Source organism: Peromyscus californicus, unplaced genomic scaffold (assembly GCF_007827085.1).
Source record: "Peromyscus californicus insignis strain IS unplaced genomic scaffold, ASM782708v3 Scaffold_12__1_contigs__length_115047231, whole genome shotgun sequence".
Classification (NCBI taxonomy): Eukaryota; Metazoa; Chordata; class Mammalia; order Rodentia; family Cricetidae; genus Peromyscus; species Peromyscus californicus.
In genome coordinates this window covers 22,992,135-23,228,004 of record NW_026294413.1, presented here as the reverse complement: position 1 = coordinate 23,228,004, position 235,870 = coordinate 22,992,135, and the positions used below count along the sequence as shown (strand labels likewise).

The following is a 235,870-nucleotide window of genomic DNA, read 5'->3' as shown; positions in this document are numbered from 1 at the left end:
TCTTTCTCTAAATCTTATAATTGTCTGTAAACACACTTTCAAATTAAAATGCTCCTAACTCTAATTATGCTTTTTAAGAGCCCCTAAGAAGTATAAGCCTCAAGCTCCTTTCAAGGGATCAAACAAGAAATGACACTTAGGGCAGGATCACACTGATTTACAACCACTGTCCTAACCTGGTATTAAGTCTTTTCAATAGATACAGCAGTAACTAGAATCCCAATATCTGACTGAGTGATTTGCCTATGCATTAGAAGAGTCTTTCCCTTCCATCCCATTCCCTGAATATGTTTTTAAAACTTAGCACCTCCCAAGCGTCCTTCTGGGTACTAGTGCTTTATGGTTAAACTATTTCTTTGGCATATAATTTTGGTGGCACGAGCTATTACTATAAATTATTTTTCTGAAAGCTGGGTGTGCTAGCTCATGCTCTCAGGCCCCCTTACTTAAAAGGCTGACATAGAAGGACCTACATAATGAGTTCCTAGACAGCCCGGACACACAAACCTGATCAAAGAAAAATAGAAAGGCACAATGATGATACCGTTTGAAGAAATTATATCACTTGAAAAATAAAAACTGTAATATGAGGGATTGGGAAATGACTTCCCGTGTATGCATGAGGACTTGATGCATGAGGACTTGATTTGACCCCCGGTCCCCATATAAAAATCTGGGCATGGTGGTGCATGCATGTACCCCCAGTGTTGGAGAGGTGGAAACAGAAGGTTCCCTAGGTTTTGCTGGTCAGTCAGGTTAACGAAATCATTTGGCTCCAGGTTCAGTGAGAGACCCCGTCTTAACAACGAGGTAGAGAATGATAGAGGAGGATGCCTGATGTTGACCTTTGACCCTCCACAAATACCTGCACACAGGAACACAGGCACACCCCAGTGCTAACATACACACAAAACCCAAAAGAAGAAAACAAAACTTCTACTATGAAATTAGTCTTTCACTATGATGTTTACAACAGATAAATTATTCTTCCTCCATCTCCTTCCTTCCTTCCCCCGCCTCTCTCATTTCCCCTTAGATATCTTACATGTAGTTTAGGTTTGACTCAAACTCAGCCCTTCCCTGACCTCCCAAGTGCTGTGCTGGGGTATAAACTGTACTACCACCTGCCCTTTTCTAATTGACCACCCCGGTCTTCCCACAGCATCTCTAAGCATTCTCAAGAGCATATGTCTCCATTTAGTTTCTCAGTTTGGGCTTACGTCTCCCCGTCTGTGACAGGCAGTGACCCTTTCTAGTGGGACTTGGTCTCATGCTGGGTGTTAGTCACTCCTCAATGTGCCACTACCAAAGAGCTAAGATATATTCCTTACAGAAAGTTTCCACAACCGAGAAGGAATTAGAATATATCAGTGCCTTCTCCTATATCAGTCCGATATGTTGAACATAACCATTGTCAAAATATAAAGCCAAAAAGCTAGACGGTGCAGATATGTGGCTTCCCAGTCCCACTTTCTACCCTGAGATTTACCTTGTTGGATTTTAATTTGTTTTTTTCACATGAAAAATTTCATAAATGTTTCAGAGAACCTAGTTCTTTAATTGGAAAATATTCTACTTACTACCTACAGGAGTTGTTTTTGCTCTGGGACTCATTAGATGCACTTGGAAGACTCCATATAGGGGTACAGACTTCAGAGTTTGAGCTTGGTGGAAGTGGTGGAGATGGCGGTGAGTATCCACAGCTGCAGAATGAAATGGTTGTTGACATTCCAAGTGCAATCTATGTTGAAGTTTCTGGACCAGGGGGAAGTAAATAGGACCTTTCCTATCCTTCCTGACTTCTTTTGCCTTTTTTTTTTTTGAGTATCTTTTTTTTAATAAAACACACCACACAAGATCTCGCATGACTATTGCTAAGGATTGTCATTCCATATTAAAGAGAGGAAACATTTCTCTAAAACCAACATATCTAGCAAAGAATTTTTCCTGTTCGTGATAAAAGCGACATAGTTTCAAGCCTTGCCTCTTGCGTTCTTCTGTATAGAACATGCTCAGAACAACTCACGTTGTAAAGCTCTAGCAGAAGATCATGTATACATGTGCGTGTGCGTGTGTGTGCATGTGCTTGCACGCGCGCTCGTGACTGTGATCCATATCAAAGTCTTAGACAGGGATTCCTCCCCAGTTAATGGTTTCACTAACAGAAATAAAACAGTAGATAGATGTCTTCTTTGTTCACAGAAAGCCCAAGTTTCATGGATTTTTTTCTTTTAAACTTCAGTTACAATGGACTGTCTAGTTTGGTCTGACTGGTGTATTTTTGTCAATCGGAACCAAGGAGGTCCATAGTTGAGCTGTATGGCAAGCTTGTTCTACCTTTGGAGAGGGAGGACCAGATCTGTTTCCCTAGAGACAAATCTCCAGGTCACAATGGAACACTGAACCAAGAGCCAGGAAGTCCAGCTCAAGATGTGTGCGAAGGTTCTTCTCATCGTGCAGATATCACTGGGATCAGGTGGTAAACACACGGGTACAATCTGAGCCCCTTGTTTTGAGGACCAGTCGGTTTTGTAATTTAATGTTTTAATTATATCTTTTTCATTGTTTTGTTAGTTTTGGTCTTTTGAGCCAAGGTTTTACCACATAGCCCAGGCTGTCCTCAAGCCTGCAATCCTCCTGCCTCAGTCTCCTGAACAGCTGAAATTACAGGTGTCTACCCAAATGTTTGTCAGTTATCATAGTCCTAAAGTATATATAATACTTAAACTTTTCCTAATCTTTTTGGAAAAACAAACTGAGGCAATAGGAGGTTATTTCTCCTATTGAATGCAGTCAGTGGGAGAATACATAAAAATTCTCTGCCCAAACAGAAAGACACAAAGAAAAAAAATATGTTGTAGGGAAAGTGAGACTTGGTTATTTTCAGCTTTGATTATCCTTACTAAAAATATCTTTCAAGGGAAATGCAGACTTCATTTCGTTCATTTCACTGAGCTTCAGGAAGAGTTTAGTAAACACATGCTCCTTCCTTCTTTCCCAGGAGTCCCAATAGTTTATTTTAAAGCTAATTCTAGGGTTAGTGCTTTCGATCTCACTGCTCTCACGTAAAGAATATGGCTGTCTAATTCTGGCTGTAACAAGAGACCCTGAGAGAAAAAAAAGGCCTTAAATTTATGTTAATAATTTGAGTTTGATGGTGGAAAACTGTTCTTTATATTAAAAAATGAAAAGAAAGAGAGAGAGACTCAGAAACATCTTAAGATCTTTGCTGTTGGCAGAATAGAACCAAGTGCTCTCTAAATTACTGGTTTGGCCCCATGTTTTGAAAGTTGCCATCTCAGTTGATCTCTTAATGACATGTCTGCACATCCAGGGGGGAGCTCGATAAGAAACAAGAGCTTCTCATCTTGTCTCTCCCTTCTCGGCCGGTTAACCATTCAACAGAATCAGAAGATAAATTGCAGAACCCCGCCCTAGTCCTCTGGGCAAAGCACTCCTCCTTGGGCTGTCCGGAGAACTCCTCTCTGTCTGTTGGTGAGTGATGATGCATGGAATGTCTCTTGTGAAGTTCTTCACGTGTCTCCTGGCACACCTACACTTCCGCCATTATGTTCATTTCGTAATCATCATCTATAACATTCTGGCTTCTTTCCCCACCATCTCTAGTTTTCATGTGCAAATACAGAATTGAGCCTTCCTGTCTGAATGCCATTATGTGAGTACTGTCAACATCATAATCCCCTCATCACTAACCCTGAAGGATGCATTTTTATGGGTTGACATGGAATAATTAGAGATGGGATAATTATAATTATTGTTATGCATATTATAATCTTTATCTACCTTCTAGAAATGATTCTTCTTGTTAATTATGCTGCTAGAAAGCACAAGAAGTGTTCATGTAATCCAGATGTTAGTTACCTGTGAATCTACAAAGACGGAGACTTTCATGTGCAATGAGCAAGTTTGGTGAAATGTTGAATGATTTTATTAGAATAATTCCCACTGTATCTGCCTCTTTCAACTCTGCCCAGTACCAGGTCCCTCCTCCCTTTGCTCCACACACCATTCAGTTTCCTTCACGAGTTTTTCTATCCAATTCACTTGAAGTCCTTTCAACCAAACTCAACTCATTTGCTGCAAGAAACATGTATCTAAGATTCACTTTTGATGTATCAGAGCATTTCCTAACAAAGTCAATCTGCCTCTGAGGACCCAAAATAATAGTCCTTCAATATGGGTGATTTTCCCTGAGGGAAATTAAGCAACAAATGTCTGAAGACTTTTGATTGGTGCATCTACAGGGAGAGTACTGGGATCAACTAGGTATAGGAAAGGAAGACTACTAAATAACCTACAGCACATGAGACTGTCATGAGACTGTCACTCCTAAGAAAGAATTGTCCAGTTCAAATTGTTATTAGTACTTCTACTGAGAACCTCCGCAGTAAAGTAGTTCTTGTATTGGTTGCAATAATAATCAGTAGTTTTCTTTCTTTCCTTTCTTGGTGTTTTTTTTTTTTTAAGACAGGGTCTACGGTAGCCCAGGCTTATCTTGATTTTACTACATACCCAAGGATAAGTTTGAACTTCTGACCTTCCTGCCTCTACCTCCTAAATGCTAGGATCACAGGTATGCACCTGGATAATCAGTGATGTTTTTTATTCTTATACTAGCAACACTTTGTTCTATATATTGAGTTATAAGTAGGGAACCCATCCAGATGCCTGGTTTAATGAGGAAATCAACAACATGAAGTTTTTGGAAAGGAGTTGTGCTAGCATAATGAAGATAGATCCAACTTAGCCAGGATTTGTCAAGATGTTTTGAAGGCATCTGCAAGGGAAGAAAGAGAGAACATGCTGGAGAATGGTGGGCAGGTAAGGAGGCACATTTCAAGAAAAGAGAGAAGCATAATGTGCTGGTTTGAATGACAACCTTCCCCATGGGCTCATATGTTTGAATACTTGGTCTCCAGGTGATGGAACTGTTTGGGAAGGGTTAGGAGGTGCGGCCTTGTTGAAATAGGTGTGTCATTCAGGGTCAGCTTTGAGATTTCAAAGGACCAGAGCTATTCATATTGCACTCTGTGCCTTCTGCTTACCATTTGACATGTGAGCTCTCAGCTGTTCCTCCTGCCATACCTTTGCTCTGCCTTCATGGACTTAGCCCTCTGAAACTGTAAGCCCAATTAAATGCTTTCTTGTATTTGTTGTACTGTACTGGTCATGGTGCTTTATTGCACCAATAGAAAAGAAACTAATATAGAAGTTGGAATCAGGAGTGGGTATTTCTGTGACAGACGTTGACCAGGAGTGGGTTTTTTGTTTTTAAGTGGAAGACTTGGAATTTTAGACTAGAAAAGCAGTTGAATGCTAGAAACAGGGCTTGATGGGAGATCCTAGTAAGAGCATAGAGGACAGTGCTGAGAGATATGTAGACTGTGGAGGTCCAGCTCAAGAGGCTTTAGTGGGAAGCAAGGATTTTATCAGCCCAATTAGGCTAGTGGCTAACCATGTGATATTTGCAAAAAATATGTCTGCTTTTTGCCCTCGGCCTAGGAATGTGTCTGAGGCTAAATAAAAACGTAATGGACTAATTTCTTTGGCCAAGGAGATTTCAAGACAGCCTAATAGTGACTGTTGTGTGATTATTAGTAATCACTCTTATGCAGGTCTACAATGAAAAAGAGAAAGTGGAGCAAAAATGAAACACAGAAAGTACAATTTAAAGAGAAAAGAAGCACGAAGAAATATTTTTGAAGATTTAATCATTGGTGATGGTAGGCAAGATTGGAACCATATAAAACCTACATTTTAGCAAAGTCATGCTATTTCTGAAATCTAGCAGAATGCGGAGGACCTGGACTGAAGAAGTAGCAATGGTGACAAGAACGAGGTCCATTGGAAAAATAAGGAAAAGAGAATGGATGGAGCTTGGAATGGGTAGACTTGGAGGTAAGAGATGAAGTCCAGCGCCATCCCCAAATTGTAAGCATGATACCATTTACCATCATAGGGAAGGAAGGAGGAAAGTAAAGCTTGTGGCATGAGATGCAAGTCAAGTCTGGACATATCTTTGTGTCATACAAGTTTTTAATTTATAAAAGAAATATAGGGGGAGGAGAAAAAAGCTGGGTATGGTGGTGCATGCCTTTAATCCTAGAACTTGGAAGGCAGAGACAGAAGCAGTCAGATCTCTGAGTTTGAGGCTATCCTGGTCTACAAAGTAAGTTCCAGGACAGCTAGGGATACACAGAGAAACCCCATCTAGAACCCTTCCACATGCTAAAAAAATAGATAAATAAAATTAACTTTAAAAAGAAATATACATCTTTTGCAACAAAACAAAATGAAACATTTTGAAAAGAAAGATGTTTAAATTATAGGCATGGTGGCACATGGTAGCTTTAATCCCAGAGCTCAGCCAGCAGAAGCAGGTACAAAGTGAGTTCTAGGATAGCCAGGGCTACACAGAGAAACACTGTCTCAAAAACCAAACCAAACCAAAACCAAACCCCAAAAAACGATGTTAACATTTTTTTCCATTTAGTAATAGCCATTGTTAAAATTTCTCAATTTGTACTATAGGGCAAATTCATAAATTTAAAAAATATTAGCTGAGTTAGCTGGGCATTGTGGTACATGATGATTGTAACCCCACAACTTGAGAAACTAAGATAAAATCAGGAGTTCAAGTCCAGCCTTGGTTACACAGCAAGTTTAAGGCTAGCCTGGGGCATATCAGATCCTGTCTCAAAAAAAAAATGTATCTCTGATTTAAGGTGCTGTATGCAATATTTTTTCCACTTGGAAATATATTTAATCAATTTATGTATTTGTAATCGGGTCTTACTACTTTGTCCAGACTGGCCTGGAATTTCTGGGCTTCAGTAATCCTCCTGCTCTACTCCCTCAAGTGGGTGACTCTCTGGGGCGTGCCACCATATCTGACATTTTTTACAGTCTATTTTAAGTCCCTTTCTGCATCATTGACTATCCTTTTACATTTTTAATGATGGCTGGGTATCTCACTCCAGGGAGGAACTTCTATTCATTCCATCTTCTCTGTTGTGAGAGCTTTTGATTTCTTTGGGATTCTGATTTTGTAACCAATCACACTGAGGCTCTCAGAAGCTTGAATCATCCAGAGGGTGGAGCAACTGGTGGTTTTTATGGTGCAAGACAGGAATAGGGATCAGACCTGTGAAGGGAAGAGTGAGGATGTGTGGAAAGGGTGGATAGGGGAAGCTAAATAGACGTGTCAACCAACACCAGCATCCGCAGGAGAACACCAGCTAGCCTCGTCCCTCACGAGATAGAAACGAACAGCTGAGGTTTTCAATCTCAAGTCATTTAGTCATGATAGAAGGCAGATGCTCTGAGAGGGCTTAGCCTTAGATGAGGCTGCCTTCTGCTGCAGAGGCCAACCTGGGAGGTGTGACAGCTGTGAGTGTCTGCTGACCTCACTCCAGTGCTTGGCTGCCCGTGTTCCTAAAAAGGAAGACTTGGGTGGGGTGTCTGCATCCGCTGCAGATGTTCGTTCAGTCTCTATTTCTATCTTTGCTCCTATCTTTAGGAGAAATTCCCAGGAATAGAATTGCTGGAATAGCCGGGCGGTGGTGGCGCACGCCTTTAATCCCAGCACTCGGGAGGCAGAGCCAGGCGGATCTCTGTGAGTTCGAGGCCAGCCTGGTCTCCAAAGCGAGTTCCAGGAAAGGCGCAAAGCTACACAGAGAAACCCTGTCTCGAAAAAAAAAAAAAAAAAAAAACCAAAAAAAAAAAAAAAAAAAAAGAATTGCTGGAATAGACCATGGGCATTTTAACATGGGCATTTAACATTTGATATTTATCGTCAAATGAGTTTCCAGAAAGATTGTGGCCTGTAGTTGGATTTTTCTTTTGGCCACCAGCCCCCAAATAACAATATGAAGGCTTATTAATTATGAAAGCTGGGCCTTAGCTTAGGCTTGTCCCACTAGCTCTTATAACTTTAATTAACCCATATATATATGTATATATATATATACATATATATATTAATCTATGTTCTACCACATAGCTTTTATCTCTCTCTCATTCTGTGTGTACAACTGTTCTGCGTCTCCATGGCATCCTTCAAGAGTCTAGATTCATCTCTTCCCTCCTCTCTCTCTGCCCGGAAGTCCTGCCTATACCTCCTGCCCAGCTACCGGCCATTCAACTCTTTTTTTTTTTAAACCAATCACAACAATATATCTTCACACAGTGTACAAATATCCCACAACAATGGCCCCTTCCCCACCAATGAACACTGTTTCATTGCCAATGCATAGAAAACATGATAACTTTATTGCTTGGTTTCTTATTTAATTTTTCTTTCCCCAAGACAGGAACTTACTCTGTAGCCCAGGTTGGCTGTGAACTGCCTACCCCCCTACAACAGCCTCCTGAGTGCCAGGACTACAGGCATGGGATATATGACCTTTTCTATGTTTTCTAAATATTGAAAAGTATCCTAACTTCTCTTAGACAATAGATGTTTTTGATGCCTAATTAAAAAAAAATATTTAAACATTTATTTTGTGTGTGTGTGTGACTAAGTTTATGTGTGTGTGCTATATGCATGCAGCATGCTTAAATTTTTTATTACGTCTATTTGTGTATGTGTGTATATGTGTGTACTTGTTGGACAGCACAGGTGTGAAGGTCAGAGGACCACTTACGGGAATCTGTTTTCTCCTTGCACCGTGTGGGCTCCAGGATCGGACTCAGGCGGTCAGGCTTGGCGACAAGCATCTGTATCTGCTGAGCCACCACACTGGCTGCAGATATTTCATTGCCGTGAATTTCATCTGAAACTCCTAAGGTTAGTATCTTTCTCCATAAATCTGTATGCATCTTCCATAAAGACAATATAGTTTAATGTCTGAAATAATGAAGCAAAGAATTATGCTTGTGTGTTCTGAGTTGTGAACCTGCAACCTTAAAGAGGCTGAGCCATGGCTGGTGGCTTTAATCGGAGTTTTCAACATTTTACAGCCCCACCATATGTACATTTGAAGAAATAAGTGGCCATCTCCATTCAGTAGGAAAATTCTATACATGAAAGACGAACACCCACACAGGGAGGGAGAGCGCCCAAAGGGAAGCAACCGTAATTCACAGAGTGCCTCCTCCGTGGTAAGTATACTCTTGAGCTTTTACATTCACCATCATATTTAATTATTATAAAACAGTTCTTTCGAGATGTTACTGTCCTGCACTTTTTGGATGGGGAAAAAAAACTTTGGTAACTGGTAACATACGTTGCTCAGGTTCCCAGGCTTGTCATGTCACATCCTGGGCAGCTGTCTCCGAGGAACAATGTCAGGCCAATTTTTCTTCTTTCTGCTGTGAGAAAACACCATGACTAAAATAATGATGGAAGTTTATTTTGCCTTACAGTTCCAGGGCATTGGAGTCCACAATGGGGAGGCTGGGGGGCAATGGCAATGGGTATCTGGAGCAGGTAGCTGAGAGAGCACATCTCCAACCACACCCAGAACAGCTCGGGAGTGAGCTGGAGTGAGGTGAAGCTGTAAACACTCAAAGCCAGCTCGTAGGGACACACTTCTCCAGCAAGGCTGTGCCTCCTAAAGGTTCTGCAATCTCGCCAGACAGCTGGGGACCGAGTGCTCAAATACCTGACTTTATGGGGTGCATTGCTCATTCAAACCAACACCATGGCAGAGGCTTCTGATAGGATGTGCTTATATAGTAACTCTAAGAGCCCTCTGTCCACTGCGCTGCTAATGTAGACGCTCTGGTGTCTCTAAGTATTTAAGTATTATAGTTAGTGTTTTTCTCAGTGTGGTAGCACACACCTGTAATTTCAGCACTAAAGTGGCTAAGGCAGGAGGATTGCCATGAATTTGAGACTGTTCTAGGCTACATAGTGAGGGCTTGTCTCAAAACAACAATCCCAGATAGCATCCCGTTAAGCATCACATGAAGTATTTGCTTCATGTTTAATAAATACAGAGTACTTCTGGGATAGAGAGAAGCAGAGAAATATCTTCCTGTTTTCTTAAATCATTCCATCCTCTTCTTGGGTTTGGTCTAACAAGAGTGTAGGCGGCACATGGAGATGGTCTAGTCAGTGGTCTCCCACCACAGCAGGAACAATTGTATCCCTTAAGCTTGTCAGCCGGCTCTTCTGAACAGACCCACTGATTACAGCGAGTGCCAATAAAAAAAAAAAAAAAAAAAAAAAGGATTGAACCAAAATAAACCTGCGGAATAAACAGAAACTGTCAGTCACCCCAATCCAGATGGTCTTCATTCATAAGAGCAAATGGGTTCCCATCCAGCCTTTAGATCTAACTTCCAGGAGGCAGGAAATACTGAGAAAGAAATATGTTGAGGACACCACAAAAAAGCCATAAGACAAATCCAGAAGGCAGCCTGCTTTTTTCAACACACAATGCCATTCCAACAAAGGAAGAAGGGGGGAGAAGGAGGCCCTTCTAGGGTAAAAATTCTGCAATCAAATGGAATGCAATTTCCCTGATTGCCTCTTGGTCTAGGTAAGTCAGCTGCAGAAGTTGTTTTGGGATCAGATAGGGAAATCCGAGCCTGGGCTGGTTATGAAATAGCAATTTTATTGGCTTTATTTAGTTATATGTGAAGTGATATTTTGACAATGCAGGGGAATGTTCTGTAAAGACGAGATGTTTAGTGGAATATTTAGGGGTGAAATGTATCTGACTTTAAGACTCTCTGTAGTAGAGAAAATGAAGCGAGATAAGGCCAGGTGCTAACGATCATTAGGCACAGAAGCTAGACTGTTTCCTTAGACTAGTTTCTCTGCCACATGTTTAGCTTTTTTTAATTGCCCTAAAATCATCAGCCCCTTGGGAAAATAAGAATGAAAGGTTGCTTCTCTTCAAGAAAAGAAGGGCCAATCTCATCTTTTCCCTAAGGTGAAGTCCTAGGTGGCCTGGCTGGGGCTCCTGGAGCCTGGAGGGAAGCCCCAGGGCCCACAGGCTTTGGACCACCTGTGAGTCTGGCCTAGCGCACCTACTCAGGCCCTCTGCTCAAACTGAATAAGCTGTCACCGTGACACTCCAGGGAGGGTCAGAGTTTGGACTGAACTCCGGGTAAAGGCGGTCCAAGGTCCAGAACTGAGCCAAGCGGGGTGGCAGGGGTGGTGTCGAGGCGGGTGAAAAGCCAAGTTCTTTCTGTTTACCGAACCTCTTGTGGCGGGAGAGGGGGAATGAAGCGGCAGGTCTCTTCCTCCGGACCCACCTGCCATCCGCTCCGCCCAGGCTAGGGGACCGACCGGCCGCAAGTGCCCAAGCCGTTACCCTCACCTGCGGCCGGAAGCCCGGGAGGTCGCGGGCACTGCGAAGCATCTGGGACCGGTCAGTGGGCTCCGTGGAGCCGGAGGACAGTGGCAGCGAGGCCAGGCGTCCCCGCGTTCCCGCGGGGGAAGTTTCTTGGCCCGGAAAGGTGCAATTGTGTGCAGCTATTCCTGGTATGTCAGGCCGCAGGCTGTAGGGGCACCGCCTCCCGAGGGCCTGGGACAGGGAAGGCTGGCGGAGGCGGGAAGGATGCGGGCTGGGGCGCATCTCTTCCCGCCCCACCGGCTGTGGCATCTCCCCGCCCAGATAGTCTGACCAGAGAGCTGGCAGCAAGGACCCCGGCGAGGAGCACCGACGGAAGCTGGTACCGGCCCGTAGGGGGTGGGCTGGGGCGGGGCCATGGCTGAGGGCGGCGACAGAGCTTGCGACTTTTGAAGTTCCCAGGAGTCCCGGCTCCCGCTGCGCACCGCTTCGAGTCAGCTTCTTCACCTCCCTCTTCTGCTCCAGTCCCGCTGGATTTGAGCCGATTTCAGGAGTTTCGAGAAAGCAACGCCTGCAAGTTCTGCTAGGTTCCTGAACTTAAAACTGCACGTCGCAACAAAGGGAGGGGGACGCGTGGGAGTCTGGGTCCCGGCGAGCACCCACTTAGCTGCTTTCTCCCTCTCTCGCCCTAGTCATGGAAGGGATGGAGGACGCCGAGGCCGATTGCTCCGTTGCATTCGCAGAGGCTCAGAGATGGGTGGAGGTGAGTGTCTTTTACAGCTCTTTGCAGACGAATTAGCGCTTTCCGGGCTGGGCTGGGGTTTTAGTAGACCGCGTTCCCAGGCAATCTGAGTTTATGTCCGGTGACCTAGCCTGAGTAAAGGGGAGAGGCAGTTTGGGGGACCGTGCAAAATTTCCATTTCCAATCCCCTGATGCCCAGCCTTTCTTGGACTTTCTTGCAGATCTCCTAGTGCTTGCCCACTAGGTTTTGGTACCGCGCATCCCAGAGGACCAGTCCAGGTCCAGCTTCCTCAGATGACTCTGTGAGGGCACTTCCCAAAAAGCTGGACACAGAGCTAGGCTGGGGTCCTGGAGTGCATTTCTTTGGGATGCTGATGCCTGAAGGGCACCTGGATAGCCAGTGTAGTCTGTGTGAGTTTAGGGAGGTGGGAGATGCCACCCTTCCCTCTACCCTTCATCCTCTCTGGAGTGGAAAAACTAAAATACCCTAGGCTCATTTACAGACGGCTTGTTATTCCAGCCGTGCCTCACAGACAAGGTCTTCTGTTCCTTTTATTCCTGTGAAGGAGAGATAGTCCCTACATCGTTGCCTTCGGACAAGGCTTATTTTATTCTGGGGTTGACAAGTTGGGGGCGGGGGGGGGGGTGCGCATACCTGTGCTAGTGATTGAACTCCTCACCTGTGCTCTAGCGCTGAGTTACAACCCTCCACTCTTGAGATGTCTTCTAGGATGGGTCAAAAGAGTCCTTCCAAACGTGAGAATCACAATAACTTGTTATGAAATTGTTTCCTACAACAGTATTGAAGTCATTTTGGAGTTATTGGTGTCACATGCTGGTGTATCCAATAGCTAGGAATTTAATTCAGGGCCTTGGGTACGTTTGGCAAGAGTTCTACTCCTTAATCACACCCCAGCCCCTCAATATATTTAAGAATTCAAATTCTGCTTAAAGATTTTCTGAGAAAAGCAGTACTACCAAGAATGTCAGAGAAATAGTACATACATGTAATTTTATTTTCTTTAAAGAAACCCATGTAGGGCTGGGGATATGGCTCACTAGGTCTCACTAGCTTGAGAATCGGAGTTTGGATAACTAACACCCATGGAAAAAGCCACTGCAACCCCAGGACAGACAAGGCTGTGGACAGAAGGATCCACGCACCTTGCTGGCCAAGTGGCCAGCCAGCCTAGCCAAAGTGGTAGGCTCTAGCTTCAGTGGGAGATACTGTATATTAAAAAAAAAAAAGGCCAAGAAGAAATTGAGGAAAAAAACCCTGACATTGACTTTCAGTTTTGTGCACACACACACTCACACACACAAACAGAGAGAGAGAGAGAGAGAGAGAGAGAGAGAGAGAGAGAGAGAGAGAGAGAGAGAGAGAGAGAGAGAGGCAATAAAAAACAGCATGTATTTATCAGGAAAAAGTAAAAATAATAAATGTTAAATGTTAAATTTCTACTTTTCAGCAAAAGGACATGAGATGTGAGTAACATTGCTTTCTAGATGGCAAGGATGTCTCAGAAATTAGCTTTTGGTGCCTTTATGGGCTGAAACTTTGAGCTGTCTCAAGGTGACTTGGAAAGATGTGAAGGGGGGCATGGGAGGCTGAGAGAAGTTATAAACACCGTATTCAGAATTGAAATGAGAGTGGAAAAATCCCAGCAATGTAGTTAAGAGAAATAACTTTGCTCATTCACAAACCTGGAGAAGTCAAGGCTTCACCTGTAATTTTCCATTAGTGGTGTTTGCTCTGCGTGATTTCAGAAAGCAGGGTAAACCCACCATTCACTTTTTTCATTTGAGTATGGAGGATGGAGGGAGGGGAATGGAAGGGATGCTGGGGTGTTCTCACTCATACATGGCTCCTGGGTGGCACATCGGCACTTTTGGGTCATTCACAACTTCCAGGTGGTGTCTGTCTTTGCAAGCCTTGTACTTGTTTCTGGAACCGTGGATCATTTCACACCGGTGGTTAGCTTCTAGATCTTAGGAAAGTCAGTATTCCTTGGTTGTCCTGGCATGCTTACAATTGTGTAAGAGTTCTGTGAAAAATTTGCATACTGTGAACTCCTGGCAAGTGTTATTGTACAATAGGTAATCATTGTGTGTGCTCACTCATCTTCCCCTCCATCCCAGTCTATGGAAAGGCTTAGCAGCAAGAATTTGGCAGCTTGGTACATTCCTTATTCTTGAAGAGTGCAATGTTCCTAAAGCTACTGTCAGATCCTTTCAATATAGTTAGGGAAATTAAAATTGAATGCTTTTTCCTTGCACACCAGTTGGGCTACTGTTAAATGTTTGTTGAGAATATTTAAATATTTTTGTATATATATATATATATATATATGAGACCGAGTTTCATGATGTAGCCCTAGGTGGCCTGGAACTCACTATGTAGACCAGGCTGGCTTTGAACTCATGCATATCATCTATTCTGGCTCCAAAGTGCTGGGACTAAAGGCATGCACCATTATGCCTGTCCTCATATTCCTACGTTAAAAATTTTCTTTTCTTTGTTTGTTTTCTGAGACAGGGTTTCTCTGTGTAGCCCTGGCTGTCCTGGAATTTGCTTTGTAGACCAGGCTGGCCTCAAACTCACAGAGATCCCTTCCTCTGCCTCCCGAGTGCTAGGATCAAAGGTGTGCACCATCACCACCCTGCCGCTACTTAAAATGTCTATTCTTTAGGAGTGTGCTGGGCATTTGAAGTGATGCTGGTTGGTTCTCTTGTTAGTGTTTTCTTTACAATTAAAGCATGTGTTTAAAATAGTCTTTTGCCCAAAGACACACAAGGTCTGACTCTCATTGCTACAGCCTGCTGCTTTTAAGAAACCTTAGTTTGAAGATAAAGTATTTCTAAATCATTTTGGAACATGAGTGGGATACTGGCATAAAGTTCCTGTTGTTAATATTCTTGCTGTATTTTGTTCTTTCTGTTGGTTTTCTCTGCATAAAGTTCTGATTCATACATCTCATGTATGCATGTGTGTGCATGTGCTATAAGGTGTAATAATGTATAGAGTATAGCCTGCTGTCTTTATCTTCACCTAAAGTTTTATATGTACCTGTACTTTCTGCCATGCTGGTGCTGGGCACTGAGCCTAGCTACCTCACTGTTTCACTGAGCTGCCCACCCTGTCAGCTGCAGTTTTGACTGTTTCAGGGCCGAGAGAGTCCAATCACTTTGTAAAACTTTAAATGACAACTGGATGCCATGTTAGTATGGACTTTCTGTTTCCATTTTCTATCTGGGAGTACAAATGCATACTGTGTTATTCTTACAACCAAGATTGAAATTATTAAAATTCATTTTGGGGCCAGTTATGGAGCAAGTGAGATGTGAGGGCTATTGTTTTGTTATTGATTTCTCTTTTGCTTCATTTTAAATTATATTTAGATTCTTAAGAAAAAAATGAGTATACTTAAACAGGTCTGTCCACTCGGGGATTAATTTTGCAGCAAAAACAAATGTAGGACCAGTGCCCTTTAAGATAACGCGACAGAATGATATCAGATGGATTATCTAAGTGGAAATGTTGTTTGTAATATTAATAATGTAGCAGGGCTAGTTTATGATTAAACATTGGTTAAAAACTGAGTTAGGCAATGGTTTGCAGTCAGGGCTCTCCTAGCAAGGTCATAGAGTGGGTGATGAAGTGGTGGAAAACACAGGCCAGACTCGCTAATTTTAGTTTGCTTCTGCTGTACCTTTTAATTTCCTATACCTAATAGTTGCCTCTGTCTGCGTAGCGACAAACCCTTAACTTAAGCAGCTAGAACCCTGATGAGATTAAAAACCAGGGGTGCTGTTCACTGCCTTGCTTGATCACTGGTTTCCAGTCTGAGAGTTCTCATTGCTATCGAGGTATAAGGAGGAAACACTGCTGTGGCTGTGGCTGGCACAGGACAGGTTCACTTGAGTCACTCCTCTCCTGCTCACCTGCCCTTCTTCTTATCTCTGGGTTGGAGTCCTTCAGTATCACTGTCATCCTGTAAAAGGACCAAAGGGTGCCAGCTTGAGCACCTTTTGCCAAGTCTGGCACCAGAACAAGAGTCCTGGATCGTGGTTCACTTCACCCTGGTCTGCTCCGCCACCTGCCCCATGGTTTACCCCTCAAAGACATTCCATCACTCTACTCCTGTTGCTCTGTTTGTCTCTTGCTAAAGAATTTTAAGAGCTTAAAGAATTCCTTGGTTTAAAAAAAAATTGTACTTTCTGGGTCCACCATTGGTATAAGCAAAATTCTACTGCTCTTTCTCTATAAACTGTGTCCTTTCTAACCATGGCTGTCCACCTCAGGTCTGTAAGAAACTGCATGCTCACCATACACCAGTGCTGTCTATAGGCCAAGTGAAAGTCTCACGAATGTGTACTGTTGCTTTTCAAATGCAGATAGTGTGACAAATATTCATCTGAAACTGTTTCTAGATTTGGAGAAGCATATTTGGTAATACATATAATTTCTTTCTTTCTTTCTTTCTTTCTTTCTTTCTTTCTTTCTTTCTTTCTTTCTTTCTTTCTTTCTTTCTTTCCTTCCTTCCTTCCTTCCTTCCTTCCTTCCTTCCTTCCTTCTTTCTTTCTTTCTTTTCCTTTTCTTTTCTTTTTTTCAGACAAGGTTTCTCTGTGTTCTGGAACTCACTCTGTAGACCAGACTGGCCTTGAACTTAGAGATCTGCCTGCTTCTGCCTCCTGAGTGCTAGGATTAAAGGTGTGTATTACCACCTCCCATGGCAATATATGCAACTTCAATTGCCGAGCTCAAGTGTGAAGTTTCTTGGTATAGTGAACTTGATGTGTGATATACAAACAGTATAACATATACTTGTATCAAAGAGCTACGTGCCAGTCTGTCACAAGCAACCTGCTGTTCAAGTCATGCTCAAGTAAGACCAATAACAGGTGTAACCAATGGGCTCTAACTGTACCTCACTTCCATTTCCTATGTTATTTCCTTTTCTGCCCATGGTGGGGTGGAGCAATCTCCACTTCTTTTGGTCTATAAGGCTACTATAAAAACCACTTAGCCACAGCCCTTCATTTGTCATTGCCCTTGCAGAGGACATGAGTTTAGGTCCCAGATTACAACCACCTATAGCTCTAGCTCTAGGGGATCCAACACCCTCTTCTGGCCTCTGTGGGCATCTGTGTGACAAAGGACATCTCCCCCCCATCACATGTACACACACATTCACACATGCATACACACACACACACACACACACACACACACACACACACATTAAAAAGAATAGAAAGTCATATAGGCAGTTCTTATACCAACTATTGTATAGAAACTTTCTCCAAGTATAAGCCTGATTTTGTCAGTTCCTTATGTTTTGAGAAGTCATATGGAAATTATTTATTTTCATTTTTGTAAATGTTTTTAATGAAAAATTTTGAAGACCATAATCCTTAATATGTCATTCATTGCCCTTTGTAATCTGGTCCTGCCCTATTTATTTATCTTATGTTTTTGGTCTCTTTCTTCATAACTGCCCATGTAGTTTTCTCCTATCAAGCCCACGGTATTTGTGCAGTTTCAGGAGATGTTGACTGAAGAGTGTTTGTGCTCCCTAAGAACTGCTTGTTTCTCTCTATGCATACAGTACAGTTTTCTTCCCTCCATGTTGGCAGGTATGGACCACCCCGTTAATCCGGAATTCTTTGCTTTTTCATACTTAGGCTAAATAGCCCTTATGTGAAGTCTACCCTGGAGTCTTAGACCTCCCCTTCTGCCATGTCTTCCTTTCTTTCATAAAGATCACCTGTTTTCTTACTGTCCAGTACAAACTCATCTCTCCATCAGAGACAAGGAGTCACGTTCCTCCCTCGAGTACCTGACAGTACTTGCTTAGCACAGGCATGATCTTAAGGCTACAACTGTAACAGGCTTAAAACGTAGCACTCTCAGGATCAGAACACATTTCTTCTTCCAGCTGAGAGCTGTACAGAATCTGTTGCCGTCATTCGGTGAGGACTCCAACATCACCATTTGGTGAATTGGCAGCACCTCCAGATCACTGCTGTAAAGGCAACTCGTGTAGTGTGTGGTGGCATCGAGGGACAGCCCAAGTAGGCTTGCCTACGGAGTCGGACAGGGCAGCCTTTGAGACACTAACATACTGGTCTGTTGGGCTGGGACGTGGCAGCTTTCAAGCACATGAGCTTTGCCTACAACATGACTTCAAGGAGTGGCCGATAGCAGTGTGGTCTTACTGAGAGAATGTCTTATATGCGGAGAAACACAGAGATTTTGAGTGCACACCTGTTGGAGCTCTGTGTACTCAACCTGCAGCACATCAGTCAAGGGGATAGACTGTTTCTCACTCAAGAAAGTTCCCATCCTGAAGTGCCCAGGGGGTTCTACCTCTTCTATAAATAAGTTGTTATTCTGACTTTTAGCTGCATAGATTTCTCACGTGTTTGGATAGCCAAGAAATGTCCTAATTGTATTTCCCCTCCCCCTCCTTTGATATATGATGTTTCACTCTTTCTTCAACAAAGTGTCTGTTTGGCAAATAAAAAAGGCTCCTAGGAAAGGGAGGGGTGGTGAGAGGACAGGGAATTCCTAAAATCCTTTGGGAAGGAACAGATTCTCACAAATAGGAACCAGGGCAGTGGTGCTACCAGAATAGCCTGGTTCCAGGAAGCCTAAACAGCCGACTTAGAGAGTTTCCTGAGGAACTGGGAGGATCCAGTACATTTGCCATGGATTCTTCTACTGGTGACTAAAATCTAGAAATGGATGTGTTCATAAAGTAATGGAAAGGACTACTTACACCTTCAATGCAACAATATCCTTGAGTCAGCTGGAGAGTGGACCCTCTAGATCAAAGGTGATGAGTAACAGCTTGACGTGAATTTGCTACGCAGAACAAGGATTCCAATATTTTGGCTAAGGTTAGAAATCAGTGTTGGCCTCTTCCCCTTCTATGAGTGGATGAGTGATGGCTCTTGTCCTTTTTCTCCGAGCATTGATTGTCTTGACTGTCTATGTCATAGATGACTCCTTGGGTTTTCACCTGTGAGGAAGGTGAAGTCAAGATAAGGGGGGTTGCCTCATTTCAGTGAAGTCACCGAAGGCTAACCTGAGTCACAGCTGGTGGTGTTTCTTCAGTAACTGGCAAGCACAGATGTCCTCGTGTCTGCTCCTAAGCCAAGTCAGGCATTGTCCTTTCCAGTGTGTGTGTGACAGGGAGGGTGTGGATTGACTGTGAGCTTTGATACTCCTTGTGTTCCCTCTTCCCTGGATAGATACCAAGTGCATGTTCAGACTTGAGATGTCAGTGTTGTTGTCTTGCCCTACAAGTTCTGGACAGACAGATCTCAAATGTTTGATGAATGAATGTGTGTGTCCAGTCAGAAGGCTGGCTTATTTAATTGTTGTTTTTAGATCTTAAGCCTGTTACCTATCAAGAGTGTGTCAGAGCCCAAAGAAATGATAAATTATACATAGCTGTGCTTACTCTTCAGTTTCCAAAGGTAATTATTGGGTGTGTTTCTGTAAAAACATGTTTGATGTCCTGAAAGCTTAATAAGGATAATAGCTGTCATATCTGCACAACACTGAACCGGAATTACTTAGCCAATCAGCTCCTTTGTTAAAGAGATGAGGCTAATAGGAAGCCTAGATATGAATCACAGCAGCCCAAACCAACAGCCTTTTCAAAGATTATACAACACCATTGACAGCACACTAGAAGACTGCTTCTCATCCCTGCAGCACAGTGTGTTTAACCCAGGGCTTAGGTGTCTCTGATGATGGTACATAGTGCCAGGACATTATCTCCATCTTCAAGCTTCATAGGGAACAAGGGCATGCAGAAGAGAGTTTAGATAAGCTTTGTATAGGATTAATGGGAAGAATTTATGAGTTTGTTGGTCACAGTGAGGGCCATCATAACATGCAGTGCTAATGGGTACTGGCAGGAATCCCTCCACTTACATTAGAGACTAGTATGTGTTATGAACTGAAGTGTTCTTACTATACAGAGGAAGTTTTCTGCTCTGACAGAAACATAACAGTTACAGAAAAGAAAAGATTTTTAATAGCTTCCTACCATCATTTCTCAGCATGTTAAGTACCAAATTAACATAGCTTTGAATTTTATTGTAATGGGATATTTGATTATAATAAATGCAGTTTGGATCACTGACTTGAGTTTCATAAAACAACAATAACAAAAATCATTAAATGAACTTTGGCTTGTGATTAGAACATAATTTCTAAGAATTCCTGGGCCAGCCCAATACATGCTTCTGCTATTTTGTGCTACATAGTTATGTGAAACAGTATTCACAGCATTGACAATCCTAAAATCAAAATATCAACTATCCTGCAAGATCAACTAGTCAGCGCACATTTAATTCTTTATATAAAAAAGCACGCCTACTTCATTAGTTTGTAAATTAGTTTTCTGTAATAAATGATAGATTCTATGTATATCAAAGAAGTATTTTAACATAAATTTATGTATGCTTTATTATCAGTAAGTGTTTGATTTTTATACCTATTTATACCTATTTTATGTGTGTATATACACAGAGGAGCATAAAAACCTCTAGGATGGGAAGGGGTTGTGAGTGTGAATTACACCAGAATGAGCTGACTTAAATGATTAGCGATGGTTTTGCCAAGAAGAGTGAATAACCATATTAAACCAGCTAGTAATTTTGAGTTTCTATGTCATGTAAGACACCTGGTAAGTGCACTGCCCCCACCTCTCCTTATACTGAGGGACTGTTATTGCCCAAACGTGTTTTTCTCAGACAAGGAAGGAAAGGAGTGAGAGGTAAAATACTCATTTAAGAAAGCCCTGGAACTAATATGTGGTGGCTGGAACTGGAGCATAGGCAGTTGGACTTCCTTGGCTTGTTCTCTTTGGCTGCCGGAGAGTGGCACTGGCCAGTTATGACGGTGAAGAGTTAGGTGTGTGATGTAGAAGGAGTGGACTCTAACTCATCATTGCAATGGACACTGTTAGCTCATTTATTGTTTATTGCAAACCCCGTTCCCAGCATGTGTTCTGTCTGGTGATGTTAGTGCCTGGAAAGCATGTGACCATAAAATATCACATCTTACAGAATTGCCCATAGACACTCGAGTAATTGCTGCCTTTACTTTCACATATTCAAATATATTTAAGTGAACTATTTAATAATCAATAGAAAGTATTATAAATGGGAACATTTAAATGCTGATTTTACTTTTAATAATGTGTGTGTGTGTGTGTGTGTGTGTGTGTGTGTGTGTGTGTGTGTGTGTGTATGTGTGAGCTGTGTGAGCTGTGCACATGAATGTGGTAGTGGAGGCCAGAAGAGGGTGCAAGGTCTGGAGTCTCAGGGAGCTGTGAGCAGACCACATGGATGAACTTGGGTCCTTTGGAAGAGTGGCACTCACTCTTAACCTCAGAACCATCTCTCCAGCCCAAAAGGGGAGCATTTAACAAATTATTTACTTATTATTCTTGATAGTTTCATGCGCAGGTATAATGACTTTTGTACCCCTCCTTACCCTTTCATCCTTTTCCTGCCACTGAAATGCTCCTTCCCAACAAGTACCCATCTATTTTAATGTCTTCTATAAAAACAAACAAACATTGATTGATTGATTGATTGATTGTGTATGTGTGTGTGCACGGGTGTGCAGGTGCCATGGTGTTCATGTGGAGGCCAGAGGACAGCTTTCAGGAGTCAGTTCTCTTCTTTGACAGGGTGAGTTCTAGGGATTGAGCTCAGGTTGTCAGGCTTAGAGGCAGGCAGCTCCACTTGTTGAGAATCTTCTTTGTCTTTATGTGTGTGCATTTGTGCGTGTGTGTGTGGGGGGGGGGGAGGAGAGAGACAGAAAGAGACAGAGACAGAGAGACAGAGACAGAAAGACACAGAGAGATCCACTGAATTTAATTATGGTTTCTTGAGTAAGCCCGGTGAGAGATGATTTACTGGAGCCCAGGCAATTTAGCAGTGGCCACACCGCTGAAGAAAGCGACATTTCCTTTCCTATCAACCATTAACTGCCAATAGTCCCTCATGGGGCCTCATGAGCCTTTATGGGAACATTTAAACATTATTTGTGCATGTGTGTCTGTGTGTGGGTTTGTGCATCTGCATGTGTGGTACCCGAGGAGGTCAGAAGAGGTTGGCAAATCTTTTAGACTGTAGTTATAGGTGTTTTTGACCTCCGTAATGTGGGTGCTGAAAAACTAAACTTGGGTCCTCTGGAGTGCAGGAAATAGTCTTAATGGCTAAGTTATCTCTTTAGTCCTGGGAATACTTTTCTATGGTAACGTGGGTTCTCCTTTGAGCTAAGATATGATGTAAGTCATAATTTTGATAAGACATCTCAGGAAAGTGTTGATATGTAGCCTACATTTATGTATCCTATGTCAGTTGTTGATCATGCTTCAAATTATATAGTTGTTACCATATAATAAACTTTGGCTTTGTAATTCATTCTCATGAGAGCTTAAACTTTTATCCCATAAAAACAAAAGAGTTAAGTCTGCTGTCTTCACCTTTTGACTAGTATTTGGTCATTTTCTTAATGGGGAGAAACTTGTCAGTCTATGAAAAGCATCAGGCTTCATTCATGCTGGGCAAGCATCTTACCCACTGTGCTTGCTATGTTCTACCTCTAAATCCCAGATTTGAAACCACAGGCTAGAGGGCCCACATGATCTATTCACCTCCTCCTGTCTCATTTCTTATAACCTCTTCCATAGCCACTTCCTACTCTTATTTACATGTGTAAAGAAGGTCTTTATTTTAGGGTCTGTTTCTTCTGGACAATACCCCCTCTCTTGTTCAATGTGATGTCCTCATACCTCTCCTTCACTCTAAGTTCATGACACTCACCATCACTTGTTTTTGTACTTTATTTGTGTTTGTTTGTCTGTTAATCTCACTAGAACCTTAGTATCTGGAGTAAGGACTCAATTCATTTTCAAGCTCTGACTCGTGCTGATTATTTAAGATGTACTCAATAAGTATTTTTTCTGGGCAAGCAAATAGATTAAAGAGTGCATGTCTTTTAATGTTTAATGCTTGCAATCTTTTTAGCCTATGATGTAACTAACTGGCTTTTCCTGGCTCAGCTTCACTCAACACGAGAAGTTAATTTTGTCATGTTCGGATTTAGTTTTTTTCTTTTCAGCTCAAGATTGAGCAAGTTGTAGGCATGGTTGTTAAAAAGCAAGTTCAAACCATGAGAAATGGACTCTGCTCAATCAATTCTAAACATGCCCCCAAAGAAACAAGTACAGTAAGGAAACCATGCAAGGAAACTTGAAGGGTGAGGGTGAGCCTTCTTAGCTGATGTGCTCTGCAGTGGACAGGGCGTCATCATGAGACTATGGGAGTCTATTTACACAAAAGCTCTCACTGATCCCAGATTGTGTGACTGCAGTCTCTCTTAGTTACTTTTCTGTTGCTGTGATGAGACACCAGGCCCAACACGAAGAGTTTATCGGGGCTTATAGTTTAGAGGGTGAGTCCATGGTGAGAAGCATGGCTGCAGTCAGGCAAGCATGGTGCTGGAGCAGTAGCTGAGAGCTCACATCCTTATCCACCAGTAGGAGGCAGAGCAGAGAAAGCTAACTGGGAATGGCATGGACTTTTGAAATATCAAAGCTCATCCCCAGTGACACACCTCCTCCAAGGCTATACCTTCTAATCCTTACCAAACACTTTTCCCTACTGTGGACCAAGTATTCAAATATATTGGCCTATGGTGACCATTCTCCTTCAAACCACTATGTAGAGGAGTAGAAAATACCTTTACTATGTCCAGAGATAAAAGAAAATAATAGCCTGATTTGCTGATGCATACCTGTCATCCCAGTAATTGGGAAGTAGAGACAGAAAGATTGCAAGTTCCATGCTCTCCTGTGCCATATCTCAAGACACTGCTTAAAGAAGGAAGGAATAAAACAATGGAACATTTGAGAACAGGTAACTTTCTCCTTCCTTCTCCAACACAGACACTAGCCCCCCCCCCTCCTCCCCCTGTATTTTTGTAGTGCTGCACTTTCCATGCCCTTTAAGAGGAATTGTTCTGAAAGACTACATACAATTAAGCATAGAAGCTTTCAAAGGAGCTTTGTTCAAGAATGAGGGGACAGGGAAGTCTGAATAAAGATCCTTGTCCAAGTCTGTCCTGGTACACGCTGACTTTCTCTCATCTTACCCTTTAGTTATTCTTCCCAACTGTCCCATAAATTAAAGGATGCTTGCTATCATTATAACTTCTTTTCAAAATAATGAGGAGAGAGAGAGGCTCAGAGATGTTGAGTTTCTTTCCAAAACCACACAGCTCGTACTGGCAGAACTGGGGTCTCAGCTGGTAGAACCAGTAGTTGACCTGAGATTTGCCTCCTAGAAAAATTTAAGGCTATCATTGGTTGTCTTTTGTTTTTCCTCTCTTCTAGTCCACCTGCTATGTGGCTTCTCTGGTAGCTGTAGCTGCTGTGTTGACAAGCATACCCCCTGCCAAGTTATTAGCTGTTCCTGTATGTGAAACTATCTTGCCTCCTTTACTTATTTCACAACTGCAGCTAAATTTAAAAGTGGAAAAATGCTTCAGTGGTGAGAATGAAGATGTAGCTCAGTTGGTAAAATGCTTGCCTAGCTCATAGGAACCCCTAGGTTGGTTCTCTGGAGCTACATAAGCTGGGCTTGGTGAGTGCTGCTGTACCTGTAATTTCAGCAGTTGGGAGGTGGAAGCAGGGGGATCAGAAGTTCAAGGTTGTCTTTGGCTCCGTTACTTTTGGGTCTGTGGTGAATTGGAATATCATGGCATGAAGCATGTAGCAGAACAAAACAGCTCATGTGGTAGACAGGAAGGGGGAGCCTATAAGATATACACCTCAAGGGACTGCCCCCCCACGCATCTCCTCCAGTCAAGACCCTAAAGTTTCCAGACCTCCCCAAATAGTGCTACCAGCTGGGTTCTGAGCCTTCAACAATGAACCAAAGGGACATTTCTCCCCCCACTCCTCCTCATCCTCCTTCTTCTCCTCCTCTTCTTCCTTCTTCTCCAGACAGGGTTTCTGCCTGTTCTGGAACTCTCCCTGTAGACCAGACTGGCCTTGAACTCAGAAATCTGCCTGCCTCTGCCTCCTGAGTGCTGGAATTAATGAAAGGCATGTGTCACCACTGCTGGGCCCACAGGGACGACAGTTCTTAATTCAGATTGTAACTGCCCATAGTGCATAAGGACTGAGTTCTGAGCTCTGAGCAGTCCTCTCTCTTAAGACAACAAGAGAAGGCAGGGGACCTGTAGGCCTCAAACCCAGAGAGCTACCAAGGGGAGCTCTAGCTTCATGAAAGAGTTGTAGGGAAAGGACTTGCAGAAGTGTTCAGGGCTGTGACCATTCGAACTTGCAGGAGAGTCATCTCCTGTTTGTTCAAAATACAGTCTCGGAGTGTCAGTGGGGACCAAACCAAGGCCACAGTCCAGGCAAAGGCCCTTCTCAGAGAAGAGATCAAAGGAGCTAAGATACTAATCTTCTCTCAGAAGGAACATTTATTTGTGTTAAGAAACTAATTTTTACTTCAGCCTACCTTACTGGATATTTTAGAGGCACAGGGGATTGTAATCAAAAACAGCAAATCTGAAAGATTGCGGTCTTCTGCGGGGAATGTTCAAGTTGAACACGATTGTCGTTCAGAAAGTCCTCTTCCGACACCGAAGGCCACCTGAAAGCCATCTCATCTCCCTTCCTTTCCCTCCCTACACAAGGAAAACCAGCTCCTCCTCCCAGCGATTTGAGCGCAAAATAATTTTGGGAAGAGACTTTCACTCAAATTTTAGAATCATTGTATGTGAATGGTTTTGGTTTAGTGATTCTAAAAGCTTAAAACCATATTAATCTACTTTAGTTCATGAATAGATCAAACTTTTCTAACCTACATATTTCCACAGAGTTGGCTTGGGACTGAAGGTGTGTTGTTTTCTAGTTTTTCTTTTTTTTCTAGCATCATGGAGGGGTGAGAAGAGCGGGTTCTGGGCAGTACTACACAGGTGTGGCTCAGACATGACAGACTGCAGATAAAAGGTGTAAAGAGCGAGATATGAAATGTTCCTAAGCATAAGTTCCCACACATACTAAATGAGAATCGCAAACGGGACAAGGTTAAGAGAAAAAACATGAATGTGGAATAGCACAGATACTCAACACATACCGATGACCTGGATCATCATTGCCATTCTACTTGACTCCTTATATAATGAAGATGAGATAGCTAAATGATGTTATTTCCTTTCCTAGGCTGTCTGTTTACCTGGTGTGTATGGATGGATCTCTATGTGTTTGTTCCATGGTGCATTTAGATATCTTTATATTTATTTTGATCTTTGAGTTATAAAGATGAGGGTTTTGTTGTTGTTAATTGTTGTTTTTGTTTTTCTTTCTTTGAGATGGAGTCTTGCTGTGCAATTCTGGTCAGCCTGGAACTTGCTATGTAACCAGGGTAGCCTCTAACTTACAAAGATCTGCTTGCCTCTGCCTCCAGAGGATTAAAGGCATGTCATACATACCACACCTGTCTACACAAATATGAGTTATGATTAAGAACCATATACATTCTTGTGTGTGTGTGTGTGTGTGTGTGTGTGTGTGTGTGTGTCTGTTTGCATGTGCGTGTATGCACATGTTCATAAATATGTGCAGAGGCGTTAAGTTGATGTTGAGTGTTTTCCTCTATCTCGCTCCACTTTATGAGGCTGAACCCAGAGCCCACCCATTCAGGCTGGTCAGCTAGCCAGCTTGCCCTGTGATCTGCCTTCCAAATGCTGGAATTACAATTTGCTGCCATGCCTGCCTGACTTTGATGTGGGTTCTGGGGATATAAATTCCAGTTCTCATAGCAAAGATTTTATCTACTGACATCTCCTCAGCCCAACTAACTTTCTTTCTTTCTTTCTTTCTTTCTTTCTTTCTTTCTTTCTTTCTTTCTTTCTTTCTTTCTTTCTTTCTCTAGAACTCGCTCTGTAGCTCAGGCTGACCTCAAATTCACAGAGATCTGCCTGCCTATGCCTCTTGAGTACTGGGATTAAAGGCATGAGCCATCACTGCCTGACTGTCCTGCAGCTGCAATAAAATATCCATTTACCCTTAAGGGCTTGAAGTCAGAAAGGACAAACTCCTCAAGAGCAGTCATCTTGCTTATGGATGTTGATTTTGACATCTTCCTCTTCCTGCCTACCCTGCCTTCATTTTGCCTTGGCATGGTACTAGTTCATTCTTGCGTTAGTTACTCTTCTTGCTACTGTTACAGTATACCTGACAAAAGCAACTAGAGGAATTGCTCATTTCCGGGTAGAGTCTGTCACCGTGGGAAAACAGGGCGGTATGAATGTGAGGTGGCTGGTTGCATTTCTTCAACAAGGAAGCAGAGAAAGATGAATGCTGGTGCTCAGCTCACTTTCTCCTCTTACAGAATTTGGGACCCCACGGAATAGGACTGCCTACATTCAGGGGTGAGTCTTCCTTCTTTATTTAAACCTTTCTGGACACACCTAGACACGTGTTTTCAAGGTGATTGAAATCTAGTCAAGTTGAGAATTAAGATGATCCATAGCAGGATTGGAGAGATGGACGGCTCAGCAGTTAAGAGCACTAGTTGCTCTCCCAGAAGACTAGGATTTGATTCCCCACTCAAAATGGTGGCTCATAACCATAGGTAACTCCAGTTCTAAGAGATCTCTTGCCCTTTTCTAGCCTCCTTTGGTACTATCGGCACATGGTGCACAGACATACATGCAGCCAAACATCCATAAACATAAAATAAAAATAAATAAATCTGAATTTTTTTAAAAATATGATCCATAACATCCATTAACGAGTAATGTAAGGCTAGTTGACTTATGGGAAACATTTTACACTGAAGGAAATCAATTCCACACTTATCTCCCTAGAAATGCTTTTATATTTTCTTATACTCAGTGTTCCTTTCCTTTTAACTGGCATCAACTATGATGAACTGGGAATATAGAGTCATGCGTTTTTTTCCCAAATAAATTATTTTTAGTGTCTTTGTACAGGCATTTGCATGTCTGTCTCAGCTATTCCTTGTTTTTCGTTTTTTAAATAAGCATTTTCTTCCTTTAAATTACCGTGTGTGTGTATGTGTGTGTGTGTGTGTGTGTGTGTGTGTATGTGTGTGTGTATGTGTGTGTGTATGTGTATGTGTATGTGTGTGTGTATGTGTATGTGTGTGTGTATGTGTGTGTGTGTGTGTGTGTATGTGTATGTGTGTGTGTGTGTATGTGTGTGTGTATGTGTGTGTGTATGTGTATGTGTATGTGTGTGTGTATGTGTGTGTGTGTGTGTGTGTGTGTGTGTGTGTATGTGTGTGCATGTGTGTGTGTTTGAGGCAGTCATCTGGTTAATTTACCTCTGCTGTATGGCTGTATTCAGTCTGGAAAAGACAATTGCCAGTTCTTTTCCAAGAAGGACACTTTACGATGCCCTTCTAAAAATGAGCTGTTTTAGAAAAGAGATACTTTTATAGTTCATGAAAAAAGGGAAGAGCATTTTTAGGTACTTTATTCAAAGGATAAAGTTTATACAACTGCCTGTTTTTAAGCCAATTTGCAAACATTTTTAGACTTGGAAAATGCTTGTCAGACCTGATAGGTATGCCTTGCCAAGTAGCTGATGCTTTTGAAATTTGGACTTAGGTCTGGTCGAAGAACGTGGTTGACAGCCACACTGCAATTTACAGTAATCCTTTTTATGTAAGGAAATGACTCCTCTTGGCTTAATAATTTCCAGATGACTTTCTGGCTCCTTGATGATTGCCAAGTCACTTAAAATTCAGGTTTCAATATCCAGTTTACTAACGGCAACCCTTGCTGCTTGGGATGTCCAATGTGATGTTAAAAGACTTTGTAAAACTAAGCACTTTGGGGGAACTGCAACTTAGGTGGGCTGTTGGGGGCACGGACTTGAGATGTGGCCGGTGTCTCAGCACTTGGCATGGCTTGTAACTAAAAGCTATCCAGGTTCTCTCGCTTGGGGTATGTCCAGGCTTGAAAAGTCATCAAAATGAAGAACCACGAGGAAGTCTTGCCAACACCATAAAGAACTTTCCCAGAAGCCCATTTGATTCACGAGGGAATCAGGAATGCTTCTGGTTGGATGTGTTACTGCTTTCCATAAGGAGCTTCCATTGTTAGGAGGCTGACGATATGAGGTAGACAATGAGGGTCTACCATGCTTCTTTTCCAGTGTTTCATTTTTTATAGCCTTTTCCTTTTTTGTGGTTGCCATTCCTGTATTAGTTTCCAGGGATTTTTATGACACCACACCCCCCCCCCCCCCCCCCCCCCCCCCGCCACCATTCCAGTATTATCTGTTTCACTTAGTTTTTTGGTTTTTATTTTCCTTTCAACTTTGGTCTTCTTTAAGTTGCAAGCTTCTTTGACGCTTCTGGTGATTCTGTCAGCTTTCTTTTTGTCTAGTCCCCATGCGGCCAGCCACGCTCTTCATATAACTCCGCCCTGGAACGACCCACTCTGTCTCTGCATTTTAGTCTTTCCTGGAAGAAACTGCATCCCCAGCCTTTGCAGGATCCTCGTGCATGTCCTGCAGTGCAAACCCTATTCTGCTTCTCCAGGCCTTTTGCCCCACCCAGTTTCTCCACTTTAGAAGCTTTGGTACTGTTTTCTCTCTTCTGAGTCTCTTTGTCTTTGTGTGTCGATATCTTAGATTCCTGTGTCTTATTTTGTTTGATTTTGAGGACCAATGAAGACAAATGTGACAGTAGTTGATAGAAATAGTTTGAAAGAAGAAGGTGTGTGTGTGTGTGTACACTTTGATGTATATTATAAAAAGTAGAGTAGAAAAACATGGACTGAATAAGGGTTCCAGTTGTTGCTGAGGTAAAGTTGAAATGTCACTCTATTAAGGATGTTAGAAATCTTACATTGAAAAAGCAACTATGAATCCAAGTCCCTATAATGAGGTGAAGTGAACAGGATAGTGAAAATAAGACAAGCAGGAAGTCAAACTAAGAGAAATAAAAAGTTAAAGCCCCTGCTAGATGTCCTACTGCTTTTAATGGGCCACTAGTTTAATCTTTGTATTGATTACTTCAGAGACTGAATCTCAACCCCATCTATACCTTTAGCAGCCCAGGTTTAACCTGTACTAGTTCAGTCACCTGGAGGGCAGAGTGCAGAAAGAGAAGGGACCCATGCCTAGAACCTAATAGGTAATCTGCGAGGAAGGAGGTGACTGTGCATGTGTTCGTGCATGTGTGCCTGCGTGTGTGCGTGCACATAAACGCATGTGCTGATGATTGGACTCAGCACATGCTGTCCTGATGAGCCATACCCTTAGCCAAGGCACTGGTTTGTAAAACCATTGGGGAAAAAAGTGCTCCTTCGAGAAAAAGAAGGCAATTAACATTCATTACATATATTGAACATTAAGTCAGGCTGCTTCAAACAACTGTATTCTGTAGCGAAGAAAACTGGCAATCGCATGGCCGAAGTGCTGTGGGATAATCCTTCTGAACACTGCGAAGATGTGTTGCTCTCATTGTTAATAAAAAGCTGATTGGCTGATAGCTAGGCGGGATTTTCAGGGCGGAGAGAATGCTGGGAAGAAGGAGGGCAGAGTCAGAGGAGCCTCGAGCTAGACCCAACCTGTCTCAGGAGGAGCAAGCCTTGGTTGGTGTCAGAGCTGGGTTCAGGCCTGGTACACTTCCTGCGGCATCTGAACCGCTTTTGTTGGTAATAATGGTAACTCTCCCTAAACAAGAACGATGTGGTCCTCCACGTACTATGACCAATTATTCCTCTTCACCTCAAGCTTCACAAAAGGAGGTACCAAATCAGCTAGCTCCAAGCACAGAGCCTTTGCGACTCATTCCCAACAGGAAAGCGGATACTGGAGGAGCTCACGGCTTTGTAACGGCTTTATGCTCAAGTTTTCACGGAGTGAGACTGGAGACTCAAAGCCTTAGAGATGTTGCTTCTGGAAGGAAAAGATGCTAAGTGAAGGAAAACCGTCTGTACAAGTGATGCAGTCTGTAATGGATTTCACATTTTCTGGCTAAGCAGAATAAACTCCAGGTCCACAATAACAGTCCAAGAATTTTCTGATATTCTAGTAAAGTTAGACCTCAATTCTGATACCACAGTCCACGGAATCACTCACCATTATGATTAGAAGTATTTGCATCAGTCAATATAAATTTAGTCAAGATTCCTAGTCTCTCAATGCATAAGTGATCTTAGAGTTAGAAAACAAATCACACCAGGCATGGTGCACATGCCTTTAGTCCCTGACTTGGGAGGCAGAGGCAGGTGGATTCTGAGTTCTAAGCCAGCCTGGTCTACAGAGAAAATTCCAAGACAGCCAAGGAGCCAAGGTCACACAGAGAAACCATGTCTCAAAAAACAAAACAAAACAAAAACAAAAAAAAAAGAAAGAAGTAAAAGAAAATCAGAAAACAAATCACTGTTTTATTAGTGGGTAGTGTTCTCAGATAGAGAACAAAGTTAAATCATAAAGCAGCAACAAAATGTCTTTTTTTGTATTAAAAAATGTACTTGGGGTTGGGGATTTAGCTCAGTGGTAGAGGGCTTGCCTAGCAAGTGCAAGGCCCTGGGTTCGGTCCCCAGCTCCGGAAAAAAAATATATAAAAAAATAATAATAAATGTACTTTTTTTCACTTTAATCATTATAAGACTGTCTCTACTCATTCACCAAATAAGAAATTTGGGAAATTGTTGTGGAACATTGTTTTAACTATGTAAAGATGTGTTACATTTGTTTGTGCTGTGGAATATTACTTTAACTGTGTAAAGGTGTGTTACACTTGTTTATGCTGCATTTGTTTAACGTTTTAAAGATGTGTCTTTAATTATGTAAAGACGTGTTGCATTTGTTTCACCTTGCCTGCGTAAGGCTCCTGACTGGGTTCACAAAAAGCTGAATAGCCAATAGCTAGGCAGGAGCAGGATCCATGGGGCTGGTGGGCAGAGAGAATAAGTAGGAGAAATCTAGGAAAGAGAGAAGAAGAAAGAAGAGAACGAGGGAGAAAAAGGGAGAGATGCCAGAGGACATGGAGAGGGAACAGGAGGTACAAGATGGAGCAGAGGTAAAAAGCCATGAGCAAACCATATTAATATAAGTGGGTTAATTTTAGTTATAAGAGCTAGTGGGACAAGCTTAAGCTATAGGCTGGGCTTTCATAATTAATAATAATAAGTCTCCATGTTGTTTTTTTGTGAGCTGGCAGTCCCCTAAAAATATGTCTATGGGAAATATACCAGGAGTCTAGAGAGAACTATCACAATTACTGAGGTCATGTGGCATGGCTCTAGAGGTTGTGTGTGTAGTGCAGTGGTAGAGAGATTGCCTAGTGTGCCTGAAGTCCTGTGTGGGATCTCTAGCACCAAATAACAAACAAACAAGTGAGAAATAAGTAAAAATTTACAGAGGAAGGAAAGAAAGAATGGAGGTGGGGGGGAATCTTTAAAGAACAACAGCTCTAATATGTGCATAGGAAGGAGCAGGGGATCAACAAGAGACCTAAGGTGGCAGTGGGAAGGCATCTGCCTCAATGGCTGAGTCTGGGAAAGGAGTACTGTTACTGAAACTAGAAAAACAGATCTTGGCTCTGTTAAGTGGGGGTGTTGACTCTTGATTCCCAATTTCTACATGCTGATGGGAAATAGTCCTGCATCTCACTTCCCTGATGTCCAAATACTGTGCAAGGAACTATGGGCACAGGCAGGTGCTTGTTGGATTTGATGTTGAGAGAGAGGAAGCCTTCATGTGTGTATGTTTGTATCTGTGTGTGTGTGTGTGTGTGTGTGTGTGTGTGTGTGTGTGTGTGTGTTGCATTGCTGAGGATAGAACCAAGGGACTGGTGCAGGCTGAGCAAATGCTTTACCACTGAGCTACATCCCAGCCTGGAAGTTTGAACATACTACAACATCTCATTGTGCTGAAAAACACTGTAGACCTTTTGTGGATGGGCTGTATTGACTGAGGACCAGAGAGATGGTTCAGCAGGTAAAGACACTTGCTGCTAAGCTTGATGACCTGAGTTCAATCTCCAGGACCCTCATGATGCCCTCCCACAAGCTTTCCTCTGACCTTCACACATGCATCATGGTACATGTGCACATGTGCGTGCATGTGCACGCACACACACACACACACACACACACACACACACACACAAATGAGTAAATGAAATACAGTCAAATTGAAGGATAATATTCTCTTATTTTTGACCACTTTCTATCCAACTATTTAGATTGGCTATTCACCTTGAAATCTTTTTTAAAGTTAGCATTTTTCAATATATACAGAGGTTTTTGGTTTTTTTTTTTAGTTTCACAATGTTGGACTGTACCATTTTCTCTTGAATGATGGCTTTGGAATGAATGCATGCCTGTCTTGTGTTGCTGAAGAGTTGTCATGGTTGTGGTTTCTGAGATGACGTGTTTAGCCTGTGGTCAGTAGACTATAGAAGGTTTATAGTTAGAGCCAGTGGAGAGAAATCGCAGCCAGGTTCCATTTTCCTATAAAATATATGTCTCTTGAAAAGGTTACGTCAATCCTTTCGGGTGTGAAAAGGTTTGTTTAAGGACAGGCACAGCAGCAGCCTCTTTGAGGGCCTGACCTGGTGCCAATGCCAGACTTCAGGATCCTCCTTTTCCTCTCCCTTGCAGAGTGGGTCCACGAGCCACTGATGAACCACTGTCACTCTTTAACACTGTCACGGCTCCGAGTTCTCTGAAACGATGTGTGGAACTTTTTATCTCCAGTGCTTCAGAATGCAACCGGTTTGGAAACAGTCTTTTTTAGCAGCAATCAAGTGAATGTGAGGCCGCTAGTGTGGACACTTGATTTTCTAATGCAGAGACTAACTTTGGATGTAAAGAGTGAAGCTGGGTGTGTAGAGGTAAGGAATTGAGTCAAGGCGTCTACTAGCAATAATTGCCAAGAGTCCTGGTAAACTAGTAAAAGGTGGGGAAAGAGAGAGAGAGAGAGAGAGAGAGAGAGAGAGAGAGAGAGAGAGAGAGAGAGAGAGAGAGAGAGAGAGAGAACGAGAACATGGCCCTGCAGGAATATAGAATTTAGACTTCTAGGCTTGAGAACTGTGCAAAAAATTTCAGTGCAAAAAGCTCCAAGTCACTCACTTGTTCTGCTATATCAGCCCTAGGCCATCAATGTACTCACCATCATCCATATTATCTGATACGGTACTTTTTCTTGCTAATCCTGTGGATCTGAAATAGTTTGTGCATGTGTGTCCAATGTGTATTCCTGTGTGTTTGGGTGACATCAGCACTTGATTTAGCGATCTGGCAAAGGAACATAAAACGTTGGTTGCTCTGAAATTCCTACAGGCTTTGAAACACACACACACACACACACACACACACACACACACACACACACACACACACTCAGATTTTATGGTCCATATCCCTGCCAGGCACAGAAGAGAAGAACACCAACCTGCACAGTGAGTCAGATCCCTCCCAGGAGTGGCACAGCACCTCTGCAGGTCTTCTTATGCTGTTTCAACATGCGTTCCTCTAATTAAAGATAGCTGAGTATCTCTTTATGTATCTCTTTGGTGTTTCCCTTTCTCATAGCCTTTTCCCACGGGCTACTAGATTTCTTATGGAGCATTTTTTTTTTAAAGATTTATTTAATGTATATGAGTATTTTGCCTGGATGTGTGTATGTGCAACATATATGTACCTGTTGCCAGAAGAAACCAAAAGATGGGGTCAGAGTCACCGAAGCTGGAGTTACAGATGGTGTGGATACCATATGGATGCTGGAAGCCAACCCTGGGAACTCTGTCAGAGGAGCCTGTGCTCTCAACTGCTGACCCATCTCTGGAGCCCCTTTTGTACCATACTTGTTTTTTTTTTTATTTAAGAAATTCTTTTTTATTCATTTTACATACCAACCACAGATCCCCCTTTCATCCCTCCTCCCGCTCCCCACAGCCTCCCCCCTTCCCTGCCCCGCTACCTCCCATCCCCTCCTCTAAACAGGTAAGGGCTCCCATGGGTGGTCAGCAAAGCCTGGTACGTTCATCTGAGGTGGGACCAAGCCCCTCCCCGCTGCATCAAAGCTGAGCAAGGTGTCCGACCATAGGTAATGGGATCCAGAAAGCCAGCTCATGCACCAGGGATAGATCTTGATCTCACTGCCAGCAGCCCTCAAACAGACCAAGCGACACAACTGTCTCCCATATGCAGAGCCTAGTCCAGTCCCATGCAGCCCCCCCAGCTGTCATGTACCATACTTTTTGATATAATCATTTGTTATCCTTAGATGTTTTAAATATCTTCTGAAGGCCTTCATTTGTATTATTCTATTTGGTTTCTGTTTTGATCAGTGATTCCTTACTCTGATGTCATATTTCTTTGATCTTTTTTTTTTTTTTCAGGTTTTTTGAGACAGGGTTTCTCTGTGTAGTTTTGCGCCTTTCCTGGAACTCACTCTGTAGCCCAGGTTGGCCTTGAACTCACAGAGATCCGCCTGGCTCTGCCTCCCGAGTGCTGGGATTAAAGGCGTGCGCCACCACCGCCCGGCTCTTTGATCTTTTATGGTTACCAATGTCATGGTTCTTTAAACTAGAAAGACATTTTCCTTTTGGTACCTTTATATTTCATATTCATATTAAGGCAAGGAAACTCCATTTTATGAAAGTCAGGTTGTTTGTTGGTTTCTCTAGTTTTCCTGGCACCATGCACCAAATCTATCTCTTCCTTTTTTGCTGCTCCAAAGAGTATATCCTGGTCCATATGAACACAGTCCTGTTTCTGTCTCTCTGTAGCTCACTTGGAGGCATGTCAAATATCAGATACTATGAATATCTTTAGCTTTTCAAAATTGATTTCACTATTTTGTATTTTTAATCACTTCTTTTCAAGCTATATGTTTTTTATTTCCTATCATACTTCATTTTGTAACATAGGAGATTAAATACATCTATTTATTTTATGTGTATGAACATCTTGGCTGCATGTATGCTCACCACATATGTGTGTGGTGTACACAGATAAAGAGGTGGTCAGATCCCTTGGAACCTGTGGTATGATCAGTTGTGAGCTTCCATGTAGGTCCTGGGGACTGAGTCCCGGTCCTCTGCAAGAGCGTCAAGTGCTCTTAACTACTGAGCCATCTCTAGCCCCATCTAGTAGGAATTTTTAAATTAAGTCTTACTGTTTTAGGTTGGTATACAAAGTCTTGGATTTCACTGTGGCATTTTCATACGTATGTGCTGTAATGTAACTTTGCTCTAATTCATCTTTTTTTTTTTTTTGGTTTTAGTTACCCCTCTTCTTTTAAGACAAGGCCTTACTATGTAGATCATATGGGCATCAAACTCCTGATCTTCCTGCCTCTATGTCCTGAAACTATAGGTGTGTGCCTGGCTTTAAATTTGTGATTTTTCATCATCTGATTTATGATTCATTTGTAAAGCTTTTCAGATAATCTTGTTGGTATCTGTTTGAAATTACTTGACTTTCTAGACCAACTTAGGGAGAATTGACATCCATTCGTACAATGTTTTATCACATCTGTGAACAGAGTATGTTTACTTATTTTTCAAGTCTTTTAAAACACTTCCTTAAACATTAAAAAAAATGGCAAAAGTTGTAATTCACCAGGTAAAATCTAGAGACTTCATAGCATTTGCTTTTCTCTGAGTGGCATATCTTTCATTTCAGTGTAGAAAAATGCCATTGACAACGCATCTTCCATTTAGGAACTCAAGTCTCTAATTAGTTAATCAGTCTAGTTAAGAATAATTGCTTTTTTCTCTGTATAACCAATATTGCTTCAGATAATTATTTTGTTGCTTTTCTCTTAGCTTATCATTTTTTCTTGTCTTAATACGCTTGTTGGGATCTCCAGACTATGCAAAGTCTCTTACTTGGTTCTGTCTCAATGCAGACGAATCAAATGTTTCTCTTTCCAACCCTGCTACTCTGTGTTATAGTTTTGCTATATAGTATTTAAAAATGAATGTGTGGGCACTTTCTTATATTCTTGGTTTTGAGACTATTTACCACAATCAGATATTGGACTATATACCACACTAATATTTGGTTTATTAAATTACTTGAATTATTTTTCTCTAACCAGTTAATATAGTAACATATACTGACAGGTGTCTTTATGTTAAGCTGACCTTTGGCATTATGGATAAACCCTTTGCCATTATGAATTTTAGATATATGCTCTTAGCCTTTATTGGTATTTTTCTAATGTTTTTGTCGTTCGTATTCCCTAAATTTTCCCTGTACTTTTGGGGAGAGTGCTATTGTTGATTTAGAGTTAAGATGTCTCAAATCTCATAAGATGAATTATATTGTTCCTTCTTGTCCTATCATATGCATAAAACCTTACACTTGTGTCTTTTTGCTTATTTGTGTGCATTTCTTAGGATTCTGGAAACATCTATTTTATTTAGATTTTCAAATGTTAGTTTATAATGTTCTTTTAAAATGACTGTAAATTAATTTTAAAATAGTTATTAAATGCTTGCTATATAACTATTTGGATCCTGGGGGTATAGCAACACAAACATGGAGCCCCCAAATCCATCCATAGTCCTGTCAGGTGTAGTGGTGTGGGAGTTGAAAATTGAATCATGCCAGGTGGAGCTCTGTGAGTTCCAGGCCAACCTACTTCACATAGCAAATTCCAGACAACCAGAACTACATAGTAAGGCTTTGTCTAACAAACAAACAAACAAATAAACAAACAAAAACCAAAACAACCAAAAAATCCAAACAAACAAAAAATAAAAATAGCTGATGTTGTATATATAAGATCATAGTTTATTACCTATTTTTACCGTTTTGCTAAGTGCAGTTTAGTGTGTGTATGTGTGTGTTTAAATACCATGAGATTGTTATTCAGAGGAATGTTTTTAAGATTCTTATTTTTAATTATGTTTCTATGTGTGGGTATGTATGTGTGTAAACGCCCACAAGGGCCAGAGGCATCAGATTCCCTTGGGACTGGAGTTAAACACAGTTGTGAGCTGCCCAGTGTAGGTGTTAGGGACCATGCTCCCTCGCTAGAGCAGTGTGGGCTCCTGACTGCTGAGCTGTCTCCCCAGCTCCATAGAGTTATGTTTATCTTAGCAACCGTTTCAAAGGACACATGTTGGTTTTGTCAATTTTATCTAACAGGGGACTCCTAGATGTTTAACAACTAGCACAATGACTGTTGAATGATCAAAGGGCAAAACACTAGAAATAGCAAGAAAAATTTCATTCAGCAACAGTTTTGGTTAATCTACCCTTTTCGGTATATATGCAGGAAAGAGAACCCTGTTTGGCAGTTTTTTGGGTTTTTTTTTGCATTTATGCTAAATCTTCCTTTTTGTTTCTTTTCATTCTTGCTCTCAGGAACTTCTTGACTGACCAGCTGATTAGGAACATTTCCATTTATCCTTTGGGAAGACATTATCTATTTATTGTCACTCTTCTCCTCTAGGGTTTTTCTTTAATACTTAGGCTTCTTCAGATCCCTGTGTTCCCCAGTAGAGAGAGGCCCAGTAATAGAAAACCCCTTGCTCAAATGAACCATCTGAAGGAAATCTGCTAAGTGCCTTCATTGGCTCCTGGCTGCAAGAGCTCTCAGTTTATGGTCTGGTGGTGGTGGTGGTGGTGGTGAATCTAAGGACATTAGGGACAATGAGCACATGGCAGAGGAGCCTGATCCCCTGATGGAGAGAGAGAGAGAGAGAGAAAGAAACAGCATCAATACACTCTTTGGGGCACCAGCCCCAAGACCTGTTTCCTGCTGCTGTGTCCTGCATCCTAATGATTCCACCATGTCCAGACATTGCTGCCCCCAGCTGTGGACTAGACCTCAGCCCATGAGCTTCTGGGAAACATTTAAGATGCAAATTGTGCTGTCTCAGGAGGTTGTAAAATTGACGGTTGGTTTGCTGAGTCCCTGGTAGAGGGCACCTCTCTTCTTGAATGTGACTCTGTTAGTTGGTCATGGGTTCTCCCCTTAGAAGCCTGTTCTCTTAAATCTTTGAGATTCTGGTTCTTCCATTCCCCTGTGAGTCAAGAGACAAGATATCCTTTAGCCCTTGCAAGAGCGTTTGGGTTGGTTGATAAAAGGTACTCTGGAGATGGAAATTAGAATGTCAGTAAAGAAGTTTACCCAAGTAGAATTAGTTAAAAAAGTTCAGGGCCATGGGATTTTTTACAAATTTATTCTCATGTTTTATTCCTAAAGTTCTCTTTAGATGACCTCATTCTATGCATTATCTTAATTTTTACTTCTGGTGAGATGTGCCTGCATTTAAACAGTGATCTTTGCAAAGCTTTGCCACCCATCCTCATGTGAGAACACTTACGGGGCTGAGATTAAGGTTTTCTCTTGTGTTTTTGAGAATACCATGCACATATAATCAGTACCAGAGAAAACTGAGAAGTGTTAAGCCAAACATGGTCAGACATCACTTTGGGACACAGGACACAGCTATTTGATACTGGAAAGCCAAGTTTGAAATTCACAGCTGTGAATGTGCTTTGTAAATTGCTGAATGTGATTGTGACACATCCGTGAACTTCTCCAGGCTTTAGCTTTCTTCTTGCAAAGGGGTAGGGAGACTTACTTCATGGGATTTGGTGGGGGCAACAAGGTAGGTAAAAAGCTGTTTCAGCTGGAGTCATAAAGGAATGGACTGAAATGTGGCTGCCAGTAGGAAAAGCATCAATTCTAGAAAAGGTAGGCCAGTGCGGGACATTGTATGGCATGCACTTCATAATCACTTCACAGCTTGATGGCATTATTGGAGGTGATGGAATCTAGGACGTGGATGGAGCATGATCACAGGGAGTAGGTCTTTAAAACATAGATCTTCTTCATGACAGTCTGTTGGATGTGGGTATCATGAGCCTTTGACCTTTCTCCAACCCAAGTTTATTTCTACTCTCAGAAGTCTTTTTCTTCCTTAATAAACTATCTCTGCATCTGCTAATATCCCTGGGTCTCTGTTTAATTCCTCATTTCAAGATATAAGAACTCGAGAAACACCAGCATGTGCTAACCAGCCCCGATTGATACTCACCTCTCCCAGGATTATATCACTTCAAAAACTTAAAAACTCATGATGTTTCATTTATTTATTATGTGTGCATGGATGTGTGGATGCCGTGTGTGCATGCCTATGTCACAGCATGGGTGTGTAGGTCAGAGGTCTTTCTAGAGTCTATTCCTTCCTTCTCCCAGGTGGGTCTCAGGGATTGAACTAAGGCTTGGGAGCAGGTGACTTTATCCATTAAGATATCTCATTGGCCTTTTGTCACTTTTAGAATGACTTACTGTTACAGGATATTTGATCACACTGTGAACCCCGAGATTGCATTATTTACTGGAAAAACCCAGCCCTAGCACACACCTTTAATCCAAGAGCTTTCTGTTTGAATATTGTAAACAGGATTAAATAAAATTAACCTTAGGTCAGGAGATGGAGCAAGCAACCAGTTGACAGGAAATAACCATCGGGAGATAGAGGAAGTCAGGAGGATGGAGAAAGAGATGCACAGGAAGTAGAAGGGACAGACATCTGGTTGGAGGAGTTTTTGTTTGAGATACGAATGGTGGAGGAGGAGGAGGAAGTAGCTGGGTGCTTTTTCTGCCTCTCTGAGCTAGCAGGTTTTCACCCCAGCATCTGACTCCAGAGTCTTTATTGATAAAATAGGATGATGGAGACTTAGTTAAAAACAAAAACTTGGGATAATGCTTAATGTTTGAAAGACGATTATATGAACAAAGGGGTTTATTTGGCTGCCTCGGGTTCAGTGCCATACTGGTGGTTAGGAGTTTGGAAACGACTTTGCTATGTGTTTCCTGTAACTCTTGTACTCCTAATTGTTAGGTGGAGTTCACATTTGCCCGATAAGAAAACTAAAATTGATGAAGGACTTCTATAGCTTCTTAAGGCCAGAGTTAAGATCCTTTCATTTTAAATTTTAAATTAAATTATTATTTTTTGTGGTGTGTGTGTGTGTGTGTGTGTGTGTGTGTGTGTGTGTGTGTGTATGTGCACACACACATGTGTGCCAAAGGCATGTGGAGGTCAAAGGTAGATGTTGGGTGTCTTTCTCTGTTGCTTTCCACCTTATTTTTTGTGAGCAAGCCCTCTCGCTGAACCTGTAGCTCACTGATTGGGTAAGGCTAGCTGGACCTCAGCAAGCTCTGAGGTCCTCTTGCCTTCACTGCTGCAGGGCTATGATTACAGATATGTGCCATCTTTCCCAGTTTTTTATGTGGGTATTGGGCATCTGAATGCAGGTCCTCATGCCTTCATAGCAGGCACTTTATCCTCTTAGTCATCTTTGTCCTTCGCTTCAGAAATCCTTTCATTTTAATTATGATCGAGCATATTTTCTCATAGGTTATTCTAATTGTTAATTAAAATTACTAAATTCTAGTTGTTAAGATGAAATAATATATTTTAAAAACCCAGTTTGCATATTTGTTGATCATTTTCCGTTGTGTGTTTAAGAGAATGGGGGAAAATGCACCCCAATGAAGAAACCAAGTGGCTTTGGGGACTAAAGCCAAGCTGTGACCTGTTTACAAAGGAAGAGAACCCTTTAGCATTCTCTTTAATTAGCCCACTGCTGTTCTTTTCCATATGGAGGTTTTCTGAGTTTGATTGATGTTGAGAGTATAAAGGAGGGCTGTTGCATCCTCGGCAACATCACATCAAAGGAGGGCTGTTGCATCCTCGGCGACATCACATCTTGAAAGTGGCTGACATACCACAGTTTTTGTTTGTGTTTGATGCAGGTGGTAACCCAGATGACTGAAATACTGAGGGGGATAACAAAGTGAGCTTCAAATGTGCTTTATGATGCATTCATCTATTAGGTTACTTGATCATGGCAAGTGTATCATGTCCGTTCAGGGTTCTGGGTGTGGGGCAGGTATCAAAAGTTTTCTCTGAGCTTTATGTTAAGTTAAAAATAGATTTGTGAAATATTTGCTTACTATATTAAAAAACAGGCACAATTCTTATTTCTGTTATAGTACCCATTTTATTGTTCAAATAGAATTTGGTGTGACGTTGAAATTTTAGATTTTCAGTATATTTTAAATTATCAACTTAAGAAATGTTGATTTTAGTTACTAGGGCAAATGAAGAGGTGTTGGAGAGGTGGGAAAGATGGAGGATCCAGGTGATTTTTATTATTTAAATTAATATTTGGAGGGGTTCTTTTGGGGGGATGCAGCAGGGTGAAGGGTGGATATGGAGGACCTTGGAGGTGAGTGGGATTACGGTGCATGATGTGAAATTCCCAAAGAATCAATAAAGAATTATGATATAAAAAATGTTGAGGCCGGGCGGTGGTGGCGCACGCCTTTAATCCCAGCACTCGGGAGGCAGAGCCAGGCGGATCTCTGTGAGTTCGAGGCCAGCCTGGGCTACCAAGTGAGTTCCAGGAAAAGGCACAAAGCTACACAGAGAAACCCTGTCTCGAAAAACCAAAAAAAAAAAAAAAAAAAAAAAAAAAAAAAAAAAAAAATGTTGAATTTAGGGGCTCTGCAGTATAAGAGCACTTGCTGCTCTTCCAAAGGATCAGGGTTTGATCCCCAACAACCACATGGCAGCTCACCACCATCTGTACCTCCAGTTCCAGGGGATCCCATATCCTCTTCTAGCCTCTGTGGGCACACAAGTAGTACACAGATGTATATGTCAGGGAAAACACCCAAACACATAAAATAATAATAAAAATGTGAATTTTAAATAGTGTTCATATTGGAGACTACCACTTCCATTTCCATTGAGATTATTAAAATAAGGGTCAGGATCATTTGGTAAACACACTTACCACCAAGTCTAAGACCTGAGTTCAATCCCCAGAACCGACAGTGAAAGAACTGACTTCTGAAATTTGTTCTCCAACTTCGGTATATGTTCTGTGGCACACACACACACTGTAATAAAATTAAAGAAAAATAATGCTTGAGACTAGGGAGATGGCCTCGTGGTGAAGGCCCTTGCCTTGAAGCATGAGGACTGGAGATAGTTAGGATCCCCATAACCTAAGGGGACACCAGGGAGACACAGCTGCCTGCTTGTAAGTCCAGCTTTAGAAGGCAGAGACAGGGGATCCATGGAGCAAGCTAGCTAGCCAGACTAGCCATATCTCCAGCTCTGGGTTTGGTTGAGAGACCTGGCTTCAAACGAATAAGATGGGGGTCAAAGAAATGGCTCAGCAGGCACATGTTCTTGCTGCCAAACCTAGTGACTTGAGTTCAATTCCCAGAAACCTATGTAAAGATGGAAAGAGAGAACCAACTCCAAAAAGTTGCCTTCTGATCTCCACATCTCCACCCCATCACACATGCATGCACTGATAACCCAAGTAAACACTTGAGGAAGATTCCCTTCAGTCTCCACATACATATGCACACAGATGTACCCATGTACATTCTAACACGCATACATCTATGCACATATACCACACTCACATATATAAAAATACTAGAGAATTATCAAGTAGCCTGACATCAAAAGACAGAATTATGACTAATTTAGTAAAATGGCAATTAGTGAGGCAACACCACGTAGTTTATCTGGTAGTTAAAAGAGGTTTATTTTGGGGTAACTTACAACCAGTAAAGGGGTTGGTTATAGGATCCGGGAGAGATGAGGTGCAGTCCAGCGTGGTTCTCTGGAGAACTCTGACTTGGTCTGCAATCCATCATCCAGGATCATGAGGAGCCAAGAGAGCTCACACATACACATCTTGGGTCTTAAGGGGCCCCATCTCAGCCATGCCCTAGGGGCAGGTCATAGGCAGGTATGGCAGTTACTGCAGCCTCACTAGGGGCAGTGCTTCAAGGTCAATGCTGGAATAGCTACCCACTACAATTTATTTTTAAGATCTTAATTGACTTTAGTATTTTCAATTCTAGAATAAGGGTATTCCATTATTATTATCATTATTATTATTATTCCATTATTGTTATCATAATCATTCTTATTATTTCCTTATTCCTCCTTCCACAAACAGGATAAGGGTTTAGGTTGAGCTCCATGTTGGAACATAGCTTTAAAGACAGAAAAGAGCTGTGTGGTAGACCACAAAGTAGATTGTTTCCATTATTTCCCTTGTAAAGGCTAAAACTGAGGATTCCTCATGCTGACAAAAACTAGCTTGTTTGAGCACTTGGCTGTTATCTCTCTGCAGATTACTCATGTCAGACAAACAACTTATTTTTGAGTTGGTGATGTATAACTTTAGCCTCAGCAACTTCATTTTTGTTTGGTCTTTTGGGCTTAAGAGTAGGAGTTCAGTTGAAACCAATAGCCTCTATGAATTTTGTTTTATATATACACAAATTTTATTTAACTATAATAGTTACATGTTTCACTTTAGAAATTAATGTTAACTGGGCTGGAGAGATGGCTGCTCTTCCAGAGGACTGGAGCATGGTTCCCAACAACCACATCTAGCAATTCATAACTGCTTGAAACTCCAGTTCCAGGCAATCTGACACACTGTTTTGTCCTCTCTGTGCATCCACATGTACCTGCATATACTCACACACAGATACACACACATACACATAAATAAAAATAGTTTATAAGATAAATTAATATTTATCATATAAAAAATTTCCTCTAACTCTCCACAATACGTTTGAAGCCGAGAACAAGGTATTTATAACATAGACAGTTTCTGATTCTTGAAGGGATATTTCTTTTTTAAATTAATTAATTTTCTCATTTATTTTATATCCTGACTGCAGCTTCCCTCCCCCTCCCCTTCCTTCCTCCCCTCCCCTCTGCTCCCCCTCTTCAATCTACCCTACCTCCACCTCTGTTCAGAAAGGTGCAGGTCTTCCATGGGTGCCAACAAAGCATGGCATATAAAGTTGATGTAGGACTAAGCTTCTCTCCTTGTATTAAGGTCAGTCAAGGCAATCCAGCATTAGGATCAGGTTCCCAAAAGCCAGCCAAAGCCTTAGGGACAGGTCCCACTCCCACTGCCAGGAGTCCCACAAGTAGACCAAGCCACACAACCATCACCGTATGCAGACAGCCTAGGCCAGTTCCATGCAGGCTCCCTAGCTATTGGTCTGTAGCCTGTGAGCTCCCATGAGCAGGCCAGTTGCTTCTGTGGGTTCCCTTGTGATGACCCTGAACCCCTTGACTCATACAGTCATCCTTCCTCCCTCTCCTCAGCAGGTTTTCCAGGCTGGGCCCAGGGCTTGGCTGTGGATCTCTGCATCTGTTTCCATCAGTAACTGGACGAAGGCTCTCCAATGACAATTGGGATAGTTACCAATCTGATTACAGGAGATAGCCAGTTCAGACTACCTATCCACCATTGCTAGGAGTCTTAGCTGGGGTCATCCTTGTGGTTTTGTGGGAGTTTCCCTTACATCAGGTTTCTACCTAACCCCGAAATATGCCCCCATCAAACCATTCTCTTTCATTATTCTCCCACTTCATCCACCCCTCGACCTGATTCCTCATCTTCCCATCCCCACCCTCCCCCCAGTTTACCCAGGAGATCTAGTCTATTTTCCCTTCCCAGGGAGATCCATGTGTCCTCTTTTGGGCCCTCCTTGTTACCTAGTCCCTCTAGGGTTGTGGATTATAGCATGGTTATCCTTTACTTTACAGTTAATATCCACTTATGAGTGAGACCATATCATGTTTGTCTTTCTGGATCTGGGTTACCTCACTCAGGATGTTTTTTTTTTTCTAGTTCCATCCATTTGCCTTCAAATTTCCTGATGCCATTGTTTTTCACATCTAAGTAATACTCAATTTTGTAAATATACCACATTTTCTTTATCCATTCCTCAGTTGAGGGACATCTAGGTTGTTTCCAGGTTCTGGCTATTATGAATAATACTGCTATGAAAATAATTGAGCAAGTGTCCTTACAGTATGATTGAGCTTCCTTTTGGTATATGCTCAAGAGTGATATAGAAGGAACTTGAGGTAGATTGATTCCCAGTTTCCTGAGAAACCACCATATTGATTTCCAAAGTGGCTGTACAGGTTTGCACTTCCACCAATAGTGGAGGAGTGTTCCCCTTACTCTGCATTTTCTCCAACATAGGCTGTCATCAGTGTTTTTGATCTTAGCCATTCTGGCAGGTGTAAGATGGTATCTCAGAGTTGTTTTGATTTGCATTTCCCTGATGGCTAAGGATGTTTTATATGTCTTTAAGTGTTTCTTAGCCATTTGAGATTCTTCTGTTGAGAATTCTCCATTCAGATCTGTACCGAAGGGATATTTCTACTCACTCTTGTAAGGCATTAATAGTCATGTGTATACTCACATTCATATTTCTGCTTATAGTCCATCTGAAAAGTTTATGCTTTCTAATTGAGGCTGACAGTGACAAAAATATTATTTTCAAATAGAAAAAGAATTTATATCTTTGTCTTTAGTTATATGGTTGTCATTAGATTAGATTGCAAATCTGAAGGTAATTTAATTCTCCAATTAGATAACACTGAGCAGAAATCCATCTGTTTCTACTTTGAAGATAACGTATCTCTTGTGTGCTCTTGACATTACTTATGGCTAGCTTTTCTAGGAATTCTCTTGTTTGTATTTCTCCCCTTTGTCAATATTCTTTTTTCTTTTCTTCCTTGATTTTATGAGACAGGGTTTTACAATATGACCCAGGTTGGCCTAGAACTTGCTGTGCAGCCCTGGTGGGCCTTGGATGCACCACCCCCCTCCCTCTGTCTTTTTTAGTCCTGGGATTATAGGCAGATCCAAGACTTTTCTCAGTGGCGTTTTTTGTGATGTTTTCTTTGTGCTTTTCAGTGATATTTCAAATTTTCTTTAAAAAAGTTTTACATCTATAAATGGAATTTTAGGATAAAGCCAAATTATAAGAAATTCTCAGGTAGCTTTATAAATCTAAAAAGATGCCATCACTTTAATTGTCTTATTCAGATTGGCTTAGAGAAGCTTGTTATGTGGCTCTTTCTAAGGTTACTAATTATTTTGCATTGCTATCACAAAGTGCTTGAAGCTCTGTAGTATTAAAAAAAATGAGATTTATTTATGTCACACCATGGGAGCCCAAAAGGTCTAAGCAGGATACTGGCTCAGGCAAGGATCCCCATAGCTGCATTTTACTATAGTGATACTGTCCTGGCTAAAGTCCTCAGAGAGGAGGGAGCCTCAATTGAGAAAATGCCTTTGTAAGATCAGCTGTAGGCAGGTCTGTGGGGTATTTTCTTAATTGATGATTGATGTGGAGGGGCCCAGCACATTGTGGGCGGGGCCATTCCTGGGCTAGTGGTCCTGGATTCTGTAAGAAATCATGAGGAGCAAGCAGCACTCATCCATGGCCTCTACCTCAGCTCCTGCCTCCAGGTTCCTACCCTGCTTGAGTTCCCATTCTGACTTTCTTTGAGGACGAACAGTGCTATGGAAATGAAAGCCAAATAAGCCCCTCTCCCCGAGCTGCTTTAGTCATGATGCTTTGTTGCAGCAATAGAAACCCAGACAAAAGGCATCATGACATGAGTATGACATGTGGTGAGGAGAGATTATGTGGTGATACAGGAAGCCAGGAAGCAGGGAGGGGCCAATCTTTCTTGTTCATAAGAAAACCTCTGTGGAGAGCTAACCAGGATCCTATGAGAACTATCTTTCTTCCCTTTAAGAACAGCAGCCCAATGACCCAGTCATTTTCTATGATGCCATACTTCCTAAAGATCCATGCTACCTCCATGCCACAGATGTAGGGGGAATCAAATTTCCCAACACATACACCCTTGGGAGCACACTTAAATCATAGCCAAATGATGTTATTTAGGCTATTTACTCACTACAGGACTCATTTATATTTTGTAGTCTGTCTAAAAAGACTATAAATCTTTGAATATTTTAGAAAGATGGAGATTGTATATATTTTGACCTCCTCCAACCTTCTACTGATTCTATGTATTCTCTTAAAAGGAAGTTGCTACTATGATCAGGTGAACGGGCAGCTGTCCTTTAGCCTGGGATCTGCTGACTAGATTGGTCCAAGATGAAGTTTTGTGAGGTTTCTGGCCCCTGTGCAGAGAGAAGGGGTGGGGGTGGGGGCTTTTCAGAAGAAGGGTTCATAACATTCATCAGATATCTAAACTGATTTGTGGTCTGCAAATGGTTAAACATAGAAATAGTATCAAAAGGAGGTAGATAGGGAACTGAACAAAAAATCCTGAATCTGCAAACTAAGATTTCAGTAGTAGCTAGTCAGTGCTCTTGGGTGGAGGTGGAAGATGAATTGGAATCCGCTGAGAAGTAAATCGGAGATGCGGAGGTGAGGATCTGCAGTATAGAGTTCTCTTTCTGGAAGTCTGGCTGATAAGGAGAAAGGAGATTGCTTGATAGAGGGGAGGAAGATTAAGAGGAGCGAGGCAAAGCCCTGCCTGGCCTCATCTATCGCAGCCACTGCCATCCTATCCCCTTTGTGCTTCTGCACTTAGCTTTGCAGTCCATGAAAGCTGCTCTGTTGGAGGAGAATACCCTAGAGGCTTCCTGTGTGGGCTGGCATACCTTCATTCAGGGCTTTTGATTGCAAAGAGGGCATGAGCCCCCTAAGAATGGGGCTTACTGCTGACTGCATAGTTGGTATTCTCTCTTTATGGTACTTTTCATGTTGTAAAGGCTCACTGTGGCTCACTGCCCCAGGCTGCAGGACACAGGATAGGACAGGATCTGGTGGAAACAGTGGTCTTGCTGCCAAGGGTGAGAGCATTTCTCGGCTCCAGGTTTCTCCTGCAGCTCAGCCTGAACAGTTGAATGTCCCCGAGGATGGTACTGGGGATTGCAGTTTGTGCGCACTGACGGTTTGGCTTCTTGAGGCTTCCCCATTCTTGGCCTTAAAGCCTTTGTTCAAGAGTAACTAGTATGAAGTTCTTGCAGCAACAGAATCTTCCCTTTTGGGACTGTTTTCTTGCTAGGAAAGTGGTTTTATTAGATCATTTGCCAGTCCATTTTCTGTTGCTGTAACTGAATACCATTGACTGAGAAACTAATAAAGAATGAAGGTTAAGTCATTTTACAGTTCTAGGGGCTAGAAGGCCCAAAGCTGAGAGGCCATATCTAGGGAAGCTCATGGATTTGGCTAGGATGGCTAGTCAGCTCTGCTTCCCCAGGGCTGCGATTATTCTACCAACTGGGTTGTCTTCCCAGTTCTTCCCTCATGCTTTTCAGCTTAGAGTGAGAGCATGTATAAATACCAAGTCCAAACCAAAGCAAGCAAATAAATAAAATCCAGAATGTACAGTTAGCTGAATTGGTGATAAAGATATTTTGGATGTTTTCCCTTCTCAAACTTTTTGCTAAGAATTTTCAGTTAAGTAGTAAGTTCCCTTGCAGCCTGCCATAAAAGCATGGGTTACCATGCCTGGCTTTGGAGTCAGTCAGAGATATGCTTGATATTAACTGAAGTAGAAGGCATGATCTAACTTTATTTCCCTCTCATGGCTACCTACCCTATCTTTTCACATGATTTACCTATGGCAAACATCATGCACTATTCACCCAAAGTCCATTCTCTCTTCTGTATTGTCTGGATCCTGATATTTATGAGACTGCTAGTCAATCCAGATTTTAAAAATCATCGTCACAGACACCCTTGGTGCTACGTGTCATAAAGACTAATGGATCTGACCTCTAGCAGAGCCACTGCTTTGCTAGAAAGAGGGATAGAGTATCGGCATCCCCTTTGGTCTCACTCCTCCTTTTTTTCATACTTGAATGAGAGCATAAGGAGACAGATGGCCAGAGGCCACCTTGTGATTCTGAGGTACATAGTCTGATGCTCACACTCTCAAAGGCTGACACGCTGAGAACAGAGAATATCTGAGGTCCTCAGGGCATCTGGGGTTGGTTATGGCTGTGATTTCCAGCTCCTTGGAACAAAATCAATAACAGTCTTTTAAGCTCCATCTAACTATTTTTCTTTTTCTTATTTCTCTCTCTCTCTCTCTCTCTCTCTCTCTCTCCACATACACACACATATATATGTATATATAATGTTATATGTTTTAGTATGATGTTATATACATAAGTTCTGGTATGAGCTGGAATTTAAGAGCTAATATTTTATAATTATAAAGGGAACACATGTCCATAGAACAAAACACAGAAAGTGCTGAACACGGAAACAGAAAGTCATAGTTCCTCATACTTTTGTGACTTATAACCCATGTATTATATGTTTATTTTTAAAATTTGAGACAGGGTTTCATGTGTCCCAAGCTGGCCTCAAACTCAGTGTATATCTGAGAGTGACCTCTCATATCTGATCCTTCTGCCTCTAGCTCCCAAGTGCTAGGACAAGCTTTAGTCTGAGTAGTGCTGGCATTGAACTCAGAGCTTCCTACATGCTGGGCAAGCACTCTATCAACCGAGCTACAGCCATACTTGTATATGTGTCTGAGTTTAAAAGTTGTTTATTATTATTATTTTTATTATTGTGTGTGTGTGTGTGTGTGTGTGTGTGTGTGTGTGTGTGTGTGTGTGTGTGTGAACGATGTAAGTGTGTGTGTAGGTGCACATACCAGGGTACATAAGTGGAGCTTAGAAGTTCTGGGGCTCCAGCTGAAGTCATCGGGTGTGTATCGTCAGGCAGCAGGCTCCTTTACCCATGGAGCCGTCTCGACAACCCATATGTGTCGTTTAATGCTTGACTATCTATACGACATTATAGTTAACCTATTTCTTAAATTCATTGGTAAATCAAAAGGAGTTTGGGAATCGGTGGTTTCCTCTTTGATTCTTAATTGATTTTAAACTTTTAACTTGGAAGTTTTTCAGAGATAAAAAGTTCCCTATAAAATGGTCCATTCAATATCAAATTAGTTTCCTAAATCTGAGTGCATGGCTTCCTTGTGTTTTTGCTTCATTGAAATTTTATTTTGAAAACTTTAATAAGCAACAATTGAGGGAAGTGGCTGTAACAAACTTCACATTGTTTAATTCTTAAACACTTGAATCTGCATTAAAGTTAAGAATGCTCAGGGGCAGGGTGTGTGTGTGTGTGTGTGTGTGTGTGTGTGTGTGTGTGTGTGTGTGTATTTCTGACTCCAAGAGCATACTGACTAACCTCAGTTTAAGAACTGCTCATTCTGTAAAATACCTACCCATCAACAGCATTAAAGACTTGGTGTACTTTGATAATTTGCAAAAACTTTAGAAAGATTATCACCAAACCAACATGTGGCACTGAAATCAAATCTTAGCATTGTGGGTTCAGGAGGAAACTATGGATTCCAGGGTCATAGTTACTACTGGGTACTGTGCATTTTTCTGAAAAATGTAGCTGAAGTCAAAACATGAGAAAAGTTCCAATTCCTGGCAGCAGAGGTCAGAGTACTTCTGTACATATGTTGGCTGGCAAAGTCCACGCAGAAGGTGAGGTACACTACAAGCATGCAACTGAAAGGAAGGGCTGGATTCTTCGTTTTTGCTTTTTGTGTGTTTTTTCCAGCTTTTCCAAATTTCCTCAAGGGTTGGGGTAGCCACAAAATGATCTTGAAATGTGATGGCACCTTAAGCCGAATGCTTTGGTCTTCTCATTTGATATTAGCCTGGTTTTTGAAGGGGAGAGCAAACCTCTAGGGAATTAGAAAATACTCATTTGAACAATATCCTGATGAAAGTTATGGACTAGTAGCATTCCATCTTTAAATAATGAGATTTTGTTGTATAGAAAGTACACTTATTGAAGTGATTGGGTTAAATCTACCAGCCAAAGCAAATAGTTTGCAAGAAACATTTTGTTCCAGAATTCACTCAACTCCCTGTCCATTATAGAAACATATTCAAACAGTTGTATCCTCTATTTCCTTGCAGCTATAAAATCTATTGTCATGCAAATTATTATTATAAAACAAGTGTTTTCATGAATAATGTCCAAATAAACTTGCTTGGGAAATTGATGTTTGTCCCAATAGGCAACCCTTCTTCATCTTTGTGGTGTGTTTTTACTTTCAAGAGGAAATCAGACACACTGTTGGGGGAGGTATTTTCTCTCTGAAACTGGCAAAAGTACTGGGAAAAGTGCTGAACCAAGAAGGGAAACCCTCAGTCATCTTTGTTGCTATAGACAAGCTCTGAGGTGGTGGACGAACCTTCTGAGAGTCCTATATTTAAATGTCAACTAAATTTTAAAGAATGACGGTTACTTACTAAGTTACTTGAAGAAGTCAGTCAATGAGACATAATATTTGTAGACATAGAGAATAGCTCATAAAATTAACATACTATTTATAAGTTTACCTACTCCAGATGAACATATAAGCCAAACAATAATTACGATGCATGAGGAAAATTTGCAAATGTTTCCACAAACTACACACAATTGAAAAAGACTTCCTATAAAACCAAGTCACAAATAGAACTGTATGTGTACATGTATTACATATACATATACAAGTGTGTATATGTAAGTGACGTCACCATATTTCTCCTGAAGATGCCCTCAGCATCTTACCTGGACCACAATAGACACTGAGTAAATTTTCTCTGTTGGCTTCTTTGCATGAGTATGAATACTTTCTGTCTTTGAGTGCAGGGGAAAGGCACCTCTCTAAAAGGAGTAGCAGGTAATGTAACACGGCTGCAGGAGCGAGGGTTTCTTACATGTTGGTTCTCTTGAATTCTGTGAATGTCTCTCTCTTTGTGTCAGTCCACACCTGAAGATTAGGGTTGTTCAGCTTTGGATAAAACATTCCTTATTTAATGCATTCCACAGCAGCTACCCCTGAATGTGAGTGTGAAATCCAAGCCTCCTTTCAGTAGCTAACAAAGATGAGAATGCATTGCATTATTAAAAGAGCTTTTAGCCACTAAGAGGGGTGCTAGGTAAATAAGTTGAGAATAGCCTCCACATTCCTTTTTAAATCACCCCCTGCCTTAAAAAAAAAAAGAAAAGAAAACCTTTTATAATAAGAGGGTGATTCTTTGATGATTGTGAGCTTTCTTATGGGGCTTTTAACCTATCAAGTGCTTGGAATTACTCAAGCTCAAATAAGCTCAGGATTACTACTTTACACCTGTAATCGAAGCTTTTAATGTGAGAGTTGCGAAGCTTTACTTTGGGATCACATAGTGGTGGTGCGGTGCCTGAGATAACAACAACTTACCTTTCTCTTTTTAGAAAAGGCTTTGGGACCTTACCCACGCTATGGCATGAGCCCATCTCATTCATTCCCTACAATCTTGTTTAATTTAGAAAAGACATAGCTCACTGTACTGATGTGAAGCACTAATAAAGACCCGCAGATATGGAGTGATGTAATAGTTGTGGGCTGGAGATGTGGACTATGGAAAGTCTACTATGAAAATCTAACACTCTTGATGAGTTATTTTCATTTACTTAATATTCTTTTAAAATTGTGATTATTTTCTGGCAAAGATGGCCTTTGCCATTCAATTTTGACCAGTATCTTAAGTCACAATTTAATAAATGATCATAAGCTATATTATATTGAGAGTATTCACTTATTCAATAAATACTTGAGTATACATTATGTGCTAGTGATTTTTCAGTGTATTTGGATATATGAGTGAAACAAATCAGACAGACATGCAGAATGACTGTTTGCTGTGGGATGTCTTTCTGTATGCTGTGGATATGTGTGACTCCCATTGGATAATAATAAAGCTGCACTGGCCTATGGCAGGGCAGGATGGAGCCAGGTGAGAAAATCTAAGAGAGATATAGAAAGAAGAAGGGTGGGGTTAAGGAGACGCAGCCCACCACTGAAGGAACAATAAGATGCCAGCAGACCAGTAATGACATGACCACATGGCAATGTATAGATGAATAGGAATGGGTTAATTTAAGATGAAAGACCTACCTAGCAAGAAACTGAAGCCATAGGCCATACAGTTTGTAATTAATATAAGCCTCTGAGTAATTATTTTATAAGTAGCCATGGGATCACTGGTGGGAGAGATTTGACTGCTAGGCAAGGTAGGACCAGAGAAATTTCCGGTTATAACTGTTAAGATTATTTTGAAGTGATAAGAGAGTACTGGAGTGTCTTTGAAAACAACTGAGAATTTCATGGAGAACTAGGGTCCTGGAAACTTGATAGTCACCAAAGTCATCCCACACTGATGACTTTTGGGCTTAATACAACAACAACAATAATAACAATAAAAATGAAAATGTATTTATTTTATGTGTCTATGTGTGTGCCTGGGTATATGTATATGCTGATGCCTACAGAGGCCAGATGAGGGAGCTGGACTCACAGGCATTTGTGAGCTGTCTGATGTGGATACTGGGAACTAAACCTGGGTCCTTTGTTAGAGTAATAGCATTCTTCTTAACTGCTTAATCTTTCTTGACTTGCTTTTAGGGTTTGTCTAAAAAGTTTGAAGGATTTGAAATTAATGGACTATAGAGGGTGAGTTTTAGAGGAAAGTTTATTATAGATGAATCATGAGAGAGAGAGAGAGAGAGAGAGAGAGAGAGAGAGAGAGAGACAGAGACAGAGACAGAGAGACAGAGAGACAGAGAGAGACAGAGACAGAGACAGAGAGAGCACGAGCACACAAAACTCCTATATAGAAAGGGTTTTAGGAAATAGGCTACTATGAAGTCTGAGGACTTATTAAAGGTTTTGTGATAGAAACCAGGGTGAGGTATGGGGAGGGGATGAGCTGTTCAGTCCAGCTGGCCCAACAAAGCGGTTCAGATACCTCTCAGTTCACTCCTGCAGTCATGTCTCCTCTAGGCTGAGGTGAACATTTAGGTGATGACAAAGGTGGACAGGAACTTCCTCTGGCGTTTCTGGCCTCCAGCAAGCACATTCTTGGAATTACTGCTTTGGGTTCCTGCTCCATTTGATCAGTTTCTATACTATGTTCTCATCAATAATCTAGCCAAATTTACTCAGGAGCTGAGAATCTATAGTAGAATTGAGCTACATCTATTCTTGAAAGCTGCATGTGTGATTGAAAGGTTTCTCCAGTCCCACAGCCACTTATAAAATGATCACTCAGAAGCTTAATATTATTTACAGGCTGTATGGCCTATGGCAGGCCTCTTGCTAGCCAGCTCTTATATCTTAAATTAACCCATTTCTATTAATCTATGTTTTGCCACATGTTTAGTGGCTTACCGGTGGTCTGCTGGCATGTTGTTACTCTTTCCTGTCTCTCTCCTTGGATTTCCTGCCTGCCTCTAAGCTGCCTTGCCATAGGCCAAAGCAGCTTATTTGTTAACCAATGGGAACAACATATATTCACACCATGCAGAAAAATATCCCCCAGCATGCAAGAGTAATGTTACTTTTTCCTCCCTCAATTTAAAAAATAATTATTTTCATTATTTTTAACTATATGTGTCTATGTACACGTAAGTGCAGGTGCCCACAGCAGCTAGGCGTATCAGATGCCCCTGGAGCTGGAGTCATAGGTGGTTGTGAGCTGCCTCATACGGGTGTAGAGCATGTGCTTCACTGCTGAGCCATTGCTCCAGCCCTGTAATGTTATTCTTGAGGGAAGTTTTCAAATGGAGTTGTACAGATCAGAGCTCTTCCTTGGGGATTTTTGGGAGACAGGGTGGTACTGGGCTTTCCCATGATGCTAAGAACCTCCTGCCTGCTTGTCTCCACCCCCCCTTCATCTGCAGTTCAGTCATCTCTGCTTTCATTTTGCACATGTGAATTTGCCTGATCTTTTTTCTTTCTTTCTCTGTCTCTCTCTCTCTTTTTGAGACATGGCCTTACAATGAGGTACTGATGTTATGAGGCTGCTGATGAATACATTTTAATAAGGAGAGGCTTTATTAAATATTAAATACTGGCCAGGCCATGGATATTGGCCAGGACCATACCCAGGACTCCCACAGTGTGGCCACGAAGTACATTAGTCAGAGGCTTATAAAGAGAAAACCCACAAGGCTACTTATTTTTGACCTACGTATGATCAAGCACACATCTTGTGTAGTTGATGGAACCAGTTTCCAGAAGTGAAACACTGGGCTTGTTATCTTACACGAACAGCCCCCACCATTCCAGCAAGCTGTCTGTCCTTGGGCAAGTGGGGCTTATAGGTTAGAGGCATTTTTGTTTTGTAAGTTTCTTAAACACAGTAATTTAAAGTTAAGACATAACGTTAGCCATCGCACTGGGGGGCCTGAAACTCAGATCTGCACGCCTCTGCTTCCTATTGTAGAGATTAAAGGTATGTGCTACAATGCCTGGCTTGCTATAGTCTTTCTTTAAAATTAAACGTGCTATGGGGGCCTGGTGCAGTGAGTGTATCAGCTGGTAAAGGCTTTTCCCACCCAGCCTGATGACCTGAGTTCAACTCCTGGGACCCACGTGATGAAAGGAAAGAACTGACTTCCACATTGGAGTGTTTGCACTTGTGAGAACACACTCTCTCTTCTGAATAAATAAAAAATACAATAAAAAGTTAAGCCCGTTAAAGTAGGTTCCAAATGGAATGCTAATCACTATGATTGTTAGAACCTTGGAAATTATTTTTTTTCTGTTGGAAATTTATTTTAAATTGTTTCAGTGTTCCATAATTTACCATTTGTTTTCAGGCTGATGTGTGTCCATCTATTAATTTATTTCTTGTCTTTCTGTCTTGGTAAAATTGTTCACAGCAGGAAACATGATTATCTGAAATCTATACCTTTTAGAATTGGAAGTACGGAAGGACCTTAGACACCACCTGACGTTTTATCATATTTCTTGTGTGCAACCCCTTAACTGAGAGAGCCCATTGCCCTCAGGCCCAGGGCTGTCTGTCTCAGAAGCATGCTATGTTCTGTCTTTTAGAGACCATTATCTATTGGTTTTGATTTTTCCTCCTCTGTCCTTTTGGTAACAAACCATACATGCAATTGCATTCAGAAAATATACACTTAACTTCTTTTATATGAAGCATTGTTATGACAAAGAGATAGAGAGGGCTGTCTGTGATCCATCAAGCATCTGGTGCTATAGGGACAAAGTAGAGTGGATCTGTGTTGTCCAACGTTACAAATATGTTCATCTGCAAGTTCCCTGACTATTACGTTGTAGGTGCTTTGCTAAAATGATGATCCCCAAGCGGACCTGTTTCATGTGTCTCACTCATCCAGAGACAGCAGGGTGGGAACTGGAGTTCCGAAAGATACACATGCTGCAACCCATATGGCTGAAGTTGCTCTAGACATCGGGAGGGATTGAGACAGGTGGGCACATGGTGAAAGGCTGTTTTCATCAGCTTATGTCACAGTGGAGCTCCTAATGACTCCAAAGTATAGTCAGCAGAGAGAACACATTCCCGACAACCTGGATCCACAGAAAGAGGCAGAGATGGGAAATCTTAAAAATGTTTAAAGATGGCTCGGGGGTTGGAATGTAGCTCAGTAGTATATTGGGAGGCTCTGAGTTCATTCCGAAGCACCCAAACCTCAACAACTGCTACCAGCAGCAGAAGTCCCAAGGACAGACGCTTTGGTGCTTGCTGGTGCTCAGTGATGCTAGAGCTGAAACCGTGCCGAGCTTCTGAAAATGGGAAAGAACTTGGGCCTCTGAGTATGACTGAGGCATTTTCACCTTAGGTGAGCATAACTCTGAGGCTAGGGCCCTGGACAGTCAATAGTCAGCCACTCAGAGAACCCCAGCTAGAGGATTCCAACCCCCTTTTCTTGAGGAATGAATTTTACAGACAATGCAATGTGTGGAAATTACTTTAACTATGTAAAGATGTGTTACATTTGTTTATTCTGCGGAATATCACTTTAAGTGTGTAAAGGTGTGTTACATTTGTTTATGCTGCACTTGTTTAATTATGAAAAGATGTGTTTCTATTTCACCTTGCCTGATTGGTCTGAAAAGAGCTGAGTGGTCAATAGCTAGGCAGAGAAAGAATAGGTGTGGCTGGCAGGCAGAGAGAATAAATAGGAGGAGAACTCTAGGCTCCAGAGAAGAGAGGAGAGAATGAGAGAACTGCCTGGAGTCAGCCAGGTAGCTGCCAGCCAGCTAGATGGACTAGGACATACATAAATAAAAGGTAAAAAGCCCCAAGGCATAAACGTAGATGAAGAGAAACAGGTTGATTTAAGTTAAAGAAAAAAAGCTAGCCAGAAATGAGCATAAGCTAAGGCCAAGCATTCCTAACTAATAAGAAGTCTCCGTGTCATGATTTGGGAGCTGGTTGGTGGCCCCAAAGAAAAAGCCTGGTACAATGCAAGAGTGAGTTTTAGGAAGGAGTTTTATTATAAAAGAGTGCCTAAAAGCAACCAAGCAAGCAGGACTCCCATATGGCAGAAGTGACCCCCAAGAAATTCTTCCCACCCCGAGCCTTTATCTAGAATTTGTAAGACTTTTCTAGGTTGAGGCATGCTGAGTGGGCTGGTCTGGCAAATTGGATTGACCACGAGGTGTTCATGTGCCCCCCATCCTGGTTATTGGACTGGGGTTCTTGCACACTCCTTCAAGTGCCAAGGAAGTATCTAGTTGCACACAGATACCTGTGCTCAAGAGGGTTGCTGCTGTGGCAAAGCAGAGCGAGATAACAAGAAGCCAGACATGAACCAGTATGCCTAAACAGTTTTGGTATTTCTTTCCTTTGGCCCAGACAGAACTGTCCATTAAACCAAGATCATTAACAGCTTCTAGCTAAGGCAGCACTGGCTGTCAAGGGCAAGAGGTCCTCCTTCTTTAGGAGGTTCTGGCCACCTTTTCCTGTTCTCATCAATTCTTCAAAGCATGTCGTAGTAACAGTGGGTGGCATTAACCTGCGTTTTCTTAATGATTATTTGTTTTGAGCATCTTGCATTCTCTGCTGGACTCTAGATAATAGCCCTCTCCTGTAGTAATTTGTGGAAGTCTGGACAAATAGCTGATAGATACCAATGGCTATGAAATAATGTTTACTACATAGAAAATAGCAAAGAATTCATCTAGAGGGTTCAGAGTTTGTCTGGAGTAAGGATATGAGGCACATAGGATTGTTCAGGGTTTATTATCACAGGTGATTTGGACCGCCTGAATTTGGTCCCTGGGCCGCACCTGGTGGAAGGAGAGAACCAACTCCTGCAAGTTGTCCTTTGACCTCCACACAGGCCTTGTGCTCACACCCTTCCTCCACCCAAACGGCTTGGTGACAGTCACCTTTACCTCCTGAGCCACCTGGCTGGTCTTAGGTGCCTATCTTTTAAATTGGATTACTTTTGAGAGTTCCATGTTCTGGATTGGTTCTTTACCAGGTATGTTCTGCAAATATTTCTCCCAGTGGTTCAATTTTCCTTTTTTTTCTTGATATCTTTCAAAGAGTAGAGTATCTTTCATTTGGAAGAAATACGTATTTTTCTCTTTTCTGCATTGTGGCTTTAGTTCATATCTAATATATTTTTTCTATAACTAAAACCACAAAGATCTTTAATACTTTAAAAAAATCTTTTGGTTATTTGAAACAGTGTCACATGTACCCCAGGCTCACTTCAGGTTTGCTTTGTAGCTGAGGATGACCTTGAACTATTCATCTTTCTGCTCCTGCCTTCCAAATCCTGGGTTGAAAATGTACACCACCATGCTGGGCTTCCCTAATGTTGCTCTTTGGAAGTTTCATAGATTCAGATTTTACAATGAAGTTAAAGATTCCTTTGGCCTTGTATTCCTGTAAGATGAAAAGTAGGGGTTGATGTTTCTGTTTGTCTATTTTGAATATAGCTGCCCATTTGTATCCTAGCACCAATTATTGCTACTCTTTGCTGTTTATTTTTTGAGACATGGTCCTGCTATATGTGGTGATATATTGTGTTCCCCAATATACTGTGCACCCTAATAAACTTATCTGGGATCAGAGGACAGAACAACCACTAGATAGACATAGAGGCCAGAAAATGGTGGCACACACACACGCCTTAATCCTATCACTTGGGAGGCAAAGATCCATCCGGATCTCTGTGAGTTCAAAGTCATACTGGAAAAAGCCAGGCATGGTGACTCACGCCTTTAATCCCAGGAAGTGATGGCAGAAAGCAGAAAGGTATTTAAGGCGTGAAAACCAGGAACTAGAGCTGGTTAAGCTTTTAGGCTTTAGAGCAGCAGTTCAGCTGAGATCCATTTGGATGAGGACTCAGAGGCTTCCAGTCTGAGGAAACGGGATCAGCTGAGGAATTGTGAGGCTGTGGCTTGTTCTGCTTCTCTGATCTTCCAGCATTCACCCCAATACCTGGCTCCAGGTTTGTGTTTATTGATAAGACCTTCTAACAATTTGTGCTACAGCTATACAACCCTGGCTGGCTTGGTACTTACTATATAGCAAAGGCTAGCTCTGAACTCATGGTAATCGTCCTGCCTTAATCTCCAAGTGCTAGGATTACAGGCATGGGTCACTATACTCTGTATTACTATTCTTAATTTAATAAAAGCTCATCTCTGCCTCCTCTTTTCCTCCTCCTCCTCTTTTTTCTCCTCTCTTCTTTCCACTTTACACAATTTTAACTATGCGAGGCAGAAAGTCTTACTATAGAGAAGCGGGAGTTGTTCAGCCTAATTGTGCAAAGGATAAAATAGTGAGATGCTTAGCAGTTCTCTCTCTAGCTGCCAAGAGGCTGGGCTAGAGCGCTAGAAAGCAGGAGGAAGTCTTGAGCTTGTTATCTTGGACCATCCAATGCTGTCCGTGGGCTTCTGCCTCTTTAAATGACGGGGCTTCGTGGTCTTCCTTGTACAATGATTTATCCTTTGTAAGGAGCTTTGAATATCAGCTACTAGATAATCACAGAGGTCCCTTCAAGGTTTGCTCTTGGTTGACATTGAGAATTGTTGGGTGACCACAGTAAGTTCCACCTACTTCCAGTTATTTGTAAATTATTATGTAGAAGTAGTGATATTGGAAATTTGAAATGTTTTCCTTAACTTACTAGTCATCTAGCATGTCAGAAATTTCCCCAGAATTTGTTAGGTAACAGTGACCCCCTAACATCCTCTGATTTAGATTTTTGTGGAATTTGCCTTTATTTAATTTTGTATTGCTGTGACTCAGTAAACATCCTGTCAAGGACAGACGTGAACTTGCAGTAACCCGGGCTGCAGTTTCTGTGAACCCGCTGGCCTCTGGGAAGGAGGCTGCTATGCCACATGTTTGAGCGTTTCCCCCAGCTAGAATTGACTCATGTTTGTGTATCGTGAAAGCAAAGCGAAGCCTCGTCCTCCACTGTTTTCGCAGAAAGAGACTAATTCAAAGATGAAAGTCTGGAAGAGGCATTTTGATCTTCTCATCTGCCTGTTCTAGTAGCCTCCAGACATTGTCAACAAGAGGGGCAGTGGAGCCCATGGCATATATACACGGATTTCCTCATAGATGCCTGCTCCATACTCTGCTGTTCCTTGTTTGTATCAAAATTGCTCCTGAAGAACATACTGACATGAAACTTTGTTTTCAGAATTAATCTTGAACACACATCTTGTACAAGTCATCTGTAGGTGTGGGTCTCAGTAGAGAGGGATGCCTACTGAGACTTCCACATACTTATGTCCTGGAAGAAGAAACTGGAGCAAGAACATAAGGATAATGATAAAAATAGAGGCAATTTACTAAGAAATAGAAAGGCAGTACTGAGAATTGAAAGTGGGCTCAAAAGCCCTGACACCCCAGCACCCATCTTCTTGGACATTTGGAAATCTTGGGCATGCTGTGTAAGTAGTCCTGGGTGGGTAGGGTTTCCAGTCTTAATGTCGATTGTCTTCTTTCATGTGTTGATTTTTTTAATTTATTAAAAATTAATTTATTTGTATTTAAGAGAGAGAGTGTGTGTGTGTGTGTGTGTGTGTGTGTGTGTGTGAGAGAGAGAGAGAGAGAGAGAGAGAGAGAGAGAGAGAGAGAGAGAGAGAGAGAGAGAGAGAGAGAGAAAAGGGCACTGATTCCTTGGAGCTTGAGTTGCTGGCATTGTGAGCTGCTCCATATGAGTGCTAAGAAACTTGGGTCCTCCACAAGAGCAGCAAGCGACTTTAAGTGGAGAGCCATCTCTTCAGCTGCTCATGTGTTCATCTTGATGCCTACTCCTCTGATACAATATGGCTGACAGAGAGAAAATGGAAGAGAAAGAGGAGGAGGAAATAGCTTTTCACATGTTGAGTATTGGGCTGGAGTTGTAGTGATTAGAGTGTTGCCTAGTCTGCACAAAGTCCTAAGTTCAACCCCCATCACACTAAAGAAACAATCTCCATTTAAAGTTGCTTGCTGCTCTTGTGGAGGACCCAAGTTTGTTAGTTCAAGGGGGCTATACTTCTAATAGTGGTCAGCTGAAGATCAGGACTTTAGCACACTGGACTTGAGATTTTCTAGATCCAAACTATGGCAAAACTCATGACAGCTGAATTTCTCTTTGGAGGATTTGTCTTTGGGTAAGTAAGAGAATTTTAAAGAAAACCCCATCTCTTCATTTCTTTTTTATTGTTTTTATGTGTATGAGTGCTTGCCTGCATGTATGTATGTGCCCCATGTCCATGCCTGGTGTCCCCAGAGGTCAGAAGATGAGACTGGAGTTCCAAATGGTTGTGAGCCAATCTGGGTGCTGAGAACTGAATTCAGGCACTTTGCAACAGCAACAAGTGCTTTAACCAGAGATATCCACCCCCACCTCTCTTCTTTTTATGGGAGAAAGATGGAGGAGAAACTAGAGGGCAGGAGATAGAAGCACTTCTGAGACCTTGTTTGTAGTTTGAGGTACTCAGTCTATCTTGTCCTTTCTGAGCTCCAGCACTGACACCCACCATCAGCTATAATTATGTTTATAAAACAAGGGAAGAATAAAACACAGGGAGAAAAATCATTGCTCCTATACCAACTCAACTGGAAATAAAGATTAGCCAGTTTAAAGTTTCTCGTTCTATCTTTTATATCCCCGAAGAGGCACAAGATACATTGAAATTGCCGTTGGGGAATGTATTTGATAGACTGCACATGATAGACTAAGGACATGTACAGAGGGGTCTAGACAGTGTCTGGAGAAATGTCAGAAAGCCAGTCCTTGCAGCGAAAGACCTGGAGGAATCTGGGGCAAAGGCATGTAACCGTGAAGTTCTTGTTGGAGTCCATTTGGGCTGTTGTAACAGAATGCCAGAGGTTTGGATGTTTTTAAGTATTTCTTGTAATTCTGAAGGCTGGGAAGTCCAAGATTAAGACACTGGAAGATTTATTGTTTGAAAAGAGTCAGACACCTGATTCGTACATGGTACCTTTTGGCTCTGTCCTGACATGGCAGAAAGAGGACAGGAGAGACTAGAGAGGATGAGTGGGTTTTGTTTTGTTTTGAATGAAAAATAGTTAAAATTGTCACCCAATGTCATCCACAGGATTTGGTTTCATTACGATAGTTTGAAACAAAATTTATTTTAATTGATTTCTCTCTTTCTTCTTTGTTCCCCATTCCTTGACACCACCCTATCTCCTGACCCAGAGGAAAAAAATGGAGAGAAAAACCACACACAGACACAGACACAGACACAGACACACACACAGACACACACACACAGAGAGAGAGAGAGAGAGAGAGAGAGAGAGAGAGAGAGAGAGAGAGAGAGAGAGTTTTGAAGGAAAAGAATTTAGAAAAGTTATGGAACATAGACAAAGACTTTGGGTAATTTGGAGAAGACCCTAGTGGGGGCAGAGCTTCCCCACCACCAGAGAGCAGTATTCATCCAGCCTCTATTCATTGTATGCTTGTGGAGAACACCACTGAGATCTGTGGGAAAGAAGGGCCACCTCCAGAGTCCAGAGGATGTGGCAAGGGATTTATAATCTTCCTGCTTCCCTTTTCTTCACATGGTTAATGTCAGCAAAATGTGGTGTATATGTATATTTGTGAAACGTGTGTGTATTGTGTGTATGTAGTATGTGGAATGTATATGTATGTGGTGTTTGTGTTGTGTGTGGTATGTGTATGTATGTGGTGTGTGTGGTGGTGTTTTGCTCCCATTTTTTCTCATGCCAAGCAGAGTTGCAGGATTGAGTACATATTTCCTTACAACACTTGATATATTTTTTGATCAAAACATTTTATTTGAAGGTATATTAAAAGTAATCAAAGGCTTTTAGACTGTGTCGGCAAAATATCAACTCCACTGCTTCCCAGTAAAGACTTAATAATTGATTTTATAACATTTGTTGTAGTTGTTTGTAAAGACAGTGTCCCATTGCAAACAAACAGGACTCCTAAGAGACCAGATAAATACCATTCAGCTAAGTGAAAACATGAAACATGCTGCCAATGGTGAAAACATGAATTTTATACTTAGGACTCTATCCCTTAAAAATACCGTCTTATATAAACAGCAAAAGTGCCGTCTTAATCTCTTTACTAGGATAAGCTTAAGACTGGAAAGACTGATGAGGCCCCAAGTTCTACACTTATTTTTCTACTTCTTGACGTATTTAACACAAGCAGATTTTTTTTCAATAAACTAAGCTTTTGGAACCCCCAAGTTGTGTTAAGGAACACTGGCCAAGATAGACGTGTTGTATTATTCTTGTATTTTCATCAATCCTTTGCCTCAGCCCCCGTGGAAGTTGCTTTGTTTGCTGAAGACCCATTGCATTTTGGGCATTCTCTCTGTGCAGGGGAGAATGGCATTGGGGCTGTTTCAACTCAGCCTCTTGTTCCCCCCCCCCCCCCAATAGCCCGGTCTGTAGTCTTTACTTCAGTGTCTGATTTACCGTTCTCGTCTCTGTTTTCCTCAGCCTGTCACTGGCTTCAAGATTTTGGATAAAGCTCCTTGTTTTGGTCTTGGTTTATATGATCTACCACTTGATTCTGCAATTTATCTTTTCTAGCGATTTCATCCTTTCTCCCCAAGCTTGAGGTTGGGATTTTATTTTGAAGTCGTTTTTGCTTCTTCATTTTTTGATTTTAGTTTTTGAGATGTACTCCATATTTAAGGAAATTCCCAAAGGGTCCTCAGGTTAGTCACTTTTCATTGTTGTGGCAAAATGCCTGGGTTAAACAACCTAAGGGAAGAAAACTTGACTCACAGTTTCGGAGGTTCCACTCTGCTTTACTGGCTGCATCCCTTTCGTGCTAGTGGGAAGACAGAGAGAAACCAGAGCAGAAATAATAGCCTTCATCTGCTGGGCAGAACAGGGAGACGTACGCAGGCTCAGGGCAGAGCTGCACTACAGCTGTACCTTGTGAAGAATGACCTCAGGGCACAGGGCTAAGCACTCAAATCTGGGTAGGATCCTAACTCACTGACATTTCTAGGAGTTGTGGGCTGTAGCATCCTGTGGCAGGGGGGCCTGGGCTGTCTACGAAAGCCAGTTGAAGTTGAGCCAGCGAACAAGCTGTCAGGCAACATTCTTACTTCAAGGGGACCCCGGTTCCTCAATGTTGCCTCAGTGATGGAGTCTAGGAGCTGAAATAAACCCTTTCCTCCTCCAGTTGCTTTTGGTTATGGTGTTTATCACAGCAGCAGGAAAGTGAACTAGAATAGTAAGAAACTATGTATTCTTAAGTTATTTTAAACTGCAAGTAAAGCCTGAGGTTTCGTCTTAGATTTCATGTATCATAAGTTTCGATAATTCTATTTTGAATGGACTCCAAGTAAAACTGGGAGGTTTTTTTATTAAATTTTTTATTTATTTTAAGTACCAACCACAGTTTCCCTTCCCTCCTCCCTCCACTTCCCTTCTACCTGTTCCTCCCCCCCATTTACTCCTCCTCCTCCATTCAGAAAGGGTAAGGCCTTCCAGGGAGTCAGCAAAGCAAAGCTCCTCCCCCCTGCATCCAGACTGAGCTAGGCATCCCACCATAGGGAATAGGTTCCAAAAAGCCAGCTCATAAGCTGGGGACAGATCCTGGTCCCATTGCTAGGGGCCCCACAAACAGACCAAGCTACACAACTGTCACTCACATGCAGAGGGCCTAGGTTGGTCCCATGCAGGCTCTGTAGCTGGAGTCCATTAGCTCCTGGGAGCTCAGGTCAGTTGTCACTGTGGGCTTCTCCCATCATGATCTTGGATCCCTCCTCCTCCTGCTTCAACTGGACTCCTGGAGCTCAGCCCAGGGCTTGGCTGTGAATCTCTGCTTCTGCTTCCATCAGCTACTGGATGAAGGTTCTATGATGACAGTTAGGGTATTCACCAATCTGATTACCAGGGTAGGCCAGCTCGGGCACACTCTCCACTATTGCTAGGAGTCTTAGCTGGGGTCATCCTTGTGGATACCTGGGAGTTGCCCTGTTATCAGGTTTCTCTCTAACCCCATAATGGCCCCTTCTGTCAAGACATCTCTTTTGTTCTCCTTCTCCATCCCTCCCCCAACTTGGCCATCCTGATCCCTCATGTTCCCATCCCTCCCCCTCTTGCCTCCCCGACCTCCCAGTTTACCTGGGAGATCTCATCTATTTCCCCTTCCCAGAGTGATCCATGCATACCTCTTAGGGTCCTCCTTGTTACCTAGCTTCTCTGGAGTTGTGGGGTGAAGTCTGGTTATCTTTTGCTTTATGTTTAATATCCACTTAGGAGTGAGTACATACAATGTTTGTCTTTCTGGGTCTGGGTTACCTCACTCAGGGTGATTTTTTTTCTAGTTCCATCTATTTGCCTGCAAATTTCATGATGTCATTGTTCTTAACTGCTGAGTAATACTCCACTGTGAAATGTACCACATTTTCTTTATCTATTCTTTGGTTGAGAGGCATCTAGGCTGTTTCCAAAACTGGAAGATGTTTTAAAAGTCAGTTACTGAGAAGGAGAATTTTAACAAAGCTTTAAAATATTCATTTAGGACAGAGGAGGTAGCTTAGTGGTAGAACATGCACATAACATTGTAGAGGATCTTAGTTCAAACCCCAGAATAGCAAGAAGAGCAATTAGTTTGGGTTTAGATAATGTGACTATAGCTGAAATAATTCACTGCACATGGGCTGTATGTTTGAAGTATTATTCTCCCATTAATCCTTTGGGTGTATTGTGTGGAAAAAAATGTTCAGTTTAGCTTAACAATGTACTGTTATATACACAGAATTTGTGTGGTCTTGGCTTGACTTAGTGTCCCAACTTACTTACTGTTACATGTATTTAATATTGTGTGGTGCTGTCCTTGCAGCAAGCTAGCTTGTATGAGCCTTAGTGACTACCCAGGAGAGTTTTAGTTGGATTGTTTGACATGTTTGATACTTAAGCTTCTGAACCAACTACTTCCCCTGCTTCCCCCACAGCCCTGGCCACCCTGGATTCTAGAATAATTGTTCCAGCAAGCCTTCCATTTATCTCATTCTTTATTTTTTCCTTTCTTTTCTTTTTTAAAGACAGGGTCTCACTATGTAGCTCTGGCTGTTCTGTAGCTCACTCTGTAGCCCAGGCTGGCCTCAGACTCATAGAGCTCCACCAGTCTCTGCCTCCCGAGTGCCAGGATCTAAGGCGTGCACCACCACGCCCAATTAAAATACTCTAAAGAGAATCCCGGTCCTTTGTTTCTCCGGCAGTCTTCCCAGCCGACTTTGCTGTTGCCCCCACCCTAGAGTCTCAGTACTCAGGAAGGGGTACTTCAGTTAGTCTGACGTTCACACAGAAATAGCTGGACATGACCCCATGCTTAAACTCCACCACACCACTCCTCTTTCATGATGACCTCTCCTTACTCTTTGGGGAAGACTTGGGCACCCGACTGCTCTCCTTCAGGTAAAGACAGTGTAGATCCGGAGGGCCTGTCAAGTTCGGGGAGCTTCCACTTCCATGACCTTTGCTTGTACTCTAGCTACTTCCTTCTGTTTTCCCGTTGTCTGTGGTTATATCCTGGAGAGGCTTTTGTATCATTAAATATTTGTGTAGTTCCACCATCTTAACTCACAACCTCATCTTTACCTGTACTTAACATCTCTTTAGTTTCTTTCTCCATCAGCATTTTGTCTACTTCCTTCCCTTCCATGTTGTGGTCTGCACAAGCTAGGATTAAGATTATTTCATGTGGGTAGCCTCAAATGGATTTATTGTCCTCTTAAATCATCTTGGGAAAACTCCAAATATTTCTGATATCATTTGAAAAAATCAGTTCAAACAATTTTGCATTCATTTGATTATTTTTGACCATTTATTGTATGCACATACTGAGTTTTGTGCACTTTTTCATTCTGCATTCCCATCTCTCTCCTGCTGAAACCTTCTTCCCGTCAATTCACCCTCCCTTGAACTCACTTTATAGACCAGGCTGGCCTCGAACTCAGAGATCTGCCTGCCTCTGCCTCCCAAGTGCTGGAATTAAAGGTGTGCACCATCACCACTGGGCTGAATCCCCCTCTTAGTGGGATATGTTTTTTTTTAAACCCCTGAACCCTCAGTGAGGGCTCAGGCCTCATGAACTTCTCCTTCAGGCATGCTGAAATGGTGATGGCCCAGTCTTGTACAGGTCTTATGCAGATAACCACAGCTGCAATGACCTTGTGAGTGCAATGGCCATGTCATGTCCAGAAATGTCTGTGCCATGCTGTAGCACTCTTCTCCAGCCTCAGACTCTAGCACATATCTTCACTTTGGGTTTTAGAAACAGGATCTTGCTAATTAGCCCAGGCTAGCTTTGAACTCATAGTCCTTCCTACCTCAGCCTCCCATGTGCTTGGATTACAGGTACGTGCTGGCTTAGACTGGTTCTTGAATGACCTCCAAGGCCTGTGTGTTAAAGGTGTGGTCATCAGAGTTCTAGTGTTTGGATTTGGAAACTATTCAGAGGTTATTGGAGACATATTTCATAGGGTGATTTTAGGACTCTGATCTCTTCCTTTATGTCCTTTGCTTCAGAGCCGTGAGGGGATAATGTTACTTTATTACAGTCTCCTTCCATGATGCAATGTGTTGCCTTGCCATACACCAAAGAATTGGGGCCCATTGGGCTAGACCCTTCACAAATGAAAGCCAAAGTGAACCCTTCCTCATTGTAAGTTAATTTATCTTGAGTGTTTCATTATAGTGATGGAACAATGATGAACACAGTCTTGTCTGGTTTTTGCAAGCTACAGTCCACAGGACCCTGTGTATATTCTCATATAAATCAGTCTGCTCATTTTGAGGATTGCTAGTACACTGTGATAGCAGCTTGGTCTAATTCTTCTCATGGTGATGCCAAGCAGTGGCATGTGTGGGTGTCATTTGATGACTGCAGTTATGGATCAGGTGCATGGATGGCTTTACCATCTGATTTTATTTTTTTGTAATGGAATACAATGTCCCAGGATATCACCTTAAGGTCCAACAATATCATATTCATACTTATATGAACTATTATGATTCTCATGTCCTACAAACTCTTATTCAACAGTACTTCAGACCGGCTGTATTGACTATATTGGACAAATACAGATGAGTAAATAATGAAGGGCACTCTTAAGCCTTTGTGCAGGCCTGACATTTGTTCTATTTTTAGGCTGTTTCTGGACTGTAGGCTTTCATCATGCAGCTATTAGGGAATTCATCAAAATTTCATATTGCCTGTACGGGGCTCCATTGTCTGTGGCTGCCATCTGCTCCGCCTGGGGCTGGAGTGATGATTATTTCATGTGGCTCTCACAGTCCTCCTGTCTTCGATGAATCTGCTCTGCAGTCTCTCCAGCCTTTTCATTTTGTTTTGCCTCCATTCTCTGTTCCAGGGTGTAGGATAATTGTCAGTATTTTCTGAGGGGGAAGAAACCCTTAGTGAACATTGCTGGAGACCTTTGTTTCTTCTCAGGCCTTTGCCAGGTTTTGGCCTTCCTACCAGGAGCTCTCAGGGTGTTTCTGCAAGGTGTAGGCACTGTCTGTCCAAACTGGGACCGTTGTTTCAGAAGTATGGCCAGGCACACAGGTGGTTCTCCCTCTCAGCCTGCTTTTCCTTCCGTGGCTTCTTTCCGTGGCTTCTTTCCGTGGCTGGCAGGCAGCTTCATCCTCTGCCTCTGGTGCATTGAAACACCTCCACCCCATTCCCCACCCTATCCTCCATCCCTATCCCCCAAGTACCTGCTTAAGGCAAAAAAAAAAAAACAAAAAAAACAAAAAAAAAACACTTTCTTTCTTGAATTGAAGCCTGGATCCCTTGAGTACTGTGACTGATCTCTCTCGATTTCTCAATTTCTCATGTTTCTCTCTCTCTCTCTCTCTCTCTCTCTCTCTCTCTCTCTCTCTCTCTCTCTCTCTGTGTGTTTCCCAATTTTAATCACTTAAGGTTTCAAAGCGAATCTCAACCACTTGTTGCACACGTTCTACAGTACTTGAAGATCACGTGACACCTGTATGGTGATTCCTGACCTCAATAAACTTTTGGTCCAGGACAGAAAAGAAGGGTCTTAAGTAATGGTGACTTAAAGCTAAACGGTATAATTTCTGCCTTGGTGGCTGGGAAACTCTGTCACAGAAGGCATTGGGGAAGGAGGACTGACTCTGGAACGCCAGTGTTTGGGGAAGGTAGTGGAGAGATGCCACTGTAATTGTGGAAATGGAGGAGTGAAAGCACGGAGGGCATTTAGTTCTGTTTGGGTGGAGTCAGGTACTGTGTGTGGGAGCTGAAGGGTGAAGAGCATGAAGGAAGGTCAAAGTCATGGGCTGGAGACGTTTAAAAGGCTCTAAAGCAAGATGGCGATTTTTAAGGAACAAGGGAGATATTAAAATGTATCCCTGAGACAAAGGAGATGAAAGCAGAACCATCCATTCGTGGGTGGAGACTGAGTTCATATCTGCCTGAGGTGCAGCCTAGAACGCAGGTGGTTATGTGGATCTGGAGGAACAAGGAAGGCTTCCTCTGAGGCTTGAATTTGGGCAGAACAGAAAACGTAAGTCCCAGGATTTCACCAGAAAAGCGAGATGTGGTTGGCTTTTAGAGGCTGTTTACCTTGCTGGGTCAGAGGTGAGGGGTGAGGCAGGATTGCTCCAGATGACATACTCTGCTGGGAGAGTAAAGCTGAGGCATGGGGATGGTGTCCAAGGAAGCACCTGAGCTAAGAGTCTGACACTGCCCACTTACAATTTGCCCCTTGAGCAAAGTTCGTAAGGTCAGAGGAAGGACGCCAGTGGACAAGCTCCAGAGTTTGAAGGAGGGAGTGGTTTGCAGCCCAGGTGAAGCAAATGTCCTGCTGGAACCTTCAGAATTAACTCATGCCCTCCCGCTGCCCACCCAGCAGCTGCCTGCTACAGGCCTCTCCAATTTGCATATTTTGTCAATTGAGGTTCTGTACTCCCCTCTCCACAGTAGCTCCAGGCACGGGAAGCAGATCCCATGCTCACGAAAGCCTCCTGCTAGATGAGGACTGAGAAGACTCTCAAAGGTCTTAAGATGGAGTACATGTTTGGCATGTGAACACTGTGTCAGGATGTAAAAATGCATATACATTTGTAGTGTTGAGAGTTGAACCCAGGTCTTTACCCATGCTAGGCTAGTGCTGTACCACTGAGCTATGTGCCCAGCTCAGGCTTGAAATTGTTTCAACCATAGAAAGTTGTTCCCTGGAGGATTCCAAATCTCCAATTAAACCGATCATATACTTTAACATGCAAACGGTTGTAACAGAAAGTGTCGAAATCTGAGTGGTCCAACAATGGGACCACATTAGAAACCCTTGTAGATTTAATAAAGTCAGCAGATTTTAAAGATATTTTCCCCTCCCTTCACTTAAATATAACTTTTTGTTGTGTTTTAAACCTCAAAATGAGCTGTTTTGTTGAAAGACTTTTTAGTGCGCCTGGATCTAGTCTCTAACATGTTAGACTCCTGAAGTACTGAGAATATGTCAGAAGGTGGCAGCAGAGAACAGAAACTGATTTCAGACCTTGTCTCTTTGGACCTCCAAGGAAGATCCAAAGCATTTAGAGTTATAGGATGAGGTGACAGTTTGGTGCAGATTTGTTTTCTCATGAGGAAGCCCCAGGTACCTGTTCAAAAATCAAAAGCACACTGGCAGAATCCAGCCCTCATGGCATATCCTGAGTCCTTCCCCACCCAAGCTGTACTAACCAGTGGCAGATCTCAGTGAGACACTTCAGTCAGAGGAGGACTTCTAGATCAGCCCAAGTCTTTAGAATCAGGATCCAGATTCCAGAGAAAGACCTAGAAACTGGGTTATAGTTTACTAGCTCCACAGGTGGCTATTCTTTACACTCAGAGTTGACCAGTGAGTCCTCTCTATGGAATCGGCATCATGAGGCTATGAGGTGGTGTTCCCAAGCCAGGCAAGCGAGCATCAGGCAAAGGGACAGAGGGACAGCTTCTCCAATGAGAGCGTCCCTTCATGCAGCTGCTCATTTCTCAGGGTCAGTCATTCTTGGTTGTGAGGCAATGCTGTCCGGCTACTGTTTTCTTCCTTCCTTCCTTCCTTCCTTCCTTCCTTCCTTCCTTCCTTCCTTCCTTCCTTCCTTCCTTCCTTCCTTTCCTCCTCCTCCTCCTCCTCCTCCTCCTCCTCCTCCTCCTCCTCCTCTTCCTCCTCCTCCTCCTCCTCCTCCTCCTTCTTCTTTTTTAAAGAGAAGTTCTATTTCTCAATGTACTACCAAACAAAACATGTCTATAGGTTGGAATCTGCTGCATGGGCTGTGCTATCTCCCTCAGGGGCTTACGTCAGTAGGGGAGGACATGTCTTCCACCTGGTGAGAGAATAAGTCATGGGCAGACTTGAGACGGTGTAAGAGAACAGAGGGACTTGAGCACTGCTGAAGGAGGACTCTCAAGGTCATCAGGTTTTTTTTTTTTTTTTTTTTTTTTTTGCGGGGAGGAAACCCAATTCATTAATTTCTGTGGGTGGTGTCTCTGTGGGTTTATGCCTATGGTACACAATGTGCCTTAAGCTCCAAAATGGTGTTTAAAAAATTATTCTTTAACTTTTGGACAAATCACTCAGGTAAATACAAATGAAATTAGTCCTTGGTCACAGATATTTTAAACTAGTAAGTTAAAGTTTTGAGGTTAAGGGGAGACAGTGAGATCTGTTAAGGCTACAGAAAGCAACTAAAGAGAACTGCTTATCACATAAGTTGCTTGAGAAAGATGGATTTCTTTATAGTTATTGGAAGTGTGGCTAACTCATAATACCTGATGGGAGTTTGCATACCCACGTGCTGTGGCCTCGTTTGTTATACTTGGATTTGTTTTCACTTGGAAAACATATGAAGTAAATTATGAGAAAAAAAAAACAATAGATGGACCGAAGAGATCTTAATTCTGTGGAATTGTTATACTTAATGCAAAGGAGACATGCTGTGACCTTTTTTTATCTGGCTTCTTTCCCTCTGCCTGTTTCCAAGGTTCATCCATGTTGTATTATGTATCAGTACTTCATTTAAAAAAATCACTAAATGATATTTCACTATATGGTTTTAATTGTAGGCAATTTATCCATTAATTAGTACTTCAATAAAAAACACTAAATGATATTTCACTATGTGGTTTTAATTGTCAATTTATTCATACATCAGCTGATAAACTTTTGGGTTATACCTGCTTCTTTTGGTTAATGTAATGTTACAAACATGTGTGTCTAAGACTTCATGTGGAGAAATGGTTTTCTTGGTGTACATAGGTAGGAATAGAACTGTAACTACCTCTTTGCTTCCCAGGAATTCGCTGTTGAGTTGATTGATGGAAGGTTGACAAACGGATTCCTGAAGAACTAAATTGTTGTTGACTAGTGCTACAGAAAAACTTAGGAGTAGAAATCCATGAAGATTCATCAGGGGTATGGGTTTACAGGCATGTAAACTCTCTCTCAGCGCTACACTTATACTGGATAGTGAACTATGTCACAGACACCAAAGGATGGAGCTTTCAATTTGAAGTTCATATGAACATAAGCAGTGACTCTCACCTGTCACTGTAACGTAGACACGTGACCTCTCAAAATGAATGTTTCCCACAGTGATGACTCTCACGGTAATTCACAGGGAGGTAATCAAGTCATTGTTGAGACTTGCTCATGTGTGTGAGACATTTCTGCACAAAACAACATCATCTTTTCACTCCTGAAAACCCGTGATTATATTAAGCATTCTAACTATACTTAAAATATCTTGATAATGGATGTTCACGTCCACTTACAATTTGTATACCAGCTATTTAAAAACTCGTTGATCTGGAAAAAGTAATTCATACACTTGTCATGGCTTTGTGGAGACTTTTTCTTTGAATATTTTCTGCATTACTTGTAACAATTTAAATTAGAGTGTGGGTCTGTATTCAGAGACAAAATTTACTCTTTAGAAGTAGTAGGTTCTAGCAAGTTGGAACTGTAAAAAGAGGATATTTGGGGTTTGACCTTGACTGGTGGCTAACAGGGCTCGTGTGATCTTGGATTTCATGACACAAGCAAGTCTGCGCCTCTATCGTTGGCACTGGAGCAAATCTCCTTTCTTAGTTTTACTTCGTTCTTCCCATCCCAGTTCCTCTTTTGGCTCAGTCACTGTGGTCACTTAGGGAGATAACCTTGGACTATAAGATTAAGGTTGGTTGTGGCTCTTGCCTGTGACTTGTCCTGTGTTAGAAACGATTGTCCATTTTTTCTTTGTCTACAGAATGTGAGCCTAGTTGGCATTTGTCCTCAAGTGTGTGGACTCTTTTCCCATCTTGCTGTCTCCTTCCCCTTCTTCCCACATGGCTGTGTGAAGACCCGTGGGCCTGAGGAGGCTGCACCAGGAGCTGTAATTATTCCACCCACTCTTAGACAAAGGTCTTAAGAAGGGCAGTGGCCTAGGAAAAAATTTCAGACTTTTGACCACCATGAAACTTTGGATTCTGTTTAGAATTTGGTGATCTGTGCAATTCTGATGACCACAAACTTGGAAGACTTGTGAGTTGGCTTTGGTTTTGCTATCAAATGATATTAGTATTGGCAAAAATAGTTCTGGTGTATTCCAGAATGTTATGCACTACAATGCCAAAGCTTACTAGAGGCTAGCGACTGGAGAATTATGCCCCTGCAAGCCATGTTATTTGTTGAATATACAATATCAGTTCACCAAGAACACACTGCAATTCAGAGAGTTAACCACAGTTCACGGAGATGCCTAGCCTTAAAATGCCATTTTGACCACATATTTCAAAACAAGGTTAAACTCTTAAAGGGGAAATGAAGACAGATAATTATTTTTTTTTAAACTTTTCAGTAAATAGACAAAATAAGTTGTTTATTTAGAAGATAGTTTAACTGGAAAGTTAAATTCTAGTCTGAACCCAGGAACACTTTCCAGTAGCAGGTCTACCATGGTGATAAGCTCTTGTTTAAAGGCTTGTTCCCATGTACAGGGGTGTATTACTAGAGTGTATTCCTTAGGGTTACTCTTGCTGTGATGACACACCGTGACCAAAAGAAAGTTATGGGGAGTGGGTTTATTTTGCTTACACCTCAAGGAAAGTCCATCACTGAAGGGAGTCAGGGGAGGTACTGAAGCAGGGGAGGATCTGGAGGCCAGCGCTGATACAGACGCTTTGGAGGAGGATGCATACTGGCTTGCTCCCATGACTTGCTCAGCTTGCTTCTTTAAAGAACCCAGGACAGGACCACTAGCCCAGGGATGTTCTCACCCACAATGGGCTGGGCCCTCCCTCGTCAATCACTAATTAAAAAATTGGTTCCTAGGCTTGCCTATCTGTAGCCTGATCTTCTGGAGGTATTTTCTCAGTTGAGATCCACTTTCTCAGATGACCTTAGCTTGTGTCAAGTTGACATACAGCTAGCCAGGATCCCAGAGTAACGTGATTTTACTGACTCTTGTGTTTATTCCCGAGCAGCTGGTGGAGCTAGGCTTTGTTCACACCTGTGTAGTAGATGGCCCTGTCAATAAGTTGACTAGAGGAATCAAGGCTGCTTTCTTGCCCCTGGAGACCCACTTGTCATGGAACCAGAAATTTTATCTTCTTGCTTATACTTATTCCTAGGATGAGTCATTGGATTTCATATGAGCAATGAGCATGCAGGAGTCAGCTACATTTTAGCCAGTGAGAAAAGTTGAGTGACACAGAGCATGTGGTACAGACTGGGATGCCTGAGGTATAGGAGGTAGGCTCCTCACTGGACTTAAGAGCTCATCAAGTGCTTACACAGACATTCTTATTTGATATTCAATACTTACTGACCTGAGAGTCTCAGCTTTTCTTTATAGATAAAGAAAAGTCACTCACATTTCTTTACATATAAACTGGGGTGTATGTTAGTTACTTTTCTGCTTGTTATAGCCCAACACCTGACAAGGAAGAACTTACAGATAAGGATTTATTCTGACTCATGGTTTGAGGGGGTCTCATCCATCACAGCAGGAAAGGTCAGTGGGAGCTGCTCCAGGCTGTGGAAGCAGGAGCTTGAGCCTGCTGATTGGTTCCCACGTGGACCTGGAAGCAGAGTCTTGATAAGAAGCAGGGCAAGCTATAAACCACAAAGCTGATACCCATCAGCCCACTTTTCCTGGCGAAGCTGTACTTCCTAAATATTCCCAATTTTTAGGACCTCTCCAAACAACACCATCATCTAAGGAGCACATGTTCAAACATATGAGCCTATGGGACACATTTCATATTCAAATCATAAAATCAGGAAGGGTGATGGGTCCCAAAGCACACAGAGAGAATAGATGGGCATCATATTTGGCTTGGTTTTTAGCTGAGGGAACCAAGGCCAGGAGAAATCAGGAGGTTGTTTAAATTCATTGTTTAAGGAGTTTTAGATTCCCATCTAAGTTTCTGACTCCTAATCCTTCTTTGGAAGGGAGGAGTGCTCTCTGTGAGCATAATTTACAAGGTAAGATCTCTCTTTTGGGGAAAAATTAGCACGAAAATAACCTTTTCAGTAATTTTGCTTTGAAAAAGGGAAAGAGGTATGAGGTAGACACTTGTTCTCTTTGAGTTATGTCTTTGTCTAATGTATGCTGTGAGTCATAATCCTTGTATTTGTGAGTTTTGGGTGTGTGTAGCTAAAGAGAGCTGTCAAACATCACCGCATTATGGAAAATGATAGACAGGATTCGTGGATTGTCACTGGAGAGTGTGTTGCTTTGTGGAGTCATGGGACTCATGCAGTGTTGATTCCAAAATGAACAAAAGAGAGAGGGGGTGGTTTGAACTCATTGCCAGTTTTAGAGACAGAAAAGCTTGCCAGCTCCCTTTGTGCCGGGAAGCCTGCAGCTTCTGCTTGAGGGAGGGACTCATCTCATTAGGAGGTCATTCGCTATGTGAACATCCAGTTATCACCCAACTGGGAAATGAAGGCAGATCTGTCTGCTGTGAATTGTTTCGAAATGTGGTTCTTATGCCTTCTAATGTCAAATGCTCCTTGGTATTTGAAGTGATTGACAGGATGAACATATATATTGTTTTAAAAATTTATTTTTTATGTTCAATGTTTTACCTGCATGTATCATCTGCATGAGGGTGTCAGAAGCCCTTGAACTGGAGTTCCTGTCAGGTGTGAACTGCCACGTGGGTGCTGGGAATTGAGCTGGAGTCCTCTGGAAGAGCAGTCAATGCTCTCAACTGCTGAGCCATCTCTCTAGCTCCAAGCTTATGTATTTTAAGTACCATGATCTAGTAGCTGCTAAGCCAATTGTGAGGTGACAGTTTGGAATCAGCTGTTAGCGCAACTGAAGCTCATAGCCTAGAGTAGGTCAGCAAATGACCCCCCCCCATTCCTTCTAAAACAAATGCACACGGACCCTGTATTTCTGTAACCTTGACTTGCACAAATATGTGACAGATTCAGTCTTCAGGATTGTAGACACCTTTCAGTGGCTGCATTAGACCATGTGAAAGATCTTAAGATGAGAGCTTGCTGATTGGCATTTAGTAGGTGTTTTGCTAATAACCAGATAGACATGAAATGGTCTTTGAGAAGTTTCTAGAATGTTTGGATTTAAGTTATGCTGATAATATGGCCAGAGTTAGAACTTAGCTACAGAGTTTTGGGGGAGTTGTTGCTCCTATTTGTGGAAATCTTATCCAGTGACAGGATTAGAGTAAAACATCAACCAGACAAAGGGTTCCAAAGGTGATTCCCATTTATTTACTTCATAGCCAAATAAATGGTGTTTTTGAATACTTGTGAACTTGACAGTTGTTGCCGGTGTCGTTAGCTATTAAGGTCTTCCACAAGCTCTGCCCTTTAGAAACTCCCTATTAATGTTCGGAGGCAGGCGGCTAGACAGGTTTGGCGACAGAGCTCCGCAGAATGTGTCCTGGCGCCAGCTCTGTTCCTCCTCTACTCCATTAGCTTAATTACGACTCCAGCAGGCATCTCAGCCGGGAGCCCCAGCTTGGTCCTGTCACTCCATGGCTTCCTTTCAGCAGGCTGACCACTCAGCACCTGGGGACACATGCCTGCCAGAAGGAGCCTGGCCACAGGGTATCCTTTTGTTCTAGAGCAGGCTCAGGGCTTTCAAGTGTCTTTTGTGCACTGTGAAGGGGAGAGGGCAAATAGTTCTCTCTTGACAATGAGGGGTCTCAGCTGTGACTTAACCAGGACTACAAGGTGTGACGTGACACAGATCTGAGTTTAAACCCTGTCCTTATATGAGTGTGTTCTTAAGTTATTGAAAGTGAGGATGATTTAATTTAACTAGACCACGTGGAAAGGGGAGAGGGAGAAGGAGGAGGAGGAGGAGGGAGGAGGAGGAAAGGGAGGGAGGACGGGGAGGGGGGATGGTGTAGAAGGGTAGGTGTGGCTGATTATAAGGTGATCACACCTGTTTGTTTGATAACTTAAGTGGAAAGCCTGTGGTCTCTATTTACTTAATCCTATGAATCACAGCCTCATTACGTAAAATGTATCACACCTTAAATAGCTTACTAATGAGTAAGGCTCACAGTCACTGAAGACCCAAACGACTAAAACTGCCAAATACATTCCTTCAAAACTGGAACTACTTTTAGATCACTGATTTCTCTCAAATATTCATTCTCCCTAATGTAAGGATTGGATTTCTTTCGAAAGTATAATTTAATTTTTAAAAACAAACTGCCCTCACCATGTTTTGAGGTGTTTTACAGATTGTCATAATTTTTACAATGTTTTTAGATACTGGATTGATTTAGTAGCTTTTTATAATCTGGAGTCACTTTAAGTAAAGAATATTATGTTAATACCTTTTAAATTAGACACCCATTTTCGAGGACACAGCTTTTTCTCTCCTGCAGAATGATGGTAACAGTTGATCTCTGGCTGGATAGTAACTGCTGGAATAGCTAGAGTTTGCGACTGCTTCTGAACCAGGCAAGCTCCGAGGAGCTCTTGTGTATCATCTCATTCAATTCTGAGCCTAACTCCACGAGACAGATACCATGCAAACAGGTGAAGCATCGTGTACAGTTACTGGCGGGTAGTGGCAGAGCAGGAGTTAAACACAGGCCCACAGGCACCAGAATCCTCACCTGGCCTTCCCTGAGCAACTGGAGATGCTGGGGAGGGACCTACAGGAATGCAGCTCAGGTGGGCTCTTGGATCGAAAGCAATTCTTACTGCAGTTTATGCTGTCCTTTGTTGAAACAGTTTAGAGTTTTGTATCATTCCCCTTTAGTTCTTCAGGCAGGGTTAGAGCTGGCTTTACTTTTATATGGATGTAGAAACTGCTGCTCAAAAATTAATCAGTTTTCTTTGAGTTACTGAGATGGGATAGCCAGTATATGTAGTACACACATCTTCCCTTCCTCCCTCTCTCCCTTCCTTCCTAGTTTTTTTGTTTGTTTGTTTGTTTTTGTTTTTGGTTTTTTTTTTTGAGACAGGGTTTCCCTGTGTACCTCTAGCTGTCCTGGAACTCACTCTGTAGACCAGGAGGGCCTAGAACTCAGAGATCTGCCTGCCTCTGTCCCCTGAGTGCTGGGATTAGAGGCATGCGCCACCACCATTCGCAGTATACATGTTTTTCTAATAGCAATAAACTGTCTAGAGAAGCTTTAAAGTATTCAAAAAGAATTCTCATTGTATGAAATTTTAGAGTATCAAAGTTTTATTTTCATTTTCCTACATACACACATGAACACATGTGCGCGCACACTCAGTTTGTGTTAAGACAATGCACTTCTTTTAAGTCTGACTATTAAAAACAATGAATCTTTAAAAATCTGAGTTGCCATTTAAGCTCTCAGACTTGAGAATTCATTTTGCAGGTGTAATGGTGAGTACATTAATTTAGATGTCTCAAATCTAAGTAGCTTGAACACAGTGAATTACTCACTTATTTATGTATTTCCTACCCCCATCATCTGACGCAGTTGCCACTCTCCTACTGGGTGTCATGAGATGCTGGTGGGTTTTAGAGTCTCTTGTGTGGGATGGTTTTCTGGAAAGTTAAACTTCTGACCTTTACATTTCTTACTGGTAAAGTGAGAATAATAATAAGGACTGAATTTACTGCTGTGTGAGTTGGATAGATAATGAGAAATTACCTACTGTAAAAACTGGTGCCTACCAGGCGGTGGTGGTGCACGCCTTTAATCCCAGCACTCAGGGGACAGAGGCAGGCAGATCTCTGAGTTCAAGGCCAGCCTGGTCTACAAAGTGAGTTCCAGGACAGCCAGGACTACATAGTGAAACCCTGTCTTGAAAAACAAAACAAAACAAAAAAACCTGGTGTGTGTCTGTCTGTCTCTGTCTCTCTCTCTGTCTCTCTTTCTCTCTCTCTCTCTGTTATATGTAGGAAATACAGGAATTTGCCTATGCTGGATGCAGTCTGAGTTCTTTAGACTATTGCTCTTTCAAAATCAATCTATATATTGCACAAACACCTATAATTGTTAAAGAATATAAAGAATATAACATAAAATAGCTCTTATTCCACCACTTATGGATAATTTTTATTAGTCTGCTTATGTCTGTATTTGTATGATATTTTCTTATGGAATTATAGAAATTGGGACCAAAATCATGTTTCGTAAGTTGTTTTTTAGTTAATATTTTAAGGATTGTTTACAACAGATAAATCTACTTTCATGATATGAGTTGAAATTTTGTCTACTTCTGGGTGTATCATATTCTAAGCAGTTTCCTATTGCTGGGCAATTTAAGATGTTTGCAACTGTTATCTATTCTATGATGTTGTGCAGCTAATTTTGTATGTCTCTGTGTAGTTGTCTTGGTGCAAGTTCCTACCTGGTCATTCTGACCTAGCCTATACAGACTTAAGACTCTGTGTGTGTGTGTGTGTGTGTGTGTGTGTGTGTGTGTGTGTGTGTGTGTGTGTGTGTGTGTGTGTGCATACATACTATACCACAGCCTGCATGTAAAGGATAGAGGATACCTTGCAGGAGTAGGTTCCCTCTTTCTACCATGTGGGTCCTGGGCATCAAACTAAAGCCATCACACTTGGCCACAATCACTTTTACTCACTGAGATATATGTTTTGCCCCAGACTTAAGAATTCTGATACACAGCACAAATTGGTTTTGAGATGCTGGCCTTCTTTAGTTACTATAGTTACCAAGCCTGACAGATTTTCATGTCCTCGACACACAGATTGTTATTAAGAATCTTTGTCTAGGGGCTGGGGAGAAGGCTCTACAGTTGAGAGCACTTGATTCTATTCCCAACACCCACACCAGTCAGCTCATAACTACCTGAAATTCTAACTGTGGAGGAATCTGACATCCTCTTCTGGCCTGAGTGGACACCCACACACCCACACATACATATGTATGCACATAAACATGAACATTTGCATACAAATAAATAAAAGTTTGTATACTCAATCTATTTTTTTCTAAGTACAGTATAAAGTCTGGTCTTACCATTATTTAAATTTATGGAAGATTGAGTATGTTAGTATTTTGACATAGGAAAAATGTCTAGAATCATTAGGATTTTATCTTTCCGTAATTTTTATTTTCATTAAAAAAATTAAGTGTTCATGTACATCCATCATGTGTGTGCAGTGCCTGAGGAGGCCAGAAGAGGGCAGTAACCCCCCCCCCCCCCCCCCCCCGCCCCCCCGACTGGAGTTACAGATGGTTGTGAGCCACCATGTGGGTGGCAGGAATTGAATCTGGGGTCCTTCCTCTAGCAACTCTTAACCACTGAGCTAATTCTCCAGCCCTCTTCCTGTAATCTTTTAAAATGAAGTCTTCCGGGTAGTTGGGGTTTCTGAAAAGCTCTGTTTCAGCATCTGGACTTTATTAAATAGGATTCTAGGCATAATTCAGCCTTGCTATGTGTTAAACTTTTGGAGTATGTACAAGTGATAACTTCAAGATTGACTCATGTCATGGAGTAGGTGGACACTCTTTGGTAGTCTTTCCATATGAATGATCATGTGATTCTTTTCCCTGCTTTAGATTGCTAGACTTGGGTGAAGTGATTTAATGTGTTTAAGATCTCACAGCTCTTAGGTGGTGAAAGTGGAGTTGAGTTTAGCTCTGTGTGACTCAAGTCCCTTCCCTCCTGTCACTTGCTACACTCTGCTCTCTGGACTGGCCATGCACTGTGGTGACTGTCATTTTTCATTGCTTTCCTTGTGTCTGCAGATCACAGCCTTTCTTCTAGATCACCATTTTTCATCTAGATGGCTTGAGAATGTCATGGCTATCCTTTATGAGTGCTCCCGAGGGCTTTGCTTAGATTAGAGATAGTGACTCTGACTGTGTTGGGCATTTCTGGGTCTCGCTCTTTGACTATGGATAGCAAATTCCTGAGGAATTAGCTGTCTCTGTGTTTTCCATACTTGGGTCCACCCTCACTTTGAGTTTGTTTCTGATATGTTCATGGGGAAATTCTGGAGTTGGTTGCACAGGTTATTTGAGCTAATCCTTGGGTGGGTCACTCAAGGTAATTCTCCAAGGAGTACATCATTCTTTCTTTTTTTTTTTTTTTTAAACTATGCTTTTAAATACTGTCTTTACTTCTGTGACTGAGCTCCGAGACAGAAGAGCTACTTGCTTCTTTATTATTAATCTTCAGCTCTGTGTTTTCAGCAGGAACAGAGGCAGCAGGCTCACTTATGCAGCTGTGTGGTTTACACAGGTGATTGCTGTAAATGGAGAAGGACCCTCTATTTCTTCCTGGGTATGAGGATATCACAGCCTGGCCAGACTCTTATAAAACCAACTTCTGAGAAACTAAGTCAATCTCTCTCCCTTCTACCCACCCCGTGTGTGTGTGTGTGTGTGTGTGTGTGTGTGTGTGTGTGTGTGTGTGTGTGTGTGTGTTATGGAATATAGACACATATCACCATGCTCTAACTTTGAGTAGAAAAGTGTCTGTGAATTTATCACCTAACTTACCAGGCCTACTATCTGGCTGTAACAATCTTGGACATTATGGAACATTCTAGAATTAAGAGTTCTAGGAGAATTGCAAAGACAGCAGCAGTGGCAGTGGGTTAGGTGGAATATGGTGAATATTATTGCATCATGTGTCTGATCCCTTTAGCCGACCTGGGATGCAAGATTCACGGCTTTCAAATTCCTGATTCCAGCAATGTATTTTTCTCCAGAGTGGCAGGTAGGACAAGGTTTCCTGCTGCCAGGTGCTAAATCCTTATCTGGGGAGGTAGTAGCTGCTGTCATAAGCCTGGGGCTGAGAACACAAGCACAGGAGCTACTTTTGAAATTGCTTTCCTCCATTGTTATCTCCCCCATTTCTGCCTTTCATATCTCCCCTGTGGAGCTCCCTACCCATTCCAAAGTGTTCTTCCTCTAGAGATTGAATCTAGTTATTTTTTCCTAGATGCTTCCCTAAGACCATTGCTGGGGGTAACAATGGACAGCCTGACAGCTGGGAATTGTCCATTCCAAGCATTTGCCATTTTGCCTCATCTTGTCTTTCTGTGAAGGGTTTAGAAATCTCCTTAGGGTGCTTCAGTAGACAGCTCTGGGGACCGAGGAAATGGCTCAGAAGGTAACAGTGCTTGCTTCTCAGCAGGAAGATGGGAGGTCAGATCCTAGCACCCAAGTGAAAAGCTAGATGTGGCTGCATGTGGGACTGTGACCTTAGCACTGTGGAGGGCAGAGACAAGAGGCAACAAGAGGATCATGGGCCTTGCTGGCTATGAGCCCAGCTCCACTCCCAGTGAGAGACCTTGTCTCAAAGGAAGAAGGCAGAGCATGGTAAAGTAGGAAACACCTGGCCTGCAGGTGTATATACAGGCACCCCCCCACACCCCCCCAATCGTGTACATGCACCATACTCACATCACACAATATGCACACTCTCACACACATACACAATGAAAATAACTAGTGCTTACCACGACAAATTGGGTGTCTTCATGAATAAGTTTGAGAATCATCCCTCTGCTATTTAGCTATGTAATGAAATGAGGAATTTAAGGATGGAATTGAAATAAATGATGTACAGATGTAAATGCTATTTCAAGTTTATATCTTAAATTGTGTATATTTACTCTTACTGAATCATCCATAGTTTCTCTTTGGAAACTTATTGGAAATTTAGTTTTCAAGAAATATTTTTGTTTTTTGTTTTCCCTTTGAGATTATAGTATAATTACATCACTCCCCCTTCCCTTTCCTTCTTTTAAGCCCTCCCATTTACCCTTGCTATTTTTCAAATTCATGGCCTCTGTGACTTTTGTCATCCAATAAAACAATCACACTACAGGAAATGCTTATTTAGTTGTTTCTGTGTGTTTATTCACACTAACATGGTTGTAACACAGAATAGTACACAATTTCCTATAAGGAATGACTTTTGGTGATACATACAGATCATTAAGATAAAACATTAAATGCTTATTAGTCAATAAAATTGTGAATTTACCTTGTTCCTTGTCCCTATTTACTTAATGCCCAAATCTGTCTTTCAGGCTGTAACTGAGAAGACTTTTGAAACAAAGGATTTTCGAGCCTCTCTAGAAAATGGTGTTCTGTTGTGTGAGTAAGTATTTAAGGCATGCTCTCCACAGTCACAGGTTTGTGTCCTTGGTCCAAAGTGAGATTTGATCCCTGCAAGCTGACACCTCCACAGTATGGGACAGTAGAGAGGGGGTTATCGCTCTTGGTATCTAAAGATAGTGTTGGTAATATATATATATCATTTTTAATTAGTAAATAAGCAAGGGTCTGTTATTGCTTTATGGGCAGATAGTTGAGGAGGAAGGTGATTATATCTGACTATAGCCCACACCGTATATAATTGGCTTATTTTAAAATGAATATAAAAGATCCTTTTCATTAGTAAGACAAGTGGCAAGTTTTTCTTTAGGTTTAAGTGAAGTGATTACACTGCCTAAATCGATTTGAGTCATTGACTGTTTATTTAGCTACATTCCAGGCTGTGGTAACCAGAAGTTACCAGGCTGGTGCCCTGATTGATGGTGTAGGGTCTACATGGGTGGCTTTGTGAAGTGTTTGAGTCTCCAGTGGCTGCATAGCACGGTTAACCAGATATGGGACCTTTGTGGATAAGAGAAGGCCTGTGAGGGAAAGGGTAAAATTCTGGAGGCAAGTATGGGTTACAGAAGTAGGCAAATAAATTAAAAGAATGTACTTGAGTACCCACCCACATTTTTTGAAAGCACTCGATAATTCCAATCTAGACTCTTATCACGTAGATATTTATGGAATCTGCCCACATGTGCTCTGGGAGTGGACTACCAGAACCTACATGTTTTCTTTCTTTTTGGTGACGGTAACCCAGTGTGTACCATCATGCTGGTCCACAAGCTGCCCTTAGATGCTTTTGATTCTCTCTTTGAAGGATGCTATTTGCAATAAAGATTCCAAGTGAAAGAGTTGGATTCCTTTGCCCACTACTTTTGGATGTTCACACAAGTGACTTTTTTTTTTACATTTTTATTTACATTTACAAGTGGTTTAATGCTTGAGCCTCATTTTCCTCACCTGCACAGCAGAGATCAGGGCATTTAATCTGCCTGATTCATGGAGCTGCTGTGCTCAACACCAGGTTAGGTTGGCATAAACTATGGCACTTGGTATAGCTACAAATTGTTAGAAAGGTGGCCATGGAAACCAGCCTTGTTAGCTGCTATCTAAACTCCTTTGTTTGAGAATATCATAATTCATTAATTCACTTCATATGAAGTTACTGGCATTAAACCAGTTGTGATTTACAGAAATGTCAACTTTATGTAGTTTTACCTAATGTATACCAGGAAAAGCATCCCCAGGGCCATACATGAAGTTGAAAGGATATTTCGACTCCTCAGCTGTGTGCTACCAGTCCTTGTTGAGTAATATTTAAACTCACGTAATTGGGCTGCATGGTCTGTTCAAGGATGGTAGAGGGGAAATTACCTCAACTTGAAAACTGTATGATTTAAGTGTTTACTCATGTATTCAGAAGACAGAGGAGAGAAAATGCCTTTATTTGAGAAGCATCTGAGCTGAAAACTACCTGACTACATAAGAGTTTGAAGAAAAGTAGCTATCCATGATGCTAAGCTCCACAATCTTGAGGAATTAGATGACATTTTACAAAAAAATGTGTCTATGAAATGTAAAGTTTTGTTTAGTTTATGAGAGTATGTAGCCTAAGTAGATGATCTATTTAAAGAGGTCTCTTTGTGGGTTACATATTTCTAATGATTAGCTATTGCTCAGAGTATGTGACTAAACACGTCTGATGGTGGCACCTCTTCCTTTTTTGTGTTTGAGTTCCATAGATGCGTCTATGTTTTGAGAAAGTCTAACCCCCATTTCCTCATCTCCAAGTCCTCTTCTCTCACCCCCATTATACCCTCCCAATTTCATGTATATATATTTCTTTCATTGAATGCAGTTTATTATGTATTTAGTATGTATACATACTTAGTGCTGCCAGCATGTGATGTGTATAGGATTAGTGGAGCATGGGTAACCTCTCAGGTGCTGCATCCCTGAAGAAAACTGACTCTCCCTTTTCCAGTAGCACCAATTGCTACTAGTTCCTCAGGAGGGGTGGGACTTCCTGGTCATCTCCCCACTGCATGCTGGGATTTTGTCTGGCTTCCTCCTGCACAGGTCCTGTGCATGCTGTCACAACGGTTGTGAGTCCATGTGAGAAGCTGCTCTGTTGCATTTCCACTTGTGCTTTGTCCATCCTTTCTGGCCCTTTGATGCCCCCAGAGCCCTGGGAGGAGGAGGTATGACATAGATGTTCCATCTCGGGCCGAGACTCCACAGTCTCTTAGTCTCTGAACTTTGACTGGATGCAGATCTCTGTTTCTTGTGACACTCCTTCTGGATTTAACTGTAGCTTATACACAGCTCTGGCTCTGAGTGATTTGAAATGATTTCTAAAAACTATACCCAGGTTAAGAGATGAGCATATGATATGACAAGTAGGAATATCCAGAGTTGATTGAAAATACTGTCTTGACCCAAATTAGGACAAATTAGAATAGAAATAACTTCTGAATTGCTCCAAACTAATACAAATTAAAATAAATGTAATTTCTACTCTAATAGTGACAACCAACACTTAACTACATGTATACATGTGATAGGTTATGCTGTTAATAAAGCACATATTTATACAAGTCTATATATAAAACTTCAATTTTTACCATCCTCATTAATTTTTACCACTAGTGAGATTCTTACTGTCTTATCTAGAAATTCCAGCAGCTTTTATCCTTCAATACCACTTTTCTTTTTTTAAACTGGCATTCTGAACTATCCACGTCAGGAGTTGGAGGACCGTGTTACAGCTGTCACTCAGCTGACAGTAGACTGGCATGTCAGACTCCAAACTGCAGACAACCTCTGCGCTGACGTTTCAGACAGGGTGCACATCTGAGTAACAAGCACTTCCCTGAGCATTTCTGTGTCAGGTTGATGGATGATTGGAATGAAAATGTTCGTGGTAATAATTTTTGTTCTAGCAAGTTTGACTTTGGTATCTAGTGAGCTCAAAGCTGAAGATTACTGCTCTGTATGTGTGTGTTATGTACATTTGTGCATGTTTGTGTGTGTGTGTTGTGTGCATTTGTGTGTGTTATATACATTTGTGTGTGCTTATGTATGTGTGTGTTGTGTACATTTGTGTGTGTTGTGTACATTTGTGTGTGTATGTGTTTGTATCTATTTCTCTGTGTGTATATGCGTGCATGTGTGTGTGTTTATGTGTGTGTTTGTGTGTGTGTGTGCACATTTGTGTATATACATGTAGAAGCTATCAACATTGGGTGCCCTCCAGGATCACTTTCCACTTTATTTGGTTGAAATGGGATGTGTCACTGAATCTGGAGTTGATTAACTTGGTGGCTGGTTGCACAATGAGATCTGTGGATCCCCTTACCTCTGCCTCCCAAACGCTGGGATTATGAGGCTCCCATGCCCGGCTTTTATGTGGGTGCTAAGGATCTGCTCTTGGGTCCTCATACTTGCATGTAGGTAGGCATTTATCAGCTGAACCACCTCCCTGTCTGTTCATACACATTTATTTTAGATACACATTATCTTCTTGGCTTTATTAGTAGTGAGATGGGAACTACCCCTCCCTTTAAAATGTTTTTTTCTAAATTAATGAATATATTGACCAGTTCTTAGGTGATTTAAGCTCTTTGAGTTTTATGAGTCATATCCATGATCTGTCTCATTTCTTTAGTGTTGGTTAGTATTCATACGGACTGTTATAATATATATTAAAAATGTAAAATAGTAGTCACTGCATGAATATCCATAGCCCTGTTGTGCTCTGACCACATCATTTGACTACTGATATCAGTTAGCAATCTCCCAGTTACTCATCTTGTGGTTGCAGCCTTGGAAGTCTTCCGATGAAAGCATTCTTTCTTCCTCTGTGAAGGTTTGCTCAAAGATAGTCTCACTGGGTGTGTCCCTGGTTAGTCAGTCTGTATTTCCCCTCTTTGGAATGGTCCCAAGTTTCTGCTCTGTCCCCATTGGCCATGCACATAAACTGACTTTACGCCTTGGTGAACATGTTTCGATTCACTGAGAAGCTTCTCATGGTGTTACCAGGTCATTCCCTCACCCCTGTTTGCTGCTTGCAAAGACCTGGAGCAAGATGTTCACCTGGTGTTCTGAGAGTGCCTATTTGTGTTTATATTTCCTCTGTGATTTTCATATGGCTTAAAATGTTCAGTCTTGAGATATTCATTCCCATAGAATAAGAAAACAGATAGTTATATAAATACTGTATTTTCCCGGTGAGAGAGTCAAGTAATTTTTAATATAGTGGACAACATAGAGGACTATGCCACTTGTCATTGATGTTTTGAGAAGACCATTATTTTGTTAGAGTTGAGGACTTGTACATAAAGGCCAGGGACTGGGGAATCCCCTGAGACATCTATGCAGTATGCCACAGAAGGGCCACAAGCTTTGGCAGAAGGAAAAGGCAGTTTTCTTGCAGTTATTTCTGGTCTTGAATTTCTGAAGGAGAAAAAATGGCTCACAAATGACTCCACAAGCCAACACTACCTACTGACATGGAGCCATTGTTTATAGCTTTTAGAAATTAAAATAGTGAAGAACATCAGCTTTATAGTATTACCACACAGCCCAGCCAGCAATACGTAAATAGCAGCACCAGGGTTAAAGTTCATAACGATTAAAAAGTTTTCAACTGCTTTTTCCTTTTGGGTGTGTTTTCTGCTTGGCATCTGTATGTCCTCTTTCTAAACATTCCTGTCCATTTTATCAATCCAATATCTGTGTACGGTGAAATGGCATTTAAAAAAATGTCAGACTGAAGATCTACTTGGCACATGTTACAGTTTATATTTCTTATAGCAACCATTCTCTATAGACTCATTCCAAGCTTTTGCATTTTTCTCTTTTAATATTTTGGCCTCAGATTTGAGGGTAGAAGGCATAGTACTATTTGCTTCACTATTTTGAGTGTAAGACTGGTAGTGTTTTCTTACTTTAATTGGAAATCACTAAGAATAGACTTCAGTCATAGGGCTTCTGATGTAGATGACAATGTTTGTATATTAAAAGAACAAGGGAGTAATGTATGTGTTAAATGTCTGTGTCTATATACTTTATATTAAAGTTGGTCAGCAAGAAGTTGTGGAAGTAGGTTTTAATATAATGGGAAATCTCAAATGAATAGAAAACCATGTTGGCTTACATTGTAAAAGTGTAGGAACTCTAGTGTGAGTGTGTGGATTAGGTGAGATCTCATGGGTGAAATTGTGAGGTCTAAAACTTAAAATAATGCTGTGATGAGCAACTTTCTGTAGAGGCTTACACAGTTCAATCATTTATAGTTTAGGCTTTTTATTGTTGTGACAAGTCCCTGAGAAAAGCAACAGAAAAGAAACAATTACCTGTCGTGGCTCAATACTTTGGGGTTTCCATCCACAGTTAGTAGATTGTTGGCTGGTGATTATGGTGTCAGAGCAGTAAGAGGGGAGCTGCTCAGTTCATGGTGGTGGCCAGTGCGACAGGGTAGGAGGAGCAGGAGACACATAGGGCATCCCTTCCTGCACTTAGGCCACGCCTCCTACTCTTCATCACTTGCTGATCATGCCATCAGATTATGAATCCACTGAGGGATTAATCCACTGACCAGATCAAAGCCCTCAGGATTGCAATGACTGCCCTATGTAGCCCATTAGCAGGCCAGCAAGCCCAAAGTATAAACCTGTAGGGAAGTAATTTCCCATTCAAATTATAACACTTTTACAAAATCTAACCAGACTTTTCCAATACTTGTAGTTTTTCAGCACTCACATGGAATAATATCCACAGGCAAGAATAGGAAAAATTCTATCAATGAAATTTATTGAAATTGCCTGTCCTAATATTAGAACACGTGTCAAAACTGACAAAAGTATGGCTTGCTTTTAAAAATATGCATAGTAAATGAATAAAACAAAAAAAGTCTAGCAATATAGTCTCATGCATAAGAATTTATGTTAAAAGAGCCAGGAGAAAATGGGGAGATCAGTTTGTGGTATTCGGGTAAACAGTTGGCGATGAATCACTTAAAAAACTCATTTATCTATTAGGACATACCCTGTGGTGAACTGATTTTAAAAAAGGCTAAAAAGCATTTGAAATCTTTTGAGGTACTTTAAAATTTTAAGCTTTGAGAAGAAAGAAAAGTACAAAAAGTATGTCAAAGATTATCTGCGTCTATTACTCTAGGATAAACCACATAGTTTAAAATTTTCAGTAAACAGGTGAGCCAAGAATCTGACCAAATTCTTGACAAACAAGAAAATGGTATTGATAAACAATAAAATCTTTACCTTCATTAGTAAGAATTGATTAGACTGCCATGTGATACTTTGTTTTTGAAAGTAGTAAGTAATGGGAAATCTTTTTAAAATGATGGATCTTGGAGCAGCGGTCAGGGGTGAAGCATGCTCTTGAACTTGAGTTAACAAGCCCTAGCTCCCCGAAGGGCAAGAAGATTCTGTATTATGGCATCAAGCGCTATAATCTGAAAATGAGCACTTGAATATAAACTGATATACGTCTCAGAAACACAATTTTGCAACACCTATCAAGTAGCTATGGGCTATTTTATGATCATAATACATATATTTATGACTTAGATAATATTTCCCAGCAGTCCTTCTCTTGGGAGTCTGACTACAGGTAGAGGAAGAGAAACATTTTAAAGCCTTCTCATCATGGAAAATATTAAGAACGAATACCTGAAACATTGCTTCACAAATTGTTCTTATTTTTCTTCTCAAATCAGGCCAGTCTTGAACTTTCTATGTAGCTGAGAATGAGTTTTAATTTCTGATTCTCCTGCCTTTGCCTCTAGGTTGCTAAGCTTGTAGGCATGCACCGCCATGCCCAGATAATCCAGTGCTTAGGAAGGAACCCAGGGCGTCATGCATGCTGGGCAAGCACGTTATCAGTGAGCCACGTCCCCAGTCTGATGAATATTTTTAATCTCCTAGAAGCTTGAGGCACCATGGAAGATTACAGAACAGATAGTGACAGGCAGAGGCAGGAAGTGTCTGGTGTTGAAAGTGTGAGGGAACCAAGAGGTAGGTACAGGGGCGAGGTGAGGATGTGAACTGATTGATATCACTGAATTCCTTTTCTGACATATATTAGTGTTTAACACCAATGCTTTCATTTTCAGAAATAGAAGAAGGTAAAAGGAGGCTAAACAAATATGTACACCGCCACTTTTATGGTGGCAAAAATTGGGGAGCACCTAATCACATGTGTAAGAGAACAGTATTATAGTATCATCTAGGGTACTTTCACTGCCTTAAAAATCCTGTGCTCTGCCTCATCAGCCTTCTCTCCCATATCTGACAACCATAGATTTTTTTTTATAGTTTTACCTTCTCCTGAATGTTATATAATGTGTTATATGTCTATAATATTAATACTATAACAATATTTCTATAATATATAATATAATTTTATTATGTAGGATCATAATAATACAATATGGACCCTTTTTAGACTGACTTCTTTCAGTTAATAATATTAATTTAAATTGGCTCCATATCTTTCCATAGCTTGATAGCTCATTTCGTTTTTGGACCAAATGATACCTCATTTTTATGGGTGAGCCAGTTTGTTTATCACAATTTACTTAATGTGCGAGGGCATCGTAATGTTTCTAAGTTGTTGCAATTATGAATAAGACTTCTATAAACATCCATGTGCAAGTGCTTGTGTGGCCATACATTTTCAACTTATGTGGTAAACACTGAGGAGTATTACCGCTGACTCCTATGGTAAGAATATATTTAGTTCCCTAAGAATCTGGCACACTGTCTTCCAAAGCATTGCCGTGCTTCCCGCTCCCACCAGCGGTGATCGGGCATTCCTGTTGCTCCATGTCCCTGCTGACATTTGGTGTTGTCAGAGTTACTGATGTGGCCTTTCTTAGAGTTTAATAGGTGTGTAGTGGTAATGCTTTGTTCCAGTTTGCATTTCCCTGATGACACTGGCATATGGAGTTTTTTTTCTTGTAGCTTAGTTTCTCATCTGCGTATCTTAGTTGGTGGGGTAACTGTTAAAGTCTTTGTTTCCTATTTAAATCAGGGTTTTGTTTTGAAGTTTGATGAGTTTTGAGAATTTTTTATATTGGATAGCAGTCCATCAGGTATGCCTCATGAACATTTTTTTTCTCTCATTCTATAGCTTGTCTTTTCACTCTCTCTTGTCAGCATCTCTTGGCTAACAAACATTTTGAATTTTAATGAAGTCTAGCACATCAATTGTCTCTTACGTGGATTGTGCCTTGGATGTCATATCAAAAATGTCATCACTTTTGTGTTGTCTCTTAGGAGTAAGAGGTCTGTGATCTATGAGTTTTCTCTGTGAGCTCTGTGTCTAAATGTTGTTCATTCTGATACAGTAAAGGAAATTTCCTGGTGTTCAATCCATTAGTCTGTAATTACTGGGATTGCTCAGAATCAGAAGACTCTGCTGTCAGCCCCCCAGGCTTTGCTTTGTGCATGTCAAAAACCTTGAAGTTAAAGTATTACGTCATTTCTTCCTGTTCCTTTCGTCCCTCCACCCACTCCCAGGTACTTCCTGATCTCTCTCAAATTCATGTCTGCTTCTTCAATTGTTGTCATATAGTTTCTTAACTATTCCTCAACAGATAAATATAACCTACCAGAGGAACAGGAAGTATGCCGTGAGATTACATCTCCTAGAAAAGCTGGGAAGGCTACACCCATGAAGTCTCAACAACATGCCTGCCTAAACAAGCTGTAAATGGGGATGCCACTAACAGACACGCTAACATGCAGAGGGAAATCTCACAGGGCCTCAACCGTAGACAAGGGACGATAAGCAATTAAGGGATGCTGAGAGCATGAGAAATAGTTTTCCCTGGGAAGACCCCCCCCCCCAACATTAGTTATCTAGTACGAAATGGTAAATCCTGAAAACATGTACATACAAGTTACATTATATAACTGTGTTCTGTACTTTAATGTGTTTTAAGCATACTGATGTGGCTCAGTAAAGTGCCATTGTAGAAAAATGACGACAGTTGCCCTGGTTTGGACTTAATTGTTCTTCCACACGGTTACCTATCTCAGCATTTATTGTCAAGTTTTTATTTACATTAAAGTTTTATTTACATAAAGTATATTAGATTTTTTATGACTTATACTCGAACATACTAATGCAGTAATAAATTTTTGTACCAAAAGCTTTTACACTTGTACATTTTAAATGACTAATACTGGTTATCTTACTCATGAAAATGTGGTCACAATCTATTTAATTTGCTTTTTATTTTAAAATATGAACTTAGAAGCCATTGACTTATAGTCTTGACATCTCCTGAAGATAACCAGTCCAGATGACTTCATCTGACAGTTCACTCTCTGAATCAACTTCGACAATTAGGAGAGAACAATCAAATTTCATGCACCTGGAAACAGAAAATATAGAGAAGTGGTATTGTTGGTTAAAAAAAAAATTATGGCATTTCATTGCAGCAAAGCATTTTTTTTCTAAATTTATTTCTTTAAAGAAGATAGAAATTTTGAAAATTTTTACACAAACCAAAAAATCAAGATGGGTTTCAGGGCCTTGCTCCAAGCAGTTGTACTTACCTGCTTGCTCTGTGGGTGAGCCTTGCCCAGAGCTTCCTTTAGTAAGCAAGCAAATGTCCAAAGAGCAGAATTCCTATTTAGAATAAAAGTCAACAAATAAATTAATATCCTGTAGATAGTAATCAATAAAATAATAATTATAATCAATAAAAAGATATTGCTGGCTTCAGTTTGTTAGAAGGATGGGACAGCCTTCCTGTGTCCTTCTGAAACACTGTGGAATGGAGGCATGGCTCAATGGACAGGGTGCTGTCTTGTGTGCATGAGCTTCTGAGTTCAGTCCCTTGCACTGCAGAATCCAGGTGGGCTGACAGATCAGGGGATCGGAAGTGCAAGGTCACCTTTGGGTGAGCATAAGCAAGTTTGAGGCCAGTCTGAGTTACATGGGACCTTGTCTCAAAATAAACATAACAATTAAAGAATTAAACTTAATCATAAAAAATTTGATAATGTGAAAGGCACACATTTGCAAAATGTAGTAACAGGTAACAGATATGTGCCTGAGTGGATGACTAATAAGATCATCCACAGGTTATGATGTGCTTTGAGTCTATCAATATGGTCTTCTGTGTATGTCTTTCCATTTATTTTGAAAATCTTTGGAGACAGGAAGCAAAAAGGTAGCCCTGAATTTTGTACTTTTGCTGATGAGCTTTCTCATAACAGGGGGAAGTGAAGTTTGTCACATATAGCTATTTCTTTTTTTCAAATTAACCCACAGGAGAATGTCAAACTTAAGTTCTCTTTAAAAATGTTCACGTCTGAGCCACGTTGAGCTTTATAGATGGCTTTCTGAGTGTCACACCTGAGTTGGGAAGTCAGGCCGTACCCACTGATAGAAAGGTCTGTGAATGGAGCCAACGTTCTAGCACAGGTCCACGCAGCCCTTTTGTAGAGAACAGACAATGAACTTGCTGGTGAGAGAGGAAGAAGGAAAAGTGGACACCTTAAGATTAGAGCATAGTCCCTTTTGGCTACAATAACAGCTCCAAGAAAATGTGGGTAGCCTGTATATAACAGGAAGTCATTTCTCACCATGCTGGGCCTAGGAAGTTCAAGATGAAGGTGGATACAGATTGGGTGTCTGGTAAGGGCCCACTTTTTTTTTTTTTTTTTTGGTTTTTCGAGACAGGGTTTCTCTGTGTAGCTTTGCGCCTTTCCTGGGACTCACTTGGTAGCCCAGGCTGGCCTTGAACTCACAGAGATCCGCCTGGCTCTGCCTCCCAAGTGCTGGGATTAAAGGCGTGCGCCACCACCGCCCGGCGAGGGGCCCACTTTTTTATACGTACACATCTTCTTGGTGTAACTTTCTCACCGCAACTTCCCATAGTGGAAGGCCTGTTGACTCGGGGCACTAATCCTGTTCAGGAAGTGCACAGTCATGAGGCTGCCACCTCCCAAAGGGCCCTGCCCTCTACTACCATAACTTGGGGGATTAACATTTGATCATGGCAGTTTTAGGAGGTTCTCAAACATTCAGAGAAGCCAGGAGAAGGTCATTGAGGTCACTGTGACAGTACCCCAAGTTCTTTTGTGTTCTAGTTTTAATCTTACCAAAAGAACAGACCTCTGCTGGGCTAAGCAAGCTGTTCTCAGGTTTGTTCCCTCACACAGGGAAAGCTTGAGAGGGATAAAGATATAATTCTACTCAGGGCTGGAGGGATGGAACACAGGGTTGCAGGCCAAGAACACAGGGCATGGGAGCATCTGGAAGTTTATCCTGTAATCTGAGTCTTGCTTCAGAGCCAGTGACCTGAAGTCAGTGTCCCCTCAGAAAGTCTACATGTGAAATTCAAGAGCACTTACTATGCAAAGCGTTTCTATTTGTTAAAAGAGAGTGTTTCCATACACAGTACTGGAATTTCCTTTAACTTGAGACCCTGCCTGTATTCCATTAAGTGTGTTTAAATTTCATCTAATTATTTTTAGATCCCATGAAACATTTTTATCCTTGTAAGAAATACCCTAAAAGTCCTTCCTTAAGAGTCATAATTTATAATTCATCAAGGGATTTGCATGCTCAGTATTTGTCAAAACTGTGTGTACATTTCCTCCTTAGTCCACTGTTTAGAGTGCTGTGATGGACAAAATAAAACAGTATTTCCCTCTAGTGAGTCAGATATTTTGAGGGTGACTGTGCGCTCTCCAGAGTGCTGTTTTTTCCTTGTAGTTATTTCCGTGTTTGTGCATGTACAGGAAGTTTGAGATGTGAAAAGGAAAGCTAATCCATTGTGTATAAGTTGCTTCTAAGTAATATCTCTGGCCAAATTTACCAATGTGGGAGGATTGGTTAACCCACTTGAAGGTATCTGTCTATGTTGTGTCCTTACTCAGCCCTTACTTCACTGAGAGTAATCTGTTTTATTATTCATTCCGGAAACGGAATAGAAAATGCTCTTGACATTACTGACACTATATTACAAAAGTGATAAGTCACGTCACCTGGTAAACAGAGTGACCTTGTCAGAGTCACCAGTGACTCAGTGGGTGAGCCAGGAGTTTATGACCCTTTCCTCTGAAAGGACAACTGTGCTCAGGCATCCTGAGATAATTATGTGTCACTCCTGCTCATATTAGCCTCTAATTTATATCACTGAAGGTTGTATTCCACGAAAATACTACTGGCAAGATAGTGGTGAATAGCTAGAAATCACTGATAGACTGTGTCAGAATTATGTTGTTGTTAAACAATGTCCCACTTATTAGTTCTTCTATGCATTGCCAAAGAGCCGGCCATTATAAATATGCAGAAATACCAGAATTGTAGAAGCATCAGTCAAGAGGGAAAAACTAGAGGGGTTAATTTGAAGCTACCATTTCTTATGAATCTACTTAATTATTTTCTAGGTCCGCAGCTGGTGATTGAGGGGAAGCAATGTGGACAGAGAAGGGAAAAGGCTTTTTAAACGACTTGCAATGTACAATTCAGAACTTAGGACTCATGGGAGCCACAACCGAGGGGCTGGGGCTGGAGTCCAGCTTGATAGCAAAGTACTTGCTTCACACACATGAGGCCCTGGGTTCATTCTCAGCCATGCACCCTCAAAGCCAAGGGGATGGTTGTATTATCTGTTTATCTTTGATTAAGCTGTCTAAAGATCTTTGTGTGAACAAACTACAAAAACAGAAAAGCAACTTTTGTTCACCAGGCTAAAGCTGCATAAGCCAGTGTTTTGTGATTTTGAATCCTGCTGAGCAACATTCTGAAGGCTATTAAATGAAGACTTTTTTTGTCTTTTTTTTTTTTTTTTTTATTCCTAGCATACTCAAATGTATATAGAAATCTCTGGAATGAGGAAGCAGTGCCATTCCATAGGATACCCTCCCACATACCCCACAAGTGCCCACTGTGAAGGAGAGACCAGTGAATCAGAGGATTTTATTTCCTCCTCCTCCTTTTTTTTTTTTTTTTTTTTTTTTTTTTTTTTTTTTGCTTTCCTGTTGGAGCTTATTACAGAATGAAGAATTGCTTGTTTGGGGGATGAATTGTTGAACAGAAAAAAAAAATTCACGATTTTAAGATACTGTTTTATGTCAGTGATTAATGATTAATTCCCCAAGTTCACATTAATGGGAAAACATTGTAGTATTAAGTTACTACATGGTCTGACATTGTATCAGTGAAGAAAAAGAATGAATCCATACTGATCAAGATTTAGAAGCAGAACTGTACGTTAGTGTGGGTGTCAAGGATGCGTTTCTTTCCTCGTACTTTGGTGTATGGAGACACAGATATCTTTGCAGTATGTGTCATATTAACTGAAATGCACTCACTCTCAGATTCCAGGGTAATTTGGAGGAGTTCTGGTACATTTGATTTTCACCAAGTCATTCTGCTCTGGTAACAAAGCAATCAGTCATGGGTGTGAATGAGTTAGCAGTAAGAAATACTCAATTATTTGGATGAGTTCCTCTGCACCCTTTACATTTGAAACAATGTGGGTAGAAGGTAATCTTTAAAAACAAGGACCCAGATGAGAAAACAAAGCAAAAATAAAATCCCTTTGAGGATCGTTATAGGGAGAAGCATTCTTAGGGCCAAGTGAAGGGAATTATGATGATAGTCTCTTACTGTGTGTCGAAACAGAAACAGATTGTCTTTCTTTAATGCGTGTGAAACCATTTTTAAAGACATGGGCTTAGGATATAGAAGTCTGACTTGAGGACTTCCACCCTTTTGTGCAGGGAGGTTCTTTGTTTTGTGTTTAAAAAATACATTTAATTGTTTGTCTTATGGGCCGCTGACTCAGAACAACAAATCTGGAACCAGAACTATGCTACTGCAAATTTTTGAGACCATTTCAAAGAGCACTAGAATCACATTGACATTTTTGTAACTGTATGTGTTATTTGTTTATTTACTTTCAGTTTGATTAATAAGCTCAAACCTGGCATCATAAAGAAGATCAATAGACTGTCTACACCAATAGCAGGTTTGGTAAGTAATAAATTACCTTCAAAACTAGTTTTCTTCTGTTTCATTTTTTTTTAACCAACATATAACGATTGTGCATATGTTTGTGTGCCCTGTTATGTCACTCTGGTATTGTTATGTAGTATAATGTGTTACATATTTCAAAACACTTAGGAGAGAGGACTTGGAATGTTCTCACTTGAGAACTATGTTTCTGTCTTTGAAATATAAGAAAGTGGTCCTGGCAGGTTCCCTCACCTGCAATTACTGTCCCTTTAGAAACAGTGACAGCCTCCTTTTGAAGAGCTTTTCACCACTTCCTTTCTGTCCGGAGGCCTTTGTTTTAACTTGTTTGATTTTGTTTTGATTATGGTGCTTCAAAGTCTGGGTCTCCCTTTTCTGGCCTTTCTTTTACAAGTTGCACGTGAGTTGTTTCCGTGCCTCCTGCAGCTCTTCCGCGCATGCGCTATTTTCTTGTTGGCCACAGCACTCAGGTATCAGGTGTTTTCTGGTTGGTGCCTTTCTGCTGCTTCAGACTCATGTATTATGCTCACTTAGCACCCAGACCATACGTATATCTGCAGAATAATCAAGGCCAGCTAGGCCTCCAATGGTGCGTTACATTTCCTGTTGATGGACTGTGTCTTTGTCTTCTGTGTCAGGGTCACGTGGTTTGTAAGGATATGCCAGTGTGCCTCCTACTTTTGTTACTACTGCTACTATTATTTTTTTTGTGGTACTGGAAATAGAACCAAGGGCCTTATGTCTTCTATCCAAACACTGTATCACTGAGCTACATTCACAGCCCTCCTGCCTTCAAATTGAAGATTAAGTATTAAGAAATACTACACAGTCTCATCCATCATGTTGTTATTTAGATTTTTAAGACACCGTGGACACTAATGATAACATGAATCAATGCCTTTGGAAATAATTTATAATTAAATAAATTTGATGAAGAATTTTCCAGAAGACGTTATAAGCCTTATCAATCAATTCTGGTGGGATGGAGAGATGGTCCAGCAGGTAAGGGCACAGGGTCCCTTAAGGGTTAAAGGACCTCAGTTTAGCTTCCAATGCCCATATCAGGTGGCTCACACTCACCTGTAACTCCAGCTCCAAGGGATCTGACACCCTCATCTGGACTCAGAGGGTGCCTGTACTCATGTACACATATGCCCACCACATAATTAAATTACCAAGTTATAACAATAAATCTTTAAATAAAAAAACTATACTGGTGACAGAAATCAGTTTAAAAGATCTTGGAAAGCACTGCATAACTAATAATAGGAATGTAAAACCAAACTGATTATCTATGGGTTATTCAATGCTCTTATAATAATGTATTTAAAAGACTTCTTTCTGGCCTTTCATGAGTTTACAGCTGTGGCGAATGACCTGGGTAGCCATAGATAGCCACGCTGCAGCTCCTGGGTTTGTAGGAGGCATCAAAAGCTCATCAAAACCTGACAGGGCTGAGTTTGGCCAAGGATTTATTATTGGAAAATATCTGTCTGTGAGAGAAGGAATGAAGTGTTGAGGTTTCTTTGAAATTTAGAATGCATACAAAGTTCTCAGAGCCACTGGTTCCGGTACTGACTCCTTCCAATCAAGTTGCCTCCATTCTAGACCTGTCATGAATAGGTAGCTGATCTGTAATTTGTATTGGTCATAAATTTGAGTAGGTAAAAAGCCTATTACACACACACACATACACACACACACACACACACACACACACTCACTCTATTTATATTCTTCTAGTTATTCAAAGAATAACATTAAATGAATGTGTCCCTGAAGTCTTTCTAGGAGGAAACATTCAGTTTAATAAAATAAATAAGCTTTATATGAAAATGACTTATAAAACAACCTCTACAAAAATAAATGTTTGAATTGTATTAAGTTACACTATCTTTTTCCAGTGGCCTGAGTTATTCTTAGATAGATTAATTTTTTGATTTTGAACTTTCATTTCTTGGATCAATTACCTGCATTTTAAATGAAATTAGCCTTTGATCTCAAATATACCCCAAGAATCTGGAATGCTTGAATTGTGGTGTTTGTTGCTGTTGGCTACTGTTGGGTTTATTCAACTTTATGATTGCATGATTAGATGCAAGCACAAATGTATTTTATTTTTAAGCCCCAAACCCTCTCCAAGTATTTCTATTTCAAGCATCAGAAATTCTCTCCAGTTTGGATTTTTATCTTTAGAAGCTAAAATGAAATGCATTTCTGGTACATTAAATAGAATGCTTTTCTAAGCACAGTGCAGTGAGCATTTTTATAGGGTATGGGTGTATAAGAGTGACTGTAGCTGCAGAATAGGCTAAGCTCAATTGGTTTGAAGTGAGCATCAGGCCTCATCTGACTGCTGATACTTGTCACAGTGGCTATAACAAAATGTGTGACTTAGAGCTCCAGCATGCACCTGGAAAGGGGTTGGCATGGGGATTAAGGGATAATGAAGAGTTTGATATGCAAATATTCAATGCGTGCATGTTCTTTCTTCAGACAAATAATTGAGGGTCTGTTGGGTTGAGGAGTTTTCTAGCATATGGAGTGTTGTAAAAGAGGACAAAAGGAGTGTGGAATTTGACTTCAACGTCAGGGAGGGAGAACCACACAAATCAATTAGCAAATGGGCAAGAAGGTACCACAAAGGGAATGTGTGAAAGAGTATATTAGACTGACATCCCAAAAGATTGAGTTCTAATAGTTTCCTAAAGAGTAGGAAGGAAACCTGGGTTTTTGACGTTTGTGCAAGAATACTGAATAATCTAGGCCAGACTTTTCCGTAGTACTAACATTTATGTTCACACCACCCAACACAGTGACTGATGCATACAGGAGATAAGAGTTTGTTAAGCAAGGAATGAGCCATGTTTCCAATGTAGAATGCAATAGGTTCTAGAATTTAGTCCTTGGTGGACTAGGCCTATAGGTTGAAGGAACAATCCCCATTCCCCAAAGACATAAGGAAGTTCTAAGCCCCAGTACCTCAGAATGTAACCTTATTTAGGTATATGATTTTTACAGATGTGGTTGGTTCAGATGAGATCATCCTGGGGTAGAGTGGATCCCTAATCTAGTATGAGTAGTGTCCCTAAAAAATGATGACTGTGAGAAGACATGCTTAGAGATAGAACATCATATGGGGATGAGGTTGAGGTGACGTAGCCACAATCCACAGAACAAAGATTGTTAATGAACTTCCCAAGTCTAGCAAGAGTCCAGGAAAATTCCCATAGATATCACAGGAAGCACAACTTTACCAACACACTGATCTTGGACTCCTGCCTCAGAACTGTGAGACAATAAATAAATACATCTCTGTTGGTTTAAGCCATGAGGTATTCTCATTTTGTTGTGGTAGCCCTGGGGAACTCATGCACATAGGTAAATGTTTTTAGTTAATAACTGCTTCTGACCACCATTAGACTTTGAAAGAAATACAGAAGATACAAAGAGGCCCTCTGTATTATCCTAACTCCCCTCAGTGAGCCTCCTCACATCCAATGTCTGGGCCAGGCAACTGATGTTGATACAGTTCAAAAGCCTTCTTAATCAAATTGTGTGTGTGTGTGTGTGTGTGTGTGTGTGTGTGTGTGTGTGTGTGAGAGAGAGAGAGAGAGAGAGAGAGAGAGAGAGAGAGAGAGAGAGAGAGAGAGAGAGAGAGAGAGAAAGAGAGAGGGACAAAGACACACACACGAGATCATCATCAGGTGTCTCCCTTAGTATTGACTTGCATTTCACCAGCTTTCTACACAATGTCTTTCTGAGTAGTGAAACCTAGAGATGCTTTCTAGCCAAGTCAGGTGAAGATCGTTTATTTTGATGATATATCAGATGCCTCTTGTGGTAAGCCAGTGTACAATCATAAACATGCCAGCTCAGCTCGCTCCTTCATTCCTGTGCCGTTCCCAACAGCAATCTTTCTTTGGCATCTCTTATCTGAGGTTCAAAAGAGGATTCGGAATGCACCAGGCCTTTTTTTCTCTTTCTGCTTATCAGCAAGCCTGAGAATGAGTTTCTTGGAGAAGGTAGTTATTGGGTAAATGGGCTTGTCCATGAGCATTGGTTTCCTTTGGATCATTCAGCAGAGGTTTGAAGGTTGAAGTGGGTTCTGTGGAGGATGCTTGTGTGGGGGTAGATGTGTCAAATACTGAAAGAACTTCTGTGTGGAAATGTGAGTTAGTAGTTAGGGTATTTCTTGGGCTTTCTTCCATGACTCCTTCCTAAATTTTTTTAGTTATAGTTTTTCAGCTGATGGGAGCTGCGTATTACATGTTTTAAAACCAAAAGCAATGGATTGTGAAAATCATGGAGTATGTTCTGAGGTGTGGTAAGTGGCAAGAGAGATTTATATTACATGATTTTCTTGAAACATTCTGTAATTGTTTTCTCTAGAAAGTCTTGTATGTTTTAGTGATATGGTTTCTCTCTCTCTTCCCCTTTCCCTCCCTCTCCCTTTGTGTGTGTGTGTGTGTGTGTGTGTGTGTGTGTGTATTCCATGGTTTGAGTGTGAACTCCAAAGGACAAATTGTACCAGTTGGCTCTCTCCTACCATGGAGGTCTCAGGGATCAAACTCAGGTCACCAGGCTTGAGGACAAATGCCATTACTTGCCGAGCCATTTCAGTGGCCCTTACTTGATCATCTTATTTCATAAATAATTACATTCTTCCCATTTCTTTGCTTTCTATTCATCATAAAACTGTGTTTAAAAATTAAAAAACAAAACACTAACCCAGGAGATAGTTTATATCTTCCAAAAAGTTATCTGGTGCTAAACATGGGTATGTTCAACATACTGAAACTCAAAACTAACAATGTGGGAATAAAAAAAATGTCCAACAACAAAGTAAAACCTCAAGGAACAGGCAAGATATCCTGCTGGTGAACAGAGCCGTTGAAGCAGAATAATGTTTACCATCGGATACGATAGCCTTCGTGAAATACAATATGACTAAAAACAGCAAAGAGGTTAGTAACCATAAACCCTTTGGCCATCTTGGACACCTGACAGTGTACTTGTATTTAAGTAAATCAAGGCTTCTTACCCTCAGTACTGTTGTTCACACCCTCAGGACAGTTGACACCAGAGGCTGATAATTCTTTGAGAGGTCTGCTCTGAGCATTGTAGACTATAGTGGAATCATCAGCCTCTGAAATTCACTAAAGGACAAAAGCGCTTCTTTTTTCCTTGATTTGTCACCATTAAACATGTCTTCTGGCATTGCCAGTGTCCCCTGTGAGATAAAACCATCCCCGATTGAGAACCTGAGCTGAAGAATCAAGGCAGTGCGCACCAGGCCTTTCTACAGGGATCATTTGGCCAGAAGCCTGTAGGTTTTGTCTTCTCCCATTTTCATTTCAATTGTGATTTCCCTGTGAAAAGCAGTGGTGGCTTAGAAAATGTGGTTGGACTCATTGACTTGAATATCAGTGAGCTCCATGGAAAAATTCTTGGTGTGTTCAAATTTGTATGGAAATAGGGGCTGAATTGAACAAGTTTGATGTAAAGAATTACTTTTGTTCTCTTGCCGGGCATGGGGTTCATACCTGTAATCCCAGCACTCATGAGGTTGAGTCTGGAGGATCATGAGTTCAGCCAGGGCCTGCTTAGGCTCCACAGTGAGTGTGAAGCTAGCCTTAGCTATCTAGCCCAATAGTGTCTCAAGAAAAAAGGAAGTTACCTCTTAGGGGTAGAATGTGCATGGTGGGACATAGAAGCTGATTCCTCATTGGAATGTAGGCTAGCCTCAACTATCTAGCAGATTCCTCATTGGAATGCAGGAAAGTCAGGGAGTGGGGCGAATGTCCCAACATCCCGGCTAGCTTATACTGCTGGGTATGTTAACGTCTCTTGCCTTTGTGATGGCTATTCCAGAATGAGTCATTTCTGACTGCTGCTTTCCAGGTGGGGAGTAGTTAATGTGTGCTTGTGTGACATTGTCCACTCTCTAGCCTCCACTCTCCTGTGCACTGGGTGTCAGCAGGATGATGTGACTGGTGGAGTCTTGTTCTGCGTCAGCATGCTCCTTCCCAGAAGCTGTGGAAACTTGACCTGGGAACCTGCTGTCAGGTTGACATAACACTACTTTGCCATTGTGATGTGCTTTAAACCATTTGTGGACTGACTCTATGTACTGCTACCCTGCCCTGTGTTTTCCCCTTTCAGGAAAGTGAAAATTTGTAGGCAATGGTGCTTTTGTTCTGTTTCCACAAGTAAATCCAAAGTGGGAGACAGACCTCAACAGAATATTCTTTAGGGGAAAAAAAAAAAACCACTCGATTTTGTTTCTTTTTTTCTCTCTTCTAGAATGGAATAATTTAAGACATACAAATATAATGAGCCAAAGGAAACTAATGCTCCTGACCACAGCCCACTTATCCAAACAACTATCTTCTTAAGGAACTCATTCTCTGGCTAACCACTGACCTGCGTGGGCCTCCGAGGAATTATCTCTTTAGCAATAATTAGCAGATGTATTTATGGACATATTTGGGTGTTTAAGAATAGAAAACATTGGAACTGGAGGTGTAACTTACTGTTTCTCAAGGAGATCTAAGGCCCTTGGTTCCATATGTCCCTGAACAAACACACAAAACAGTCAGACAAAACCAACCAACCAAACAGAATACTGGAAATGAGTGGGAGCCTAAGAAGCCTATACAGCCAGATAAAATAGCTTTGTAGAAGTTTTCCTGTGTCCTGCCCGGTCCTGTAGCTGCTCAGAACCAAATAAACATATAGAGGCTTATATTATTTTCAAACTGTGGCCATGGCAGGCTTCTTGCTAGCTAGCTCTTCCATCTTAAATTAGCCCATTTCTGTAAATCTATACCTTGTCACGTGACTTGTGGTTTGCCGGTACTTTACATCTTGCTTCTCCTGGTGGCGGCTGGTGTCTGCTTCACTCTCCTTTGTAGCTAGAGTTTTCCTGCCTGGCCCACAGTCAGGATAAATCTCTCTCACCCGCCAGTCCCACAGCCACTCAGACCCGACCAAGTAAACACAGAGACTTATATTGCTTACAAACTGTATGGCCGTGGCAGGCTTCTTGCTAACTGTTCTTACAGCTTAAATTAATCCATTTCCATTAATCTATACCTTGCCACATGGCTCGTGGCTTACTGGCATCTTTACATGCTGTTTGTCATCGTGGCGGCTGGCAGTGTCTCTCTGACTCAGCCTTCCACTTCCCAGCTTTAGTCTCCTCCTTGTCCCGCCTACACTTTCTGCCTAGCCAATGGCCAATCAGTGTTTTATTTATTGACTAATCAGCAACACATTTGCCATACAGAACATCCCACAGCACTTCCCCCATTTTTTTTTCAAAAAGGAAGGTTTTAACCTTAACAAAGTAAAATTACATATAATTTGGGAATTTGGGCGTAGCTTCTCTTACTACTTCCTGCTGGAGGGGGGCGCTGTATCTTATGGGGACACAAAGAAAATTTTAGAATTATGGAATAGTCCACGAGGCTGTATTGTCTGAGTCAGTTGCCTTCAAACTGTTCTGGATGTTGGATCATCTGGGCCATGGTGTCATCGGAAACCTTTCAGGGGGTCTTGGCTGGTCAAACCTGATGTATCTTAATCTGGAACAAATCCATAGCCTCTGGCTTTCTGTGGGAACAAAAGCAGAGTCTCCTTTCCAAAGCAACATATCCTTACATCCAAATTTTGAAGTCAAGATATCTTTAAAATATGCATATTGGTTTAACTCAGTTTCCTTTACAATCAAATATCTCTCTGCAGTTAAGAATCCCAAAGACAACACAATCCAGATTCTCTGTGTAATATTCATATTTACGTGGCTTATTTTCTATATTAATTTTACTGTCTCTTTAAAGACTTTATTTTTTAAAACTATGTATTTGTTTCTATAACTCTATATATCACCTTTTTTGTCTCTTTCAAGCCTACGTATCTTTTACACACATTGTAAACTATTACATCTGAATCTGTCTTATTGTGAATCTATTGCTTTAAACTGCAGCAGCTGTGGCTGCTGGCTCCACCCACCTCAGCTTCCCAACATGGCCGTAGTACGTTTTCCACCAACTCTGGGAGCTATCATGGGTCTATGCTTTTATCCAAGCAGCGTGTAGTCCAGAAACCTCTTTTTTTTTTTTTTGTACTAGCAAAGTCTAAATCCACCATGCAGCTTAATGTGCCACTTGCAGAGGCCTCATTCCCGCCAAACTGCAGGTCGAGCGTGCATGCTAGGAACCCACTAGTAGCTCAAACCGGCAGCTGCCGCTCATTTGAGAGAGACAATTAGGAAGCTGTTTTTAGCTCTGTTTTAGAATCTTTTTTCTCAGTTTTTAGGTGGAAACTCTTGCCACCACATTGGACGCCAGCCTGGTTAGCTCAGTCGGTAGAGCATGGGACTCTTAATCTCAGGGTCGTGGATTCGAGCCCCACGTTGGGCGCCAGATATTGGTGAAATTATTAAGGCCACTCCACATAGTTAAAAGGAGATTTATTTAATGGCGTAACTTACAAATTAAGGGATAGGTAGGTCCCGGGGTCTGGGGAAAGTGTATCGCAGTCCAGCGGTGTTCTCTGGAGCTCTGCTTGGGCCACCTCCACCATCCAGGGTCCCGGAACCGAGTGACGGCTCTCCGATCCAGATCTCAGGTTCCCAGGTGCCTCCCTTGGCCCCGCCTTGTAGGCGTGGCAGTTGCCGAAGTCTCAATGGGGGTTGGAACTTGCAGATCCATGCTGGAATGGTTACCCACTACACTCCTTTCTCCTCCCATTATCTCTCTTGGATTTCCCACCTGGCTCCATCCTGCCCTGCCATAGGCCAATGCAGCTTTATTTATCAACCAATCAGAGCAACACATATTCACAGCATACAGAAAGATGTCCCACAGCAGTTGTCTGTTTGATTGCTCATCCAATAAGACTAGCTGATTCTGATAGCTGTGTTCCCCATTTTCAGAGGGGTGGAAATCAGTCTTTGTAAGCCTGGGAAGGTGTGGAGACAGCAAGCCCTTCCTATGATGGGCTGTCTACTCATGTTTAACTCTCCTTTCATTGTTGGGATTTTCATTTTACCACATTTGATAATTAGTGATGGTCCTATGCTCCCGTGAATTTTCATGCTCTTAAATTTTATTTCTCTCAAATCACCTCCTTGGATCAATTTATAGCTACCATATCAGCTTCATGTTTCATTGAGTTAGAAGATGAATCTTTCTCTCCCTATTTTCAAATACAGTGAATATTAGAAGATATTAATAAACTTGATTAAAATAGTTAAAATTACTATTATTATTATTTTGGCTTTTGAGACACCATTTCTCTGTATGGCCCTGGCTGTCCTGGAACTCACTCTGTAGACCAGGCTGACCTTGAACTTAGAGATCTACCTGCCTCTGCCTCCGAGTGAGTGCTAGGCTTAAAGGCTTGTATCACCACTGCCTGGCAAACTACCAAACCACATTTATAAGTTGTATAACTTTGACTCAAATGCTAAAATGGCTCTATGGTCAGTCTCATTCAAAAAACATTATTTGCTTTTGAAACAGTCTCACGATGTGTAGCCTAGGCTAGCCTCAAATGTCCAGTCCTCTAGTCTTAGTCTCTCGTGTACTGAGACTCATTGTTTCTTCATTAAACCAAGCACCACTAAGAGAAGCACTGAGTACTATATCTTCTATGTAAAGAATAAACAATATCGTAGCATGAATATTATTGTTCTGCTTACTTATGTAAGAAATTACCAAGTAAAAGTTAAGCATCTACTGAAAGTAAGATCACATTAAGAATCAAAAATGCGCCTTTAATCCCAGCACTCGGGAGGCAGAGCCAGGCGGATCTCTGTGAGTTCGAGGCCAGCCTGGTCTCCAAAGCGAGTTCCAGGAAAGGCGCAAAGCTACACAGAGAAACCCTGTCTCGAAAAACCAAAAAAAAAAAAAAAAAAAAAAAGAATCAAAAATGCTTTCCATGGTTTATGATAATTTATTTACTTATTAATATATGTTTCCCTGGGGTTTCTGTGGCTCACCATCTGTGTTTTGAAATGGTCCCAGGATTATCCTGCATCAGACCTGTTGACTAGACAAGGTTATGTTTGTTGGCCATTTTGTTGGTAAGAAAACCTTAGCTATAAATGCTGAGTGCCTGAGCACTTCCATAGAAGAGGCATATGAAGAAGGCAGCGGTGGCTTTGCTGTTTACAAAGCACTCTCAAGAGACTTCAAGCCTTCTTATATCCTCACTTCTCCCTTCCTTTCAATAAAAAATAAGTGTCATCAAGACTGGGAATTTGAAGCTCATCATTAACTTTGAGTTGTTCTATTTTGTGTGTGTGCTGGAGGAGTACACATGCTATGGCATGTGTATGGAAGTCAAAAGACAACTGTGGAGTCGACTGTCTCCTTCCACCTTCACGTGGGCTCCGGGGCTTGAACTCAGGTCACCGGGCTTGCAGGACCAGCACCTTTACCCTCTGAGTGATCTCATTGGTCCCTCGGGTTGTCGCTGATGTGCCCAGGTGATGATGTAGTGCAGTAAAGCAGGAAACTCCTGTTTTATTTTGAGCCCCAATTTCTTAATCATGGTGCTGGCACAAGTTCAGGAGAGCTTTCCTGTAGCTCCCCAACCTGCTTGTTTTTCAGTCTGAGATCAACGTTTATATGCCAAGTTTCTGCCTTGAGGGCAACTTCTTTTTTCTTTTATAACATTAATGATTTAGAATTGCTGAAGCAATGCTATAACTTGCAGAGTTAAAAATAATTAATCCAGAAAATTGATTCAGTATTTGAGTAGGATTATCTCACAGTTTCATTTCAATAAACTCAGAAGAGCCCCTTTTAAGGTCATTTTTGTTATGTAGAAATTGCCAATTGAGGAGTGAATGAGGTTGATAAGAACTAGAATGGAAGGTTTGAAACTGGTGTGAGGCACTAGTCCCTTGATAAGTCTCAGGAAGGCCCTCCCTTCCTGGAAACATTTATTGAATGTCAACCATGAGGTCATGCCACTTTCTCACACTTGGGACAAGGCTAAAAAGAAGATAGAGAAAGTTCCTCTCTCTGCAAGCTGACATTCCCTGCAGTCAAGTGAGAGCATGACTGGGGTCCTGTAAGTTAATGATATTTTGATAGGTGCCAATAACTCCAGTGGAGAAAATCTAATCCTGCCTTCATTGCTAGCAATTGTATGGGGGGACGTAATAGAAGTGGACCAGCAATGATTCTAATGAGGGACCTGAATGAAGTGGCTGTAAGGAGTGAGCTTTGGAAGGCTGGAGCCTGTGGGAGTTTTCCAGACCTAAGGAAGAGAGTAGGGTCTGACTTGGGTGAGGATTGGTGGGTAAGCCAGATTTGAGGAAGCCACATGGTTCTGGTGTGTGAAGCATAGTTAGGAGTCTTAGGGGATATTCTGAGAGAATACAATTTGTTGTTCTAAGGTTAGTGGCCGCTGTGGTTGTGGGTAGACATTATCTGTGAGTACGTAAGAAGCAGTGTGGTGTGTGTTTTAAATAGGTGGATTGTATGGTGTGTGTTATATCTGAATAAAACTGCTAAAGCATGTTCGGTGTTGCTACTAGAAGAGCAGACTATTTCAGTAATAGTGACAGTTTATTTTCTGTATCAGCTTGGTTGTAATATGGGATGTCCAGATATTCTATCAACTGTGATGCTACTGGGCATTGTTTGTGAATGTGTGTTCAGATGACATTAACATTTGAATCAGGAGATGAAGGAAAGCAGACATAGGTGGGCCTTACCCATCAGTCAGTAAAAGGCCCGCCCTGTAGAAGTAGACTGAGCTTCCTAGTGAGAGGGAGCTCTTCAGCCTGCCAGAGCTGTCATGTGGGGTTTTCCCCCCTTTGACGTGAACTGAAGGACCAGTTCTCAACTGTCAAGCCTGCTGGCTCAAAGACTACTGCTCACATCCTTCTATCAACTTTCCTGTTCTTCAGGTCTTCAGGCTTTGGAATGGCATTATGCCATCAACTCTCCTGCATCTCCAGCTTGGGGCACTTCAGGCTCCATAGTTTCTTATGATAAGCCCCTACTTTACATTCAACTTTTTTTTTCTTTTTACTCTGTGGTGTGTGTGTGTGTGTGTGTGTGTGTGTGTGTGTGTGTGTGTGTGTGCGCGCGCGTGCGTGCACCAAGACATATTTGTGAAGACTATTGGACAACTTTCAGGAGATGATTCTTTTTTTGTAGGTGGGTTGTGGGGATTGCACTTAGATTGTCAGGATAGGCAGCAAGCACCTTTACTTGCTGGGCCATGTGGCTGACCTAAGAAGCCCCTTTTTATATCCAGCCCGTTGATTCTCTTTCTCTGGAGAGTCTGGCTGATGCAGTCTTTCAGGTAAGAAGAAATGATGTCCTTCAGGGCAAATGAGAAGTGGGAACCTTTCCATATGTTTTGGGTGGAGAGGGCTTAGGGGCTCCTTGTACTACATGAGTATTGCAGACTTTTGTCTTTGTTGTTTATTGAGATGGTAAATACGAAGCAGAAATAGGGGCTGTTGGCACACCCCTGTAATATCAGAACTCGAGAGATAGAGGCAGGAGGACAAGGACATCTTTAGTTGCGTAGCAAGTTTGAGGCCAGCCTGGACTTCATGAGATCCTGCCTCAAACAAGCAGACAATAAACGTGGGTCGTAGGAGTGTTGGTGGAAGGCAGATACAAAGATCGTGGGCTAGCTAATATCAATAAGTAAAGAAAAGTGAGTAAAAGTGAAAAGGTAAGCAATATCAACTCTAGCCATTGTTCCCTGGCAACACCGCAGAAAGAATGATTAAATAAATAGTATTTTTTCTTTTAAAAATGAAGGAGTTGCCACCACATGGTCCCCCAGGGAGAGCAGCAGACCACTAGAGATCCTGGAGGCTGACATCTTTTGAGAGACAGCAACACTGGGCCCGCCTCCCCATTGGCAACCCTTACGTGGAGCCCTGCAGGAAGGATGGGGTCTCTGGCTTCTGTGATCCCTTGCCATTGTCCAGGCAATGTGCCATTTTATTTATGAGTTTTGTTTTTTGTTTTTTTTTTGTTTTTTGTTTTTTGTTTGTTTGTTTGTTTGTTTTGAGACAAGTTTTCTCTGTGCAGTTTTGGTGCCTGTCCCAGATCTCGCTCTGTAGACCAGGCTGACCTCGAACTCACAGAGATCTGCCTGGCTCTGCCTCCTGAGTGCTGGGATTAAAGGCATGTGCCACCACTGCCCCGGCATTATTTAAAAATATTTTATATATTTATACCCCTAATCTTTACCTTTGGTGCATCTGCCTTGATTTAATTCTTGCAAGATACATAGTCCTAAGATACATAAGCCTCAGAATAGCCAAATTGGACAAAAACAGGCTCTGTGGTAGTATCTATAGTTGAATCTTAAATGGTAAGGTGCTGGTAAAGAAGTGAGAATGTTTGGATGTATGGAAATTTTAAGCAGAGTTACTGATAATTTATTTTAGAGTTTTATACTTGCCCTGCTCATATTTTAAAAAGAAAGATGAGATGAAGACATAGAAAACAAATTTATAGATGTCAGGACTCTAAAGTGTAGCAAGTGTGCTGGACATCAGGATCAGGAATTAATTAATGGTCTGGTCTGGGCTTGGGCTGACAAGATGGCTCAGTGGGTAAAGACACTTGTCACCAAGGCTGGTGAACTGAGTTTGATTTCTGGGGCCCAGAAAGTTATCCTCTGACCTCACATGCATACTACATTGTGCTTGCATGTGCACACATGCACGCATGCACACACACACACACACACACACACACACACACACACAGAGAGAGAGAGAGAGAGAGAGAGAGAGAGAGAGAGAGAGAGAGAGAGAGAGAGAGAGAGAATAAAAAAATTAATGCAATTTAAAAAGTTGGTATAGGCTGGATTGTCCTTGTTGCTTACTGTGGCTAGGAAGAAGTGCACTATATTCCAGCTTCTTGCTATTTTTACACTCCAAATTCTCTCTCTTTTTTTCCTCTTTGATTTTTCTCCCCTCTTCCTCCTGAATAACAAGTGTGGATCTGGCTTGTTACAGAACTCTGCCTTGCTAGGGAACCACTGCTAGGCACTCCTCACAAGACCTGTGATTTATGGGTCTGAAGAAATCTACCTGTCCTGCAAATGTCGTCTGCTGAAGTGTCTCACCCACAGACTGCCTCTCCTCCTCCACGGATCTGCCTGCTGAGGAGTCCTCATCTTAGTAATGCATTTCCATGGCCGAGAGTACAACAGAGCAGGAAGATGATGAGCTCCAGGGCAAGAAACAGAAGACCCAAAGCATGTTTTCTCTGACCCAGTTGTGATAGGTTTCACAGACTGTCTTAGTCACTGCTCTCTGGCTGTAAAAAGACACCATGACCAAGACAATTATAAGAGAAAGCATTTAATTGGGGGAATTGTTTACAGTTTCAGAGGGTTATTTTACAATCGTCATGGCAGGAAGCAGACATATATCCACTGGACAGACAGAAAGAGTTCAGACCCTAGCATATGCATACACCTACAGTTCTCTCAATATATCAGTAACTCTCAGACAGAGGCCATCTTGGATAGTACTTGGGAAGACTATTAGTATTTGAGTGCTCTATCTTAGTTAGAGTTACTATTGCTCTATGAAACACCATGACAAAAGCAACTTGGGGAAGAAAGGGTTTGGCTTACACTTCCATATCACTGTCATCATTGAAGGAAGTCAGGACAGGAACTCAATCAGGGCAAGACCTAGAGGTTGGAGCTGATGCTGAGGCCTTGGAGGGATGCTTCTTATTGGCTTGTTCCTCATGGCTTCCTCACAGCCTGCTTTCTTATAGAACCCAGGACTACTAACCCAAGGATGGCACCACCCACAATGGGTTTGGCCCTCCCACATCAGTCACTAAGAAAATGCCTACAGACTTGCCTACAGCCCAATTTTATGGAGCCATTTTCTTAGTAGAGGCTTCCTCTTCTCAGATGACTACAGCTTGTGTCAAGTGGACATAAAACTTCAGTGTGAGCTTCAGCTGACTTCCTTTCTTCTTCCCTCTCTCTCTCTATTCCATCCTGTTTTACTGTTTTGTGTAGTGATATTTCTTTGCCTGATTTCCTGATTCTCAATGGGTTTCAGCAACCTCCTTTTCTACAGACAGGATGTCTCTGGCTATCTAAAGATAAGTGTTTGGATACCTTTAGGCTATAGCATCTGTCTAGCTTTAAGAATTGGAAGTAAAGTGCAAAGATATGTGATGAAGTTCATTCTTGTTTTTGCAATTTGGAGACTCTACCTCTTAAAAGTCAACTATCGGGTGAAAGGTTATGTTGTAATGTGCTTTGCCAGTGATGATTCCCACCCCCTTTGCCCTGTCCAGCACTATGATCCTTAAGTGTTCATCAGGATTTGTAAGAAAATGTTTTATATTTGGCTGAATCATGATAATTCAGCTTATCTAGTTTAAGTACAGCTTATATACAAATTAATTAAATGTGCATTTATAAAAATGATCTAGATGGGCCCAGCTTCAAAAGGATGTTAAACAGGAATAAATGTTAACTATATTTTAGTTGGAAAAAAAAAGGTCATGGGAACCAAGAATGATTTTATTTGGTTTATGAGCTTAATTTATATTTTAAGACTTTATGACACTGTCAGATTTATAGTTTAGATTTTCCTATATCCACTTTATTTTTCTTCTAAATTTGACCAGCCATATTTTATGCATTTTCCTATGAAGTGTGAATGAAGGTCCCTGGGTATTGCTAAAGCATATGATGACAATTAACAGTATTTCCAAGGCCAACAGAAGAAAGATGCTAAGCCTGTAACAGGTGAGGTTCAGGTGACTTCCTTCACTGCCCACTTATCATATGCTGAGATGCTGCACATTATATAATCACATTATAACCTCTTCCTCCCTAAGCTCTAAGTAGTAGCCCATCAACCTTCTTTTATGAATAAGCATTATTAACTAGTCTTTGGCAAATCTTGAGCGCTGTGAAGTCCAGCCTTGTGTTATGGAGGCTTTTATCCTAGTAAGGGAGGACCTAGCCCATAGGACCTGCCTTAAAGGAGGCTTAGACATTGCTGTAGTTTGTAGTCTCAATGGTGGCTTGCATTATAAACCATGGAAACTGGCCAAGGAGCATTTAGATGGGACTGAGGTTGCTAATCTACTGATTTTAAGATAGGGGGTTGAGGTGGGCCCAATGCACTCACAAGTCTGTGTGTAGAGGAAGAGGGCTGAGGAGACACTGATAACTCATCTGAGGCAACTTGTTTTGAAGATGGAAGGACAGGAGAGTGAGCCAAGGTGTTGGCAGCCATTAGAAGAATGGAATGTAAAGTTTCTCTTAGAATGCAGAAACTTAACTGGTGGACACCTGGATTTCAGCCCAGTGAGAACTTAGATCAGTGATTCTCAACCTGTGAATCGTGACCTCTTAGGGGCTGAATGAACCTTTCACAGGGGTCACATATTAGATATCTTGCATATCCAATATGTACATTATAATTCCTAACAGTAGCAAAATTACAGTTATGAAGTAGCAGAGAAAATGATTTTATGGTTGGGAGTCACCACACAATGAGGAATTGTATTAAAGGGTCACAGCATTAGGAAGGTTGAGAACCACTGACCTGGATGGATGACTTGGGGACCTGAGGCAATAAAGCTGTGTTGCAGGAATCTTATTGAAGCATTAGGAAGCTATTACAGGGGTGAAGTGTATCTATCTGAATTACACTGCCATACTTGACCAGCCCCACAGGGTAATTTAGGACCTTGGATGGGACTGGTGACCTTGGATGCCTACTTTTCCTTTGTATAAATACAGACAATGAAACTTTGTAGTTTTTTTTTTTTTAAATGAGAATTTGAGTAGGATAATATTTGTAAAGTGCTTCAGTATGCTACCTGACAAAAAGTAAAAACTCAGTACGAGGAAAAAAGTTGCCAGTTGAAGGACCAGTTAAAATAATACAAGAACTGAAAATGCCACTCAGGGGACAAGGGACATTTAAAGCGATAATGTGACCTTGGGGGAGAGCTTATGGGGTCTTGGAGGATGGACTGCCGTTCAGTTAGCTGAGACTTACGTTAGGAATGGAGGAAGAAGATTCAAGGTGCACTAAGTAGGTGGATTTTGGAGCAGGGTTTTACCATTAGGAGCACCGAGACTTTGGGATGTCTAAAGGGAGTGAGCCCGGAGAAGCAGCAAGTCCTGGAACTGGAAAAGTTTGAGTCAGGGCTGATGATCTGGGCTCCGTGAGCGTATGGGGTGGAGGTGGGCAGTGTCCTGGCCCAAGGAAGTGCTCCCGCCCAGCTGGTTCTCAAGTGTTGCCAGGCAATTTCCCTTCCTTTAATTAGCTTCATAAAAGCTTTTTTTTTTTGCATCGTTATGATGCACTTTTGAAAGCAGCTACATGCTGTACTGTGGAGCACAGAATCCTTTAGCTTTTCAGCCTTTTTTTTTTTTTTTTAAAGCAGGTGAGTTTTAGAATGACATCACTTTTGATGTAAAGTGTGATTTGAATAATGTGCAAAACTCTCCCCTTTCTCCTTCTGTGATCGGACAAAGCCTGTAACTGCTTTTGGGTAGCCCAGTGTCTCCCAGGTTAATTAAACAAACAGGTGGGCAAACAGCCTTCACCAGATCGCTCAGTCCTTTCCCTCTGGCTTTCTGCTGCCCTGAATTGCCAGCTCTCAGCTCTGCCGCTCTTACTGTGGTGGTTTTTGCTCCTGCTCTGCCAAGCAGTGCTGGCATAAACTCGGTTGCCACACTGCTGGCAGTGCAGCCGTGGATAATCTCCTGGTCCCTCCGTGTCTCTTGGCAGTTCCTCTACCCTCTGGTTGGTCTCTATTCCTGTTCTCTTGTGGCACAAAACTTAACTGCTGCCCTTGCCCTCAGCTCCTTGGCTCTGAGCAATGACCAAGCTCTTTTCTTTGATAACCAAGAAAACTTAAAAGACAAAATGAAGCAGGGTATAATGATATACACCTGTACCCCCAGGCCTCAGGAAGTTGGGGCAGGAGGATCTTAAATTTGAGCCCTATCTGGGCGATATAGGGAGATCCTGTCTCAAACAGATTAACAGAAAAGGATTAAGACTACTTTCTTTCCTTATAAGTAAAATGTAAAACCTGGACTGATGAATATCTACGTATACATGATATTCCTAAAATGTGTATGTATTTGTTGATAACTGCATTTGTTATTATCTAAACAACATAAGCTATAAGATTGAGGGTGCTTTTACCTCAAAATAAATTAAAAAGCTAAGATTAGCTGAACACGATGCACTTAGAAAGCTGAGGCAGGAGAACTGACATGAGTTCAAGGCCAGCCTGGACTGTCTAGTGAATTTGAGGTAAGTGAGATCCTCTTTCAAAATGTCCTCAAAAGCAGCCAGGACTAGCTGATCAAATTGTTACCCAACTTCTTTCTTTTTTTTTTTTTTTTTGGTTTTTCGAGACAGGGTTTCTCTGTGTAGCTTTGCGCCTTTCCTGGATCTCGCGCTGTAGACCAGGCTGGCCTCGAACTCACAGAGATCCGCCTGCCTCTGCCTCCCGAGTGCTGGGATTAAAGGCGAGCGCCACCACCGCCCGGCCCAACTTCTTTCTTAATGGGATCTATACAGTTAAAGTACAAATTTGAATACATTTTAGTCACCCCCTACTTAGTGGTTGCTTAAAAAGAAATTTGATCACTTGTTTATATGCCATGAAAGTAGAATTCCAACACTTTGGAGGAATAGTATAATATGGACTCCAGCATCTCTCTCTAGGGATTTCAGTGCACAGTGAAGAACACTGAGTTCTATTTGATATTGCTTTTCTCTCTTTGCCTCTCAAGACTGAAGACTTCTGGGGAATATTCCTCTAACATGGACTGTGCTTGACAAAGTCTAGAATGAAACTCAAGTTTCCATGTGTCTACCAGGCTCCTGGGCATAGGCAGTGACAATGTTTTGTGACTTTGCTCTATGGCAAGCAGCTAGGCTGCCGTTTCTCTGCTTCACTGTGTATCAACTTCATCTGCATGGCTCCTCTGTGTTTGCATGGGACCGGCTGGTGACTGGTGTCTGCAAACAGTCAACTGGTGTCCGGTCAACAGATGACTTCAGCTGGATGCCTCTGCTTCAAAGGATGCCTACCTCTACATCACTGTGAACATTTTGAGACTTCAAGGCTGCATCAAAATAAGAAAGAAATTGGGATTTCTAAATCACTGGGCCTAAGTGATATACTCTAAGTAATACATGTCATGTACTCTCCTGCATTTTAAAGGTTTTGTTTGCAGTTAGGCTTGCCCCCTTCTGCTACTTCTAAATGTAGGTTAAGTTTTTCTGCCTGGCCCACAGTCAGGACAAATCTCTATCACCTGCCAGTCCCACAGCCCCTCAGACCCAACCAAGTAAACACAGAGACTTGTATTGGTTACAAACTGTATGGCCGTGGCAGGCTTCTTGCTAACTGTTCTTACAGGTTAAATTAATCCATTTCTATTAATCTATACCTTGCCACATGGCTCGTGGCTTACTGGCATCTTCACATGCTGTTTCTCATCGTGGTGGCTGGCAATGTCTCTCTGACTCAGCCTTCCACTTCCCAGCTTTATTCTCCTCCTTGTCCCGCCTACACTTCCTGCCTAGCCAATGGCCAATCAGTGTTTTATTTATTGACTAATTAGCAACACATTTGCCATACAGAACATCCCACAGCATCTAAAGCTACAAGAAGAGTCTTGATTGACTGGGAAGTAGGACTTCTGGGTGGTATCTTCTAGGAGCTTTGGAGCTGCTAAGAGCTGCTCTTAAGGCAGATCCCTAAGCACAGCTTCAGTCACTTTCATAATTGCTTGGGACTTTGAGCTTAGTCATCTGTGATGAATCCCTTTATTAGCCTTGTCTCTATAAAAATTCTTATTTCAGACAGACATGTCTTGACCTTATCTACTCAGGAAATATTGACAGAAAGGGGTCCAAGTGGCGGACTGCAATGACCAGACGTTTGTTTGCATGTCTAGTTTTATACTCAGGAGGAACTGGGATGTGGAGAATTCTGTGATGTGTGTATTCTCTCTGCCCTTTGGAAGTCAACACAGTTAATATTTATCACTGAAGATTTGTTATTTATTTTTGATCCTTCAAGTAATAATGAAAATGACTTAGGAGCCAGTACAAGCCTAGGTGGTGTAGTTTTAATGAGGATATAGACTTTTGATAATGAACAATTTGATGTGTAATGGAAAATAAATTTGGAACATAGTATCATTCATGTAAGTCAGACTATATGCAACATTTTAAAATGTATAAATATTTGTGTGTATGTGTGTGTACATGTGCATGTACAGGTCAGAGGTCAACCCTGAGTTCCCCTGGGAGCCACTCACCTTTAAAATTTATTATTAGTTGTATGTATGCCTGTATGATGTATGTGTGTGGGTATGCACATGCCGTGGCATGCATGAGGAGGTCAGTGGACAGCTTTGTGAAGTCAATTCTCTCCTACCTCTTTTAGTGGGTTTGAAGGATCAAACTCAGGTCACCAGTCTTGCATGGCGAGTGCTCGTAGCCAGGGAACCATCTCACAGGCTCTGTCCACCTTGATTTTTGAGACAGGCTTTCTCATTGGCTTCTGTTCCCTGAGCAGATGGACTGCTCAGTCATCAAGGTCCAGGCTTTCCAGTGGCTGAACCACCAGTGTGCACCACCAAGTCCAGCATGGTTAAGTGGGTCCTTGGGATCAGACTCTGGTCTTCCTACTTGCATGGTGAGCACTTTATCAACGTTGCTTTTCCCCAGACACACAACATTTTAAAAAGAACATTACAGTTTTAAATACATTGGAGAGGGCACCTCTTAGAAATAATTTGTTGAGAAGAGATTCATGTAACATAAATTTCCAAGTTAATCATTTAGTGCTATTTATAGTAACTCGTCATCACTGAGCATTTCAGGACTTCAAAGTAAAACATCTTGGTCATTAAGTAGTCTCTCCTTGTCTCCTTCAGTCTCTGGCGACCACCAGCCTGCATTCTGTCTCTAGGGGTATAGCCATCTTAAATGGCACGTGTGACCTTTGAGTACTGGCCTATCTCACTTAGCATTATGGTTTGGAAGCTCACCTAACCTGTAGAGCGTGTTTGTATTTTGTGGTTTTTTTTTTTATGGGTGAGCAACAATCTTGAATGCTGACATTGCATGTTAATGGACATGTGAACTGTGTCTGCATCTGTGTGTTGTTCAGAGTTTGGCTATTAGTGTGCATGCTTGTGGACTTGGCTGAGCATCTCCTTGGTTCTCAGGGATATACTCCAGAGGGGAAGGCATGGAGGTGGGTGTGACATTGGGCAGAGGAAGAAAATAGTGAAGTCATAAAAGGAGAGAGTCCTTGTATAGATGAATGAGAGCTTACTAAAACCCATGTGGCTAATTTAGGTCCCTGACATTCATCTCATTGATGTCTGTCTCTGGTAAAAGGACAAGAAAATGTGCTAAAGTAATATAAGAATGTTACTCGTTAAATGTTTCTAGAAGGCAACTGGTTTGACAGGCTCAAAAGGGGAGACCTTAGCAAAGACTCGCCTCACCTCTGACCTGGGGTTTGAACGTTTGTCAGCTTTATGCTGCTCTCATACTCCCTGTTCAGGATTTATAAAGATGACAGAGCTCAGATGATTAAGACATGTGCTTGTTTAAAACTGGACATTAATGGGATGAGGTGGGACACAATTTGTATTTGGATGTAACTGGATGTGAGAGCTGTTTCCTGCCCACCCCCACCACCTCCAGAGAGTGAGCATCCTAAGGGGTGGGGTACAGTGGTAGCTTTAGGAGGAGGGGCAGGTGACTTGACCAGAAGGCTGTCAGGTGAGTGAAAGATCTTCTGGATTTGGGGAATCTTTGCCAGGTGCAGTCTCTTTGTCCTTCATTTACTTCTTGGTCCCCAGACTTTATGGTCACTAAAGGTATTTCATTGTCAAATTCTTGGAGTACTTTGCATTCCTCACGATTGTTGCTCACCGTCGCTCCCTACTCTCCCTTCTGGAAACTTCTTCTCTTCCCTCATGTTTCATAATACTTTCTTTTAGTCTGATTTCTCTGGGTGCTAGATTTTCTTTCTTGACTTTCTTTAACTGCCCTTTAAAGATACTGTAGTTGATTGGGAATCTTTATTCTCTTTCCCCTCCCTCCCTCCCTCTCTCCCTCCCTCCCTCCCTCTCTCCTTCTCTCCCCCTCCCCCTCCCCTTCCCTCTCTCTCCCTCCCCCCCTCCCCCTTTCCCCCCCTCCTCCCCCTTCCCTCTCTTCCCTCCCCCTTCCCTCTCTCTCCCTCCCTTTTTTTATTTCATGTTCTGGAACTCTAATGCAGGGCCTTGTGGTGCGGTCCAAATGCTCTACTACTGAGATACACCCTAGTGTTCTTTCATTTTCCATTTTCCCTTTGGAGACGGGATATCACTGTGTAGCCCAGGTTAATCTCCTGCTTGTGGTCTTCCTTTACCAAGAAGGCTCATCTACAACATTGAGTTGAACTATGGCCAGTACCTGCCTGACTTCTTAAACCACATTTTTTGAGCAGCTCTTATTTCTCAGATTGATTTGTTTTTTTTTATGTGTAAAGGCATTTTGCTAGTATGTGTGTGTATGCATGCTCTATGTGCAATGCGCTCAGAAAGTCAGAGGTAGGCATCAGATCACTGAAACTAGAGTTACAGATGGTTGTGAGCTGCCATGTTGGTTCTGAGAACCATACCCAGGTCCTCTGAAAGAGCAGCTAGGGCTCTTTAACCTCTTGAGTCATCTCTCCAGCTCTCCTTAAATTATGCTTTAAGATCAACTATTTCTCATGGGCTCTGAAATTGATTTATTATTAGCTGGATATCCTGACCAGGGCATCTGAAGTTCAGTATCTCTATACATTTTTGTGTTCCAAATTAGTGATATTCTGTGTCCCTTATTGTGAAATGACCATGATAGCCAGTTTCCAGCGTGATTCTCCCCTTCTGATAAGTCACTCCTGTGTACCGAGGAATTATACAATCAGCTAGGTGGTCAAGTACAGAGTTTTCACTTTTGTAGTGAGAATTCCAGAGTGCTGAAGTCCATTCTAGAATCTGCTTTCTGATTAGAGCAAAGCCTCAGGAGAGAGAAGGGGAAGAATGGAGTTAGAAACACCAAGCACACAGGCATCACTGGTGTTGACAACAGTCCAGAACCTTGAGTCAGTAAGTGTTGCTAGAATTGAGAAATAGTTTTCAGGCCTAGGTTAAATTCAGATCATTGGCAGGAAAACAGGGCTAATGATGAAGTTGAGGGTGTGGCTATAAAATCTTTTGAGTTCCTAGAAAGATATAAGACAGTGCCTAGAACTGTCCAGGCCAGCAGCAGGGTGCCTAAGGTGCTGCAGGGTATCATCCCTCAGTCTTCTCTGAAGTAGAGAAGGCTTCTCTTGACTTCCACAGGAGTGGCTGTCTGCAAAGGTACTGAAGCCTAGTCAGCTTCGAAGCAGAGCTGCCTTACCTGTGAGAGAAGGGTGTTTATGGAAGCATGGCCAGCCTTTACAAAAAGCCCCAGACTCTTTAATTACCCCAAATGTCTACAGGCAATATGGGAAACCGACTGAGGGACCTACACAGCGGCTCCCAATAGGCTGCTTTGCAAGGAAAAAGGAAAACTGAAGACAGTTCCTGACTTTGGGTCCTAACAGAGAAACATCCCACATTTCTGGGGACAGGTGGCTCTTCTGTGCCTTTACTTTCTCCACACTTTGACCTGGAGAGTGCTTGTGCTTTGTGTGTTTCCCCACCAATTCAAGTCTCCTACTCTTCTGTTGTGTTTGCCTTTATTTATTCCCATAGCAACACTGTAAACAAAAAGGAGCTATCTAGATACCATTAGGGGTTATCATTTTTTTGTTTGTTTTTGAGATGTCACCTTTGGCCCTGAAAGTGTAGGTATTACATGTATTTAAAGCAGGCTTTCAGGACGAGAAGAGCGGTAACTTCCTTTTCATTCAGAGGCAGTTGGGTTGAGAGGAGCTGTACTCAACGGCTCTACTTCAGGATGGAACTTGCCCAACCTCATGCACAAGTGGAGCTGACTTTGATGATATTCCACTTTTTGATCTCACTTTGATAAGTGATAAGTGATAAGAATTTTGGGGTTATGGTCCAGTGAGAGGAGGGATCAGTGTGTGTGCTGGATAGTTTTATGTTAACTAGACGTAAGCTAAAGTTATCTGAGAGGAGGGAACCTCGATTAAGAAAATGCCTCCATAAAATTGGGTTATAGGAAAGCCTGTAGGGAATTTTCTTAGTGATTGATGGTGTTGATAGTGGTGGGGTGGTGTTGACCCTGGGCTGGTGGTCCTGGGTTCTATATAGGAAAGCAGGCTGAGCAAGCCATGAGGAGCAAGCCAATAAGCAGCTTCTGCTTCAGTTGCTGCCTCCAGGTTCCCACCTTGTTTGAGTTCCTGTCCTGACTTCCTTCAGTGATAGCCTACAACATGGGAATGTAAGCCAAACAAATTCTTTCCTCCCCAACTTTCCGTAGTCATAGAATTTCACCACAGCAATAGCAACTCTAACTAAGACAGTGGGTAAAAGCATCTGCCACACAAAGTTGGCAACCTGAGTGCGATTCTTAGAACCCATGGTAGAATGAGAATTTCGCCACCTGAAAGTTGTTCTCTGGCCTCTACATGTGTGCTGTGGCATGCATGCATCCATACTAGCATATAAATATCATACACACACCCCAATGCACACACACACACACACACAAATACATATACTAAACAAATACGTTAATAAACAGAATTTCTGAGGCCTTGGGAGAGAGTGTGAATTTTTTTACATGAGTGCAGTGTAAATCACTAGTGTCCAGACAATGAAGTATTGGAGCCAATGTTCTAGCGTGGCCTGATGATCCTCATATATTGTTTATGTCCTTGTATAGTCTTGACTGAGCAGGGCTGGTCTCTGGAACTGTTGAATCTTATAGAAATGATGGGACAAGACTTTAAAAGCCAGGAAGTGCAGCTTCCGCTTGCTCCTCTCACATCATTGGCTCTATCGGGCAGTCCTATGGAATCATCTGTTTGCCAACCACATGAGTGAGTCATCTTGTGAACAGCCGCAAAACCAGGAGAGCCTTTAGATGACTGCAGACTGGGCTGACTTCTCACTTATAGCTGGATGAGGGGTCCTCCATGTCAGAACCACCTAGTCCAGGCTATCCCACATTCCAGACTCTGCAAAATTACCAGAAGCCACTGTCTTAGGATCTTTTATTTTGCAGCATTGTATAACTATGAGAAGTCCTGCAATCAACCGATACAAACTGGAGAACTTTTGTAGCTCTTTCTGGCATTTTTATCCTAGTGTCTTAGTAAGTATCACTTTCCTGATGATCAATCAGAGGTGGAGAGGGGGCTTCAGAGAGTATGAAAATCTCAAGATGACTTTTTCTGTAGTGTTTTCCTTCCTTCCTCCCCATACAAACACTGTAAATGAGAAGGAGCTACTTAGATATATTAGAGCGTATCATTATTAATTATTATTATTATTAATTATTATTATTATTTTGGTTTGTTTTGAGAAGTTACCGCTGGCACTGAAGGTGTATGGATCATCATCGTGTATGTTTAAAGCAGGCTCATTTCGACAGGAAGTCTTTTCTAGCGATTGGGCTATGGCATATTTGAGAGATTGGGGGTTTGGTCACCGTTCTTCTTGTGGAGAGAATTGCCCGCCGTTGTAATGGGTTGCAGATCTGTATGCCACTCACTGCATGGATAAGAAACATGGGGCCAGAAAGCATAACTAATCTTTCTAAAGCCAGTCCTGGCTCCCAATTAGATGAGGTTGATTTCCATTTGTGCTTTGTTGTTATTATTGTTTTATTTTTGCACCCCCCCCCCCCCGCCCCACTCCTTTTTTGGTAGTTTCAAGTGAAAATAATTCCATCCAGTGAAGGCTAAATGCTTTCTTTTTATTATGCTGAGCTGGGTGTGGCTGCTTGATGTTGGAACAGACATGAAAATTTTATTTTATAATTTTGTATATCCCCTGAGGCAATGCTCTGCCTGGATCCTTTGAAACTGCAGGAAATAAATTACCAGTGGGCTCCAGTCCAAGATGCGATGATGTAGGTTACAATTCTGATTGGAGTAGGACCCATTCCCAGTGCATAGGCCATGTGTGAATTTATATAGAAGGTTTTTCTGCTTTAAAACCGAATACCACTAAGCTTTTAAAATGGCATTCTGCTTTGTGGCTGGTAAAAAGGCTTTTACTTAAGAGTAGGATATAATCGCAACACTTGGGTGTTTCCTTGAACTTTGTTCCTGATGGAGTATGGCCACTTTCGGTTTGAAGTGGTTTCTCTCTAAATACTTAGATGGGTTTTGAGGAATCTTTGGCCTCTCCCTTACCGGCTCGTACATTTTGTTCACCAGGTGAGTACCATTATATTTTTGTAAAATATGCTGGTTGTTTTTACTCTCAGTTCCTTAAGATTATTCTATGTTTGATTTCGTTTCAGTACTTTATTATTTATTTATCTGTGGTTCCAGGCACCCTGCGGGGGTCTTATGTCTGCTAGGCAAGCATTCTTCTACTGTCCTATATTCTCAGATGATAGTTCATGTGACTTTAAGCATTCAGAGCCAAGTTAGGCAGATATGAAGATGCTTAATAGTTTATTTTCTCTTTTTTATGTGAGATTTGCTTCCTGTCGGGTGTGGGATGTTGGCCTAATGATTCATTTTTGTTGTCTGCTCTTCTGAGAGTAGGCATTATTAAAATGGTTAGCTTGTGTTTTCAAATAATTACAGATAGTATAGCATTTAGAAACTGTAAGCTTAACAGTGAAATTATCATTGTGTTCCTACTAGAATTTTGGTAGTAAGTTACACACGTGTGTGTGTGTGTGTGTGTGTGTGTGTGTGTACATGGTTGTACATGTTCATGTATGCATGGATGTGTATATATGTGAACACATGTATATGGAGGTCGGAGGTCAATTTTGGGTGTCTTCCTCAGTTTCTCTCCACTCTATTACCCCCTTTCCTACATAAAGTCAATTTAAAATTAAGTGATCTGTTTAGGTGGCTCAATTTTTTTTTTTTACTTAGAAATTTCTGAAATCTTTGGGGCCAACTTATTTCAAATGATACAAACATTTCAGTTCCTACTCATCCTAGTCACACTGCGGTTGCTGAGACATCCTGGAACAACCTCCCACATCCACAAATAGTTTGTTGTTGTTGATTGTTAGTGTCTCTCCCTTCCTTGCCAGTCAACGCTGCCTTTCTCTGGTCACACTTTCCCTTGCACTTTTCTGAAGTCCCCTTATTCTCCGAGGAACCTAAGTGGCTGAGTTGGCCTGCTTGCCTCTCATTTTTTTTTTCCTGATCTTCTCAATTATCCTGGCTTTGCTGCCTGTGCGTAGGAAGTCCTGCCTTCTCCAAGCGGCAGATTGTCTTCTGGTCTGTGGAGGGAGGGATGTGGGTGTGGCTGCAGGGAGGCCCACACCACAGCGGCGGTGTTGCCAGTCAACCTAAGTGGACAAGCGTGTGCTAGCATGCAAGCGAGACATTCCCCTGCCCACAACCCCAGCAAAGCAAAAGTAAAGAGTCCACACGGAGTCACCAGGAACTCAGCCACACAAAGTACTTTTCTTTTTCAAGAGCAGTAAAGGGTGATGCCAAAGCTAATCCTAGTAACCAATATGTGTGGCTGCGATGCAGAGCTCTGAAAATAGAATATATCGTGGTCTCGCAGCAGCTTAGCATAATGGCAAGCATTGGTTTGTGAATCAAGGATCGGGGTTTTGAAATTAGATAGGAGGGCAGGCTTGGAGGTGGGGGATAGGTTTTCAGTTTTTTTTGGAGGCAGCTCTTCAGACAGGTGCAGGGAACGAGTAATATGCCACTCCCCAATGGTACGGTTCAGCCAATAAGCACCAGGCTTCTCCTGGGCCCTATAGCATGGTCTCTGTGCCTGTCACGAGCTGGCTCAGCAACCAAACCCAGATTCCAGGTGTGGTATTCCACAGCCATTCTGTAATTTGTAATCATAGAAACAGAACGTTCCTCCTCTTATTTCTTCCCTGCCAACAGTTTCTGGGTGGGTGAATGTCAGTAGCTGGAGTTATTTTTAAAGAGGTGAAGCTTGCCGTGCGAAGCTGGGAAGAGGGCGTTTGTTTGCAGAGCAGAGCTGACATCAAAGTGTAGATTACTGCTCACTGGCTAGGCGCTTGTCCTATAACAGGTAATGTTTAACGTGCCAGTCACAAAGATCACAGAAACAGTGTATGCTCGGCCAGAGATACAGCACTTTTTATGCTCTGGAAGACTGAAAGGCTATACGTGTCCGCGGACTTTTTTTTTCCCCTCTCAAATACACTTATGCGCTGTTCTTGCCACCGCCTCTTTGGCTGACTATAATTGGACTTTGAAGCTGGGAATTTGTATCATAAAAATTGGTAACCTTTGTCTGAGAGCAAGCTCAGCTAAACAATCACTTTCCAATTCTTTTCACAGGATAATATAAACGTTTTTTTGAAAGCTTGTGAACAGATTGGATTGAAAGAAGCCCAGCTTTTTCATCCCGGGGATCTACAGGATTTATCAAATCGAGTCACTGTCAAGTAAGTTTCACTAGTGTGTTTTACATGTATAATATGCCATAGATAAATGTAATAAATAGGTATATATTTTTTAAACTGAAGGCTTGCAGCTTAATTGAAAATAATTGCCGAGAGATTTTTGCGATTACAGAACGATCTTTCCTCTCTCTGTCTCATTCCAAAATAGACTCTTTAAAAAATGGCTTGGGGACTGAGAGTGTGAAGCCAGCTGTAACTGATACTGTGTCATGATCTTGTTGTAAATCTCTGTACTGACCAGAGTGGCGGTTTGTATTGTAATATTTTCCAGCATGATAGTGTTTGGTTGCTAATGGTGAGGATATTTATTATAATTATGAAGTGAATTTAGAGGCTATTACTATAATTTAAGGTAAAAAATAATCAGTTTGAAGTAGTTTTTAGGTAGTTGGAAACAGGACATGATTCTTAACAGAAAAATGACAGGAAACAACCGGTAAAAGCCACTTGTTAATGTTTAGAAGGACTACCTGCCTTAGGACCAAAGACCTCACTGATTGTGGTTGCTTTTAAAATAGTGAACCTTTCCCCACTGTTTCAATACTTTGGACGAGGAGGTAAATGTGGATGTGCACACACATCTGCGGCTACTCTGTTGGAGTTTATGTGGGCAGTAGTGCTCGTGTGTGAGTGAATGGTTTCGGGAACATGGTTTTAAGCTGTGACAAGATATATTTTTTTTCCTACACATCTAATTTGCATCCAGGAAATCACTAATACAATTGTGTCACCAGGAGAATGTGACATGGAAGTTATATAATTTTGAAATAATGCTTACCTCCTTATCCGGCTCTTGGACTTAATTAACATTTTTCCAAGTGAGGAAATGCTTTTGTTCTATTTGTAGAAATAGTGAAAATGGAAAACTGCGTCTATGCTTTAGATAAAGTTTGTGCACTTATGCTCAGTATTGAAGCTTTAGTCATTAGTAAAATCAACTATCGAATCTTGAACAGGGCCATTGTTTCATGAAGAAAAACAATGCCACAGGTATTTCCAATGGTCCGCATTGTCTCCTAGCAGTCTAACCTAAAATCCCAAGCAGCAGGGGATGCTTTAAAATCAGACAGTAAATATTTCAGAGGAGCAACCTGTCCCACACCGACTCACCTCTCTGTAGCGTGTTTTCCCAACTCCACAGCGGTGATAGGTACCTGGAAGGGGAGTCTGTCCATTTCTGTTGAATTGAAACAAAGCTCAAATCCTAAGTTTGGCTGCTGAAAATGCTTACTTCTGCCATACACAAGGTCCTTTTAACTTCCATTCAAAAGTGCATTTGCTTAATTTCCTTTCCTAAGACCTATCTGGGCAAAGAAACTGAAGCCTTCAAACTGTTCTTTCCCTTAAGCTGGTGATACGTATGAAGGCTAAGTGAGTTCCCCTCCACAATCATGTGGCTTTGAACCTCGGCAGCCTGTGCGTGAGAACTAGGCGAAACAAGTTTGTGGGCCCCTAATTTCGAGGGTGTTGCATGTAGGGCTTGCCCGGAGCCGCTTTCAGGAGTGGTTGGGTCTAAAAGGTTGACAAGAAATCAGTTTCTGGGCTCAGCCTTCAGTGAAATTTACTTACTGACAAAGTGAAACTGGGCTTGTGCGAGGCTGGCAGAAAACCTGTTGGAGTGGAAACCACAAGCCTGTCATAGCAAGGTGTGCCTCGGTCAGGGTGAGAGCCCGAGCCACAGCTCTGAATCTGCTGGAGAACTTTCCGTGCTTGTGTCTTGCCGGGCCATAAAGGGTGAGCTCTGGGTCTACTGTAGTGGGAGGCTCAGGCCCTCCCGGAAAAGACTGAAGATCACTGGCAAATGACCTCCCCTGTGCTTTGAGAAGGAACTTTTCTTTAAAGGAAGCAGGTTTAAAGAAAGGCAAATCAAGAGAAGTGTGGTTGTTAGTTTTGGTTGTTATGTAACGTGCAAATTCCTGTAGGTCAACTCTTGTCCTATCATTATTGTAGATTAAAGGACTTGGCATCGATTAGATCAGTGGTTCTCTTGTGGAGGCAGTTTTTCCCCCCTGGGGACATTTGGCAATGTATGGAGACATTTTTGATTGTCATAGTTGGTGTGGGGTGCTACAGGCATCTATTGAGTAGGCCACGGTGATACTGAGTGCCCTGTAGCCCATAGGACAGACTCAATGAGGGAGGGTTTTCCTATTCCAGCAGGAATACTGCTGGGGTTCAGAAATTCTGATGTAGACATAGAAGTCCCTCTTTGCCAGCAAAATAGCCACAGGGAAATGAAAGACTCTGACCGGACAGACTTGTGACACTACTATGATGTCACTTCATGTTTACTGTCATCGAATAACTGCGTTTCTGTGATAGTATGTTTATTTCAATGGCAAGGCTCATTGTGATTTGTCTGAGAGTGTGAATGTGCGTAGTACTCTTGAGATTGTTGTGCTCATCTGTAGACATTCAATTTAGCAAAACTGTAGTAAGCCATTTGATTATTTTAAGTGTGCTGACATTATTGAACCATTCAGGCCACATCTAATTGCTTACAGACTTATGCTGGCCTTGGCTTCTCATGCAAGGTAGCCACGGTATACCAAGAGAAAAGAGGAGTAGTTAATATACTCTGTGTTGTGGAGCAGGAGGCGTTTTTGTTGGTGGGTGGAGGAGACACGTACACTGGGCACATTGAGTGTGGGAGAATTGAGTGTTTGAAAGTGAGCAGAGAGAACAGAGCAGTTAAAGAGCTGGTGGCAGTGACTGACTGTAGGAATCCACATCCTGGATTGTGTCCATTGTTTTTAGTAATTTGTGACTTCAAATTTAATTCGCCACAAATGTCCACCATTGAAACAGAACTAGAGTACTCTTTCTGCCTCCGTAATTGTACACCGTCACATATGATCTAGTTTCCTCAGGTATTTTGCTTTGCAGGGAGAACTAGTTTGAAGTTTTTCAAGTACATTTGAATGATTCTATTCATTTTGGTATTGGGTCTTATTCATAAATCAGTCGGATCCATTTATAGTTTTTCTTCGAAAGGGTTAATAAATAAACTTAGGATTTAGTCTCCATGAATGACAGGTGGAGAACTAACCCAATATGTGACCATGAAACTTAGCTCATATCATTTTAACATTTTAACCAGTTTACTGAGTATCCACACTGAACTGAACATACATAATCCATGGGGAATGAGTGACGAGGCACCCCCTACCCAGTGACCACAGAGGCATGCTACAGCACACTGGGGACTCCTCACAGCAAGGGCCAAGGTCTTTGTGATGGTATCTGGTCAGAAAGAGAGGTACAGAGTGACTGATTCTATCAGAAATTAACTCATCAGAGAAGAGTCCTAGATTTTTCTTACAGGACTTGGAGTTGGTGGCAAGGTCGGGCTGAACATTTAAAAGTTTTAACAGTATATGTTTAACAATTTCTGACTTATAAGCTAAAGCATATTTAAAACATTGCTTAAAACAACTTTTTCTTTGTGTGAGTACATGTATGTATGTGTGGAGTGTGTGTGTGTGTGTGTGTGTGTGTATGTAGTGTATGCCTGCGTGTGCACAGGTACACTAACTCATGTGTGCACATGTGGAGGCCAGAGGTTGATATTGGTGTCTTCTATCAGTTTTCACTTGCATTTTTGAGACAGGGTCTTCTACTGCCCTGAAACTTGCCAAGTAGGCTAGTCTGGGTGGCCAGTAAGGCCCCAGCCTCTGCCCATCTCCACACCGAGTGCTTCAGTTACAGGCATGTGGCCCTGCGCCGGGCTTCTGAGGTCATGCTCAGGATCCTAACTCAGGCCCTGCGCCGGCCTTCTGAGGGCATGCTCGGGATCCTAACTCAGGCCCTCACGATTTGCCCAGAAAGTACTTTGCCTACTGAGCCATCTCCCCAGCCCATTCCAAACAATTTCTCTCAAACATTTGAAGTTGCAGATTTGAACAGACTGTAAACATGTTTGTTCCCTCCACCCCCTCCACATTCCAATCTAGATTTTAACACTTCTTCAGATGCATTCTGTTCATAACATAATTACAGAATGACAGTGCTTTTGAACACAATATTTCTGTCACGAAAAGAAATTATTTTCTACTATGGGCTTAGTGCCGCATTTCTTAGGTTAGTAACACTTTAAGTATAAAATATAACTTTAAATAATGCTGTTCTCTGCGTTTTTCTTATGTATTACTTTAAGAGTGCAGGAATCAAGATTTTTTTTTTCCATTTTTAAACACTTGCTAGCTGCCAAAGGAAGAATGGTTAGGAGTAAAATTAGTGTTAATATTGTTCCATTGTGAAAATAATGGAAAGCTCAAAATGGCATTTCAGGTGTGCGGGTCTCTGGCTTCAGAAGCCAGCTTGATTTTTGTCACAGCACTGTGAAGTCATTCAGGTTCCCAGCTGGGACTGTGTTTGGAAGTCTGTCAAATGGAGCCTGAGTGTGTGTGTGTGTGTATATGTGTTTATCTGTAGTTTTTTCATGTAGGTAAAAATAATTTATTTTGAGTACTTTCTATATTAAGATTATTATTATGCTTGTTTTTTTTAAGTGTTTGTGTCTCTGAGTATATGCCAAGTGTGTGGGTGCTCTCAGAAGCCAGATGAGGGTGTTGGATATCCTAGAGCTGGAGTTACAGGCAACTGGTTGTGAGCCTTCTCACATGAGTGCTGGGAACCAAGCTTGAGTCCTCTGGGGGAGCAATGAGTGCTCTTAATCATAGAACCATTTATCCAGCCCCTATTTTTTTTTTAATTTAAGCCTGGTTTCAGATCTTTCATTGCAAGTTTGTCTTTTAAATGAGCATCTCACCATCTTCATCTTTATTTATTTATTTAAAGTAAGCTTAGCACTACCCAAACTTGGATCTGTCTCTTGAGCGTGGTGACTTCCACCTGTCACTGTGTGTTACTATTTTAAATGTCCCCTTCCTATTGATTCTCAGAAGAGAGGGCAGAAAGGAAGTCCATTGTGCTGTGTCCATCTGCATCTCCTTGCACCATTCTTTGGGGACAGGAACTTCCTGGGAGGGGGACATTAATTCCTCTGGGGGTTCTGAGGCCCCGATGGAGGCCAGCAGGTGAAGCTGGTGCATGGTCTTCCCTTGCAAAGTCTGAGCATCTAAGAGTCCTCGCCTCTGCCAATGCCTGGGAAACATGAGGCAGGTCTGAGGTTAAGTCCGAGCAGAATGCAGTTTTTATTTATCTGTTTTTCACCGTTTCTAGTTCTTAATCTGCTTCCCAGAATCAAAGGCTTCTGGGTGTCAGCTCTTCCTTAGCTTTCTCTACTTCAAATCTAAAAATGATTCTGCCTGATTCTGCTTTGGCCTGCTGGCTGCCATTTCACACTCCAGTCTGGCCAGGGTCTTTATCTTCACAAGCAACCTCACCTGTGTTCATGCTTCAAAGAGTTTCCCTCCGTGGCTGAGCTGATCAGCGGTTGACATGAGTCAGCCCACGGGAGTCCGACAGTTCATTGCTTCCCCCATCAGATAGCAGGCCTTTCAAAACAAGGCCCAAGGAGACAGGCATCTCTCTGAAAGACATTCATCTGTATCTCAAATCATTATCTGTATGGCCACCTCTGCTCAATGAGTCCCTCTTTAAAAATTACATGCCCAAGCACATCTGTAGTCTTCCAGCTGTTTGTTTAGATATCCATTTCTTTTAGATTTACTTTGTGTGAATGAATGTTTTGCTTGCATGTATGTCTCTGAACCACATGTGCCTGGTGCCCCTGGAATTCAGAAGGAGGTCCTGGATCCCCTGAAATTGGAATTATAGATGGCTGTGAACTTACCTTGTGAGTGTTAGCAACCAAATCCAGGTTGTCTGCAAGAACAACGAGCGCTGAGCCAACTCTCCAGTCCCTCTGCTGATTTTGACAGTGTGAGCTACCAGCATTAAGTCTTGCTTTTCTCTGAGTTGCTTGTTATGTTCTGGCCTGTTTTAACCAATCATCTGTGTGAGGGCAAAAGTATGTTTTGTTTTAGAAGAGTAATTTACTTGTTTATCATAGCAAAAGATTGATACAGAATTTACTGACAGGTACCTATAATCCGCAAATACAGTGGGATTTGCTTGACAATTTGACAAATAGTCCCATGAATTTATAGTTGGAATATATTGTGTCAAGATAAACCCATGGGAGGCTGAGATGTAAGTCAGTGGGTAGAGTGCTTGATCAACATGCACAAAATTCTAAGTTTGAATCTCTATAAACTGAGTATGGTCGTGTATGCCTATAATTCCAGGGAGGTGAAGACAGGGGATGTACTAGGTATATCTGTAACCCCAGTATGTGAAAGGTAGAGGTAGAAGGATCAGAAATTTAAGATCATCTTCAGCTACACAGAGAGAACAAGGCTAGCCTGAGCTATCTGAGACCCTGCCCTTCTGATACCTGGCAAAGAGAGAAAAGATAAGAATGCACAATCACTTGAGCTTTTTAAACAAGGAACTCTTCTAACTGGGGGGGGGGGGACACAGATTTTTCCATTAGGTTTTCGAAGTTCTTATTCATCTACATATAAACTTTGGCTAAATCACAACACTATTTAAAACAAGGAGCATATATTATTCCTTTTATCTTCTGGAACCTAGTGTAAACATTGATTTGGAAATTGGATTTTAATTATAGTCACTTCCTGGGTACTTCAAAGTCATGCTCGGAAGGTGGGGAGAAGCTCGTTTCCCCGTTGTCCTGCCTTCCTCTCTTTGTTCTCATCACACACTCAAGGCTGATCTGGCAAAGCAGTCATTGAACTTCTCGTCTCAATTGCCTGTGACCTATCACCGCAGGATAATGATATGCTATATCACAACACTTTTTGAAACCTGTACAGTGTCAAAAAGGGGTGCGTTTATCACTCACTCACAAAGAGGAAACAAAGCCAAGTGGGAACTTTGGACCATGAGTCTTTCAAAGTAGTTGGTGGAAGTTTCAGTAAATTCTTCGATAGTTGTATAAATAATACATATTTACAACTACATATACAATTACATATTTGTAGACAATTACATATTTGCATTTGTGTGTTTACATGAAATATTAGAAACATTTCTATGTGTTTATATTATCATCATGCACCGTTCTCTATCTCGCGAACTCTAAAATATACACTTAAGAGTTCTGGGGTGGAAGATTGGGTTTACATCCCAGACTGTGGGATGTGAACTTCCCTGTAAAACTTAAAGGCAAGGAGGATAGAGTTTGAAAAGCAGACACTCCTGGTGGCGGTAATTTCTTATGACAAGTCACTAGTGTTACTTTAAGAAAACACTTTAGCAACAATTACAGGAAGCCTCATCTCAAAGCTGCTAGCAGACTGGTAAGGAAGCTACCTCTCTGGGTACATCTGCCAGTCTGCCACATTAAAGATCAGGTGTCCCCCTCCCCATCACACTGACTGTGACAGAACTTTGGAGACTGTGAACACCGAGAAAATTGACCTTTCCCTAGATGTTTGTTTGAACTGTTTCCACCAAACCTCTGGTTGAGTTTCAATCTCTTTTCTCTGGGAGCCAGCAAAAAAAAAAAAAAAAAAAAAAAAAAAAAAACTCGAGTGAGGAGTATGGCTTGCTGTGGACCAAGCATCTGGGATGAGTTTGGTGTCTTCTGAGTTGGGCTAATTCCTGTTCTCTGTATTTTGGTGGCAAATGACCTCAGCCAGGTCACGTTTCTTCCTTGTGATGGATTGGAGTCTCTGTAAGCTTAATGCCATGGCAAATGGTAATTCTTTGCTTGCTCTGCATCATGTTGTGTGCTAAACTCTGGAACTTACTGGGATGACCCAGGTAACTGTTGTTTGACTGAAGTCTAGAAAGTGCTACAGCAGGTGAGGCACCCTGCCTCCTGAGAGTGTTGGGCCGGTTAGAGGAAATCAGCATGCAAGCATGTAAGGACTGGCATTTAGTACATGCTCAATAAATGCTAATATGTTATTGTGAACATTTGAATGATTTAGCCACCTTTTTTTTTGTCCTGCATGTGCCTTAGAGGGAGAAAGTCACTTCTGGCTCCTTAGATTGTGTTTATCAGCTGCAAGTCTTTATTTTTCCAAATTTAGGGCATTTGGGACTCAGCTCTTCTTTTTACTGGGAACAGATCTTGACTAGATGCATGTTTCTTTAAAAAATATTTTTATTTTTAATTCTGTGTATAGGTATAGGTATGTTCATGTTAGTGTGGATGCCCACAGAAGCCAGAGGTGTGGAGTCTTCATAGAGCTGCACTTCAGGTGGTCATGAGCCACATGTGGGTGCTAAGAACTGGATTTTGATGCTTTACAAGAACAGCGCATATGCTCTCCCGCCCCCTTAAATAAATAATAAACAAATAATTTATGTTCAATTGGCTTGATAGACTTAATTTTGTTAAAATACGGAAGCTAGAATGAGAGAGGATTGCTGTTTGCTTCCACCATGTTACACGTGAGGTTTTTTTTAAGTCAACTTTGAAGAAATTCATTTTTTCACTGTATTTCCTGAAAATGTCAAGATTTTAATTTTAATTGATTTCTCTAAACAGCTTAACTTCCCCCATTTTAAGGAAGAAATATTTCACAAATTCAGATGACGCCATTAGCAGCACATTCAAACCCAAGCCTTTGCATTACTTAGTGGCTTATTTTTAGCATTGCCCCCTTCCCTCCTAGTTTTGTGAAGTGTCATTTCAGTCACAGAGAGGTGGCAGATGAGGTCAGAAGCTGGTATGGGAAAGGATTTTGGAGGACTTATGTTCTCTTTCCTCACGGAATGAGTTCATGATCTTGACTGAGCTCAAGTGTGAATTGCAAGCCACGTTGCCCACTGAGATCCGGCTGAATTCTCCTCTGGGAGAATGCCACTTTGTTTCATCAAAGTAGAAAGAACCTTGATTATATTAACTGAGGTATGATGCTTGGTCTTTCCAGTTTTACCTACATACGTTGAGAAAATAAAAAAAAGCAAAACCGAACAAATGTAGGAAATGTAGTTTTCTATTGATGTGTTTCTGTTGAGAGTTTTTTTTTCTTTTTTAAAAGTAGAACCTGGCTATCAAGTATTTAAAAGAACAAACATAGAAATTGTTTATTGGTTATTGTTTGTTTGCTTCTGGAAAGTTTAGGCTAATGAAACAGTCAAAGTTTAGGGGAAATTGCCTGGTATAATTTCTGGCATTCTGAGCCCCAATTCTGGGTGAGAATAGTGACTGAAGACTTCAGCCTTCATTTCTCAGGCACATCCTCCTTTTTTGAGCCTCTCCTAAACCTGGTGGAAGATTTAAAGTTATCACCCCGTCTTCTAACAAGCTTAGTGTTGTTGCCTCAGAAACCAGTGAGCAAACAGGCATAGTAACCCAGGCAAACAGTGCCAGTGCCACTGGAGAGACGCGGAAGGAGAAAGTCAACCTATCGTTATAAATCCAAGTGGTGCACACTAATATTCTTAAATGTGATCCGTATGATTTTTATAATGTTGTCATCTAAAAAGCAGATTAAAGCCATACTTTGAACCAACACAGTTCAGATTAGCCCATGCTTCTCAAGCTTTACAGGAAAGAAAGGAGGATTTAGTGAGCCTGAGAGAAGTGCCTGCTTTGAATTAAGTGCTGTTTGCATTAACACAGTTTAAATGGTTAGTTTACCAAGAGTTTGCTCTGTGGACTCAGAACAGTTTGGGGGAGACGTCCCCAAACAAAATATCAAGTATCAGAGTTCCTGCTGTTTCATTTCATCGCAACGATATCGCCAGCTGCCAGCCCCGAATGCTTCTGCTTCGTGCTTTTTCTCTTCAGTTTGCTGAGATGGGGAAATTGCCTTCCAAGGATTCATTCAGTGTTCCGTGTGTGGGGTTAAGCCATTTGGCTGACCTGTTTGTAACTAGGCCTCTTGTGATTCATTCTTGGAGGGAAAATTGCTAAAAAGTGTATTTACCTGCAAAAGGCCACCAAATAGCTCACACCACAGATTTCTGTGTCTTTGAAGAGTGGAGCTACAGATAATAATTGTAGGTAAATTTCCTTTTCCAAAGGGGCGTGGACTGTGTCTGGGAGAGACAGTCTTTCTTAGTGTTCTATTGCTGTGAGGAGAAACCGTGAATATGGCCACTCTTATAAAAGAAAGTATTTGAGACTTGTTTAAAAGTTCAGAGATTTAGTCCATTATCAACATGGAGGGAAGTATGGCAGACATGGTATTGGAGAAGAAGCTGAGAGTTCTACATCCAGATCCCCAGGCAGCACGAAGAGAGCCACTGGGCTTGGTCTGGGCTTTTGAAAACCTTAAAGCCTACCTCCAGTGATTCACTTCCCTCCAATAAGGCCACACCTCCTTTCAAATAGTGCCATTCCCTGGTGACCTGTCAAGCATTCAAATGGGGGCCATTTGAATGTTTATGGGTGCCAATCTCATTCAAAGCACCACGGACAGTATGAGTGACATTATTTCCTGTAGGTAGTGGCAGCATGCAGGATGGTAGCCTAGATATTGAGAAATAAAGTTCGATGCCCCTCTTTGGTTTTGTGTGACTAATAAGAAATGGTGGGGAGGGTTACCTACTTTAAAAGACTGACACCATTGGCTTAAGCTGTAGGCCAATCAGGTTTGGACATAACTATTTCCAGGGTAGATACAAGTAGCAGTTTTAATGGGCTGCTGGGCCAGGGTGGGTTTGTGGCGAGGCCCAGGTAGGGGTACTGACTGAGATTTCCTCACTTGTGGACCTTTTCTCTGGCACCTTTAAAGCAGTGTCCAATGAATATTTAACATTCAGCATATATAGACTCCAAACCTATGAATAGATAAAGGAACCAAGACTCACCTACCTTCCACCTTGAGCAAAGAAGAGGAAAAGCTTAATTAATTTTTGGTTTTGGGTGTTAAGGAGCATTGTAATGATTCATAGTTGTCGACTCTAAGGCAACACCGGATTGGAGTGAGGTGTAGCAAGGAGATTAGGAAATCACTGTGTTAGAGGACCCAGAGCACCTCGGAAATATTCCTATCGCTTACTCAGGTTTAGGCATATTGGCTAAAGGTTATCAGACTCACTCAAGGGTCTTACTGAACTTACTTCTAAATTAGAAACAGCCCAGCCAGGCATTTTCCCTTTGCTTCAGATGCCGGGAGTGAAATGAAGCAGAGAGAAGGCAAACTTCCTTGGCTGGGTGACCTTCGGCAAATAATTAAAGTTTAGGTTTTCAGCCAAGGGATGTCTCCTTTTGCCATGTTGCCTAAACAGACAGAATAGCATTGGAAAATGAACTTCTCTTTCTTTTTCTTGTGCTGTGTGCCTGACATTGTCAAAAGTCTATTTATACCAGGCCAGTGTTAACTCTAAAGTGAATTTGTATTCACAATTGACACTGACTGCTACGTTTGATGCCTAGCACATTCCTGTGTGTTCTGATCTTTAGAGTCGCTTCCGTCTTTATTTTTTTTTTTTTTTTTTTTTTTTTTTTTTTTTTTTTTTTTTTTTTTTTTGGTTTTTCGAGACAGGGTTTCTCTGTGTAGCTTTGCGCCTTTCCTGGTACTCGCTTTGGAGACCAGGCTGGCCTCGAACTCACAGAGATCCGCCTGGCTCTGCCTCCCGAGTGCTGGGATTAAAGGCGTGCGCCACCACCGCCCGGCCCGTCTTTATTTTTAACTTTCTTGAGTTGGTATATTAAAATATGCCATCAAACCCAAGATCATTGATCAGTCATATTTGTCATGATAATGGAGCAGACCTGTTAAAAGGTGAGGATTATAAAAACTCGGCTAATCTAAATTGCTAGGGATCACGCTGCCACACTTTGACCTTTGTAGACTGGCATGGAACTTCTAAAAGTAGATACTAATAAATACCTTTTATTTAGATAGCTCCTTGTTTACCAGTTCCTCATGCTCTATTTTGCTTAGTCTTTGAAAAACAACAAGTTGCAATCGCTTTCATCCTTAGCTTCAAGTTAAGTAAGGAAATATAACACAAGATATTATTTTTATCACCACATATGTCTATGAAAATTTTTACAAAGCTTTAATGATCACTAAATTAAAACTATTCTAAAACCCAAATTCTGAGGAAAAGATAAGTTAGTTATATTATCTATTTTACTGGATTAAAGAAGAAAAAAAAATGACTATAATATGCTGCCCCTAAGTCCTGTTATCCCTGTAGCCACTGAAGTTTGAAACAGGTGGTCTGCACAGCGCATCAAGTGTGACAATAAATAGCACCGTGTAATTCCAGTAAGATGAAACTCTTCTGTGGTTGGGGGGGGGGAGGGGGTTGAGGAGGGTGGGGGCGGGGTCAGACAGTGACTCAGAAGAGCGAAGTCCAGGGAATGAGTCAAGCTCTGAATTCCTTACAGGGAGCTCCTCTTTACTCACCAAGCCCTTAGAAACTATTTCTAAGTTCTGTGTGAATGACCCTCACTAACAGGAAGAAATCTTTACAGAACTTTCCCTTTGTCAATGTAGTATCATCAATTAACAAAGTCACAAAGCTAATAGTCACCCAAGGTGAGAATATAGCAGAAAAATAAAAATATAAATATTTCTTCAAATAACTGTTGGATGGTTGAGATTTGATAATAAAATTGTCTGAGCTTTATAGTTTCTACTAATACATGTACAAAGGGAGGGGAAAATACTGTAGGTGCGTAGATTTGAAACAGTGACATTTTGCTTTATGCTGTGTGGAATCTCAGAGCCTGATAGGTTGGTTTTTCTAGATGACAGATATGAGACTGTGCTGAGGGGTCAATGTAAGATGCTAAAAGTCATATTCTTAGTAAATGGTACAACTGGAAGCCTTCATGATGACTCCAAACACAGGTGCACTTTGCATTATAAAATTCTGGTTCTATCAGTGTTCAGGTGAGAGATAGGAGGATTAAATGAAGGAATTTTCTAGTCTATTAATGTGTATTTGTCAGACATGAGCTCCCAGAATTTGGTTGAGTAGAATAGATGTTCTGGAGATAAAGGAGGCATTTGTATGTTTTGGTAGATACAGGTAAGAAATTATGGGTCTGACTTTACCTAGAAGTAAGTGCTTTGCGCAAGCATTTCTCAGACTTCAATGTGCATATATTACATGGGAGTTTGTTATGGAGCTGCCCTTGGTGGGGAGGGATGGGGGCTGAAACTCTGTACTTTTAGCAGGGCTTGGCAAACCACACTTTCAGTAGGAAGGGAGTATCACACACTAAAGTGAGGTTTAAGGAAGGTGTTGGGAAGGAAATATTCCTTCACTTCTTTTGTTAAACAAAGACTTCCTCATAGTAATTTCTTTTTCATACCTGTACTTTCCTGCTTGTTCAAATGGTGACATTAACTTCAAATCCAAGCTGAAGCTCTGTGCTGTTTTCTTCATCATCATATGTCTGAATTTCACAGCCTTATTGTGGTATGATTTACTTATAATCACATTCATCCCATTTGTGTATACAATTTAATTTTGGTAATTGAATACAATTGTGTTATAATTACCATGGTCCAGATGGAAGACCCTAAAAAATTACCACATTGTTGGTATCCAGCTCTGACTTATCAAAGGGTTTTCGTCAGGAGGAGAGAGGAATGAAGTATTAGATAGAAATGTAGGCGGAGAAAAAAGATAGAGACACAAGGATAGCTTTGGGAGGGTCCGGGGTCAATACCTAGCTGCCCAGAGTTTTATTCTAATATGATTTTTATATACTACCAAGGGGAGAGGCAAAAGACCTCCCCCTTTTAAGATCAAAGCACAATGTACAATCAAGTGTAGACTCTTCAAAACATCTGGTGACCATGCCTCTGGCCAAATTATTCCATTATATAGCCCTGCTAGGTAAAGCAAGCTCAGATTCTCTGACCTTGAGTAAGACCTTACTAGGGAGCCTCTGTGGGCCCCTATACCACATGCCTCTTGGTGGTCAGATTCCCTCCCTAGATGTATGATTAGATTACATGCTTTTGACTCCAGTGGATGACTTCAATACCTTACTCTCATTAGTACATAGACCATGAATAACTACCTCCCAATTTTTGTTAACTTATTTTTTATTTATTCTTTGTGTCTTTCACATCACGTATCTCGATCCTGTTCATTTCCCTGTCCCTTTGTATGCTCCCTCTGCTCTTGCTACCCCTCCCCCCAATAGAACAGAATTTAAGAGAAAAGAAAAAAGAAAAAAAAGGAAAGGGGAAAAATATTGTCATGGAAGCTATAGTATGACACAGTGAGTCACACAGTAAACCCTTTTGTCTATATATCTTTACTTGCAAGTATTCATTGCAGAGAGTCATTGATCTGGTGCAAATTCTCTGGTTTCTGCTACACTATCAATGCTGGGCCTTCACTGGGACTCCTTTTAGATATTTTGTTGTTGCCCTGTGTTGTGGAAATCCTGCAGCTTTGGGTCTGCCGGATCAGCCCCTTCATGTGCTCCAGCAGATCAGGGATGGGATGGATGTTGGGGTGGGCCAACTCATAACTCTGGTTCTGGGCCTGGGTTGTTGCAGGGTAGATCAGCCCACCAGCTCTCCCTTGTCCTCACCATTAGGGTGAGCTCTCCAGCATTGCCCCCTGCTAGTTCACTCCTTGCAGCAATGAGCAAGGGGCGAGGTCAGTTCTCATACCCTCAGTGTGGGCTCTCCCACACCTGGACCATCAGGCCCAGCTCTACTGTGCTGCTCAGGTGAGGTGCAGGGTCCACTCTCCTGAGTGCTGTACTTGGTGAAGGTGGTATTGTGTTCCCCAAAATATTGTGCACGCTAATAAACTTATCTGGGGTCAGAGACAGAACAGCCACAATATTAAACATAGAGGATAGGCAGTGGTAGCATATGCCTTTAATCCTAGCATTCCAGAGGCAGAAATCCATGTGTTCAAGGATACAGCCAAGCATGATGACTCATGCCTTTAATCCCAGAAAGTGAGCCTTTAATCCCAGGGAGTGATGGCAGATAGCAGAAAGGTATATAAGGCGTGAAGACCAGAAACTAGCAGCATTTGGCTGGTTAAGCTTTTAGGCTTCTAGCAGCAGTTCAGCTGAGATTCATTATGCATGAGGACTGAGAGGCTTCCAGTCCGAGGAAACAGGATCAGCTGAGGAACTGGCGAGGTGAAGTAGCTGTGGCTTGTTCTGTCTCTCTGATCTTGCAGCATTCGCCCCAATAACTGGCCTCAGGCTTGATTTTATTAATAAGACCTCCTAATATTCCTGCTACAGGCAGGGGACAGCTCTCCTGCTCTTAAGACCTCAGGGCCATCTCTCCCACCACAGGCAACAAGGGGCAGGGAGGGGAAAAGGCATCTCTCCCTCACCCACACCACCATATGGCAAATGAGGGGCAGGGCCAGATCTCTCATGCTCACGTTCTTGGGGCAGTTCACTTGTACCCCCATCAACAGGGTCAGCTCTGCTGTGCTGCCCAGGCAAGGTGCAGGGCCCTCTTTCCTGAGTGCTACAGCTGGTGAGGGGCAGGGTCAGCTCACTCACCCACCACAGGTGACAGAGGCAAGTGGAGGGAGGGCATCTTTCCTTCACCCTCTGTAGGTAGACTTTTCTGTCCAGCCAGCCAACTACCAAATAACCACACAGATACTTATTATTAATTATAAAAGATCAGCTGATAGCTTAGGCTTGTTACTAACTAGCTCTTACAACTTAAATTACCCATTTTTATCAATCTACATGTTGCCATATGACTTGTGACATTTACCTGTCCTCTTGAATGTCTTGCTCCCTCTGTCTTGCTGATGACTCCACCCTTCTTCCCAGAGTTCTCGCTCCCTGTCCACAAGTCCTACCTAACCTTTTCCTGCCTAGCTATTGGCCATTTAGCTCTTTAGTAAACCAATGAGAGCAACACATCTTCTACAACAGCCCTCACCACCACATGGCACACAAGGGGGGTGTAGCCAGGTATCCCACTCTCACACCCTCAGGGCCAGCTCACCTGTGCTTCTGCCAACAGGGTTATTGCTACTCTGCTGCCCAGGTGAGGTGTAGGGTCCACTTTCCTGAGTTCTGCAGCTGAATATCTCTCACTTTTTAAAGATAGGATCTCACTATGGCCTAGAATTCACTATGTAGACCAGGCTGACATTGAACTTAGAGATCTGCCTGTCTCTGCCTCCTAAGTCCTAGTATTAAAAGTGTGCCACTATGTACAGAAAAAAGTGTACTTATTTTGCCATTATTTGGTGTACTGTTGAAATGTGAGTGTAAGTTGGCCTCCCCCCTCCTCCCTTCAAAACATAGACAAGGATTCACTCCTCAGTATGTTTTCTGGATGTGTTCTGATATTGTATCTTAGGAACTATTTTAGTCTGGAGTGATTGGCAGTAGGAACATTACTCTTTCAAGGACAATGCTATGTCTGTAATAGAGTGGGCTTTCTTCTAAATCTAGTTGGATACCAAAACTCAGGTAAGAGAGTACAAACACCACTGTATGCTGTAGCCTTGGGAAGTTTACATTATAACTACAACTGTTTGTGTGGCATCCAACTTTTCCTCATGCCACAGGAAAATCTACAAAGTAAATGGGTGGGGTAGACAACTATTTTGGGGATTAGGCTCCATCTGGTCTCATTCACAAAGGTATCTAGGAAAGGAAGTCATAGAGTAGTTAATAGTCGTGGCTCAGCCACCATCACTGGACTCCCTGACAACTTCTTTCCATCTATGATGACGGTTCTTGATTGTCAACTTGACTCCATCTGGAATTAACTAAAAACCCCAAATGGAGGACACAGCTGTGGGGGATTTTTGCTTAATTTGAAGTAGGAAGATCCACTTCTAATCCAGATCTTTGAGGTAGGAAAACACACCTTTAATCCAGATCTTTAGACCTGGAAAACGCACCTCTAACCCAGGCTATGCCTTCTGCTACAAGCCTATATAAGGAAGCCTATATATGGAAGAAGGAACTTTTGCTCTTGCCTTGCTAACAAGTACATTCCTTTGCTAGCATTAGGGCCTACTTCTGGATTCCAGTATATACTGAAGACTAGCCTTATGGACTGGAAAACTACTGGATTATTGGACTTTCTGTTCATAGCCAGCCATTGTCAGATTAGCTGGACCATAGCCTGTAGTCATTCTAATAAATCCTTATATATGGAAAAAGAAAGATTCATTCTACAAGTTCTATATATATATATATATATATATATATATATATATATATATATATATATATATAGTGTATAGGATATATCCTATACAGTAGTATATAGTATATATATATCCTATATAGTAGTATATGGTATCCTATATAGTAGTATATATAACATATAGTATATATAATATACAGTATATATAACATATAGTATATAATATATAGTATATATACCTTATAGTATATATAATATATAGTATATATATCCATATATATAAAGAGAGATTCATTCTATAAGTTCTGTTACTCTGGAGAACCCCAATATACTACTTCTCTATCCTCATTCTTATAAAACATAAAAGAGACAACACTGGACCCTACTGCAGAAAAACCACTGAGTATTAAATAAGTTTCTATAGGCAAAGAGCCTCAATGTTGGACAAGACACAAATATTCAGAAAATGCCATGAGCTTTACTAATATGTCTTATAAAAATTTATTCTCTTCTATTCCCAGAACTCCAGTACTATGTACAGTCTACATGACAGTTTTCTCAGTTTTCTATGAAGAGGAACTCATGGCTTTGTGATTGGAAGTATAGTGGTCTTAAGAGGATTGTAAGAGTACACATCACTTTTGATAGTGATATGATTTTATTCCTAGAGAGGAATAGGAGGAGGAAAATGAAAGATAAATGTTTCAGGGGGCAGGGAGGTATGGAAGAAGGAGGCAGGTAGCTCCTGGATTCAAGCCAGCTACTCTCTTTGTCAGGGAAGGTGGCAAAACCAGATGACCAGCCTGTGGACTTCACTTGTCAACATAGAGAAGGCCACAGGGACCTCTGAATACTGTTAGGAGAGTTTTCTTTACCCTTATTTGCTACTGAGAGTAAACTAGAGTTTTGTGTCAATATATGTAGATCACAAGGCATGGAAACCACAGATTTAGAGAAAACTCATGTTTTCCCTTTAATCTTTGGCCATTTTGATATTATGAGAAATCATAAACATTTGGATTTATTTTATGGATAACAGTATTTAACAGTGTTCTTAGGATGAAATATCAAAGTGAAATGATTTTATTTGTTAAATCTAAAGAAAATTAAAATTAAGACTTGAGTATCATAAAGTGGTAGAACACTTGTCTAGAATGCTTGAGGTCCTGGGTTCAATCCCTAGCGTCACAAAATAAAAAAAAAAGATACAAAATTATAGACTAGAACACAATGATTCTCATTTAGCTCATTATTTTGGGACTATTGCTTTTACTATTTCCTCAAAGACTAGTTTACATATGGGTGATGTATCCTCTATTTTTAGATAATAAACATAGAAAGGGTATCATTAAGAAGTTAGAAGTGAGTAATTATCTCTAAAGGGTAATTCCTTTAGAAATTACTTCAGATGAGGGTGAAACTGATGGAAGCAGAAAGGCCTTTCTTAAAGAAGAGTCCTCACTGGTCTTTCCTTTGGTGTAGGGGAGGGGGATGTGTTCGGGGCTTTGGGGATGCTAGATAAGAGCTCTTCCATTGAGCTATAGCTCTTGCCCTGGCAAACTTGTAAGTTCTATTTTTTGATTAAATTTATTTTTAAAAATTTCATATATATATATGACATTATTACTCCCTCCCTTCCCTCCTTTCCAACCTTCCCATGCCCCCTAACATTTATGATCTTTTTTCTTCAATTAGTAATTTCTCTCTTTCTCCCTTCCTCCTTCCACCCCCACAAACAGAGAGATAAATACATAAATACAATCTTCTGAGTCAGTTTAGTGTTGCTCATATGTATATGTTTTTAGGGCTGACTACTTGATAGTGAATAGCCAAATATGGAACTCATTCCTAGGGAGAAGTAGTTTGCCCTGTCTTAGCAGTCTTTAAGCACCTATAGTTCTTATAGGGGTGAGGCTCCATGAAATTTCCCCTATCCATGTTGGTGTGGTAACTGGTATTGTCATTTTTCAGGTCCTATTTATGAAGTCATATGTTGAGATGTCATGGGTGCATCTTTTTTTTTTTAATATCTATATAAGACAAAACCTTATGTTAAACTTCCTGGTCCTCTGGCTCCTAGAATCTTTCTACTCCCTCTTCTGTGATGTTCTTTGGGAATTAGGTGTATCATGTATCATTTGGAATGTGTTGTATGTACCCATTGGAGCTGGGCACCTCATGGTCTGTTGTTCTCTACATTTTCACTAGTTGTGGCTTTCTGTAATGGTTTCTGTCTGCTGGAAAAAGAAGCTTCTTTGATGAATGAGAGCTATACTTATTTGCAGGCATAAGGATACATATTTAGGGGCTGGGCATGGTGGCACATGCCTTTAATCCCAGCACTTGGGGAGGCAGAGGCAGGTGGATCACTGTGAGTTTGAGGCCAACTTGATCTATAGAGTGAATTCCAGGATAGTCAGGGCCATGTAGAGAGATTTTTGTCAAAAAAAAATTAAAGAAAAAGATACATATTTAGGAACTATTCTGGTTTAGAACAAGTATGAGTGTTAGGTTTTCCTCTAAGATCCATGACCTTACTAGCCCTGGGTAGTTGGCAAGGTTTACACTTGTCTTTGTCACTGTTCTCTTGCAGTGAAGAGGCACCATGACCGTGGCAATTTTTATAAAAGAAAGCATTTAATCAAGGCTTGCTTACAGTTTCAGAGGCTTACTTCATTATTATCATGGTGGGGAGCATGGTGGCATGCAGGCAGGTGCTGGAGTAGTAGCTGAGAGCTACATCCTGATCTGGAGGGAGGCAGGGAGAGAGAGAGAGAGAGAGAGAGAGAGAGAGAGAGAGAGAGAGAGAGAGAGAGAGAACCTGGGCTTGGTTTGATGTGGGCTTTTGACATCTCAAAGCTCACCCCCAGTGACACACTTCCTCCAACAAGGCCACACCTCCTCTAATAAGGCCACACCTCCTAATCCCTTTAATCCTTTCAGACAGTTCCACTCCATGGTGATTGAGCATTCAAATATATGAGCCTCTGGGGACCATTTTTATTCAAATAAGCACAACAGTATTAGGCATGATTTTCCTTCTGCCGAGGGATATTTAGACAGCTGTTGATTACCATCAAATTGTAAGTGCTACTATTGTACCTTTAGGAATATCTTGCCATACTGGTGTATTATTTGTGATACTTCTTACCCACTCTGAAGTAAATCTCTTAGTCTGAAGTTTAATACCTTTCTTATGATCTGCTGGAACATTAAGGAGAAATTTGGGGTTACTTTATTTAAGAGTTTCTTAAATGACTTATTTTTATGTGTATGATTGCTTTTATCTGCATGGATGTTCTTACCATTGTGTGTGCCTGCCTGGTGACTGTGGAGGTAAGAGGAGGGTATTGGATCCTCTAGAACTGAAATTGTGAGCCATCATGTTGGTGCTGGGAACTGAACTCTGGTCCTTTGGAAGAGCAGCAAGTACTCTTAACCTTTGAGCCACCATTCTAGCTACCCTGAAAGCTTACTTTAGGTAAAAATTACATATTAGAATTACTGTTATGGAATGACTTTAATAATAACTATTTTTCTGCTGTCAATGACCACAGCATGGGTTATAATTAATAAACAATTTAAAAATAATTTTATTTTCAATCACATGTACATATGTGTGTCTTGTGTATGTTTCTGCATGTTTTTTCAGTGGACTCCAGAATGGGTATCAGATCCCCTGGAGTTGTAGTTTTAGGTGGTTGTTAGCCACCTGGTGTGAGTCCTAGGAACCAAAATTGGGTCCTTTAGGAAAAGCAGTATGTGCTCCTAACCTCTGAGCCATCTCTCTAGTCCCTAAACAATTTTTAATTTATGACATTTTAAAGTTGACCCTGTCTCCTGCATCTCTCTCTTCTTTGGAGGTGTGTTGGAATTTGAACCTAGAGCCTTGAGCCCTCTTACATCTTGCTTACATTTAAGGGAAGATACATGTTTTTAATGTAAAGGACACAGATCTGCCCTTCCATGATGGCAATTTAATTCTTTGTGCAGCCACTGTCCGTGTTTCTTCATCCATGCTTTGTATTTATTTTTAAAAAGGTGGTTTCTTTTCCTTTATGCCTGATGCCTTATGACTCCATTTATAAGTAATTCTGTTTACTCAAACCACACGGATATTGTGAATGTGTCGAATTTCCAGGAAAGTGTCCATGTCTTTGTGCTTATTTTATTTTTCATCACATTATTTGTATTATTCTGACATTGTTTAGTTCAGAGTCTCATAAATGAAGAAAGTGAATTAGGGTTTAGATACTATAAAGGCTATGTCTAGATGCTTCTCACTGGTCTTCAGGCACATAATATAGGAATGCGAGGTATTAGGAAGTTAGGACATAGGACAGGCACAGCCTGATGCCTATGGCAGTACTGTAAAGGCTGGCGGGGCCCGGCCTTTCAGGAATTATATGACAGAAATTTCCTCAGCCCTGCTTGAAGCATTTTGTACTTGAAACATTTTGTGATTCAAGATACGCTTTTCTTTTCTTTTCCTTTTTGGGCTGAGGTGTTCTCCCCTGGAAACCGTAGGGTGTAGGTGCTTATAGAGTGTTAAGTAATCAACTCAGTGACCTTCGCTGACCTTCAGCTCCCTGGTCCAGAGCACCCTGAGAGCCAGCTTTGTGCGGTGCTTTCTGAAGCATGCCTAAGCACAGTGAACGGCATTGAGTGTTCTTTTATTTCTTAGCCAACACTTGAAAATCCTTGGCCGCGGCTCCAGGCTTTGCACTAACATTGAGGTTCCTTGTGCTTTTTATTGTTTATTTTTAAACTCAAGTTGGGGAAGGCTAGGTGAATTATGTTTCAGTTTAATTTCCTTTTTCAGAAAGGTAGCCAAACTTGGTGAAGCTGTCATTTGAATTCAGGTGCAACTTTATTTTGCTATGTTTCCAGGGCACTGGCTTTCAGTATTGTACAATTCTCAGGATCATGTGTGTGTATGATGTATGTGTGTGGGCCCACCATGGCACGTGTCCGGAGGTCAGAAGATGGACAGTTTTGTGGAGGCAATTCTCTCCTTCTCTTTTTACATGGGTTCTGAGAGTCAAACTCAGGAGAGCGTCAGGCTTTTGTAGCAAGCACCTTCAGCCACTGGGCCATCTCACTAGCCCAGCTTCCAATCTTTTGATCTTTTTAGCTTCCATCAGAATCATCCGGATGATTCATCAAATTATTTTACTAGACCTCTAATCCCAGAGAGGATTGCCTTAAAAAGGCCCTTGGGGAAGAGGAGGTAGTACAGACAGACATATTGCATCTGTGAAAGAACATACGTGGTCATGCGATATTTAGGTGCAAGAATTCACGAGCTTCAGGGATGGGAAAATTGGAATGGAAAGAAATGAAGTCATCTTGGGCCCTAGCCGTTCAGTTCTCAAGCTGGAATTGGGGCCCCTCACCAGGGCTGCACAAGTGAAAAGATGAAGCTTCTTGGGGATTAGATGGTCCAGCCACTTAAGAACCTCAGTTGTCAATTATGGTGAGGGATAATGATGGTGAGACTATAAAGTATAACACTAGGAAAGGTTTCCTGGGAAGCATCAGTAGAGATGGGTCAGGATGAGACATAGCGAATGGGAGCAAAAGGGCTGGGGAAATCATTTCATTCATGAACCTGGAGAGGTTTTGAAAATGAGAATTGGTGGCTCATCCTTGTAATCCCAGCACCCAGAGTTGTTAGCACATAAGGGCTGGCTCAAAAACAAAACAACTACTCCTGAAACCAAACCACAAAAATAAATAAACAAGATGAGAAAATTAAAATTGACTGCAGCAAATATAAGTCAATTTAAAAGGCATCTAACTCAATGTATATTGAATTTGAAAGTTGATTGGCTTGCAGGGCTATATTAATGTGCATTTGAAAGCCAGTTATAGTGTTAAAGTAAGGCATATTTACTCATTTCAGTGGTGGATATGGGAGACTTGATAATACTCTCAGCCTGTCCTGAAATTCCTAGTGTCAGAGGGAAGCTCAGGTAGGGAATGGTGGCTCACAATTGTACATGTGCACACAGAAGTAAAGATGGCATGTATTTGACATAGATATTGTAGACATTTAAAGAAAAGTGCTTTACAGGAATTACCAGAAACAAAGTATTACATTAAAATAAAATATTAAAGCATTTTTTCTTTGACAGGTAGTCAATTACTTCACTTCTTTCTACTTCTGAGATGGGTTAAATTTGGGGAACTTAGAAACATCTTTATGAAAGAAACATTTCTTATTCTGTCTTCAGTGCATGCATGGGTTGTGTGTGTGTGTGTGTGTGTGTGTGTGTGTGTGTGTGTGTGTGTAATTTGCTATTGGAAATATTGTCTTCAATTAAAAAATTTTTTTCCTAACCTAGGTGGAATAGTTTTTTGGGAAAATGTAACTATATAGTTTTGAGTTGAGTTTCACTGAAATAAATATAGCTGCTGCTGCTGGTAGAGGTTGGCTGTGGATGAGGGAAAAATGGAGACTAGGACTAGATGTCTTAGTTTTCTACAGTTTGGTGTTCGTACACTGTGAATACGTATTTAGGTCAGATACATTTGGGTTTAAACTTTGACTGTGTAAGACAGTGCTGTAGAACTCTATCCCCTGAGCACAACAGCTGTCGTCTTGACTAGGATAGCCGTGAGATCCGGCATGTTGTTTTTTGATGTTCCTGCAGAAGGAGGCTTGGGGAGGACATTGGACAGTCACCTCTTCTGCCCCTCCTTCCCAGATATCTGCATACAGTTCTGTCTTAATTGCACATAGCCTCATGGTCTCAGGAGCTGTTTGAGTACACAGACTGTTAACTGTTGGGGAAGTCTCCATCAGCATTCGGGTGAGATGTCTTAATGGTGCCGCACTTGGGGCTACCCACACTCCTGAAAGAAACCCTACCTGTGCTCTGTAATCCTCAAACTCATTGGTTCTTTAAGTTGTACAAGGGATCATATTTCAGTTTGTTGTTGGAATGGGTAGAGGTTTGTTTATGTCCCCACTGGGAAAGGTTCTTATGACACTTGGAAAGACGCAGCAAAACCAAGGAGTTTGGGAAGAGCGATGACATGGTTCATATTTTGGTGGCGAGACAAAGAGTTGAAGCCGAGCTATCTGAGGGCGGAGTGTCTGCACAGAGGCTCCTGACATGGCTGCCTTTTGCTCTGCTCGAAATGGTATGCCTCCTTGCAGTAGAAGCATACACAATGTCCCTGCTTTGTGTAATGAAAAGGAGATGAAGATGAGATGGTTCTCCATGGGAACTTTCTTGTGTTGAGGAAGAATTATAAGAGGAAAGGGAATGTAGTTATCCTCTGATTAGGAAAGGAAATTGTGTGTGTGGGAGTGGGGGTGCAGCCGGAGTGTGTTGAGACAGAGATAGATACTGCTTCTTACAGTCAGAGGGCAGGGTGAGGGGCGGGGCAAATGGAAAACAGATCCATCTAGAAGAGCCCTACCCCAGGAATCTAAGAGCTTGGAATCCACTGGAAGCACTGGGTAATAAAACGGGAGAGGTTCCATTACTTACTCAAACACCTTACTCTATTAGTTATCAAGGTTTTAAATTGTGAATGAGGAACAAATAGTTATAATGGATTCTCTTTTCTAAGAAGGAAGTATTTGTGGTAGTAGTATGGGTTATTCAGATGTAGTATATACTTTCTGCATAGGTGTATTTGACAGTAAGTATACAACCACTGGGTAGCACACGCTAAATAGGACCTAGAATGTGGGCACCAGGCACTAGGCTTAGTTGGTGTTGTATGTAGGTTGGTTAGACTTTCTAGGAATGTATCACAATATCAGTATAGTTGAGAAATGGAAGATCAGACACATCATTTCCTACCACTTTAAATGTGAGACAGGTAAGCGTTAATGAGATTTCTTTTTCTTTTCTTTTTCTTTTTTTTTTAGTGTTGAGTGTCTAGCTCTATTGACTTGTAATTCAGCTTTACTGTGTAATGTGTTTAGGAGGTATCTGTTGAGATCTAGGCACTATATTGGATCTTATATCTGCCTCCCTCCTAAAATTTTATTTTCATTTATATGTGTGTATGTGAGCCTAGGTGAATTTATGTGTGCACATGCATGCAGGTGCCTGCAGAGGCCAGAAATCATTGGACACCCATAACTGCAATTACAGATGGTATTGAGCTGCCCAGTGTGGGTCCTGGGAACTGAACTCTGGTCTCTCTGCAAGAACAGTAACCACTCTTTACTGACCAATCCTTCCAGGCCCTGGGTCTTGTCCTTCCATCTGACAACATGTTTTCCATTGAGTTTTCTGTTGTGTATTCCTACTTGACTGTTTGCCTTGCTCATGCATTTAATGTAATTTCCAAGTTTCAGTCATTAAATGACCCTTCAGTTAATTTCAGTCCCTAGAAAGCCCTGTCTCTACCCCCAGTATGTTACTTTTGACTAGAGGAATAAGTTGAATTCAATTATGTAAACCAAAAGTCCATGAATAAATTTGGCCCCAGGGAACATTTGGTACTACTATCTGGACACGTTTCTGATGATTCAGAAGTAAGGAACTCTTACCCAAGGGATGGAGAAAGGAATGATACTTCATATCCTACAGTGGACAGGATATTTTCTGTGTCACAGACAACTAAGAGATTCATAAAGTTAGTATTGCTGAGGCCGAGAAACCAGTGTTGGTCTATAATTGTTATGCTGATTAACTGTTGACACAAATAAAATTATGGGAAGTATAGTTTTTGCTTATTTTGCTTTCTATCCAGGGCTTATTCCTGTAAAAATTAAAGAGAAGCTTACAAAGAATAGGCACACAGGACAGAAAAACTTATTACATAAAACTTGAAGACTAGGGATCTTTCAGGGGAGACTGGAGATTTTCACTTATCTATTTGTAGGAGTCAGAGATCAGTTCTCGCCCTCAATTGTGTTATGGCTGGGTCTCTATCCTGCAGCTCTGCTGTGCACTCTAGGCTGGATGCTGGTAAGCTGCTGTGCAAGCCTCCTGTTGCACAGTAGGAGTGAAGAGATTATTGATGTGTGCCACTGTATCTTGCTTTTTATGTGGAGTCTGGGGCCGAGACTCAGGTCATCAGTTTTGCATGGCAAGCACATTTATCCACTGAGCCATCTCCTTGGCCTAGATGCCAAATTTTCAAGCAAGTCTTGCTTGTAGGCAAGGAAGAATAATTTATTGGGTAATACAGAGAGTTCAGAATATGTTACAGGAGTGGTTTGGCATGTGTTATTTTGATTATAAGAGGTTTGTGTTGCATAGAACATATTTAACACACTTAAATTACAGCTAAGGAATTAGTGCAATGTTATAATAGCTTACAGAAAACAATTTACATCATCTTATGCTTTATAACAGCGGTTCTCAGCCTGTGGATTGTGAGCCCTTTGGGGATCGCATATCAGATACCTTGCATATTAGATGTTTACATCATGATTCATAACAGTAGCAAAGTTACAGTTATGGAGTAGCAACAGAATAATTTTATGGCTGGGGGTCACCACAATGTGAGAAACTGCATTAAAGGGTCTCACAGCATTAGGAAGGTTGAGAACCGCTGCTTTATAGAGAGCTTCTGTGTACATTAGCAAGGAAATATTCATTTACATGGCAAGCACTTCAAGTAATTGTTTAATATTCTCAACCTAAAGGAATTAGCTCCTCTCCTTCCCTTCCTTCCCTCCTCTGTCTCTCTCCTTTCTTCCTTCCTCCCCTTCTCCCTCCCTTTTTCATTTTTTTTCTTTTCCCACCTAAGAACTTCCATATGATAGGCAACTTTTCCCCCACAGAGCCACACCCTCAGTCTCTCACCATTTAAGACTAAAAAAAGAAGTATCTTTTTTGTTAAATATATATATACATACATAAACACACACACACACACATTTGTGTCTGGGTGTTTCATCTACTTCTATGTCTGTGTACTATCTGTATGAATTGTCTTCAGAAACCGGAATTCCTTGAAACTGGAGTTACAAATGGTTGTTAGCTGCCACAAGGGTTCATAGATTTGAACTCAGGCCCTCCGGAAGAGCAACCCATGCTCTAAACCACTGAACCAGCTCTCCAGTCTGAAAAAAAGTTATCTTTTAGAAGCTAAGTGGTGCTGCCATACCCTTGTATCCTTTTATAATCTTACTTTGCTTCTTTGAGATACTGAGGATGAATTGCTTCATCCATGTTCACCAAGCACCCCAGCATAGAGCTACACCCCGACTTCTCTTTTGTTTTTTTACAGTTGACCACTCTCTCTTACTCAGAGTCTACACTTAGGGCCCGGCAGCAGCAGGGGGCAGGAAAAGGTTTGCTGATGCATTTTCTCTTGGATAATTATTACCGTGTTATTTCATTTACTCTGAGTCTTTTGAGAAGACCTTCGGGAACTTTCCATCAGTGGAAACCTCGGATGAGCTCCACATCCAGAGTGGAGGAACACATCTCTTAGGGAGCCTCTGTCTTTTGTGGCAGATTTTGAACCCAATGTTTTGAGAAAGTGTAGACAGCCATATTTTGGGAGAGTCCTTTCAGGATTAAGAAGTAAGAGCTGTTTTTTTTTTTTTTTTTTTAATAATTTTTTAAAAGCGATAGTAGAAAGCTTTTGTGACTACGAGGCAGGGTCTTGAGACCACTTTAGAATCACATCACAACTTTTTTTTTATTTTATAATATAATTTAATTTTACATATCAGCCACGGATTCCCTTGTTCTCCCCCCTCCCACCCCCCTCCCCACCTTTCCCCCAGCCCACCCCCCCATTCTTATCACATCACAACTTAATAGTTGTTCAAACTTGGAAATTTTTTTTAAAAAATTTTAGAGTGTATTTCTTCATTTCTAATCATTAGCTTGAAGTGGAGTAAATGAGATAGCAACACAGAACAATAGGAAAATGGTTAATAGAGGCATCGTTCTGATTCCATGTGTTGAGTAGTTGAGTATAAGGTAGGATTTCAAGAGAGCACAGCTGGAAAATGATTCATTAAAAGTAATAGCCTTAAAGATGCCAAAAAGTTGTGAAAAATTGAAAGTATGAGGGAAATAGCTCTCTTGGTTGAGAGTTTCTCAAAATTTTAATTTTGTACACATATATGAAGACAGCCAAACACATAGTACTTTCCTAATTTCTTTCTTTTCCCTCTGAAGTCCTGTTATGGTGATGCTTGTTCCATGACACATAACTATTGAATGAAAGTGTGTCAGTTGACACGTGATTGCTGTTCAACCACCATACGCCTTCTAAGTAGAAGTCTTGAATTTATATTATTATGGTTGAATCCCAACTGTGCTATCAGTTTGACTTGGAGCCTGGGCTCAAGTCTAGAGAGGCACAGACAGAGTTATGGTTGAGTGTTCTGATTAGCTGCATCTTACAACCATGAGTGGCTCTGATGTGGTTTCCATTGGTGTCAGTATTTGGCCCTGCACATTTCCCTTTGCTGAGAGATGCTATTAGTGATTTAGTAACTGTGTTTGGAATGTGTGGGTGAGAAATGAAGGGTAAGAATGGATCAGGGAATCCTCAGAGTTCCTCATCTAACTCTCGCAGGACCATTAAGGACAGGCTCTGCCCCTCCCTGTTTGCCTTGCTGCAGGGGGCACTGCTGTCACTCTGGGTGGTCCTCCCTAGGTCACTTGGCCTGTTTCTCTTGCTTCTAAACCCTTCCGTGTTGTTTTTTTAGGGCGCAGTCCTAGGGCCTCTCCTCTGTGAATACTTACTTTTCAGGTGGTGCCATTTAGTCGTAGAACTTACATTTCCCTCTGGATGCTGTCTCCTCTCCAAATGATGCCCCTGCTGTAGATTTCTGTCTTGAGCATCTTACTCAACTGTGTTACCTGTTTTGGTAACACAGTGTTACCTACAGTGTTTCGGCTTTACCTGATGAATAACTTGACCATCACATCTAGCCTCAAACCCATCATCTCTCTTGCTGTAGCTACCATGTGTTGTTGGGAACAGGAGAAAAGATGTGGCTAGGGGGTTTTCTGTTCTCTCTGAACAGTTTATACAGTTGAGTGTCCTAACTCTGTTTAATAACCAGATCATACGCAATCGCTCTCAATCTGTGTTCAGTAGTTATATTGTGTCCTTTTTCTATTTGTCATTTGATGGTATTTAGTCTCAATTGTGAAGCTGGCTTTATGTCAAAACAAGCTGATAACATAAAGTAGAAGAGAAGAGGTACCTCATGTTTGGTTCAGAGAAATTGGAACTAAAACCCACCTCATAGTTCCTGCAATGGCGCTCTTCATTTGTGTTAAATGACATTGTGTGCTAGGGTCTTTGAATGCTTGCTTTTTTCCCCTTCCCCTTTAAATAAAACTGTTTCATGCTATGTGGGAGGGATGTGAAATTTAATAAGTTATTTTTAAAAGAAGGTACTTAGTCATACATGATTGGAATAAGCATTATGTTGCTAGGGCAAAATTATTGAATTTCCAGTTTTTTCCCCACATAGGTAAGTATTGATATTAGACTTATATGCGTTTGTGCTCACTATCTCCAGGGGTGGTGGTATTTTCCTGGTGTTGATCTTGTGATTCCCACCAGTCAGATAGAGCTGTGCTCTGTAGAGATGACAGGTCTAAACCCGTGAGTCACAGATCTCCAACTTCACTGGGAAGTTGTCAAGGGGAAGGCAGCTCCATTTATAGTTTGAAGGTGGGAGGGAAGGAAGGAGAATTTGAGCTGCTTTCCTCCAGTGCCGTTTGCTTTTTTGAGAGAAGGAAAGGACGAGTGAAATGTTCTAAGAATTCATCTCCAACTTCTTTTGTTCTCACTTCCATTTGACGCAGTGGAAGGTGCTAGTGTTTGTTCTATTTTAAATGATGGGATGGATGGGCTTCCATTAATAGAGCTTCCATTAATAGAAAAGGAGCTGCAACCTGAGAGATTCCTAGCTCCCTAATTGGATTCTGGCATTTTGAATGTCAATGACCCTTTCTTTTGAGGTAGTAGTGTTGGGAATTTTCTTGCTTGTGTCTCTTAAAGAGTTCTTTAGTGTCCCAGAGTTGATCAGAGCCCCCAGATTTTCCTCCCTTTGAAGACAGACTGACTTGTGGTGTATGCAACATTAATGTTTTTGGCTGGGGAGATAACTCAGTTGGTGAGAGCATTGGCTCTCTAAGCACCAGGACTTGAGTTAGAAGCCTTAGCATCCAGGTAAAAATCTGGGCATGGCTGCACATGCCTCTAGCCCCAGTACTGAGGGGCAGGGGCAAGCAGGTTCTGAGAGCCCTCTGGCCAGCCAGTTTAGATGAAAAGGGGAGCTTTGGGCTCAGTGAGAGAGACTGGTAGTTTGAATGTAATTGACCCCCAGAAGCTCATTGGGAATGGTCCTATTAGGAGGTGTGGCTTTGTTGGAGGAAGTGTGTCACTGTGGAGCTGGGCTTTGAGGTTCAAGCCACCATGCCCACTATCTCAATTCACTACCTGTTGCCTGTGGATCAAGATGTAGGATTCTCAGCTTCTCAGCACCATGTCTGTCTGCATGCTATCATGTCCCACCATGAGGATAATGGACTAAACCTCTGAAACAATAAACCACCTCATTTAATGTTGCCTTGGTCATGGTGTCTCTTCACAGCAATAGAATCCAAAACAAACAGAACTCTTATCCCAAGGCAATGAGGCAGAACTATTGAAGAAGACACCTGGGGTCTTGCTCTAGGCTCCATATGCTCCTGAATTTATAAGCATGTACCACTTACACATATCATACACACAGTATACATATAACATACACATGTACATACACATTTTAATACACAAATATAACATACATGTAGTACATATAACCCATATAGATGACATACAACACAAATACACATTCAAACACATATAACACATACATATAGCATACATATATAAACAAACACAATATATGCATAATACATACACAAATACACATGTACACATATACTTACATGCATACACACATATACACATACATATGCATATCATACAAATCTACATGTATATACCCACACCAACACACATACCACACCCACCCACCCACCTACCCACAGCACAGACATACACACATGCTGACCTGGGTGTTGCCTTGAATGTGTCTCCCCAAGTGTTGGGAACTTGAGTGCACTAGCATTGGTGGTAGGATTCTCAGGTGACATGTGGGTGGGTTAATGCAGTTACTGGGGGTGACAAGTGGGTGGGTTAATGCAGTTACTGGGGGTGGATTAGTTCTTGATGAAAGGACTTGTTTGGTCCCCTTCTCTTCTTTTTCTCCACCATTCCTTCTCACTTTCCATCTCATTAGATCTGGGTCTCTTTACCTTAGAATTCCAGACCTCCAAGATAGTAAGAAATATACTTACAATTGAGCCAGTCTGTATTTGTCCTAGCAACACAAAACAGGTGAAGGCACAACTATCCCGTCATTAGAAGGACATGTGCTCTGAGTTGTCCCTGCTGCCCCCCCCCACCTGCCTCCACCTCACCCCGCATGTATCTAGTGTATTTAAACCAGACACTGTCTGCACCCTCTTCCTTCTTTTCGATTTCTGTGGAAATCGGCATTCAGGTCCTCCTTTCCTTTTCCCCTTTTTATTAATTTCTCTTTTAAAAGTTGTGAACAGGTGTCCAGTGTTGGAAGCTACAGTTGGAAAGTAGAGATTACTTGGTGGTTTGGAGAGGGACCAAGTATCTAGGGAGGTCAGCTTCTCTGATGTCAACATAGTTTCCCAAAAGGCAACACCCAGGTCAGCTGGTGCCACCCAAGGCGGGGCAGGGCCAGGCTGGGCTGGGTCTCCAGGAAGCTTCCTGGCTTTGCTCTGGGAAGTACCCTGGGGATACAATCATTTGATCTGCTGCAGTGATTCTTCTAGCAGAGGGAGCCAAGGGAACTTATCCTGGTAGCGGGGAGGAGACTGAACCTGGTGCGTGACTGCGTAGAGTTCCTGGGAGAACGTCAAGAATTCAGATTTACTTTTTGTTTTGACAGAAGAGGCCTGGATTGGAAGCTTTGAGTGGTGGTAGGTGGGACCAGAATTAAAAAAAAAAAATTATTTCTTTATTTATGTAGGTGGGGGAAAGGCCTTTATGTACCATGTTGAGTTTAGGGAGGTTGGAGGAAAACTAGTGGGAATTGGTTCTCTTCCACCATGTGGGTTCCAGGAATGGAATTCAGTTCATCAGTCTGGGCAGTAAGAGCCGTTACCTGCTGAGCTCTCTCACTGGTCCTAAGCCAGACTTCTCACTGTGTTAAGTTTCTGCTTCAGGGTACCTGGGATGAATTTTTTCCTACTTTACATGAGGAATTCCAGCATGAGTCTTTGGTTGCATGTTTCCCTGTCAGTCAGAGCTACATTTGAGATTGCATTATAAGTGAGATTGGCCTTGAAAATGAAGGCTAAGAATTGGGGAAAAGAAATGGTTCTGGAGGAGGAATCATCTCTTAGGGAATTATGATGTTGGGTCAAAGTGGGAGATTGGACCTTTCTGTAGCGTGTGAGAATGGGTAGTGTCCTGAGGGAAAAATGAGTTCTGAGTCATGGAGGAAATCAGAAAAAGTGGGATTCTGTGTCAAATGCTGTGAAGCCTGACTTGTTGTGAGGTAATTTCCTCCTGTGTCTTGGCCCTTGATCAGCCAGGCTGGCTCTGTGAGTGGAGGTGACACAAACACTCAGATGCTGTCTTTGCCAGCCCCATGAGTAGTTCTCTGATAAGCCACGTGTTGGGATGGCTCCAGTTTTCCTGTCCCTGAAGCGAGCAGGCAAGGCTGTGGTGGGTGCAGCGTGTGGGCCCAGAGTTAGCTCTTTGACCGTCTTTCAGAGCTACTTTGGGTAGAGCAGTAGAATGCCATTGGCTTGCACACACACTGGCAAATTATGATCCTCCCATTAACATTTTGTTCTCAGACTGCTATCAGATATGATGGAAGTGGATTTTTCAGCTGTATAGACATTTCTCCCCTCCAGTGATGAGGTTTTGGAAAACTTAAAGGACATTTAGTCGCAGCAGGCTCTGGTAACCCAAGGATGGGTGGAAAGGGTGGCTTGGTGCCAGCGAAGACACGTGGATGATGATTGTACCAGGGTGTCTCGCCCTTTGTTTTCACATTCTTCTAGAAGTAATTTCTGATTCTCATTTAAAGCTATCCATATTAAGAGGTCAGAGAAAGTATACAATGAAAGAGTATTGAAAAGTACGTCTCATTCAAATGTGTCTCTTTGGAGGAAAAAGTTTCTGTGTGAGGGAAATGGTGCCTGGCTCCCAGCTCCTACCCCTAGTCCAACAGGCCAGTTGTAGTGGATAATGACAGTTAGGGACAGTCTTGAAATGGCTCATTTCCTGGCTTGGCCTGGGTTAAGAAGTTTGAATCTCATTGATTCCCATTGAGTCTAGGCTCCCGTTTTACAGGCAAGGATTTGGAGGGATTTGGAGCAGTGAGGTCACAAGACCGATTTCTCACAGGCGATTGAAGGGGAGCAAGGAGACACACAGAGGGGACCCCAAGAAGTGCCTTCTGAGCCAAGTTGGCTCCTCATAGGAGGAGCTCACATCCCAGCTCTTCAGCAGAGTCAGAGGTCTGCGCGGACTTTTATTTTCCTGCTTCTCTGATTAAAATTTACTTCTTTATTGATTCGGACCAATGTTTAAAAATCTTTGAGTAGTAAAGAAAGGACCAATGCTACGCCTTCCAAGTTCTACATATACTCTGTAGCTGTTAGGGTCAGGTGATGGCAGCTATGTGAGCTCACAGTTGGCGCAGTTTGGTGGTCCATGATGGGCACAGGTAGGTTTGCCACTCCTTGGTCAGGCAGCAAAGGAATTTCCAGTACCGTTCAATTAACACCATGGGATAGTTAGCTGTGCTTGCTATTTCGTGAATATGAAATGTTGTATTTAAAGTTAGGGCTTGGTCTGAGGATTAAATAAGGGCGATTTGTATGTTCAAGATAGCCAATTTTGAATTACCATTTTATCCTTTTTAAAAGTAATCTTTTTTTCTTTTTTTTACATAGGGAAGTCTTTGACTCTTTTTTATTTTCAGCTATTGCGATGCAAGATTTGGCCTGCTTTACATTTTTGTGTGTCTCTGGTTTGGTTCTTGATACTTGGTTTTGCAGAGTTGCATTTTACTGCAGTGTCAGGGGAAACCTGGAGGCTGGGGAGGTGGTTCAGTGTAGCTCTGCGAGCATGGGGACCTAAGTTTGAATTCCCAGCACCCAGCTGGAAACCTGAGCATGCTGCTTGTACCTGTAACCCTGGCATTGGAGTCGGGAGGTATGGGTCTCAAGAGTGACTGGCAAGCTACTCACCTAAATTAGTGAGATTTTGGTTCAGTGAGAGACCCTGTCTCAAGACAATGAGGTGGAGAGCCATAGCAGAAGATGCCCAGTGTCCTCTCTGGCCTCCAAATGGGTGTACATCGGCATATGCCACCCCCTCCCCAACCCTAACTGTGAGTAGCAGTGGAATCTGAGTCAAATTGGATGGATGTTAAAAGTAAGCTAATGCAGTTTAATTCTGTTTTCAGCATCATATGAATGTTAAAAATTTCCTAGTTTAGTGGTTCTCAACTTGTAGGTCACAATCCCTTTGGTGGTTGACTGACCCTTTCACAGGGGTCACTTAAGACCATTGGAGAACACATATATTTACACTGCAATTCATAACAGTAGCAAAATTACAGTTATGAAGTAGCAACAAAAATAATTTTATGGTTGAAGGGTCACCACAACCTGAGAAACTATTATTAAAGGGTTGAAGCATTAGGAAGGTTGAGAACCACTGTCCTGGTTGGTGCTTGTCAATTTGCCTTTCCAAAGTCAGAAAAATGCATTCAATGAATGGAAACATTTGTGTATCTTGCATTATGCTGATCATATGAAATATTTTTATGCAATTCCCAAGCAGGCAGACCCTTTATTCCTGTACTAGAGGTAGCAGTGAGCAAAAGCACACAAAAGTCTTCATTCTCTCATATTGGGCAAAAAGATTTTTAAAAATGCAGGACTAAAAAGTATACTCAATGGTAGAGTGCTTACCTAGCATGAAACCCCAGGTTCAATTCTCAGCACCACAAAAACAAACACACACACACATGCAGGCTGAAGATGGTTGTAAATATAAGATAAGGAAGGGGTAAGATGATGTCTGGGGGTATTGTGTTAGGCCAATTACAAGTTAAATGTCAGAGGCCAGCACAGGACTTCACTAGGAGGCTTTTGTGGAAAGAGTAGAGAGAAGAGGGCCACAGTGTAAGGACTAGTCTTGAGGAGGTTAATGTTCCTACTTTGTATATTTCCTCTTATCTGCTGAAACAGGGGGTATTATCTCCAGTTTATCAATTGTAAAAGGAGACTTTGAAAGGAAATGGTCCAAATTAAGTAGAGCCAACCCATGGGACCTACATCTGTCCCTAAAATGCTCCCTCCTTCAACATGGTGTCGTGCCATGCCCACTTTGGTCACACTTGCTCTGGGGGAGTCACTCGTCTAAGGCAGACTTTACTTTCAGTTCTGGCTTGTGTAGTTCCTTGGCTTGTTACCTTGAGCTTCCTCTCTCTACTCGTTAATTTAAAAGGTCTTAGGGGTGTGCCTGGTGGCCACCCACTAGGGTGTGTGTGTCAGTGTGAACTCTACTCCAGCAATCTAGGGCCATGTGAATTCCTGGCATTACGTGTTTCAGAGATAGGAAGCTAATTTGGCTGGCCTGTGTGTCTTTGTGTTCTGGGGCACGTTGTAAATGCACATACTTAGAAAGGAATGTAAAATGAAGGGCAGAAATGCAAGGTCATTGCAATTGAATCTGACACAAAATAGCCTTGCCTTGCATTTCCACAGATTGCTTATCATTATAAAAAGTCACAGTCAGATGGACTGGAAACATTTACTGCAAACTATTGAAAGGAGGTAGGTCTTCAAGAGGGCTCTGTGGTACCTGATGCTCAAGTGTGCTTATGATAAAAGTGGGATCACTTTGAGACCCATACATCTTTAAGAGTACATGGTACTTTGTACTTTGGATAATTTACTATTTGAAGTGATATGCTGGTCATCATTAGAACAAAGGGCTATGAATTCACAATAGCTTCTAGTGATATTCCCACTTCGATTTCTAAAACAGAAGGCCTTTACAAGATGATTTTCTCTTAATTGAAGACATAGTTTATAATTTGAGCACTTCAGCTATGGAATTTCTCCAGATTACTTTTTTTTTGAAGTATAGTACACAAACTGAAAAATATATGTATTGTATAACTCCCAAGAGCTCAGGAGATGGCCCAGTTGTTAAACTGCTTGCCCTACACGCAGGAAGACTTGAATTTGAATCCAAAATGCATGTTAAAAGAAAACAACAACAAAAAAAACCCCCAAAATTCATAAACTGATAAATCAAAGATTCCTTGGGAAAAAAAAAACACAAGTAACCAGTGTCCAGACCAAAATTCAAATTCCCAGTGTCTCAGAAGCCTCACTCCCTGCCACTGCCTCTCCCATTCTCTGTCCCAAGGGTGCTAATCACTGTCTTGAGTCTAGCCCGGATTTTTCTTTTGCTTGTTTTTGTACTTTTATGTTCATCGACCCATATTATCTGTGCTCTTCTTCTCCCATTGCTTGTGATACTGAACCATACGGCAGAATGAAATTGCAGCTGCTCCATCCCATCGCCATCTAGTGCTTCACTGTGCACACACCCCATAATATAAGGCCGCCGAAAGTCTCCTGTGTATGACTTTGACTAAACAAATGAACACACTGTTCTTGAGCGTTAACCTGGAAATTGAGTTACTGGGTTCTGGGCTATGGGCATATTTAGTTTCAATCGATGCTACCAAGTAGGATCAGAGTATTAATGCACCAAACGTTTCTACCAGCAATATGAGGGCTTATGGGCTTTCCTGTTGATGTTTTTTTTAGGGGTTGGAGATGCATAACTTCATTTTGTTTCATGTTTGTTCTGTGAAAGGGAATTGTTGTAGATATTGGGAAAGCTGAATTCAGCCTGTTTCTGTATTCGCTCTCACCTCATTATTCTTTTTCTCTGTATGAGTGAATGGGTGCATGTTACCAGCTTGATGTATGGAATATATTCCATATATATACTGACAGTGTATGCATGTGCATATTTTTTCTTTTACTACTTAGTTATGCTGAAAAGCTATCATGGATGCCATCTAGCTCAGGCTTCTGCAGTGTGATTCTTAATGATGCCCTATGTTGATAATGGTGGAAAATACATCAGTACTTGAGGGAGGCCCATCTGTCTGTTACACACTATTAAGTCTCTTCAAAACTGAGGTGGTATCTGTTTCCTTTTGACTTTCTCATAAGCATCATGCTTTTTTTACAGGCCAACAAAAATGTCTGACATACCTGTAATAGAATTCAGACATTTCAGGTCAAAGTTCACAGCTGTCTTTTTTTTTTTTTTTCTTTTTTGAGATAGGGTATTATTAGCTATCCCTGGTGGAATTCACTAGATCTAGTGGCTTTGAACTCCCAGAGATCTGCCTACCTCTGCCTCCCCAGTAATGGGGTTAAAGCCATCAGATCCCACCTATGCTTCATGACACATTTATAAAACTGTAATTTTCAACTTCTGCAGGGCCAGGTTTTCTAAGCAGTTTGCAGAGGGTTTTCTTGGGTGAGAAACCTATGGACAGTGGTGGGGAAAACTCAGTGCAAAGCTGTTTGTTTCCTTTTCTCATTTGGCTTGTGTGTATTTTCCAATTTTCCTGTCATACGCACACTATGATTTTTGCTTAAAAACCTTCAGATTGGATTTAAACACTGCTTATAGAAAATTGAAGAACTCATCAAACTATCATGGATAAAATAAGAAACAGAGCAAATGATTTATTATTATTATTATTTTCAACAACTCACTGTAATATTTAAATCAATGTCTATAGGAAAATTCTTGTGTTATGTGCTCTAAGATTTCTGAATGTCCAAGGTATTTTTAACACTGATGGAACTTTATAATGAAAATGAATTTTAGTTACAGTTAATAATTTAAGGCCCATGGATATTATTTAATCAATACATTCTTTTTCTTTACAGGCAAGAAGAGACTGACAGGAGACTGAAAAATGTAAGCTGTATTTAATGGAGTGTTATAAATAGTTTTTCCTTTATGTTCTGTAAAATCATAATGGGTCTAAGAATACGCTCTGTGTCATCTTTTCTAATTAAAATTTACCTAGAAACCAACCAGTTAGAGTCTTAAGTGTTGTTACAGTACAAGTGTACATATAATAATCCATCATTAGACTTTGTGTAGACCTACATGCTTTGTGTAGACCTGACTCTGGCATAAGAGAGATTAGGTTTCAGGGACTGGTTGTTCTGTTTCTAGTTTGTAAACATCAAACTCAATTTAAAAGTGTTAGGGGAGCAAGCGGGAGACTATCAAATTAGACATTAAGGGAAGATATGATTGCTTAAGAACTCTAGGTAATTATTCAGTTTAGGCTAATAGCATGTCCTTAATATTGGACAATTATAGAAGAATATCTAAAAGGAACAGCTTTATTTAAAAATATGCTCATCAAGCAAGCTGAGAATTACTGACTTTAGGTGTTTATTATGTAGTTTTATTGGAAAAATCCTGACATAAAAAGTGTCACTTGTGGGCCAGCAAGGTGCCTCAGTGAGTAGAAGAGCTAGCTGTGTAAGCCTGGGGTTCTAAGTTTACATCCCTGGAATTCGTGTAAAAACCTGGAGACAGTAGTACGCATGGATTTGCAGCACTCTTAGGGTGAGATGGGGATCAGAGATGGGAAAATTACCCAGAAACTCGTGGCCATGCATACACAGTGGAACATCAAGCAACTACAGAAGGCCGTGCCTCAAAACAAATGTAGAAAGTGAGACTCAACTTCTGGAAGGTGTCTATACTTGTGAATGTAGCTAGAGTTTTCCTGCCTGGCCCACAGTCAGGACAAATCTCTCTCACCTGCCAGTCCCACAGCCGCTCAGACCCGACCAAGTAAACACAGAGACTTATATTGGTTACAAACTGTATGGCCATGGCAGGCTTCTTGCTAACTGTTCTTATAGCTTAAATTAACCCATTTCTATAAATCTATACCTTGCCACATAGCTCGTGGCTTACCGGCATCTTCACATGCTGTTTCTCATCATGGCAGCTGGCAGTGTCTCTCTGACTCAGCCTTCCACTTCCCAGCTTTATTCTCCTCCTTGTCCCGCCTACACTTCCTGCCTAGCCAATGGCCAATCAGTGTTTTATTTATTGACTAATCAGCAACACATTTGCCATACAGAACATCCCACAGCATGTGAACCTGCATGCATTCTCTGTTTCTCTCTCTCTCTCTCTCTCTCTCTCTCTCTCTCTCTCTCTCTCTCTCTCTCTCTCTCTCTCTCTTTCTCTCTCTTTCTGTCTCCCCCCTCCTTTCTGCCTCTCCCCCCTTCTCTCACAACACACACACACACACACACACACACACACACACACACACACACACACACACACACAGTTTCTCCTGTACTTTATACTTCCCTGTTTTTTGAGACAACTTCTCATGTAGTCCAGTCTGTTCTCATAGTTTCCATGTACACACATGACTTTTGAACTTCTGATCCTTTTGCCTTTATCTTCCATGTGATGGAGGTACAGGCATGTACTACCAGGCTCAGTTTCATGCAGTGCTGAGGAAAACCCAGGACTTCTTGCATGCTAAGAAAGCATTCTACTGACTGAGCTATGTCACTAACCCTCATGGTTTTCTCTTATTTTTTTCTACTTCTCAAGGGTAGAGTGTATGACTATCTATTAAGTTCTGTATCTTTTGATCTGAGAACCTGTTTTGAAAGAATAAAATCTAACAAGAATTATTATGACTTTTAATGACTGCATTCCTTACCATACATTGAAGAGTCTGCTTTTCAACTGTAAAGTATTACGATTCATCTACCTGCATTTGAACTGGGCACTTGGTTACCAGTCCACTGATCTTGTTCTTTTCATTTAGGTTTTGATAACTTTGTACTGGCTGGGAAGAAAAGCACAAAACAGCCCCTACTATAATGGTCCCCATCTCAATCTGAAAGCTTTTGAGACTCTTTTAGGACAAGCGTTGACTAAGGTAAGGACTCCACCGGTGTGAAATGACTCCTGTGACAAATGCTCCCACTTGAGCGTGCTCTTCCCTTCTGCTTCCCATGCTCCTCCACAGCAGACCTGGAGGTTGTCTGTGCTCCTTTCTAGACATGGAGAAGTAGGCAGGTTGCTTACTTGTTTTCTGGCTTCCTGTGCTGCTCTCAAGGAGTGAGTTATCATCTAATCCAGAGTAGGTTCCAAGGTGTAGAATTTTATGCCCTTAATTTTAGGTAATTTGATGACACACACATTGCTTTCTATACACTATATAACTTAACTGTTTCTATAGTCATTATGAACGCAATCTGCAGTAAAAAGGCATTTTTAGGGCCATTAACATTTATAGGAGTTACTCAGTTTCTTTATATTAATCTGTTCTTGTCAAGGGTAATTATCTAGTGACCCATATTCCAATATCACCACGCTGCTAGTGTTCATTGAGAAGTAATAAATATTAAGTGAAACTTGATAAAGTGATGCTCATTTTAAGACAGTTTCAACTAACCTAGGCTATCCCAGACTTGCTATGTAGCCACAGTGACTTTGAACTCCTGATCTTCCTGCCTCTACCTCTCAATTGCTGGGATGGAAGGCATGAGTTTATGATTGACTACTGAGGAGATTTTGAAGTTAGAATTGTTGTTTTTTTTATTTTTGGTTTTTTATTTGTAATTACACACACACACACACACACACACACACACACACACACACACACGGGAATATATATGAGAGTTTGGCGACCTTGGTGGCCAGAAGACAGCATCAGGTGCCCTGGGGGTAGAGTTACACCTGTTGTGAGCTGCCTGGTGTGGGTGCTGGGAACTGAACTAGGGCAGCAAGTGCTCTTAACTGCCGAGCCCAGAGCCCTTGTTTTTACCTACGTTTTGCTCTTTCATATCCTGGGATCATTGCAATAGGCTTCTGAAGCTTGTGGAGTATTTGAGAAGGACCAAGTGCTGAGTCCAAAACATAGTGATTTTGTTTTGCCAAAAAAAAAAAAAAAAAAAAATCATTGACAGGACCCTAGTGGGAAACCAATTTCTCTGTGTAACTCTTCATCCAGGGCATTTATAAGGATTGGAAGAAAACAGATGATCAAAATGATAAAACACCATCTATATGGTATAGTAGTACTTGCTTTGTGAGATTTTTCTGATGATTAAATGAGAAAAATATTTAATGTTTCTGACACATTGTGGGATGAAATAAATGTTAGTTATGATTAGAATAGAGAGGGCGGTGGTGGCGCACGCCTTTAATCCCAGCACTTGGGAGGCAGAGGCAGGCGGATCTCTGTGAGTTCAAGGCCAGCCTGGGCTACCAAGTGAGTCCCAGGAAAGGCACAAAGCTACACAGAGAAACCCTGTCTCGAAAAACCAAAAAAAAAAAAAAAAAAAAAAAAAAAGAATAGAGGAATATTTGGACATGATAAAAATAATTGCCTTCGCCTATATCTATCCATGTCTTTAAAAAATACTTTGCCTGCATCTAGCCATGGATGGATTACACTTTTTTTCTTTAATTGGAAGGAACTGATAGCTCTTTAGGGCTGGGGAGATGGCTCAGTCGGTAAATGATCAATGTGCAAGCACGAGGACACAAATCTGACCCCGAGTCCATGCAGGAAAGCGGAGTATGGTGACACACACATAATCCCAGCACCGAGGAGGCAAGGGCAGGATTCCTGGGGCTCCCTGGCAAGGCAGTATAGTCTGCTGGGCAAACTTTAGACCAATGAGAAACCCTGTCTCAGCTTCAAGAAACAAAACAACAAAAGAAACATAAGGTGGATGTCTCTTGAAAAACAACACTGGACCTTTGACCTCTACACACATACGCCTGCATGTGCATGAACACACATATATGCATGCGTGCATGTGCAGTGTATGTGTACATGAAGGCTCAGAAAAGAGTTGGTAGTTCTGTATTCACACTTCGTGGGTGAATTAGTGGAGACAGTAGTTGAGATACTGCCACACATCCATAGTGTGCTAGAGGTTGGAGAATGACTGATGCATCTACCAGCAAGCATGGTTGCCTGCGAATGTAAAGCAGATCCGTCCCTGCCATGGAAGAGGGTGAGCCTCTGGCGGGAGAATTGCAGTGAGTTGTGGGTACAAGGGAAACCTGGCTTGCAGCTGTTTGAACTAAGGAGCTGTGCAGTGAGAAGCTACAGGGGACCCGGGCTTGTGGAATAGTGCTCTTTATAGCCTTTCCTACTTTTTATGGCAATGACTCAGGATGACTCATCTCAGTGCTGAGTTTGTGCTAGGCATGCCTCTTTAAAGGCTGTTCAGTCATCGATGTCACAGTCAGGATGGTCAAAAGACTTCTTTGTGTAGATAAGACTGTGGTTGTGGTCCTGTTCTTCCGTTACCTGGTGGGAGTAGACATAAGAGGCATGTGAACATATTATTTCTTTTGTATCAGTTCTTTTAAAATGAAAGGCTTTGTATCAAGTGTACTTTCCCAGTTCACTTGCAGTGATAATGCCAACCGGAAGTAGCAATGAACCAATACTCAGTGGAAGCTGTTGTATTTGAGTCCGATTATAAGTCGGGGATGACTCACTTTGGGGGACTTGTCAGGGTATAGTCTTCAAAAACCAGGCTGCAGGGCCAGACTTGGGTTATTATAACAGGTCACATGGCTCATTGTCAGTCATGTTAACATTGATAATATCAGAAGTCACATTGTGTGAACTCTGAGGTTTCAAAAAGTATGTGTTCAAGAAACTTGGCAGAGCGAAAGATTTACTTTAAGATGTTAATCTTGTATTTTGAAACGTAGCCTGTTGGCATTAAGCTTGGCTTCCCCATCTGCTTGGAAGTGGCATGTGAAAGGTAGACCCTGGTGTTTTCATGCCAGGATGTCAAGTTTAATGCTAGTACGAAATCTCTGTACTAGCCGTTCTTGGCATTTCAAACACTTGTCAGACAATTGACTCACGAGTTGATGGATCTGACTTAGTAGAAGGCTGCTTGAAACAGCTGCTAATTACTTGTCACGAGCACTTGCCAGCCTTTCTTCGTATGTTGAAAGTATTCATGATAAAATGGTAAGACAATAACCCTTGCAAATGTCACATCATTATTACAGGATGTAGTGTTTCCATTTTGGCTTTATTTAATAGTGTCTGCCCATCTGTCTGTATTTTACTTAACCATTTGAATTCAGGTACCGTACCTCATTTCTGTATTCTCAGAATCCATCTCTTAAGAGTAAGAATATTTTTCTGTGTACCTATAATATACGCTTAAGAAATCTCATCAACTTTCATCATCATTTATTATTGAATCTATTTCCTGTGGTCTCCCAACTGTTTTTCATAGTTTTAAAAAGTTAAATCAAGATTTATTCAAAGTTTGCATGTTATATTTTGTTATTAATTCTTATGTTCTTTAACTTGTCACCTGAGATTAACTTTGTTGATTTTCATTTATGTCCTAATTTTTAAAAGGTCAATTAGGTTTTGCCATTAAATTTCAGAGGTATGTTAATGAAAATGGCTTGTTTTGGGAAAGTTCTATGTAAGCTATAATTTCCTCTAAGGAAGATAAGTTTTACATGCCAGCAAACATGTATGCTACCCTTGACTCACTAAGAAAGGCAGCCTGGCTACCAGCATCTCCATCTAGGTTGCATAATCAGTGAATGTAAACAAATTCCATGATGTACATACTCACTGCTTTTTAAAATAATAGATTTTTTTTAATGAAGTCAGATAGTGTTACAGAAAGTCACTCTGATCTTATGTTTAACATAAACCACTTCAGATATTTTCTGGAAAGAGAATGAGACATCTTAAAGACGTGCCTCCCTTTTGAGTATCTACATTAGGATTTTTTTCTCTTTGATTTTTTTCATTTTTTTCTACCAGACAAAAGATATAAACCATTGATCAGCTTTTCAAGGCTGTTTTTATTAGTATTTTCATCTTCTATATTGATTATATAACTTCATTAAATAATTTCAGGTTCCTTCTTAGTATGTGGAATACCCCCTATCATATAGTTTGTGGGGAAAAAATGTGCTTTTAACTTTTTTCCCCTTTTGTTGAACAGGGAAATCCTGTCAACTTGCCTCACTAATTAATCAGAGCTTTTGCACTTCTGAAAGTTCATGTTCACTCACTGATCTTTGTGCAATGTTTCCTTCAGGCACTTGAAGATTCTAGCTGTCTGAAAAGAAGTGGCCGAGACAGCGGCTACGGTGACATCTGGTGTCCTGACAGAGGAGAATTTCTTGCCCCTCCAGGTAGCCATAGGAGGGAAGATTCCTTTGAAAGCTTGGACTCCTTGGGGTCTAGATCACTGACCAGCTGCTCCTCAGATCTCACGCTTAGAGGTGGGAAGGAAGGTGAGCCTTGTCTTGGGATGTAGGTTTATGTTACTTGTTTGTATATGAAGAGGAAATGAAGGAAAGTAGAGAATGAAAACTGTTCAAAGATTTCATCAAGATGTAGTTTTTATTGAATCCATGTGGTTAGGTGGTTTTTAATTTTTGTTTTGTTTTCGACTTTTCCCTTCCTCATACCTCATAGGAATGCCGATCCCACCCCCCCTCCCTTTTTTTTAAACTTCTGTATTTGGACAGTACTTGTGAGGAGATGGCTCACTAGTTCACTGTGACTGGATTTTTGTCAGTGAGAAACTCTTCAGATAGAGGCTTAGCAATAGGTATTTAATAAGGCCTGTTAACTCATATATCTAAATACAAAGCCCATAAGAATCTGTAAAACGTCTATTCTACTTCCCAAGTATTTTTCTTTTTTGTCTTAATTTTATCAGAAAGACTTAAGAAGTATAAAAGAGGAAAAGTTTAACAGTTTGCCATGACAAGACTGAGCACACACACATTCACACAAAACCAGTAATGATAAGTAAATTAAAAAAAAAGAAATGCATGTCTTATTCCTATGGCTACTAGATAGTATTAATAGTTTCTGACTAAGCAGGTAGTCTGAATTTAGTCTAAGTAGAGACCACAGAGAAATTTCAAATACTGAGGCTATATGATAGAGCATGTGGCCAACATCCTTGAGACTAAACCCCAGCACTTCCAAGACCAGTTTTTTTCCTTTTAAAGTATTTTTCTGCCCTTTAAGCATCATCATTATCAGGAAAGAAATGCGAGCTCTGGCTGTGAGCTTGTGCTCCACCTTTGAGGATTTTCAGTTTCTTTATTGAGGACATAAATATTTTACCCAAGACTTTTACTATGCAAAATCTCAAACATCACAAACAATACGTGTGTTTCCTAAAAATCAGTGAAGCAAGCTAACAAAACTAAATCCTTTAACTTTTGGAGCAGTCATTGTAGAAATATGTGAATGGCTCTAGTATTAACCTTTGTAACTGCCACTGTTTTTGTTGGCTGTTTCATACCGCGGTATGAGTTTTTCAGAGCACAGATGAAAACGATCATATCTGCTGTAAGGAAATAAATCTAAGTTTGTAACTCATCCGAGTAATTCAAATTGTAAACTGAGACTAAAAATCTCAACACACTAGGTTCCTTTTTCCTGACTGAGGAACCTACGGCATGCTATGTTTGAACTTCTATCTGCCTGTCAAAGACTAACGGTGGGGTGGCTGCGGGTTCATGTCATGTGTGGATCTATCACCAAAACATAGAGATGCAACGGTGCAAGATCTGAGTCTCCTTTAACGTACGGGCCCATGCCTGGTGTGTGTGATGCAAATCAGAGGGCCCCAGGGTCACATTGCAAGGGGACCTTGTTTAAGGACTGTAGAGGTCTGGGAAATTGTAAATAGGGTAGTGGGAGGGAGATGCGTTCCAGAAGAATGACGCGTTTCTGTGATTATTAAACTTCTGCGGCCCACACAATTATAGTGGGTGGTAACCACAATTATGATAATATTTTTAGGATTAGAAGATGGTGCATTTCATGAGTTTTGTATGAAAACGTATCAGGAGTGATATTTGTACAAATAAAAATTGTATTAGCTAAAAAAAAATAAAATTTTTAAGTTTAAAATTTCAAAAGCCAACTAGTCTGTGATTTTCAAATTTCATAAGTAGGTTTTGGTAAATAAAGGATCTGTCTCTCTTTTTCTTTCTCCCTCTTTTTTAGGAAGTGTTAAAAACAAAAAGCAAAAGAAAACAGAAGTAGCTTAACAACTTCTGTTCTTCCTGACCATGGCTACCAAGCTGTTCTCCCTTTCTGCCCAGACTGTCCTTCTACCCCATTCTTGTGACACAGCTGTGCTAGATCACTTCCTTTGAACCATATTGGCATTGTTTACTGTACATTCCTGACTGGCAGGTGACAAAGGCAAGCTGCCTTTAGGTCAGGTTAACCTGGAAGGTGTGCAGAAAGCCGGAAGCTGTGAGTAGCGTTGCCTTCTGCAGCTGGGAGGAAGCAAGCGACACTTACCGGCTACCCGTGTTTCATAAATGCTCTTGAGGCAGGGCAGGGGAGAGATCTCCATTTGGATTCATACAGTTACTCTCTCCATGAGTGTGTTTTAAAACATCTGGGCTTGTTAGCTTTTCAGCTAGAGAATATATTGTTATTTGAATATCTGTCTGACATTGGGATCTATCAAAAAAGGCTTTTTTGTGGTGGTTGCTAAGTTTGCTTTTAAGTACATTTTTAATCACAATTCCTGATTCCCATTATATTTCCTTTGCTTATCAGAGGGAACGTTTTTAGTTCTGTGCTCTCGTGTGGGCATACGCTTTAATTTGTTAGGACTTCAGATGTCATCTAGTCTGTCTTCTGCGGTGTGAGATCCTCGTCCGAATGAGTGACCTTACAGGGGTCTATGTGTCACTGTTGATCCTGTGCAGACTTCCTTTGCTTTCTATGATTGCCTGCCACTTCCTGTAAATCCGAGGGCCTCCTGCCTTGTCTTACGTTACTGAGCTTCCATAGAATCATGCTATCTCACTCAATTGCTGGATTTTATCACATGTACTATACTTCAGCGAATTTATGAGGCATCCTGGAGGCAAAGAGGGTTGGGAAGGGACTGAGTCGGGGACTGGGGACTTAATCTGTATATCATGTACGACAGCGGAAAAATGAACTGTGTGTGCCTCCAGTATGGAAAGCAAGTGCCTCCTCATGGGCCTTATCACAACCTCTGGACAAAGTTCTAAAAATATTCCTGCCTTTTAGCAGCAGCACTAGGTTTCCAAGGGAGAAGAGGACATGCTGGGGGAGGGAGGCCCAGCAGGAATCCACCAGAGAGTAAAGCAACTTTCTTGTGCCTTTATAGGTTTCGAAAGTGACACAGATTGGGAATTCACATTCAAAATGCAGGATTATAACAAAGATGATATGTCCTACCGAAGGATTTCAGCTATTGAACCAAAGTCTGCTCTACCATTTAACCGCTTCTTGCCTAACAAAAGCAAACAGCCATCCTATGTGCCAGCACCTCTGAGGAAGAAAAGGCCAGACAAAAATGAGGATAACAGAAGAAGCTGGGCCAGCCCGGTCTACACAGAAACAGACGGAACATTTTCAAGGTAATGTCGTGTGATATGGTTATGGAGTTCAGAATGCTTCCTGAATTTGTGCGACTGTTTTAACATGGTTAAGAGAATGGCTCCTAACATGTAGTCAACACATATCACTAATGGGGGCTCCTTTTCCTACCTCTCTTTTCAGTCATGTGTGTGCTGAAGACAGTTGTTCTGTTTCAGGACACCAGCGTCTGATGACTAGGCCGCCTTTTAGACGCATGCCTTCAGTTTACTGGATGGCTGATGTGGTCCATCGTGAGCCCTGCTGTGTTTCCTTCCATTAGTTTTCTTGTTTGTTGAGAGTAGTGGACATGAAAAGAAACCCTTAATTTCCCATCAAATTAGCAGAGCAAAGGATGATTTTTCAAATCCGTCTTTCTGTATGCTGTGTGGTTCTGTAAGCAGTTCTGACCCTGTTGATGAGCAAAGGTTTGCCTGATATGATTTTTGGATGACTTAGCCGACTGTAGATTCCATGTGAAAAGGAGACCTGGGGGCTTCATCTCTCAAACTACTGCTTTCAGCTCTTGTCTTCAAACATTTTCTCCTGATATGTTAACCTCTGGGCTGCACACCCTGATGAGGTCAGAAATATATTTGTCCCAGATCTGGTACCTATCATGCTGCTGATTGGATTGAGAAAGCAACACCCAAATCTGTTTGAAATTTGTCTTTCTCTTAACATATCCTTGCGTATCTAGCTTTTCTCTAACTAAAAGTGAGGTGCTGCTGTAATATCTTAATTTGATCCTAGGAGCTGTGGTGTTGAGACCGGAAGTTAATTTGTTTCATTCACAGGGGTACAGATATTGTGAGGTGAAATGCATGCCCTTTGGGTTCTGTGCCACAAACTGCTCACATAGTACCTTAACGTGGTTGGATATTTTGAACAGTAATCAGAGGAGGACTTGGGGTCCCAAGATGGAGCGCTGGCACACAATCCAAGAAACTTCAACCTCCTCTTGTTATCTGGAAGAGGAGGAAGAAAAGATAACGCGCATCCCCAACCTTGTGAAGGATGATCTCTATGTGCGAAAGCTCAGCCCTGTCATGCCAAGCCCAGGGGGCTCTTTTGATCAGTTTCTTCCCAAATGCTGGACCCCAGAAGATATGAACTGGAAAAAAATAAAGAGAGAGACTTATAAGCCATGGTATAAGGAATTCCAGGGATTCAGGTTTGTCTTTGAGCATGCTCCTGGTCTGGTGTTCGTTCTCTGCCCCAGTCTGGTACATTTTATGTCCTGTTTTCTCAGTTAGGGACAGAGAAAGGTTTATTCTCCCTCTAACATCTGTAGAACTTTCATAATTAAAAAAAAAAGTTTAAATTTAATCCCGAGGGTGGACACGGGGGCACATGCCTTGAACCCTAGCACTCTGGAGGCTGAGGCAGGAGGATTAAAAGTTTGAAAAAAGCCTAGGCTTCAAAATAGGACCCTATCTCTGAAAGAAAAAAAAAAAGGCTTTTTGACTTACCTTAAAGCTCACTTCCACCCCTGGTGTCACTTTTTATGTTTACTTAATAAACTGCCTGTGGCTTGTGTTTTTATTAGTAAAACACAACATTGACAACAGCATGAAAAAAACTTCAGACTCTAGACTTTAAGAAGCCCCCTTTTATATCTAGCTTGGCATAGATTTCAGAACTTACGCTCTTCTCCATTTCTCTGTCTGCTTCTCTCTTCCCCCCTTTTCTCCATGTCACTTCCTGGCAGAAGGAATTCTGACTCTGAGGACGAGGACTCAGGCTCTCTCAGAAGCGCCACGATTTTTAGTAGGCTAGAAAAGGCAGAGCATAGGTTAGCCAGCAACTACCAAAGACCTTCACTCTTGCTGGAGCGAGCTACCAAACATGCCATGAGGTCACGGGACACCCCTGCAGCCAGGAGGACCAGTGGTGCTTTGGAGGAGTCCAGGTGCACCTCTCTGTATGAGTGACCTGCTTGTGGCTGACCTCAGACACCTTGTCTGACTGCTGCTGCTGCTCCATTAACCTAGGCCCTGGGTACTGACTCATGGAAGCTTAATGACACGGGTTAAAGGCACAGTGTGTAACGTACTGCCTTCTGCATGAGAGTGTTGGCACCAACTCTATAGGAATCAACATGCTATTAATACAATAACGTGCAAGGTGGTTAATATCTGCATGCACGAATTCTTTTGAAAACCCACTCCAAAAATGCTTTTTAAAATATCTAAATTTACTGTTGTGAGTGGAGAAAGGAAATCCTTCTAGATGGATCCTGGAAAGGGCAAGTCTAGATCCAAACAAAAAAAACACCTCAAGGTCTTTTGTATAACTCTAGACCACTTTGTTACTTCTACTTACCATGACGTACACTATGGTGTAAAGTATATGATGGCCAACTCAGCGCTTTCTAAGATCACGCATCCTTCTCTGGAGAGGGGATGAGGGCACCATGGAGAACAGAGTTAGGAAGTTGGTACAAGGAGTGGTGCCCATGACTATGCCAGGGAGGTACACTTGACCGGAGTTATAGATCCATCCCTTGTCCCTGGCAGTCTTCACATTTCCTTGGAAGTATAACCTGTTGTTTCTTTAGATGACACCCAGGAAAGTCCCAGAGAATGGCATTGAGTATTTGTCTCGTTTGTTATACCCCTTCCCATGGCTCCTAATCATTCACCCCCACAAGTCCTGCTTTGTAAACTGCTGCCTAATTACCACTCTCCTCGTACTTAATCCGATTCTCCCTTCCTTTTTCTTTCTGTGCTTCAGTCAGTTTTTATTGCTTCAGGCTCTTCAAACATACTCTGATGACATCTTGTCTTCAGAAACAAGCGTCAAAATCGATCCCACCTCTGGCCCAAGGCTCATAACCCGCAGAAAAAATCCCTCTCACACACCAGGCTATCGAGCGGATGACCTTGAGCTGCCAGCTCTGGATCCTGACTTAGAAAATGATGATTTCTTTGTCAGAAAAACTGGGGCTTTCCATGCAAATCCATGTGTTCTTCGAGCCTTCCAAGACCTTCGAAGGTTCTCTGAGCCAGACGATGCTGTTGAGCGAGATATAATTTTGCAGTGTCGGGAAGGTGAACTTGTACTTCCAGATTTAGAAAAAGATGATATGATTGTTCGCCGGATCCCAGCACAGAAGAAAGAAGTGCCCCTGTCTGGGGCCCCTGATAGATATCAACCAGTCCCTTTCCCGGAACCCTGGACCCTACCTCCAGAAATCCAAGCGAAATTTCTGTGTGTGCTCGAAAGGACACGCCCACCCAAAGAAAAAAGCAGCGGCTGTAGAGTCTTAGTTCCTTCCTATCGACAGAAGAGAGACGACATGTTGGCTCGCAAGATCCAGTCTTGGAAGCTGGGGACCGCTGTGCCTCCCATCAGCTTCAAGCCTGGCCCCTGCAGCGAGGCCGATCTGCAGAAGTGGGAGGCCATCCGGGAGGCCAGCAGACTTAGGCACAGGAAGCGGCTGATGGTTGAGAGGTCAGAGTGTGTTTCTGCAAGGATTTGGCTTGTGATGGATGGTCTTGTGTAAATATCCTTATGAAAAAAAAAAAAAAAAAAGCCGCATCGGTTTACTCAGCTCTGCATGTTGTGTGCCGTTTTGAAGCATCCTGTAAAAAAATTACTTGGCTTTGAGAAACTTTTAGTCATTTCATGGAAGAAGTGCAATTCCATATTTACTTGTCTTAGGATGATTTGAGAAGGTATATGCAAAGCTTGCCTCTGGCTTGGAAGTGTCCACTGTTATATTTAAATGTAAAACTGGATACAAATATTTTCTAATCATGTTTGCAGGTTTTTATCCTCATGTTTAGTATTTTTGTAGTAGTCTTACTTTGGTTTAGTTTTCTGTGCTTATCATGGTTTGCAGTGTCTTTTATTGACCTAAATATTTTCCTAAAATATATCATTGCAGATTTCATTTAACTTTATTTTTGTTGTCAATGTAGGCTTCCTGATCTATCAATTTGTAGCATTTTTATTTAAAATGTTCAGTGCAAGCACCATTAAAATGCATGAGTCTGTCAGACTGTTTGTAGTTGTGACTGTTTCGGTAACATGAGCCATGCTGCGTTTCGACAGCTGTTCTGTTCACTCTAAGTTGGGAATGGGCAAATTTGACTAGGTTGAATACAGTGAGTGGCCCTAAATCTAACTCAATTCCCGGTAAGGGGAGACCTTGTCTTATGAATTTGTTGGCTCAGAATAAATCAAGAAAATGTCAATATTATTTACCCCAGTTTAGGAGACTAAAACTTGAAATATTAAGAAGTGGGTAAGGACCAACTTGTTCAGATTTGCCCATTTCCAGTTAGACTCAAGTTAGAGATGTGGAATGCTTAGAAACTACCACAGCTGGAGAGAGTGACCCTTTTTAATCTTTGGTTTTTTGGTTTCTTAGACTCTTTCAAAAGATTTATGGTGAGAATGGGTAAGTTTTATGGTTCACATAAAAATGAATGCACGTATTTGTTTGTCTCTTCCGTAACTTACTGCACTGTGTCCTGGCATGTCACTAAATGGGGTGCTATGTGCAGTGCATGGGATTTTTATTTACTTTTTATTAACATTGCCACCTCATAGCAATATTTCTGTATCTAAATGACCAATGCATGAACTGTTACATAAAGCAATAATTTTTGCTATATTAAAATTTAGCTCCATCCCCCCCCTTTCTTTTCCTTTACATTTAATGATTGAAAGTAACAAGAGCCTAAGAGGATGTTCATTTTGGTATTTGATTCCTAAAATACACTAAGCTTCTGTTTTCTAGCTGTTGAAGGTCTTTCCCCCACAAACTGCATTTTAGAAAGTCTGTGATAGGAAAGGACATCACTGCTTGCTAAATGTAAGAATTCATGTAGCTTGCATAATTCATGTACTTAGCTTATGAGGAGCTTTGTTAGTGGGGATGGTTAATAATTTTGGGATATATTTTCAAGGTTCTTGATTAGGGTAGAAAGTTAATTGTAACCTGACTGCCTATAAAGAGCAAACTAGGCTTCCACAATTATAAAAAATAATCTTGGTAGTTTCCAATGTTGTTACAAGAACTATATTTAAATTATTTCTCAGGTTTTGTCTACTAGTATTTAATATTTATTAGGTAAACATGACTATGCAATATAAAACTGGCTTTCTCAAATTTTTTCCAGTCAGTTCCAGACTATTTTAAACTAAGTCATTCATTTTCAATGCAATATCACTAGGCTTTTAGTAACTGTGAAATTTATTGGTAATAGTTTTTGAGAAAAGTTGAAAATACCCAATATTTTAATCAGCCTCAGGAGTTGAGTATCTTCCCCTTACCATGGTTTATCTCATCTCTCAGAATCTCTAATTTTAAGAGTTTTTAATAATTTCAGTAGTTTAGAAATTTTAGAAGCTACCAAGATTATGACAAAATTCACTATAATAACTCTAGATACCAAAGATATGATTTAGTGATGGGCAGCCATTACAATTACTCCTTCCAGTGTGGCATGTGAAGGCACATTCCTCACACCACAGCCTCGTGTGCTCACAAGTGTCTCATTTGTGAGGGTGAAGAAGTCAGTCTTTGGTATAATACTTCAATATCTGTTCATCAACTTGTCGTAGGAAAGCTGTTTTAACCTGATTTAAAATCTCGTTGAGGCTTCAAGAATTCTGAACAACTTTCATGAGGAATTTTCATTTGTAATCACATTTGACTTTGTAGCATAAACACATCTCTGGAACAGTTTTCCTAAAAGGGGTACAGGTACCAAGAGTCTTAAGTACTTGGGGCATGTAAACACATAACTACCTCCCTCTCTGACGTGACTCTACCTGTTTTTTCTTAGTGTAGGGTTGTTATGTGACTTGAATTACCCCTGGCAAGAGTGGGCTCAATGATTGAATTCGTGCCTAGCTTGCCTGTGGCTGTAGGCTCATTCCCCAACACTCTGGACCACCCTAACCACAAACGCCAATAAAAAAAAGAAAACTTAAATATTCAACCTCAAAATGCTGAGGAATTTTTCTAATCCACAACAGTCAGCAGCAAAGGCTTCCACTAGACAATTAATTCCAAGTAGTTGTTTGGTTATCCGGATAACACAGTGTTTGCTTTAAAAGGCTATTTAAAAAAAACTTCATGCAATGTAGTGCTAAGGTAACTACAGGAATAAAGCAAGATAATCTATTAATTGAGACTAATGAATAATACATGACTTGTCAGATAATGGGACTTAATGTGTCTTAGAAAATGCCGCTCTGTTTACGAGCAGTTGTAGATTTATTTATTTTCCCTCTTTTATTCTATGTTTTATAATTACCAGTGATTCCTTACATTGATTTCCTACAGTGAGATTAAAATATAAATTAAAATCGAATTACTTATAGGAGTTTAATGTACAACAATTTCACATTTATGCTGGGTGAACTTTCTCCAAAAATAATACAGTGGAAAAGCAGTACTGTTTGATATCTCGTAATTAAAAACTAACTGCCCATCATGTGACTGCTTCTTTTTGAAGAGAAATATGTAGTATTTTGTTTTAGTTCTTTGCCTATGAAGTTCTGGCTTGCATTTTATGTGGTTTTTGGTGCTTGCGCATGCTATGGAAGTGTTTTACTAAGCTTTAGTTGGCATGTAACACATTATGTCGATTAAGAAACTTTCTGTGTGGCTGCCAGTTCTCATGTGTGTACCTTTGTGTTGCATGAATTTCCATTTGTGTGGTGCTATGAAGTTTGGGAATTGGTCATGTCTGATATAAGCTTGGTACTGACAAAGTTTGCAAGAATATAAACAATCTTGTAATGTGATAACCAGCGAACCCACTATCCGTATCACAAGGACATAAATGCCAATTACATGTGAATTGGCAGCCAAAGACAACTAAAGGCAGCTATATTTTTCTCATAGGGCTTGACCAAATGATTTTTCAGGATTATCAGGACATAAAATCAAGGCAGGCAAAAAGGATGGGAGACAAGTTGACCTGGGTTAATTTTTGCAGATTTTCTTTTTCACTCGAGGTGGCATCTAGTTATATCTAGAATACTTCTCATTATTACAGCCAAGTGTGTGCTATTTACATTTAGTGCTTTGTGTGTGTCCTACAACACCCAGAATAGCTCTCTATAGCAAAGATTTTCTGGCAGAAATGCTAATAGTGTTGGTGTTGAGAAAACCAAATAAGTAGGTAAATCTATAAATGAAAATTGTTCCCTATGTTCTCTTACTCGATGGGAATTTCAAAGTGTCCTACACAGGTTTTAACACCGTTATTGTTCACAAAATCCTAAAGTGTCTAATGAAAAAATATATACAATTAGATAAATTAGCATATTTATATTGCTTTCAAAGGCAGAGATCCTTACCTTACTGTTTTTTGAATTTCTATTTGCTACCCAAGGCTGTGAGTAAATTTATGTTTAAGAAAAAGTGTCTTATATTGGCTCTGGACTCTTCCTGTTATAGACCAGTGGTTCTCAACTGTGGGTTGTGACTCCTTTGGGGGTTGAATGACGTTTTCACAGGGGTCACCTTAGACTTTCAGCAAACATAGATATTAACATTACAGTTCACAACAGTAGCAAAATTGCAGTTATGAAGTAGCATCAAAGATAATTTTATAGTTGGAAGCCACCACAGCATGAGGACCTGTATTAAAGAGTTGCAGCATTAGGAAGGTTGAGAACTACTGCTGTAGACACTCATCTGTAAGTTTACTGAAGCCGGATTTTAGGATAATCCTTATTTCCAGCTGAATGTGTCAGATGCGTCATATGGACAAGGAAAGGAGGAGTATAAGGAAATTTTGTTTAGTGATTTATAAGCGATTCCTTCCTAAACTTCCTGTCATACTTCCCCAATACTATTAAATTAATTGAAAAGGCAAGATGCTTGTTCCACCTGCATTTTTGAGATGCAAATTCAAATGAAGTTGTCAATTAGAGCGTTCAGAATAAGGAAATACAACCAATTGTAGCAGGCAGTTCTAAGAGAATGACGTGACTTACCTGTGCATTGTCCATGCTGGGCATGTCCTTCGCAATTTCCTGGATGCTTTCTTCGGTGCTTATCTCAGTTCTGCGAGGCAGACAGGCAGGTGTTATCTGCATTCCGTAGACGGAGATTGTAGCTTTCCCAAGGAGGGAGGCTTTCAAGTAGTAGAACCAGACTGGGGCTGTGCCTCATGAGGCAACTCTTGGAGACTGCTGGGCAGTGCTGTTGCTACTCAAGGGACTCCTGGGACTTTGATGTCATGTGGTTAATGCTGATAAGGAAAGAAAGACTTCATCTTTGTACTCTAGACGTTCTAGATTTTATCTGTGTGGTCTGGGGCAAGCTTTCTAACTTGAAAGCAGTTGATCGAGTTAGTATCTACGAGGTTCCATTCGGTTCCATCTGCCTTAATAAGAAGGAGTATACGGCACCAGGTTGTTAAGAAGTTTACCAGCACAGCCTTACTTAGTTATCATAACTTAGTGGATGAGGAGCCAAGGCTGTGAGACGGGAACTGGTGTGTGTTCAGTGGGTGAAAGCCTATGTTGCAGCTGGGTCTGGAGCCCTCACTTCTTGTCTCTTGCTGGAGTCAATGCAGACTACTATGGTATGGACTCCCTGCTTTAATGGGGGTAACTTTACATACCCCAGGAACAAACTGTGCTCACATTCTTGCCTATAAAAAGACTTTTCTACTCTGGTCCATGTTCAGCTCGCTTTGTTCATGCTGTGTGCCTCTGGGCTGCTAGGCTTAGCTCAGCGCTCAGGCACTAGCAGGAGAGAGGCCATCTTACCTTTGACTGGCATATTATGTGGGAAAGCGCATAGTGATGCTTCCCAGCCCAGAAGGAAGAGAGTAAGACCAGAAGCCACAGAAGGTTCTAGATTAGTACAAGTGATTCAGCTTTCTTCCTACAAAATGATTAGTGGAGTATGAATTAGTATTTTATTTTTGCTTTACAGTTTGTGCAGCTTTGTGGGTTGCATGTCCAATGTCCCCTCATGCCTTGGACGTGCACATTTCCTTCCCATTTCTTACTGAATATTTTTTTTGAACTCAAAAAGCCTCTTTCCTGGTAGGCATAACATCAGTCAGCTTATATTCTCAAATCCACATGATCTAATTTGGTATGTAGTTATACATAGTGAGAGGTATATGATACATACGTAGGTTCATATATTTTTCTATAGTCATAATTTTATATGTAACTAATTCCATACTGAATCTATGCTATAAAACTTTGGAGAGAAGTTATGCTTTCCCTCAAAGTCAATTCAGAGTTTTCATGTTTGATTTCTATGCTCTAGCTAACCTTATTCTTAGCACAGATACTGAGTGTATCTGCAGGCACAGTACTGTGCTAATGTTTTCTTTCCAAACAGCATATGGTTTGTGAGAGAGATGATCTAGGTATGCTTGTGCACACTATATAAGATGGAACCAAGGATTAGTATCATGAAGAATACTATAGTCAACGTATGAGAGCAGGTGAGAGAAGGGGCAGTTCACTTTTCACATGGAAGAGCCACAAAGACTGTATGCAAGCAGTAGAACGCTATGTAGATCATTGATTGGATGTATTTTTAGGGTACTCACTATGCGCTGGTCTTTGTTTTAAGCCTAGCGATGTATCAGCAAGCATAGGTAATTCCTGATCATCTTACAGTACTCAGCAGGCAATAGGGAAGTAAGAATGTCTTAGATGCCAATAAATGTTCAAGGAGAGAGGGCTAGGGTGGGATTGGCCCAGAGAGACATTTGCAGGCTCTTGTAGAATGGAAAGAGGAGACACTGAATAACATTTAAGCAGATACTTGGAAGTGAAGAGAAGTCATGTGGCTGTGTAGCTGGATGAGAAGTATGGCAACTTGAAGAGCAAGGGCAGAAGCAAGAGGTGTGAGCATGCGCAAGACAGCCACTTGGCAGGAGAGTGAGACCAGGACATGGTGTTCCAAATGAGTGTGGAGAGGCAAGAAGGGACCAGATCGTGCCAGACCATGCAGGTCTTTGAAGAATCTACTTAGAATTTTGATGGGAAGAAGCTCAAGTCTGGGGTTGTGTGTGTTGTGACCAAGCTGACACTTAAAAAGTCTCTCCAGCTGCTCCATTGAGCATGTTGAGTGGGGAGTATGTAGAAGCAGGGAGATCTTTGGGAATCTCTAAGTGGATGATGTGATGGTGTAGATCAGTACAATGATGAGGAAGAGGTGAGAAATGGTTGGATGCTAGAAATAGAGAGCAGAGGAATTATGGATGGAATAAGTGTTTCGAGAGAAAGGGGAACCGAGTGACTCGAAGCTTTTTGGTCCTAACTGTGGAAGGATGGAATTGACCTTCCCTGAACTGAGGAAGACAGATGGTGAGCAGGTAACTGTGGAGTGAGCCTAGCCATGATTTTGAGTGGTATTTTAAAAAGCAGGGAGGGACCAGCACAGGGCTCTTGAGTTGGAGGGAGCATTTGAGGAAAGCCTTCTTTAATGATAATTTAAGCAGCTCTTTTGGAAATCCAGAGGAGGGTTGCCTGTGCCTTGATCTAGACTGATGACAATCGGGATGGAAAGAAAGCAGCATTAAATGAGAAGATATCTAATTGAAAGTGAAGTGAGGAGCAGAAACAAAAGCGAAAAGTGGTTCTTAGGTTTCAAATGCGGATGATTGAGGGCAGGTACCACCATTAACCCCCACAGAGGAAAAGTAGGCTTGAGATTGCCTACACCAACAATAACATCATGCTTAGTGAGGTGCCGTTTAAAAAACTCCCTTTTCAGATAGCATTTCAGCAGGTCCCCTTTCAGTTGAGGTACCTAGGGATATATTCAAGAATAAATGCCTATTCACAGGGAATTGGAAATGAGTCAAAGAGGGGCATGTCCTAGGCTGTAGCCTCCAGAGTCATTTGCATGGTAGTTACAATTGCATTCCTGAACCAACCAAGAGAGAGAGAGAAAAATGTGATAGCAGGACTGGGGAGAATGCGAAACTTAGGTGCCCAAGGATGCATCAATGTAATATAAAATATGGTTAATTACAATGCAGTGAACTCAGAAGTACAACAGGAAAGAGCATTTCATCTAGCCCACCTCTAAAAGTCCGTCTCTCTCACTGTCTTACTGTTCTCAGTGCTGACCTGACCCCTGCCTTTCTGGGAGGTCTTTTCTATCCATGCAGTCTGCACAGAGGTAGTAGTCATTTCCCAACTCAGTCACTAACCCAAGTGAATGAATCTCTTTACTGCTGAGAAGCAACTTTAAACTCTTTGAGAGTTTGAAGCCTATTAGAAGATAATAGTTTTTACAATGGCCTTTAAAATATGTAACAGTAATAGGGAAAAACGGTTTTGAAATCCCCACTCTGGCTTTATTTCCTGATTGCACATGTTCATGTACAGGGGTGCAAATTAGGCTATGAGCACTGCCTTAAGGAAGGTGAGGGTCCCTGAGGTGCTTCTGACAGGCTGTGGGAAACTACCTGTGGTCCAGCTGCACAGTGGTACAGTAGATCTTAGAGAATCGCTGAGGAGACACAGCACATCTTTTCACAGGTGTTGAACTTGAGGAGAAAATATCAGGTAGTCACTAAATTATTTAGCAAATGCTGAGCAAAAACAGCCAAACTTTACTAGGTTATCTTTGAGGGAACATGGACAAATTCAGAGAGGTGGTATTAGTGACTGATGGTCCCCGCCCCCAGGATAATCTTAGAGTTGATTCCTCTAAATACAAGCACTGCATTATTATTGTTAGAACTGTTCAAGGTTACTTTGACCATTTTATAGGGAAAAAAAAGCATCTCACACCTGAGTTGAATGCCAGGCTCTCGTTTCTGGGCTTTGGAAAAACACCATTTATCTGTGTCGTGCTATTTCAGGGACACTATCACTAAAGCATCTGGGTAGGGCAGTAGATATTTAGGTGGAATTTCTAAATACAAGCCCAGTCTCCATGTGAACCCTCAGGCCAGCCACGAGAACCTTTGTGATTGTAGGCGTTTTTTTGTGACAGGAGCAAGTCCATGAGCGATGTCAGCGCAGAGGATGTTCAGAACCTGCGTCAACTGAGGTACGAGGAGATGCAGAAAATAAAATCCCAACTGAAAGAACAAGATCAGAAGTGGCAGGATGTGAGTATTCTAGAGCTGGGAGGGAGGGGGAGAATGGTGCCCTTCTTGCTTCTCTTAAGGAAGTCACCGTACTTAAGAGACAATTTTCCTTGGTGTTTCAGCATTCCGTACAATAGAAAATGTACCCAAAGTACTCTTATATGTTTTACAGAGCATTGTAAAAATATAGAAGCATGCTTATCTCCTAAGAGACCATGAGTTCTCAAAGAGTGGGAAGTTCCTGTCTAGCAGGATAGTACACTTGCTTACGTGGGAGAGTGGGGTCTGACTACTAATTATGCCTCTGCTAGAAAAACAGCATTGATCAAGATTGAGATCTCAAGGGAACAGGATCGCTCAGATCTTGGCATGAGTGGGGAGAGGTGAACAGTTCTCAAACTTACTATCTGGAGATTGGGATGAAATACAACTCAGAGTAATATTTTGGCTGAAGTCGGTATCTAATGTGATTCAAAATTAACTGTTTCAGGAGAGCTGGCATATCCAAGTGTTTATAGACTTAACCTTTATCCTGAATCTTTTTTTTTTTTTTTTTTTTTTTTTTTTGGTTTTTCGAGACAGGGTTTCTCTGTGTAGCTTTGCGCCTTTCCTGGAACTCACTTGGTAGTCCAGGCTGGCCTCGAACTCACAGAGATCCGCCTGGCTCTGCCTCCCGAGTGCTGGGATTAAAGGCGTGCGCCACCACCGCCCGGCTTTATCCTGAATCTTAAAGAAGAAAGTATAAGCCTTTTAGTTGACTATAGTGATTAGTATAAGCTGTAGGCGTGTAAGGAACTGCAATAGACAAATCACTCTAAGCCCATAGAAGTTGGAGCACAGCTTCATGGTAAGAGAGCTGAGTGACAGCGTGAACAAAAGCACCAGAGAAAGCCAATCTTAATGTCCAAAGCTATTACATTGCTAAACTTCAGTGCCCTCTTGTAGGAAACTTGATTGAATAATCAAGAAACAACACACAGGGCTCAGCATGTGGCTCGGTGTCAGAACACGTGTGTGATGCTCTGACTTCAACCCCAATCCCTGCAAAAACAGTAAAGAATTACGTATTACTTTGCTGAAACACACGATGAGTTTTTTGGTAAGAAAATGATTATCAAGGTGGGCTTCCCATTAGGTGAGAGCACATGAATATTTTGGACACTATTTCTTTTGGGGGAAAATAGTTCCCATTGGTTTCAGGTAGTTTGAAAAGCAGGATTGGCCCTATCTGCCCCCAAAGTTTAGTAGGCACACTTGCTTTCTAAGCCCTGGGTGTGAGGTCTGGTTTGTTCTAAGACCTTTGGTATACTTCCCTTTGGACTGAGACTTCTCTTGGAATCCTTGGAATCTAAATATTTCTCTGATTTGGAAATGGAGAAATATTTGTAGTATTCAAAACGCTTCAAATCTCCAGTGTCACAACTGGCTTATGTAACTAGGTAATACCTGCATTAGATAGATTATCCAGGCTGATTTAGAACACGTTTCTGGAGATGTGGGAAGCAAGTAGGGGCTTGTGCTTATATGAGGTCCCCTGTTCTCTCCCAGGCAGACTATATTCTCTGCAATTATGGGTAGTCCAGTGTGATTTGTGATCTTCTCCTGTAGGTAGAACTGACTTTCCTTTAGGACCCTCGTTCTTCTCAGTAGACCTATCCACTAGGCATTGACCTCTATGCATAGTCTACCTTGTTGAGGGGAAGCACATCTTAGGCATTTGTGTGTTTCTGGGGATTAAACTAGATATTAATAAGATAGACCATTTACTTGAACTGGACTGTTACAGGGGCATTTCTGTCCCTCTCATCATAGCATGCATGTGAATCGGGTTTGGAGTGCTATGAAATTGAGTTTGAGAGACTTCCCGATCAATCTGATCTAGTACTTAATTGCAAGCATTTAGCATTCTTTGGGAAATGGACATTGATGTGATACTTTCGTGGATAACAAAAGTGGGATCTCTTATTAGGTCAGGGTTTTCTGGCAGGCACATGAGATAAAAGCTTGGTGCAGAAACACTGGCTATAAAAAGCAAAATTAGGGCATCTTGGCACAAGTGGGAGTGAGTGTTTGCAGTGGTGTAACAGGATACTCCAGCATGCTCTCGCCAGCCGCCGTGAGGAAAGGGTGTGTAGAAATTCAGGTATGACCGGGCTGGTGTGATTTCTTGTCAGGACCTTGCAAAATGGAAAAGTCGTCGGAAGAGTTACACTTCAGATCTGCAGAAGAAAAAGGAGGAGAGGGAAGAGATTGAAAAGCAGGCACTCGAGAAGTCTGACCGAAGCTCCAAGACATTTAGGGAAATGCTGCAGGACAGGTAAGGGGCTGGACCCTCCTCGTGTTTGGAGATCCCCTTGTCAGAAATGGAGGCTCTGCATGCAGTGGGATATGTGGTTACCAATTTTAAACTGTAAACACGTATGTACCGAAGCAGCCAGGATTTTGTTCTGAAGCATTAAAAAAATATTGCTGAGCTAGAGATCTGGATATCTGGATTAACAAAGAAACTATTACTTATTATTGGTGAGCAGTATTCTTTCTTTGTCTCACACTGTATGCTCTTCTGTAGGAGGAGGGGTTATTCACTGTATGTGATACCAAAACCAAACAAAAACTCACTGGTTTTTCTCCTTTTAAAGAGCGTTTAATGGAGTAGAGCATAGCGTAGTCAAATAAAATCAACTTTTACCTCTAAATGAATTTTATGAACTATAACAGACCTTTGTTATATTTTAGTGGTAGAGAATAAATTATACTTAAAGGAAGTCTATGTAAGTGTGGATGTGTAGGTTTATTCTTTGAGCTGAAATAGCAGGATAAAAGTGAAATTCAAACTTTCATGTGAGTACTTAACTGTGTGGACCTGGAGGAGATGGATAGGTCAGAGAGAAAGCAAATATTGCTTTAAAAATAATGTCGCAAAGGAAATATGCTGGCAGGTGAAGTTAAACAGAGCTCCTTTGTGTCCGAAATGCCAATGCTGAAGAGTTTCATTCACTTCAATACAGCAGTTAGCTAGGGAGGTAGGGACTCCCCACGAACTGGTTCATCAGCTCTGTAAGGATGGATAATAACCTTGAATCTATTATAATTGCCCATGGGGATTCTGTCAAGCTCCATGAACTGACTGGCTCTCTATAAAAGCCCGAGTCTTTTGTACTATTATTTTTTTACCAATACATTATACATTTTTTATAACGAACTTGGCAGATTCAGATTGGTGGCCAGCCATTTAAAGCATTTTGATCTTGGAAGACATAAGTTTGTGGCTAAAAACCTGAGAATAATCTCATGTTTTTGTTATTTTGTTATTAAAGTCTTTTATGATTAAAAATATCCATTTGAGAGCCTCTTTAACAAAAGGTCAGGTCAGTCTCTTAGCTGATACTTAAAAATGATGCACAATCACCTGTTAGTGTTGTATTGATTATTGTGTTCAGTGAATAACCACTTACATATTAGTTATTGTCTTATCCCTTCTGGGATCAAATGCATAACTCTGTCATAATGACGCATTTTTCTTTGCTTAAGGGAATCTCGAAATCAGAATTCTACAAGGAGGATGTATTCCTCTGATGACGCCCTGGATGATGAAGTAATCACTCCTACAGTGACTCTCTCAGAAACCAGCTACCAGACTGAGAGACTGGAAGTCAAGGCAACAACTTATCCTGCCGAGACGCCCAAAGAAGATTCCACAACTTTTGCAAATAGACAGGACAGTGTAGCCGCTGAGATTCCACTTCCTTCTCACATTCCTGAAGAGCAGCGGCCGGCCGCTTTGTCTGCGGCAGAACCACACCAGACCCCCCTGTCTTCTGCAGAACCACACCAGGCCCCCTTGTCTTCTGCAGAACCACACCAGGCGTCCTTGTCTTCTGCAGAACCGCACCAGGCCCCCTTGCCTTCTGCAGAACCACACCAGGCGTCCTTGTCTTCTGCAGAACCACACCAGGCGTCCTTGTCTTCTGCAGAACCGCACCAGGCCCCCTTGCCTTCTGCAGAACCGCACCAGGCGTCCTTGTCTTCGGTAGCACAGCGTCCAGTCTCGCTCTCTTTACAGCAGTCGCCGAGTACAAGAGGAGAGTCGACTCGGATTTCAGCTTCTCTCCCTAGAAGTTACCAGAAAGCCGATACAGCCAGGTTAACATCTGTGGTCACAGCGAGACCTTTTGGCACGCAGTCAAGGGGAATCTCATCACTGCCCAGATCCTACACGGTAAAAATGCCTCAGGTTCATTTAGTCTGTTCCCAAGAGCAATGAGTGGAGGAGCTTCAGCAGAAGCTGAGTTGGACATAGATACGGGATGTGTATGTGTAAAATGTAGTGTGTGTGTGTATACAACTTTCATGACAATTTAGATCTAATAAAAACAGGGGTGATTAAACTTTAAAGAACAAATAAGATACATTTCAAGACAACATTTATTTTTTTTCTTGCGTATCTTTGCCTGTAGCTCTTCTAAAGTTTTAGGTTGAACAGTATGACATTGACAGCAGTCAGCTCTTTTTTTAAACCTACGATATAGCAGTTTTTTAAGGCTCACCTTCAATGTTTTCAGGGTTGTATACGTAAGGTTTTGTTCTATCCTTCCTTCCTACCTCAGAACTTGATGCTTGAGTATGCTTTCGTTGAAATATGTCTGTTTGTATCTCTAATGGGATTCAGCACATGTGGGACATATTAGACTGAATTACGCAAATGAAGCAATGTGGTCTGAATATTTAATATTCATGTTCCTGTTAGTTATGCCCACCTAGTTATCTTAAGGTTTATACCTTAAGAGCTTAAAATCTTGACAAAAATGAGAATTATGGCTTAAGAAATTGTATTTGAGGTGAAAGAAGCCTACCTAAATCAGCCAGGAAATCCCTGACCATCCTGTTAAGGAAAATATAGACCTACTTGATAACAAAAAAATTAAACTTGTATGGCAGGCACTATTGACATAGGATGATTTGAGTCACAGTTATTATTAAACTGCATTGCAGATAAAGGGTTGACAATTCTAAGATGTTAAGTACTTTTATTAATTATTTATTTAGTTTTTTCGAGACAGGGGTTCTCTGTATAGCTTTGGCACCTTTCCTGGAACTCACTCTGTAGCCCAGGCTGGCCTTGAACTCAGCAGAGATCTGCCTGCCTCTGCCTCCCAAGTGCTGGGATTAAGGGCGTGCCCCACCACTGCCTGGCTGAAGTACTTCTATAATTTGATAAGAGAATGATAAACACTAGAAATGGACTGAACACATGAGCCGGCCAATTTAGTGTGGAGGAATGCAATGAAAAAACAGAGAGGCAATGTTTAGTCTCGTTAACCTGAGAATTAAGTAAACAACTTTCCACCCTTCTGACCGACAAATATTTTAAATGCTGAAATTTAAGCCTTGAGGAGGCTGTTACAGGTGTCCTTCTACCCACGAGTACAGGGCTGCTGTTTTCTCTGTAGAAATGACAGATACTTCATGTATAAAACCTTTGAGCCAGTGAGTTTCCGCAACATCTGGGCTCTAAAATAAAAGCTCCATTTATAAAGGGATGCTGGAATTGATTGTAGTGTTTTTGGGGAATGATGGATAGCTTATAACAATTTAATTATCTATCAAATGAATGATTGATAGCCACACTGTGGGGTTTCCAGCCATTGAAAGACCTAGTCTGGAGTTGTATCCGTTGACCGGGAGTGATACAAACAGAACAGGTTTTGGAAAACTATACATAATAATGCTTTTATTAGAACAAGTTTCTATGCTGGTGCACGTTTGTTAGTGTGAAGGAATGCACTCCAGGCTTTGACAATAGTTACTTTTCTGTGGCGGGTATATCTTACTTTAGTGGCTTTCAAATACCAATAGTGATGCTTTTAAAAGATCATGATGGGGAACGTACAGAGACAACTGAACCAAGCTCGTGGGAACTCAAGAACTTTAGACCAACGGCTGTGGAGCCTCCATGGGATGGGACTAGGCCCTCTGCATAATTAAGACAGTTGTGTAGGTCTGCTTAAAGGGCTGGCTGACAGTAGGATCAGGTCCCATCCTTGGTGCATGAGCATGGCTTTTGGGAGGCAAATTACCTATGGTGGGACACCTCCACAGCCTTGATGCAGGGGGAGGGGCTTGGACCTGCCTCAACTGAATGTGCCAGGCTCTGCTGACTCCCCATGGGAGGCCTTGCCTTCTCAGAGGAGGGAATGGGGGGTGGATTTGGGTGGGGGGGGAGGGACTTGGGCGGGCGGGAAGAGGAAGAGAGGGGGAATCTGTGGTTGGTATGTAAAATGAATAAAAATTTTCTTAATAAAGGAAAAAAAAAAGTGAACCTAAGGCTAGCAGGGTATCGGGTTTAACATGATGTTTCCTATCTAGATGGATGCTGGCTGGAAGTACAATGGAGATGTTGAAGTTGTCAAGAGACCTCAACAGAATTCGGTCAAAGCCAGTGCCCCGAAGCTTGACTCCACCCAGTTTGTTTGGGCCTCATCCAGTGAAAGGGAGGCAGCCACAGGAGAAGATGTGGCAAGCATGTCCTCCCCCACACCCACTTCTTCATCTCCATCCCAAGACCAGGCAGCTACTTCAAAAGCCACACTCTCTTCAACATCTGCCCTGGATTCGGTGTCTGACTCTGGAGAAGGGAGAAGCTCACCGCTGTGGGAGATTTCAAGGTCCCAGGTAAGTTTAGGAGGGTGCTTAGACATCTGGCTCAGACACTTAAAGATCTGAATCTGGAAACTGCTCTAGCTTCTAGCTTTACAGTATAGGCTGCTATTTATACTATGCAAAAACACATTGGTCTATTTTTAACAGATTGTGGAGGAAGCAGATCTTTCCAACTCTTAGTTTGTAGATCTCAGACATCTTTCATGAGCTGTCTCTGGAGACTTGGTACTCCTGGAAAGTTTGCCTGTAGTTTTTATTACTCCACAGTTCTCCAGTTTCTGCTACAGATCTAATGTATGTGCGAGTAAGCAAAAGCCCAAAAGCCTGTTTCTGTGGAAATTAACCAGCTGCAGAAAGAAATGGTCCCATTTAGTGGACACTTGTCTCTAGGGACACAGCAGTTTGTTATCTCTTAATCTTCTTGTGGCTTTCCATACTAATTTGACTTTAGAATGGTCACATTTACCATTATTCCTTGTCTCTTAGTGCGAACGATGAGGCTTAGTTACAGTTTGACAACTGTGCTTCTGAACAGTTGGACTCCAAATAAAATCCGCCAGCAGATTAAAAATGAATGAGCGTGTTGGTCATTTTTCCCATTTAAAACCCTAACAGATGGCTTTCAAGAGAATTATTAGGTGATATACTTTCTTTCAGTCTACGTGTTAAACCCACTAAAAGTCTTTGTCAAGCTAACAAAGCTTCTTAAAAAAAATAAAACAACAAAAAAGCACAAGCCAACAACAGTGTGTCAGGCAGCTTGCGAGTGTTTAAGCCCCTTCGAATGAAGTCATTTAGTCCTTTGGCTCAGTCTATGATTCCATGTTGTCTTCTTGGAGCATAGTTGTTTTCCAAGACAAAAGATAAAATTTGTCTCTTGAATATATGAATAAAAGAGATTTATGTGAAATAGTTTGGCATAGCATATTTATTTACTTTTATTAATTTTTTTAATTATAAGAAAATTTAAAAAAATTTCAACCCTCCCTTCCAGGCTGTAAGACACTTACTTTGTACCTGAGAAATATGAGAACTATAAGAAAAAAATCCTTGAGAAATATAAACATATAACTTAGAAATAACCATTGTTAGCACCTAGGTAACTTTAAGTTTTATTTTTCTTTGATGGTGGTGTTTCCTAGTTCTTGTTGTTTTTCTGTTTTAGAAAAGTTTTTTTTTTCCTACACATATTTACAAATGAATCTCTAAGACAACTTTTTTAGCTTGCAAAAGTCATCAGTTATAAATTATTGATACATTTTTTAAGAATTAGGTCTGTATGGTCAGCATTATAGGTCTCAGTGGATGAGACAGTACTTCTGTACTATACTTGGGGAATGTAAGGTTTCCATCGATGAAAAATAACAGCAGAGGCAAGTTGTCTTCTGTTCTATGGATTTTTATGTTGCCTACACCCTTTCAGAGAGCAGACTTCACAAAACAGCTTGATGAATGTGCTGCCTGCTAGATGATGGGGCCCTCCTTCGGGGTGGCAGCTGCCAAACAGGATTAAGAAAAAGAGCCCATGTGTGGAGTGTGGGTGTGTCCTACACTCTGGCAATTTCGAGAAGCCCAAATTAACCTGGCCTTGTTTCAGGTTTCATCATAGTAGATTTATGCTGTTTTCATCGAGTTTGAAGCCTTATTCTACCAGGGAAGATTTGGCTTCATTTAACCATTGAAGCTAGTGGAATTCTTGGGCACTGTTGTATTTCACATGGTGACTTGTCTGTTTCTATTTGGACTATCCTTGTCCATGCTACCAGATGAGTAGTTTATGGAGCAGAGAGGCTGTGAATACGTAACAGTTGATGGGTGAGACATACAGAGTCCTTGTATGTCTTCACATTCTTGCTCAAGCTCTGTTACTCTAGCTAGTCATAGAACACAGACAGTGAGTGGCTGAACACCTAGATGCTTCGGTAACTTTGGAAAATGACTCTCTTCTGGTCTTTCTCGTTACCGCCCTGGGCTTTTGCTGCTTGCTAATGGCCTTGCATTTCTGCCTTCAGGATCTCCCACACTGTTACCCTTTTTAATCTCTGTTGCTAGTATTGTAACCCAGGCCATTTTTCTGTCAATGGAAATGGCTCGGAGTAGCCTTAGGTGTTTGTTCTACATGACACTCAGTCATTTCTGTGTTTTCTAGAGTCTCCTAAAGCATTTTGTTCTTTGATTGAAGTTCAGGACACTCTGTGGAGAGCTGATGTTCTTCATGAATGAGTTCAGACTCCCTTTATCTTACTTCAGTACAAACTGTTGTTCAGTGAGTGCATACCATGAGCTAGACAAACTCCACAGGGTTATTGTATGAGTAAACACTTACCACAGCCCTGTGAGCTCATCACCATCATCATTATTCTTACACACAGATAACTGAATGCATAGATGGTCACACTACTTTTCCAAGACCACCCAGGGCACTAAGTGATGGAGTTAGGATCTAAACTCGGGAAGTTTTACTCAATACTGCCTACCACTTACTACACCAAAGGAAAGAAAGGCGCCTAAGCTTTTTGAGAAAGTTAGTTTGCACATATAACATATGTTTGTTATTATTCTTCCATTTGAAGTTGTTTACTTATCTCTCTGTTTAATGCCTTTCAAGTCCTTCAAAGCCAGGTAAAACCACTTCTTTCATGATACACATATTTCATCCTCCTGGTTGTAGTTGAATTGATTCTTGCAAGTTTCACTCACCAACTTCTTCCCTGATGCAAATATCCATGTCTTCCTCCTTCATAGATTAATTGTACCTTTTAGTCCACATACAGTGGTCAGGTAATGCTGACTGGACCTACATCAATGTTGACTCAAGCTACATTCAAGGCCTTGGTTACCAGCCTAAAAGATGAACTTGATCTAGGAGGCAATTTCAAATTCTGTTTGGTTCTTGAGTGTGGGAACTTTAGAGGTGAGGGATGTTTTTGGAATGCAAGCTCTGTGATGTTACAGAGCAGTATTTTAAGGAAGCAAGTATGCAAGGCCGAGGATAGGCAGGAGCCCATCACAGAACTGCGCTGACAGGGTGGTTTCTGTCATAAAGCCGGGAAGGCACAGTGAAGGAAAGACCTTGACATGACTGTAGCTTAAAGTTTTCCTGCCTGGCCCACAGTCAGGACAGACTCTCTCACCCGCCAGTCCCACAGCCACTCAGACCCGACCAAGTAAACACAGAGACTTATATTGGTTACAAACTGTATGGCTGTGGCAGGCTTCTTGCTAACTGTTCTTACAGCTTAAATTAATCCATTTCCATAAATCTATACCTTGCCACATGGCTCGTGGCTTACCAGCATCTTCACATGCGGCTTGTCATGGTGGCGGCTGGCAATGTCTCCCCCACCCAGCTTCCTGTTCTCTCAATTTTCCTCCCTGTTAGTCCTGCCTATACTTCCTGTCTGGCCACTGACCAATCAGTGATTTTTTCATTGACCAATCAGCAACACATTTGACATACAGACCATCCCACAGCACATGACTGCGTCCCTCTCTGCCCACACAATTTCCTGTTCCTTCTGTTGCTGAGCTGGTGGCCTCCCACCACCTTTCTTCCCCTCCCTCTTCTCTTGGGGATGTTGCCATTTTCCCTGCCTCCCTGCTCAATCCGAGTTGCCAAGAGACCAAAGGGAAGGGAAAGAGATTTCACTGAGGGTCCTTCCTCACCCCTCCCTAGCCTTACCTTGCAGATATGGCTTTCAAGATTCCCTCTCCACGCTTGTTTTGCTTACAAGTTTCTGTTTTCTGCCTTTTTGGAGCTGCCTGCTTGAAAATGCCACACAAATCTCCATCCCAGCCTTTTAAAGCAATTCACAGAAGGTGAATAATAGTACATTTTAAAGGAGGAGGCTTCTTACATGGTTTTCATTCCATTTATGACTGGATATGGCTCAGTCATAGAGCATTTGTCCACTGTGAGGATCTAAGTTCAGTCCCTCCAGTGCTGAGAAAGAACCCCGTTAAACAGCAGGGGGTGTTCCTTATTCTAGTTTAATACCATGCCTTTTATGTCATACCTCTGACTAGAGCCAGCTTACTGTGAAGGTGCGAAGCAACACCATCTTTCTCCTGTTACCACAGGACCTGAATGTGACTGTGTCCTCTTGGCTTTCAAATTAAGTTTATACGAGTTAAATAGGATTTTATTTAATTCATCCGGAAACTGCTTAATTAGCATGTATATTATATTTAATGTTGTTTCTATGGAAAACAAAGAAAAGTCTGGAGCACCAGCTACAGGCATTGGCACCTTTTAAAGGTTTCCTTTAATCTTCTTAGTACCTTGAAAGCAGGTGCTATTGACTCTAGAGTTACTGGTGATATACTTGAAAGCTCAGTCATATGACTTGCCCCAGGCTGGTGAAATACATAGTCCTCACTCCAGGTTCTCATACGCTAACCATTAATCATTATCAATCCCTCCTCCTCCATTATGGTATGCTCAAAGTTGAGGATTGCCTTATATAATTAAGACATTGGTATTGACTTATTATTTTTTTTTTAAATTATTTGTATGTGTGTGTCTGTCTCTGTGTGTGTGCATGTCACATGTGTGTCCACAGAAGCCAGAAGAGGAGAGGGTGTTGGATCCACCAGAGCTGAGTTACAGGTGATTGTAAGATACCTGCTATGAGTGTTGGGAACCGAACTTGGGTCCTCCAGCAAGCACTCTTTCCCATCGAATCATCTCGGCCGCTGCTGACTTATTTCTATCATTGCTATGTTTTTAGAATTTTATAACCAATAGAGATCAAAGTATCTTCTGACTTGCAGAGATAAAGTTATCACAAACTGGCCTCAAACTCAATTCTCTTACCTCACCCCCATACCTGACAATGAAATTATTCTTAAAATCATTTTGAGGAAAGGTGGCATTATATTTATAGAAAGTCACCTGAACTGAACTTATTTCAGAAATGTAGAATTTGAATTCTACCAAACAGGTACCAGGGAGCTATGGGCAATGTAAAAGTGGGTTGTGGTGTAATCAGCATGTTCTGTAAGTAGAGTTCTGGCAGCTGTGGGAAAGGAAGGCTGGAGAGACAAGAGACAAAGGTGATAGGGGCAGAGAGGGCAAATATGCCTCTGAACTCTGATGGGGACTTGTGGAAGGATGGAGAGATGAGTTCATTCATTGTCATGGTCTGTGAACTTGAGAGCACATTGTTAGAAGTATGAGTGGGGCAACAGGAAGAAAGTAGCGAGAGGCATTTCTAAGTCTCACAGCTAGCAGGGTAGTGAGGCATGTAACCTCGATGTGAAAAGCAGGAGGAAGCAGAGCATGTCTGGGAGGAAGATGTTTTAATTGTGGAACAGTTGGACCTAGTAGTTGAAGACACATTGATGAGTGCATGTGACTTAGGAAAACATATGGTCAGAAAGGTTAGGAATGACTGAGGAACTACAAGATGAAACAGAAAAGGACACATTGACAAGATTACGATGTGACTACAGAGACTGAGGGCGGCCGGGAAGGTAGAGGGGGATAATGGGTGACTTAGAAGAATGTTCCCCAATTTGGGGGGATCTTTGGAAGTGCCTGGTAGGATACACACACTTTAGTTGGATTTTGTAGGTAGAAGAGAAGCGTGGGAGGCTTGTGTAAGCTGGTAGAGGTGGGTAGGAAGGCCACCTGATTCTCTGTAGTGGTAAGTCTACTGAGGGTGGAGAAAGATTTAGGTAGATCTTTGGTGAGTGAAGATGGCTCCAGTATCAGAGAAGGGCCTTGATTTAAAGGCCACTTCCTCCCAGTTCTCATCCCAAGGAGACCCTGGAATGCACTAAGAAACCATATGGACAGAAATTTAAAGATTATTTTCTCCATTATTCTGGCTTGTGTCACCCAAACCTGCTTCTAGTGTCATTTTTTATCAAATGAGAAGGATTTCCTTAAGTCAACACATTTGTCTAGTTGGAAGCACTGAGAGGGAACAGTTTTGTTAGTGTATAGGTTGACTCTGGTTTTCATTAATTCCCATCTGTGGTGACATGGAAATCTCAATTCATCAACTCTAGGAGAAATAATTTGTACTCTTGTGATACCAGGTCACCCTTGTCTTTAGACAGTTAGAATCGCCTTCTGGCTCATCAGTCTGGCAGTGAGCAGGGCACCCTACTTTCAGTGGGCGCCTCTGTTCAAATTGTCGCCAGTCTGAGGGAAATTGCTTTTAGCTTAAATGCTGAACTGTTGATGGATAACTATAATTTTCTCTTTTCTGGCATGGACAACTGAAACTACTTGGATAGTTCATTTCTTAGTCACCGAAATTCTAGGTTTCCCTTGATAATTTATATTTTTGTTCCATCTAGTTCAAAAAGGTAACTCCCCAATTATCTTTTGTAGCTCAGATCCTTTGCACAGCACTCATTTGGCTGAAATTTCATAGAGACAGTTAAAACTCAGAGATCCTGCCTGAAATCATCATTGAATAGTTCATGGATGAATACAGTTATAGCTATGTTTGCATGTAAGAAGTCTTGGCTATAATCCATTAATCTAGGAATCCAACACTTCACAGGATTGCCCTAAAGTATTCCACAAGGCAGAGATAATACAACTGGGAGTCTGTGACCAACAACCCTCATCCTCAACACATCATCACATACTTTAATATGTGTGCATGCATACATGGGTGCATGTTTGTGTATCATGTACACATATGAATCTGTCTTCTTTTGGGTAGGATGCTGTGTACAAAGATTGTTGTGTGAAAATAAGGTTCTTCATGAAAAACTTGAAAGTCAGTGTCAGAGAGAGAAAGTTCTATTCCATTCAGTGCCATGCATGAGGTAACTTGGATATCGACAGTGATTCACCTTAATTGTCCATATGTTCCTCTTTTCTGCCTGTGTGTTGTCCCAAGGATGGACAGGACAGCCAGCCAGCATGTAGCCCTAGTAAAGTCATCTTCCCTGTTAGCAGGTTCAGAGAGGTGGGTACCTGTTCTTTTATTTAGTGTGTTCAGAGATTTCTTTATTTTCAAGCTCAGAATAGCCTTTTGGGGACAGTTCTACTGATTTACTGTAGTTGTGAAACTCTTCCCTCTATGGTTGAAGCCCATTCTCCTTCATCTTTTGTTAGGAAGAAAAGGAAAATGCTCACTTGCAGTCTCCCACAGAACATTTTTAAAATGTAGTTTGAGACTATTCATTAAAATGCCATCTCATCTTTTATTCTCCAACCATTAAAACCCCAATTAGTGGTTTGATTGCCTAACTTCTCATTTGTCTTTCTGTCTTCGTATAACAATAGATTCTATCCTTGCGTGGGCTTTAACTCAGGTCTTTGTGTGTGCAAGCCTGGTAAAGATGACCACTTCCTTCACCGAGTCCCGAGTCCCCTCTAATTTAAGTGGTAGTTTTGGCTAAAGAGTAGAACCAACTGGTCCCTTCTCTAGTCTATTCTCAGCCAAGTTTTATTACCTTTGGATTGACATTCAGTCTCATTAATAACACACATCATGAGGACATCTGGATGCCTCTATTTACATGCTCTTTCAAAAGGCTTCCCAGTGGAAACTTCGTGTTATTAGCTATACTCTTTTCTTGCTTTAGAAGGCCCTCAGAACTACCCTGGAATACAATTGTTCTTAGGAGCAAGGATCAAACCTCTTTCATCTTTCTTTGCTAAAGTGCTAAGTGCCATGTTTTACCGAGTCCACACACAGTAAGTGGATGTTGCCCAGTGAATAACTGAAGCATATTATTGTTCTTCCATGTGTTCATAAAACTTAGCACCTGCTTGTATCCTCAAAGGAGCCATAGTTTGTCCCTCTGGATGGCTTTGTTTACAGTTTCTCTCAGATGAGAGAACAGAATTCTGTATTTTATAGCATGAGCATCAGCAAGGCATTTGTCTCTGCATTCCCATGAACCAGTTGAACCAACAGATATGTACAGGGAGACAGAACTGGTCAATTTCAGATGGATTACTCCTACGGATAGCTGATCATACATCTGCGGGCCATTTGCCCAATTCAGCTACAAATGCTTAATGTTGGAGGTAGATTGCTTTAATCTGCTTCTGTAAAATCTGTCATTTAAAACAGATAATTTAAATTATTCTTTTTTTGTTCTTAAGCAGTGAATAAGTGGTTTGTAAATTAGACTTGCTTGTATGGTGAACAAAAGCCTAGACTTTATTTAGTTATTTACTTTATTTAAATAATCTAAGCATTTAATTCTGTTTCCTTACATATGGTGAGGAAGAAGATGGAGAAAAATGAACAGACCATGGCTAAAGGAAAAGCAATTGAAAAACCTAGACTTTATTAATGGCCAACTTGTTTGTAGGATTATATTGAAATGAAGGAAAACATTGGTTGACAATAGATTTGTCCTTACCTTATTTTAGCAGAAAGTTGTACTCTATCATGTACATATAAAGGAATGTTTTTATCAAAACCAAGGAAGAAAATGGGAAGCTGCTGTTTTGTCTTGAACTGACTCAGGTGTATCTTGGTGCGGCTTCCCGTCTTTCATGGATAGGTTTTCCTCCATGTGGGTGCCAGGGACACCTGATACCAGCGTTTCATGTTTACTTTCAGGATCAGTTCAGCGACATGAGAATCAGCATAAACCAGACGCCTGGGAACAAACCTGACTTTGGCTTTACAATAAAATGGGATTTTTCTGGGATCTTCATAGCATCAGTTGAAAAAGGTAAATCACATGCCTAACTCTATTGCACTACCTTGGCTGCGGTGTGTGTGGGAATTAGAAGCAATTTGGTATGTTTGTGGTGGGGGGCACATGGAAAAGATACATTTCAGTGGAGGAAAGTGGTATAGTCTTTCCTACATGACTAGTAGTTGGAATTACACATCACATATTGTTTATTCACCCTTTCTAATTCATTTTCATTTTGAAGAGTCTCTATTTTGTGACCTTAGAGAATTCTTTTTTAAACTCAGTTTCTAGAAATGTTAACAGGTAGTACTTATCTGAAGACTTAGTGTAAAATTTCCAAGGATAATTGTGTTTTGTGGCAGATATATACAGGCCTATAATAGATCAACATGGGAGTGTTGTTTGTAGTAACTTAAACCCAAGTGTGTCATACATGCTGGGTCCTCTGTCCCTGGTCACTCTCTGACAAGAATGATGCTTTCCAAGTGTTGTTAGTGTCTTATCTGTTATTTATTATGTGTTCAGGGTGCTTTAGGACTTCTGCTGGATGTTTACTCCTCCCACAGCCAGGGTTATACCAAGGCAAACCCAGCAACTGCCCAGTTTGCCCTCAAGGCTGAAAACTACTATGAGAGCTATCCTGTTTGATAGGAGGTCCCTGTTTATACATTTTTATCATACAGAATTGTATGTTGACATTGGCTCTTTCTTTTAAACGTCAAGATTGGTGTAATCAGAGTACTTTAAGTGGTAATTTTATGCAGTTTGAAGGGACTCTTTCCTTCTACACTCCCTACCCCAGAGTGCTAATTGATGATTAATTAAAGTATAATATATTTCATATTTTTAATTTAAAAATAGTTTCATTTTTCTTTGTCCTTAGAAGAGTTATTTTTTTTTCCCATTGGCTATACTTACCATTTCTCCTTTCAATGTTAATGAAGATGCAGACTCTGAAATGAATAATACCCCTGGTACTTCATGTGGTGTAGGGACTCGGCTATTAGATAACGTAAAAAGACCAGTGCTGCTTCTCTACTGGAAACAAAGAGAACTAGTTGAGATGAAAGAGTCATTTTCCTTAACGTAAAGAAACAACAGGGAGCAGGTCGTGTGGGTTCCTTTTCATTTGATTTTTTACTTTATTCTACATTGTTTAGGTAGCCCAGCAGAATTTTCTCAGCTGCAGGTAGATGATGAAATTCTTGCCATCAACAACACCAAGTTTTCATATAAGGATACAAAAAAGTGGGAGGAAACCATGGCAAATGCCCAAGAAACTGGAAACTTGGTGATGGATGTCAGGCGCTATGGAAAGTCTGGTGAGTTAGTTTCCCTCTGTGTCTGGCTTGCTAAATAGGAAACCCGACTTTGGCGGGTGGTTGTAACATTTGGCTTGATTAATCCTCTCCCTTACCCCATTTTACTTAGCTTTGTGCTTGCAATTGTTTTGCCATTGTATTGGAACAAATCATGAAACTACCTCTGAATATTCCTCCTGAAAACGCTTCACTAGCAAATCTACTGAATTCGACACCGTTTGACCAGACACATAACTGAACTGGCTGAAAGCAAATGCCAATTAAAAGCAAATATATCTGTTCCCAGGAGTCACAAAGCTGAGCATTAAGAATGGCACTTTGAGGTAGGGAGTGGTAGTACACACCTTTAATCCCAGCACTTGGGATGCAAAGGCAGGTGGATCTCTGAGTTCGAGGCCAGCCTGGTCTACAGAGTGAGTTCCAGGATTTCTGGGGCTACAAAGAGAAACCCTGTCTCAAAAACCAAACACCACCCCCCTTCCCAAAAGAAAAAGAAAAACAGAATGGCCCTATGATGCAACTTTGTCGTATTTAACTGTACTGCTGTCATCAGGCTCACAGTAGGACATATTCCTCTCATAGCATTTTAATCTGCTTTTTACATCTTTGTGTTTCTGTGTCATAAGTGATGGCTAGATGGGAAGGGGCATTAAGACTTCAGACCTACAAATTTTTGATGTTGGCATATAGCATGAGTTCCAGTCTAGGAAAAGAATCAGCACATTTGCTAGTTCTCTTGTGACTACCATGACTTTTAACCTTTGGGTTTTGGGAAGGTGGTCTGCCGGTAAAAGCCCTAAAGTCTCCATGTCGTTGACACACTACCTGATTCATCTGTCTGACTGTACGTCTGTCTGTCTGTACATTTTGTATCTGTGCATTCAGTAACTTTATTCTTTCCACTTCAACATCTATGTGCATTCATTACTTGATCTTCATGTGCCAATCAGACTGGGGCAGAGACCAACCTTCCCTGCCATCTATACAGCATAAAACCCTCAATCTTACCAGTGTGGCTACCAAAATTATAGGTTCACCTGAAACCAAGTGGACTGATACGACTTCAGGGATTTACAACACGGACAAGTCTTCAAGTCTGTCGGTAACAACTGATTTCTCTGAAAGCCTTCAGAGTCCTGTAAGTGGAACAAAGTAACAGCAGAAGCTATATGTGGGGAAAGCAATCAGTTTTGAAATTATATAAAATATAGTTTGGTTATACTTAATAAATAGACTAAAGTGTAGTCCTGAAAATACCGGACATTTTTATTAGCAGCCTTTTATTATTGAGTTATGTAATGGTAATATCATTCCATAATGTTGCTCTGCAGGTATTTCTCATCAATCTTTAGTCATTACAACCATCTCTCAGATCAGTGTGAATGAGAAATAGCAATTGTGAAAAATTATATGCTATAAATTGTGTTCTGTAGTCTATTGGTAAAATACAGTCACTCTGTACACCATGAAACTTCATGAAGCATTTTAATTGGATTGTATGTGTGATTAAGACATAATCAGTTTCATGAATTGATTTAAAAAGCAAAATGCAGGAAATTTCAAATTTTTAATGCAGGAAATTTCAAAAATTTAAAGCAATATTTTTTTATACAGTTTAAAAAAACTGGTTTCTATTTCTAATCAGAATTCATTTTAATTGATAATTTAAACTTTGAACTGAATAAACTTATCTAAAAGGAAATATTACATTTTTAAAGGATGGATTTAAATGTTAAAGAATCATAAATGGCCGTTTTATTACTCATAAGCCAAATACTCATAAATTCATAAATATAAGCCAAATGTATGAATATTTTATCTATCATGCCTCTTAGAATATTAATGACTGATTAAACTTATGGTCATTCTTGCCTATAGCTAGTCATTAATCCTTTCACAAGTATTGGAGAGTAATGAAAAAAATTGCTTTTAGTACACATAAGAAGCTGTGAGTAATGAATCAATATCCTGAAAACCCCATCTTGTTTAAAGATATTTTTCCCTAATGAGAGATGTATTATTTAAGCCCAAAGTCCAATTGGAGAGAATGTTAATTAACATTTTTACCCTTTCCAGTATACTGAATCCAAAGAAATCAATGGAATTCATGAGGAAAGCAACACCTTTGATTCAAAAGGTAAAGATCATTCCTAAATTACTTCCATTTGTTCCACAGGGTGAGTTATAGCTCTCCAGTTCTGCTATAAAAATTAATATATGTGAGCGAAAGAAGGCTGGATGCAGAGCCAGTCGAAACCAAGATTAGCATGTAGATCCGGTTGCCACCAGGTGGGAAGGAGTCGGTTCCAGCGTGGAACAGTTCAGGAGCTACAAATGAAATTTGGCAGCAGGCTCTGGAGCTCTGGGTCCCTGTGTGCCTAAGCCAAATAAGAAGAACAGGTTTTCCTAGAGCCAGCGGCTTCCTGGCTATGGAGGGTTGGCAGAAGGATCTTTATTAAACACAAAATGATGAGGTTTCCTTTCTCTCTTCGTTATTCTGGAAAGGACAAATGTGCAGGGAGCTGATCCTGGCAGAGAATCACCAACGACAGGACAGTGACAGTTGAGAGGGCCACCTTCGTTTGTCTTGAAAAAGAAAGCGGTGGAAGTATCCAGGGTGGTGTTAGAGTTCTCACTCTCTTCTCTGCTTTGACCATTCAGAAGTAATTTAGCTACTGAATGCTGTGTGTTATTCCTTAGAGAGATCAGAAAGATCTTTCAGGTCCATATAGGCAGGAAAGAGGTCAGAAGAGGCTGCAGGTTTTACACCATGAGGCCAGGCCTCCTGTAGTGGGGCTGTGCTTGCTTTGGTGACTTTAGACACAGTTGGGTAGTTTGTAAATATGTTGAACAAAGCTGACTAAAGTTTATGAATTTGCCTCTCCTCTATGATTATTATCTTTGATGTTCATTTCTAATAACTAGAAGCTATCAACAGACTTTTAAAATAAATGTTGCTTATTTTTCTTCATGATACTAAAATCTAAGGAATCCCAGTTCTGTTCTTCTAATGTCCCAGGTAGTAGAGCCAATTGATAAGACACCTATGTGGTGACGGTGTGACTCCATGCAGGGCTAGCTACTTCAGGATTGTTTAGAGAGTAAGCACCAGCCACTATCAGGTGATATCTACAGTTTGTACCATGGTTTGGGGACTTGTCTGTGGGAGAAGTCAGATTGTGTTTTCTTTTTCTTTCTGACTAACCTCCACTAAGCTAGCATCTATACATTCTTAAATACTACCCCAACATATTCTAATCAAAGATACATTAGTTTTAGCATTTGTTTTCATTTGCTCGTTCTTTAGGTTGTATTGCTTTTGATGTCTTCTTCTCCAGACACTTGTAAATTTCCCTTCATCATGTTGTAAAAATGCTTTGGTAGAGATAATTTTAGGTTGATTGACCTAAGCAAAAACATGTTTTCATTTCTTGGAGGCCCTGTGCTCTAATGTGATGGTATGGTTCTCCTTGCTGTGGAAGTCCAATGCTACTTACTAAACATAATTAATAAAAGTATTTGTTCCTTTTTCTAATTTTAATGTAGTGTAGACTACTAAAATATGTGTGTCTGCCCTGATAAATCTCTATGTTCAGTGGCTACCAATTTTGTTATTTAAAAAATAACATTGCTGCAGGTTGGAAAGGTATATCAATATCAAGTGTCATCGAATTTACTAGTGGTAAGAAATTAAAATGAATGATGGTATTTATTTTCTTGTTTTTCAACTAGCATCAGAATCCATTTCTTTGAGAAATTTAAAAAGGCGATCACAATTTTTTGAACAAGGTAAACTGTAAAGCTACCTCTTGGTGGGCTCTCATGAACTTGTCTCTCCACTCCTCCTTGTAGTCTGTGGTTCTGGGCACCGAGCTCCTTCCATCTTGCTGTTGTTATGACCAAGCAACGTAACCCATTTCCATTCTTTCCCCAGGATCACCAGGCTTTTCTTACAGCTCATGGGTCTACCTCTGTGGTAATGGGTCTTTGCGTGTCCTTTGTCTAGCTCTCCAGGTGTTTCTCTCTTTTAACCTCGTGAAAAAACAAAACAAAATATTCAAAGCAGTTAGATGCTATTAAACACATGTGTTTTTCCACTGGGTCACAGTAAGAAATGAGGAATTTCATTTATGCCTTACTGCTTCCTATCATTTGCACAGTGTTAAATTACACCAACATATGTTTGGTCAACTTACCGAAAAACAAAACCCTGTTTTTGGTCATGGGGGGATACTGTTAATGAAGGACAGAGTTCCTTGTTGCTGTTGGAATGATGGTGGAGGGCTGATAACGATGGCTCTGTTGATGTCAAAGGAAATTCAACATAAGGAAAATTTGGTTGCATCTGAGCACAGGAGCATTGTGAGACCGTCTATGTTGGTGTAGCTGTGCATGGCTGCCTTGTGAGGTGTGATGCATGTGGCTTTTCTTCATCCTCACATTTGTCTAACGCTCTGTCTCCTGAATGTGGTTCCAACTCTGTTTTGCTATGAAGAACTTAAAAGTAATAGATAACATTTTAGATGCAACATCACAGAAGATTTACTGTTGCTATCTAAAAATGTTACTATTCCTTTAAAGATTAATGAAACTTTTCAAAATTCACTTTATGATACCTACTGGGTTTGTGTCTGTTGTGTTTATTGCCTAATATTCTTCCTAAGGTAGATTACGTTTCCTCTCAGACCATAAATAGAGTTTATCAGCTGTCTTTGGTGCTTTTGATTCATAGGTTTTCACTAAACTCACTATTTTCTGTGGCTAGTCAATTGAAGTGATAGCACACTTGTAATTCATCTGGCTAAAACAAAATAATTCCTCGTCTTTTGGTTTTCTCTTTTCTTCAATGAGCTATTTTAGAGAAGAACATTTTCCTAGGTCTTAAAGCAATTTTCTTTAAATAGTTATGTAAGTGAACAGTTTATGTGACAGCTGAGAATTCAGGAAACTTTCTAAATACTTCATAATAGCATATTTTCTGAAAATTCACTTTTCTATAATTGTATAATGTGTTGACACACATTACTATAAGCTCCTTGATGATATTAGCCCAGTGTAGTCATACACAGCTCTAATACAAAGGCTAGGCAGGAAGATTAAAAGTTCAAGGCCAGCCTGAACTAAATAATGTCTCAAAATAGTAATAAAAAAAATTAGCCAGGCAGGGTGGTCCACACCTGTAATCCGAGCACATGGATGATGGAGGCAGGAAGGCTAAAAGTTCAGAGTCGGTGTTGGCTTGAGGTCAGACCTGGTCTCAGAAAACAGCAGCAAGATATAATAATAATAATAATAATAATAATAATAATAATAATAATAATGCCTGATAGTTTACACATCATCCTTGAATACCTGTGTTTCAAATAGTAGAAGATGAAAGGAGTCTTGAACTTGTTTTTTGCCATCATATCAATTAGAAAGCAGCTCATTAGCAAGGAGACCTGGAAAATGAGAATGGCTGCTGTCATATTTTTGATGAATATTTGCAATAATTGGGCTTGGGAGATGTTGTAATGTTTGTGTTCTTTCCCCCTATTACACCAAACTATGAGACACTTTAGTATCAGCAAATCCTCTTATGAAAGGCTCACCAAGTTAGTGCTGTTCCCTAGAGTTTGGGGCCCCAGCGGTTTCCACTGTTACTAAATTTGAATTTGGGAGACAAGTACAGGTGGAGCTGAAGGGAAAGGCTGCATAGGTGACTGAGTTACAAAGAAAACTGATGTCACTTGGCGTACCAGCAGAGATAGCGAGTGATCGAACGCCCTGGAAAGAATTACTTTGTAGAAATGGCGACTCACATTGTGCTTTTCTTCCTTCCTTGCCCACGTGCTGCAGGGAGCTCCGATTCTGTGGTTCCTGATGTGAGTATTAGACTTTTGTAGTTGGGAATATGTGAGGGACGTTTGGCGGGACTGGATTACCACACAGTGATATTTCTCGCATTGTTTGAAGATACATAAATGTCGATCGGGTTGTAGTATTCTACGCTAAAAAGATTGACGTTGAAATGCGAGACCATGTCTTCTCTGGTATGGTTAAAGCCAGCATAGATGAATAATTGATGAGTGTGGATGAGTTTCAGTAGATGACTTAAGGCTGTCGTTCTGTGTTTACATCTCTTGTGCCGCAAACTGACTAGCTTCCGGTTCCAACCCTCAATGCCCCGAGTCGCTGGGCATGGGATCAAGAGGAGGAGAGGAAACGGCAGGAGAGGTGGCAGAAAGAACAGGACCGCCTACTTCAGGTAACACACACACCTGGGGGAATGGGGGCCCTAGCTCTCTGGCCAGTGCCCATCAGGGATGAGAAGCCAGCTGGGAAAAAAGCAGAAGCAAACCAGCATCCTCAGTACTAGCAAACCCTTTGCATATTGTGTGCATATTTTGCATTACGCCCTTACTTTCCCATTTTGATGATTGTATAAACTATCATGAACCCCTGTGGACACTTTAGAGACATGAGGGGCTCAGTCTGTGAGAGGCTCAGACTGTGAGGACTTGTCCCTGTCACCTGAGGAGGTCTGTTTTGCCATCAGTCTCCCTTATCCTAGCTTGCAGGCCTTGATGAGTTACATCAACAGTAAAGCTTGGGCAGAGGTCTCTTTCCATGTGCCTACTTTTTCCCGACATCTGGACATCTGCATTTTAGCTTAATGCAAGACTTTTTCAAGACATTTTTTTTTTCCCCCTTCAGGGACTAAACTCTGATTGGTCACATGACAGTTTTATTTGGAGGTTTGGAGATAGCAAAATTGCTAATGGAAAATGTTCTGCCTCCCATGAGAAGGCAACCGTGATTAATTATTATGCCATATTTCCCCATAGGAAAAATACCAGCGTGAGCAAGAAAAGCTGAGGGAAGAGTGGCGGAGGGCTCAGCAGGAGGCGGAGAGAGAGAATTCCAAGTACTTGGATGAGGTAGCATGAAGCATGCCTTGTTTCCTTCCTTCTCTGTTCCCTTCTGCAGAACCTAGGCAAGGAGCACCACACCCCACTTCCCTGGACACACTCGCCCTTCTGCAGCTCTTTGGAATATATATTGAAGTCTCATGTGTTAGAAACTTGCTTTGGTATTTTAACTTCTCTAGTAGTTTTCCTAATGTATCATCAAGTAGTTATTACCTAGAACTTGAGTGGTCTTTCTGCTCTTAGACTTCAGTTATTCACATAGCTTCTTTTTTTTTTTTTTTTTGGAGCTGTAACTATCTTCTTGGAATTCTGGGATGCTTGCCATTGTTCTCATCCAGAGCTGAACCTATGTGAAATGACAGAGACACAGATGGTGACGTGTTTCTTTTTTTCTTTCTTTCTTTTTTTTTTTTTTTACTGGCTACCTAGGAGCTGATGGTTCTAAACTCCAACAGCATTTCTCTGAGCACACGGGAGCCTGTGGCTTCCACCTGGGAACCCACTTGGAGTGAAGGGTCCAAGTCTTCGGACAGGGAAGGAACCCGAGCAGGAGAGGAGGAGAGGGGACAGCTGGAAGAGGATGCTGTTTATGAGGACCAAAGTCGGAAGCTGCAGGAACAGCTCATGCTTGAGCAGGAGAAGAAACGGAAGGAACAAGAAGCTCAGGAAGAAGAACTTCGGAAGCAGCGGGAGGCTGAGGCTCAGGCCCAGGAAGAGGCGGAAGCCAAGGCCCGCGCAGAGGCCCAGGCCCAGGCGGAGGCCGAAGCTAAGGCCCGTGCAGAGGCCCAGGCCCGGGCCGAGGCTCAGGCAGAAAGACGAGCTGAAACACAGAAGCACCAGGCAGAGAGGGAGCGAGAAACTTCGGTGAAGATCTACCAGTACCGGAGGTCTGTCCCCATAGCTGAAGGGCACGGAGGGGTTTCAATAGCCATGGCTTTGTTGGGTGCACCCTGTTATGTCTTCCCTCCTCTGCCATTCTTGCTTCACACAACGGAAGCAACCAGTTCCCAAGAGCCTTTAAACCACAAACAGCAGTGTGCCCCTTTAATTCCCACAGCTCTTGCATGGGTTCCTGACATGTTACAACGCCATCAAAACTCCTTGCCAAAGCTGGAAAGCTCATGTGAGCTTTGTCTTGGCCTAAGAGCGTGGCTAAGAGCTTTTAGCCCTTAGCATTTAGGAAAGCCCTTAGCATTTAGGCTCTTCCCCGGTTACTGTCTCCCTTCCGTGAAAATGCAAGCAGGCGCTGCCTTGGACTTCAGGCTTTTCTGTTACCTCTGAAAATGTCTTCTCTTACATATGTATGGCCCACTCATTGGATTTAAATGTCTACCTTGACATTACCACCTTAACCTTTCCAGAATACCCAGTTCTGCCTCCCTACCATTTCTTTCTACACCACACTAGCTTGCATTATTTTCTTCTTGGCCTGCCTACCTTAAAAAGATGTGTTATAAAGCAACAACTTAAAAAAATAATTTCTGTAGCCCTAGATCATTGCCAGAACATGGAGCTCCCACCCACCCCAGTGTATACTTATACAGTAAATGGGTGACTGGACATGTGATTAGCAAATGCCTGTAGGTCTGTTTTCTGTAGCAACTGATTGAAATGCTTGTCTAGCTCTTAAGCTATAGACAATTTGCATAAAGAGACCAGAATGCTATTTTGATATCCCTCAAGTCAGGAAATGTCTTAAAATTTGGTATTGTAATAAAAAATTTTCCTTACTTTATAGGCCTATTGATTCCTATGATATACCCAAGAGAGAGGAGGACCCTTCAGGGCTGCTTCCTAGTGACAGGTGTGTGGACTATTGCCTTTTACTTGGTTAATACTAGTTGGCTTCAGATGAATGTTCCTCAGTTCACCTAGGTGATCTGTAGAGCTACTTTAGCCTTTTGTCTTGTGGAATACCAAAAAAAAAAACCAAAAAACAAAAAACAAAAAACCAAAACCAAAACCAAAAAAATCCCTTGAAGATTGTTCTTTGTATCAGTTAGTTTTTGCTGTGAAACAATTACCTTTAAACTTAGCTTATGATTTTATGGCTCAGCATTTTGTGCCGAGCTCATTTGGAAATTTTGGTTGTTTGGGCTTAGTCACACATCTGCTGTTAGTTATCCAGAAAGCTCTGCTTTGGGGAGTTGGTGGAAGTGTCTGGGGAAATGAGAGTGACTATAAGCCAGTGGAATCATATATGCATGGTGGATGGGCAGAGAAGAAATAGAAATGATGAAAGATAGTCTTCAAGACAACTGAGATCTAAGTTATTGTTTAAACTAAAGTCCAAGGTTGCTTCAAGCTAGAGTCATCTGTAGGTGATGTATATTTGTGATCTAAGCGCTCAGGTGGCTGAGACAGAAGGACTGATGTGAGTTCAAGGCTAGCCTAAGCAACATAATGAGATCAAGGCCAGCCTAGGCTACAAAGCAAAACCTTGTCTCAAAAAACAAACAACGACAACAACAAACAAATCAGAGAAACAAAAGCTGTGCCACTCTCCTGCCTGTGGGAGGAGTCACTTTAGAAGATGAGTAGACAAAGACGTCCCTTTTTGGTCACGCAGAACAATGTTTAAATTCAATTTTGGGACAGGGTCTCCATAGGTACTCCAGGTTGCCTGGTGCTCACTCTGTAGCCCTGGCTAGCATCCTTTCCACCTGTTGGGACTACAGATGTGCGTCACCTTATCCAGGAGATCATTTGCTTTCAAAAGGCAAGAAGAGTGGTTCCAGATCGCCTAAAAATGATTGTTTTCAGGGAACCTGATGAGAATCGTGACCTTTCTCTTAGACATTATGATTGGAATCACTGATCAGGTTTAGAAAGGAAAACAGGATTTCAACTATCAGAAAAGATACAAGGTACATGTGTTTAAAGTTTCCGAAAGCATTAAGCTTTAATATTTCCAAGTAATTGAAAAAACCACTTTGCTGTTTTGAAAACACTAAGGACTTTGAATAGCCCATCTATAAGTATCCAGTTTGTAGGCTCGTTAGCCTTTGCCTGAAGAGATGGTGTGCTTCCTGCATGATACTTGCTGTCTTCATTAGATATAGGGAAAGAGGCACATTTACTGGCAGCCATGGCTGAGGAGAAAGGAGGCAGAGCAGGAATAACTAGGTAGGAATGACATACAATAGCTAGAGAAAAGCCTCCTGATAAATGACCTGATTATGGTGAACCCTCCAAGAAACTAGAGATCATTAAAATGTCCCCTCCCCTCACTCATCATTTTATTCACTTTACATACTTTATTTCTCAGCACAACTCCACAAGAAGGTATATTTAGTCCTATTTTTTTAAATATATAATGAAACAGAAACTTACATAGGTTGACAGTTGGCCAAGAGCCCTGAGATGAGAAAAGCTAGGAATCGCCAGTTTATCAACTTTCAGAGTTTAAACCTTCATGCATTGCTCATCTGCCTAGAATGCAGGTAGTAAAAAGATAACTAAGAAAGAAACCAAACAAAAGGTCAGAATTTTGATTCCAGCGCTTGGGAGGCAGAGGCAAGGTATCTCTCTAAGTTCAAGACCAGCTTACTCCACATCTATCTTTTAGACCTATGATGGGATTTATATAGTCAGGGAGTATATACTATATACTATATATTATACTATACTATATAATATAGAATACTATAAATAGTGCTATATATACTATATACTTTATTGGCAGTGGGGAGTACAGCCTAACATCTGGTGACAAGTGTTTTCTTTGTAAATACAGGGATGATCTGACAGATGTAGCTGTCTGCCAGTTCTAGCACATTATCATGCATTATAGGTTATTACACAGGACGCAGATATACACTATATATGCACATCTATATATGGTATTGTTACTACTTCTGAAGTTCAGCTAATTTAGTAGAATGAGGAAATGAGTTTTCCCCTTTCATAGACCTGAAAATATCATTTTCATAGTAACTTGCACAGTTGACATGCCACCCTACCTGTTCGGAATGCCAGGGTAGCATTTGGCAAATGGATGAATGACACGTGGCCTTCTGATGCCTTAGGTGCCCATACCTTGATACCAGGCAGTATGGAGGAGGCAGCACAGACTGACTCTGAATGAGCTGGTGGCTGGTGCAGGAGCCAGCATGGGAAGAGCAGTCTCCGATCATCTTAGGAAGGAAAGAGGGTCCCACATGTTGTGTATTTCCAGCATTTCTTCTGTTTTCTGCTAGTATGCATAATATGAAAAATTCCTGGGTTTAAAAATAAACACAGCTCCCAAAAGACATAGAAAATCAATATCTACTTAAAAAAATCTTTGCCAAGTGTAGTGGCGCAAGCCTTTAATCCCAGCACTTGGGTGGCAGAGGCAGGTGGATTCTGTGTTTGAGGCTAGCCTGGTCTACAGAGTGAGTTCCAGGACAGCAAGGGCTACACAGAAAAATCCTGTCTTGAAAAAAACAAGCAAACAAAAAACCAAACCAAACCATCTTTTCTTGAATAAAATAAAAATGTTAATAAGACATATTTAATATATTCTATTTTAGGAGTAAATCAAGATCCACTACGGAACTGAACAATGCCCCCACAGAGAAGAACGGTATGTGTGATTTTTGTATTCAAAGTTTTTTTTTTTAAAAAAGCACAGTTACATATTTGAGTGGTCATATACTATGATTAGTATATTTTTAAGTGCAGGAAACTTTAGATTCATTAATATTAGATGGTTAACATGCTATTTTGAGTATCTTTAACAAAACAACTGTCTTGTGTTTAGCTTTTTTTTATAATGGAAAGTGTACTGCACTAGGGTATTTGAATAACCAAGAAATATGTGGAAAATTTGCAAAGAAAATGTTGACCTGGTTTTGCATAGTAGATTTTATCTTGCAGCTAAGGAATAAGGACAGGAAATAATGCAGAGGACTTAAAAATATGTATAAATTTGAAGTCATTCATGTAAATGGTAAAAGGTCTGAAAATTTAGTGATAGGGTTTTTTCACTTCATGAAAATCATTTGGAACTTGGAGCTTGATATAAAATATAGTTCTGGTTAACCCCACATAACTGAAATTATATAAGTAAAGAAAAAGCCCTAAGCAATAAGCATCATATGTACAGGTTTGCATAAGCAAATTATTGGTCCGTTATGCCCATGTAGAAAGATTCAGGTGGGGATTGAGCAGACAGACAAACTTTGGCTCTGTCATTGACCTCTAAGAGAATTCATATCTGTGATGCCAGCTATTTCTGTTTTTAAATGAATAAATAATAGTTTGTATTCCATGTATTATCTTTAAACTACTGAGAAGAAATTTTTAAACATTCAAAACTCATTATAAGAAAATCTTTTTTTTTTTTTTTCCATTGGCCTGGGGTCTGGTGGCAGCTGATATGTATCTCTGGTCAAAGCTCATAGAATTAAGTTTTCATTAGGACAGGTGGCAGTATCATCAGGTAAATAGGATCTTCGGTTATCTCTGCCCTATTTGACATTCTAGCATTTTGGATCCACCTTTCCCTTTAGGAAACACAGCTCTAAACAATCATCCTCTCTTATGTCTTCACTCAGCAGATACTTCTAATGTGGTCCCTCTAGTCTCTGGATCATTCCTATTTGGACTTTGCAGCTCTTCTCCCTTGAACTTGACCCTGGCTATTGTTAACGTTATAGATTAAGTGCACTTGCCTTGTGTGACATGCTTTTAGCCTGTGGTGTTTGTACTCTGCCCTGAGTGAAACCTGGCTGTCGGGGCACACCTGTGGCCATCTGAAACAGCTGCTCGTTTGTCTGTTTTATGTCTCACTTGGAGAGTAGGTAGTGTGTGCCTTCTCCCCTGGGCCAGCCACATGTCCTTGAATTAGCAGACACTAAGAAATTATTACAAATTTGATGGGATGACTTGGTCATGCCATCAACCTAGTTTTAAAATGAAAAATGTTTTATTTAAAGCTAGCACATTGATGTTGTTATTAATATACCAAGTGTAGGTGTGCACTAAAAAACAAATACAAACTTCTGGGCCCGGCTCATTGCTTCCTTGAAGGGGTACCTAGACAAGCTAAATGTTCTGAAAGTGGGTGATAATAATGAATTTAGGGAAGAAAAAAATCCTTAGTTAAAATTTTGTAATCCAAACAAAAGCAAGGATGATGTCTCCAGGTTGAATGTGTTTTACATAAATAGGAAATTAGTCAGCAAACCCTGGGGATGCAAGCTGACTCAACTGCCACTAATAAGCCTGATAATTATATTACAGTTTATAAATTTCTTAGAACACAAACAGATTCGATAATATTATGGACAATCATTTTCTCTTGTTCACCAGGGCTATGTCAGTGACTGAACAGTCCTACAGTGTGGTCATGACTTATTTTGTGACTTATACTATAGACACTTAGCCCCTGTCCATTAGAGATGTGTGCATTTGTGTGGTCTTTTCTCACCCTGGGGTGGGACAGAGAATATATGTAAAGGAAAATTCCCGGATTCCCCGCAGACTCTTTGTAGCAAGCCTTCAATGAGTGCACTTGATGGAAAGAAGGGGAAATTAGATGAACATTTTGTAACTGAACATTTCTGGGATCCAGAGAGAGAGAGAGAGAGAGAGAGAGAGAGAGAGAGAGAGAGAGAGAGAGAGAGAGAGAGAGAGAGAGAGAGAGGAGAGTGAGTGAGTGAGTGTGTTTGCACACACACCCCATGGGTGCTTCTGCATGTGGAACTGGAATTTCCAGGAAGAGGAGGCAGCTAGCTGTCTGTTCTCCCACAGACATCTCCCTGCTGGAGCTGGATGGTGTCAGCACAGAAGCATAGTGTTGGGTTAGAAGTTGCGCTGTCTTGGAGGCTGATCCACTAACATTTCTTGTGTACTTACATTGAAGCTTTTTGTATGTTTTAAATTTAGGAAGCAGCAAATATTCAGACCGAATTGGGACTACTAGCTTTTCACAAAGGAGCTCCAAGAAGGATCAGGGCCCCTCAGAAGCAGAGTTGGAGAGACAGCAAATCCTTCAGGAAATGAGGAAGAGAACATCTCTCCATAATGACAACAGCTGGATCCGACAGCGCAGCGCCAGTGTAAACAAAGAGCCCATCTGCCTGCCTGGGGTCATGAGGAGGTACGAGACAGTTCATGGTCACTTCCTCTTTGCTGGGAGGCACATGTCTCAGTCTAGGCTTTCTTTTTTTTTTTTTTTTTCCTTCAGTGAGCTATCATCATACCTTCTGCGTACTCAGGATTTGATGAGAGGGGGAAGGAGAGAAAGTTACTGAGTGTCAGAGGTCATCAGTTGTGTCTGAATCATCTCATTTAAACTGGGGGACAGTGTTCTGAAGTAGGCTCAGTTACTCTGTTTTTTTATATGATGAAACGAGTTGAGGCAGGGAAGCCAGCTGGACAAGATCACATAAGGAATAGCTTCTAAATCTGGATGTGGACTTCTGAAATGGGATTCAGATAATTAAATATGAATTTCACCCTTTCTTCTGTGTTAAGCTTGAAGAGAAGGAAACCTACTTATGTTCATAATCAGATAAATGGCTAGGTTAGAATCATGATAATTGGGATCACAAAAACTGAAAACCTAAGTTTGCAACTTTTAAGATGGTAAATATGTACGTACAAGTAGCAGTGAGTAGGTGGACATTTTAAGAGACCTATCTTTGCAAATAATAAATACTGCAGCTACTCTGTCAGTGTTCTGACAGATGAACTAGGGAAATTTATTTGTAACATGTTTCAGATAAAGAACTAATTACTTCAATATACAAATAGCTGTTTTAAAACCCAAAAGTAGATCCTAGTAACTTTATCTACATGTGTATTTTTGTCTGTCTGTTTCTGTATCATTTAAACTAGACAAGTGGTGTGAGTAGGTATTTCATAGGAAACAATCAGTAAATATATAAAAATCAATACCACTCCTCAAGGGACAATGATAGATCCTTTGCTTATGACATTTTCACAGCGTTATGAGATTGATTAAACTGGTACTGGCAGTGCATAAGAAAGTAAGAATTATTTTTTTCCAATGGATTCAATAATTTTTTTCACAGTAAATTAAGAAAAGGTGTACATTTCCTTACTCGGGTTCTATCTTCTGGGTATTGTTGAATAAACACACAAAGATAAAGATAAGGATACACAATATTGGATATCTTAAAAAAACAAACCTATCCACTCCCACCAAATTGCTCTTCTTCCTTCCTTCCTTCCTTCCTTCCTTCCTTCCTTCCTTCCTTCCTTCCTTCCTTCCTTCCTTCCTTCCTTCCTCCACCACCATCTGACACAATATTTCTCTCAACAGGGCACCTAGTTAATAATAGTGCTCAAGCAGTAAGAATACTGTACAAGCATTATAAAGTGCTAGACGCACTGTGTACAGTCACCACCTTAGAAGTTAGAGAGTTAAGGGCTCTAGTACTCTTGGGATTTAGGCATGGAGTAAATTTTGTGTGTTCTTTCTTTATTTAAACATACTTTGTTTAAAATAATAATTCTTCCAGGTGTGAGGGTTGCCTGGTTTGTTCTTTGCCTGGCATTGGCTTTGGCACTTGAGCAGCTATAGCTCTGGAGTCGGCAAGATGTTTTTCTTTTAAATGAAGGAGATAGTAGTAACGGTTTGGCAGCCCCCATAGGTCTCTGTCATGTATTCATTTTCTTTAATGACCCTGAGCATGTCAAATGCCCATGAGCTCTGCATGTCTTGGCAATGGATTGCACTTTGCTGAACCTTCTTGAGACCCCTCATGGGGCTCAGTCAGGGGTCTTGTTTTGTAATCTTCTTCCCATGGAGCTGCTGGAGCTGCCTCATGGTATGGTACTCACATTCAGAGGGTCCTTTTTCACAATGACGACAGTTCCTGACATGGAAATGCTTATCACTCCATGTGTATCATATTTGCTGATGTCCCACCCTTGAAAGTGGTCAAATCCAGAGTCGGTGGAAGGGGCTGGATAAGAGAGCAGATACAAAAGGCATGTTTCTCGGGGGACCATTGATGTATAGTCTATCACATGAAGAAGCATTAACATGATTCAAGATCATATATATTAGGTGGCAAACAAGTTATTTTAAACTGTTGTAAAAGAATAAAAACCTTTTGTTCCCATTTGCTGAAGAATGCTATATAGTGAGTGCATCTATATATATGCATGTATTAACTTACATATACAAATTTGTGTGTATGTGTAAATATTTCCTTGTATCTCTGAGAAAAATCTGTAAGAACTCACAAAGGTTGTTACTTTTGGGGATTAGGGAAGGTATAGAAAGTGAGGGAATGAGGAACCCCTTGCTCACCCTCAGAAGCCCCTTTCATATTGCTTGACTTATTCTCTGTATAGTAATATATTGTGATAACATATGATGTTAAGCTAAAAATAGCTGTATTGTTTAAGCTTCTGGTAGGAAGAAAGTTTTAAAAGCACTAACAAAATCACCTAGAATGTTGCTCACAATTCAGAGCTAGCTTTTGTAGAATAGGTAAATCCTGTTTTCAATGTGTCTTCAGTCCAAGGAAAGAGGCTATTGACCGTTTCTAGTCATGTGGACATTGAACAGTTGTTGACACACAGGACTTGGGGTGGTGAGAACGTCTGGGAGGCAGGCTTGGGTTGCAGTAGAGTCAAGGGTGTAGTTAAAGTTTTTTTGTCTGGCCCACAGTCAGGACAAATCTCTCTCACCTGTCAGTCCCACAGCCATCAGACCCAATCAAGTAAACACAGAGACTTATATTGGTTACAAATTGTATGGCCGTGGCAGGCTTTTTGCTAACTGTTCTTACAGCTTAAATTAATCCATTTCTATTAATCTATACCTTGCCACATGGCTTGTGGCTTGGCTGGTCAAACTTGATGTATCTTAATCTGGAACAAATCCATAGCCTCTGGCTTTCTGTGGAAAGAAAAGTAGAGCCTCCTTTCCAAAGCAACATATCCTTACATCCAAATTTTGAAGTCAAGGTACCTTTAAAATATACATTTTGAGCTGGGCGGTGGTGGCGCACGCCTTTAATCCCAGCACTCGGGAGGCAGAGCCAGGCGGATCTCTGTGAGTTCGAGGCCAGCCTGGGCTACCAAGTGAGTTCCAGGAAAGGCACAAAGCTACACAGAGAAACCCTGTCTCGAAAAACCAAAAAAAAAAAAAAAAAATACATTTTGGCATAACTCAACAGCTTTTGCAATCAAATGTTTTTTATCAGTTACGAATATCAAAGAGAACATAATCCAGATTTTGTTTGTGGTAGCCATCTTTACGTGGCTTATTTTTTTATATTAGCTTGAGCCTATTGCTTTAAATTGTAGTATTCCAAGACTGAAACGGCCATGTGGCTGCTGGCTCCGCCCACTTCAGCTTCCCAACATGGCGGTGGTACGTTTTCCGCCAGCTCTGGGAGCCATCAACTCTCAGAAATAGTGGGTCTATGCTTCTATCAAAGCAGCGTGTAGCCCAGAAACCTCTTTTTGTTTTGTACAAGCAAAGGCTAAATCTACCACGCAGCTTAATGTGTCACTTGCAGAGGCCTCATTCCCACCATACTGCAGGTTGAGCGCACATGCCAGGAACCCACCATAGTAGCTCAAACATGCAGGCTGTCGCTAGCTTGAAAGAGACAACTAGGAGCTGTTTTTAGCTCCGTTTTAGAATCTTTTTATTCAGGTTTTAGGTGGAAACTCTTGCCCCATGTTGGGCGCCATTTGTAGCTAAAGTTTTCCTGCCTGGCCCACAGTCAGGACAAATCTCTCTCGCCTGCCAGTCCCACAGCCATCAGACCCAACCAAGTAAACACAGAGACTTATATTGGTTACAAATTGTATGGCCGTGGCAGGCTTCTTGCTAACTATTTTTACAGCTTAAATTAATCCATTTCTATTAATCTATACCTTGCCACATGGCTCGTGGCTTACCAGCATCTTCACATGCTGTTTGTCATCATGGTGACTGGCAGTGTCTCTCTCACCCAGCTTCCTGTTTTCTCAGTTCTCCTCTGTTAGTCCCACCTATACTTCCTGCCTGGCCACTGGCCAATCAGTGATTTATTTATTGACCAATCAGCAACACATTTGACATACAGACCATCCCACAGCACAAGGGGGACTTTGGTTTGAAGTCAGAGCCTTACTCCCACATTCCTGGTTTGGTTAAAGACACTTCTATGAGATTAGAAACAACCTTGTAGAGTACTGTAAAGAGGAAGTTAAATGTGTGGAAATGTCTAGCTTAATGCTATTATGTGCTTAAAATTTATTTTCTGGTTGAATTTGGAAGGACTGAGGTTTGTATGTCTAAACTGTTTAAGATTTAAGGGATGGGTGACTGCCTTTCTAGTATTTGCTTTTATTTAAAAAATAGTTTTCTTCCCACTTTGATTGTTGGTTTTTGGTCTAAGCACCACACTAAAGAAGGTTATTGAAGTATGACATGTCACAATATCTCTGGTGCAGAACAATTTCATTATTAAAAGTAATTGTGTAACTGGATTCAGATTTATTGCAGCCTAGGATATACATAAAATGGGTCTTATATTGACCCCAATGATACATTGCATCCAATGGATGATCTCCAGTTGAGTGGCTCATCCTACTCCTGTGACTTCTTCCTGTGTTTCAGAGGGGAGTCTCTGGACAATCTGGACTCCCAGCGGCCCAGTTCTTGGAGGCAGTCCCCATGGCACAGCCAGCCTGCAGGAGTCTATGCCTCCTCCTCTGTCCAAGACTTCAGTCGCCCGCCTCCACAGCTGTTGTCCACATCAAACCGTGCCTACATGCGGAACCCATCCTCTGCTGTACCGCCTCCAGTGGGCCCAGTGAAGGCTGTCATCCCAGGCCCTGCCCCCCCAGGGTCTCCCACCCCACGCAGCCATTCCCCTTCAATGTCACAGTCAAGCTCTCAGCTCCGTAACAGGTGAGGCCCCTTTTGTCATCCCCTTGTCTTAATTTCAAGCGTGTTTCTTCATTAAAACGATGCCCAAATTATCCAGTAAAGAAGAAAAACAAGTCTTTTGAGTGCATGAAATTTGGTGTTCTTGTATCAGAGCAATTGAGAAGGCTTTCTTCTGCCTCTGTCTGTTGCCTGCCTAGTGTCTACAGATGTCTGGGAAAGGCACTCAAGACTCAACATGTCTGCATGTTGCCAGGCTCTCTGTTGCCTGTGCTTTTGGTCAGTGTCTCAGCTGGAAGTTTTCTCTGAGTAGATCACCATGTGGCATCAACCAAGGATAGAGTGGCTCACAAATGCATTCATATTGATAAATAAGAGCAGTGTTACAAGTGTCTGACTTTTAATGGCACTCTACTAGAAACTCATTGGAATGGAGTGTGGAGAAAAGCATGATAAATATGCTTCGTAGCCTGGGCAGTTTTAACAAGCTGGATTAAAAAAGAAAATCATCCTGTCGGTTTGATCTTGCTTTCAGAGTCTTGGGTTGTTTCATCTGTTACCCAGTCTGCCACCAGTTTGCTCAGTCTTCATCACTTGACTTCTGCAGTCCATATGTTCCGGGGAGGGTGTAAAAATTAGGTAGAGTCAGCCAGGCAGTGGTGGCGCACACCTTCAATCTCAGCACTGGAGAGGCAGAACCAGGCAGATCTCTGTGAGTTCGAGGCCAACCTGGTCTACAGAGCGCAATCCAGGACAGGCACCAAAGCTACATAGAAAAGGTTTTTGAGAAACCCTGTCTCAAAAATCCAAAAAAAAAAAAAAAAAAAAAAAAAAAAAGGTAGAGTCTGGAATGGCTCCTTGCCCTGGCCCGTGGGGTGATGCCCTGATGTCAATGTGGGCTGTATTTTCAGGTCTTCACAGCTTCTCCAGGAGTCAGCCCTTTGTTTTCACCCCAAAGGAATTCTAGTTTCCATCACAAATGTGATTATTAAAGGTAGAAATCCATTGATATTTGGATATTTTAAGCTATTAATTAATAGACGTAGATAAGAATATATATATGTATATGAAGATATATTCAAAATAATGTTACAATTAGCAAGATCTACAAAATATGTTAGAGAGTTGAATTAAAGGAAAAGGGGTCAGGAGGCCTTATGGGCAGTTTTTGGGGTAGATGGAATTTGCAGAGGAGAGGAACCACCATTCACTTATTCTCCCACTGTGGCCCCATATGTGAGAGCAGGGCAGTGTGAGAGCCCAGGGAAGGTCTTTGTCTGGCAGACTGCTTTCTTCACACCTGACTCTCAATAGCCATGCACTCCCTGTACTCCAGGTGGTGCTGTGGTGGTGTGCTCCTCTTGCAGGGGTGAGAAAGTAATGAGGTAGCTGCTGTCTCTTTAGCACTAGGAGAGACCAGCCCAAGATCGGAAAATAAAGTGGGAATCCCCATCCTTGATTCATTGGCAGCTCTTGGGGTATGATGACATCATTCTCAACAGAAGTGCAGTAAGAAAGCATTCCTATTTCTAACCAGAAAATTGAAAAAGAAGGGGTAACAAGTAAAGGTGAGAAAGCAAATCACAGAGAATCCGGTGGACCCGAGAATGGGATGCTGTGAGTGGAATTTTGTAGATAAGTCAATTGAATTAGCAAGAAGATGTAACAGATCAGGGATACTGATTAGTCCATATGTGATCCCAGGGGAATGGAATCAAAGTCCCAAATGGACCAATCACATTGAAATCGTTCCTTTAGGTGAATAGTCATCAAGGTTCCCTAGAGCCTCCGTCGAGACAGTTCAAGGTATAATGATCTTATTTAGTTGGCTGCTGAGAGTTTTTCTCCCACAGATATAAAGAGCCTTTCTTCAGTTATGATCATTTCTGCCAATGACAGTGTGACTTTGAATGCCAACCTTGCACAGCATAGGTGAAAGCCTCCATTCCATTCTTGTTCCACATCTAGGTCAGTGAGTGGGAAGCGTGTGTGCTCCTACTGTAATAACATTCTGGGCAAAGGAGCTGCTATGATCATCGAGACCCTGGGTCTTTGTTATCATTTACATTGTTTTAAGGTGAGCCTGAGACAAAGAGCTTGCCAGCCGCTATGCTTTGCTTGGAGTGCGCATGGCTTCTGTGAGCCGCTGGGTTGTGGATGTGCCACTAACAAGCTTGGCGCTGTTATTTGTCAGTCTGTGCTGTGCTGGAGTCACAAATTGCTTGCTGCTACTTGGTTCTCAAATCTGGAGTCTTCTTATGAAAGTCAGTCTGGAAGCCCTATGCTTTTTGTCGCTCTAATCTGCTAGGATCCTATAAATAAAATTTATGGTGCATAGTGTGTTCTCTAGCATGCTGCCACGAGTAGACTTAAAATTTAATTCACCAGCGTTATTAGCAGCACAGAGACATGCAGTTATCAGTGTCTAATGGATAGTTTTTAATAGTGTCTGGAAGGAAAACCACTGTAAATATTTTTACAGTTGCACAGCCTGCTTATCCCTGATAGTGTTTTTGTATACAGCGAAGGGTCCAGGCTGTAACTCTTTGCTTTCCAGTATCTGTCTATGAACACATCAGTTTAATTCTTGAAATTTCACTGGGCCAGTAGAAAGTCTCCCCATTTTTGATTCCAGAGTCCCAAAGTTAGCAGCTTGCTAATCATATAATCATGTAAATTTGTATGTATAAATCCATGTAGAGCAGAATGAGTCAAAATAGTGTTTGAACACACACACACACACACACACACACACACACACACACACACACACACACACACACACACACACATATACCACACAGGAAAAAGACACAGAGACAGAGAAAGAGAGAATGCCAAAGTCCCTAGCCTTGACATAAGGCACCCCATGAATGCTTGCTCATCTAGTTCTCTGGGGACAGTGGGAGAGGCCTACTCTAGACTAATGCCAGAAATCCAAATTCTATTTTCCTCCTGTTCTTACATGTGATGTTAGCCTTTATTTCCTTGGAGCAATGAAGACTACATTTCTTTCAGCAAATTAGCAAATTGTTTTTGTATTTCTCCAGCCCCAGTATATTTAGAATGGTCATCTTGGTTTTTAAATTTTGCTTTATGAATTCTTAGTGTCTAATCTGGAAGGCTTGGTTTCAATCCACTAATTGTCTTTTGGTCTTCTCTACCCTTTGCTCTGCTGTAATATACCCAAGAGTTTAGGAGCTGCACTCTATAATCCTTCCAGCCCACTCCTGCTTATCCATTCACCCCCTGCATCTGCCTCCTGAGAGTGCTCTGGGCTTTCTGGAATCACCTAACTGTATACTTTCTTTTGTCTGTCAGTGCGTCTCCTGTGAACGTGACCTCGGAGGCTCCTCCTCCTCCTCAGGAGCCGAAGTCAGAATCCGAAACCACCAACTGTACTGCAATGACTGCTATCTCCGATTCAAATGTAAGAGAGCAAATCAGAGAGAAAATTTCTTGTCTTTTGAGGAGACCGCGGGTTCCTATGCCTTTCCCTGAGCCTGTAGCCACCTCCTCCTCAGGTTCACTACCATAGGATCCTGGGTTTTGGGGGTCATAGTCTGTCTCCTTCAAAGAGGCTGTCTACCGCATCCTAGCCATCTAGAGGAGGTTATGGGGTGGAGGAAACTTCTAATGACTCCTGGGCACAGAATAGAGGTTAAGACAAGTCTGCTTTCTGATTAAGGTTCCATCTCTCATCAGCTCATTTCTATTATCTAATGATGAGTTCTTATTATGTGACTTAGAATGTAATCAACTCTGCAAATGACTGAACCTGAGAGTGTCACTTTCTGCTTTATGTTAATACGTAGCCATGTGTCCACACATGTATTTTTGAAAAAGAGAGCCTTGATTTTGTTTATATGGTGTTTCAGTGTCATTGAATTAAAAAAAACTTAAATGCTACTTCTTACTAAGCATGTGTTTGAGTGTTGTGAAGGATAGGGTAGCGTTACTCCGTTGTGTATTGTTCATAGCCTCAGCAAGACAACAGTTATTGCTGTATATCATTTTGAACCTTGACGCTGGTAACATGTTTCTTCCTTGTTGTGAAAGGGTGTTACAAGTGGTATCTACAAACCTATTGCTTTTGAACTCAGAGGTATTTATATGGCCCCTTATATGAAGCGTGTTTGGAAATGATTTGAACTGGTCAACTCTCTTTTATCTGTCAATGGCTTCTGAGCCTTCTCTCCGGGCTGTCCAGGCCTCCCTTGGATATTGACCCTGAAGTTGGGAGAATGTCAAGGCTGGGCACGGGGTCCGGTTGGGGGGAGTGTGTATGTGTGTGTACTTTTCTCTTTTAAATCCAAAGCCAAATATAACTGATTTTTGGAATCATTGCCCATGCCTTTTCTCTCCTTCAGTACAAATAATAGAGAGTTGAAAGTATTTTTTTTTTGATTCAGCAGTTAATTTTTACTCTGTTTTACAAATAAAGAATTCTAGGCCCCAGAGGCTTCAATTTGCCTGCCTTTATCCTAAGACTGTGTGACAGGCAACTCTTTCTACCTCACTGGGCCACTCTGAGTGATGACTGCTCTATATCTCCACGTGCTGATGTCCACATGCTTTTGAATCTGAGCACTTTTCTCTCTTCTCTCCTTGCCTGATCAGCTGGACGGCCAACCGCCATGTGACGTAAGCCTCCATTCGAAAGTGCTGTTGCAGATAGAAGAGGAGGAGGCGGTGGCTGCTGATGCAGAACTATAAATATGTCTTGTATGTCCCCCCCTTTTTTAAAAAAGAGAATAACCTTTGCCTCATTAGATGACATAGGAACACTGTAGTGTTGGTAGGACCTGTATTTTTGTTGTTTATTTATAAGGTAATTATGTGTGTGGGGAAGTGCAGTACTTGCCTTTTGAATTCGGCATCCTAAAAGCACAAGCAGAAACACCCCAAGAACTTAAAAAAAATACTTTGGAGACTGATGATGATCTAGTTTGACCCTTTAGTGGTGTTTTGAAGAGGGTATTTTATTTTATTTTTTTTTAAGTTCTTAAACATTATTTGAAATAGTTAATATAAATATGTAATTGTGTTTACTGTTTACTGTAATGTATTCTAAGTTAATGTGGAACCATATGAAAAATTTCATTTAAATCCACCCATAAATTTGCTTTTTTGTGGTTTTCTTTACACAGAAATAATCCAATTGAAAAATAATTTTGCTTATGTAATATTTTATTTGCTTGAGGAGGGCATTCTATTTTCTTTACAAGGACTGTCGTTGCTAAGCAAATATCAGTAGAAAGCTGCTTATTTTCAATAATAAAAAATAACCATGGTTTGTACACCAGGAATTTTCTCCAGAAACTAGTGAGATTTTCTGTTCAGTTGCCTTTGTAAATAAAATTGGTGATGCATTTAAGGAGTGGTTCTTTTTTTAAAAAATTATTTGTTGAGTTATTAATTTACTTATTTAATGAGTTTGTGTCTCTTGCAGTCCTTTTTTTAAAAGTAAAAAATGTGTGTGTGTTTGTGTGTGTGTGTGTGTTAGTGTGTTTATCACAGGCATGTGGGTGTCTGTGGAGGCCAGAGGAGGGTGTGAGATATCTAACATGGATCCTGGGGCCTGAATTCAGGTCCCAAAAGAGAAACAAGTGCTCTTATCTCCTGTACTGACTCTCTAGTTCCCCTTTCAAGCCTTTTAATTGTATTTTATATGTGTGCCTTCTTGAGACTATATTTTATGTGTCTTTACTAAGGTACAGTAGACATATTGTAAACTGCAGTATTTATATTTAGTATGTATAGCTTGACAAATTTTGGTATGTGAATTTCTGTTCAACTACTGCCACAACCACAATGGTTCTGCAGAAAAAACTTAATTTTAATCATAAATTTTAATTCAGATAATGTTATGATTTTGAATACTTTTTATGATGTATGTTGTCAACTGTTGGATTAGTTTTTAAAATCTGTTATTTTGTCCTCTAGGGAGTCTGGAAAATATCTAGAGCAAAAGTAGTAGTTTTTAAAAGAAATCTGGATCAAAAATAAGTGATGTAAAACTTTAGTGTGCTTTGAATAAAAATATAAGGACACTTGAATTCTTTATAAAAAGTGTAAATAGAGTGAGTGAGAGGCTTAAAATATGTAGTTAAGTGTTAATGTGGGAGAAAAATAAAAATTAGTTCCAGAGTTTTTGTTGCTGAGCAACTATTTTTATTTCCAGTTATTAAAGTAATATGTACTTATTCAGGAAAATTTGTCAAATGCCCCAGACCATTTAGAATGTAGCTTGCGGGCCCTAACCCCAATGAAAAGCAGCAGTCTTTGAACTCATTCTGCAAGCAGACGTTCATCCTGCATTCTTAGCTAATAGTGCATGTTTCCCATGTTCTTAAAGTCATTTCTTCTCTCCTCTCCTTTTCTTCATACCATAAACCACACCCCCTAGGGCGCTCTGTTTCTTTTTCTTTTCTTTTTTATTGGTGTTTATATGGTGTTTGAAACCCATATAGCCATGAAACCCATGGTTTCATGACGATATTTTTATCTGGGTGCATCCCATACTTTGATTGTGTTCACCCTCCAATATCTCCTCCTTTCCCCAGACAGGAGAGCCTCTACTTTCATGTCATATGTAAAAATGATTTTGTTTGTATATAAAATGTAGTGTCTACAAATGAGAGAAAACGGGGTGTTTGTCTTGAGTTATTTTACTTTGGTTTCCATTTATAGCTTTTTTTTTTTTTTTTACAGTGTGTGTGTGTGTGTGTGTGTGTGTGTGTGTGTGTGTGTGTGAGAGAGAGAGAGAGAGAGAGAGAGCACGAGCGAGCGCCAGCCAGCCAGCCGCAGTGTGTGAGGTCAGAGGACAGCTTGCAGGAGCTGGTGCTCCCCTTCCACCACGGAGGCTCTCAGAATCAAACTCAGGTCATCAGGTTTGGCAGCAAGCGTGTTTGCTATTTAAGTTTTCATTTTCTTAGAATGATGTTAGTTTATTTTTCTTTATAGCCAAATAAAACCGCATTGTGTATGTTTGCCACATTTTCTTTGTGCATTCATTGGTTGGTGGACACTGATTCTGTAACTTGGCCGTTTGAACACAGTTACAATAAGAACTGAAGTGCAAGTATCTTCTTAGAGTGTCTTTTGGGTGTAAACTCAAGAGTGGTGTAGTTGAGTCCTATGGTAGTTCAATTTTCAGTTTTCTGAGGAACCTCTATACTGATTGCCATAGTGGCTGACTAATTTACATTCCTACTGACAGTACAGAAGTGCATGATGATTCCCTTTCACCCACATTCTCAATAACATCTTCCTCCCTCCCTCCCTCCCTCCCTCCCTCCCTCCCTCCCATGTTTGGACAATTTCTGAGCTACTTGACTGACTTGCAGAGGTAGGATTTCTTTATCCTCTGTGGGCTAAGCTGAGAAGACTGCATGTAGACTGTGGACAAGAGACTCCCAAAGATTAGGTTGCAGAATTGTCAAGAATCATGCAGAGCATGTGTGAGTGGCATTTCCTAACATCCAGTCTGTCCTAAAGAAACTAGCACTTTCTATGCCTCCCTCTAAGAGCAGAAGTGGGCAAGAATAGTTGATTTCTTGGTCCCACATTACTAAGAAGGTGTTTTGTTTTCATTTGGGAGTCTGCATGAACATAGTGAGTTGTAAAAGAAGCTTTTACTTCATACATATGTTAAAGCATGAGCCTTCTTTGGTACTAAATTAAGGAAGGAAAGTAGCATGAAAACTAGTTTCTTTTTTCTGTTTAAGAATTTAATCTTGGTATTTTCCTTGAAATATGCCTAAATATCAGAGTGAAGTCCAATTCCCAACACCAAAGGTGAAACTGTCTGAATTTCAGTGGGTGACAGCGTAATAACTACCTCTTGATGGTTACAGTTGAGAGACATGTCTAATAGGGTGTATTATTGTTCGGACTTTATTTTACTTTTTTAATAGCACTTTTACATCCTTCCTTGCAATCTGGAAGAGGGATTAAAAGACATGCCCACACAAGCCCAAGTTTCTGCCAGTGAGTACAACATTAAAAACTAATTTGTGCACAAATGTATACGTGGAGACAAGAAAGCAACTTTCAGATTATTATTCTTTTTTTAAAAAGCTGAGTTCTGAAGTGCATATCTACACATTTCAGTCCATGGTAAAGGAGACCTGGGCTGCAAGAGGAGTATAATGTGTGAGATGTTGAGAGCTGTGGTCACTAAAGGAGTAGAGATGTCCCTGTGTTATTTGACATTGTTCAGAGCACATATGATTTTAATAGATCAAATGTTTGAAAAACAATGAATGCATTTCTGAGTTGAGTCCACCTCCCATGGATTTCTCTCTTTTGTATCTTCACCGAAAACTTACATATATAGTTTGGCCTGTGCTGCAGAGGGATGGACAGCTCAGTAGCTCTGCTCTGTGTGATAATTTATCAGGAAGTGTTGACTATTTGACATGGTGCCAAAAGAGAGAGAAGGAGCAATTTCCAGTATTCTCCAGGACAGTAGGATACTGTAGTATAAAACAATTTTAGTCCATCTTTCATAGAGAACAAAAAAAGAGGAGTCTGAAGAGTCCTACCACAAAGAAGTGATGTTTCAAGGAGATAAAAATTATCAGTGACTTGTTCACTATGATATTGTGTGTGTGTGTGTTTAGTTATAACTGTATCCAATAAATCTGTATAATTACCATATGTTCCCTAAAAATACTTTGAGAAATATTGTCTTATGGTTCTACAGATTAAAAATGTCATGGGACAGCATGATTTCCAGAAGCACTTTCCAGGGAGGGGAACAACTCAACTGTCTTATCTTCATTTTAGGTTTTTTTTTTTTTTGGTCAAATGGCATCTCAGAGGATTTTTGGTGACCAGCAGTGGTCATTCTCTGAGGCAGCTTTAAGACTTTAGGGTACTTTTCAGCCTGTAATTACTCTGTATTTTTGGTCTCATTTACTAATTCTTTTTGGACTTTAGAACAATACAAGTTTTATGGGGGCATGGGATTGTCTGGTTTTGATTGTATCACTAGTGTTTAGAATAATGGTACAGGTGACAGGGTGGTGTATACCTTTAATTCTAACACTTGAGAGGCAGAGGCAGGTGGATCTGTGAGTTCAAGACTAGCCTGGTCTACAGAGTGGATAGCCAGAGCTACAAAGAGAAATCCTGTGTCAAAAAACAAAACACAAAATGAAAGAAAGAATACTACCATAGTCGTTAGACAATAAACAAGGAATACAAGAAAAACGGTAGTAGGACAGGTAGGGAGATAACTGAGAGGACACAGCCCACCTGGGACCCACAGACCAAGAGATAAGGTAGTTTAGAGAGTAGTTCTTATCGAGAGAGGAGACGAGTTCTGTTTGGGACAGAATGTACTATAGCAAGACAAACATGTAGACGTAGTTACAGTTAGCTGGAAATAAATGATTGGGCTTAAGCAATAGGAGGAAGTGATATTCATTATGTGTGTTATATTTATACTTTCAAGTCTACATGAATATAAAGAAATTAATTTCCTGACCCAACAGGTAATCAAGAAGTTTGATTTATCTAACAGTTCAATAATGTTAGGAGAACTTCTCATTCATTTCAGGCTCTTTGGCTATCCACAATGTTGGCTGATCCTGACTAATTAGTACTATGGATGCTGATAAGCTTTGGACTGCCTTGCCTATTGAAAAAGAGACTGATTTTTTAAAAATTCTCTCCATTGTGTAGGAGGACTTCCCAGAAGTCTTCATCAAAATACCCTAGTTATGGTTAGAGCTTGAGTCATTGGCTTATTTTGAGCCAAGCATGATCTTATATTCATGTCCATCAGGATGCCTTCCCTCGCAGCCTGTCAGAACAGTCTGCAACCATGCTATTAATCCAGGAGGTTTTGACGGAATGAATGTTGGGGAGTCAAACGCACTGGTTATTATAGTTAGCATTCATAAATTCTCAAGATACCTTATCTAGATTTCAGGGGCCTTCTTAAGAACCAATCTGTAGAGAAAAGGAGACCAGACAAAGATCATGTGTGGAGGTGCTGTTAGTCAAAAAAGATGTGTTCTAGCAATTAGAAAGGCTGGCTCATGGTGATGGTGAGATGAAAACTGGGATGCTGGGTACTTTGCAAATACTTGGTCTAAAACACGTGAAAGACTGTTTCCTCTTCAGGTTTTTTTTATACAGACTTCAGGACATCAGAATATGGATTGAACACTCATCTTTTAAAATTAAATTCTAAACTCATAAGGCTTGGTGATCTGGTAAGTCTTATTCTGCTCTGCAACTTGATGGAGTTCTGCGATACTTACATTAAGAAGATCCTTAGAGTACTTTGTGGATAGTTGCTTATTTCTCACAATTTACTTCTCCAGAGGATTATCTCAACTTCTTTCTATTGCAAGTAGATTAGACTAGAAATAGAATTTACTAAAAATTCCACAGTAGAGGCCTATTGAGATCACACAACGGTATATTTTTGTGTGATCTTTTTTTTTTTTAAAAAAAGGTGAAGTTCTTTATTAGCTCCAAAAGATTTCTGTGTTAGCGGCTTGCCTGCGGGACACTGATTAATCTGTCTGTCTCCATTTCAGAGTTACCCTTACATTTTTTAGAAGCTCATTTGCTTCCTCAACCTGCTGCACAGCAGCTGGGAAAAGTCCATCAGAGTTGGTCTGAGGGATTTCCAGTTCAAGCCCCGAGTCATGTAAAGCTCTTCTTACTTCCGACCCAATTTAGGATGTCTTAGCTGTGAAACACCCTGTCTGAGGCCGTCTGAAATTCGGGTTAGTGGCAGTATTTAGAATGCCCACAATGCCTGAGTCCTTATCTTAGGAATGTGGAGGAAAGTAGGCTCACATCAGGGAGTGTTGAGGACTTTATAAATGCCAGGGCTGTTCAAAATATAACTCTGCTTGGCATTTTTACATTATTAAGTACAGATGTGAACATTTAACTTCCTCCCCTCTGTGGCTGAACTTGGTATCTATTGGACTCTCCATTTTCTCTGAAGGAGAGGTTTTCAAATGTAATTTTGTCTATTGTTTGCAAGTTCTTTAGATTAAAATCACTCACAAACGATCTCAGCTCTTCTTAACTATGGGTAGCCCCTGAGCACTGGATATGTTCACATGGTCCTGCAGTGACTTCTGGGATGGTGTGCACAGCAGCTCCAAGTGTCCTACTGGGCTCTTTACCTGATGCGCTCTTCATGATGCCCTCCATAGGGGCTGCATGTCCCATTAGAAGCATGGATGGCAGGTGTGTGGATATAGTCTAGCCACTGTCAGCTTCAGCTTCTGGCCCTTGGTCCTACCCTATAACTCTTGTGTCAACAGTCCTACTCTGTAAGCTGGAGAACATCTCTCTGCCTAGCTCCTTAGTCATACCTGCAGAATTCCTTGACTGTATGGAGTCATCCCTTTATCGATTCCACAGCTTACTTAGGAGGATGACATCTTTGGGGGATATTATTCAGCATACTGTAACTACTTTGGTGTTTGCCAGCTAAAACCATGAATTAATATATTTCCCTCATGGCTGTTTCTTTAAGGGGAATACATTAGTGTGAATCCAACTATAAATACTAGTGTTTATGGAGTCATATTTATAAATATTTGCTCATCTCCAAAAGGTAATAAAATAGCACTTGTAATCTCAGCAGACTTAATTTTCAGTTGACAGTGGTTCTTTCCCTGACCCCTGATGTCTGTTTTGCTGGAACATAACTCACCTACTCTGCTATTGGAATACAAAATGAGGTGTGAGATGTTCTGTTTTCAGGAAGACAGAACACTTGTTTGAATATTAAAACACTGATATACATGTATTTTAATGTTGGAAATGAAAGTGAAAGATTTTCCTGCCTGACAGTGGTGTTGCATGCCTTTAATTCCAGCACTCAGGAGGCAGAGGCAGGCGGATCTCTATGAGTTCGAGGCCAGCTTGGTCGACAGAGCAAGATCCAGGACAGCTACATAGAAAAATCTCTGTCTTGGAAAAAATGAAAATAAGAAAAGACTTTCCCAATAGCTCACAGAGGGCTGATTAACACAATACCCACTTTTACAGTCTCACTTTTCACCTGTACAGAGACAACACAAGGCATGTCAATGCCTGAGCGGGAATGACCCAGTGTGCAGGCTTAGCCATGGTGCCTTCATTTGGTCTTTAGCTTCAAGCACATTGCTACGTCTTGCAATCTGCTCATAGCATCACCTTGCAGGGAAAACACTGAAGCACATGAAGAAAACCAAGACAAATTTCTGTTTTTACAGTGCATTCAAAGTCAACAACGTAATCCTCTCAGGAGGGGCTGTAATATAGTATGTAGAAGGGCAGTTTTGTGGCAGTCTCTCTTAAGGTTTCATTATGTAGTAGCGAATGATAGGAAAGGGTCTTTGATATATCTATGGAGATGTAAATAGCTGCAGTTATATACTGAAAAGAACATGGCCAGTCCTTTGTCAGCAAATATGACTGGAAGAGGCACAGAAAATCTTGCCGAGGAAACAAACATGAAAACTAATAACTCAGTGTGGGAGGTTTGCTCCACAGTGTGGGTGTCTCCATCCACTTCTGAGTTTGTATAATTTGCCAAATTATGTTCCAGTGATGGATAGAAAAATGACTTTCTTATGAGCCAATCAAAAGGAAAACATTTGAGAAGGCCAGATACACAGCAGTGGATTATTCCCCTATTAAAAACAATTTACAATAAAACCATGCATGCCTATCTTCTGATGGAATCATTATTTTGGGATAAGATTTTCCCAGAATAAAGTCACCATTTGACTAACTTTATTTCACTTACTGCAGGTTTTATCATTAATGAAGTTAAGCCAGAAATCCCCAAAGGTGGTTGGTTTTAGGAAAGCCAGATCCTACTAGAGTAGAATAACACCTTGTAGGGAGATGTGAAATGGCCATGCTTCATCTTAACATGTGTTTGATGGCTGTTTTCGTGCTGCACAATCTTCTCTGTTACAAAAAGCATTTTCAATCTATCGATCCAGCTCCCCGATGAGTGGGCTGGTCTATGTTTTCTAGCATAAACTGAAAGGTAAGTAAACTTCTTTCTTTGTAAGGTACAGACCAACTTAAAAATGAGTGAAAAGTAATTCTTCTTTGAGAAAAAGCGTAGGCCCTTTTAAACTTTGTGGTTAAAAAGTTTCCAATGTTAAGATTTTTTTTTTTTGAGAGGAAACTAAATGTTTCAAGGTAACAATTCTCATCTGCATCTAATACTTTTGAAAATATTTTCAAAGTCTATAGATCTAGCAGGGCTGAAAACACCAATTTTTACGGGCTGTGCATGCAACGAAGGACCTGAGTTTGGATCCCAGAGCCCATGTAAGAGCTGCATGTGGTGGTGCCTCTCTGCCTGTTCTCTTAGCCCCTCTATGGCGGGAA

General features: G+C 41.3%; 1 protein-coding gene across 8 annotated transcripts; it reads left to right on the top strand.

Moving 5' to 3' along the window:
* Positions 1-11,812: 11,812 nt before the first annotated feature.
* Positions 11,813-227,870, top strand: Lmo7 (LIM domain 7). 8 transcript variants are annotated; one of them, XM_052732559.1, is made up of 31 exons: positions 11,813-12,030; positions 84,740-84,810; positions 98,774-98,843; positions 127,349-127,455; positions 165,506-165,536; positions 167,440-167,553; positions 171,731-171,929; positions 174,818-175,070; positions 175,961-176,242; positions 177,805-178,524; positions 179,447-179,476; positions 187,025-187,142; positions 189,296-189,438; positions 190,653-191,340; positions 193,488-193,793; positions 202,328-202,442; positions 203,570-203,731; positions 204,682-204,869; positions 205,808-205,868; positions 207,464-207,520; positions 209,570-209,595; positions 209,874-209,978; positions 210,559-210,651; positions 211,072-211,529; positions 212,381-212,446; positions 215,157-215,209; positions 217,516-217,729; positions 222,224-222,517; positions 224,462-224,570; positions 225,815-225,923; positions 227,114-227,870. In XM_052732559.1, exons 1-31 carry the CDS (start codon positions 11,962-11,964, stop codon positions 227,134-227,136), a joined length of 5,334 nt encoding a protein of 1,777 aa, XP_052588519.1. In that variant the 5' UTR covers positions 11,813-11,961; the 3' UTR covers positions 227,137-227,870. The 8 variants fall into 8 exon arrangements, with proteins under 8 accessions (XP_052588519.1, XP_052588521.1, XP_052588527.1 ...); XM_052732561.1 differs by having other exon boundaries at positions 11,846-12,030; positions 204,763-204,869; XM_052732567.1 differs by lacking the exon at positions 175,961-176,242 and having other exon boundaries at positions 11,846-12,030; positions 204,763-204,869.
* Positions 227,871-235,870: the final 8,000 nt, after the last annotated feature.

Coding starts and splice junctions, on each gene's coding strand:
- Lmo7 (XM_052732559.1), top strand. CDS start 11,962: ATGGAAGGGATGGAGGACGCCGAGGCCGATTGCTCCGTTGCATTCGCA. Junction 209,979..210,558: donor AACAGGACCGCCTACTTCAG/GTAACACACACA, acceptor ATTTCCCCATAG/GAAAAATACCAGCGTGAGCA. Junction 212,447..215,156: donor GGGCTGCTTCCTAGTGACAG/GTGTGTGGACTA, acceptor ATTCTATTTTAG/GAGTAAATCAAGATCCACTA.